Below are 215,633 nucleotides of genomic sequence, written 5' to 3'. Positions count from 1 at the left end.
CCAGCCCGGTGCCTGGCACAGGGCAGGGGACATCCCGGGGACATCCCGGTGCCCCGGCACAGGGCAGGGGACATCCCGGGGACATCCCGGTACCCCGGCATAGGGCAGGGGACATCCTGGGGACATCCCGGTGCCTGGCACAGGGCAGGGGACACCCCGGGGACATCCCGGTACCCCGGCACAGGGCAGGGGACATCCCGGGGAGGTCCCGGTGCCCCGACATAGGGCAGGGGACATCCCGGGGAGGTCCCGGTGCCCCGGCACAGGACAGGGGACATCCCGGGGACATCCCGGTGCCCCGCACAGGACAGGGGACATCCCGGGGAGGTCCCGGTGCCCTGGCACAGGGCAGGGGACATCCCGGGGACATCCCGGTGCCTGGCACAGGGCAGGGGACATCCCGGGGAGGTCCCGGTGCCCCGGCACAGGGCAGGGGACATCCCGGGGACATCCTGGTGCCCGGGCACAGGGCAGGGGACATCCTGGGGACATCCCGATGCCCCGGCATAGGGCAGGGGACATCCCGGGGACATCCCGATGCCCCGGCACAGGGCAGGGGACATCCCGGGGACATCCCGGTACCCCGGCACAGGGCAGGGGACATCCTGGGGACATCCCGGTGCCTGGCACAGGGCAGGGGACATCCTGGGGACATCCCGGTGCCTGGCACAGGGCAGGGGACATCCCGGGGAGGTCCCGGTGCCCCGACATAGGGCAGGGGACATCCCGGGGAGGTCCCGGTGCCCCGACACAGGACAGGGGACATCCTGGGGACACCCCGGGGGAGCTCCGGGCCCTTTTCCCTGGCAAGGTCGGAAAGGTTCGGAGATGTTGAGGGTCAGGACGGAGCTCCCTGTCCTCCCCTCTTAGCACCAGAAGAGTTTTGTTAATGCCTTCCTGGGGGTCTCGGCTTTTGGGACCACCGAGCCCTCCCCTCCCGGCCAGCCGGGCGCGCCCGGGGGACACGCGGGTGGCGCTGGGGACACCGCCACGGGGGCGGGATCCCGGCAGCGCCCCCTCCTCCGGGCCTTGTCCCCGTGGCCACCACCAGCCCTGGGACCCCGGAATTGGGGACGCGACCCCCGGGGACCTCCCTGCTGCGTGCCTGGAAGACTCGGTGTGTCCCAAAACGCAAGTTTGTGTTGGTTTTTTTTTTGTGTGTGTGTGTGTTTTTGTGATTTCTCTGAATCTTTACAGATCCAGAGCGTCTGAAAGGAGCTGTTTCGGGAGGGGGGGATTTTGGGGGTTTTTGTGGTGTGTTTAAAAAGACTTTTTCACATTCATTCAGTCGCTTAAAAACTCCCACGAGCCACGGGCGTCCCGGGAGCGTCTCCTCCAGTCCAGAGACAGGAATTGTTTTAGGAAAATCCTAACAAAAATCAGGTGGCTATAGCTCTGGAGATATAGATATATAGATATTCTCTCTTTCCAAATATAGAGCTGCTTAAAAAGATGCAAAACGAGGGATGAGCGGGATTTTGGGGGGCCGGAAGGGGGGTGTGTGGGGCGGGGGGGAGGATCCTGTAATTCGTTATCTCGTGGGGCTTATCAGCTGCTCTCTAGATAAATGCACGGAGATTAAATAATTTCCCATCAACGCTTTTCCCCCCTTTGGAAAAAACAAGACCCCAAGCCCAGAGGAAATCAAACCTTTCCCACCCCCCGCCCCCTCCCCTCTAAACGTTGCCAAAGCGTTTTTTTTTGTTTTTTTTTTTGTTTTTTTTTTGCTGCGGGATTCGTCCCCCCCAGCCTCCCGACATTCCCAAACATGCTTCGATCCATGCGCTCCTCGCTCCCTCTCACCCGGCCGGGGCAGCAGCTCAGAGTCCGGGGGGTCCGCCTGGCGGGGGGGGCTCTTCTGGCACGGCCTGGCACGGCTCGGGGTGGCACGGCCGCCGCTGGAGCCTTCCCGGCCCTTCCTTCCTTCCTTCCTCCTTCCCTTCATCCTTTCCTTCCTTCCTTCCTTCCTTCCTTCCTTCCTTCCTTCCTTTCTCCGGGAGCGCCGCCGGGATGGCCCCGATGGAGCCGCCGCCTCCGAGCCCGACGGGGACACCTGGGGGGGACCTGGGGCCACCTCCCGGCAGGGACACCTGGGGGGAGGGGCAGAACCTGGGGCCATCCCCCGGCAGGGACACCTGAGGGGGGGCAGGACCCGGGGCCATCTCCTAACAGGGACACCTGGGGGGGACCTGGGGCCACCTCCTGGCAGGGACACCTGAGGGGGTTCAGGACCCAGGGCCACTCCCCGGCTGGGACACCTGGGGGGGGACCTGGGGCCACCTCCTGGCAGGGACACCTGAGGGGGGGGCAGGACCCGGGGCCACCTCCTGGCAGGGACACCTGAGGGGGGGCAGGACCCGGGGCCATCTCCTGGCCGGGACAATTCTGACCCTGCCGGGGACACCTGGAGGGGGTTCAGGACCTGGTGCCACCCCCTGGCGGGGACACCTGGGGGAGTTCAGGACCTTGGGCCACCTCCAAGCCTGGCAGGGACAACTGTGACCCTGCCGGGGACACCTGGGGGGTGTCAGGAGCTGGGGCCACCTCTGACCCTGCCGGGGACACCTGGGGGGTGTCAGGACTCGGGGCCACCTCCCGGCAGGGACACCTGGGACTTGTCAGGATCTCGGGCCACCTCCGAGCGTGGCAGGGCCACCCGGGAGGTGCCACCCCCGCAGGTGCCACCCGCCTGCTCCGGGCCGCATCGCCCCCGAGGTGCCACCACCGCGGGGCGTCCCTGCGTGTCGCCGGTGCCACCCCGGGCGGGGCACACGGAGCGATTTCCAGGCCAGACTCTCCGGGAGAACGGGAGCGAGGAGGAATTTCATGCAACATTCCTGGGCCGGAGGCGGCGCGGGGCCGGGGCGGGAGCGGGCGGGAGCCGGGGGCGGCCCCACGCCCTCAGTGCAGCGCTCGGAGAAGGAGAAGGAGAATCCGAGTGGGTTTTCTTGGCTTGGGAAATCCGCCCCGCCCTTCCCACGGCGGCTCCGGACGCGGTCAGCTGTCCACCAGCTGCTTGAGCGCCCGCTCGATGTTCATGCGGTGCCCCACGCGGGTCACCCCCAACTCCACGAAGTCCTCCTTGGTCAGGGCGGGCAGGTGGGTGCCCTCGATCTCGTGGTCCTCGAACTTGTCCCGGTGCTCCACCAGGTTGATGCTCTCCAGCCAGTCCCCCACGTCGTACTTGTTCCACAGGTGCAGCGGCTTCTGCATGAAGGGCCGCGGCGGGTGCAGCGTGTGCAGCGGCGGCCCCGGCGACGGCGACGGCGACGGGGAGCGGCTGCGGGCGCTGACGCTGCGGACCACGAAGCGAACTTCCTTGGGCTCGTGGGGGATGGAGAGGCTGGAGGATTTGAGGATGGTGGGGGGCGTCAGGCCGTAGGGCCGGACGGTGCTGAGGGGCTCGGGCCGCTCCAGCGCCGCGGGTTTGACGGGGCTGGGCGTGCGGCGGGTGACGGGGTAGCGGCTGCCGGGCCGCACGGTGAAGGTGGTGCCGGAGCTGCGCTGGGAAATGGTGCTGAGTTCTCCTAAACTACTGAAAAGTCTGCGGAGAGAGCGGGGAGGCGGGGGAGAAAAGAGAGGAGAGGGAAGGGGTGAGGCCGGGTTTGGGACCGGGGGCACGAATCCAGCGGGATCGGGGGCGGTGCAGGGAGGGGACGCGGCTCGGGAGGGATATCCCGGCGGGATGTCCCAAAGATTCCGGCAGCGCCTCCGGGGTGGGGATCCCCGGCCGGTCCTGCCCTCCTGGCACGGCTCTGCGCCCCCCCAAGTGTCCCCAGCCCTGGGGACAAGGACCTTGTGCCTCGTCCTGCCCCGTCCCCCCCCCCCGTGCTGATCCCACATGGAATGGGAGCGACCCAGTGGAAAAAAGCTGGGATAAGAGGGAACCTTCCAGCGTTTTCCCGGGATGGGGGGACCCCTCTGGACACCCCTGGTGACGGTGACCTGGTGGCCAGTGTGGCGGGAGGAGCCCAGGGGTGGCCGGGCTCTGGGTGTCCCCTTGGCACTGGGACACCTGGGACACCCTGGCTGTGCCACCGTGGGAATCTTGGATGGGGACAAAGCTCCTCAAAGCGGCGCTGTGCCCTTGGCATTGTCCCCATCCTGCCATTGTCCCCGCGGGATGGCCAGGGAATGGGAAAGGAAAGGGATCTGACACCTGGATGAATCCTAGAAAATCAGAGTCCTCTGCTCTGGAGAGGCTGGGGAAACTGGGAATGCTCCCCTGGAGAAGGGAAGGCTCCAGGGAGAGCTTCCAGCACATTCCAGGGCCTGAAGGGGCTCCAGGAGAGCTGCAGAGGGACTGGGGACAAGGCCTGGAGGGACAGGACACAGGGAATGGCTCCCAGTGCCAGAGGGCAGGCATGGATGGGATCTGGGCAATGAGGAATTCCTGGCTGGGCTGGAACTGCCAGAGCAGCTGGGGCTGCCCCTGCATCCCTGGAGTGTCCCAGGCCAGGCTGGACCCTGGGGCTGGAGCAGCCTGGGACACTGGGAGGTGTCCCTGCCATGGGTTTTCGGGTCCATCCCATCCCATCCCATCCCATCCCATCCCATCCCATCCCACCCCATCCCATCCCATCCCACCCCATCCCTGCCACTCCACTTGTCCTCAGAACTATCCCATAAACTTCCCACATCCCAGTGCCTCAGTTTCCCTGCTCAGCCTCCCATCTCAGCTCCCTCCTGGAAAACCAGGACACCCTGGAATGCTGCTGGGATCCACCACTGCCTCGAACGCCACCTCCTGGTTTTGGGAATGCTGATGAGCTCCAAGGATCCCATAAATCCATGGCTCCGAAGGGATGAGCTGAACGTGGCTGAAGATCTGCAGGATGAGCCGCATTCCTGATAATTCCCATTTTTGAGCCACATTCCTGGTAATTCCCGTTTTTCTGCTTCCCTGGCACAGCAGAGAAGGAATCCCCTTTGGGAAGTTCTGACAGGGAAAAGCTGGATGTCCTGGAATCATTTGGATTGTTCCTGGGATTGTTCCTGGGATTATCTGGATCATTCCTGGGATCGCTGGAATAATTCCTGGGATTGTTTGGATCATTTCTGGCATGGCCAGGATCCTTCTGGGCTTGTTTGGATTGTTCCTGAGATCACTGGGATCGTCCCTGGGATTGTTCATGGCATGGCTGGGATCCTTCCTGGGATCGTTTGGATCATTCCTGGGATGGCTGAGATCATTCCTGGGATGGCTGAGATCATTCCTGGGATGGCTGAGATCATTCCTGGGATGGCTGAGATCATTCCTGGGATGGCTGAGATTGTTTCTGGGATCGCTCGGATTGTTTCTGGGATCGCTCAGATTGTTCCTGGGATCGTTTGGATCGTTCCTGGGATGGCTGAGATCGTTCCTGGGATGGCTCGGATCGTTCCTGGGATCGTTTGGATCATTCCTGGGAGCATTTGGATCATTCCTGGGAGCATTTGGATAATTCCTGGGATGGCTGAGATCATTTCTGGGAGCATTTGGATCGTTCCTGGGATTGTTTGGATCGTTCCCAGGATGGCTGAGATCGTTCCTGGGATCGTTCCTGGGATCGTTTGGATCGTTCCTGGGATGGCTCGGATCGTTCCTGGGATCGTTTGGATCGTTCCTGGGATGGCTCGGATCGTTCCTGGGATGGCTGGGATCGTTCCCTGTTCCTTGGTGAGGCTCCCGTGCGGCTGCTCCGGTGTCCCGTGGTGGCTCTCAAGCCCTTGGAATTGTCTCCCACAATTCCCACAGTGGCTTCCAAAGGGGCTGTGACCACGCCCACCTCTCTCCGGCCTTGGTGTGGACCTGTTCCCAGCCTTCCTATGGATCTTCCTCCAAATCATCTCCCAATCTTCTTATGGATGTTTTCCCAGCCTTCCCACGGATCTTCCGTCCAACCTCCCAGTGGATCTTCCCGACTTTCCCGTGGACACTTCCTGACCTCCGCATGGATCTTCCCGTGACCTCCGACAGATCTTCTCTGACCTTCCTGAGGGGTTTTCCCCAACATTCCAGTGGAGGTCTTTCCAACATTCCCAAGGACCTTTTCCCAACCTCTCCGTGGATCTTCCTCCGAGATCTTCCTTCCAACGGATCCCATGGATCTTCCTTCCTTTTGATGGACCTTCCTCCAACGCTGATCCCAAACACAGCCCTAACCCTGAGCCTAACCCTGATCTTAACCCCAGTCCTGATCCTGACCCTAAACCTGATCCCAGCCTTGACTCTGCCCCTAATCCTGAGCCTGAGTCTGACTCTGGTCTTAACCCTGAACCTGACCCTAAACTTAACCTAACCTTGGTCCTAACCCTGAGCCTGACCCTAAACTTAACCTAACCTTGGTCCTAACCCTGAGCCTGACCCTGACCCCAGCCTTGGCTCTAAACTCACCTCAGCCCTGATCCCGACTTTGATCCTGGTCCTAACCCTGAACCAGACCCTAACTTTAACCCTGGTCCTAACCCTGAACCTGACCCTGATCCCAACTCACAGGTGATCCTAACCCTGACCTGGATCCTGAGCCCAATCCTAACCCTAACCTTGATCCAGACCCTGATCCCAACCCCAATCCCAACCCTGATCCTGATCCCAATCCTCACCGTGACCCTACCCCTGGCTTTTCCTGGGAGCTGGGCAGGGATTCTGGGAAGTGGACAGGGATACTGGAATCTAGGCAGGGATTCTGGGAGCTGGACAGGGATACTGGAATCTAGGCAGGGATTCTGGGAGCTGGACAGGGATACTGGGAGCTGGGTAGGGATTCTGGGCAAGAATCAAACACTGTCCAAATTTTCCTGATCCTTGTCAGTCCAGTAGATGGGACACAGCCATCCCAAAGGATCCAGGAGCAGGTGTGGGAGCAGGACATGGAATTCCCGCTGTCCTGAACCCAGGAGCTGCAGGATGAGCCCAGGGAGGAGCCTTGGGATGAGCTTGGAGAGGAACCTCAGGATGAGCCTCGGAGGAATCTTGGGATGAGCCCTGGGATGAGCCCCGGGAGGAACCTTGGGATGAGCCCCAGGAGGAACCTTGGGATGAGCCCAGGGAAGAGCACTGGGAGGAATTATGGGATAGACCTTGGGATGAGCCCTGGGATGAGCCCAGGCAGGAGCCTCGGGATGAGTCCTGGAATAAGCCCTGGAATGATCCATAGGATGATCCAAGTGCCCCCAGTGCCAACACAGGGGACGGTTCCCCCCTGGTGTCCCCCAAATATCCCAAATTTCCGTGACACCGGTGCCAGGATTGAGGGAATGAATCCACGGCTGGATCCGGTGGGAGGAGCCCCCCAAGGCCGAGAGGAGCCTCCGGAAGGACCCCGCTCCGGGTGCTCCCGGAAAGATCCGGAGCCGGCCGGGAGCTCCCGAGCACCCCACGCCTCCGCCCCACCCGGGAGCAGAGCGAATCCCTGGGAATGGCATCCAGCAGCCGTCGGGAACGCGGCCCCCGGCATTCCCGGGGCGTCGGGATCCGGCGCCGCTCTCCCGGGACGGGGCGGCGGCCTCGGGAATTCAGCGCTCGGCAGAAAAGGACAAGGAAAAATCAACCGGGAACGGCTCCGGGAGCCGGGACACGGATGGAGCCGGAGCTCCGCACACGGGACGGGACACGAGGACGGGACACGGGGACAACACGGAGGAAGCACCACCAGGAGCACAGAGCCGGCCATGCACGCTGGGAAATTCCCAGGGGGAATTCTCCGGCCCTCCCAATCCCATGAGTCGCCCCTTCCAGCCCAAGGGAGCTGGAGTGGGAACAGCTTTTCCCGGGATCCCGCTGCTGTCCCATCCCAGCCTGGGGAGTCCTTCCAGAGCTTCTGGAAGCCACTGGGGTATCCTGGAATCACTGCTGGCAGAAGGAATCCCTGGATCCCGGTTTTCCTGCTGGGGCCTTGCGTGACTTCCCTGGGGGATTGGGATGGAGCAGGATCCCAGGAGCTCCCAGCTCCGTTTCATGGAATTTTTGCTCCAGAGGGGGACCTGGGACCCCCCACCCTGGGGAACCAGGGATGGATCCCAGTGCATCCATGGTTTGCTGGGATTGGAGTGGGGATGCTCTGCCCCCCTTCCTAGGGTCCTTCCCAGGGTCCTTTCCCAGAATCTCTCCCACTTTTCCTGGGGTCTTTCCCACTTTTCCTGGGGTCCTTTCCCACCTTTCCTGGGGTTTCTCCCACCTTATCTGGGATTTCTTCCAACACCCTTGAGATCTCTCCCACCCTTCCTGGGATCCTTTCCCCCTTCCTGGGATCTTTTCCCCCCTTCCTGAATTCCCTCCCACCCTTCCTGGGATGTCTCTCACCCTTCCTGGACCCTTTTCCATCCTTCTGGGGTCTTTTCCACCTTTCTTGGAATCTCTCACACCTTTCTTGGGATTCTTTTCCCACCTTTCCTGGGATCCTCTCCCACCTTTCTTGGTGTTTTTCCCACCTTTCCTGGTGTTTTCCCCACCTTTTCTGGGATCCTTTCCCACTTTTCCTGGTGTCTCTCCCACCTTTCCTGGTGTTTTTCCCACCTTTCCTGGTGTTTCTCCCACCTTTCCTGGGATCCTCTCCCACCTTTCCTGGTGGCTCTCCCCCCTTTTCTGGGATCCTTTCCCACTTTTCCTGGTGTCTCTCCCACCCTTCCCGGAGGACTGAGCTGCTCCGGGATCTTCCCCCCCTGCCACCGATCCCCCGGGATCCCGACGGGAATTTCCTCAGCAGGAACACCAGCGGGAAGAGCCGGACACGCCACCACAGCACGGGGACAGGGCCATGCTCCCGAGGGACGCGCACATCCCGGAGCCGGCGCCGCTCCCTCCGGACGCTCCCCAGAACCTCGGGAACGCCGGCGGGAGCGGGGCGGCGGCGGGGAGGGGGAGAGACAGGTGAGGAATGGGACATTCCCGGTGGGATGGAGCTATGGAATGGGAACGTGCTCACTTACACAACTCGCCCACCCTCCGGAGGCCAGAGGCGGATCTAGGACAGAGCAGCGGGACATGCACATGGAAGCAGGAAAAGAGGCAATGAGAGAAATGTTAGCTCCGGTCCGGGAAGCGCCACACGGAAAAGAAGCCACCGGACGTCGATCCCGAGGGATTCGGGGCCGGGAGAACCGCGGGAATCGATCCGGCCTTGGTGTTCCCTGAGTGGAGACCCCCGGTTGGGTTGGGGGGGGGGGGGGGGTTGGGAATGGGGGGATGGAGGGGGTGGGAATTGGGGGGGAGATCGGGATGGTTCCCGTGGGATGGGCGAGGGCGTGGCCGGCCGGGAATGGGGCGGTTGGAATTGCATGGATTCAGCCAAAGCCTGGAGGGTTGGACAGCGACAGAGCTGCTGGGAGGGCTGGGAAAAGAGGGAACGGGAGGGGAGGGATTTGGGAAAGAGAGGGATTTGGGAAATGCAAGGATTTGGGAAGGGCAGGAGTTGGAAGGAATGGGGATTTGGGAAAGGCAGGGATTCGGGAAAGGCAGGCAAATGGGAAAGAGAGGAATTCGGGAAGGGCAGGGAAATGGGAAATGCGGGGATGTGGGAAAGAGAGGAATTTGGGAAAGGAAGGCAAACGGGAAAGAAAAATTTGGGAAAGGCAGGGAAATGGGAAAGAGGAATTTGGGAAAGGCAGGCAAATGGGAAATGCAGGGATTTGGGAAGGAGAAGGATTTGGGAAGGAATGGGGATTTGGGAAAGGCAGGGATATCGGAAAGAGGGATTTGGGAAAGGCAGGGATTTGGGAAAGGAAGGAAACAACAAATGCATGAGAAAAATGCCCCACAGCCAAAACAACACCGAGCAGCCGACACAAAATTCCCAAGTTTTTCCGTGTCCCCCCGGGGCTGGTGACAGTGACGGTGCCATCGGCCACCCCCAAAGGCCACGGGATGTTCCCGGGGATTCGGTGCTTCCCAGAGGGAATAACCTGTGGAAGTTCCCCGGGATCCCTGGGCTGTGCTGTTGGGAAGGAGGGAACAGCCTCATCCCACCTGGATAAGGACCAGGAGCTTCCAGGTTTGGAATGGCGGCTCCAAACGCCCCCAGACCCCTGGATTATTCCCAATTTTATCCCTTTCTGCAGGGGAACAGGCAGGAAGTGCCGGAGCTGTGCCGGGAGTGGGGATACCTCGGGAATGCCAAAAGTTGGGAGCTGCTGTTGGAGCAGAGTCTGGGAACATCTGGGAATGTGGGTTTGGGAATTTTTAGGAAGGACACGTGGTTATCCCTCAGGAAAAACATCCCAAGGGGCCCAGGCTGGAGCAGGGACGGGGAGGAGACCCAAGGGGGTCTCAGGCTCCAGCTGGGATTTGTCCGGAGCGGTTTTGGGATTGGGATTTATCCGTGAGCTCTGTCCCAGAGCACGGACAATCCGGAGCAACCCCGGCGTCCGGGAAGCTCCAGCAGGGAGCTCTGGCAGGGTCAGGGATGTTGTAACTAAAAATCTCTTTTTTCCTTCTCTGATTCCAGCAGGAAAAGGGAATTCCAGGCTGGAAGCTGTAGGAAAATTCCCAATTCCTCGAGCGTTGCCCCTGGGCCTTCCCAAGGCAATCTCTTCCCGTGAGAGATCCTGCAGGACATCCGGAGCTCCCTCCTTCCCTGAACTCCACCTGGAATGGATCCCTCTGGATTTCTCCATGGAAAACCCCTTTTCCCATGATTCCCACCTCCAGGACAAGGTGACAAACCCCAGTTGGATGGGAACATCCCGAGCCAGGGACACTTTCACTCTTCCCACTCGGAGGCTCCCTCGGGACCTGGAGCTCATCCCATGGAGCTCCAGGCAGCCCCACCGCTCTTCCCAGATTTCCCAAAAAGCCTGTTTCCTTGGGATGAGGGTGATGGGTGGTGCTGGGATGGGAGAAGCCAGCGGAGCGGTGACGCGGGGACACGGTGACACCGGGACAGGACACGTGCTGGGACCCTGTCTCCTTGTAGGCATCAAACCCTTCCCAGACCCTGCAGCACCTCGGGATCGTCTGGGATCAAGGGCTGGAAGGGTCCTCTCAGTGCAGTCCCCCAGCATTCCCGGTTTTCCACGGCTCAACCTCCCTGAGCTCTCCCCAAGGCTCTGCTGGTGGGGAAGGTCCCCAGCCTTCGAGAACCTGGGAAATTCCATGGAAACCCAGAGGGGAGGGGATCCAGGGGATCCCACTGTGCCTGGGGCCCCTGCAGCAGCCTCTTCCCACGGGAAGTGGGATCCACGGAACCCAGGGGGAGGGAGGGTGGAGGACACAGGGGTTGTGGCCATCGGCAGCGTGGCCATATTCCCAGTCCTGGTCACCTCCATCCCAGTCCTGGAATCTCCATCCCAATCCTGAGATCTCTATCCCAGTCCTGGAATCTCTATTCCAGTCCTGGTCACCTCCATCCCAATCCTGAGATCTCTATCCCAGTCCTGGAATCTCTATTCCAGTCCTGGTCACCTCCATCCCAATCCTGGAATCTCCATCCCAATCAATCCCGGCCACTTCATTCCCAAACTTTGCCACCTCCTTCCCAGTCCTGGCCACCTCCACAGTCCTGGTGACCTCTCCAGAGGTGGGGGGGTCACCTCTTTCCCGATCCTGGCCACCTCCTTCCCAAACTTGGCCACCTCCTCTCCAAATGGGGCCACCACCTCCTCTTCTTCCTCCTCTTCCTCCTCCTCTTCCTCCTCCACTTCCTCTTCCTCCTCCTCTTCCTCCTCCTCTTCCTCCTCCTCTTCCTCCTCCTCTTCCTCCTCCTCTTCCTCCTCCTCTTCCTCCTCCTCTTCCTCCTCCTCTTCCTCCTCCTCTTCCTCCTCCTCTTCCTCCTCCTCTTCCTTCCTCCTCCTCTTTCTTCCTCCTCCTCTTCCTCCTCTTCCTCCTCCTCTTCCTCCTCCTCCACCTCTTCCTCCACCTCCTCCTCCACCTCCTCCTCCACCTCCTCCTCCACCTCCTCTTCCACCTCCTCTTCCTCCTCCTCTTCCTCCTCCTCCTCCTCCTCCTCCTCCTCCTCTTCCTCCTCCTCCTCCTCCTCCTCCTCCTCTTCCTCCTCCTCTTCCTCCTCCTCAATCCTGGCCACCTCCTTCCCAATCCTGGTCACTTCCTTCCCCAACTTGGCCACCTGCTCCTTCCCAATCCCAGCCGCTCCTTCCCACTCCTGGAATCCCGCCTCCTCCCCAGTCCTGGCCACCTCCTCTCCCAAAGTGGCCACCTTGTCCCCACCCCTCCCTGCCACACAAATCCCCTCTATTCCCACCCTCCCTCTCTCAGTGACCCCAATCCCCCTTTTCCTTCCCTCGCCACAGCCAATTCCCTCGAGTTTCATCCCAAATCCCTGCTTCCCGTGGGAATTTCCCTGGAAAAGCCCCCAAGCCTACAAGGAAACAGGGGGTGTTTTTCCAAGCTTTTGCTGGGATGTGACACCACTCCCGGGACACGGAATTCATTTAGGATTGGAGAAAAAGAGGCAGCTTTACCCTAAAAGGAACTAAAACCCCAAAGGGCTCAAGTTTCTTCTCCTTCTCCCTCAGATCTGTGGGAATACAAAGGAATTCATGGAATTGCAGAGCAGCGCCGGAAACGCTCCCTTCGGAAGCTCGAGTTCCACTTCCCAGGAGCCTTTTTGGGGTTAAAGAGAAACAAAGGCACGAGCAAAGACACAAAAAAAACCCCTTGGAAAAGTTTCCCTCGGATCCAGAGCTCCCAACTGGGACGCCTGGGATGCTCCTGGGAGTCCCTAGGGCCCAGAACTCCTTGGAAAAGCTTCCCCGAATCTGGATCCGGAGCCCCAAACTGGGATGTTTGGGATGTTCCTGGAAGTTGTGAGGAGCCAGAAGCTCTTGGAAAACCTTCCCTGAGCTTGGATATGGATCTCCAAACTGGGACACTTGGGATGCTCCTGGGAATCACTGGAAACCAGGACCCTTTGGCAAAGCCCTGCCTCACCTGGAGCCCCAAACTGGGATGTTTGGGATGCTCCTGGAAGTCCCCAGGGGCCAGAACTCCTTGGAAAAGCTCCCCTGAATCTGGATCCAGAGCCCCAAAATGGGACATTTGGGATGTTCCTGGAAGTTCTGAGGAACTGTTGGAAAAGCTCCCCCAGGTCTGGATCCAGAGCCCCAAACTGGGATATTTGGGATGTTCCTGGAAGTTCTGAGGAACTGTTGGAAAAGCTCCCCCAGGTCTGGATCCAGAGCCCCAAACTGGGATGTTTGGGATGCTCCTGGAAGTTGTGAGGAGCCAGAAGCTCTTGGAAAATCTTCCCTGAGCTCGGCTATGGATCTCCAAACTGGGACACTTGGGATGCTCCTGGGAATCACTGGAAACCAGGACCCTTTGGCAAAGCCCTGCCTCACCTGGAGCCCCAAACTGGGATGTTTGGGATGCTCCTGGAAGTCCCCAAGGGTCAGAACTCCTTGGAAAAGCTCCCCTGAATCTGGATCCAGAGCCCCAGAATGGGACATTTGGGATGTTCCTGGGAGTCCCCAGAATGCCTTGGAAAGGCTCCCCCAAATCTGGATCCGGAGCCCCCAAACTGGGATATTTGGGATGCTCCTGGAAGTTCTGAGGAACTGTTGGAAAAGCTCCCCCAAGTCTGGATCCAGAGCCCCAAACTGGGATATTTGGGATGCTCCTGGAAGTTGTGAGGAGCCTGAAGCTCTTGGAAAATCTTCCCTGAGCTCGGCTATGGATCTCCAAACTGGGACACTTGGGATGTTCCTGGAAGTCCTCAGGAGCCAGGTCCCTTTGGAAATCTCCCCCTGGCCTGGCTCTGGAACCCCAAAACCTTGGAACACTCCTGGAATCTGCCTTGGGGATTTACCAACGCCAAAGAAAATTCTGGGAAAAGCTGGAAACCCGTGGCTGGGATTTAGCTGGAAAAACGCTTGGGATGGGCAAAGCTCCCACAGTTCTGGACTTGGAGCCTCCTTGCAAATTCCAGAGGGAAATACAAAGCTCTACCTGGGAATGACCTGGACAAATCCTGGCACATCCCAAATTCCTGGGAATTAAACCGTGATCAATCGGTTGGAAAAGACAAAGGGTTTTTGGGATGTTTGGGATGCTCCCGGTGAGTCCCAGAGGTTGGGAAGATGGATCCAGCTGGGATTATGGATGGCAGGAACCTGGCAGAGCTGGGCGGGGACACGGGACGGGAATGTTGCGGGGAATTTTGCCGGAATGCCGCCTGGAGCGCTGGAGCAGTGAATGCGGAGCCGGAGCTGGCTCCCAAAGTCGGGAATGGCCGTGTCCCCAATGACACACACACACCTGTCACCGTCACCGTCAGCTTTATTGGGGACACGGATGTCACACGCGGAACGCGCTCGGCTCCCGGCAGCGGGAGCGGCTCCGGCACATCCCGAGCCTCTCCCACGGCTCAGAGGGGTTTTCCCAGGATCCCGGGGTTTTCCAGGATCCCGCCACCGCTCCAGGAATCCCGGACAGGAATTCCAGCCGGGGCAGGGAACAAGAGGGGATCACCTCGAGGTGAAGCTGGGTTTTTGGGAAAATTCCTTCCCGAGAAGTTGATGAAGCGCTGGAATGGGATGCCCAGGGAAGGGGTGGAACCCCCGTTCCCGGCGGGATTAAAAGCCGTGTGGATGTGGCGCTTGGGGACACGGGGCAGTGCTGGGAATGGCTGGACTCAGTGGGATCAGAGGGATTTTCCAGCCTCAACAATTCCAGGGGTTTGGGTTAAACACGAGGAAGCTGCTCTTGGACACGGCCACCAAGGGCCACCGCGGATGAAGGGAAGTTGTCCCCTTGCTCCGCTGCCATTGTCACCGTCCCGGGTGTCCCTGGTCCCGGGATTGTCACCATCAGTGGCCTGAACTGTGACCTGACGTTCCCACTGTCAGAATTCCTTGGGCTCTTTCCCAGTCCCTCGGCTCAAAGCTCCTTCCGTGGACGCCCGGCTTGGGGGGAGACAGAGCCGGAGTTAGAGCTCGGGAAAAAGCCATGGATCTTCCCGGGGTTCCCAGGGAGCATTCCCACAGGGATCGGTCAGGGGAAGGTGCACTGCTCTGGAGCAGGGAATTCCCTGAGCTGACATGGAATTGCTGGGAATTCAGGATGAATGTGGGGAGGGAGGAATTCCAAGATGATTCCCGAATGGCAGCTAATCCCATGGATTCAGAGCCGCCAATCCCATGGATCCAGAGCTGCTGGAAGGGCTGGGGGGGGATCAGGTATGGGAACATCGGTGTCCCCGTCTCCCTGGGACTCCAGGCCACCTCAGTGTCCCCATTCCCAGATTCCAGGACACCTCATTGTCCCCTTTGGAGACTCCAGGCCACCTCCCTGTCCCCATCCCTGAGGAACTCCAGGCCACCTCAGTGTCCCTGATCCTTGTGGAATTCCAAGACCCCTCAGTGTCCTTTTGGGATACTCCAGGTCACCTCAGTGTCCCCATCCCTGCAGAATTCCAGTGTCCCCATCCCTGTGGGTCTCCAGGACACCTCAGTGTCCCCATTTGGAACTCCAGGCCACCTCAGTGTCCCCACTCCTGCAGAATTCCAGGCCACCTCCCTGTCCCCATCCCTGTGGGATTCCAGGCCACCTCTGGCTCCTGGCAGCTCTTGAGGGACATTCAGGTGACACTTCCCTTCTCTGGACAATTCCAGAGCCTGGAAAACGCATCCCAAAGTGGGTCACTGCTCCCTACCCAACCGTGCTCCCATTATTCCCTGAATCCACAGCAATTCCATAAAAAACCCAGGAGAACTCGGACAATGCGGGAGAGCGGCCGCCATCCTTAAAAATTCCATTCCCCAGTGGCTTCCTGGGAAACGTTTCAAGCTTTGACATCCCAAAACTCGGGAGATGAAAGGCCGTGACTTTCCCAAAAGGGAAAAACTGGGAATGTGGGACTCTGCAGGATGGCTGGAAAGGCTGGATTCCAGCGGGAGCAAGGACGGGATGTGCAGGAAAACAGGAGGCTCCAGGGGCTGGATGAGCGGGGCACGGAGCCCTGGGAATTGCAGGGATTGCAGGGAAGGCAGGAAGAGAGGATGGAGAAGGGCCGATCCTTGGAATTGGTGAAGTCACTCCGGGAGAAAACCGGGAGATTGGACGGACACGGATGGAAGGGATGGGGACACGGAGAGGGATGTTCCGATGTCGCTGGGAGCCGGAGGATTCCCAGCAGGGAATCCCAAACCAGCTTGGGATCCTGGTAAAAGGGCTTGTAAAAGCCCAGAATTCCCGAAATTCCAGTGTCACTGGAGATGGGCACAGCCTCGATTCCAGAGGATCCCCGAACGGCCGTGGCTCGGGATGAGGGAGGGGACTCGGGTGACACCCGGCTCCATAGGGAATCACACCCTGGGGCAGGGAGACACCCCTGGATCCGCTCCCAGAATTCCCAGTTTGGATCTGCTGGGATAGGCCCGAGTGACCCCGGGATGCTCCAGGACACTTTGTCCCCAAGGCCACCACCTGGAATGTCACCTCCTGTGCCAGCGCCACGTGCCGGGAGCAGCCGTGGCTGGGATGGTTTGGTTGGAAAAGCTTTTCCCATGGGAAGGGCTGGCCCTGCTCCAGAGCTCCTGGCACCTCACTGAGCCCTGGCTGTCACCATGGGTGACACCGGGTGACACCAGCTCACGGTGGGGCCACGCCCGAAAGGGCAGGACAAGACTCGGAATTTTGGGTGGCTTCCTGCTGGGATTTAGTATTCCCAAGGTTTTTAAGAATCCGGGCTCCGATTTGGAAGGTTTGGGATCCTTTTAGGGTTGGGTGGGTGAGGCAGAACCAGGGTGCAGTTGGTGCCACCGTGTCCTGTCTGGGGGGTGCCATGGGCCACCTTTGTCACCTCCTGAGCGGGACAACACCTGGAGATCCTCAGAAATGGAAAAGCTCTGGAAAAACCCATCCTTGGTGCTCGGCCAGGAGAGAACAAGGAGAGGGTGACCCAGGACTCGACATTGTCACCACAGAATTGTCACCTCAGCATTGTCATTGTCACCATGGGATCATCATTGTCACCACATCGTCATTGTCATCACGGCATTGTCACCACAGCATCAGCGTTGTCACCTCAGCATTGTCGTCATCACCACAACATCGTCATTGTCACCACAGTGCCGTCATTGTCACCATGGCATCGTCATCGTCACTACAGTGTCGTCATTGTCACCACAGCATTGTCATCACAGCATCATCGTTGTTGCCACCACAGCATGGCCATTGTCACCCCATCGTCATGGTCACCACAGCATTGCCGCTGTCACGACATCATCACTGTCACCACAGCATCATCGTCAGGACATCGTCACTGTCACCACGCCATCGTCACCGCAGCATTCCCGTTGTCACCACATTGTCATTGTCACGTTGTCACTGTCACCACGGCATCATCACTGTCACCTCACCATCGCCATTGTCACCACGGGGAGGGGAGGGGCGGGGGGAGCAGCCACAGCCACGGCGCGCCAGGAGCCCATCCCACAACTCCCGCCGACGTTCCGGCCCCTCCGCCGAGCTCCCGAAGCTCCGAGGTGTCCCTCAAAGCCACATCCGGCTCCTCGGCAGCGTCACCCGCCCGACCCCGACCCCGGCCACGCCCGGCTCTTACCGTGCGGCCACCACCGGCGACTTCTTGCCGGGATCCAGGGCGGAGCCGGCCGGTTCCTCGCCCAAGGAGCGCGTGTCCTTGTTGAGCTGCTGGAGGCGGGAGCTCAGCTCGCTGATCACAGTTGGTTTGTCCTCTTCGGCCCCGTGGCCGGGCCTGCTCTCCATGGGGTCCCCCCATAGCTTGGACCTTCTCTGAAAGAGGTAGCGTGGCCGGGCCGCGCTGGTGGCCGCCAGCGTGGCCGCGTGGTGCTGGGAGATGAGCTCGCTGTCCGAAGACTGCTTCAAAAGTGGGTCCCTGAAAGTAACCGGCCCCTTGCTGAGCTGGGACTTGAGTTTGGGCTTTGGAGGCACTGGTGGCTTCTCGAGTAGAAAAGTTTGGCCGTCGGCGAAGGACGTGTAGGTGTCGGTGGGCTCGCCGCTCTCCGAGGACAGCGTGGACATGCTGGAGACCGTGGAGATGGTGCTCGTGGTCTCCAGGTGGTGGTCGCTGGAGCTCCTGGTGTCCACCTCTTCCACTCCCGAGTCCGCCGCCGACTCCGGGGCCGCGGGGGCGTCCGAGGGCTTCCCTGAGGGTGTCGCGCCGGGGGGAGAAGGTGCTACTGCTGCCGCTGGCAGGGACGGCGCGCCGGGCGCGGCCAGGTGGCTCACGGGGGTGCCGGGGGTGGTCACCAGCACCCCGTTGGCGAATTCGTCCGGGGGCGGCACCAGCCCGATCTTGGCCAGCTCCTCGCGGGTCTCCTCGTCGCTGGAGGACAGCTGGGCCGGCGGGAGGGTCACCGTGTAGGGCTCCACCTCCTCCTCCGAGCTGCCCTGGCCCAGCGCCTTCTCCGAGGCCGGGCTGGCCGGCGGCTTCCCCACGGGGCTGGGCTGGGGCTCGGCCTTGGGGGACTCGGCCGGCTCGGCGCAGACCTCGGGCACGGCCGGGCTCTCCTCTTTGATCTCCAGGCCTATCTCGTCTTGACCATTACTGGTGGCGTGGACCATGATGAGGCCGGCGGTCTTCTGCTGCGATGTGTCCACGATGCTGATGATCATGGACTTCTTGTCCTCGGGTTTCTTCTCCTCCTTGCCCGGCGGCTCCGCTCGCACCTCGGGCTCCTTCCGCAGGGTGGTCGGAGTCCCCCAGGGGCTCTTGGTGGGGGTCAGAGCGCCGGCGTCGGCCGCCATCACCGCCTTCCCTCCGGGGGAGTAGGCGGGGGACACCAAGCTCTCCAAGTCCCCCCTGTCCGGTTCTTTGGTTTGGATGTCCACAAACAGGGGCGCGGCTCTGTCCGAGTCGGGGCTGTGGATCGGGGTGGGCGACCGGGATGGGACTTGAGTGGACAGCGCCCGTTCCCTTGCGGCCAGCGCCAGCGCCAGGGGCGAGTTGGGATCCAGGGGCTTTCCCGTCAGGGGGTGGATGAAAGTCGAGGAGGAGCTGCTGATTAATGGCTTTAAAGCTGACACGGGGGACGGCAGGAGGACGTCCCGGCTGCCCAGGAGCCGCTCGTCGATGGAGCGCGACTGCTGCAGCGACGGCATCTCGCTGCCGCCCGGCGCCGGCCCCTCGATGGCTCCCACCGACAGGAACACCGTGGATTTCCTCCTCTCGTCCAGCCGCCGGTCCCGGTCCTTCATGACGCCGGCGGCGATGGCGGTGGCGAAGGGGAGGCCGGCGGCTTCCACCTGAGCGATGCCGGGGTGGTGCTGGTAGTCCAGGCGGTGGCTCCGGCGCGTGGGGGACGGCTCTCGGGAGGAGTAGCCGCCGGTGATGGCCAAGGCCGCCCGTTCCTGGGCGTCCTCCACCTGGAGCTGCTTGACCAGGGGGCTCTTCTTCCTCTGCGGCTTGGTGGGGGCGAAGAGGCTCACATTGAACTGGCCCATGTTGGCGTAGGGGTTGTCGATGACCCGGCCCTTCCTCTTGAGCTTCTCCGGAGGCGTGGCCGCCGGGCCGGGCCGCGGGATCTCGGTGGGTTCCACGGGGAGGTGGGAGGAATCCTGGAGGATTATCATGGAGCGGGCCCTCTTCTGCCGCTCGGGGTAGGGCATGGAGCCCCTGGCCTGGTCGTACATCTCGGCCGCGCTCAGCACCTGCGGCAGCCCGTGCAGTTTGGCTTCTAAGCCCGGCTTAAAGCTGGACCTGATGGTGTCGTAGGCCCGGCCCGGCGGCGGCGGGGGCGAGAAGGACGGAGGGGGGCCGGTGTCGAAGTAGTAGGGGGAGGGGGGCGGGGGAGGGGCGGTCTGCGGGGGAGGGGGGATCCCGTGGCCTTCCCGGACCGTGTCCGTCATGGAGGTGCTCCGCGGGAACTTCCCGTCCAGCAAGGACGCAGCCAGTTTCTCGTCTTCACCTGGAAAACAAGGAAAACCCAGGAGTCGGGGATGAGTTTCTGGTCTCTGACTGGAAAACGAGGAAAAGAGTGGAATCAGGGAGAGGTTTCCCATCTTCCACCTGGAAAACAAGGAAAACCTGGGAGTCGGGGATGAGTTTCTGGTCTCTGACTGGAAAACGAGGAAAAGAGTGGAATCAGGGAGAAGTTTCCCATCTTCCACCTGGAAAACAAGGAGAACTAAAGTCAGGGATGAGTCCTTTGGTTTCCACCTGGAAAACAAGGAAAACAATGGAATCTGGGATGAGTTTCTGGTCTCCAGCTGGAAAATGAGAAGTTAAGTCAGGGAAGGAGTTTCTCGTCTTCCCTGGAAGAAGGAAAAGAACAAAGTCAGGGATGGATTCTTTGGAAAACAAGGAGAGAACTGGAGGCAAGGACAAGCTTCACATCTCCACACGGAAAACAGGGAAAAGAGTGAAGTCAGGGCTGAGTTTCCAGTCTCAGCCTGGAAAACAAGGAAAAGAATGGAATCAGGGAGAAGTTCCTCGTCTTCCCCTGAGAAACAAGGAGAACTGAAGTCAGGAAGGAGTTTTTTTGTCTCCACCTGGAAAACAGGGGAAACTATGGAATCAGGGATGAGTTCCTTGTCTTCCCAAGGAAAACAGGGGAGTCAGGGATGAGTTTGTTGTCTCCACTGGGAAAACCAGGAAAAGAGCAAAGTCAGGGATGAGTTTGTTGTCTCCACTGGGAAAACCAGGAAAAGAGCAAAGTCAGGGATGAGTTTGTTGTCTCCAGCTGGAAAACAAGGAAAAGAGTGGAGTCAGGGAGAAGTTTCCCATCTTCTCCTGGAAAACAAGGAAAACAATGGAACCAGGGATGAATTTCTCGTCTCCACCTGGAAAACTTCGAGAGCAGTGAAGAGGACATTCCCAGAGAATTCCCAGACTGGGACAAACAGGGAAGAGCCTGGGGCTCTTCCTCCCAACCCTTCTTTGTTCCCGAGACTCTTCCTCTTCCCAAGCCTCACTGGAAAAAGCTTGGAGCAACTTCCAGAGGAAGCTCTGAGACTGGAGGAACCAGCCAGAATTCCCAGGAAAGCTGTGGATGCCCCCAGATCCCTGGAAGTGCCCAAGGCCAGGTTGGAGCACCCTGGGATAAGTAGAAGCTGTCCCATGGAAAGGCTGGGAATGGGATGAGCTTTGAGCTCACCCCAATCCCAACCATTCCACGATTCCACGAGAGCCTCCCCACAGCCACATTCCCGTGGGATCGGCTCCCCCGGGAGCTGTTCCCACCCCTTCCCGAGCAGCTCCGGTGACGGAAGCGCCGCCACCGCCAACGTGCCAGACACCCGAGTGCCACCGGCACGGGCGCGGCTCCCGTCACACTTCCCGCTTTCCCGAGGGGTGACATCTGTTCCCGAGTGCCAGACTGAGCCCGGCAGGGTCTAGCAGGAATTCCTGCTTTTTCAGGGAATACTCGGAGACACGGCGAGGATTTGGATGGAAAAGCAGGAGCAAACCAGGGGTGGATTGGGATGATTTAAGGGCCTCCCCAACCCCAGCCATTCCGTGATCCTAAAATCCATTCACGTCACAATTCCCTCCCTCCATTCCCGGCTCCAGCCTCATTCCCAAGCCTGGATCCGCCGCGCTCACCTGTCCTTAGGGAAAATTCCTCCTTCCCAATCCCTGCTCCGCTCTTCCCAAGCTTTCAAATGGCTCCGGAGAGGATTTGGGCTTTTTCTATTTCTGGCCTCTGGAGCGAATTTTCCTTTATGGAAAACGCTCTTCCAGTGGCACTGAGAGGCTCCGGCAGCTCCGCCCGGAATCCGTCAGCGATTCCACCCGAGGCAGAATCCAATGGGGACAAAAGGGAGGAATTTGGCACTGAAATTCCATCCCATGCTGTTGGTCGTGCTGGAAACTGGGCTATTTTTGGGAATTGGGGATGTGCCGTGGGAATAAAGAACCGGCAGCACGGAACGGGTTCAAAGGGAGCCTGGACAAAGCCATGGAAAATGTGCCTTTCCCAAGCCTTTTTGAAATCCCGGAGCCGAGACCAGCAGGGGGAATTCGGGAGAATGATCCCGTCCTTGCCCCTTTTTCCTTGGGAATCTGGGAGCCTGCACTAGATGGAGCCGTGGAATGTTCTGGGAGCAGCAGGAAGATGCCAAAAAAAGCAGCCCCAGTCCTGCTTTTCTGAGATTTCTGGGAATGGCTGGGAGGTGACACAGGGATATGGGGGAAGCTCTGAGCTCCATCCCTGGGCCTGGAATGTCCCAGGACATGGAATAGGGGAGCTTGTCCTGGGAATGTGGTGTCCAGCTGGGCAGGAAATCCAGTGGGAAAGCAGGATCTTCCCTCTGGAATGTCCTGGGCATGGCTGCCGGATCAGGGACGACAGCAGGACATCCGGTCCTTGGATCCAGTCCTTGGATCCAGCTCTTCTCCATTTTTCCCTAAATGAGGAGGGGATGCTATGGAAAACCACATCCCAGGAATTGCCGAATGCAGGGAATACCATGGAAAAACCACATCCCAGGAATTGCCAAGGGCAGGGGCACCACGGAAAAGCACATCCAAGGAATTGCCAAGTGAAAGGGACTCTGGAAAACCACATCCCAGGAATTGCCAAATGCAGGGAATACCATGGAAAAACCACATCCCAGAAATTCCACATTCAGGGAATCCTATGGAAAACCACATCTCAGGAATTGGCAAGTTCAGGGAATACTTTGGAAAACCAAATCCCAGGAATTGCCAAGGGCAGGGGCACTACGGAAAACCACATCCAAGGAATTGCCAAGTGAAAGGGACTCTGGAAAACCACGTCCCAGGAATTGCCAAAGGTAGGGAATATTATGGAAAACCACATCCAAGAAATTGCCAAATGCAAGGAAAATGACGGAAAACCACATCCAAGGAATTGCCAAATGCAGGGAATACCGTGGGAAAACCACATCCCAGGAATTACCACATTCAGGGAGTACTGTGGAAAACCAAATCCCAGGAATTGCCAAAGGTAGGGAATACTATGGAAAACCACATCCAAGGAATTGCCAAAGGTAAGGAACATTATGGAAAACCAAATCCCAGGAATTGCCAAAGGTAGGGAATACTACGGAAAACAACACCCAAGGAATTGTGAAGGTCAGGGAGCACGATGGGAAACCACATCCAAGGGCAGGGAATGCTATGGAAAACCACATCCAAGGAATTGCCAAATGTAGGGAACACCATGGAAAACCACATCCAAGGAACTGCCAAGCAGAAGGGACACTACGGAACGACACATCCCAGGAATTCCTCGTTCATCCCACCCAGCATTCCTGGCCTGGAGCAGCTCCCTGTGGCAGCGGCTGAGCCACGGGATCATTCCCGGATCATCCCTCGGTTTTCCAGGCATTCCCGGGAGGAGTGGCTGAGTCACCTTGGGTGTCACCCCTGCAGCAGCTCCAATCCCAGATCCTGGAAATGCTCCCTGGATCTGGGCAGGGTTCCTTGGAAAAGGGAGCTCGGAGCCACCATGGAAAGGGGGAGGAACCATTGGAGATGACTTTGGGAATGTTCCCCAGGGATGTGTCCGGCTGGATCGGGAATACCTCTAGGGAAGGAGATTCCACAGCCTCCAGAGTCTGGATGTTCTTCCCATGGAAAAATCATGGAATGGTCTGGGTGGGAAGGGACCTCAAATCCCATCCCAATCCCATCCCAATCTCATCCCATTCCAAGGGCAGGGACACCTCCCACTGTCCCGGGCTGCTCCAGCCTGGCCTTGGACGCTGCCAGGGATCCAGGGGCAGCCACAGCTGCTCTGGGAATGGCAACCCAGCCAGGAATTCCTTCCCAAAATCCCACCCCAGTCTCCCTTTCCCAAGGAATTCCCTCCATTCCCAGCTCTCCCAGCCTGGGATTGGATCCATCCCCACTCTGATTCTGCTTTAGGAAGGAATTTTGGGATGCCGGGGCCTCACTGGGAATCTCAGGACTCCAGGAAGGGTCTCTCTTCCCTTTTCCATCCACAATTTCCATACAAATCCCTCGGGATGGATTCCGATCCTCCTTGATCCCAGAGTCCCGGAATGGTTTGGGTGGGAAGGGACCTTCCACCCCATCCCATTCCAATCCCACCATCCCGGGCTGCTCCAGCCTGGCCTTGGACACTCCAGGGATCCAGGGGCAGCCCCAGCTGCTCTGGCAATTCCAGCCCAGGCAGGAATTCCTCATTGCCCAGATCCCATCCATGCCTGCCCTCTGGCACTGGGAGCCATTCCTGGAGCCCCTGCAGGTCCTGGAAGGTCACAGTTGGGTCACCCTCAATTTTTCTCTTTTTCCCTTCTCCAGGCTGGACAATCCCAATTTTCCCAGCCTCGGATCATCCTGGTTCTGCCTCTGGACTTGCTCCAACAATTCCATGTCCTGTCCCTTCCTCATCTTCCCATCCCTCTGGGATCTGCCCCAGGAGCTCCATGTCCCTCTTGTCCCAAGGATCCCAGACCTGGATCCAGCACTCCCTGTCCTGCCGGGAATGCTCTTCCCGATCCATCCCAAGATCCCACCGCCCTCACAGACAAAGTTTTCCAGCAGGTCCTTCTGTGCTCCCAGCGGATCCTTTGGAATTCCAGTGGAGCTGCTGGGTTCAGGGAAGGTTTTTCCCGAATTCCAGGGCTGTTGCTGTCTCCTTCTGCCCAAATCCTCCCCCCATCCCGGCTGCCGTGGCCAAATTCCTACAGAACCTCAGGAGAGGAGGGAAATTCCTCTCAGGAATTTCAAGGAGCGTGGAAAAGCAGGATCTGTTTATTCCCAGCATGGATGCTCCAGAGCCAAGCTTTATTTACTTTTCATGGAATTCTGCCCGGGAATCTCCAGCAGGGAACAAAAGCCAGCAGCGATCCCCTGGGAGCAGCCTGGAATGCTGGGGGCTGGATCAGGTGTGGAATTTTGGGACTGGGCTCCATCCCTGCAGCACCTGGAGCCTGGAGATGCTCCTGGAATTCCCAAGGGAATTTGTCCTTGGAAAAGATCCCTAAAGGATCCTCAAAGATCCCTAACAGGGAGCAGATCCAGAAGATCCAGCTCTGGGACAGAATTCCCAGAGAAGCCGTGGCTGCCCCTGGATCCTGGGAAGTGTCCAAGGCCGGGCTGGAGAAATCTGGGATGTGGAATGTGTCCCTGCCCACGGAAGGGGTGGGAATGGGATGGGATTAAGGTCCCCAAACCATTCCAGGATTCAACGATCCACCCCTGGATCTCAATCCCCGTTCCCTGTGTCCCAGGAAAGCACAGGGCGTCCAAACCTTCGACTTCCCGGTGAATCCGGAATTTTGGGAGCTGCTCCAGGCTCTCAGGAGGCATGGGAGAAAAGTGGGAATATCCTCTGGGAAAAGTCCCAAATGTCCTCCTGTTCCCAGGAATTTTCAACCCCAAACCAACCCCTCCCTTTGCTGTTTTCCATGGAATTCTGCTCCCCTCAAACCCCACCCGGGGCCACGGGAGACCCCCGCACTTCCCACGGAACAAATTCCAGAGCTCGGGAATAAAGAGCCGGAATCCAAACGGAGCCACCAGCAAGGACCAACTCCCAGCATTCCCTGGAATGACTTCCCTGGAATGGGAATGGCGCTCCCAGGGTAGCCTGGCAACCCCTGGAGCCATTCCTGGTGCACTCCATGGAATTCCTGCCCAAGGAAAACACAGAGCCTCGCCAGGAAAGCTCCCGCCTTGCCACAACAGCCCAAATCCCTGGAAAACCGCATTCCGTCCTCTCCTTAGTGATGGGTAAGGCTGGGATGAGGGAGTGAATCCCAAAAAAAGACCTGGAGCAGGAGGGTGCAAATACTGGAGTGGGAAATGAGAGGGAATCCGCATCCTGGGGAGCCCAGGGATGGGGATTTCCATCCTGTGGAGCCCAGGGTTGGGAATTTCCATCCTGGGGAGCCCAGGGATGGGAATTTCCATCCTCCGGTGAGAAGGGATGGGAATGTGCAGCCTTTGGTGCCCAGGGTTGGGAATCTCCATCCTCTGGAGCCCAGGGTTGGGAATCTTTGTCCTGTGGCATTCAGGGATGGGAATCTCCGTCCTTTGGTATCCAGGGATGGGAATCTCCAAGTTTTGGTATCCAGGGATGAGAATCTCTGTCCTCTGGAGCTCAGGGATGAGAATATTTGTCCTATGGTATCCAGGGATGGGAATTTCAATCCTTTGGTGTCCAGGAAAGGGAATCTCCATCCTCTGGAGCCCAGGGATGGGAATTTCCATCCCTTGGTGCCCAGGAAAGGGAATCTCTGTCCTGTTGTGTCCAGGGATGGGAATTTCTGTCCCGTGGCATCCAGGGATGGGAATCTCCCATTTTTGGTGTCCAGAGGTGGAAATCTCCAACCTCAGGCACCCGGGATTGGCCCAGGATTCCCAGAGCAGCTGTGGCTACCCCCTGGATCCCTGGAAGTGTCCCAGGCCAGGCTGGAGCACCCTGGGATAGCGGGAGGTGTCCCTGCCCTTGGAATGGGGTGGAATTTGGGAATCTCGAGGATCCTTCCCACCCAGAGCATTCCAGGATTCCAGCTCGGATATCACTTTAACACCAGGACACTTCCCAGCTTCCCCCAGCATTCCCAGTGATCCTGAGGGGTCACAAATCCCTCCCATCCCTCCAAAGGCAGCGGCTCCACCCTCTGGAATTCTCTCCGGGAGCCATGGCAGCTCCGCAGTCTCCGGAGTGTTTTTAACTCTGCTGCCGGAGCAGATGGCGCTGGCAGAAATCTTGGAAGTCTGACAGGAATTATCTCCCCTCCCCTTCCCCCCACTCCTTCCCTTTTTTCTCCAAATATTCCTCCCATCCCGCTTTTTTTTTTTTTTTTTTTTTTTCCCATTTTTCTCCCTTCCTTGCTTTTTATTCAGGGAATTTTAACCAGGAATCTTTTCGATCTTTTCTCCCACTTTTTTTCCAGCCAGCTGGGGGTTAACCACCTTTATCCCGGGAATTTTTCCCAGAATACTTTTGATATTTTCTCCCATTTTTTCCCCAGCCAGCCGGGGGTTAACCACCTTGATCCCGGGAATTCTTTTCCCCCCCGGAATCTTTTTGATCTTTTCTCCCTGGGAGCCTGTAGTGCTGCTGGGATACGCAAATGCCAGGGAATATTTATTCCCAAAAAAACTCCAACCCAGCGCTGCTTCTCCATCTCCTTCCTCGCCCGTGCAGGGATTTTTCCCCGGGAATCAAGTGACTGCGCAGCTCCCGGCCGTGGGTGTGGAATGACAGCTCAAGGACTTCTAATTCCAGCCCCATTCCCACCCGATTCCTCCCTCTCCGCCTCTTTTCCATCCCCGTTTCCCTGGAATTCCACGGGAATGGTTTCTCCCAGGAGCTGCTCTGGGTTTTGGGTTGGGTCCCCCCCATTCCAGGGGTTGTCCCGCTCTGGGGATGGATCTGGTGCTCCTGGGGGGGATTTTTCCATGGATTTTTGGCCGGGATGTGCTGTGGCAGCTGCAGCCATTCCTGCCTGGAGCAGGGATTCTCCCAGCGGGATTTGATGGAGATTCAAGGAATGCTTTTAATCCCTTTTTTCCAGGGGGGTTTGGCTGCACGGGCTGGGAATTGCTGGGAAGGTCAGGGATAACCAGGATGTGCTGGGAATTCTCATGGGGGCGTGAGCACGGAATTCCCAGATTATTGGGGCTGGGAAAGAATTCCAAGATTACTGAGTCCAAGCTGGGCCTGATCCCCACCAGAGCCCCAAGTCCCACCTCCAGGAATTCCTTGGATTCCTCCAGGGATGGTGACTCCAAAGCTCCCTGGGCAGCCCCTGCCAAGGCCTGACCCCTTTCCATGGAAAACGATCCCAAATCTGGAGCTGAGCTTGCCCTGGCCCAGGCTGAGGCCGCTCCCTCTTTTCCCGGGGCTCATTCCCTGGAGCAGATCCCGATCCCCGCTGGCTCCCGGCAGGAGCTGGGCAGGGCCAGAAGGACATTCCCGATCCCTGCCCCGATCCCAGCAGAGCTGCCCTGGCCCCCAGCCCGGGGCACATCCCGCTTTTCCCGGGCTCTCCCTGCCCCCATCCCTGGCAGCCCCTGCCCAGCCCGGGGGGGCTCGGGGGCCCTTCCCGAGGCACTGCCGGCATTCCATGGGCAGGGATTCCACAATTCCCCAATCCTGCTGTGGTTTGGCTTGGAAGGACCTCCCAGCCCATCCACTTCCAACCCCTGGACACCTCCCGTGATCCCAGCCTGCTCCAGCCTGGCCTTGGACACTCCAGGGATGCAGGGGCAGCCCCAGCTGCTCTGGCAGTTCCAGCCCAGCCAGGAATTCCTCATTGCCCAGATCCCATCCATGCCTGCCCTCTGGCACTGGGAGCCATTCCCTGGCTCCTGTCCCTGCAGGCCTTGTCCCCAGTCCCTCTGCAGCTCTCCTGGAGCCCCTCCAGGCCCTGGAATGTGCTGGAAGCTCTCCCTGGAGCCTTCCCTCCTCCAGGTGAGCACCCCCAGCTCTCCCAGCCTGGCTCCAGCCCTTGGACAATCCCATGGATGCATTCCCAGCGGATGATCCATCCTGGATGACGCCGCCATTCCCACTCCAGATCCTTTCCCAAACCATTCCCGGCTCTTCACAGTACACCGGCCCTTGAACAGCTTTTCCAAAGCTTCTTCCCAAACATTCTCACCCAGAAACTCCTGACACCCTTTGGGAATCTCCTGGATCTGCCTCATTCCAACAGCACCGGGGCAGAATCCATGTCCAAGACCAAAATATGGGATAAACCGGGATAAAATTCCCAGTTCCCCTCTGGACACCGTGGGTTTGGGATGCTGGGATGGGATTTCTCCACGTGCACACATGGATCCATCCTCCACATCCCACACAAACCATCCCCTTTTATCCCAGCTCTTCCAGAGCCTTGGGAACGTCTTCCCATGGAATTCCAGGCACAGGAGCAGCTGCACCAACACAATCCCTGAAACTCCTGGTTTTCCTTTTTATTTTAGGATCCAAAGACCCGCCACAGCCAGGTTTGGGATTGGACCCAGGTTTGGGTCTGGAATGGGGTCAAGGACTTCCCACAGATGGATTTTGGGATTGGTGGCACCAAAAACCTTCTGGAACGGGGCCAAGGACTTCCCACAGATGGATTTTGGGATTGGTGGCACCAAAACCTTCTGGAATGGGATCCAGAACTTCCCACAGATGGAATTTGGGATTGGTGGCACCAAAACCTTCTGGAATGGGGTCAAGGACTTCCCACAGATGGATTTTGGGATTGGTGGCACCAAAACCTTCTGGAATGGGATCAAGGACTTCCCACAGATGGATTTTGGGATTGGTGGCACCAAAACCTTCTGGAATGGGATCAAGGACTTCCCACAGATGGATTTTGGGATTGGTGGCACCAAAACCTTCTGGAATGGTGTCCAGGACTTCCCACAGATGGATTTTGGGATTGGTGGCACCAAAACCCTTCCGGAACAGGGTCAAGGACTGCCCACAGATGGATTTTGGGATTGGTGGCACCAAAAACCTTCTGGAATGGGGTCAAGGACTTCCCACAGATGGATTTTGGGATTGGTGGCACCAAAACCTTCTGGAATGGGGTCAAGGACTTCCCACAGATGGATTTTGGGATTGGTGGCACCAAAACCCTTCAGGAATGGGGTCAAGGACTTCCCACAGATGGATTTGGGATTGGTGGCACCAAAACCTTCTGGAATGGGATCAAGGACCGCCCACAGATGGATTTGGGATTGGTGGCACCAAAACCTTTAGGGACAAGGTCCAGGACCCACCACTGAAAGTTTTGGGTTGGTGACTGCAAAAATCTTTAAGGACAAGGTCAGGGACACCCCACAGCCAAGTCAGGGTTTGGTGACACCACAAACATTTTGGGATGAGCTCAAGGAACCACCGCAGCTGGATTTTGGGGTTTGGTGGCACCAAAAACCTTCTTGGACAGGGTCAAGGAGCCACCACAGCTGGTTTTGGGCTCAGTGGCACCATAAATCTTAAGGGACAAGGTCCAGAACCCACCAGAGATGGCTTTGGGTTTGGAGACTCCATAAATGTTTTGGGATAAGCTCAAGGATCCACCACAGATGGTTTTGGAGTTGGAGACTCCATAGATCTTTTGGGATAAGCTCAAGGATCCACCAGAGATGGTTTTTGGGTTTGGAGACTCCATAGATCTTTTGGGATAAGCTCAAGGATCCCCCGGAGATGGTTTTGGGTTTGGAGACTCCATAGATCTTTAGGGACAAGGTCCAGGACCCACCACAGGTGGATTTTGGGTTTGGTGGCACCATAAACCTTCGGGAAAAGGTCCAGAACTTCCCACAGATGGATTTGGGGTTGGTGGCACCATCAATCTTTGGGAACAGAATCAAGAACCCACCAGAGATGGTTTTGGGTTTGGAGACTCCAAAAGTCTTTAGGGACAAGATCCAGGACCCACCACAGGTGGATTTTGTGTTTGGTGGCACCATAAACCTCCGGGACAAGGTCCCGGACATCCCACCGATGGATTTTGTGTTTAGAGACACCATAAATATTTTGGGAAAAGCTCAAGGATCCACCACAGCCATTCTGGGTTTGGTGGCACCAGAAATCCTGAGGAACAAAATCCAGGATCCCCCACAGCCAGGTTTGGGTTTGGTGGCACCAAAAACCTTCTGGAATGGGGTCAAGGACTTCCCACAGGTGGATTTTGGGTTTGGTGGCACCAGAAATCTTTGGGAACAGAATCAAGAACCCACCAGAGATGGTTTTGGAGTTGGAGACTCCATAAATCTTTTGGGATAAGCTCAAGGATCCCCCAGAGATGGTTTTGGGTTTGGAGACTCCAAAAATCTTTAGGGACAAGGTCCAGGACCCACCACAGGTGGATTTTGGGGTTGGTGGCACCATAAACCTTAGGGAAAAGGTCCAGGACATCCCACCGATGGATTTTGGGTTTGGTGGCACCACAGACCTGGAATGGGGTGAAGGACTACCTATAAATGGATTTTGGGATTGGTGGCACCAGAAATCTTTGGGAACAGAACCAAGAACCCACCAGAGATGGTTTTGGGTTTGGAGACTCCAAAAGTCTTTAGGGACAAGATCCAGGACCCACCACAGGTGGATTTTGTGTTTGGTGGCACCATAAACCTCCGGGACAAGGTCCCGGACATCCCACAGATGGATTTTGTGTTTATAGACGCCATAAATATTTTGGGAAAGACTCAAGGATCCACCACAGCCATTCTGGGTTTGGTGGCACCAGAAATCCTGAGGAACAAAATCCAGGATCCCCCACAGCCAGGTTTGGGTTTGGTGGCACCAAAAACCTTCTGGAATGGGGTCAAGGACTTCCCACAGGTAGATTTTGGGTTTGGTGGCACCAGAAATCTTTGGGAACAGAATCAAGAACCCACCAGAGATGGTTTTGGAGTTGGAGACTCCATAAATCTTTTGGGATAAGCTCAAGGATCCCCCGGAGATGGTTTTGGGTTTGGAGACTCCATAGATCTTTTGGGATAAGCTCAAGGATTCCCCAGAGATGGTTTTGGGTTTGGAGACTCCAAAGATCTTTAGGGACAAGGTCCAGGACCCACCACAGGTGGATTTTGGGATTGGTGGCACCATAAACCTATGGGACAAGGTCCAGGACATCCCACAGATGGATTTTGGGGTTGGTGGCACCAGAAATCTTTGGGATCAGAACCAAGAACCCACCAGGGATGGTTTTGGAGTTGGAGACTCCATAAATGTTGTGGGATAAGCTCAAGGATCCACCAGAGATGGTTTTGGAGTTGGAGACTCCATAAATCTTTTGGGATAAGCTTAAGGATCCCCCACACCCAGGAGCCTCCTCCAGACCACACCCTGCTCCACCTAAGCCCCAGCTCTGGCATTCCCAATTCCAGAGGTGCCATTCCTGCTCGGAATGCCCAGTGCCAACACTGGGGGTGGCAGAGCCCCCCTGCCCTTGGCAGAGCCCATCTGGGAATTCCTGGAATTCTCTCCCAGAATTCTCTCCTGGAATTCTCCAGTCCCACCACCTTCTGCTCTGAGCAGGACCAGGCATCCCTCCAAGCCGTAATTCCATGGAATTCCATGGAATACACCAAAATCCAAGAGCTGGAGCGACCTGGGAAGGGCCGAGCCTTTGCCACCGACTCCACATCCCACAGGGACCCTCCCTCCTCATTCCCAAGGGATTCTCCTGGGTTTTTCCTCACCTACTGACTTGGTCCGTGGAATTCCCTTCCGGAGGGACACGTGGGGCTTCTCCGTTCCTGCCAGGACCCCGGAATGTGCCATTCCCTGGCGCTCAAACAGGGACTGGAAGGGAAAAACAGGGAATTCCCAGTCCGGATGCTGCTTGCAGGAAGGACCCGACATTCCCACCCGAACTTCCAACCGCGGGAAGACAGGAGCTCATCCCACCGGGATGGACCCTCCTCGCCTCCACCTTCCTGCTGCTCCATCCAGTGGAATTCCAAATAAATGCTGGGATAACTCCCTGGGTCCCATCCCATCTCCCTGCCCGCTCCAGGTGGGAATCCAGTGAGGATGGCTCCGGGAGCTCCTATCCCGCTTTTCCCGGAGCTGCCTCCCACCCGCAGCATTCCCGGCACATTCCCGAGCCTCCTCCTCCTCCTCCTCCCTCCGTGCTTCCCCTCGGATTCCGGCAGAATTCCAGCCCTGCATCCAGCCCGGCTCTCCAGGCTCCTCCCAATCTGCTCTTCCAGCTTTCAATGGGAAATCCATGCGGATTCCCAGGCCTGGATGGGGATCCTGGGGAGCTGAGGGAGTGCTGAGCCCCCGCTGTGGATTGGGGTCTCCCAGCCTCTGCATTCCCAGGAATTCTGCTCCTGAACCAGCTCCTCTTGGCAGCACATTCCCTCCCATCCTCCTCCATCTGCTCCCTTCCCTCTCCTTCCATTCCTGGGAATGCCACTCCCCATTCCCTCTCATCCCTCTCCCCCATTCCTGGTGGGATTCCCTCTGGCTCACACTGGATCTCCTCAGTGAGATCCTCCGGATCCTTCCCATCCCTTCCCATGTGCTCCCGTCCCTCTCCTTCCTTCCTTGGGAATTTCACTCTCTGTTCCTGGGAATTCCACTCCCCAGTGCCTCTCATCCCTCTCCATGTCCTCCCATTCCCACATCCTGCACCCCCATTCCTGTGGAATTCCCGCTGGCTCACACTGATCTCCGCGGGGGTGATCCCATTCCCATCCCATTCCCGTCCCATTCCCGCAGAATTCCCGCTGGCTCACACTGATCTCCACGGGGGTGATCCTCCCATTCCATTCCCGTCCCATTCCCACATTCTGTGCCCCCATTCCCGTGGAATTCCCGCTGACTCACACTGATCTCTGCGGGGGTGATCCTCCCGTCCCATTCCCGTCCCCTTCCCATCCCATTCCCATCCCATTCCCATCCCATTCCCGCGGAATTCCCGCTGGCTCACACTGATCTCCACGGGGGTGATCCCATTCCCATCCCATTCCCGTCCCATTCCCATCCCATTCCTGCGGAATCCCCGCTGGCTCACACTGATCTCCGCGGGGGTGATCCTCCCATCCCATTCCCGTCCCATTCCCATCCCATTCCCGAGGAATTCCCGCTGGCTCACACTGATCTCCGCGGGGGTGATCCTCCCATCCCATTCCTGTGGAATTCCCGCAGAATTCCCGCTGGCTCACACTGATCTCCGCGGGGGTGATCCCATTCCCATCCCATTCCCGTCCCATTCCCGCGGAATTCCCGCGGAATTCCCGCTGGCTCACACTGATCTCCGCGGGGGTGATCCTCCCATCCCATTCCCATCCCATTCCCGCGGAATTCCCGCGGAATTCCCGCTGGCTCACACTGATCTCCGCGGGGGTGATCCTCCGGCTGGTCGGGCGCTGTTTCACCGTGGCCGCCCGCGAGTCGGCCTCCACCAGCTCCGCCCTCAGCGCCGGCTCGGCGGCCGCCAGGATCTCATCCAGCTTCTCTGGAATCCAAGGAAAACCGGCTGATCCCGGGCCTCAGCCCTGGGATCGCTCCCTTCCCGCAGCTCATCCCGGAGAACGGGGGTTGGTCCCTGCCGCTCCTCTCCCCAGCCGGTGGTTTTCCATGGATTTGTCGGGGCTGATCCCGCTCAGCCGGGGAATTCCGTGGGTGCTGTCCCACCCCACATTCCAAGGAATTCTCTGTCTGGCACTAACCAGCGACTTCATCCCAAATTTTGAGTATTTGGGATGAGCCAGGAGGATAGGAAGTCCAGGGAATCCCATGGAGATGTCCATGGGATCCACACGGCTCCGGCACATCCAGCGTTTGTTTGGGATAAACTGGGATATTCCCAGCTGGAATGGACTCCCTGAATGATCCCAACTTTCCGTGTCCAGGGCAGGATCTGGTGCCCACGGATATTGGGAATACTGGCAGAGCCACCACAGCTGTGTCCGAGCTCAGGGAATGGGGAGTGGGACTGGAATTCCCAGCTCCAGGATCCACCCGGCACTTTTATCCCTCGGGAACACCAAGCTGGGCCTGGATGTGTCCCAGCGGATCCATTCCCTTGGGAATTCCAGCTGGAATCCTGAACCTCAGGATATGGGAAAAGGCAGGAGGTGGACATGGATTTAATCCCATGGATCCCACCTGAGCTGAGCCTATGGAATTCCCACACGGAATGGGAATTTGGAGCTGTTGGCTCTGTGCTACCTCCACCTGATGGAGCTTCCCAGATCCAGCTGGATCCATATCCCAAATTCCTGCCCTGGGAGAGGGACTGGTCCTCGGACCTTCCATGGAATTGTGGGACATGGAATCATGGACTGGTTTGGGTAGGAAGGACCTTAAAGCTCGTCCCATTCCATGAGACACCTTCCCATGATCCCAGATTTCTCCAGAATTTCCTTGGACACTCCAGGGATCCAGGGGCAGCCCCAGGTGCTCTGGCAATTCCAGCCCAGCCAGGAATTCCTCATTCCCAGATCCCATCCATGCCTGCCCTCTGGCACTGGGAGCCATTCCCTGGCTCCTGTCCCTGCAGGCCTTGTCCCCAGTCCCTCTGCAGCTCTCCTGGAGCCCCTCCAGGCCCTGGAATGTGCTGGAAGCTCTCCCTGGAATATTTTCTGGCAGAAAAACATCCTGGATCCATCTCCAATCCTTGGGAACCTCCAGCTGATTTTCCTGATCCATGGGATCCTCATGTGGCCCCCTCTGGATCTGCCCGATCCAGGGAAGGGTTGGGAGGATCCCTCAGACACTTCCCAGGGAAATTCCCACCCGGCTTCTTCCCTGTCCCATCGCCATGGGATCCCTGCTGGAAGAGCCGATCCCACATTCCCAGCTCCGTGGGGAACACGGAATGGGAACCACCAGGACGGAAAATCCTGGATCAGAAAATCCCAGGAGGGGTTGGGTGGGAAGGGGCTTTTAATCCCATCCAGATCCAACCCGTCCACCAAAAACTTCCCGGTTTTCCTGCGGCCCTCACGCGACATTCCCGGCACACCCTCAGGGTGGGAGCAGCGGGATAATCCACATGGATTGGCCAGGAAAAGCAGGAAAATCTCCCTGGAACTGCCAGGAATAATGGGATTAACCACACGGATCCACCAGGAATAGCTGGATAAACTCCCTGGAACTGCCAGGAATAGCGGGATAAACTCCCTGGATTTGCCAGGAGAGGCTTTGGCTATTTGGGATAAAGCTGGACAGCGTCATTCCCGAGGATCCCACAGGGGTCATTCCCGTGGGGAAAACCTGGAGCAGGAATCACACCTGGGAATGGCAGGGTTGGGAATTCTGGGATGCAGGAGCAGTCTGCAGAATCCCACACGGCCGTTCTGACTCCTGGCCCCACAATTCCTGGCATTCCAATTCCAGGCATTCCAATTCCTACTGGAGCGGCTCCCGGACACCGGAGCCGATCCCAAATTCCCAAATTCCCGGCTGAATTCCCTGAGATGCTGCAGGAACAGCGACCCTTGGGATGCCGGGATCTCCCCCCAGTCTGGATCCCGCGGGATCCCAGCGGGAGCTGTCAGGAAGGGGCGGAATCCCGGGAATTTTGGTTTCACTCACCCCCTTTCCTTCTCCGCATGGAGGCTTGGAATGGGAAACAAAACACAGGATCAACGGCATGGAACAATTCCCGCCCCCATTCCCAGCTCCAGCCTGGCTCTTCCCACAATTCCCGGCCTCTGGCATGCGGGATCCGGCCTGGGATGTGGGATTTGAGCAGGGCACCTGGGAATTCCGGCCTTTATCCACTGGGATTGTCCCTCCAACCCGGGATTTGGGATTTATCCCAAGGCTGGGATCATCCCTCATGGATCCTCATGGATCCAGGGAAGCTGGAGCGGGATTGGCTGGAATTCCATCCCAAGCCATGGAAAAGCTTCCAGGGCAATTCCCTGCATCCAAGGCCATGGATTTCGGCACAGGAGGGATCCTGGAGCATCCTGCTGGGAATCTGCTGCTCCAAGGGGATTGGAATGGCAGGGAAAGGGTCGGGAAGGGCACAGGAGTGTTTGGGATCCAGGGAAAATGGGGCGGGAAGCACCCGGCAGAGCTTTCTTTGGGAATATCCCTTTCCCTGACGGTTCCTTGGGAAGGAGAGTGGCTCCAGGCCAAATCCTGGGAATGCTGATCCACAGGAACACCCGGAGTGAAGGCTGGGAAGAGGATGGATCCCCTGTTTTCCCTGGAATGGCTTCAGCCCATTCCTTGGATCCATAGGAACGAGCGCTACCCTTCCCGGAAAAACTCATGGGAATTGTGGGATCAGAGCTGGAACGGCCTCAAGATCCTTCTCCCGGGATTGCTGCTCCCAATCCCTGTCCAGGAAAACTGGGAATTCCTGGGAGGGTGGAAGAAGGAATCCCAGGATCTGGGATGGGGAAAAGTGGGGGAAAGGAGGCGGTCTGGCTCTGCTCCCAGGAATTCCCACCAAAGAAAGAACTTTTGGATTGGGAATAACGGTCTGGAAATGCCAAGAATCAGGGGTGGGAATTCCGGGGTGGGAATCCAGGCGGAGGCTCAGGATAAAGTAAATCCCAGCTGATCCAATCTGGGAATTTTGGGATCTGTCCCGATCCCGCAGGGTCTGGCTCCAAGGAGGAGCGCAAGGAGCAAGGAAAGGCTGGGAAAACCAGGAAGGGCATGGAAAACCGGGAGAGCAGGGGAAAAAATGGAGAGCATGGAAAAACCAAGGAGGGCTGGGAAAAACCAGAAGGAATTAAAAAAGAGGAAAACCAGGAAGGGCATGGAAAACCAGAAGGAATGGAAAACCAGAGAGCACGGAAAACCAGGGAGAACACGGAAATCCATGGAGATCATGGAAAACAGGGAGAACATGGAAAAACCAAGGAGGGTGTGGAAAACCAGGGAGAACATGGAAAACAGGGAGGGCATGGAAAACCAGGAAGAGCATGAAAAACCAGGAGGAATGGAAAAACAGAGAGCATGGAAAACCAGGGAGAACATGGAAATCCATAGAGAGCATGGAAAACAGGGAGAACATGGAAATCCATGGAGAGCATGGAAAACAGAGAGAGCATGGAAAACCAGGACGAGCATGGAAACCCAAGAAGGGCATGGAAAACAAGGAGAGCTTGGAAAATCAGGACAAACGTGGAAAAGCAGAAGGAATGAAAACCAGGAAGGGCATGGAAAAAACAGGGAGAACATGGAAAAGAGGGAGAACATGGAAAACTGTGTTGAGCATGGAAAACCAAGGAAAACGTGGAAAACCAGGGAAGACAAGGGAAAACCAGGGAAAACCAGAGAAAACCAAGGAAAACCAGGAAAAACCAGGAAAAACCAGGGAAAACCAGGGAAAGCATGGAAAACCAGGGGTAACGTGGGATCCTGCTGCGGCTCCAGGGTGCCACATTCCCACATGGAAAATCCCAAATTCCCACGGAAGCCGGGGCAGCATCGATGGCCTCGGAGCCAGCCCTGCTGCCAGGGACACTCCAAAGTTTTCCCGAATTTGGGATCCCTCCATGCCCACGTGGTGACATCCAGGGACAAAGTGCCCCCGGATCCGGGAAAAGGGAAGGGATGAAGCGGGATCAGCTCCCACCCTGCCAAGGGGTCCTGGGGCATCCCAGGTGGCCACGAGGGCTGGGAAAAACAAGGAATTCTGGCAGCGGGAAGCAGGGAATGGTGGGAGTGGAGAGGATTTCAGGGAATCTGGGAATGTGGAGCGGAATGGGAAACAGCAGGAAATGTGGGAGTGGCAGCAGGGCAGGGGGGGACGGAGCAATCCTGGAGATCTCCTGGAATTCTCCCGGAAGTCTCCTGGAGCTCACCTGGATCTATCCTGGAGATCTCCTGGATCTCACCTGAAGCTCTCCTGGAGCTCTCCTGGAATTCTCCCAGAGCTCACCTGGAGCTCATCTGGAATTCCAGAGGTCTCCTGGAGCTCACTTGGAGCTCTCCCGGAATTCCAGAGCTCTCCTGGAGCTATCCCAGAGCTCTCCTGGAGCTCTCCTGGAATTCCAGAGCTCTCCTGGAGCTATCCCAGAGCTCTCCTGGATGTCTCCTGGAATTCCAGAGCTCTCCTGGAGCTATCCCAGAGCTCTCCCGGAGCTCTCCTGGAATTCCAGAGCTCTCCTGGAGCTATCCCAGAGTTCTCCAGGAGCTCTTCTGGAATTCCAGAGCTCTCCCGGAGCTATCCCAGAGCTCTCCTGGAGCTCTCCCGGAATTCCAGAGCTCTCCCAGAGCTATCCCAGAGCTCTCCTGGAGCTCTCCCGGAATTCCAGAGCTGTCCCAGAGCTCTCCTGGCAGGGTTTGGGATCTGCCGGGAGATGGGAAATCAAAACCTGGGACTGCCGGGTGTGGGAAAGGAGGGAGAGGAGCGGGAAGAGGAAATGGGAGAGGAAGGAGAGGAGCACGGAAAGGAGTGAGGAAAGCGAGGAGAGGAGCGGGGAGAGGAGCAGGGAAAGGAGAAAGGAAAGGAATGGGAGAAGAGAGAAGATCAGGAAAAGGAGCAGGAGCAGAGAGAGGGACAGGAAAACGATCAGGGAATGGATCAGGGAATGGAGCTGGGAATGGATCAGGGAATGGAGCAGGAGAAGGGCAGGGAGGGTATCGGGAAGAAGGGTAGGAGTGGGAAGAGGAGCATGGAAAGGAGTGAGGAAAGCGAGGAGAGGGGCAGGGAGAGGAGCAGGAGCAGGATCAGGGAAAGGAGCAGGGAGAGGAGCAGGAGGAGCAGGAGCAGGGAGAGGAGCAGGAGGAGCAGGATCGGGGAAAGGAGCAGGATCAGGAGCAGGAGGAGCAGGAGCAGGGAAAGGAGCAGGAGGAGCAGGATCGGGGAAAGGAGCAGGATCAGGAGCAGGAGGAGCAGGAGCAGGAAAAGGAGCAGGATCAGGATCAGGGAGAGAAGCAGGAGCAGGAGGAGCAGGAGCAGGGAAAGGAACAGGGGAAGCGAAAAGAGCAGGAGCAGGGAGAGGAGCAGGAGGAGCAGGAGGAGCAGGAGCAGGAAAAGGATCAGGAGGAGGGAGAGGAGCAGGCAGGGGATGAGGATCAGGAAGAGGAGTAGGAGTAACAGGGAGAGAAGCAGGAAAAGGAGCAGGAAAAGGAGCAGGAGGAGCAGGAGCAGGAAAAGGATCAGGAGGAGGGAGAGGAGCAGGCAGGGGATGAGGATCAGGAAGAGGAGTAGGAGTAACAGGGAGAGAAGCAGGAAAAGGAGCAGGAAAAGGAGCAGGAAAAGGAGCAAGGAATTTATCAGGGAATGGGTCAGGGAGAGGAGCAGGGAAAGGATCAGGAGCAGGGAAAGGAGCAGGGAATGGAACAGGGAAAGGAGCTGGGAATGGAGCAGGGAAAGGAACTGGGAAAGGAGCAGGGAATGGAAGGTGCATGGAAAGGAGCAGGGAATTAAACTGGGAATGGAGCAGGGAATAGATCAGGGAATGGATCAGGGAATGGAGCAGGGAAAGGAGCTGGGAAAGGAGCAGGAGAAGAGAGAGGATCAGGAAAAGGAGCAGGGAGAGAATGAGGATCGGGAAGAGGAGTAGGAGGAACAGGGAGAGGATCAGGAAAAGGAGCAGGAGCAGGGAAAGGAGCAGGGAATGGATTAGGGAATGGATTAGGGAATGGAACAGGGAAAAGAGAAGGGAAAGGAGCAGGGAGAGGAGCAGGAGAGGAGCAGGGAGAGGAGCTAGGAATGGAGAGGGTTTGATCAGGGAACGGAGCAGGGAATGGATCAGCAAAAGGAGCAAGGATCAGGAATTGATCAGGGAAAGGATCAGGAACTGATCAGGGAAGGAGCAGGGAAAGGAGCCGGATGCCCAAGGCCAGGGCGCATCAACCCCTCCACACCCACCTGGAGACTCCCAACATCCTTCCCACGCCCACCTCCGCCGGGATGCGCCCCCGGAGCGCTGGACATCCCCCCGGACATCCCCCCGGACAGACAGACAGACACGGGGATGCTGCTCCCCCGCCCCCCGCGCCTCCTACACCCCCTCACCGCCACGGCCCCACGGCGCACGTGCAAACAGCTGGAAAACCGCTGGAAAACCGCCGGAAAACCCCGAGAAAACCGCTGGGAAGCGGCTCCCGAGCACCCCCCGCGACTCCCGGGAGATCCCAGTTCCATCCCGGCGCCGGCCTTACCCAGCTCCTCCAGCTCGGCCGTCATGGATTTGGAGCGCAGCGTGAGGGTGGTGCTGGGCGCTCTCTTGGGCGGCGGCGGAGCTGCAAGGAACAGAGAGGGCATCTTGCACCTCTTCTCCCGGAATTTGCGCGGAGTGGCCAGGTGCAGGTGCCACTTCTTCTCCACAGCCTGGATCTCCTCGTACTCGCGGGACGAGGAGTCGCACTGCTGCAGGATCTTATTGAGGCTGCGCGTGGACGCGAACTTCTTCATGATTCCCGCCGGGAATGTGCCCGCGGCCTTTGGGAATGCGGGCCCCCCCCTCAGCGCGGAGCCCGAGCCATGGCCCCGGGGAGGCGGGGGGGGCTGCCGGGGATTCCGGGAGGGACGCGGGGAAAGCGGGAATGTGTCCAGCCTGAGCTCGGGATCCTCTTCCCGCCTCGGCGCAGCCCCCGGAGCGCCTCAGCCCACCCCACCCTCCTCTTCCTCCTCCTCCTCCCGCTGCTGCTGCTCCTGGCCGCGGATCCCAACCCTATGGAAGCGCCGGCGTCCGGCCGGGAGCTGCCCAAGGACGCATGGCCCGGGATGATCCCAAAAGCTCCCGATCCCGCATTCCCTGAGCACCCCCCCCGGAGCAGCGAGGATGAGTGGAAAGCTCTTCCTCTTCCTCCTCCTCCTCCTCCTCGCTGCTCCTCGCTGACAATGCTGGAATAACGCTCCAGGATTGCCATGGCAACGGCAGCTCCAAGGATCCCTGTGCCTGCGGCAGGGATCCAGCGGGGCGGATTCAGCCCCAGCCGGGCCCACACAGGCGCTGTCACCGGGGTGGGGGGGACGCGGCAGGAGCCCCCCCCGGTCCCCCAGCGCCCCTCGGATCCCTTGGGAAAGCGGCCGCGCGGATGCGGAGGAGCGGGACGAGGAAGGCACCGGGCGGGGAGCAGCGGGAGGCGCCGAGGGGCAGCGGCTCACCCCGGGCTGGAGCGGCTGGAGCGGCCCGAGCGGCCCCGCCGGGGCTCCCAGCGCTGATTCCCGGCTGAATTCCCGAGGATTATTCCCGGCTGAATTCCCGGCTGAATTCCCGAGGCTGCCAGCCGTTCCCACGGCTCGTGCCTTTGTGCCGTGACAGGATAATTGGAGCTCCTCGTGCCAGCAGCGCTCCCTCCTTCCCTCCCTTCCCTCTTCCCTCCCTTCCCTCCCCCGAGCCCCGCGTGCTGCGCTGGGAGCGGCCCCGATCCCGGCCCCCCTCATTCCCTGCTCCCATCCCCCTGCTCCAGCCCCGCTCCCACCCCCCGGCTCCACTCGCTACTCCAATCCCCCTGATTCCACTCCCTGATTCCACTCTCTACTCTAATCCCTGCTCCCACCCCTTACTCCAATCCCCCTGCTCCCATCCCCCTGCTCCCACCCCCCCGATTCCATCCCTGCTTCCATCCCTGCGATTCCATCCCTGATCCCGTCCCCCTGATTCCATCCCTGCTCCCATCCCCGTGATTCCATTCCTGATCCCGTCCCCCTGATTCCATCCCTGCTCCCGTCCCCGTGATTCCATCCCTGCTCCCATCCCTCTGATTCCATCCCTGATCCTGTCCCCCTGATTCCATCCCTGCTCCCGTCCCTCTGATTCCATCCCTGATCCCGTCCCCCTGATTCCATCCCCGCTCCCATCCCTGATTCCATCCTTTACTCCAAGCCCCCTGCTCCCATCCCCCTGCTCCCATCCCTGTTTCCAATTCCTGCATCCATCCCCGTTTCCATCCATCCCTGCTCCTGTCCCTCCTGTCCCTCTGTTTCCATCCCCTGCTCCTGTCTCCTGCTCCCATCCCATTCCCATCCCCTGCTCCCGTTCCCCCGTTTCCATTCCCTGCTCCAATCCCTCTGCTCCCAACCCAGCTGCCATTCCTGCTCCTCTCTCCTCTCCCTGCTCCTGTCCTGTGTTTCCATTCCCTTCTTCCATTCCTGCTCCTGTCCCTCCACTCCCATCCCAGCTCCCATTCCCTGCTCCAATCCCTCTGCTGCCATTCCTGCTCCTATTCCTGTTCCTGTCTCTCCTGTCCCCTGCTCCTTCCCCCCATTTTCATTCCCAGCTCCCATTCCCTGCTCCTGTCCCTCCACTCCTATCCCTGCTCCAATCCCTCTGCTGCCATTCCTGCTCCCATTCCTGCTCCTCTCTCCTCTCCCTGCTCCTGTCCTGTGTTTCCATTCCCTGCTTCCATCCTCTGCTTCCATTCCTGCTCCTGTCCCTCCACTTCCATCCCCTGCTCCTTTCCCCCTTTTCATTCCCTGCTCCCATTCCCCTGTTCCCGGTTTTCATCCCTCCACTTCCATCCCCTGTTCTCATCTCTCTGCTCCCATTCCCTGCCTTTCCATCCCGTTTCCATTCCCTGCTCCCATCCCTCTTCTCCTGTCCCTCCACTTCCATCCTGTTTCCATCCTCCTGCTCCTGTCCCTCCTGTCCCCTTTGATCCCTGTTCCTGCCCCCATTCCATCCCTCTGCTCCCATTTCCTGCTCCCATTCCCTGCTCCCATCCCTCCACTTCCATCTCCTGTTTCCATCCCTGCTTCCATCTTCCTGCTCCTGTCCCTCCATCCATCCTAATCCTGCTTCCCAAACTCCCATCCCCCTGATTCCAGCCCCTGCTCCCATCCCCCTTTTCCCATTCCCCTCTACCCATCTCCACAATTCCATCCCCTGCTCCCATCCCCATAATTCCATCTCCTTTTTCCATTCCCCTTTTCCCATCCCCATAATTCCATCTCCTTTTCCCATTCCCCTTTTCCCATCCCCATAATTCCATCTCCTTTTCCCTTTCCCCTTTTCCCATTCCCTGGAATTCCATCCCAATCCCCCCAAACCCCTCCTGGCTCCTTCCTGTGTTTCCAATGTTCCCGTCCCTCCGGATAAATCCCTGCCCTGCCCGGGCTCTTGGGTCTGCTCCCAGACTCCAGAACCCATGGAATGAAATCCCAGAACTTTCTGGGATCCCCCAGGACCAGCCGTGCCCAGGAATTCCCACAGCGACTCCCTGGCTCCATCCCGGAATTCCTGGTGTTTCTTTGGGATCACCATTCTGCCCCCCAATATTCCTAGAAATTCCCAGGGTTGCTTCCCATCCCAACAATTCACAGGTGGAGCTGGAGCCTGGAGCAGCTGACAGGAATTCCAGGAATTCTGGATCATGGGAATAAAAAGTGATTCCCAAAACCCATCCCCAAATCCCTCCCTGAATTCCCAGCCCATCCCTTCCTGTATCCATGAGCTCCCCAAACTCTTGTTCCTCCTTTGCCACAATTCCAGAAATTCCTGATCTGGGAAATTCAAACCATTCCCAAAAAACGCCACAACTCCAGGAATTCCAGACCTTGGGAATCCAAGCCATTCCCAAAAAACTGCCACAACTCCAGGAATTCCAGACTTTGGGAATCCAGAAAATTCCCCAAAACCACCACAACTCCACAGATGTGGTTGGGACCTTCCTGATCTTCCCTGCCCACCTCCCACATTCCCAAAAATCAGCGCATCCCAGAAACTGGCACATCCCAAAAATCAACAAGTCCCAAAAATGGGAACACCCCAAAAAATGGGCGCATCCCAAAAACCAGCACATCCCAAAAACAGGAACATCCCAAAAATCTTTGTATCCCAAACATTAATGCATCCCAAAAAACCAGTTCATCCCAAAAATCAGCGCATCCCAAAAATCAACACATCCCAAAAAATGACGCACCACAAAAACGGGCACATCCCAATGTGGGCAAATCCCAAAATGGGCACATCCCAAAAAATTGTGCATCCCAAAAATCAACACTTACCAAAAATCAGCACAACCCAAAAGAAGCAAATCCCCAAAATTCTCGCATCCCAAACAACAAGGTGTCCCAAAAATGGGCACATCCCAAAAATGGGCACATCCCAAAAATCAATGCATCCCAAAACAGGCAAATCCCAAAAGGGGCACATCCCAAAAATGGGCACATCCCAAAAATCTTCACATCCCAAAAAATGGGCACATCACAAAATAAACACATCCCGATAAATCAGAACATCCCAAAAATCACAACATCCCAAAAAATGGACCCATCCCAAAAACCTTCACGTGTAAAACTGGGCACATCCCAAAATCAGCGCATCCAGAATCGGTGCATCCCAAAAATGGACTCATCCCAAATAATGATGCACGCCAAAAACGAGCACATCCCATAAACCAGCACATCCCAAAAATCAACGCATCCCGAAACTGGCGCATCCCAAAAATGGAAACATCCCAAAAGCCAGCGCATCCCAAAAATTGGTGCATCCCAAAAATTGGCGCATCCCAAAAAATGGACATATCCCAAAAATTGGCGCATCCCAAAAAATGGACATATCCCAAAAATCCTCACATTCCAAAAATCAACACATTCCAAAATCGGTGCATCCTGAAATTGACGCATCCCAAAAACCAGCGTATCCCAAAAACTGGCACATCCCCAAAAAACTGGCACATCCCCAAAAACCAGCGGATCCCCAAAACCGGCACATCCCAAAAAAACTGGCACATCCCAAAATAAATGGAAACATCCCAAAAACCGGCACATCCCTGAAATCATCGCATCCCAAAAACCAGTGGATTAAAAAACCAGCAGATCCCAAAAATCAGCACATCCCAACACCAACCTATCCCAAAAATTGGTGCATCCTGAAATCGATGCATCCCAAAAACTGGTTTATCCCAAAAATCAGGGCATCCCAAAAATTGTCGCATCACGAAAACCAGCACATCCCAAAAATCGGCACATCCCAAATATCAACACATCCCAAAAACCGGCGCATCCCAAAAATTGGCATATCCCAAAAGTGAAGCCATCCCAAAAACTGGCACATCCCCAAAAATGGACATATCCCAAAAATCATTGCATCCCAAAAATCATTGCATCCCGATGCCAACACATCCCAAAAAACGGCACATCCTGAAATTGATGTGTCCCAAAAACCGGCATATCCCAAAAAAACCAGTGCATCCCAAAATCCCGGCATTTCCCACTTGGAATTTTCCATCCCTGCCCCTCCCACCTCCGCTCCTGCCATTCCCTCTCCTCACTGAGGCCGCTCCAGCCCATTCCAAATCCCCGGAATCCCTGAAATCCCATAAACCGGCACATCCCAAAAGATGGCACATCCCAAACATCAGCACATCCCAAAAACTGGGACATTCCAAAAAAACGGACATGTCCCAAAAATCAGCACGTCCCAGCATCAACACAGCCCAAAAATTGGCACATCCCAAAATTGGCACATCCCAAAAATTGCCGTATCCCAAAAACTGGCGTATCCAAAAAAATCTGCTCATCCCAGAAAACATCACATCCTGAAATTGGCGCATCCCAAAAACCGGCGTATCCCAAAAATCAGCACATCCCAAAAATCAGCACGTCCCAAACATCAACACATCCCAAAAACTGGCGCATCCCGAAATTGGTGCATCCCCAAACCAGGCACATCCCAAAATGACGGACACATCCCAAAAATCAGCGCATCCCAAAAACCGGCACATTCCAACCTTCCTACCCTGGAATTTTCCACCCCCGCCGCTCCCACCTCCCCTCCCACCATTCCTTCTCCTCCCTGCGGCCACTCCGGCCCATCCCAAATCCCTGGAATCCCTGAAATCCCATAACCCAGCACATCCCAACACCAAGTGCTGCGGGATCCTAAAAATTGGCGCATCCCAAAAACGGGTGTATCCCAAAAATGGAAACATTCCAAAAACCAGCATGTCCCAAAAATCAGGACATCCCAAAAAATGGCACATCCCAAAAAATGGACATATCCCAAAAAATGGACACATCCCAAAAATCATTGCATCCCAAAAACTGGCACATCCCAAAAATTGGCGCATCCCAAAAAATGGAGATATCCCAAAAATCATTGCATCCTAACGCAAACAAATCCTAAAAATCCTCTCATCCAGAAAACAGCACATCCCAAAAAGCGGCGCATCCCTAAAACCGGCACATCCTGAAACCGGTGTATCCCAAAAACCGGCGTATCCCAAAAACCGGCACATCCCAAACATCATCACATCCCAAAAATTGGCACATCCTGAAATTGGTGCATCCCAAAACCGGGTGTATCCCAAAAACTGGCATATCCCAAAAATCAGCACATCCCAAAAGCTGGCACATCCTAAAAAATGGACACATCCCAAAAATTGCTGCATCCCGAAATCGGCGCATCCCCAAACCAGGCACATCCCAAAAAACAGCATATCCCAAAAATCAGGACATCCCAAAAAATGGCACATCCCAAAAAATGGACATATCCCAAAAAATGGACACATCCCAAAAAACAGACATATCCCAAAAAATGGACACATCCCAAAAATTGGCGCGTCCCAAAAAATGGAGATATCCCAAAAATCATTGCATCCTAACACCAACAAATCCCAAAAATCCTCTCATCCATAAAACAGCACATCCCAGAACCGGGTGTATCCCAAAAACTGGCACATCCCAAAAATCAGCACATCCCAAAAGCTGGCACATCCTAAAAAACGGACACATCCCAAAAATTGCTGCATCCTGAAATCGGCGCATCCCAAAAATTGCTGCATATCCCAAAAAATCGGCGCATCCCCAAACCAGGCACATCCCAAAAAACGGACGCATCCCAAAAACCGGCACATCCCAAAAACCGGCGCATCCCAACCTTCCCACCTTGGAATTTCCCACTCCCTCTCTCCTGGCTGGGGCCTCTCCGGCCCATCCCGAGCCCGGGATTCCCGGGAATGGCGGCTCACCCTTCTTGCGGGATCCCTCCTCGGAGTCGGGCTTGCGGCTGACGGACACGACCTTCATCAGGAGGTGATTCCCGCCCTGCCGGATCAGCGCCACCACCTGCTTGTGCCCCACCTTCACCACGTTCACTCCGTTCACCTGCATTCCCAAAAAAAAAAACCAGCCATGGATCAGGATTCCCAGCGGGAAAAAAATTACCGAAGCAGACCGCAAAAATCCTGTTTTTCCTGGTTTTGTTTGGTTTTTTTTCCCGGCTTTTCCCGGCTTTTTTGCGGCGGTTGGGAGCTGCCGCGAGGTGATGGCGAGGAGGAGATGGGAATGGACGATTCCTGCTGGGAGATTCCCAAAAAATGGGGTTTTCCTGTTTTTTTTTGGAGAGTCCGGTCATGGGATGTTCGGAAGGGAGAGAATTCCCAGGAAAACCATTCCGTGGATTCCAGTAAATCCCATGGGAACTTGCCCATGGAATGGGGGAAAGGGGGGAAAGGTCCAGGCCGGGATCCTCGGGAGGATTCTGGGATCTGGAGAATCCTGGATAATCCCAAATTGTCTGGAATGACAACCCCTGGATTTCTGCTCTTTCTTCCTGGTGAAGGTCCATCCCGAAATTCCTGGAGTTCTTCCCAAACTCTGGGTTTATCCCATGGATCCATCCCGAGGGACGGCCCTGAGCCCATCCCAGCTCCTTTGCTCTGGGAAACTTTGGATTCCCGGGAATCATTGTGTGGGATCGTTGGCAGCTCCGAAGATTCCAGAGAATTTGGGATTATCCAGGATTCTCCAGATCCCAGAATCCTCCCGAGGATCCCGGCCTGGACCTTTCCCCCCTCTCCAGGTCAACCTCATTCCATGGGCAAGGTCCCATGGGATTTACTGGAATCCACGGAATGGTTTTCCAGGGAATTCTCTCCGTGTGCACCAACCAAGCTCCTTCCAAACTGCTGGAATTCCACACCCGCATTCCAGAGCCAGGAATTCCCAGATCCTCATCCCTTTTCTCCCCTCCTGAATCACTCCCAGCTCCCATCCCAATCCCGCTGGATCTGTCCCCCATCCGGGATCCACGTGGGAATTTCAGGGAGCTCAGGAATTTTGTCCTTCCAGGATCTGCCACATCCAACCAAAAAAATCTGGGAGAAATCCAGAAATTCCTGGGAGGATTCCCCTTTCCCAGGGGAATTCCCGAGCCTGGAACCTCCATTCCCTGCCTGGCAGGGTTCGTGGACTGGGAAATTCCCGAGGTTCTCCCATCAGCATTTCCCAGGTTGGGAATGAAATCCTGGAATCTGGGAATCCCTGAGGCTGGAAATCCCGCCGGGAGCATTCCCAGCACTGCCATTCCCACCGCTGATCCATGGATTGGAAATCCCTTGGGAATGGCGATTCCCACTGCCCTGCTCAGCCCATTCCCATCCTTCCCAACCTTTTCCACAAAGGATTTTTCCCAAATATTCCATTCCTGGCTCAGCTTGAGGCCGTTCCTTCTCATCCTGTCCCTTTTCCCTGGGATCAGATCCCCATTCCCCCCTGGATCCAGCCAGGGAATTGTTGGGAATTGTCTCCCACTCCTAATCCTATTTATTTCCACCTGAACCTGAAGGATTTCCAACAAAACCCTCGGGATAACCTGAGCCTGACCTCCACACCCACGGAATTCCTTGGGATTTCAGTCCTGGAATTCCCCGTGCTCCCAATTCACCCCTGCCTCGGTTTCCCTCAATTTCCCTCCGGAAAACTGGGAGAGCCCAACGCTCATCCCGAGCCTCCGGAATTCCAGGGCTGAGCAGCATTCCCAGACCCCCCTCCCGCAGATCTCCGGGATCCGCTCTCCCAGCCCGGTAATTTGGGAATGGATATTTTTAGGAATTCCTCTCTCCTTGGTTACCGGGAAACTTCGTGTTCCCAAGACCTCTCCCGGAGAAATCCGAGCTCCCCATTCGTTCCCAACTCGGAGCAGAACATTCCAGCTTTTTTTCCCTGGCACCAGAATATCCCAAATTTTGAGCATTTCCATAAAAAAAGTGGAGCTGGATCAGCTTCTTCCCTATTTTTTTTTTTTTTCCCCTCCAGCTCCCGATGCTCCCAAATTCCCAACGATCCGAAATCCCGGCCTTTGATATTTCCTCGGATCCTTTTTATCAACCTCCCACGCTCCGGAGCCGGAATTATCCACATTTCCTGCTTTTTTTGCTTCCTGACCTTTCCAGCAGGGAGAGGATCCGGGAATGTTTCAGCGCTCCCTCATTCCCACAATTCCAGAGGGGGAATTTTTGGTCCCAGAGGATTTTTTCCCCCCACCCCTTCCTGTATTTTGGGGCTCCGTGTCCTTAAAAAAAAACTCTGGAATTTTGTTCACTGGGATCATGGAATGGTTGGGATGGGATCATCCCATTCCCACCACTGCCCTCAGCAGGATTTTTCCTCATTCCCAAAGAAAATCATGGAATTGTAGAGGTTGGAAAAGCCCTCATAGACCACCACTAACCCACATTCCCAAATCCAGGGTTTTTGAATGTTCCCAAGGATTCGACTCCACCACCGTCCCTTCCAAAGCTTCCCAACCTTTCCCATGGAGCAGCATTCCCAAATATCCCATCCAAACCACCCCAGGGGATGCTGGGATCCCACCTGGATCCCTCATTCCAGTTTTTCCTTTAAAAAACTTGGGATAACAATAAAATCCATCCCTAAATCTGGGAAATATCCACGGATTTCCAGCCATGTCTGTATCCCAAATCCCGGGAATTCCCACCTGGATCCTCAAGGAATCATGGAATTCTCACGGAAGTGGTCAAAGTTCCCCATTTCCAAGGCTCCTCATGGAAAAAAAATCCCAGGACTGAAAACCTCCCAGGATAGAGGGAGACAAAAGGCTGGAAATCCTGGATTTTTCTCTGGAATTCCGGTGGGATTTTCCCAATCCCACCCCCAGAGACGTCGGATCTTGGCAATTCCTGGGCCTGGCACTGGGAATTTCCTGATGGAGCCATTCCTGGAATGTGGTTCATGGGCTCAGGGAATTGTTGGAGGTTGGAAAAGCCCTCGGAGATCAAATCCCAGAATTCCCAGCTCTGCCAGGGCCACCCTGGATCCAGGTCCTCCAAATCCACTGGGATTTGATTCCTTCCAGGCAGAATTTTCCCCATTTCCAGCCTAAGCTGTGGCTGTTCCAGGGGCTGCTCTGGATTTTCCAGGAGGAATTCCTGCCAGCGCCTTCCCGAAGGGAATTCAGGGCTGGAATTGGCACCGAGGGCAGCTGGGGAGAGCTCCAGGAGTGACCCCACTCCCAAAGGGAATGTGGGGACTCTGGATCCCTCCACATCCACACCTGGAGAATTCCAGATCCTCCCTGGAGGACTCTGGATCCTCCTGACCTGGGAAACCTCTGGATGCTCCTGATCCCCATGTGGGAACGCTGGATCCCTCTGGATCCACACCTGGAAAACTCCTGTAAACTGCAGGACCTGGAAGACTCTGGATCCCTCTGGATCCACACCTGGAGAATTCCAGAACCTCCTGATCCCAGTCTGGGGAGCTCCTGGCACTTCCACCACCTGTAGGACCCCGGAGCCCTCTGGATCCACACCTGGAGAATTCCAGACCCTCCGGATCCACACCTGGAGGACTCTGGATCCTCCTGATCCACACCTGGAGAATTCCAGGTCCTCCTGACCTGGAAAACCTCTGGAAGCTCCTGATCCACATGTGGGAATGCTGGATCCTTCCTGAACCCAGCCTGGAAAACGCCTGGAAGCTCCAACACCCGGAGGACTTTGGATCCCCCTGGATCCATACCTAGAGAATTCCAGACCCTCCTGATCCCAGCCTGGAAAACTCCTGGAAGCTCCAGGACCTGGGGGACTCTGCATCCCTCTGGATCCACACCTGGGGGACTCTGGATCCTCCTGATCCACACCTGGGAAACTCCTGGAAGCTCCAACATGTGGAGGACCCTGGATCCCTCTGGATCCACACCTGGAGAATTCCAGATCGTCCTGATCCCAGCCTGATCCACACCTGGAAACTCCCGGAAGCTCCATCACCTGGAGGACTCTGGATCCCTCTGGATCCACACCCGGAGGACTTTGGGAAGCTTGGAATCCACAGGAATTTCCCCATGGAAAGGGGGGTCAGGCCTTGGCAGGGGCTGCCCATGGAGCTTTGGAGTGCCCATCCCTGGAGGTGTCCAGGGAATTCCTGGAATTCCACTCAGTGCTCTGGGCTGGGGAGCAGGTCCAGCTCGGACTTGGTGCCCTTGGAATTCTTTTCCAAGCCCAGGGATCCCGGGATTCTGAGGAGAAGCACATGGGACCAGCTCCAGGATTTTGGGAAGCCACTCCCGGGCACGGAGCAGGGACATTCCCAGTGTCACACTGGCCCCAAAAGGAAGTTCAGGGAATATGCAAGGTTGGAGCTGGGAAATTATCCATGGAAAAGGCAGAGGGGGGAAAATCTGGAAATTGGATTCCATGGATAAAAGGAGCTCCCAGAGCTCGGAGGGAAAGGGACAATTCCCAGTGGGGAAGGAAGAGCTCAGGGAATTCCCAAAAGAGCTCCTGAATCCACTGGAATGAATCCAGAGGAGGCCCTGGAGCTGCTCCAGAGCTGGAGCCCCTCTGGATTCGGGTTGGGAAATCTGGGAATGTTCCCCTGGAGAAGGGAAGGCTCCAGGGAGAGCTTCCAGCACATTCCAGGGCCTGGAGGGGCTCCAGGAGAGCTGCAGAGGGACTGGGGACAAGGCCTGCAGGGACAGGACCCAGGGAATGGCTCCCACTGCCAGAGGGCAGGCATGGATGGGATCTTGGGAATGAGGAATTCCTGGCTGGGCTGGAATTGCCAGAGCAGCTGGGGCTGCCCCTGCATCCCTGGAGTGTCCCAGGCCAGGCTGGAGAAATCTGGGATCATGGGAGGTGTCCAGGGGATCCTCGGGATGGGCTGGGCGGGCCTTCCAAGCCAAACCACAGCAGGATTGGGGAATTGTGGAATCCTTGCCCATGGAATGCCAGCAGTGCCTCGGGAAGGGCCCCCGAGCCCCCCCGGGCTGGGCAGGGGCTGCCAGGGATGGGGGCAGGGAGAGCCCGGGAAAAGCGGGATGTGCCCCGGGCTGGGGGCCAGGGCAGCTCTGCTGGGATCGGGGCAGGGATCGGGAATGTCCTTCTGGCCCTGCCCAGCTCCTGCCGGGAGCCAGCGAGGATCGGGATCTGCTCCAGGGAATGAGCCCCGGGAAAAGAGGGAGCGGCCTCAGCCTGCGCCAGGGCAGGTTGGGATTGGATTTTTGGGAATTTTTCCATGGAAGGGAGCCTCCAGCCATCCCAAATCCCTCCAGGCTTTGTTTTCCTCCTTCTCCTGTCAGGACAAGTACGAGTGGGAATGTCCCAGGTCTCCTCCCAGCTTTCCATGGAGGCAGAGACTGAAATTCTCAGCACGGAGAAAATCGGGATCAGATTCCCACACAGAGCACGGCAAGCAGCACAAAATGCCAGAGATTTATCCCAAATGGAATCCTGGAATGGTTTGGGTTTGAAGAACCTCAAAGCTCATTCCGGGGACACTTCCCGCCATCCCAGATTTCTCCAGAATTTCCTTGGCCACTGCCTGGGATCCAGGGGCAGCCCCAGCTGCTCTGGCAGTTCCAGCCCAGCCAGGAATTCCCAATCCCCAAGATCCCATCCATGCCTGCCCTCTGGCAGTGGGAGCAATTCCCTGTGTCCTGTCCCTCTCCAGGCCTTGTCCCCAGTCCCTCTGCAGCTCTCCTGGAGTCCCTCCAGGCCCTGGAATGTGCTGGAAGCTCTCCTGGTGCCTTCCCTTCTCCAGGGGAACATTCCCAGCTCTCCCAGCCTGGCAGGATCCATTCCAATCCCAACACTCCACACATTCCATGGAATCCATGTTGGAGTCCATGTTTCCATGATCCCTTTCCAGCCAAAGCAGTGCCTCGATCCAGTCCCTGAACCATTCTTTGGATTTCCCACCGGAAAACCTTTTTTCCACCTTTCCAAACTCCAGCCCTGTTCTGTTCCCACCAATCCCACGGGAACATCCCAAGTGCCTCCTCCAGCCAGGAAAATTCCTAAAGCACCGACAAATCCAGGGAATACCCTGAAATCTCAGTGTGTTCTCCATGGGATGGAGCAGCCACAATTCCAAGGGGATTCACTGGCACTGAGGGACGCTGGATCCCTCTGGATCCACACCTGGAGAATTCCAGATCCTCCTGATCCACACCTGGAGGACACCGGGATCCCTCCGGATCCACACCCAAAGAAGCTCTGGAAGTTCCATGACCTGGACGACTCCAGATCCTCCTGACCCACACCCGGGAGAATTCCAAAACTCCCGGGCAATTCCCAAAATTCCCGGGGAAGGAGCGGAATTCCGGGAGGAGCTCACCTCGATCAGAAAGTCCCCCGTGCGCAATCCCGCTCTCCAGGCGACTCCTTCCACATCCACGGATTCCAGGTACTGCAGTGCTGGGAATGCCGGCGTGGGCGTGAACTCCTCGATCGGGGTCTCGGCTGGAAAACACAACGGGAAGGGGAACTGAGGGATTTCCAAGGAAATTCCACAAGGGAAGGCTCAGCCTGTGCACAACATTCCTAAAAATCATGGAATTACGGAGCTGGAAAAGCCTCGGAGCGCAACTGTTCCCAGCAGTGCCGCGGCCACCCCCGATCAGTGTCCCCAGGTGCCACATCCATGGATTCACGGATTTGAATCCCACCCCTTGTCCTGTCCCTGTTCCCACCTCAGCGATGGAATCCAAGGTGGAATCAGTACGGGAATCAGTGATGGAGATAAGGAAGGAATCCAAGATGGAATCAATCATGGAATTAATGACGGAATCAATGATGGAATCCAAGGTGGAATCAATCATGGAATTAATGACGGAATCAATGATGGAATCCAAGGTGGAATCAATCATGGAATTAATGACGGAATCAATGATGGAATCCAAGGTGGAATCAATCATGGAATTAATGATGGAATCAATGATGGAATTCAAGATGGAATCAATCATGGAATTAATGACGGAATCAATGATGGAATCCAAGATGGAATCAATCATGGAACTAACAATGGAATCAATAATGGAATTAATGATGGAATCAATGGTGGAATCAATCATGGAATTAATGACGGAATCAATGACGGAATCCTAGATGGAATCAATCATGGAACTAACAATGGAATCAATCATGGAATTAATGATGGAATCAATCATGGAACTGATAATGGAATCAATCATGGAATCTAAGATGGAATCAATCATGGAATTAATGATGGAATCAATGAAGGAATCCAAGATGGAATCAATCATGGAACTAACGATAGAATCAATAATGGAAATTATGATGGAATCAATGATGGAATCAATCATGGAACTAACAATGGAATCAGTGATGGAATCCAAGATGGAATCAATCATGGAAATAATGATGGAATTAATAATGGAATCCAGGATGGAATCAATAATGGAACTAACAATGGAATCAATCATGGAATTAATGACAGAATCAATGGTGGAATCCAAGATGGAATCAATCATGGAATTAATGATGGAATCAATGATGGAATCAATCATGGAACTAACAATGGAATCAATCATGGAATTAATGACGGAATGCAGGACGGAATCAATCATGGAACTAACAATGGAATCAATCATGGAATTAATGGTGGAATCAATGGTGGAATCCAAGATGGAATCAATGAACGAATCCAAGATGGAATCAACAGTGGAACTAATGATGGAATCAATGATGGAACTGATAATGGAATCAATGAAGGAATGGATGATGGAACTGATAATGGAATCAATGATGGAATCAATGATGGAACTGATAATGGAATCAATGAAGGAATCAATGATGGAACTGATAATGGAATCCAAGACGGAATCCAAGATGGAAGCAATAATAGAATCAGTCACGGAATCAACGATGGAGTCATGGAGTCATTTGGGTTGGGAAATCCCTTGGAGATCATCAAATCCAACTGCTCCCAGCAGCGCCAAGGCCACCCCCGATCCGTGACCCCGAGTGCCACATCCACATGGATTTGAATCCCACCGGGAATGGGGATTCCACCCCCCTGCCAGGGCTGGAAAAGCCTTTCCAGGAGGGAATTTTCCCATAATCCAACCAGGAGACGCCCTGGCACAGCCTGAGGTGGTGTCCCCTTATCCCGTCCCTGCTCCCACCTCAGTGATGGAATCCGTGATGGAATCTATCACAGAGATAATGAAGGAATCCAAGACGGAATCAGTCATGGAACTAATAATGGAATTAGTCAGGGAATCAGTGATGGAATCCAAGATGGAATCCAAGATGGAATCCAGGATGGAATCAATAACGGAACTAATACTGGAATCAATGATGGAATCCAAGATGGAATCAATAATGGAATCCAAGAAGGAATCCAAGAAGGAATTAATGATTCATGGAGTCATTTGGGTTGGAAAATCCCTTGGAACATTCCATCGGATCCAACCATTTCCAGCGCTCCCAAAGTCCCCCTGCCCAACATTCCCGAGTGCAGCATCATCAGGTTCTTTGGACACTTCCAGGGATGGGAACTCCATGAATTCCCTGAAAAAATCCACCAGGCTGGAGCAACCTGGGACAGAGGGAGGTGTTGCTCAGAGCAGAGGCACCTCCAGGAATTCCTTGGATTCCTCCAGGGATGGGACTCCAAAGCTCCCTGGGCAGCCCCTGCCAAGGCCTGACCCCTTTCCATGGAAAACGATCCCAGATCTGGGAGCTGAGCCTGCCCTGGCCCAGGCTGAGGCCGCTCCCTCTTTTCCCGGGGCTCATTCCCTGGAGCAGATCCCGATCCCCGCTGGCTCCCGGCAGGAGCTGGGCAGGGCCAGAAGGACATTCCCGATCCCTGCCCCGATCCCAGCAGAGCTGCCCTGGCCCCCAGCCTGGGGCACATCCCGCTTTTCCCGGGCTCTCCCTGCCCCCATCCCTGGCAGCCCCTGCCCAGCCCGGGGGGGCTCGGGGGCCCTTCCCGAGGCACTGCCGGCATTCCATGGGCAGGGATTCCACAATTCCCCAATCCTGCTGTGGTTTGGCTTGGAAGGCCCTCCCAGCCCATCCTGAGGATCCCCCAGGATCCAGGAGATCCCATGGGCACCGCCCAGGAGGTTTTCCAAGTGTTTCCATTCCCAGCATCCATGAATTCCACCCCAGGTCAATCCCAAACCTTCAGCTCCCGGAATGGATCCTGAGGATCCACCCGGACACACAAAAGCTCCAAAAAAAGGGAGAAATTCCTGCTGGGACAATCCAGCCTGAGGAAAATCCATCCCTTCAATCCTCCCTGCCCTCCTTATCCCAAGTTTTCCCCTTTCCCTCTCACTTCCAGCCGAGTCCTTCCCATGGAGCCGTGGGCTCTCCTCATTCCCAAATCCACCTGGAGCGGATCAGGAGCCAGGAGAAACTCCCAACCCTACAAACTATCCCAAGAAATGGATTTTTAGGATCTGATGGATCCCAGATCCCCAAGGTGACCCCGGTGGCCTCTCCTCTGACGTCCTTCCAGCAACATTCCCAACATTCCCCTCCCTTCCCGCCAAACCCAAGCCTCCGCTTCCACCCAGATCCAAGACTTTTCCTCCTCTCTCCGTTTTTTCTCCCACGTTTTCGGCGGGATTTTTCCACTCCGGCACGGATCGCGCCCAGGGAACCTTTCCCTGCCACCCCTCCATGTGCTGAAGCTTCTCAGCTGCTTCCCACCAACGGCTTTCCACGATTTCTGCCTTTCCCGGGAGAAGTGGCAAACGCCTGACAGCTCATCCCTATTTTTAGACATTCCGACGGAATGTCGGAGCGCTCTCCAACCCCTCCAGGATCCTTCCAGGATTTCAGCTCCTGCCATCCCAGGTGGCTCCGAGTGTCCCACCTGGCCTTGGACACTTCCAGGGGTCCCAGCCCCGGATTCTCTGGGATAAATTTCACGGAGCGAATCCCACAATCCCATGGATCCCATCGCATCCCAGGCCCATCCATCCCCCGAGTTATCCATGTGTCATTCCAGGCACTTTTCCAGCTTTTTCTGTGGGCTGGGAGCCACCAGCCCACGGTGGGTGCACGTCGTGATCCAGGATTTGGGAAGTGCTGCCAGAGCCTGAAGGAGTTGTCAAATGGGAAAATGCTCAGGAACTGGGAATTGTCTCCCTATGGAATAATTCCAGGAGCAGAATCTCATCCAGGAGGGGACAAAGGGATGTGGGGACAATTCCCACCATCCCAGATTTCTCCAGCCTTTCCTTGGACACTGCCAGGGATGCAGGGGCAGCCCCAGCTGCTCTAGCAGTTCCAGCCCAGCCAGGAATTCCTCATTGCCCAGATCCCACCCCAATCTCCCTTTTCCCTGGGAAAAGGTGGGAAGCCATTCCTTGTGTCCCATCCTTCCATTCCTTTCCCAAATTTCAGCTCTCCTGGAGCCCCTCCAGGCCCTAGAATGTGCTGGAAGCTCTCCCTGGAGCCTTCCCTTCTCCAGGGGAACATTCCCAGTTTTTCAGAGGGAGGCTGATCCAGTCCTCTGGGATTTCCAGGCCCTCCTGGTGTCGGGAGCACTGGAGCTCCCCCTGGAATGGTTTGGGTGGGAAGGGACCCAAATCCCACCCAATTCCAACCCTTGGGCACTTCCCACTATCCCAGGGTGCTCCAAGCATTGTCCTGGCCTTGGGAATTTTTCTCCCAGGTTTTACAACCCCTGGGACTGGAGAAGGGAGAGGAGAAGGACATCCCTGCTCCCAGCAAATCCTGGGAATCCGGACCCACCTCTCCCGGCTCAGCCATTCCCAAAACCAGTTTGGGACCAAATCCGACCCTGGGAATGCTCCAGGTGTGGAAATCATGGAAAATCCATCCCTGTGTGTCCTGCCAGGGAAGAAATCCAATGGGAAGAGTCTCCCATCCAATGGGAGAACCAAACCAAAAATTTGGGAATTAAATCCAGGAAGTTCCCACTGGGAATGAGGGGAATTCCCTGACCAGGAGGTTCAGCCTTTCCCACCAAAACTCCGCACTCGGAATTCCGGGATGCGCTACCCGAAGACCCTGAGGAGCCACCACGGCCCTGGTTGGGGAATTGGGAATTCCTGGGCTTAAATTCCCAGCTGGAATTCCAGAGCCAGCTGCGGGAGAAGCCCTGGCAGAGCTGGGTCACCAGGAAAGCCTGGGAGCACCAAGATCCATCCTGGGAATCAAATCCCATCCTGGGAGCACCAAAATCCATCCGGGAGGGAACCAAATTCCATCCTGGGGATCAAATCCCGTTCAGGAGGGAACCAAATCCCATCCTGGGGACACCAAATCCATCCTGGAGAACCAAATTCCCTCCTAGGGAATGTCAAATCCCATCCAGGAGGGAACCAAATCCCATCCTGGGGGCACCAAATCCCATCCAGGAGGACAAAATTCCATCCTGGAAGCACCAATTCCCATCCTGGTTGTCCCTGGAGTGGTCAGGCAGTTGGAGCAGATCCCCATCCCACGGATCCCAGAAAGTTCCAAACTCAAGGAATTCCCAAAGGTTCCAATCCTCAACGGGTCCCGGCAAGCTCTGAGCTCACGGAATTCCCAAAGGATCCACTGATTCCACAGATCCTGGCAAGTTCCGAGCTTGGGGAATTCCCACCTGGAATATCCAGCCCAAGCCCAGCTTGAGGCTGTTCCCCCTCCTCCTTTCCCTTGGGATCGGCTCCTTCAGGAAATCCACAGCAAGTAATAATCTTGGGAATTTTGGGAATGACGCGGTTCTCTCCAGGCAAACCAAGGAAAGCCCATCCCATCCAGCAAAATCTTGGATTCATTCCCTTAATTTGGATTTTAGGACACCTCCTTGCTATCCATAAAATCACGGAATGGGCTGGGTGGGAAGAGCCATCAAAGCTCATCCCATTCCATGATGGCATTCCATGATCCCAGGCTGCTCCAGCCTGGCCTGGGCAATTCCAGGGATCCAGAGAGAGCCACAGATTCCCTGGGAATTCCCAAGGGATTGGATGTGGGGAAAGCCCAGCTCCGAGAGCTGCAGGGACCGGGATAAATGGGAATACTCTGATTCCTGGGATGGAACAGGATGGGACGTTCCCCTTGGGAATTGGGAAGAGTGGGAGCTGGGATAGGCTGGGAAGGACCTAGGGTGGGCACAGCCCTTTCCCTGGAAGTGTTCCCATGGAATGGGAAAAATTCCAGAGAGAAGTTTGCAGCAGGAAGAGCAGATTCCTTTAAGGATCATCCCAAAATCCGCCTCCCTCCCCCTGCCCGGGATGAAGCTCCAGCCCTGCGTTTTCCAGCCCCTTTTCCCTCTTTTCCCCACAGGCCTGGAGTGGTTTTCCAGGAAAATCCAAAGGGAGCAGTGGTGACATGGATGGGGCCAATCCCCGGTCTAAAATCCATGGAATCCCAGCCCAACATCCATGGAATACCAGGATGAGGGGCTGGGAAATGGGGGCAGTCCAAGCCACTTCCGAAACTTGGGAATGCTGCTCCAGAGGGAACATTCCCAGATTCTGGATCTTCCAGGCCAGGACCCCTCTGCATCCATGACCTTCCTGTGCCCTGCAGAATTCCCGAATCCCACAGAATTCCCGAATCCCACAGAGCCACACGCCCACTCCGAGCGCTTCCCTCAGCCTCGGCACATGGAGGAAAACCAGGAATGGCAAGAGAGCCAGGAAGGAAAAAAAACAGGGAAGGAAAAAACTGGGAATGGGATGAAATTTCCCATTTTTCCTGACACAAAAGCTGTGGGATTGATCCCGGAAAAAAAACCCCATGGATGCCATTTTGGGCCCTGAAGTTTCACTTGGATGGAAAATCCATAGGGAATGGGAGTGAAATTCCCACTGGGATGCAAACCTTGGGAGAAGGGAAGGAAGGACAGAAATCCAGGAGTTCTCCTGGAAAATCCCATTCCAGCCTGGATCTGCAGCTCTTCCCAGCTTTCCTCCCACATGGAAAACGGCTCCGCTGTCCCTCTGCTCCTGGGAATGCCGGGGGTGGAGAGGTCTCTCTATCCCGAGCTCTTCCCGCCTCCTCTTCCCTAAATCCATAGGAACATTCCCAAGCCCACAAGGGATTTTTTTTTTTTTTTTCCCCAGCAAAAAGGTGGAATTCCAGCCCAAGGAGCCACGGGAAACTCCCAGGAAAGATCCTGGACCTGGGAGAACGCCGGGATGAGCTGGGAATGAGCTCCAGAGTGGGAGCAGCAGGAAAAGCTCTCCCACTTTTCCCCAGGGATCCCAAAAGCTGCCAGCTCTCCCCAGCCAAAATCCAGGGAAAAGCTCTGAGCATTCCAAGCCCAAAAAGCCATGGATGGAGCTGGGCAGGGGCTGTTCATTCCCACAAGGAAAAAGGAGTGAAAATTCCCAAAATTCCAAGCAGTATCCACACCAAAACCCCCAGAAAGTGGGAAAGGAGAAGATGGAGCGAGGGAAGGAAATCCCTTTGGAGCCCCCTAGGATTGCTGGGAATGGGGCTCCGGAGCTGAGCAGGGGCCCTTCATCCCTCCGGGAAGCAAAGTGACAATTCCCAAAAATTCCAAGCAGCATCCACAGAAAACCTCCCGAAAATTCGGAGAGAGACACGATGGCAGCAGGACACAGCACTGAGCCGGAGAAATCCGGGAGGAAAATCCCTTTGGAGCCCCCCCGGATTGCTGGGAATGAGAATCCCGAGCTGTTAATTCCCTGGGGGAAAAGAAGTGAAAATTCCCAAAAATTCCAAGGCGCCACCAGCACCAAAACCCCCGAAATTCCGAGAGAGCCACGATGGTAGCAGGACACGGCACTGAACCGGAGAGAACCGGAGAAATCCGGGGAGGAAAATCCCCTTGGAGCCCCCCTGGATTGCTGGGAATGAGAATCCTGAGCCGTTCATCCCTCAGGGAAAAGCAGTGACAATTCCCAAAAATTCCAAGGCTCCACCAGCACCAAAACCCCCCCAAACCCCAAATCCAATCCCAGACCCCGACACTGAACGAGCCAGGGAGGAAAATCCCTCTGGAGCCTGGGAATGAGAATCCCTGGAATGAGAATCCTGAGCCGTTCATCCCTCAGGGAAAAGAAGAGACAATTCCCAAAAATTCCAAGGCACCAGGAGCAGCACCAGCCCAAAAATGTGAGAGAGCCACGATGGCAGCAGGACACGGCACTGAGCCGGAGAAATCCAGGGAGGAAAATCCCCTTGGAGCCCCCCCAGGATTGCTGGGAATGGGGCTCTGGAGCCGTTCACTCTCCCAGGGAAAAGAAGCGAAAATTCCCCAAAAATTCCAAGGCACCGCGAGCAGCACCAGCACCAAAACCCCCAAAATTCCGAGAGAGCCACGATGGCAGCAGGACACGGCACTGAACCGGAGAGAACCGGGGAGGAAAATCTCCTCGGAGCCCCCCTGGATTGTGGGAATGAGGATCCTGAGCCGAGCAAGGGCTGTTCATTTCCACAGGGAAAAGGAGTGAAAATTCCCAAAAATTCCAAGGCACCACCAGCACCAAAACCCCCCCAAACCCCAAATCCAACCCCAGACCACGACACTGAACGAGCCAGGGAAGAAAATCCCTCTGGAGCCTGGGAATGAGAACCCTGAGCCGTTCATTCTCCCAAGGAAAAGCAAAGACAATTCCCAAAAATTCCAAGGCACCACCAGCACCAAAACCCCAAAATTCCGAGAGAGCCACGATGGCACCAGGACACGGCACCGAATTGGAGAAATCCAGGGAGGAAATTCCCCTTGGAGCCCCCCAGGATTGCTGGGAATGGGGCTCCAGAGCTGAGCAGGGGCTGTTCATTCCCTCAGGGAAGCCAGCTGAAGATTCCCAAAAAATTCCAAGGCACCACGAGCAGCAGCAGCACCAAAACCCCCAAAACTCCAAACCCACAACCGCAGACCACGACACCGAACCGAGCCGGGGAAGAAAATCCCTTCGGAGCCCCCCAGGATTAGCGGGAATCAGAACCCCGAGCCATTCATTCCCTGACGGAAAAGGAGTGAAAATTCCCAGGAATTCCAAGGCACCACCAACCCCAAACCCCAAACCCCCGACCCCACTCCACGCCATCCCCCCACCCCGATCCCCCCCAGCGCTGCACAACCGCTTCCCGTGGAGGGGGAGGGGGGAAAAACCTAAAAAACCCTGGGAAAAAAAGAAAAAAAACCGGGAAAAAAAAAATTCCCGGGAAAAACCCCAGGAAAAGCGGATCCGGGCTTACCTTTGGCCCCGCGCAGGACGAAGCCGAAGCCCTCATGCTCCCGCTTCTGCAGCACGGCCGTCTTCTCCTCGATGATGTAGTCACTGGGCAGGAAAGAGCACAAGAGAATGATGCCAGGGTTAGAGCGCAGCACCATCGCTGCCGGCGCCGTGGCCTCTGTCACCAGCCGGGGGTGGCCCTGTCACCAGCCGGGGGTGGCCTTTGTCACCAGCCAGGGGTGGCCTCTGTCACTCTTCGCATCCAGCCTTTCATCTCCGCAGGGATCGTTGCTTCCCCTCCCTTTCTTTCTTTCTCTTTCTTTCTTTCTCGCTGTCTCTTTTTGTATTTTTTTTTTCCTCCTGGATTTTTTTTTCTCTCCTGGATTTTTTTTTCTCCTGTTTTTTAAAATTTTTTTTTTTTCTTTTTGCGCCCAAAGTCACACCAAAAAGACGGAAGCGACTTTTGCCTCGGCGTGCAGGAGGAGGAGGAGGAGGAAAAGGAGGAAAAGGAGGAGGAGGGAATTAAAAAAGCCCCAGAAATCGTGGCTGTCCCTGCTGCCCACCGGGCCCCTCGCAGTCACCTGCAGAGGAATGCAGGGACATTCCTCGCAGGAATGCAGGGATACGGAGCCCACGCAGGAATTTCGGGAATTTCGGGATCCGGAGCTTTGCCCGTTAAACGCGGAGCCCCATCGGGAATCGTCTCTTCCCACACTTGCCAAGCGCGTCTCCCGCGGGAATAAAAACCGGGATTCTTGGATGGAAGCGGCGCTGCCTCCTCGCCGCTGGCCGGGCAGGAGCGGGGCAGAGTTTAAATCCTCATCCCGGCGGATTCGATCCCAAAATTCCCCCCCTCGGGCGTTGCTAAGTGACGGATTGCCAGGAGCGGGGGGGAAAGAGCATCCTTGGGAAAAGCCGGGAATGATCCAGCGATGGATGGAGGGAGGGAGGGAGGGGAGCCCCCTCCCCAAATGGGCTCTAGGAGCGGCGGGAGGGGGAGGGGGCCGCAGGTCCCTCCCAGCGGAGCCGCAGGGGTGACATCAGAGCCGGGATAATCCGGGAGCGCCGGGAAGGAGCTTGGGAAGGAGCCGGGAAGTGGGAGCCAGAGCGGGAGGGGAGAGGAGGGAGCGAGGGGAGGGATGGGAAGGGATGGGAGGGATGGGAACAATGGGAGGGATGCGGAGATGGAAAAGGTTTGGGAATATTGGAGAGGGATGGGAGGGATGGGAACAATGGGAGGGATGAGGAGGGATGGAGAGACGGAAAAGGATGGGAATATTGGAGAGGGATGGGAGGGATGGGAACAATGGGAGGGATGAGGAGGGATGGAAAAGGATGGGAACGGATGGGAGGGATGCAGAGGGATGGAGAGATGGAAAAGGATTGGGAATATTGGAGAGGGATGGGAGGGATGGGAACAATGGGAGGGATGGGGAAGGATAGGGAGGGATGGGGAGATGGGAGAGATGAGGAGGGATGGAGAAGCTCTGGGAATATTGGGGAGGGATAAGGAGGGGTGGGAGCAATGGGAATGCTTGGGAGGGATGGAGAGACGGGAATGATAGGAGGGATGGAAAAGGTTTGGGAAAATTGGAGAGGGATGGGGAGGGATGGGAACAATGGCAGGGATGAGGAGGGATGGAGAGATGGAAAAGGATGGGAACGGATGGGAACAATGGGAGGGATGAGGAGGGATGAGGAGGGATGGAAAAAGATTGGGAATATTGGAGAGGGATGGAGAGGGATGGGAACAATCGGGGGGATGGGGAAGGATCGGAGAGATGGGGAATGATTTGGAATATTGGGGAGGGACAGAGATGGGAACAGATGGGAGGGATGGGAATGTTGGGGAATGATTTGGGATATTGGAAAGGAATGGGGAGGGATGGGAACAATGGGAAGGAGGAGGAGGGACAGAGAGATGGGGAATGGTTGGGAATATTGGGGAGGGATGGAAAAGGATTTGGAACACTGGAGAGGGATAAGGAGGGATGGGGAAGGATTGGGAATATTGGAGAGGGATAAGGAAGGATGGGAGAGATGAGGAATGTTGGGGAGAGATGGGAGTGACTGGGAACAATGGGAATGTTAGGAAGGGATGGGAGTGACTGGGAACAATGGGAATGTTGGGGAGAGATGGGAGTGACTGGGAACAATGGGAATGTTGGGAAGGGATGGGAGTGACTGGGAACAATGGGAATGGTGGGGAGGGATGGGAGTGACTGGGAACAATGGGAATGTTGGGAAGGGATGGGAATGACAGGGAACAATGGGAATGTTGGGAAGGGATGGGAGTGACTGGGAACAATGGGAATGTTGGGAATGGCTGGAATGATGGGGAATGATGGAGAATCAACAGGAATCATGGGGAGTGATGGGAAAAATGGAAACAATGGGAATTACAGGAGTGACGGGAATGATGGGCAACGATGGGAATGACGGGAATGATGGGAAAAAACAGGAATGACGGGGAGCGATGGGAAGAGATGGGAAATCATGGGAATGTTGGGAAGGGATTGATGGGAGGGGTGGGGAGCTCTGGAACAGCTGGAATTGGCAGCCGGAATTCCCCATGGATCCCATTCCCAAGGCACAGGAAGGGACTGGAATTCCACTGGGGAATGAGGGGCGGGGCTGGGCCTCACCACCTCCTGCGGAGGGAAAACCTTGGATCACCGGGAATACCGGGAGGGAATGGATCCCTGCTGGGAACACTGGGAATACCAGGAGGGAATGGATCCCTGCCAGGAAAACCTTGGATTTCCTGGATCACTGGGAAGGAATGGATTCCTGCTGGGAACACTTTGGGAATCCATTCCACAGGGAGACAATTCCTAATCCCGTAGCGTTTTCCCGCTTCCCAAATCCTGGAATCAGGACATGCACCCACTGTGGGCTGGTGGCTCCCTGCTCTTGGCATGGCAGGATGGGATTCATGGAATCACGGAAAAAGCTGGAAAAGCTCCGGGCCGGAGCAGCGTCATTCCATGGAAAACGGGAATGTGGAGGGAGGGAAGGAAAACTCCTCCGGGAAATGTTTCTCTGGAATCCCACTGGGAGCATTCCCAAGCCTCTGGAATTCTCCGCGAGCGGCAGCTTTTGGGATCCCATTTTCAGGGAGTGTCAGGAATGTCAAGGAATCGTGGAATGGTTTGGGTGGAATTCCATCCCAATCCACGATCCCAGGCTGCTCCAACCTGGCCTTGGAAGCTTCCAGGGGATCCAGGGGAATCCACGATCCCATTCCTGGGACAAAACAGGTTAGAAAAGTCTCAGTTCCATGGAAAACTGGGAATTCTGGCCTGAGGACAAAGGAGGGGCTCCGTGGAGCTGCTTTTCCCATTCCATTGGGGAAGAGAGCGGGGCTAGACGGGATTTGGGAAGGAATTCCTGGCTGGGAGGCTGGGGAGGGGCTGGGATGGAATTCCAAGGGTTGGAATTGGGCGGGATTTCAGCTCCATTCCCACCCAACCCATTCCGGGATTCTCCCATGGAATTTCCATCTCAGCAGTGCATTCCCAGCCCTGGAGGTGCCTGTCCAGGGAATTCCTGGAATTCCAGCTCTGGGTTGGGATGGGGCCCAGCTTGGCCACGGTGACCTCGGAGGGCTTTTCCCACCTCAGGAATTCCATGGATTTTAGGATTTCTTCAGCAGCTTCAGCCGAACTCCAGTTTTCCTTGAGGAATCCAAAAATTCCCGTGGAAGTGGAACCCCTCTCCAGCCACTCCAACATTCCAGTGTTTTCCGGGGAAGCTGGGACACCTTCCAATGGCTTTTCCACCGGAATAACCAAGTGGATCCATGAAAACGGATCTTACTTCCCGCTTTTCCCCTTTTTCTTTAGAGTCCCAGGATCTGGGTTGGAAAAGGGATTCAGGATCATTCCATGGGCAGGGACAATTCCCGCTATCCCAGGCTGCCCCAGGTTTTTTCCAACCGGCCTGGAATTCTTCCAGGCATCTCCTGGGTGGCTTTTCCGGCTGCTCCCCAAACTTTGGGAATGTGGGCGGAGCGCTACCTCAGCGGGATCAGCGTCACCGGGAATGTGGGTGGGATCCAGGTGTGGGATCCGAGCCCGGAGCCGTCACCGGAGCCTCGGGAAGCGTGGAGCCGGGATGAATCATGGCTCCATTGATTCCCGCAGATTCCGTGGATTCTAAAAGGAGCTGGAATTGCCGGGGGTGGTGCTGAGACCAACGCCCACCTTTAACTCCCGGCGTTCCGTAGGGATGGAGAATTCCCAGGATGCCAGCTCCTATTCCAGGTTTTCTGCTCAGCCTCGGGCACCAAAGGGTGGGATGGTGCTGGCCTCTCCAGGAATTCCTTTTCCAATCCTTTTCCATGTGTTTTCCACAGTTTTGCCTAATCCAAACCTGGCCTTTAACTCCCAGCATTCCACAGGGACAGGGAAAATTCCAGGTTCCATTCCAGGTTCCATTTCAAGTCCCAAACCTGGGATGCCAGCTCCTATTCCAGGTTTTCCGCTCGGCCTCAGGCACCAAAGGGTGGGATGGTGCTGGCCTCTCCAGGAATTCCTTTTCCAATCCTTTTCCATGTGTTTTCCATAGTTCACCTTGATCCAATGTCTACCTTTAACTCCCAGCCTTCCACAGGAACAGGGAAAATTCCAGCTCCCATTCCAGTCCCATTCCCAATCCTATTCCTGGTCCCATTCCTGATCCAATTCCAGCTCCTATTCCAGGTCTCATTCCAGGCCCATTCCAGGCCCCATTCCAGGCCCATTCCAGGCCCCATTCCAGGCCCCATTCCAAGTCTCATTCCAGGCCCCATTCGCAGATCTCATTCCAGGTCTCATTCCAGGCCCATTCCAGATCTCATTCCAGGCCCCATTCCAGGCCCCATTCCAAGTCTCATTCCAGGCCCCATTCCAGGCCCATTCCAGGCCCATTCCGGGTCTCATTCCAGGTCTCATTCCAGGCCCATTCCAGGCCCATTCCAGATCTCATTCCAGGCCCATTCCAGGCCCATTCCAGGTCTCATTCCAGGCCCATTCCAGGCCCATTCCAGGTTTCCCGCTCGGCCTCGGGCACCACAGGGTGGGATGGCGCTGGCCTCTCCAGGAATTCTTTTTCCAATCCTTTTCCCAATCTTTTTCCAGGTGTTCTCCATAGTTTTGCCTGATCCAAACCTGACCTTTTAACACCCAGCATTCCACAGGGACAGGGAAAATTCCAGCTCCCATTCCAGCTCCCATTCCCAATACTGTTCCAACTTCCACTCCCAATCCTATTCTTGGCCCATTCCCGGTCCCATTCCTGATCCAATTCCAGCTCCTGTTCCCGGTTTTCTGCTCAGCCTTGGGCACTAAAGGGGGGGATGGTCGTGGCTTCTCCAGGAATTCCTTTTCCAAGGGTTTTCCATGAGTTTTCCATAGTCCTGCCTGATCCGTAGCCCACCTTTAAATCCTGGTGTTCCACAGGGACAGGGAGAATTCCAGATCCCATTCCAGGCCTATTCCAGGTGGAATTCCAATGGAAAATCAGCCCTTTGGATGGGGGAATTCCAGCTTTGGAAACACGGGAAGGAATTCCCAGATTTCCAGAGGGATGGGAGAAGAGGCAACAACACCAAGGAAATCTCAGGAATTGCAGGGAAATCCCAGGAAAATTTTTCCCAATGGAAACTCAGCTCCCTTTGCCTGTGCAATTTCCATTATTGGAAACACGGGAAGGAATTCCCAGATTTCCAGCTCCAGGAAAATTATTCTGTAATTCCCTAATTCCAACCTCCATTATTCCATAATCCCATCATTCCAACCGCCCTAATTCCATAATTTTCCGTCTCCACACATTTTTTCCAGCCCCGGCATTCCAGGACGGAGAAATCCCCTTTTCCCCCTCTGTGTTTTCCACGTTTTCCACGTTTTCCCTGTTTTCCGGTGAAATCCCTCTCCCTAATCCCCGACACAAATCCGGGATTGGCTCCTGCTCCCAATTTTTCCCCTTCCCAGCTGCTCCCAGCTTTAATACCCAAATTAATCCGGAGCCTCTTTAATCCCTGCCTTTAATTCCGAAGGCAATTCCCACCGGGATTTCTCTTCCGGATAAAGCCAAGCTCGGGTTCGTCCCCTCCAGGTAAACTTTTCCGAGCTCTGTCCCATTTTTCCCATTCCCGGGTTTCGGGAATGACCGGAATTTTGGGAGCATCCAGCACATCCGATCTCCGGAGCGGCCCCTGCTCCTCCTTGGAGGGATTCCTGATTCCAAAGGAAATCTGGGAATGCTGGGAATCCCATCCCGGGGGATTTTTTTTTTTCCGTCTCCAATCCAGATTTATCCCGAAATTCCTGGGGATGTCCCATCATTCCAAAGCATTCCATGATCCCACAATTCCATCATTCCCAAACATTCCATGGTCCCAGAGAATCCTAATCAAAAAACCCAACAAAAAATTTGGGATTTTCCCTTTCCCAAAAAATTCCCCGAACTCCCCAGGTTTTCGCTGGGAGCTTCTGCCTGGAATCCAAACAATTCCCAAGGGATTTCCTGGAGCGGGACCCATCCAAGCCCTCCCTGTGGATCCAATCCCACTCCAGGCTCTTCCCAAGGTCTTTCCTGGATCCGGCTCCTTACATTCCCCTTCAATTTGCCTTTGGCCAAGGAATGGTGCGGATCCACGGAATTTTGGGAATCTTGGAGCTCATCCACAACATTTTCCTGCTTTTTTGAGCTCCTTATCCCAAATTTTGCTCCTCTGAGCATTCCCGGCTCCAAGGAACTTGTGGAATTTTGGGGTCTTCCCAAGTTTTTTTCCATGCTGGATCAGAATCCCTTAATTCCCCTTCCTGCCCCACTCCTCCACTGGAATTCCCAGGAATCTTTTCCAGTGAAAATTCCCAGGAACTCGAACTCCTGGCCAAGAGCTCCTCCTGGTGTTTCCCCAGGATGCGATTCCCAAAGGAAATCCCTTTTCCTGGGATTCCCATGGATTCAATCCTGTTCTTTCTTCCCCTGAACCGATGGAATTTCGCCTCATCCGTGAATTCCCACTTTTTCCCGCTCTTCCCATGATCCCAGCAGGGATTTTCCAGAGCTTCCCTTCATTTTTCCCTCAGTTTTTCCTCTTTCCCAATTTTTCCCCACAGGAACGGCCCCAGAGCAGCAAATCCCGGGAATTTTGAGGATCCACCCAAATTCCACAAATTCCTTGGAGTCAGGAATGCTTCCAGAAGCAAAATTTGGGATGAGGAGCTCAAAAAAAGCAGGAAAAGGGTGTGGATGAGCTCCAAGATTCCCAGAATTCCATGGATCTACACAATTCCATGGCTTCCAAGGAGAGACCCCTCCTCCGGATCGGATGGGTTTGGGAATTCGGAAGCTTCCCTGGAAAAAGGGAAAACGTCCAGAGGAAGCAGCTGCTCATCCCTCCGGGAATTCCAGAGCTCTGGGACATTCCCGAGTCCAACCCTTCCCATTCCCGATCCCAAACGCACCAGGAAAAGCCACAGTCCAGGAATGTCCCCCTGCTGTCCCACCTGGGAATGCCCTCACATTCCCAAACTTTTCCAGAACCTTGGATTCTCCACTGGGACTCGAGACAAGAAGGGAAACATTCCCAGACTTCTCCAGAACTTGGGATCCATCGCTGGGAAATGAGTCAGGAATGAGAAACATTCCCAGACTTTTCCAGGATGTTGGATTCTCCCCCGGGAAATGAGCTGGGAATGGGAAACATTCCCAAACTTTGGATTCTCCAATGGGACAGGAGCCAGGAATGGGAACGCATTCCCAAGCTTTTCTGGAACCTTGGATCCTCCCCTGGGACACGAGCTGGGAATGGGAAACATTCCCAAACTCCTCCAGAACTTGGGATCACCCACTGGGGTGAGCCAGGAATAGGAAACATTCCCAGAATTTTCCAGGATGTCGGATCCTCCCCTGGAATGTGAGCTGGGAATGGGAAACATTCCCAAACTCTTCTGGAACTCTGGAAAGTTCTCCACTGGGAAATGAGCCAGGAATGGGAAACATTCCCAGACTTTGGATTTTCCAGTGGGACAAGAGCCTGGAATGGCACAACATTCCCAGAAATTTTCCAGGATGTTGGATTTTCCCCTGGGAAATGAGGCAGCCATGGGAGCACATTCCCAAACTTCTCCAGAACCTTGGATTGTCCATTGGGGAATGAGCTGGGAAAGGGAAACATTCCCAAACTTCTCCGGAACGTTGGATCCTCCATTGGGATAGGAGGTAGGGATGGGAAACACTCCCAGGATTCTCCGGAACTTTGGATTCTCCATTGGAACACGAGCCTGGAATGGGAGCACATTCCCAAACTTCTCCGGAACGTGGGATCATCCATTGGAATACGAGCCAGGAGTGCAGCCACATTCCCGGAATTCCCCAAACCCTTGGATCCTGCCCAGGGACTTCCTCCACCGCCCAAGACTTCCAGAAAAATCCCCTTCCCACAGAATTCCAAACCTCCCTGAGGAAAAGGGTGGGTTTTTCCATGGGATTCCCAGAATTCCCAGGATTCCCGGGACGGAGCAGCTCCTTACCTGTGGGAGGTGAAGTTGTCGTAGGATCCGACGGTGTAGTGCCGGAAAAGCCGCTTGGTCCGGTCTTCCCTGGTTTCTGTGGGATAAAAATTTCACATCCCAAATTATTCCCGGCTTTTCCCGCCTTCCCAAGGGATCCACAAAGCCCGGGAATTCCATTCCAGGCGGGAATTTCTCAGTGGATGGGGAGAATCCGTGGGGGTGAGAGGCCCACATGTGGCCGAGGAATTCCTGGGAATGCCGGAGCCATTCCTGGGAATCATCCAGGGGGAAATTCCAGCAAAATTCCCAGCTGGAATGACAGAGGAGACTCAGCCCTATGGAAAACCCAAATCCCACATTCCTGCCCCGCTTCCTTACTCTTCCACTGTTGGAATGGAAGGGAAGAGCTGGGAATGCTCCTGGGAATTCCGTGCTGTCCTGGAGGTCACCAGATCTCCGGGAATGCTGGAATTCTGAGGAAAACTGGGAATGAGGGAGACCCCGGCACCTGCTCCTGAGGGAGCAGTTCCCATGGAAAATCTGGGAATGTTTTGGGGATCCTCCTGCTCTCCCAGAGGTCTCTGGATCTCCGGGAATGCCGAAATTAGGAGGAAAACTGGGAATGAGGGAGACAATCCCAAGGGAGCAGCCACAATTCCCGCCCTGCTTCCATGCTTTTCCCACCTCGGAATGGATGGAAAGAGCTGGGAATGATCCCTCCGGAGTTTTCCAGCCCTTTCCCAGGATTAGCCTGGGGAAATCCTCACTGCTCCGAGGGGAAATTCCAAGGGAAAAGGAGAAGCCTGGGAATCTCCCAGGTAATGGCAGCACAAGGAATAAAACCAGGGAATTCTCCACTTGGATCAGGCCGGGAAAATCCTCAGGGCTCTGAGGGGTCTCTGATTCCAGAGGGAAATTCCAGGGAAAAGGAAAATCTTGGGAAGCTCCCACTTGGCACCAGGAGACGGCAGCAGGAGCAGCTGTGGAGCTGATCCAGGAATGATTCCCGATGGGAATGAGGAAAGGAAAAAGGGAAAAGGAAAAAAAAAGGGAAAGGAAAAAAAAAGAAGGGGAAAGGAAAGGAAAGGAAAGGAAAGGAAAGGAAAGGAAAGGAAAGGAAAGGAAAGGAAAGGAAAAGGAAAGGAAAGGAAAGGAAAGGAAAGGAAAGGAAAGGAAAGGAAAGGAAAGGAAAGGAAAGGAAAGGAAAGGAAAAGGAAAGGAAAGGAAAGGAAAGGAAAGGAAAGGAAAAGGAAAGGAAAGGAAAGGAAAGGAAAGGAAAGGAAAGGAAAGGAAAGGAAAGGAAAGGAAAGGAAAGGAAAGGCTGGAATGAGGATGAAAACCTGGGAAAAAGGAAGGAAAAAGGAGGCAGGGAGGGAGGGAAGGAAGAAAGGAATTCCCAGCACATCCTGAAGTCCCAGCAGATCCAAATTCCCCGATCCTGTCAGCTCCCCCATCAGCTCCAGAGCTGATCCATCCAGCCCTGCATTTCCCGGCACTTCCCATTCCGCTGGGAATTCAGGCAATTCCCTCCTCCCGCCCCCTCCTCCTGCCATCCCGGCCCTTTGGAATTCCAATGCCCCTCATCCCTCCGGCCATTCTCCCCGATCCCCAGCCCCTCCTGGCTGCCATTCCGAGGAAAGCCGGGATTTATGGCTGCCCACGGCCCAGCGGCTCCGCTCCCTCCCCGGCTCCCAGAAATAGCAGCGCCGCTAATGGAGCCGTCAGGGAGCCTCCGGAGCTGATGGATGGATCCGGGAGCAGCCGGGATCCGCAGGGACACGGAGCCGCTGGAATGAACGGGAATGAGCCCCAGGAGGACCCGGATGGGATGGGATCCAGGGGATGGGATCTATGGGATGGGATCCTTGGGATCCATGGGATAGGATGGAACGGGATCCATGGGATGGGAGGGGATGGGATGGGATGGGATGGGAGGGGATCCATGGGAGGGGATCCATGGGAGGGGATGGGATGGGATGGGATGGGATCCAGGGGGTGGGATTGGATCCATGGGGTGGGATCCATGGGAGGGGATGGGATGGGATGTGATGGGATGAGATCCATGGGAGGGGATCCATGGGAGGGGATGGGATGGGATGTGATGGGATGAGATCCATGGGAGGGGATCCATGGGAGGGGATGGGATGGGATGTGATGGGATGAGATCCATGGGAGGGGATCCATGGGAAGGGATGGGATGGGATCCATGGGGTGGGATCCATGGGTGGGATCCATGGGGTGGGATCCATGGGGTGGGATCCGTGGGATGGGATCTGTGGGATGGGATGGAATGGGATCCATGGGATGAGATCCATGGGATGAAATGGGATGGAATGGTACCCATGGGCTGGGATTGAATCTGGGATAGCGGAAGGTTTCCATAGGGAATGGGGTCAGGATGGCTTTAAAGCCCTTCCCAACCTAAACATTCCATGAATCCATGACCAAAATCCTTGGCAATTCAGGTCTGGAATAAATCTGGATGTGCTTGGATCTGCCAAGGGAGGGTACAGAAATTCGGGAAAAGCTCGGATTTAGGCATCCTGATTAAATCCGTGGAAAAGGATCATCCTGCTTTTTTTTCTGGGATAATGGACAGCTGGAAAATCATCGGGAAGGACTCAGTGATTGGAGAAGGGATGGGATGGGATCCATGGGATATGGACGGGATGGAATTCCATGGGTGCTCCTTCCAGTGGGAATCTGGGAACAGGAAATGCTGGAAAAGGCTGGAAAACCAACCAGAAATTCCTCATCCTCTTTTTTCCCCTGGGAATCGATCCCAGGTTGCAAATAAGGAGGGGAAAAAATCCCCTTTGGAATGTGGGGAGGTCCCTTTTCCTTCTGTCTGGAATTCTGGTTCCAAGGAGAGTTTGGAATTCGATGAATTCCATTGAAAGGGAAGATTCCTGATCCGTGAATTCTTGGGGAATGGGATTTTTCCTTCGTTTATTTTGGGCCCAGGCAGGGAATCGTGGAATCCCAGAATTCCAGGGGTTGGGAAAAAATTCCAAGGGCACCAAGTCCAAGTCTGGTCTGATCCCAGCCCTGAGTGCCACCTCCAGGAATTCCATGGACACCTCCAGAGATGGGCACTCCAAAGCTCCCTGGGCAGCCCCTGCCAAGGCCTGACCCCTTTCCATGGGGAAATTCCCAAAAATGCAATCCCAACCTCCCCCGGACCAGCCTGAGGCCATTCCCTCTTTTCCTATCCCTTTTCCCTGGGAGCAGATCCCAATCCCGCCTCGGATGCTGGCAGGAAGTTGGGAAAAGGGATAAACTTCCCTGGATCCTCCTTTTTCCAGGCATGGAAAACTCCTCCTCGGCAGAACAGGAATTCCTTCGGAATTCCGGAATTCCCATCAGAGCTGGGGCAGTTCCAGCTGCTCCTGTGGATCATCCTGGATTCTCCCTCTTTTCCAGGCAGGACAATCCCAATCTTCCCAGCTTTCCCTCTGCTCCCATCCCAACCAATCCCAAACTCTCCATTCCCTGCAGAAGATCCCAATGATGAATCCATGACCGGAACTCATCCCTTGGGATATAATTCCCACAATTCTCTGGAGTTTGAAACCATTCCCTCCATCCCTTGGAAACATTCCCGATATTCCCACTTTTCATCTTTCCCGTGTCTCCTCCAGGCCCTGGCTGCCACAGTTGGATCATCCTGGATTTTTCCTCTTTCCCAGGCTGACCAATCCCAGTTTTCCCAGTTTTCCCTCTGCTCCCACCCCTCCATCATCCCAAACTCTCCATTTCTTGATGGTGAATCCATGACTGGAATCCATCCCTTGGGATACAACTCCTGCAATTCCCTCCCCCCCCCACCTCACCAAAGGAGCACTCTGGTGATTCCATTGGGAATTGCATCCGGAATTCCGGGATACCAACCTTCTCCGACTGACCAATCCCAATTTTCCCAGCTTTTCCCCCAGCTCCCATCCCAACCAATCCCCAAACTCTCCATTCCCTGAGGATGGATCCGTGAGCAGCACGGATCCCTTGGGACGCGATTCCCGCAATCCCCGCCCCACCGAAGGAGCGCTCGGGTGGTTCCGTGGGGAATCCCGCCCGGAATTCCGGGACACCGACCTTGCCTGGAGTCGTACTGGCGCATCTGCACCTCCTCCACGCATTCTGCCGGGAACCAGCCGCTCCTGCCCTTCACGGAGCCTTCCCAGAATCCGCCCTCGCCGATGCTCAGCACTGCGGAAAACAGGGAGCGGGGGTCAGGCCGGAATCCCGGGAAAAGGGGACTTGGGACGGAGGAGGCACCGCGGGAATCCAGGAAGCAAAGCCGGGGGGAAGCTGAGGAATGTGGAGTTTTCCGCGGGTTCAGTTCCTTTGGAAAATCTGGAGTTCCTGGATTTTCCCACTCTGGATGCCAAAATTCCCATCATTTTCCCACCCTGAATCCCCAAATTTTCCCACTCCGGATGAACACATTTCCAAATTCCTGATTTTTCTTGCTCTGGATGCCCCATTCCCGACTATTTCCACTCTGGATCCCCAAATTCCCAAACTGTCCCACTCCTGACCAAATCCCAAGTTTTCCTACTCCGGATACCCAATTCCTGACTTTTCACACTCCGGACACCCAAATTCCCAAACTCTCCCACTCTGGATGCCATAATTCCAGATTTTCCCAGTCTGGGTGCTGGAATTCCTGAATTTTCCCACTCTGGATGTCCAAATCCCAAATTTGGACACTCCAGATCCCCAATTCCCAGCAGCATTTTCCTGGTGTTCCCCAGGTGTGAATTCCCTCTGGAGTGTCCAGATCCCGGAATTCCAGAGGCTGGGAAAGCCCTCCTGGATCACGGGGTCCAAACTGGGCCCGATCCCAGCTCTGAGTGGAATTCCAGGAATTCCTTGGGCACTTCCAGGGATGGGCACTCCAAACCTCCTTGGGCAGCCCCTGCCAAGGCCTGACCCCCCATCCATGGAAAAATTCCCAAAAATCCAACCCCAACCTGCCCTGGCCCAGGCTGAGGCCACTCCCTCTTTTCCCGGGGCTCATTCCCTGGAGCTGATCCCGACCCAAACGCTGAGGTGGATCCCAAACTTCTGCAGATTTTATGGAATCCTGGAGTGGTTTGGGTGGGAAGGGACCTCAAATCCCATCTCATTCCAAAGGCAGGGAAAGCTCCCACGATCCCAGGGTGCTCCAAGCCTTGGACACTTCCAGGGATCCAGGAGCTGGAGCCAGGCTGGGAAAACTGGGAATGTTCCCCTGGAGAGGAGAAGGGCCCAGGGAGAGCTTCCAGCACATTCCAGGGCCTGGAGGGGCTCCAGGAGAGCTGAAATTTGGGAAAGGCCTGGAGAGACGGGACACAGGGAATGGCTCCCAGTGCCAGAGGGCAGGCATGGATGGGATCTTGGGAATGAGGAATTCCTGCCTGGGCTGGAATTCCCAGAGCAGCTGGGGCTGCGCCTGCATCCCTGGCAGTGTCCAAGGAAAGGTTGGAGCACTCTGGGATGGGGGGAATTCCCCTGCCCTTGGAATGGGATTTAAGGTCCCTTCCCACCAAACCATCCCAGAATTCCGTAAAAGGAAAAAAACCCCTGGAATTCCCGTGGGATTTGCTGCCCCATTCCTGCCTTTCTCCTGACCCTCCCCAGCTTTATCCCAGCTCAAATTCCAGCGGATCCATCAGAGCTAATCCCAAATTTCTTCAGGCATCCGGAAATCCAGCCCTCCTCCATCCATTCCAAAGAATTCCCAGAAGGATCCAGGAATTAAATCCTGCCTGGAGGCATCCAAGGAAAACCAAACCCAAGGAAAAGCCGAACAGCAGAATCCTTTCAGGCTCCTCCAGGGGTTTTTTTTGGGATGCAAATCCTCCAGCTCTCCAAAGGTTCCGGTGCTGTCAGGCCTTGGAATGGTCCCAAATCCCGGATTCTGCTCAATTCCCACTGCTCTGCTCCCAACAGCTCCCCCCGGAAAATTCTCGCTTTGGGGCCCTTTGGAATTCCGGCCTCCCAGGAAGGAATTTTGGGATTTGGGGCTTCACTCCAAATCTCCCTGGGCAGCCCCCTTCCAAAGCCTGAACCCTTTTCCATGGAAAAATATTCCCGAAATCCAACTGAAATCTCCCCTCGAGGCAGTTCCCTCTTTTCCCGTCCTTCGTTCCCTGGATTCTCCTTCCCTCCCACAGCCATTCCCAATTTTTGCTCCTCTCTTCCAACGCTCCCCATCCTCATCCCGCAGGGCCTGAAGCAGCCTGGAATTCCAGCAGGGATTTCTGCAGGGGATCCGCGTTCCGTGTAGGGAATGAGGGTCGGGAATGGATCCAATGGATCTGGGAATCAGCAGCGGGAATGGCTCCGGATGGATCCGATGGATCCAGGAGTCAGCACCAGGAGCTGGAATGGCCCCAGATGGATCCGGGAATCGGCACCGGGAATGGATCCAATGGTTCCAGGAATCAGCACCAGGAGCTGGAATGGCGCTGGATGGATCTAGGAATCACAACTGGGAATGGCTCCGGATTGCTCCAATGGATCTGGGAATCAGCACCAAGAATTGATCCAGATGAATCCAATGGATCTGGGAATCAGCACCGGGAATGGCTCTGAATGGATCCGACGGATCCAAGAATCAGCACCAGGAGCAGGAATGGCCCTGGATGGATCTGGGAATCAGCATCGGGAATGCTCTGGATGGGTGGGATGGATCCAGGAGTCAGCCCCAGGAATGGATCTGATGGATCTGGGAATCAGCACCGGGAGCTGTTCCTGCTCCAGATGGATCCGGGAATCAGCGCTGGGAACGGCTCCGGATGGATCCGGGAATCCTCCCCGGAGCCGCTCCCGCTCCACCGGCTCCAGCTGCGGAGCTGATTTGGGAACGGCTCCGGCCCTGATTCCCGTCATTATCCCGTCATTCCGGCTCTAATCAAGCATTCCTTGGAAAAAATAGCGGCAATCAAAGGGAACGGGAAAGGGAGGGGACGGACGGAGCCAGGAAAACGTTCCCGAGGAATTTTCGGCCTCAGCAGAATTTCGGGATGGGGGGGGGCAGGAAGGAGCTTGGGAATGGGATTTGCTGATCCGAAGGTTTCGGATCCTTCCCGTGATCCAGGATTTCCTCTCCCTTCCTCATTCCCATTTTCCTTCCCTATTCCTGAGGGCCTGGATCCCACACAGAGAGGGATTCCCACAGTGGGAATACTGGGGTTTTCCATGGGCTGGAATTCCAGGGTTTCCCAGCTCCCCCCAGAATTCCCTGACAACCTTCCCAGAGCCAATCCCGCCTGGAAAACTGGGATGAATCCCGGCACAATTCATCTTTCCCAAATTCCCAGTCTGGCATTCCCAGCACTTTTCCTTTATCCCAAGGAATTCCTGGCAGTTCCAGTGGGATGGGAGTCACAGGAGCAGAATTCCCAAGGGAAAGTGGCCCTGGAATGGCCCCAAAAGACAAAAAGCGGGAATATTGGGAATATTTACAAGGGCCCCATTCCCAAAAACTGGGATCAATCCCATCCAGATCCCCTGGGATCCAGGGAATTCCAGCTCCTGGCACAGCCATGGGATAGGGAAAGCTGTTCCCAAATCCCACGGATCCCGGATTCCCGAGGGAGCCAATTCCAGGATGTTGGGAATACAGGGAGGATCCCGGGGGGATCAGGGAGATCCAAAGGCACCGGGATTCAGCAGATTCCTAGGAAATTCCCAAGCATGGATATCCCTCAAATCCTACCCAGCAAAGGGCAGAGGTCAGAAAATCCTGGAATGGCCGGAGCTGGAAAGAATCCAAAGGGATCAAACCCAGGAGGCTTTGTGCTGGAATGTTCCTTTTCCCACTATTCCCTCTTTTCCATAACCCAGGAATGACGATGGGAGCATCCCAGGGAACAAAAGAAGGGAAAATAAAAATCCAAAAAAGGCTGAGCACATTCCATAGGAAAACCAGGGAGAAATCCCCTTTTCCTGCAATCTCCCGGCGCCAGGAGAGCAGCGAGATCCTGGATTTGCTGGAGCTGGACCGGCAAATCCAGGGAATTCTGGCTGAGGGATCCAGGAGGGAAAGGTGGGAATGAGGCGCTAATTCCAGCAGGAAATCCTGGGAATAGGGAATAGCCCATCTCCAGCTGGAAACGGGAATTCCCGAGCCTTGGGAATGGTGGAGCACAGCGCGTCCTCCAATCCCGGCTCCAAACCGGGAAAGCAGCGGGATTCCTGGGACTGCCCCTGGGAAAGGGATCCTGGAATGGTTTGGGTGGGAATGGAGCAGAAATCCCATCGAATTCCAAGGGTAGGGAAATTCCCACCATCCCAGGCTGCTCCAGCCTTTCATTGGACACTCCAGGGATCCAGGGGCAGCCCCAGCTGCTCTGGCAGTTCCAGCCCAGCCAGGAATTCCCAATTCCCAAGATCCCATCCATGCCTGCCCTCTGGCAGTGGGAGCCATTCCCTGTGTCCCATCTCTCCAGGCCTTTCCCAAATTTCAGCTCTCCTGGAGCCCCTCCAGGCCCTGGAATGTGCTGGAAGCTCTCCCTGGATCCTTCTCCTCTCCAGGGGAACATTCCCAGTTTTCCCAGCCTGGCTCCAGCTCCTTCTCCCAGTGTTTATTCCTCAGACGTTTCCCAGGCTTTTCCAGGAGCTTTCCTGGCTCAGCATTCCCGAGCTCCGGAGAAGAGGGAAGAGCAGCCGGAGCCGTCTCACACCCGTGCCCACGGAAAACATGGATGGGAAAGGAGTCAGGGATCCAAGGAAACCCGGCCCGGCTGCCAGGCTGCTCCGAGCCTTTCCCGGGAAGAGGAGGAGGAGGAGGGGCCCCGGGAGTTCGGGGAATCCCTTTGGAATCCGCAAGAATCCTCTTCCCGCTGAAAAGCCGGGATGCGTTTGAGGGATTAGCGCCATTCCAGAGGCGGAAATTCCTTGGATAATCCGGCCTGGGGAATGTTTTGCATGTTAATCCAGCCTGAGGGGATTTGCTTAATTCCCACCTGCTCTCCAGGAAAAATTTGGGATCAGCCCTGTAAGCAGGGATTCAGAAATATTTGGGAATCCCTCCCTGGTGGAATTCCCAGCTGGAAAACAGCAGGATTTGAGAATTCCCCATCCTGAAAAATCGCAGGGAGACGGAGTCCACTGCATCCTTAGGGAAGGAATTCCTGGAATTCCCACTCCCGGAGCAGCTCCTGGCAGGATGAGGAGCTCCATGGGAAGCCCTGGGAAAGCTGGATCCTGGCCAGAATGCCCAGAGAATCCGGCAGGAGTGCGGGCAGGGAATTGGGATGGGCCCATCCCGCTTGGAATGTGCACGAAGGGCAGAACTGTCCCAAAAACCCATGGAAAACCTGGATCCACATCCCTAAAACCCCATGGAAAAATCTGGATCCACATTCCTCAAAACCATGGAAAATCTGGATCCACTTCTTTTAAAACCATGGAAAACCTGGATCCACATCCCCCAAAACTCATGGAAACCCCCCCCCCCCATTTTCCAGGGAATATTCCTGGATTTTTTCCTTATTTTTTATTATCATACACCAGAAAATGGAAAAATTCCTTGTCCAAGTTTTTCTACGGGAATGCCAACACCGGATTCCCGCTGGATCATTTGCGATAGTTCTGATTTCCATGGATTGATCTGAATTCCAGGAAAAAATTACGGATCCTCCTTGGAATTGGCAGCTCCGAGCGGATCCCGGTGGAAAACAGGGAAAAGGATGACGACGTCACCTTTTCCTTAAAAACCTGCGGACATTTTGCTCCTGGAGGTTTTATTTTCCCACGGGAATTCCAGGATTTCTGAGCAGCCTCTGCAGTCGGAGCAGAGCATGACACGGCACTTCCCAGCCCTTGGAAAAATCCAGGATTGAACCCTGAAATCCTGGAATTCCTGACCTTGGAAAAGCCCTCCTGGGTCATCAAATTCCACCTTATTCCCAGCTCAACATCCAGGAATTCCTTGGAATTCCTCCAGGGGTGGTGACTCCAAGCCTCCCTGGGTAAGGCCTGACCACCTTTTCCATGGAAAAATTCCCAAATATCCAAGCTGAGCCTCCCTGGCCCAGCCTGAGGCCGTTCCCTGTTTTCCCACCCCCTATTCCCTCAGGAATTCTGTGGCACCTGGAATTCCCAATTCCAGCAGCATTCCCGGGTTTATCCGCGTGCATTGGAGGGAAAATTCCACTTTCCTGATGGGAACAGCAACTCCCGGGTTTAAACCTGGCTGATCCCAACTCCCGTTGGGCGGGATTTTCCTGGGAATGGTAATCCACCTGGAGCCAGCGGCAAACAGCGGGAAAAGAGCGTTTTCCATGGGGTTTTCCGTGGGGTTTTCTGTGGGGTTTTCTGTGGGGTTTTCCGTGGATATGGCAGCAGAGGCGTGACGGGAGCACATGGAAACCTTGGGATGTCCAATGGCATTTTTTGGGATCAGCTCCGCCCCATCGGATGCTTCCCAATTCCCCCATCCCCAGATCCGTGATCAGATTTCCAGGATCACCAGGAGGGGATGGATTTTCCCGGCATCGGAAATTTCAAAGCCCCTCCGAGAGCACTGGGAATGGTGTCCCAACATCCCAAATCCCTGAGCAACAGGAATTCCCACGGAATTCTTCCTTCAGCATTCCCAATCCACAATGCCCCCCAACAGTTCCTCACCCACAGCTCCCATTCCAGAATTTTCCCAGAAGGAGACTCCCAGTTTGGGTTTTCTAGGAATTTCAGGACAGACGAGGAAAGGGAAACTTCGGGAAGAGCAGGAAAACCGGGATGGAAGAGGAAGATCCCTTGCCCCTGATCCCATCCGGAATAAACAGCAGGAGTGGAGGGAAAACCGGGAAAAGCCGAGCTCCAAAAATCCTGGAAAACTCCCCACACGTGGAGGCCACAGCGAGGAAAAATTGTGGGAAAAAGGATAAAGCTGGGAGGAGAAAAAAAATTCCAAGGAAAAATTCCATAGTTACCTACTTCACGGAGCTGCTGGTCTGGAGCATGGATGGGAATGGAAAAGAGAGAAAAAACATGGAAAAGAGAGAAAAAAACATGGAAAAGAGAGAAAAAACCATGGAAAAATGCAGAGGCACAAACGGAACAATGAGGAAATGAAACTTGGGAATGGTGTCCAGCTAAATCCCTGGAATTATCCCCTGGAATGCTGTCCAGGGAAGTGTGGACTCCTCAGCCAGGTCAGGACCTTGGACAATCCCGAAAAACCCAACCCGAGATCCCAGCTTTGGTTGGAATTCCAGGCCAGGACCATGGAAAATCCCCAAATCCCAACACGAGGTCCCAAATTTTGGTGAAATTCCAGATCGGGACCACAGACAGCTCCCGAAATCCCAACAAAAGACCCCGGCTTTGGTTGGAATTCCAGGTCAGGCCACGGACATCACTCCAGTCCCAGCCCAAGATTCCAAATTTGGGTGGAATTCCAGGTCAGACCACGGACAACCCCTCCAATCCCAAAAAACCCCCAAAATTTCCTTGGAATTCCAGGTCAGACCATGGACAACCCCTTCAATCCCAAAATTATCCCAAATCCGGCTGGAATTCCAGGTCAGACCACGGACACCCCCTCCAATCCCAACCCTGAACCTCCCCTTTGGACCCCAGATCCCAAACGAGGCCGAAATTCCAGCCCAGATCCCGAGGGAGCCGATCCATGAAAACCCAGCGGTGCCACGGCCGCCCTTCCCGAATTCCCGGCTTTTCCTGGCCCGGAACATTCCGTCGTTTCCAATCCCACGGGAACTCAAATCCCTCCGGAATTCTCCCGCCGATTTTGGGTCACGCTGGAAAACTGGGACAGCTCCGAGGTCACCGGGATGCGGAGTGGAATTAATGAGGAATTTTCTAATTTTGGGATGGGGATCGGGGCCGGCCGCCGGCTCGGCGCGCGCCGGAATATTCCCGACGGGAACGTCTCCCGGGTTTCTTCATTTCCACGGAAAACCAAGGCACTTCCCGAATTCCAGCTGGGAATTTGGGGTCACTTGGAGCCCCTCGTTTATGGGTTGGAATTCCAGGTGGGAATAACAATCCCCAGGATTGTCTGCAGCCAAGGAGGGAGAAAATCCATCTGGGATTCCCGGGAAAATCCCGAAATTATTCCCAAAAACCCAACGGGATTTCCATTCCTGAGGTGCCACCTTGGTTTTTCTAGGGATATCCCATAATTCAGGGGTTCCCAACGGAATTCCCACGGGGAAGGGGAAGCACAAGGAGATTTTTCCCACAGGATGGAGGAAAGCAACATTCCAGGACTAAATTCTGGGATTCGAATCCAGGAAAAGCTCCAGGAAATGCAGGAACACCAAAATGAATCCTTAAAACCATTCCTTAAAATTGGTTTTTCCTTAAAGATTTTGCTTCTTCTGGAAAATTCCGGGAATTTTCGCACTCAGTTTAAGGTGTCTGTGTCCAAAGGTTTTTCCCGCCGGGAGCATTTCCTGCTCCAGCCCCTGATCCCAAAAATCTGATTCCCAAAAAAGATCCATGAAATTATCCCAGGGATCTGAAAAGCCTCAGCCTGGAAAACTGGATTTATATGGAGGCTTTTCCCGAGAATTCCAGGGAAAACCCTTTTCTTAAAATCTGGGATTCCCGGAATTCCAGCTTTGGGAATGAACGAAGGGAAGGATTTTGGTGCCAAGGCAGAGTTTTCCAACTCATCCCAGTGGGAAAACTGATCCCATTCCAGAGGTTCCGCTCTCCTTTTGTTCCAAAGGAAAAGATCCATCCAAAACCAAGATCTAAGGAAAATCCATCGGGATCAACCTGGAAATCAGAGTAAAACCTCGGGAATTCCCGTGCTGGTCGATCCCAAAAAAACTTTCATGGATCTGAATCCAGTTCCAGAGCTGAGCCCACAAATCCCAACCCAGGCTTGGGATACTGGGAGGAGGGGAAAGCAGTAATTGTGGGAATTCTGTCCCAAAAAACAGACAGGAAAAAAGCAGGAATTGTGGGAATTCTGTCCCAAAAAAACAGAGGGAAAAATGCAGGAATTGTGGGAATTCTGTCCCAAAAATCCGAGTTTTGATGGGATCTCCCTCTCTTATCACCAAAGATTTTTCCAGGGATAACTGATGAGAATTCCCAATGTTCTCCCAGATTCCAGGATCGAACGCCATTTTAATGGGAATTTTCTGGAACAAGCCAGCCTCATCCTGGATATTTCCATGATTTTCCAATGGATTTCCATCCGCACATTTGGAAAAATCTCCTTTTTTGGGAATTTCAGAAACTCTGGGATGACTCCAGTGGATCCCAACCGAGGAACACCGTGGGAATTCTCAGTCTTCTCCAAATAAGGAAGAAATTCCATTAAAAACAGGGAGGGAGGGAATGAAAAAATCTGGGAATTGTCCTGTCCAGCTTCCCTGTGGATACGGAAATTTGGGAAGAGGGATCTTCCCTGGTGGCAAAAACCGGTGCTGAGGGAAAAGCAAAGCATGGGAAAAGCTGGGAATGTTTCAATCCCAAACAAGATCCCTACACCTGGATGGGAGGTGGAGCCAAGAATTCCTGGGATTCTGGAATGGTTTGGGTGGGAAGGATCTTTGGGATCATCCCATTCCAATTCCCACATTCCCAGCTTGCTCCAAACTGGCCTCGGACAACTCCGGGGCTGGAGCAGCCACAATTCCGACTCCTTTTCCAACAAAATCCCAAAAATCCTGAGGCCATCCCACCAAGCCATCCCTAAATCCCGATTTTTTTTTTCCACCTATATCCAGCAGAGAATTTTTCCTTGGATTTCCAGTCCGGAAATTGGGATTTGGGGAAGTTCAAAGCGGAGCGGCTCCGAAAATTCCACAAAACTTTTCCCGGTGACCTGAAATCCCGAAAATCCCAATGGAAAAATCCCGGTCTGACCTGAAATGAGGGAATACAACCCAGGAAAAAGCGGGATTCGGGACAGATGGCATTCCCGAGGGCTCGGATCATTTTCCAGCCGGGAACCAGCTGCATCCTGGCTCCTTCCCAACCCTTCCCAAACGACCTTCCCAGAGGTAAAACCGGGAGCAGCAGGAGAAATTCCTGACCTTGGGATGAAGGAAAAACTTCCCAGGAATCCCGAGCCCTGGAGAAGCCACGGGAATGAGCTGATCCTGGGAAATGTGGTGGAAAGCGGGAAGGTGGGATTGGGAATTATCCCGGGAAGGAGGCGGAGCTGTTGGAGCAAATCCAGAGGGGGCACCGGGAGGGTCAAGGGATGGAGCTGAGAAATCTGGGAATGTTCCCCTGGAGAAGGGAAGGCTCCAGGGAGAGCTTCCAGCACATTCCAGGGCCCGGAGGGGCTCCAGGAGAGCTGAAATTTGGGAAAGGAATGGAAGGATGGGACACAGGGAATGGCTTCCCACTGGGAAAAGGGAGATTGGGGTGGGATCTTGGGAATGCTGGGCTGGAACTTCCAGAGAAGCTGGGGCTGCCCCTGCATCCCTGGAATGTCCAAGGAAAGGCTGGAGCAGCCTGGGATGGTGGGAATGTCCCTGCCCTTGGAATGGAATGGGAATGATCTCATGGATAGGGATGAAATCCATCATCCTCCAAACCATTCCAGGATCCCGGAGATTCCCAGGCTGCTCCTTGGCCAGAATTCCTGAAATTCCAGCTTCCCATCCTCGTCCAGCAGTCCCTTTCATTCCCAAACCTTTTTCCATCCTTCCAGCTCCATTCCCAACATTCCCGTTCCCAGGAATCTCCACCATCCCTCCCCCCCCACACCCCGCACCATTCCAGGACCCTGGAGAGTTCCCTCGGCCGGAATTCCTCCCGCTCCAGCCTCTCCCGGCATTCCCGGCCACCCCCCGAGCTCAGGGCCCCGGCTGGCTCCGGGATTTTCCCGAATCCATGGAACATGACAAAGCAGCGCCGTTCTGGAGCTGCCAAGATTCCCAAAAATCCGCGGCTCGGCCTCTCCCGGAGCAATTCCAGGAGGGAAGGGATTGAGTCCCTCACCCGCCCGAACTCCGGGAATATCCAGCGGGAAGCGATTCCCGCTGCCAGGGGTCACTCCACCTCCTCCTCCTCCCTCTTCCCACGGGTTGTTTTTCCCTGGAGATCACACGCCAGGAATTTTGGGATGGAGAAGCGAATCCCAAGGATTTTGTGGCAGCGACTCCAGGACCACCCACTCCACGGCAGCACGAGGAAACACAGGGAAAAGCGGGGAGGGGGGAAAACATCGGGAAAAGCATTCCACATCCCAGGAATCCTTCCCGCATCCTGGAATTCCGCACCTGCATCCCAGCAATGCCGAAATCCCACGTGAAACCCTCGGAATTCCAAGGAATCCACAGGAATTCCTCAGCACAGCCCCTCCTTCCCAGCCGGCTCCCGCTCTCCGCAGGGAAAACAAATCCTTGGGAAGGGCAGCGGGAATGTGGGAGCCGCAATTCCAAGCTGGGAATATTCCCGGTCTCACTCTCCCGTCATTCCAGAGGCTCCAGCCCCGCGTCGTGCCAGGAATCCGCCAAAAAACCGCGGAGGAGGGAGAGGAGGAGAAGCTCCCGAAACTTTCCGGGGGGGGGGGGGGGGAGAAAAACTCTGGAATTCTCCGGCTGGCAGGGAATTCCCTTCCTGGGGAAGCTGGCAGCTGGAATTCCGAGCTTCCATCAGAATTCCCAGCCCAACCCCACGGCAGCGCGGCCGTTATCCAGGAAAATTCCCCTGGCAATATCCATGAGAATTCCCCCGGTTTTATCCACGAAAATTCCCCTGCAGTTATCCATGAATTTTTCCCCCTGCCGTTATCCATGAATTTTTTTCCCCTGCCGTTATCCATGAGAATTTTCCGGCTCCCGCTGCAGCTCGGGAAGCGGAGCCGGGAAAAGCCGGAATGGGCGAGGGGGGTTGGGAACTCGGGATGTGGGAATGGGATTTGGGAGCGGAGCCGGGATGGGCGCGGGGGGGGGACAAGGACACGGCCCCGGAAGGACGGGAATGGGAACGCCGGGAATGGGAACGGAGCTGGAGCGGCGCCGGCCGGGAGGGGACCCCGAAACCGGGATGGGGGGATCCCAAAACCGGGAGGGGGATCCCAAAACCGGGAGGGGGATCCCAAAACCGGGAGGGGGGACCCCAAAACCGGGAGGGGGGACCCCAAAACCGGGATCAGGGGACCCCAAAACAGGGATGGGGGATCCCAAAACCGGGATCAGGGATACCAAAAACCGGGATTGGGGATCCCAAAAACCGGGACTGGGGACCCCAAAACCGGGATGAGGGATGCCAAAACCGGGATGGGGGACCCCACAGAGCTCCAGCCCTAAAACCAGGAGGGAGGGGGACCCCAAAACCAGGAGCGGGGACCCCAACACCGGGATTGGGGATCCCAGAGAGCTGAGGCCCCAAAACCGGTAAGGGGACCCCAAAATAGGATTGGGGACCCCAAAACGGGGATGGAGACCCCACAAAGCTGCGGCCCCAAAACCAGGCTGGGCACCCCAAAACCAGGCTGGGCACCCCACAACCACTCTGGAAACACCTGGGAGCTGCAGCCCCACACCTGGGCTGGGGACCCCACAGAGCTGCAGCCCCACAGCCAGACTGGACACCCCACAAAGCTGCAGCCCCAAAACCAACCAGGGGACCCCACAGCGCTGCAGCCCCACAGCCGGGCTGGAGGCCCCAAAAGCTGCAGCCCCACAGGTGGCTTGGGGATCCCACAAAGTGGCAAACCCATAACTGGGCTGGAGACCCCACAGAGCTGCCACCCCATAACTGGGCTGGAGAGCAGCCAGGTGAGCTGGACACCCCACAAAGCTCCAGCCCCACAGCTTGGCTGGACACCCCACAAAGCTCCAGCCTCACAACCAGGCTCGAGACCCCACAGCCCTGCAGCCCCACAGCTTGGCTGGACACCCCACAGCCCTGCAGCCCCACAACCAGACTGGAGACCCCACGGCCCTGCAGCCCCACAGGTGGGCTCAAGATGCCAAAAGCTCCAGCCCCACAGGTGGGTTGGAGACCCCACAAAGCTGCAACCCAACCAGCTGCAGACCCCACAAAGAGACTGGAACACCCCCAGGCCCTGTGGCCCCACAAACAGCCCGCAGACCCCACAGCTCTGCAGCCCCCACCTGCGCAGGGGATCCCAGGGCACCGCAGCCCCACAGGTGGGCAGGACACCCCACAACCAGACCGGAGCCCCCACGGCCCTGCAGCCCCACAGGTGGGCAGGACATCCCCCAATCTGCAACCCCACAAGCAGCCTGCAGACCCCACAGCTCTGCAGCCCCACACCTGCGCAGCGATCCTGAGGCACCGCAGCCCCACAGGTGGGCAGGACACCCCAAAAGCCGCAGCCCCACAGGTGGGCAGGACACCCCAAAAGCCGCAGCCCCACAGGTGGGCAGGACACCCCATCCCTTCAGCCCACACCTGAGCGCTCCCCATCCCTCCGTCTGTCCATCCCATCCATCCCTCCATCCCAGCCGCGGCCCCGCCACTGCCGCATCCAGCCCCGGGGGCAGCACCCGCCGCTCCTCCCGCCCTCCCCGGCCGCTCCCCGCCGCCGTCCCGGTGTCCGCGTCGCTGTCCCCGCGTCCCCGCCGCCGTCCCGGCGTCCCCGCTCACCCTTGACGGCCTCGCCGCGGTTGAGCTGGATCTCGCCATCGCCCTGCGGCGCGTAGCTCTTCACCACGATGAACTTGCGGCCGGGCACGGCGCTGTAAAGCTTCCGCTTGGGCCCGCGCAGCGGGGCGGGCGCGGCGTGGGGCGCGGGCTCGGTACCGGGGCCGGCGGGGGGCCCGGCGGGGCCGGCGGGGCTGTAAACGAACACGTAGGTTACGGTGCTGATGCCCGGCAGCTCGCGGCTCGCCCCGCCGCGCCCCGCGGGCTGCGCCATGGCCGGGGGTGGCCCCCGCGGGGCTCAGCGCGGCCCCGGCGGCGCCGCCCGGGCGCGGGCAGCGGCGGAGGCTGGAGCGGCACCGGCTGCGGGGCGGCCGCCGCCCGCCACCGCCGGCTCCATGGCGCAGCGGCGCCGCCCGCCCCGCGCTCCGCTCCGCTCCCTCCGGCGCACCATGGCCCGGGGCAGGTGGGGCCGGAGCCCGCGGCTCCTCCCCCGGCGGGCGGGGACGCCGCCGGACCGGCCGCCCCCGCTCCCGCCGCCGCCGCCGCCGCCGCCGCCCCCGCTGCCGGCGCGGTCCCGACCCCGCTCCCGCGACTGATCTCGGGGCCGATCCCACTCCTGATCCCGATCCCGGATCCCGATCCCGAGACCGCTCCCTGTCCCAATGCTGCTCCCGGGGCCGATCCTACTCCCGCTCCTGATACCGACCCCGCTCTCGGGACCGATCCCGGGACTGTCGAGCACCACCCGCAATCCCGTGTGGGAATGGGAGTGGAAACGGGAACGGCTGTAGGACCATGCCACGGCCATCCCGGGACCGATCCCGGGACCGATCCCTCTCCCGCTCCTCATCCCGCTCCCGATCCCGGTCCCGGCGGGGTCCGCCCGGAGCCGCCCCCTGGCGGCCGCTGCTGGTGCTGCCCCGGGGAGGGAATCGGCGCGGGAGCGGGAATGGGAGCGGGAATGGGAATGGGAATGGGAATGGGAGCGGGAATGGGAATGGGAATGAGAATGGGAGCGGGAATGGGAGTGGGAGTGGGAATGGGAATGAGAGCGGGAATGGGAGCGGGAATGGGAATGGGAATGAGAATGGGAATGGGATCAGATGTGGGAGCAAGATCAGGATGAGAGTGGGATTGGGATGGGGGCAGCGAAGGGAGCGGCTCCGGGGCAGGGAGGACACGGGGAGCGGGATGGGAGCGGGATGGGAGCGGGATGGAGGGACAGGGAGGGCGGAAGGAGGGAGGAAGGAGGGAGGAAGGAGGGAGGAAGGAGGGAGGGTCCCCGGTTCCCATTCCCGGTTCAGGCGTGCCCACGGTGCCAATGCCCGGCGTCCCCAGTTCCATATTTGCCCCCACAATTCCATATTTTTCCACCCCAATTCCATATTTTCCCCCCAAATTTTTGTGGAGTAACTGCAGAAATTGCGGGAAATGGGGGAATTGCGGGAAGGCGGGAATTAGGGGAAGGCTGGGATTGCAGGGATTGCAGGAATGCGGGAATCTGGGAATGCAGGAATCGCAGGCAGCTCCCGGGAATGCTGCGCTGGAGAATCCCTGAGGGCGCTGAGGGGGCAGAGCCCCGCCCAGACACTGCGACACCAGTGCCACCCCTGTGCCCACTGTCCCCTGTGCCACCTGTGCCACCACTGCCACCCGCAGCGACACATGGGGGCCACTGTCACCTGTGCCACCCCTGGGTGCCACTGTGCCCTGTGCCACCCCTGTACCCCACTGTCCCCTGTGCCATCTGTGCCCACTGCCACCCGCAGCGACACTGGGGGTCACTGTCACTTGTGCCACCCCTGGGTGTCACTGTCCCCTGTGCCACCCCTGTACCCCACTGTTCCCTGTGCCCACTGCCACCCGCAGTGACACTGGGTGCCACTGCCACCCCTGTGCCGCCCCTGTGCCCACTGTCCCCTGTGCCACCTGTGCCACCACTGCCACCCGCAGCGACACCTGGGGGCCGCTGTCACCTGTGCCACCCCTGTGCCCACTGTCCCCTGTGCCACCCCTGTACCCCACTGTCCCCTGTGCCATCTGTGCCCACTGCCACCCGCAGCGACACTGGGGGTCACTGTCACTTGTGCCACCCCTGGGTGTCACTGTCCCCTGTGCCACCCCTGTACCCCACTGTTCCCTGTGCCCACTGCCACCCGCAGTGACACTGGGGTTCAATGTCACCTGTGCCACCCCTGTGCCCCAGTGCCACTCGTGCCATCTCTGGATGCCATTGTCACCTGTGCCAGCCTGTGCCACCCCTGTGCCTCAGTGCCACTTGTGCCAGCCTGTGGCCCACTGCCAGCTGGGACAATCTGCCACCACTGCCACCCACAGCAACACTGGGTGCCATTGTCACCTGTGCCACCACCATGCCCCACTGCCCCTTGTGCCACCTGTGCCCACTGCCACCTGCAGTGACGCTTTGTGCCATTGTCACCTGTGCCAGCCTGTGCCACCCGTGTCCCAGTGCCACTGGTGCCATCCCTGGGTGCTGCTGTCACTTGTGCCAACCTGTGCCCCAGTGTCACCTGTGCCAACCTGTTCCCCATTGTCACCTGTCCCCAGTGCCACTGGTGCCATCCCTGGGTGCCATTGTCACCTGTGCCCCAGTGCCAGTGCCCACAGTGACACTGGGTGCCATTGTCACCTGTGCCACCCTGTTCCCCATTGTCACCTGTGCCAGCCTGTGCCACTGGTGCCATCCCTGGGTGCTGCTGTCACTTGTGCCAACCTGTGCCCCAGTGCCACCTGTGCCACCCTGTTCCCCACTGTCACCTGTCCCCAGTGCCACTGGTGCCATCCCTGGGTGCCACTGTCACCTGTGCCATCCGGTGCCTCAGTGCCACCCCTGGTGCCACCCCTGGGTGCCACTGTCACCTGTGCCACCCGGTGCCCTCCTCCTGTGTCCTGGGCTGAGCCCTTTCCCGGCTCCTTCTGGAATTTTCCCTCCTTTCCCAGCTCCGCTCCCTTCTCTCCTGGCGGGCAGAGCCCCAAGAATTCCCGGGGGCAAAGAGTGGGAAGAGCTCGGCTTTCATCCCGAGTCCCAGAATTCCAGAGCTTGGAAAAGAATTCCAAAGTTGCCGAGCCCATCCTGAGCCCCCCAGTAGAGCCCTGAGCGGAATTCCAGGAATTCCTTGGACATCCCCAGGGATGGCGGCTCCAGAGCTCCCTGGGCAGCCCCAGCCAAGGCCTGAGCCCCTTCCCATGGGGAGAAAAATTCCACCAGGAAAAAATTCCATGGGGAGAAAAATTCCACCAGGAAAAATATTCCACGGGGAGAAAAATTCCAGCAGGAAAAAATTCCACGGGGAGAAAAATTCCACCAGTAAAAAATTCCATGGGGAGAAAAATTCCATCAGGAAAAAATTCCCCGGGGAGAAAAAATTCCATGAGCAAAAAATTCCATGAGTTAAAAAAATTCCATGAGCAAAAAATTCCACGTGTTAAAAAATCCCAGGAGCGAAGCTGCCCAGGTGGGGTTGGATGTTTTCCACGGGAGCAAATTCCCGGGCGTTTTTCCAGCGGAGTTTTCCCTTCATCCCTTTTTATCTCCCCGCGCCAGGAGGCTCCGGGCCCTCGTTCCATGAATCCCGAGCTCATCCCGGGTTTCTGAGCGGATAAATCCGACAGCGGGGATTAAGCGGCCCGTGAGATTCCCAAAGCTCCCGGTGGATCCGGGATTTCTCCAGGCTTGGTGCCCGCATCCTCCCGCCAGGATCCCCGCGGGATTCCAAAGGAAAAGGGAATTCTGGGAAGGAGCAGCGGCTCTTCCTCCCGCCCCGGGTTTTGCGTTCCATGGAATTTTTTGTCCTGGATCGCCTTCACCCCGCTGGAATTCCAGGCGGGATTGATGGGACTCCATGTCCGGATTCCAGGGAATTACGGCCCATGGAAGTGTCCAGCTGGACTTGGGCACCTGGTGGTGCTTCCCTTGGGAATTGTCCCCTTCCAGGATGGAAAAACCTCCTCGGGAATAAACTGGGAATAAATCCCCTGAGGATTCCCATTCCCGGTGGATGAACGCACCTCGATATTCCCAAACATTGCTCCCGATGCATCCAACGATCCCAAAAATCCTGGATGTTTTCATTTCTCTGGGATTTCATGGGAACACTCAGAAGCCAATTCCAGGGGAAGGATTCCGGGATGGGTTTAAACAACGCTTCCCTTGGGAATTCCTGGAATTCCCACAATTTCTGGCTCTGTTTTCCAGGATTCCTGACCTCTCTTTCCCAGGGGAAGGAGCCCAAATCCCGGGAAGAGCATCCAGAGGGAGCTGGGGGGGCTCATCCTGGAAAAAAGGAGGATTGGGAGGGACCTTTTCCCTCCAGGATTCCGTGTCAGGGTGGGATTTGGGATCTGCTCCCAGGAAATCCCAGGGAACAGCCTCAAACTGTGCCAGAGGATTTTTATGTCGGATATTGGGAAAAATTCCTGAATTTCCACTTGGAATTGGGAAGAATTCCTGAATTCCCAAGCACAACTAGGAAAAATTCCTGATTTTTCACACAGTATTAGGAGAAGTTCATGAATTCCCACAGAATTAGGGAAGAATTCCTGAATTCCCACAGAATTAGGGAAGAATTCCTGCTCTTAGGAGAATTCCTCCCTCTGGGAGCATCCTGGGATTCTCCTTCTCTGCACTTGGACACGGTTCCAGGATTTCTGACCCTCTTTCCCAGGATTTCTGACTCTGTTTCCCAGGATTTCTGACTCTGTTTTCCAGGATTTCTGACCCTCTTTCCCAGGATTTCTGACCCCTGTTTTCCGGGATTTCTGACCCTGTTTTCCAGGATTTCTGACCCCTATTTCCCAGGATTTCTGACCCTGTTTCCCAGGATTTCTGACCCTGTTTTCCAGGATTTCTGACCCCGTTTCCCAGGATTTCTGATCCTGTTTTCCAGGATTTCCAGCCCCTCTTTCCCAGGCTGGTGGGATCTGGGGGTGGCACCCGGAGCTGCCGGCGGCCACGGATCCGACCTCAGCCCCAGGAATTCCCAGACATTCCCCAGATTGTTCTTCCAACATTTCTGGAGTCCTTTGCCCAACATTTCCAGGATCTTTTCCCCAAAGTTTCCAAGATGGTTTCCCCAACATTCCCAGGATTGTTCTCCCAGGGCTTCCAAGATCCTTTCCCTAAAGTTTCCTTTTCCCCCGGCATTCCCAGGATCAATTCCTAACATTCCCAGGGGCTCTTCCCAGCATTCCCGGGACTGTTCTCCATGGACAGGGATACCTTTCCCTATCCCAGGTTGCTCCAAGCCCCATCCAAGCCGGCCTTGGGCACTTCCAGGGGTGGGATTTGACTCCAAACACCGCCTGGACACCTGGAATTGTTCCTGGACAAATCCAAACCTCTGGATCCCACCGGGAAATGCCCATGGAGGGAATTCCCACCATTCGTTTCATTCCCTAAATCCAGCAGCAGCAGGAGGAAAAAATCCCAGGAATTTCTGGGAATTCCTGGTGTTCCTTTGGCCGATGGCAGGGAGGGAAAACTTCCCCACGGATGTGGAAATTCCAAGGTGGTGAAATCTGGGATAGGCAGGGAGGTTTTGGGAAAATCCCACCCGGAAAGGAGCAGCAGGAATGAAGGGAGGATTTCGGGATGAGCCTGGCCGGACACATCGGGAATGTTGAGGAGGGATTAAAGCATTCCAAGAATTACTTTGGAAGCTCCAGCTGTGTGACCAGGAGAGTGGAAAAAAATGGGAATAAGGAAAACTGGAGGAATTCAGACACTGAATTCCCTTGGGAAAAAAAAAACCCGGAGCAAACAAAGCCTGGATGGAAGAAACGTGGGATCAGAGGGAATTGCCGTGGATTGCTGGGAAAAGGAGCTGATCTCAAAAATTCCAGCTCTTCCCAGACCCAGGGGATGATTCCCTGCTCCAAACCTCCCTTCCCAAACTGGGAACATTCAGGATGCACCGAGAGCCGAGCAGGAAAACCAGGACGGATCCCAGACCCTTCCCAGATCCAGAGGGCTCCAAAAACTGGGAATGAGGCTGGGATGAGCATAAGGAATGAAATATCCGGAGGGATGATCCCAGCACGAGGAGCTGGATGGGAAACTCGTGGTGTTGGAGTGGGATTATTGGGAAGAGCGCGGAGGCTCCGGAGGCTCCGGCACGTGGGGGATGAGTCAGAGTCACGGCCGGGAGGGAGGGAGGAGGGATCCAGCTAAAACCTGGGAAAAACACATGGAAAAGTTCTGCTGGCCCGGCCCTGCTGCTCCTGGGAATGGCTGAGGGATCCCCTGGAATTCTGGCTGCAGCTCTGGAGCAGGAAAAGGGAAGGAGCTGGGAAAGGGGCTGGGAAAACTCCCTTGGAATGAAAAACTGGGACAACACTAAATATTCCTGGTATTCCCTGGAAAACCTGCCCCAGAATCCATTTTCCTCCAGGAATTTTCCAGGAAAATGTGAGAGAACTCCGGTAATTACAGATATCCCTTGCTGTGGAGTGAAGGAGTTTTTGTTGGGAATTAAAACTTCCCAAGGTTTTTTCCCAACTTGAGCTGTTCAGGTTGCAAACCTGGGAATTTCTCCTGCCCCAGCTCCATGGAATGAATTCTGTGATCCCTCTATCCCAGAAAAACCTGGAAATAATGGAGCAAAATGCTCTTTCCTGGGGATATTTTCCCTGCAAAAGGTTGGGAATCACAGAGCCAGCTCCAGGAATCCTCGGGAAGCTTGGACAAGGAGTTGGGCAGAGCTGCACCAGGGAATTTTGGGAATATTTCCAAGACTGTGGATTTTTAAATCCCACACTATTTTTGACCTCCCGATGCCTCTGTATCCCTCTCTGAATCTGCCTCTGGCACATCCCAAATTCCTGAGATTCCCAAATTCCAAGGCCAGGCGGGAGCGACCTGGGATAGTGGGAGGTGTCCCTGCCCTTGGGATGGGGTGGAATTGGATCAGCTTTAGGATCCTTCCCATTCCAGGATTCCACAGAATTCCAACAGAATCCTCTCAATCCAAATCCGGACCCCGCGGGCACCACAGGGGTGTCCCAAAATCCCTGGACACGTCAGGGAGCGGTGACCATTCCCAATCCCAGGCAAAGCAACATTCCCATGGGACACGGCTGGCAGGGATGAGGAGCAGCAGGATAACTCCAGATCCAATCCCGATCCCGATCCCAATCCCGATCCCACCAGAACCACCGGATGCCATATCCACAATATCCATGTAATCCACGATATCCATGATATCCATGAATCCATTACATCCATGGTATCCATGATCCAAGCATGGAATGGTGGGAAAACCCAGAGAAAAACCCATGGAAAAACCCAGGGAAAAACTCAGGGAGCAATGGAATCCGAGTATGGGACAGAGGGAAAACCCCGGGAAGAACCAAATTTGACACTGGGATGGATGGAGGGAAAACCCAGGGAAAAACTGGGTCTGACCTTGGAATAGCAGGAAAAACCCATGGAAGAGCCAATGATCCAACATAAACCCGTTCCTCATCGGAATGATGAACCTTTCCCACTCTTCCCTCTTCCCAGCCCACATCCCACATCTCCTCAGTCCTCGGGATCACATTCCCAGCTCTAATTCCTGTACACCCCCCAAATCCGTGGCATCCTTTCCCAGCTCAAATTCCTCCCACACCCTCTCAATCCATGGGATCCCATTCCTAGATCCATCTAATTCCTCCCACACCCCATCCCAATCCATGGGATCCCATTCCCTGCTCTAATTCCTCCCAAACTCTCCCAGTCCATGAGATCGCATTCCCAGCTCTAATTCCTCCCACACCCCAACCCAATCCATGGGATCCCATTCCTAACTTCATCTAACTCCTCCCACACTCCCCAATCCATGGGATCCATTCCAAGCTCCAATTCCTTTCACACACGCTCCCCAATCTGTGGGATCCATTCCAAGCTCCAGTTCTTTCCACACCCCCTCAATCCATGGGTTCACATTCTTAACCCCATCAAATTCCTTTCACACTCTCCCAATCCCTGGGATCCCATTCCCATCTCTGACCCCTCCCACACCCCATCCTAATCCATCGGATCCCATTCCCATCTCTAACCGCTCCCATACCCCATCCCAAACCCCGGTATCCCATTCCCATCTCTGACCCCTCCCACACCCCATCCCAATCCATCAGATCCCATTCCCATCTCTAACCCCTCCCATACCCCATCCCAAACCCCGGTATCCCATTCCCATCACTGACCCCTCCCATACCCCAATCCAATCCCTGGGATCCCATTCCCATCACTGACCCGTCCCACACCCCAACCCAATCCCTGGGATCCCATTCCCATCACTAACTCTTCCCACACCCCAATCCAATCCCTGGGATCCCATTCCCATCACTGACCCCTCCCACACCCCAAACCAATCCCTGGGATCCCATTCCCATCACTGACCCCTCCCACACCCCATCCCAATCCCTGGCATCCCATTCACCTCACTAACTCTTCCCACACCCCAACCCAATCCATGGCATCCCATTCCCACCACTAACCCTTCCCACACCCCATCCCATACCCTGGGATCCCATTCCCATCACTGACCCCTCCCACACCCCATCCCAATCCATGACATCCCATTCCCACCACTAACCCTTCCCACACCCCATCCCAATCCCTGGCATCTCATTCCCACCACTAACCCTTCCCTCACCCCAACCCAATCCCTGGCATCCCATTCCCATCTCTGCCCCCTCCCACACCCCATCCCACTCCCCGGCACGCCATTCCCGATCCCATACCTGGCTTTCCCGCGGCTGCTCCGGCGCAGCGAGGGCGCCTCGGCCTCCCTCTCCTCCTGCACGCGCTGCAGCGAGGGCGAGCGGCTGTGGGCGCTGCGGGCGCTGCCCGAGCTGGCCAGGCTCCCGTCCCCGCCCGCCATTCCAGCGGCCGCCATTCCAGCCGCCGCTTCCTGCATCTGGACCAGGAGCTGCGGCGGGAGGCTCCGCAGGGACGGCACCGGCGAGTAGGAGGCGCGGCTCTCGGCCTTCAGGTTGTTGTCGCTGGCCGAGCGCTGGAGGACGCGCGGCGACGCCAACCCGCCCGAGCCGAGCAGCCGGCGGCGCTTGGTGTAGCTGGGCGTTTCTCGGAAAGGCACTGGGAATGAAGAACGGGAATGCGGGATGAGGTGTTGGGAGGTGTGGGAAAAGGTGGGGGAGAAGGTTGGGAATGGGTGTGGAGGTGGGTTTTGGGAAGAAGGTCGGGAGTTTCTTGGAAAGGCACTGGGAATGAAGAACGGGAATGCGGGATGAGGCGTTGGGAGGTGTGGGAAAAGGTGGAAGAGAGTGGGGGAGAAAGCTGGGAATGGGAGTGGAGTTGGCTTGGGAAGAAGGTTGGGAGTTTCTCGGAGAGGCACTGGGAATGAAGAACGGGAACGCGGGATGAGGTGTTGGGAGTCTAAGGACTAAAAGAGATGGGAATGCGGGATGAGGTGTTGGGAGTTGTGGGAAAAGGTGGAAGAGGGTGAGGGAGAAGGTTGGGAATGGGTGTGGGGGTGGGTTTTGGGAAGAAGGTTGGGGGTTTTTTGGAAAGGCACTGGGAATAAAAAATGGGAATATGGGATTAGGTGGGAATCTAAGGCCCCAAAAAAGATAGGAATACGGGATGAGGTGTTGGGAGTTGTGGGAAAAGGTGGGAGAGGGTGGGGGAGAAGGTTGGGAATGGGTGTGGGGGTGGGTTTTGAGAAGAAGGATGGGAGTTTCTTGGAAAGGCACTGGGAATGAAGAACGGGAATGCGGGATGAGGTGTTGGGAGTTGTGGGAAAAGGTGGAAGAGAGTGGGGGAGAAAGCTGGGAATGGATGTGGAGTTGGCTTGGGACTAAGCTCGGGAGTTTCTTGGAAAGGCACTGGGAATGAAGAATGGGAATGAGGGGTGAGGTGTTGGGAGGTGTGGGAAAAGGTGGGAGAGGGTGGGGGAGAAGGTTGGGAATGGGTGTGGAGGTGGGTTTTGGGAAGAAGGTCAGGAGTTTCTTGGAAAGGCACTGGGAATGAAGAATGGGAATGCGGGATGAGGTGTTGGGAGTCTAAGGACTAAAAGAGATGGGAATGCGGGATGAGGTGTTGGGAGTTGTGGGAAAAGGTGGAAGAGGGTGGGGGAGAAGGTTGGGAATGGGTGTGGAGTTGGGTTTTGGGAAGAAGGTCGGGAGTTTCTTGGAAAGGCGCTGGGAGTAGAAAACAGAAGGATGGGATTAGGTGGGAATCTCAGGCTGAGAAAGATGGGAATATGGGATGAGGTGGGAATCTAAGGACTAAAAAAGATGGGAATATGGGATTAGGTGTGTGGAGTTGTGGGAAAAGGTGGGAGAGGGTGGGGGAGAAGGTTGGGAATGAGTGTGGAGTTGGGTTTTGGGAAGGTCAGGAGTTTCTTGGAAAGGCACTGGGAATAAAAAATGGGAATATGGGATTAGGTGGGAATCTAAGCCCCAAAAGAGATGGGAATATGGGATGAGGTATTGGGAGTGCAGCTGTGGGAAAAGATGGGAGAGGGTGGGGGAGAAGGCTGGGAATGAGCATGGAGTTGGGTTGGGAAGAAGGTTGGGAGTTCCTCAGAAAGGAAATAGGAATAAAAAATGGAAAAATGGGATAAATTGGAAACCTAAGGACTAAAAAGATGGGAATACAGGGTTAGGTGTTGGGAGTGCAGTTGTGGGAAAAGATGGGAGAGGGTGGAGGAGAAGGTTGGGAATTCCTGTGGAGTTCCAAGAGAAAGATGGGAAAATCCAACACGTGGAATAAATCAGCAGTGACTCCCTGCCCTGAATTCCCTCCCAATCCTTGGGAATGACAGGGAAAAGCGACCTCCCGGATCCACCCGGAAGATGCATCTCCAGCTCCACTGAGGGACCAGGAGTGAAATCCCCATCCCGGAAAGATTTCAATGGAATTTGGAGATGTGGATCAGTGGTTTCCTTGGAAGTTTTGGGAATTCTTGGATTCAATGTCTTGAAGGACTTTTCCAGCCTAAACAATTCCGTGATCCACGGAACAGATCCGGATGTTCCGGAAAGGGATGAGGTTCATCTGTGGGGCCCCTGCACTCCAAACTTCCAGGAAAATGGGATTTTCCAATATTTTGTTCAATGAGTTCGTTCCCATTCCCAAGTTTAACATCCCTAAAATTCTTCCGGCGCCTGTGGCAAAATCCAGTGGGAAATCCGGAATCGGCCGCATCCAGCCCATTCCTGGTGCCAAAACATCGGGAAAAACACGGATTGCTCCCGCTCCGAGCCGGAACAGGGGACAGGGAGCAGGGAATTCCAAACCCTCTGGATTTAGGGTATTCCCAGAGCAGCCATTCCAAGGCCACCGCTCCCATGGCACCTTCCAGAGGTGAATCCTGAGGAAGCTCCGAGGCCACCAGGAGAAGGAAAATCCCGGGATTGGGAAGGAGCAGCCCAGGCTGAGCATGGCCGTGCTCAGAATATTTTCCCGAGGAATATTTGAGGTTCAAAGTCTGAGGATTTCAGGCTCCTGGAACTCTTCCCGTTGCCGTGGCAACGCCCGGCGTTCGTTCTCCGAAGAGTTCCAACCTCGGCTGCGGGAATTTCTCCCAGCAGCGGCGCTTCCCGGATCCCGCCGGCACCCCCTGCCCTCAGCGCCCACATCCGGCCATTCCCAATGGGAAAAACGGACAAAACGATGGAATTTGGGAGCCAGAGGGGCTGGAAAAGCCCTCCCAGACCATGAAACTCAACCAACGCTAAGGCCACCACTGGTCCGTGTCCCCAGGTGTCACCAGCAAGGACGGATGTCCCACCAAGGACATCCCAGTGGGAAAGCCAGACCAAAATTATGGAATTCCAGAGCCGGAGGGGTTGGAAAAGCTCTCCAAGGCCATCAATCCCACCAATCAATGCCAGGTCACCACTGATCCGTGTCCCTAAGTGCCACCAGCAAGGATGGATGTCCCACCAAGGACATCCCAGTGGGAAAAAAGGACAAAATGATGGAATTTCGGGGGCACATCCCAAAGGGAAAGCCAGACTAAAACGATGGAATTTCAGAGCCAGAGGGGTTGGAAAAGCTCTCCCAGACAATGAAATCCAATGATTGCAAGGCCACCACTGATCCATGTCCCCAAGGGCCACCAGGAAGGATGGATGTCCCACCAAGGCCATCCCAGTGGGAAAACTGGGTCAAAATTATGGAATTTCAGAGCCAAAGGGTTGGAAAAGCCCTCCCAGACAATGAAATCCAATGATTGCAGGGCCACCACTGATCCGTGTCCCCAAGGGCCACCAGGAAGGATGGATGTCCCACCAAGGACATCCCAGTGGGAAAAAAGGACAAAATGATGGAATTTCGGGGGCACATCCCAATGGGAAAGCCAGACTAAAATGATGGAATTTCAGAGCCAGTGGGGTTGGAAAAGTCCTCCCAGACAATGAAACCCAACCACTGCAAGGCCACCACTGATCCGTGTTCCTAAGTGCCACCAGGAAAGATGGATGTCCCACCAAGGTCATCCCAGTGGGAAAATTGGGTCAAAATTATGGAATTTCAGAGACAAAGGGGCTGGAAAAGCCCTCCCAGACAATGAAATCCAATGATTGCCAGGTCACCACTGATCCATGTCAGGCCACCAGGAAGGATGGATGTCCCACCAAGGCCATCCCAGTGGGAAAATTGGGTCAAAATTATGGAATTTCAGAGCCAAAGGGTTGGAAAAGCCCTCCCAGACAATGAAATCCAATGATTGCAAGGCCACCACTGATCCGTGTCCCCAAGGGCCACCAGGAAGGATGGATGTCCCACCAAGGACATCCCAGTGGGAAAAAAGGACAAAATGATGGAATTTCGGGGGCACATCCCAATGGGAAAGCCAGACTAAAATGATGGAATTTCAGAGCCAGAGGGGTTGGAAAAGTCCTCCCAGACAATGAAACCCAACCACTGCAAGGTCACCCCTGATCCGTGTCCCCAAGGGCCACCAGGAAGGATGGATGTCCCACCAAGGCCATCCCAGTGGGAAAATTGGGTCAAAATTATGGAATTTCAGAGCCAAAGGGTTGGAAAAGCCCTCCCAGACAATGAAATCCAATGATTGCAAGGCCACCACTGATCCGTGTCCCCAAGGGCCACCAGGAAGGATGGATGTCCCACCAAGGACATCCCAGTGGGAAAAAAGGACAAAATGATGGAATTTCGGGGGCACATCCCAATGGGAAAGCCAGACTAAAATGATGGAATTTCAGAGCCAGTGGGGTTGGAAAAGTCCTCCCAGACAATGAAACCCAACCACTGCAAGGCCACCACTGATCCGTGTTCCTAAGTGCCACCAGGAAAGATGGATGTCCCACCAAGGTCATCCCAGTGGGAAAATTGGGTCAAAATTATGGAATTTCAGAGACAAAGGGGCTGGAAAAGCCCTCCCAGACAATGAAATCCAATGATTGCCAGGTCACCACTGATCCATGTCAGGCCACCAGGAAGGATGGATGTCCCACCAAGGCCATCCCAGTGGGAAAATTGGGTCAAAATTATGGAATTTCAGAGCCAAAGGGTTGGAAAAGCCCTCCCAGACAATGAAATCCAATGATTGCAAGGCCACCACTGATCCGTGTCCCCAAGGGCCACCAGGAAGGATGGATGTCCCACCAAGGACATCCCAGTGGGAAAAAAGGACAAAATGATGGAATTTCGGGGGCACATCCCAATGGGAAAGCCAGACTAAAATGATGGAATTTCAGAGCCAGAGGGGTTGGAAAAGTCCTCCCAGACAATGAAACCCAACCACTGCAAGGTCACCCCTGATCCGTGTCCCCAAGGGCCACCAGGAAGGATGGATGTCCCACCAAGGCCATCCCAGTGGGAAAATTGGGTCAAAATTATGGAATTTCAGAGCCAAAGGGTTGGAAAAGCCCTCCCAGACAATGAAATCCAATGATTGCAAGGCCACCACTGATCCGTGTCCCCAAGGGCCACCAGGAAGGATGGATGTCCCACCAAGGACATCCCAGTGGGAAAAAAGGACAAAATGATGGAATTTCGGGGGCACATCCCAATGGGAAAGCCAGACTAAAATGATGGAATTTCAGAGCCAGAGGGGTTGGAAAAGTCCTCCCAGACAATGAAACCCAACCACTGCAAGGTCACCCCTGATCCGTGTCCCCAAGGGCCACCAGGAAGGATGGATGTCCCACCAAGGACATCCCAGTGGGAAAATTGGGTCAAAATTACGGAATTTTGGAGCCAAAGGGCTGGAAAAGCCCTCCCAGACAATGAAATCCACTCAATCCAAGGCCACCGCTGATCCGTGTCCCCAGGGGCCACCAGGAAGGATGGATGTCCCACCAAGGCCAGGTGTCACCCAGGCATGGGACACATCCCCAGGAGACGTTTCATTTGGGACTCCCTCACTCCTTAGAGAAAATCCCCGGGAAAAATCCAGGAAGTGAAAGTCCTGCCTGAACAACTTCCCAAGAGGGAGCAGCTGTGCCAGGGGAGGTTGGGATTGGATTTTTGGGATCGTTTTTCCATGGAAAGGGTGGTCAGGCCTTGGCAGGGGCTGCCCAGGGAGGGTTGGAGTCCCATCCCTGGATATGCCCAAGGAATTCCTGGATGTGGCACTTGGGGCTCTGGTGGGCTTGGACTCGGTGACCTTGGAATTCTTTTCCAGCCTCAGTAATCCCAGGATTCTGGGACTCCAAACTGGCTGGGTGAGCACAACGGTGATGATGATGAAGATGAAGAACCACCAAGCCCGAACTGCAGGAGCCAGAACCAGGACATTCCTAGACTCCTGGGAATATTCCCAATTCACTGGAAGTTTTCCCCATCCCACCCTCCTGAATCCACAACTCCCAGCAGGAAAAGACGGGAAAGGAGAGAAGATGATGGTGGTGGTGATGATGATGATGATGAAGAACCACCAAGCCAGAATTCCAGGATCCAGAGCCAGGACATTCCCAGATTTCCAGTTCTGTGGAATATTTCCTCATCCCACCCTCCTGAATCCGCAATTCCCAATGGGATAAAACCGGGAAGGGAGAGATGACGGTGGTGATGATGATGATGATGATGATGATGATGATGATGATGATAATGATGATGGTGATGATGGTGATGGTGATGAAGAAGAACCAAGTCCAAACTCCAGGATCCAGGACCAAGATATTCCCAGATTTCCGACTCTAGGGAATATTTCCTCATCCCACCCTCCAGAATTCACAATTCCCAGGGGGAAAATCCCAGGAAAGAGACAACAAAGGAACAAAACTCAGAGCAGATCCCACAACGAGCTCCAGATATTCCTTCCCACACCTTTCCCAGACTTTATTCCAGGTCTGTTTACCGAGTTTCTCCCGGCAAAACGAATCCCGTCCGTTACCATGACAGCGCCGCTCGGAGCAGCCCCATCCCTGTTTTCCAAAGGAAAACACGGATCCCTGTTTTCCAAAGGGGTCTGGGTGCTCCCTGCGGGCAGTGGGACACACCCAAAGCTCCCTGAGGAATTCTCAGCCTGGAGATGCTCCAGAGGCTCCCGAAAATTCCTGGCAGCCGGAGGAAGGGAAGCGCAATCAGCGCTCCGAGGTTTGTTTGGATTCGCTGCTTCCATGATAATAAATATTCATGGAAAAGCACGAGGAGTGCAAATGTCTGCTGGCTTCCAGGCCACGATTCCATTTTAATCCTGGAAAATTCCAGAGGGAAGTGGGGAAGGAGCCTGGAGTGGCCCAGAGGGGAAAAGGGAAAAAGCGTTTCCCAAACCGGAGAATTCCCACATTTCCCAAACTGGAGAATTTCCCTCGGCACTTCCCTGCCTGGAGAATTCCCATGGAATCTCCCAAACTGGGGGATTCCCACAGCACATCCCAGACTGGAGAATTCCCAGGGCACTTCCCTGCCTGGAGAATTCCCGCAACATTTCCCAGACGGGAGAATTCCCAGGGCATTTTCCAAACTGATGAATTCCCACAGCATTTCCCAGACGGGAGAATTCCCAAGTCACCTCCCAAAGTGGAGAGTTCCCACAGCACATCCCAGACTGGAAAACTCCCACAGCACTTTCCAACCTGCAGAATTCCCAGGGCATTTCCCAGACTGGAAAATTCCCACGGAATCTCCCAGGCTGGAGCATTCCGGAATCATCTCCCAGACTGGTAAATTCCCACAGCACATCCCACATGGGAGAATTCCCACGGAATCTCCCAACCTGCAGAATTCCCAGGGCATTTCCCAGACCAGAAAATTCCCACGGAATGTCCCCAACTGGAGAATTCCCACAACATTTCCAAGAACGGAAAATTCCCGCGGCATTTTCCGAACTGGAGCATTCCCAAGTCATCTCCCAGAGTGGAGAATTCCCTGGGCACTTCCCAGACTGGAGAATTCCCAAATAATTTCCCAAAGTGGAGAATTCCCATGGAATGTCCTGAACTGAAGAATTCCCAGGACAAGAGGGAAGAGGTAGTTCCAGCTCTGCTGAGTGCTCCGGATCCCACGGAAAACATGGATGAGCCTGGAATCCTCCTGGGAAGTTCCCACCCTTTCCCCCTCTGCACTGGGATCACCAAATCCCACCTCAACTCAGCCCGGCTTCCCACTGGGAATTCCACTGGAAACCCCCCCCCCACGAGCATCGTTCCAACCCCAATCCCACCAAATTCCTTCCTTATTCCCATAAAACCCTGGGAAAAGGACACGAGCAGGAGCCGTTCCCTGCTCAGACAAAATTCCTCTGCTCCTGCTGAGCTTCCAGACCCAGTTTCCAAACCCAGTTTTTCCCAAATTCTTCCAAACCCCCATTCCCAAACCCCCATTCCCACTCCAATTTTCAAACCTTGATTTCCAAACCCCAAATCCCAAACCAAATTCCCAAACCCCAATTCCTGAACCCTAATTCCCGAACCCCATTCCCAGCCCCAATTTCTCCAAACTCCAATTTCCAAACCCCGATTCCCAATCCCAATTTCTCCAAACTCCAGTTTCCAACTCCCGATTCCCAATCCCAATTTCCAGACCCCGATTTTTCCAGACCCCAGTTTCCAAACACAATTTTCCCAAATCCCAGTTTCCAAACCCTGGGAAGCTCCCGGCCGCGGGCAGGACCATCTGGACCTGCTGCTCGGGTTGGAATTAGTTTGGAATTCTGCCCTGACCTATTTTTTATCCGGAGCTGATTCCCAGACTTTCCATTGCTCCTGACAGCTTTCCGTGCTGGTTTTCCTGCCTTTTTTTTCCCCAAGGAAAATCACGGAGATGCTCAGTCCCAGGTGCAGATCCCAAGGGGAATTTCGGCTGGACCTTTGGAGGTCATTTATTCCCAAACTTTTTTCTTGGATTAATTCCATGACCTTGCAGGCAAAGGAATTCTCAGGCTCTTCCCAAATTCCTTCCCAACTTTTCTATCCCACCCCCAATTCCCAGTTCTGGCTATCAGGAATGGGGAGCTGGGAAAAAGAAGGGAAAAAGGATTTTTGGGATTGAGCCAAGCTCAATTCCGGCTGCAAATTCCAGAAGAATTGATCCCTGTTTTCCTTCATTTCAGTGCTTTTATGGAATTCCAGGAATGGGGGTGGGAAAGGACCTCAGATTCCATCCAATCCCACCCCTTCCCACGATCCCAGACTGCTCCAACCCTGGACATTCAGGGATCCAGGGGCAGCCACAGGGAATTTTCTGGGAATTCTGTGCCAGTCCCTCCCATGATTCCATTCCTTTGTGCTGGGAATTCCCACTGCTCCCTCCATCGGCAGCTCTGGATCCGTAAATTCCTCAGGATAATCCAAGGAAACGCAACAAGTGTGGATTTTATTCCTGATCTAAAAGCACTTTTCCCTGGAATTTCTCCCATGGGGACGTGGGAAGGACGGGAAAGGTGACCCAAAGGATCAGAATTCCCAAAATATTCCTTAAAAAAGCAAATCCAACCAGAACAACACTCACTTTACTCCTGTTCCCGTAGGATTTTCCCTCCCTGTCCCAAATCCCAGGATTCTGGGAATGAAATCCCTCGGGGATGCCAAAAGAGAGGAAAAATCGGGATTTTACAGCAGAGCAAATCCAGGATCATTCCAGAGCTTGGGAATGTTCAGCCAGGCTGCAAAAACAGCCTGAATCCCACGGGAATCTCTTGGACACTTCCAAGATAGAAAGTGGCAGCAGCTTCCCAGAAAAATCCATGGATGCAACACTGGGAAAATCCATTACTCCCCCCCCTCCAAGTCCATCCCTGGGATCCACAGGAAAGGAAAAGAAAAACCAGGAAAACCGGGAAAAGTCCAACTCACCAACATCGGACTCTTTGTGGGTTTTGATGATTTCCGCCAGCTCGAAATTCCCTGCAATGATGGCCACCTGGAAAAGAGCCGGGAAACCGGGATCAGCGGCTCCGGAGCCTCCATATGGATGGGAACAGCTGCTTTCCGTGGGGGAAGCCAAGGATTCTTCTGCCTGGGATCATCCGGGAATTCCGAGGCGCCAACGCCTTCCCAGGACAGCGGCCGGAGAGGGTTTGGATGGCCCTGGCTCGGGGACAATCCCTGTCCCCTGGAATTCCCAGATTCCAGCCAGGAATTCATCCCAAATCCTGGAATTCTCCCAGGGTGTCGGGTTTGGATCCCGGGTAAAATTGTGGAATTTGGGAGAGGTTTGGGATCAGCCGGTCTGGCTGGATGTGTCACTGACCGTGTCCCCAAGGGCCACCTCCAAAGGATTTGGGGACTTTTCCAGGGATTGGGAATGCCCTGGGCAGCCTGTTCCTGCTGGGAGGGGATTTTCCAGCAGCCAAATTCCTAAATCCCCAAATTCCCAAATCTCCAAATCCCCAAGTCCTCGAGTCCCCAAATTCCCAAATACCCAAATCCTGAAGTCCTCAAGTTTCCAACTCCCCAAATCCCAAGTCCCCAAATCCCCAAGTCCACAATTTCCCAAATCCTCAATTCTCCAAATCCACAAATCCACAAATTCCCAAATCCCCAAATCCCTAATTCTCCAAATCCCCAAAATTCCCAAATCTCCAGATCCTCAGGTCCCCAAATCCCCCGGTCCTCGAGTCCCCAAATTCCCAAATCCTGATATCCTGAAGTCCTCAAGTCTCCAAGTCCCCAAATCCCCAAGTCCTCAATTCCCAAAGTTGCTAAATCCCCAAATCCTGAAGACCCAAAATCCCTAATTCTCCAAATCCCTGATTCCCCATTTCCCCAAATCCCCAAACCTCCAAATCCCTAAATCCCTAAATCCCCAAACCCTCAAATCTCCAAACACTCAAATCCCTAAATCCCTAAATCCCCAAATCCTCAAATCTCCAAACACTCAAATCCCTAAATCCCTAAATCCCCAAATCCTCAAATCCTCAAACACTCAAATCCCTAAATCCCCAAATCCTCCAAGGATTCTGCTCCTTTTCCAAGGATTCTGCTCCTTTTCCAAGGATTCCCCTCCATCCCAAACATTCCCATCCCTAGAAACAACAACAACTTCCCCTTCCCACCTCCGTATCCCACAAAACCCCCACATTCCCATCCTGTTTCCGAAATTCCATGCGCTTTTCCCTCCCTCCTGCTCGGGCGCTGAACACTCATCCCAGATCCCGCTCTGGTGGGACAAATCCCACCTGGGAAAATCCCTGGATATGTGACGGAATTCCCAGGCATACCAGGAAGCCCCGTGGGATTCCCGGGAATGCTGCTCACCTGGAAGGCCGTCTGGCTGTTGTAATTCCGGATTTCCTTGCTGGCGCCTCGGAAGAGGAGAACCCTGGCACAGCTTTCCTGGGAAAAAAAAAACAAGCCAGGGAAAACTGGAATTAGACCAGGATCGGGAGCAAGAGAGCCAGGAAATTCTTTGGGAAGAAGGAGGATGAGCATTTCCTAGGGATTTGATATTCCTGACCCTAAAGGGAGCAAGTCATGGAATCATGGAATTCCAGCAAGGATTGTGTTGGAAGGGATCTTTGGGATCATCCAGATCCAAATTCCAAGGATTCCGCCTGTTTTCCAAGGATTCCTCTGCTTTCCCAAGGATTCTGCACTTTCTCCTAGGTTTCTCTTCCTTCCCGAAGGATTCTGCCCCTTCTCCCAGGATTTTCCTCTTTCTCCAAGGATTCTGCCCCTCTTCCAAGGATTCTCTCCCTTTTCCAAGGATTTTCCTCCTTTTCCAAAGATTCTGTCGCAGCGAAACATTTTGGGAATGGGATGGATTAAAGCATGGAATGTTCTCTTGGGAAATCCCAAATCAGGCTGGGGCTCCAAGGAGGAACAGCCTCATCCTGGGAAAGGGATGGATTCCACCTCTGGATTTGGGAATGGGGAGAGCCAGGAGTATCCTGGGGTGGTGCCAGCTCCCCCGCGATGTCCCCTGTCCCCAAATCCCACAGATTCCACCATGGGATGCTCTCTTGTGGAACCCAAAATCGGGGATTCCAAGGAGGAACAGCCTCATCCCAGGACAGGGATGGATTCCACCCTCTGGATTTGGGAATGGGGAGATCCAGGAGTGTCCGGGGGTGGTGCCACCTCCCCCAAAGTGTCCCCTGTCCCCAAATCCCCTGGATTCCACCACGGGATGCTCTTCTGTGGAACCCAAAATCGGGGATTCCAAGGAGGAACAGCCTCATCCCAGGACAGGGATGGATTCCACCTCTGGATTTGGGAATGGGGAGATCCAGGAGTGTCCCGGGCTGGTGCCACCTCCCCCGCAGTGTCCCTGGTCCCAAAATCCCACAGATTCAACTCTGGGACCCAAACCCTGGAGCTCCTGTGGAACCAAACCCTGGAGCTCAAAGGAAGAACAGCCTCATCCCAGGACAAGGATGGATTCCACCTCTGGATTTGGGAATGGTGAGACCCAGGAGTGTCCGGGGGTGGTGCCACCTCCCCCACAAGGTCCCCTGTCCCCAAATCCCACAGATTTGGGAACATCACCACGGGATGTTCTCCTGTGGAACCCAAAATTGGGGGTTCCAAGGAGGAACAGCCTCATCCCAGGACAGGGATGGATTCCACCCTCTGGATTTGGGAATGGTGAGATCCAGGAGTGTCCCGGGCTGGTGCCACCTCCCCCACAAGGTCCCCTGTCCCCAAATCCCACAGATTTGGGAATATCACCACGGGATGTTCTCCTGTGGAACCCAAAATCGGGGGTTCCAAGGAAGAACAGCCTCATCCCAGGACAGGGATGGATTCCACCTCTGGATTTGGGAATGGGGAGAGCCAGGAGTGTCCGGGGCTGGTGCCACCTCCCCCGCGGTGTCCCTGTCCCCGTCCCTGTCCCCGTCCCACCTGGTTGTAGAGGGCGCAGATGTGCAGGGCGGTGTTTCCTGAGGCGTTCTGCGCCGTCATGTCGGCTCCGTAGAACAGGAGGTGCTCCAGGTGCTGCACGTGTCCGTAGCGACAGGCCTGCTCCGGAAAACACGGAAAAGCAGAAATCAGGGAGCGGCGGGAACCCGAGGAATCCCCCCTCCCCCCTAAAAAAAATCCCCCTCTGGATTCAGCCAGGGAATCTTGCATTCTGTGGGAATGGTGCGGCTCCTCGCAGCTCCGCCTGCACACCCGCGGGATAAATCAGCTCTGGATCAACAGGAAAAGTTTGGATTGTCCCGGATCCGGAGGCTCCTCCGGGTGGGTGGTGGCTCGGGATGAACTCAGCCCCCCCGAATCTCTGGAAAATTGGGATGTTCTCCTCCAGGTTTGGTCCATCCTGGGATTCAGGGATCAGCCAGGGAGGATGGAGGGTTGGATCCGTAAATTGGGATCACAGGACACATCCCTGGATTTCCTCCCCCCAGCTGGGTGTTGTGGGAGATATTCCAGGGGGATCCCATCCCTCCTTCTCCCAAAGCATCAGGAAGCACAAGGCTCAGTATTCCTGACTCCCAATCCAAGTGTTCCTCCAAATCCTCTTGGAGAAAGGGGATTCCATGTGCAAAACAGGGATAGGCACAACTGGGATTTGGATCCGGGATCCCAAAGTGTTCTCCTTGGAGCCAGCTATCCTCTGGGAAGGACCCAGCCATGGGGAGAGGCCGGAAAATCTGGGATGGAGGCAGAGCTGGCCCTGTCCAGATGTCAATCCCAAGGATGGGACAGCCCCATCCATGGACAGCATTCCCAGAGTCCAGCCCTCAGTCCAGGCATGGAATGATCCCATCCACAGGTACCAGGAGAACATTCCCATGGCTGGATCCCGTCCCACCTGGTGGATCTCCATCCATGGGCACCGGGAGAACATTCCCAGAATCTAGCCCTCAACCCCGGGGATGGAACCACCCCATCCATGAGCACCAGGAGAACATTCCCATGGCCAACCCAAAACTCCAGGCATGGAATGACCCCATCCATGGACGACATTCCCATGGCTGGATCCCATCCCTGCGGATCTTGTGCCTGGTGGATCTCCATCCATGGACACCAGGACAGCATTCCCACAGTCCAGTCCTCAATCCCGGGGATGGAACCATCCCATCCATGAGCACCAGGAGAACATTCCTGTGGCTGGATCCCATCTCTGTGGATCCCGTCCGTGTGGGTTCCATCCCACCTGGTGGATCTTCTGCCAGCCCCATCCACAGGCACCAGGAGAACATTCCCAGAGCCCGACCCTAAACCTCAGGCAGGGAATTATCCCATCCACGTCACCAGGAGAACATTCCCAGAGTCCAGCCCTCAACCCCAGGGATGGAACCATCCCATCCATGAGCACCAGGAGAACATTCCTGTGGCCAGATCCCATCCCTGTGGATCTCATCCCACCTGGTGGATCTCCATCCATATCACCAGGAGAACATTCCCAGAGCCCAACCCTAAACCTCAGGCAGGGAATGATCCCATCCATGAGGACCAGGAGAACATTCCCATGACCCTGCGGATCCCGTCCCCTCGGATCCCGTCCCCGTGGATCCCGTCCCACCTGGTGGATCTCCATCCATGGGCACCAGGAGAACATTCCCAGAGCCCAGCCCTCAACCCCAGGGATGGAACCACCCCATCCATGAGCACCAGGACAACATTCCCGTGGCCAGATCCCATCCCTGTGGATCCCATCCCACCTGGTGGATCTCCATCCATGGCACCAGGAGAACATTCCCATGCCTGGATCCCATCCCTCTGGATCCCATCCCACCTGGTGGATCTCCATCCATGAGCACCAGGAGAACATTCCCAGAGCCCAACCCTAAACCTCAGACCTGGAATGATCCCATCCATGAGGACCAGGAGAACATTCCCATGGCTGGATCCCATCCCTGTGGATCCCACCACACCTTGAATTCCATCCTCATGGATCCTGTCGCACCTGGTGGATCTCCATCCACGGGCACCAGGAGAACATTCCCAGAGCCCAGCCCTCAGCCCCAGGGATGGAACCACCCCATCCATGGGCACCAGGAGAACATTCCCAGAGCCCAGCCCTCAACCCCAGGGATGGAACCACCCCATCCATGAGCACCAGGAGAACATTCCCGTGCCCGTGGATCCCGTCCCACCTGGTGGATCTCCTGCCAGCCGTTCTCGTCCACGCAGCCCAGGCGGGCGTAGTCGTGCAGCAGCAGCTCGCAGCAGTAGGGGTCGCCCCCCACCATGGCACTGTGGTACAGCGGGGTCAGCCCCCGGCTGTCCTTGTAATCCGGGGATGCTCCCAGATCCAGCAGCGTCTGCCCGGGAAACAGGGAACAGCCCCGTGGGAAGGGGAACGGTCCTTTGGGAATGGGGAATGGTGCCCTGGGAAGGGGAATGGTCCTTTGGGAATGGAGAATGGTCCTTTGGGAATAGGGAATGGTCCTTTGGGAATAGGGAATGGTCCTTTGGGAATGGGGAACGGTCCTTTGGGAACGGGGAATGGTGCCTTGGGAATGGGAACAGTCCTTTGGAAATGGGGAATGGTCCCTTGGGAATGGGAACGGTCCCTTGGGAAACAGGGAACGGTCCCTTGGGAAGGGCTGGGATAAGGGAATCACCCCATGTCTGTGGGGAATTGGCTGGGGAGAGGGAGGGAGGGAAAAAAGGACGGGAAATCTGGGAAGGGAAGAGAAAAAGGGAGGGAAAGAGCAGAAGGAGGGAGGGACAGAGGAGAAAATCTGGGAAAGGGGAGGGAGGAAAGGAGGGGAAAGGGAGAGAGGGAAGGGAAGGGAAGGGAAGGGAAGGGAAGGGAAGGGAAGGGAAGGGAAGGGAAGGGAAGGGAAGGGAAGGGAAGGGAAGGGAAGGGAAGGGAAGGGAAGGGAAGGGAAGGGAAGGGAAGGGAAGGGAAGGGAAGGGAAGGGAAGGGAAGGGAAGGGAAGGGAAGGGAAGGGAAGGGAAGGGAAGGGAAGGGAAGGGAAGGGAAGGGAGGGGAAGGGAAGGGAAGGGAAGGGAGGGGAAGGGAAGGGAAGGGAAGGGAAGGGAAGGGAAGGGAAGGGAAGGGAAGGGAAGGGAAGGGAAGGGAAGGGAAGGGAAGGGAAGGGAAGGGAAGGGAAGGGAAGGGAAGGGAAGGGAAGGGAAGGGAAGGGAAGGGAAGGGAAGGGAAGGGAAGGGAAGGGAAGGGAAGGGAAGGGAAGGGAAGGGAAGGGAAGGGAAGGGAAGGGAAGGGAAGGGAAGGGAAGGGAAGGGAAGGGAAGGGAAGGGAAGGGAAGGGAAGGGAAGGGAAGGGAAGGGAAGGGAAGGGAAGGGAAGGGAAGGGAAGGGAAGGGAAGGGAAGGGAAGGGAAGGGAAGGGAAGGGAAGGGAAGGGAAGGGAAGGGAAGGGAAGGGAAGGGAAGGGAAGGGAAGGGAAGGGAAGGGAAGGGAAGGGAAGGGAAGGGAAGGGAAGGGAAGGGAAGGGAAGGGAAGGGAAGGGAAGGGAAGGGAAGGGAAGGGAAGGGAAGGGAAGGGAAGGGAAGGGAAGGGAAGGGAAGGGAAGGGAAGGGAAGGGAAGGGAAGGGAAGGGAAGGGAAGGGAAGGGAAGGGAAGGCTGGAATGAGGATGGAAAAGCCCGGCACTGACCAGCAGGGCCGCGTGATTCCGACACCTCACGGCTTTGTGCAGCGCCGTCATTCCCTCGCGGGTGCGGAAATCCAGGTGGGCTCCGCCGTTCCGGAGCGCTTTGATCATCTCGGCGCTGAGCTCCAGCTGCGCCGCCGCCGTCAGCGGGCACTCTGCGAGGGGACGGGAATGCGGGAGATCCATGGAATGCCCAGCACGTCCATGGGAGTGTCTCCCCTTGGCATCCCAGCTGGAAGCGCCCACCAAGATCCCCCCGGGGTCTGGGATCAGATCCGTTGGAATGGGAATGGAGGCCAAATTTGGGAGCTGCTGGCTCCCAGGTATTCCCGAGGATCTCCTGAGCAGCGGGAATGGGAATTGGATGGAAATTTCCGGGATTAGGCGGCAAAGCAGCCAAAATATCTTGGGAATGGGATCTGGGAAACCATGGGTTCTTCTTGGCCCCTCGGGAATACCCAAATCTGGCGCTACCGATGGAAAAATCCTCATCCTGGGATAAGGGGTGGGCTCCAATCAGGAGAAGCCTCTGGATGCTCCCGACTTTCCTTGAGGTTGCTGCTACAAATCCCACAGATCCTGCTGGGAATCCCAAGAATTCCAGGATTCTCTCATTCCCTTGGGACGCAGACGGGATTCCCAGAGGAGAGTGGGAATTGTATAATTTAAGGAATGCCGCTGGAAAAGGGGCTGGAAGCCCCATTGATACAAAAGGGAGAAGGGAAGGCTGGAATTCCGTGTCCATGGCCAGTTTGTCCAGGCAGGAAATAAGGGAAAAGGGGCTGGAATTCATGAGGGAATTAAGGAATGCCTGGGATCCAGAGCGGGAGAGAAGCAGCAGGAGAAAGTTTGGCACATTCCATGGGAAAGTTCCGGATCCTCGGAATTAGGAGGGGCTGGAGCAGGGCCAGGGAAGGGAATGGAGCTGGGAAGGGACTGGAAAACTCTGGAGGGATTTAGGAAAACTCCGGAGGGATTTGGGATTTAGGCTCAGCCTGGAGCAGAGGGGGCTCCAGGGGATCCTCGGGATGGGCTGGGCGGGCCTTCCAAGCCAAACCACAGCAGGATTGGGGAATTGTGGAATCCTTGCCCATGGAATGCCGGCAGTGCCTCGGGAAGGGCCCCCGAGCCCCCCGGGCTGGGCAGGGGCTGCCAGGGATGGGGGCAGGGAGAGCCCGGGAAAAGCGGGATGTGCCCCGGGCTGGGGGCCAGGGCAGCTCTGCTGGGATCGGGGCAGGGATCGGGAATGTCCTTCTGGCCCTGCCCAGCTCCTGCCGGGTGCCAGCAGGGATCAGGATCTGCTCCAGGGAATGAGCCCTGGGAAAAGAGGGAGCGGCCTCAGCCTGGGCCAGGGCAGGCTCAGCTCCCAGATTTGGGATCGTTTTCCATGGAAAGGGGTCAGGCCTTGGCAGGGGCTGCCCAGGGAGCTTTGGAGTCCCATCCCTGGAGGAATCCAAGGAATTCCTGGAGGTGGGACTCGGGGCTCTGGTGGGGATCAGGCCCAGCTTGGACTCGGTAATCTTGGAATTCTTTCCCAGCCTCAATAATTCCATATTTTGGAGAAGGGACATTCCAAGGTCATCTCATCCCTGTCCCTGGGATCATTCCCACCCCATTCCAAGGGCAGGGACACCTCCCAGTGTCCCAGGCTGCTCCAGCCCCAGTGTCCAGCCTGGCCTGGGACACTCCAGGGATGCAGGGGCAGCCCCAGCTGCTCTGGCAGTTCCAGCCCAGCCAGGAATTCCTCATTGCCCAGATCCCATCCATCCCTGCCCTCTGGCACTGGGAGCCATTCCCTGTGTCCTGTCCCTGCAGGCCTTGTCCCCAGTCCCTCTGCAGCTCTCCTGGAGCCCCTCCAGGCCCTGGAATGTGCTGGAAGCTCTCCCTGGAGCCTTTTCCTCTCCAGGGGAACATTCCCAGTTTTCCCAGCCTGGCTCTGGGTCCCTTTCCCTCCCCCATTCCCGATTCCCACAGCAATCTTTCCCCCTCATAATTTCAGGGATTTTGAATCCTCCTTTGTAATTCCAACGTTTTCCCGGGCTCCTCTCCCTCTCCCGCTGTCCCTCATTAAATATCCCTCGTTAAGCATCCAAGGATTTTTTCTTCCCTCTTTTCTCCGGCAAAACCATCCCTGGGGTTTGGCTTTCATTCCAGAATTCTCCCGGATCCGGGGTTTTTTTCATTCCCACTTTTTCAATGTCCCCACAGGTAGCAACTGTGAATTTTTCTGGGCTTTTTCATCCCTTTCAAATCCCGGGAATCTTTCCTGGAATATCTTCCCAGCAACCGCAAAATGGGAACAGCCTCAAATGGGGCTGGAATTGCTTCCCAAGGTGGATTTTCCTGTATTTTTCCATCCAAGAAGAGCTTGGAAAATGGGAATAAATCCTCGGCACGGCTTAAAACCTCCCCCAAAACCCATGGAAATGAACATTCCCAAAGTTTGGAATCCATGGGATCAGCTCAGGGGATTTTATGGCTCTTCCCAGTTATTCCCAGTCCATTTATGGGATGAAATCCTGCAGGAACCCATTTTTCCCAGGAGGATTTTCCTGTTTTCCATGGGCAGATTCTCACAGGACCCCCAAGGATCCACTCCCAAAAATTCCACCAGGAAAATGCTGGCTCATTCCCAGCTCATTCCCACCCTGCTCTTCCAGCATCCAGCCCAGACTTCCTGGGAAATGCATGGGAAGCCAACCAACATTCCCCAAAAACCCCAAAGCTCCCAAATCCTGGAATTTCTGAGAGATTCCAATCCCTTCCTCCAACCGTGGCTGGGACTGGGAACGGGGATGGGAAGGGAAAATATTCCAAGAGGAGAAATGTGGGATCGCATCCCAGTGAACCCCAGAAGGGACTGGGAAGGGAGGAGTTATCCCTAAGGAATGCTACATTCCCAAAATCCCCTGAAAAGCAGGAATCGCACCATAAAACCCCAAATAACAACTGGGATAGAGAGGGAAAAGTTCCAGAGGAAAGCCTGGAGGAATTTTGGGAAGGAATTGGGAATGTTGAGCTGAGTCCTTCCGGGAAGCGCTCCTGAATCCCGAGGAAAACACGGAACTGACCTCCGGTGTCGGGATCGTGGAAGTTGGGATCCAGCCCCTTTTCCAGCAGCCGGCAAACCTTCTCCGAGTTCAGCATCTGCACGTATTCCATGAATTTCTTCAGGTTCGCCTGGATTCGGGAAAAAACGCCACCTCAACATCCCCAAATTCCGGGAAAAGCCGCTGGGGGAGCATCCCCACCCCGAAAATCCAAGGAAAATCGGGATAACAGGGCTGAATTCCGTCAGGATGGGACACAAATCCATGTGGAAATGTCGGGAACCGAGGGGAAAATCTGGGAAAAGCTCCAAGGAAATGGAGAAGGTGAAGCCGGATTTCACACCCAAGGAAAAAATTCCAATTCCAACATTTCCCGCCTTAATTCCAGATGGGAAAATGATTCTTTTTGGGAGGGATGAATCCCAAAAATGTCGTGTTTCCATTTGTATTTGGATGATTTCCAGTTGGAAAATTGGGAAAAAACCTTGGAAATGCCAGGCGGGATGAGGAGAAGGTTTGGAAGGGAATCTGGGAATTCTGGAATAGTTTGGGCGGGATGGGAGCTGAAATCCCATCCCATTCCAAGGGCATGGACTCCTCCCATCATCCCAGGTTATTCCAACAATTACAGGGATGAGGCGGCTGCAGATTCCTTGGAATTGCTGGATCATCCCATGGGAATCCAGGCTGCCGGTGCCTCCCCTCTATCCCACATTCCAGGATTGGAATTTGGTTCCCTGAGGTTGGAATTCCCAAAGATTCCCCTCGAATTCCCAAATTGTTGGGATTTTTCCTGTTTTTTTTCTGGCTGGATGAAGCCATTATTAAATTCCCAGATTCCGGGAATTGCAGAGGCAGGAATGGCTCTGGTGGGAAAATCCCGGCTCCCACACTCCCAGATTTCCAGACTTTTCATTGGAGGAATTTTTTTTTGGGAGCTTATTCCAATCCGACAGGGCAAAATCTGGAAAAAGTCCTGGAAAATCCCGAGAGCTGGAATTCAGGCCAGCCGTGCCCTTGGAGCCGGGAGAGGCCGGAGCAAATCCATGGATCCGCCTCCCACTGCCAGGCAGCAGCAAATGGATCCATTGATCCCAGAGAAACGGGGAATTATGGATTTGCTGCCGCGCCGGGACAACGCGGAGCCCCTGGAATTGCACAACTCCTCCCAGCAGGAATCTCCAGAGCCACGGCATCGGGAATCCTGGAATGGTTTGGGTGGGAAGGAACCTCAGATCCCATCCCAATCCCATCCCATCCCAAGGGCAGGGACTCCAGGATGGGTCTCCCTTCCCTTTTCCATCCCCAACTTCCATAAAAATCCCTCGGGATGGATTCTGAGCCTCCTTGATTCCAGAATCCCGGAATGGTCTGGGTGGGAAGGGACCTTCAACCCCATCCCGTTCCAATCCCACCATCCTGGGCTGCTCCAGGCTGGCCTTGGACACTCCAGGGATCCAGGGGCAGCCCCAGCTGCTCTGGGAATTCCAGCCCAGCCAGGAATTCCTTCCCAAAATCCCACCCCAAGCTCCCCTTCCCAGGGAATCCCATCCATCCTTTAGAATCCCAGAAAATCCAAAATTTTCCTGCCCAAGGAACAAGACAAAGCCCCACTCCGGGACACTGAGGCAGCACCTCTGCTTTTCCAAGGAAAACCTCAATATTAGACACATGGAAGAGCAGGAATTCCCAGGAAATGAAGCAGAAATTACCAGAAAGTGAAGGAGAAATTCCCTGGATTTGAAGGAGAAACACCGCCCCTCCCCCCCCCCCCCCAGGAGCTGAGACAGGAATTCCCAGAAACTGAAGAAGAAATTCTCAGGAACAAGAACAGAAATTCCCAGGATTTGAAGTAGAGACCCCACAGAAACTGCAGCAGGAATTCCCCAGAAATTGAACAAGGAATTCCCCAGGAATTGAAGAAGGAATTCCTCCAAAAAACTGAAGCAGGAATTCCCAGAAACTGAAGCAGAAATTCCCCAAAAACCAAAGCAGGAATTCCCCAAAAACCAAAGCAGGAATTCCCCAAAAATCAAAGCAGGAATTCCCAGAAATTGAAGCAGAAATTCCCAGAAACTGAAACTGGAATTTCACAGGAACTGAAACCAGAATTCCCCAGCTCCCAAACCTCACGGAATCTCTGTGCTGAATCCCAACCCCATTCCCAGCTCTGGGAATGATCCCTGCCCGTTATCCCCATGTTCCCATGGAATCTCCGTGCTGAATTCCAGCTGTTCCCAGAATGACCCCATTCCAGGAATGATCCCTGCCCGTTATCCCAATGTCCCCATGGAATCCCTGTGCTAAATTCCAGCCCCATTCCTGGCTCAGGGAACGATCCCTGCCCTTTATTCCATTATTCCCAAGAAATCTCCGTGCTGAATTCCAGCCGTTCCCAGAATGACCCCATTCCGGGAATGATCCCTGCCCGTTATCCCAATGTTCCCATGGAATCCCTGGGCTGAATTCCAGCCATTCCCTGGATGATCCCTGCCCGTTATTCCCATGTTCCCATGGAATCTCCGTGCTGAATTCCAGCCGTTCCCAGAATGACCCCCTTCCGGGAACGATCCCTGCCCGTTATCCCGACGTTCCCTGGATCCGGTACCGTTCCCGAGGCTCTCCGGGTGTCCCGGTGTCCCCGTGCCAGCCAGGATCCCATCCCTGCTCCCGCTCCCTCTGGATCCAGCTCCAATCCCAGCCTTTTTTCCTGGGAGCTGCTCCGATCCCGGCTTTTCCCGGGAAAGGTCGATCCGTGCCCGCCGCCCTGGCATCGCTCCAACGGGCACGGAGCGAGGATGGATTGGCTGGAATTGTCCCTTGGGCTCCTGTCCGGCATTCCCAGATATCCAAGGGACTGGGAAAGGCCAAGGAATCCCACAAAACCCCACAGGGTCTGGGAAAGCAGCAGCCCAAGGAGAAGGGAAAGGGGGAAAGGAAAAGGGGGGAAAAAGGGGGAAAAGGGGGAAAAAAGGGGGAAAAAGGGGGAAAAGGGGGGAAAAGGGGGGAAAAGGGGGGAAAAGGGAAAAAAGGGGGGAAAAGGGGGAAAAGGGGAAAAAAGGGGGAAAAGGAAAGCTCCTTCCCAAAATTCCACAGGCTTGGGACAAGTAGCCGAAGGAAAAGGGGAAAGGGAGAAGGAAGATAAATCCGTGATCCCGGATTTCAGCACCCCATGGACTCTCTTCCTGCTCAATCCCATCCCATGGAATAAAATCCAAGGAAATCTGGATAAAATCCAATAAAATCCAAGAAAATCTGGATAAAATCCAAGGAAATCCAATAAAATCTTGATAAAATCCAATAAAATGCAATAAAATCCAAGGAAATCTGGATAAAATCCAAGGAAATCCAATAAAATCAAAGGAAATCTGGATAAAATCCAAGGAATTCCCAGGAAATCCGAGGAAATCCAAAAAAATCCAAGGAAATCTCTCCAACTGCTCCTATTCCAGTTTTGGCACTGGGAATGCTGGCATTCCTTAGGATACCCCGGAATCCCGGGGCCGCAGGGGTTTCCCAGGGTTTTCCAGGTGAATTCCATGGGAATTCCAGGCTCACCACTGCTCCCATTCCAGTTTTGGAATTGCTTTGACTGCTGGGATTCCTTGGGATATCCCGGAATTCTGGGGCCGGAGGGGTTCCCGGGGTTTTCCAGGTGAATTCCATGGGAATTCCACAGGAATGGAATCACCTCCGCTCCCATTCTGGTTTTGGAATTGCTTTGACTGGCTGCGGGGATTCCTTGGGATATCCCGGAATTCTGGGGCCGGAGGGGTTCCCGGGGTTCTCCTGGAGTTCTCCAGGGGTTCTCCGTGGGAATGCCGCGGGAATGCCGTGGGAATTCCGCGGGAATGGCGCGGGGTGGGCGCTCACCTTGGTGTGCAGCTTGGCGAACTGCTTGTCATCCAGCAGGGGCTGGGAGTACACACGGCGCTTGTAGCGGAACTGCCCAGGGAGGAGACAGGAGGTTGATAAGAGATAAGAGATAACAGATTGATAACAGATAAGAGATTGATATGAGATAATAAGAGATTGATATGAGATAATAAGAGATTGATATGAGATAAGAGATTGACAAGAGATGATAAGAGACAAGAGATTGATACGAGATAAGAGATTGATAGGAGATTGATAAGAGATTGATAAGAGATGATAAGAGATAAGATAAAAGAGATAAGAGATAAGAGATTGATACCAGATAAGATATTGACAAGAGATAAGAGATTGACAAGAGATGATAAGATATTGATACGAGATAAGAGATTGACAGGAGATAAGAGATTTATATGAGATAAGAGATTGACAAGATATAAGAGATTGACAAGAGATAAGAGATTGATATGAGATGATAAGAGATAAGAGATTGATACGAGATAAGAGATAAAAGAGATGAGAGACAATAGATTGGTAAGAGATGAGAGATGAGAGAAGAGATATTGATACGAGATAAGAGATTGATAAGAGATAAGAGATTGATAAGAGGCGATTGATAAGAGATGATTAGATATAAGAGATAAGATATCGATAAGAGATAAGAGGTTGATACGAGATAAGAGATAAGAAATGAGATATGAGATATGAGAGATGAGATAAGAGATATTGATAAGAGATAATAGATATTGATACGAGATAAGAGATTGATATGAGATAAGAGATTGATACGAGATAAGAAATTGATAAGAGATAAGAGATTGATATCATTTAACAGATAAGGGATAAACATCAGATAAGAGACAGGAGATAAATGAGACAAGAGAGAAGTGATCATGAGATAGGGGACAAGAGATAAGAGATTGATACGAGATAAGAGATTGATAGGAGATTGATAAGATATTGATAAGAGATTGATAAGAGATAAGAGATTGATATCATCTAACAGATAAGAGATAAATGTCAGATAAGAGACAGGAGATAAATGAGACAAGAGAGAAGTGATCACGAGATAAGGGATAAGAGATAAGAGATTGATAAGAGATAAGAGTTAAGAGATAAGAGATAAGAGATTGATACGAGATAAGAGATAAACAGAGACAAGAGGGAAGTGATCACGAGGTGGGGGATAAGAGATAAGAGATTGATAAGAGATAAGAGATAAACAGAGACAAGAGGGAAGTGATCACGAGGTGGGGGATAAGAGATAAGAGAGCATTTATGAGATACGAGAGATGAACGGAGATAAGGTGTGGGAGATAAATGAATATTCGATGAATTAGATAAGAGAGAAGAGGTGAACCGAGATAAGAGATAAGGGAAAGAGATAAACAGAGATAAGAGCTCAACGAAAATGAGCTGGAGATAAAGATATCAGGATAAAGAAAGATAAAGAGGATAAAGATAGAGATAGAGACAGGAGAAGAGATAAGAGACAGAAAGATAAAAGATAACAGATCAATGAATACAAGGGTTAAGAGATAAGAAGATAAGGGATGAGAGATAAGAGATGAATGAACATGGGGTGAAAGCAAAGACGAGAGAGAAAAGAGACAAATGTAGGAGGGAAAGATAAGAGATAAGACACAGATAAGAGAAAAGAGAGTAGAGATGAGATAGGAGATAAGAGATAGGAGATAGGGGATAAGAGATAAGAGAAAAGAGATAAAGGATAGGAGATAGGAGATAACGGATAAGGGATAAGAGATCGATAAGAGATAAGAGAGAAGAGATAGGAGATAAGAGATAAGGGGTAAAGGATAAGGGATAAGGGATAAGCATAGAGAAAAGAGGAGAGATAAGATGTAAGAGATGAATTAATATTAGATAAGGGATGAGAGATAAAAGAATATGAGATAAAGACTGTGGGGAAAAGAGACACACAGAGATAAGAGATAAGAGGGAAAGATAAGACATAAACACAGATAAGAGAGGAGATACAAGAGATAAATGGATTTGAGATAAGAAGACAGAAGAGATAAGAGACATACCAAGAAAAGAGACAAGAGACAGACAGAGATAAGAGATAAACAGAGATAAGAACTGAGAGATAAAGAGAGATAAGAGTTAAGAGATAACAGAGATAAGAGATAAACAGAGATCAGATATTTGATGTAAATTTATTTAACTTGATAGGAGACAGTATATAAAAGATAATGTGAGACACAGATAAGAGATAAGGGACACACAAAGATAAGAGAGAAGTAGATGGAGGTAAGAGATAAGATATGAAGATATGAAGATAAGATATGAAGATAAGATATGAAGATAAGAAGATATGAAGATATGAAGATAAGATATGAAGATAAGATATGAAGATAAGATATGAAGATATGAAGATAAGATATGACGATAAGAAATGAAGATAAGAAGATAAGAACATATGAAGATATGAAGATAAGAAGATAAGAAGATATGAAGATAAGATATGAAGATATGAAGATAAGATATGAAGATATGGAGATATGAAGATATGAAGATATGAAGATAAGATATGAAGATATGAAGATATGAAGATAAGATATGAAGATATGAAGATATGAAGATATGAAGATATGAAGATAAGATATGAAGATAAGATATGAAGATAAGATATGGAGATATGAAGATAAGAAGATATGAAGATAAGAAGATAAGAAGATAAGATATGAAGATATGAAGATAAGAAGATATGAAGATAAGAAGATATGAAGATAAGAAGATAAGAAGATAAGATATGAAGATAAGAAGATATGAAGATAAGAAGATAAGAAGATAAGAAGATAAGATATGAAGGTAAGCTATGAAGATATGAAGATAAGATATGAAGATATGGAGATATGAAGATATGAAGATAAGATATGAAGATAAGATAAGAAGATAAGAAGATAAGAAGATATGAAGATAAGAAGATATGAAGATATGAAGATATGAAGGTAAGATATGAAGATAAGATATGAATATGATAAGATATGAAGATAAGATATGGAGATATGAAGATATGAAGATAAGATATGAAGATTGGAGATATGAAGATTGAAGATAAGATAAGATAGGAAGCTGATATGAAGTTAAAATGAGAGAAAAGAAACAAACGGAGATAAGGGATGAGAGAGAGAGGAGAGATAAGAGCTAACAGGTAAAGGAATGTGAGATAAGGGATAAAAAATAAATGTAAATGGGAAAGATAGGAGAGCAGAGATAAAAGATGTGCAAAGATAAGAGGTAGTATATGTAACGAAATATTAAAAATATAATAAAAGAAAATTAAAGAAAATTAAACAAAATTATAAGAAAACAAAAGAAAACTAAATTAAACAAAAAAATTAAAAGTAAAATAGAACATAACGAAATAAAAATAAATTAAATTTAAATAAAATTTTTCAAAATTAAATTAAAATGAAAAATAAAATAAAAAACAAAATTAAATTAAAACAAAAATAAGCAAAATATAGGAATGAAATAAAACAAATTAAACAAAGGAAAATGAAAGAAAATAAATGAATAAAATAGGACAAAATGAAACAAAACAAAAGAAAACAAAAAGAGATAAAATAAAACACAATAAAATATTTTTAAAGTTAAATAGCATAAAATTAATTCATACAAAATAAATCAAAACAATGTAAAAGAAATCAAAATAAAATAAAATATATCAAAACAATGTGAAATAAGATAAAATAAAATAAAATAAAATAATAAAACGAAATAAAATAAAATATTTTTAAAGTAAAATTTAATAAAATGAAACCATATGAAATAAAAGTAAAAATAAATTGAATTAAAATAAAATAACATCAAATAGAATTAAAATAAAATAAGCAAAACAAAATAAAAAATAGAAGAATAAAATTAAATAAAATAAAATTAAATGAAATCAAATAAACCAAACAAAACTAAAATAAAATAAAATAGTTTTTAAAGTAAGATAAAATAAAATGAAACAAAATAAAATAAAAGCAAAAATAAATTGAATTAAAATAAAGTAACATAAAAGTAAATTAGAATAAAATGAGCAAAACAAAATAAAAGAAAATAGAAGAATAAAATGGAATAAAGTGAAATTAAATGAAATAAAATAAACCGAACCAAAATAAAATAAAATAAAAACACAAATACATTAAATTAAAATAAAGTAACATACAAGTACATTAAAATAAAATAAACAAAACACAATAAATGAATAAAATAAAATAAAATAAAATAAAATAAAATAAAATAAAATAAAATAAAATAAAATAAAATAAAATAAAATAAAATAAAATAAAATAAAACAAAACTGATTAAAACAAAATAAAATCGAGCAAAATGAAATAAAATAAATTAAATTAAATACAAAAATATAATAAATAAAATAAAATGAAATAAAATAAGATAAAGTAAAATAAAATAAAATAAAAATAAATCAAAATAAAATAAAACAAAATACAATAAATAAAATAAATACAATAAATAAAAATAAAATAAATCAAAATAAAATAAAACAAAATAAAAATAAAATAAAATAGAATAAATACAATAAATTAAAATAAAATAAATGAAATGAAATGAAATAAAATAAAAATAAAACAAAAATAAGATAACAAAATAAAATAAAAATAAAACAAAATAAAAAATAAAATAGAATAAAATAAAATAACACTAAATAAAATAAAATAGAATAAAATAAATAAAAGAATATAAAAATAAAACAACAAAATAAAATAAAATCAAAATAAAACAAAAAAAGAATTAAAAAATAAAACAAAATAATATAAAAAATAAAATAACATAAAATAAAATAAAATAACCAAAATAAAAATAAAATAAAAGAAAAGAAAATAAAAGAAAAGAAACCAAAATAAAATAAAATAAAATAAAATAAAATAACACAAAATAACACAAAATAACACAAAATAAAATAATGTAAAATAAAATAAAATAAAATAAAAATAAAACAAAATAAAAATAAAATAAACCAAAATAAAAATAAAAATAACACAAAATAAAATAAAATAAAATAAAATAAAATAAAATAAAATAAAATAAAATAAAATAAAATAACACAGAATACAATACAATACAATGCAATAAAACCAGCCCTAAATAAAGCAAGATCAAACTCAGAGAAGCCCCCCCGGGCGGGCGGTGTCACCTCGAGGTAGGGCACGGGCGCGCCGGGCCCCAGCGGGTACTCGCGCAGCAGCCGCTCCTCGTCCAGGAACTTTCCGGCGCGGCCGTTGAAGGCGGGCTGGAAGAGGCCGTAGTTGAGCACATCCTTGAGGCTGTGGTTGAGCGTGCACAGGATCCTCTGCTTGGACACCCACACCGGCACCTCGGGGTTCAGCCGCAGACACTTCTGCAAGGGCACCGCGTCAGCGCCGCGCAGGGACCGGGAGAGGGGCTGGGGGTGGGCGTGGGGGAGAGGGGAGGGGGGAATGAGGGGATGGGGGAGAGGGCGTGGGGGAGAGGGGAGGGGGGAATGAGGAAGTCCGGAGATTTTAGGGGTGAGTTGTTAAATAACCCCAAAAATTGGGTGTTCCCGCTGGGGATTCCAAAGGGAAATCCATAGGGAAAGAGAAGGATGAAATAGGAATCCAAGGAGTTCTCCAGGGAATGGGGGAAGGAGGGAGGGAAAGGGGGGAGCTGGGGGCAGAGCTCTGGGAAATGAGGAATTCTGGAGATTTTAGGGATGAATTGTTAAATAACCCCAAAATTGGGTGTTCCCGCTGGGGATTCCAAAGGGAAATGCATAGGGAAAGAGAGGAGAAAAACGGGAATCCACCAGGGAATGGGGGAATGAGGAGGGAAAGGGGGAGTGCGGGTTTGGGGGGCTCAGGGCCACGGGAAATGAGGAATTCCTGAGATTTCAGGGATAAATTGTTAAATAACCCCAAAAATTGGGTGTTACTGCTGGGGATGCCGAAGGGAAATCCATAGGGAAAGAGAAGGATGAAATAGGAATCCAAGGAGTTCTCCAGGGAATGGGGGAAGGAGGGAGGGAAAGGGGGGAGCTGGGGGCAGAGCTCGGGGAAATGAGGAATTCCTGAGTTTTTAGGGATAATTTGTTAAATAACCCCAAAAAATTGAGTGTTCCCACTGTTCATTCCGAAGGAAAATCCATAGGGAAACAGGGAGAAAACAAGAATCCACCAGGTTCTCCAGGGAAGGGGGAAGTGAGGGAGGGAAAGGGGGAGTTGGGGTTTGGATGGGGCAGAGCTCTGGAAAATGAGGAATTCCCAAGTTTTTAGGGATAATTTGTTAAATAACCCCAAAAATTGGGTGTTCCCGCTGGGGATTCCAAAGGGAAATCCATAGGGAAAGAGAAGGGAAAAACGGGAATCCACCAGGGAATGGGGGAATGAGGAGAGAAAGGGGGAGTTGGGGTTTGGGGGGCTCAGGGCCACGGGAAATGAGGAATTCCTGAGATTTTAGGGATAAATTGTTAAAAAAACCCAAAAATGGGGTGTTCCTGCTGTTGATTCCAAAGGGAAACCCATAGGGAAACAGGGAGAAAACGGGAATTCTCCAGGTTCTCCAGGGAATGGGGAAATGAGGGAGGGAAAGGGGGAGTTGGGGCTTGGAGAGGGCAGAGCTCTGGGAAATGAGGAATTCCCAAGTTTTATGGCTAAATTATTTAAAAACCAAAAAAAATGGGGTGTTCCTGCTGTGAATTCCAAAGGGAAACAGGGAGAAAACGGGAATCCTCCAGGTTCTCCAGGGAAGGGGGGAAAGAGGAGGGAAAGAGGGAATTGGGGTTTGGGGATTTTGGGGGGGCAGAGCTCTGGGAAATGAAGAATTCCTAAGTTTTCCTGATTTTTTTAAAATTAAAAATACTAAAAAATGGGATGTTCCCACTGTGGATTTTGAAGGCAAATCCACAGGGAAAGAGAGGGAGAAAATGGGAATTCACAGGGTTGTTATCCATGGGAATGGGGGAAAGGAGGGAGGGAAAGGGGGGAGTTGGGGTTTGGGGGGTTCTGGGAGGGGGAAATCCATGGGAAATGGGGAATTCCCAAGTTTACCTGATTTTTGAAATTAAAAAATTAAGAAGCAAAGGACAACGGATCCGTGTCCGTCCCTGAGGAATTGCCACGCTCCGGGCGTGGATCCGGACATGGATCCCAACATGGATTCAGGAATGGATCCCAACATGGATCCTGACACGGATTCAGGAACGGATCTGGGCATAGATCCCAACATGGATTTAGGAATGGATCCGGGCATGGATCCCAAATTGGATCCCAACATGGATTCAGGAATGGATCCCAACATGGATCCTGACATGGAGTCGGGAACGGATCCGGGCATGGCTCCCAACATGGATTTGGGAATGGATCCTGACACAGATTCAGGAATGGATCCTGACACGGATTCGGGAATGAATCCGGGCATGGATCCCTACATGAATCCTGAGATGGATCCCTGTGTGGCTTTGGGAATGGATCTGGGCATGGATCCCAACATGGATTTGGGAATGGATCTGAGCACCGATCTGGACATTGATCCGAACTCGGATCTGGGCATGGATCTGGACACAGATCCAGGAATGGATCTGGGCATGGATCCCAAATTGGATCCCGAAGTGGATCCCTGTGTGGATTTGTTAATGGATCTGGGCACAGATCCAGACAGGGATTCGGGAATGGATCTCGACATGGATCCTCCCAAAACCAGGACCAAGTTCCAGCCGCAGTCCAGGCCCAGGGAACATTCCCAGCTTTCCTCCAAGGATTCTCTCCGGATTTCTCCCAGGATCCTGGTTTTCTTCCCGATTACTCCTTCCATGCCATTCCAGCAGCATTCCCATTCCCACAGGGTGGAAAATCCCATGGGATTCTCCTGGATTTCCATGGGTTGGTGGGAGAAGGGATCAGAGCCACAGGATTGGGAATATCCATGGGAATTCCCACCTGGAGCTCCCAAATCCCACCTTGGGCCGGGCTGGATGTCACCATTCCCACCATTCCCATCATTCCCAACCACAATCCCGGGAAGGAGTTGGGATTTTGGGATACCAAGGGAAAATCAGTCCTGGAGGAGAAGAGGAATCTGCAGGAATTTTTTCCACCCTCCAAAGTCAAACTGGGACCAGTTTGTGGAGCCAGCTGGGAAAAAAAGCAGGAATTTCAGGGCTTAGATCATCTCCTGAGGAAAATTCCGGCCCTGCCATTCCCGCAGTTTAATTCCATGCTGGGAGAGACCGCTTCCAGCAAAAAAAAAAGGGATAAGGGTGAGAGGGAGGATCCAGGAAGCACCTGGAGCTGCTGGAGCCAGAAAAACAAAGGATTTGGGATTTTCCGGTGAATCGGGGGCTGATCCGTCGGGAAGGGCGTCGGATGCTGCGTCATCCCGCAAAACCCAATCCCCAAATCCCATCCGGTGATTCACGGTTCAAAACTCCATCCACAAAAATCCCGGAATTCCCAACTTCCCGCAGCACTGACTGCCTCGATCATCCCGATATTCCCAAAGTCCCCAGAACCTTGGAATGTTTCCAGGGAATCCACGCTCCCCACCCCACCCAGGGCTTCCCATGGGATTTGCTCCATCAGTTTTCTGGGATAAGGGTTCCCCACAAGGAAAACTGTCAGGAATTCCAAGGAAACCCCACAATTCCTTGGAAAAGCCATCCCAGTCCGTCCCTGGCACTCCTGATCCAAGAGGTTGAGGCTGGAATTGTCCCTTGGGAAGCAGCACCCTTGCCTCCCTTTTCCAGGATTTTTCCCGATCCCTCAGGAATTCCAGGATCTGCTGGATCTTCGCCCTTGCGCCTCCTTCTTCCCAAAATTCCTTCCCAAATTTTGAACACCTTAACCTTGGAATGTTCTTCCTCCTTTCCTCAGCACTTTCCCCAAAAAAAAATCCATCGCTCATCCTCGGGAATTTTTCCCATTCCAAGCTCCTTCCCTTTCCCCTGGAGCTGCTCCAGCCCTTCCAGAAATCCTTGGAATTCAGCTCCACCGGGAGCCTCTGGAAGTGTCTGCTCCGGAACTTTTAATTCAATCCAAACAAATCCTGGAATTCCTCAGAATTCCCCTCCTTTATATCCAATCTCGTTCAAGATTCCAAACCTATTTGGCTGCCACATTCCCAGGAAAACCCAACGGTTAAACTTCCCTGGGAATTCCTTCCTGGATTTCCCGGTTTTCCATGGAAAATCCCGGATCCGTCCGTTGCTCTTTAGGTCTCGAAGGCGGCTCCTTCCCAAAAATCCCTTTTCCCTATGGAATCACCACTCGGAATGCCATCATTCCTCCCTCCTCATCCTCTCCATCCCTCCAATCCCAGTGGGAATTCCCATCAGGAATTCCTTGGAAACTCCAGCACTCACCGGCTGCTCCATCCCGGAGCGGAAATTCCCAACTTTTCCCACTGGTGGCTCCGCCTTTTCCTCGTCCTCCCTTTGTGTCCCCCCAGATGCTCTGAGGGGACAAAATCCCATGGATGGGGTGTCCCTGTTTTCCATGGATCCTCTGGAAGCGGCCGCTCCGGGGTTTTGAATCCCGAGGCAAAGAAATCCCGGGAATGTTGATAAATTTATCCAACCACTCCCCTCCAGATCAATCCTGCCGGGATTGGTCCAATGTTTCCAGGGGCCGTTCCCAGGAAATTCCAGCCTCCAGCTCCACGCTCGGATTCCCAGGAAAAATCTGGAATTCCGAGCTGGAGAATAAAGGGGGAATTTTCCCTCCTATCCCTGCTTTATCCTGTCAAAATCGGGATTTTCCTTCCATTAATTCCCAGCCTGAATTGGAATCCGGCACATTCCCATGGAATTTTCTCTCCTGCTTCCCACAAAAAACAAGGATCGGATTATTTAGGATGCAACAGCACCAAAAAAAAAATGTTGGGAAAGCTCCGAACCGGCCAAGAAAAAACAAGGATTTGATGCATCCGTGCAAAAAAAATCTGGGAAAACGCGGGTTGAAAATGGTGTGGATAAAAATTCCAACTTTTTGCTGGAAAAATGGGAATTATCCCTGGGAAAGCTGAATAACAAATGACAGGATTTTGTTTGATGCAAAATCAAATCGGGATTTGAATCCGACGGAATTCCAAAGGGGATTTAATGGGAAGGGAGGGAAAAGGAGGAATCGGGCAGGAAATTTTAATTAATAAAGGATTCATAAATAAATTAATTATCAGTTAATACTTATTTATGGCTAATTAATAGAAGTGGGGTTGGATAATAATTCCTCATTTTTGAATTTTCAGGGAATTTTTATCAAATTCCGGGCAGGGTTGGATGAGCTTGGATCATCCCAGGTCCCCGTTGGGATCTGAGGCTCTTTAAGGACTTTTCCCACCCAAATTTTCCCGAATTCCAGATAAAACCTCCCAGAAATCATTTTCCAGGGAAAAAATAAATTCCATCATTCCCAAGGACGAGCTCCTTCCTTCTCCTGCTCCTCGCTCCAGGCTTCCCTCATTCCGTAAAAATCCAGGATGAAACCGAAAAGCCGGAATTTCTATCGATCCCCGATGGGAGCGGGGGGAGGATTTGATTGGTTAATTAATCAACCATAATTAATTAATTAATCGGTGACCCGTGAATGTCACTGGGGATAACTGAAGATCCGGGACAAAGGCGGCTGCGGAATGTTTGATTCCAGCCGGGATCATCCGGAAAAATGAGTTTTAACTGCCCGGCTGAAGGGATTTTTCCACGGAAAAGCAGAATTCCTGGAGCGTGGGAATGGATGAGGGATAATTAATCCTTTTTTGGGGTGGTTTGAATTAATTGGTTAAAATTTTCATGGATATCACCACGGAAGAGCTGGACAAGGAATAATTCAAAATGTGGGAATGAGGTGGGATGGGATCCGGGATTAAGCAAGGAAATCAAAACAAAGGAATTTCCCTTTGGAAGAGGAAAAGCCAAAGCCGGGAAATCCCAGATCCAGGAGCGCCTGGCACGGCCCAGCCCCGAGCCCAGCCCAGGCCCCATGGAAATCTGGGAAGCAAAGGGAAATCCCTTGGGAATGAGGGAGCCCCGGGGCTGGCCCAGGGCTTCCAGAAGCTTCCCTGAGAATCCCGGGATGAGCCAGAGCCCGTCCCGAAGGAGCCCTGGAGCCGCCTCTGCTCCAGGCTGAGCCCAAATCCCAAATCCCCCCAGAGTTTTCCAGCCCAAATCCCAAACACCTCCAGAGTTTTCCAGCCCAAATCCCAAACACTTCCAGAGTTTTCCAGACCTTTCCCAAATCCCTCTGGTGTTTTCCAGCCCAAATCCCAAACCCCTCTGGAGTTTTCCAGCCCAAATCCCAAACCCCTCTGGAGTTTTCCAGCCCAAATCCCAAACACTTCCGGAGTTTTCCAGACCTTTCCCAAGTCCCTCTGGAGTTTTCCAGCCCAAACCCCAAACCCCTCTGGAGTTTTCCAGCCCAAATCCCAAACACTTCCAGAGTTTTCCAGACCTTTCCCAAGTCCCTCTGGAGTTTTCCAGCCCAAATCCCAAACCTCTCCAGAGTTTTCCAGCCCAAATCCCAAACACATCCAGAGTTTTCCAGACCTTTCCCAAGTCCCTCTGGAGTTTTCCAGCCCAAATCCCAAACCTCTCCAGAGTTTTCCAGCCCCTTCCCAGCTCCATTCCCTGCCCTGGCCCTGCTCCAGCCCCTCCTAATTCCAAAGATCCAGAACTTTCCCACGGAATGTGCCAAACTTTCTCCTGCTGCTTCTCTCCCGCTCTGGATCCCGGGCATTCCTTAATTCCCTCATGAATTCCAGCCCCTTTTCCCTTTTTTCCTGCCGGGACAAACTGGCCATGGACACGGAATTCCAGCCTTCCCTTCTCCCTTTTGTATCCATGGGGTTTCCAGACACGATCCCACGGCATTCCTTAAATTATACAATTCCCACTCTCCTCTGGGAATCCCGTCTGCGTCCCAAGGGAATGAGAGAATCCTGGAATTCTTGGGATTCCCAGCAGGATCTGTGGGATTTTCCAGCCCCTCCAGGGCAATCCCTCGATGGGAATCCGGGCAGGAATTTCCTTCCCTTCCCAATGGAAGCTACGAACCCTTCCCAGAGTTCCTTTTCCTTCCCCATTCCCGCCGTTCAGTCAATTCTCAGAATTTCAGAACCCCCAACTCCAAGATTTTGATGGCCGCAAAAAAACCCCTCAATTTCGGGAATTCTTGGGAAAAAAATTCCCTTTTTTCCTCCTGCTCCTGGTGGGTGCTGGAGCTCTTTGGTTGCTCCCACATTCCCAAGGAATCCAGCAGATGGAATTCAGAGCCATTATCCCTGATTTTTTTTTTTTTTTTTTTTTGGGAATATTTCCAAGGGCTCAGCTAATTTTCTTTTCATGCCAATTTTTCCTCGCCTCAAGTGACTCAGAATTCCTCTTTATTCAGCACGGAATGTGCTCTTCCCGAAAAAAAAGGCTGGAAAACGAGAAGATGGGATTGACGTTTTCCATGAAAATTGCCTCAATGGATGCATCCTGTTCCAGCAAATCCGCTTGGCAGGGGGAAAAAAGGGAATTTTGGTCGTGAAATCTTTCCAATTTAATAAATTGCAAATGTGCCGGTCACGGGTTGATCCCAGTCAGATTTTCCTGGGAAAAAGCCGCGGATCGGGAACGCGCGGCAGCCGCGGTTGTTTGTGGGCGGATTTTGCTGCCGGCGGATTTCTCCCGGATAAAATCGGGAATTGCTCGGATTCCGATCGATCCACTTTGTTTGATTGAGCTCACAGAGGGTGACTTTGCCCCCGGGGGAAATTCCTGGGATTTGAGGTTGAGGCTGGAATATTTCGGGAGGTTCTGCTGCTCGGCATCCTCTGGAACGTGCCAGGGGAATTGTTTGGGATAAATGGGATTTATTCCCATGGAATTGTTGGGATTTGGGGTGGGAAAAGCCACTTAAATGTGGTGGAACTGCAGCTTCCCAATGTTTCCTCTGGATCAGGGGCTGGAAAAGCTGGGATGGGGCTGGAAAAGCCGGGATGGGGCTGGAAAAGCCGGGATGGGGCTGGAAAAGCCGGGATGGGGCTGGAAAAGCCGGGATGGGGCTGGAAAAGCCGGGAAGGGGCTGGAAAAGCCGGGAAGGGGCTGGAAAAGCTGAGATGGGGCTGGAAAAGATGGGAAGGGGCTGGAAAACTGGGATGGGGCTGGAAAAGCTGGGATGGGGCTGGAAAAGCCGGGAAGGGGCTGGAAAAGCCGGGAAGGGGCTGGAAAAGCCGAGATGGGGCTGGAAAAGATGGGAAGGGGCTGGAAAAGACGGGAAGGGGCTGGAAAAGACGGGAAGGGGCTGGAAAAGATGGGAAGGGGCTGGAAAAGCCGGGAAGGGGCTGGAAAAGCCGGGAAGGGGCTGGAAAAGCCGGGAAGGGGCTGGAAAAGCCGGGAAGGGGCTGGAAAAGCCGGGAAGGGGCTGGAAAAGCCGGGAAGGGCATCCATGGAGGAATTCAAGGAATTTCTGGATGTGGCTCTCAGAGCTCAGGGATTGAGATCAGGCCCAGCTTGGATTTGTTCTTGGAATTCTTTTCCAAGCTCAGGGATTTTGGGATTTATGGTTCAAGCACCTGGATCGTTCCAGGGGGTTTTTGGGAATCACTTGTTTGATTCCCACCGGTTTTTGGGACGCTCTCACTCCGCTCCATCCGGATCCTCCCTCCGGATGCTCCAACGGCCACCACGGGAAAACAGCTCCCGAAAAAAAAAAAAGCCACAAAAAGCCTGGAAAAATCCGCAGGCAGCACCTGCAGGAATGGGGACGGGGAAAATGGAAATGGGGAAGAGGGAAAGAGAGCGGAGCAGCTGCTCCATTCATGGAGCGCGATCCGGCGGATCTGAAAGGAGCCGCATTTCCATGGAAAAACAATGGGAAGCTCCGAGCAAAAAGCAGCTCCTGGCCTGCTTGGAAGCGCTTGGATTCTGCCCTAAAAGGGGGGAAAATTCCATTGGAATGCTCGACATCCCAGGGTTTTTGCCGCAGTGCGAAAGCGGGGAAGGATCAAAGGTTCCCGAGGGCCATTCCCGACATCCCGATTTTCCCCTTGCAGGAATCGAAGTCTCCTGGTTTTCCCTCTTTTTTTTCAGTGTTCCCACAGCTGAGAAAGTGGAGAATGGAGAGAGGAATTTTGGGATCCACGTGAATTTTGGGATCCATGTGAATTTTGGGATCCATGTGAATTTTGGGATCTAAGTACCGGGAAAACAGGGAATGGAGAAGACTTGGGATGGAGGCAGGGAATTGGTGGGAAGAGGAGCGATCCCCCATCCCTCCCTTTTCCATGCTCTCCCTTCCCCTGGAATCCACATTCCCACTCTCATCACTCACTTTTCCAGGAGTTCCCATCCCTTGGAATCCACATTCCCACAGAAGGATCTCCGCTCTCATCCATCCCTTTTCCATGTTCTCCCTTCCCTTCCCAGGAATCGGCTACATGGGATGGGCAGGAGCCTCCTCTTCCTCATCCCAAAGGAATTCCCAACCAGAATTCCCATTCCCACCCAACCTTAGAACACCGAGGAATCTCCTCAGCAAAGCCAAAGGAAAACTGGGAAGCTCCCAGTTAAAAACCTCCTTGGAAGGGACAAAATGTGGGAATTCCCTCTCCAGCATTCCAAGGATTGAGGGATCAGGGTTAGGGACCTCCCAACACATCCTGGAAAACATCAGGAAAAACCTCTGGAATTCCAGCTGGACACTCCCGGGCCATCCAATGCCAGGAGCTGCTCCCAGGTAAATCCAGCTGGGATTTTATCTGAATTCCAGCTTTTCCATGATTTCAAAAGGAAGAGGAAGAGTTACCAGTACAAAACAGGGAAGGAAAACCTTTGGAAAATTCCGGAAAATTCCTCCCTGGCTGCACATCCCTGATTTTTCCCAGCTGTTCCCATAAATTCCAGCCCCGGGAATGCTGGCAGCTTCCCGAGGCTGCAGGAGCCTCCCATCTCTCCAGATCCCGGTTTTCCTGGGATGTGCCGAGCCTGTGGCTCCTTGGAACGAGTTTTCCCTGCTTCCAGAGGAAGAACAAATGGAAAATCTCTGGAATGGCAGCCAGTGCTGACCCCCACAGAGCCCATTCCCATGGGATGATCCCAAGGTTTGCTCCGGCACCTGCAGGATTCCAGCACTGCCAACAGAGAGGAAAACTTGGCACATTCCCGGGATTTTCCCTGGATTTGCCGCTGTTTCCTACCAAACCAGGAGGCTGCTCCCAAAGCGCTCCCGCCAGATTTCAGGAATGGCTTTTCCAACGGGATTCAACGGCGCAGAATCCATAAATTATTCCAGAGGAACCAACCCCAGCTCGGGCGTGTTCCTGTCTCCTTAAATCCGGCTCCGAGCTCCCGGACCCCGTGGGAGGTTGGGATAATTTTATCCCGGGTCTCCACCAGCCTTCCCACGGAGCAGCCGGAGGCGGGAACGGCTCTTCCCGAAGGATCCGCGGCTCCGGGATGGGACGGGGAAGCTCCGGCAGGATCCAAAGGATCCTCAGGGATTTGTGCACCCTCCTTGTGCCAGGATCACATTCCCACCCCGGTGATCCAGGTTCTCAAATTCCAGACCTGGAAATCTCCAGAGCTCAGGGTATCCAAGGAAATCAGTTCCCTGCCCGATGGAAAAGCTCCTGGATGGGAAAAACCTGGAGCCCCAGGCTGATCCTGGATCCTGGATCACAGCTGGATTCCCTGGAATGCTGTGCTGGGATCAGTGGGACACCCCATGGATTCCCTGGAATGCTGCAGTGGGATCAGTGGGACGTCCCATGGATTCCCTGGAATGCTGCTCTGGGATCAGTGGGATGTCCCATGGATTCCCTGGAATGCTGCGCTGGGATCAGTGGGACATTCAACGGATTCCCTGGAATGCTGCAGTGGGATCAGTGGGACACCCCATGGATTCCCTGGAATGCTGCTCTGGGATCAGTGGGATGTCCCATGGATTCCTGGAATGCTGCACTGGGATCAGTGGGACACCCCATGGATTCCTGGAATGCTGCACTGGGATCAGTGGGACACCCCATGGATTCCTGGAATGCTGCACTGGGATCAGTGGGACACCCCATGGATTCCCTGGAACGCTGCGCTGGGATCAGTGGGACGTCCCATGGATTCCCTGGAATCAGGGAATTCCAGACATTCAGGACATTCCAGACCTGCTCGGACATCCCAGGAAAGTCCCAACCTCCCACCTGGACACCCCAGGACATTCCAGAACATTCCAGACCTGCTCGGACATCCCCGGATATTCCAGACCCCCCGGACACCTCAGGACATTCCAGAACATTCCTGACCTCCCTCCTGGACACCTCAGGACATTCCAGACCCCCCTGGACACCTCAGGAAAGTTCCGCATCCGCAATCCGAGGGGGAGAACCGGGAATTGGGATCCCATCATCCCACAGGACACTTGGGAAGGAAAGGGAAGGAGAAAAGAGGAGGAAAGACCCCAAAATTCCCTCGTTTCCCACAGCCCCATTCCCATGGAATTCCAGAACATTCCAAGCTGGATAACCCCACCCCAGGATCTCCAAGCCCAGCTCTTGGCCCTGCACAAAATAATCCCAACATTCCCAGCGCCGACCTGAGGGCAGTGTCCCAAATTTTCCGGAGCTCTGGAATGCCGAGGGGTTGGGAGCAATTCCAGAGGTTTTGGGAATTGCAGCTCCCTGGAGCAGCCCCTCCACCCACCAGGAGCTTTCCTGGGGTTTTCCAGGTGTGGGAAGTTTAAGGGTTCCTCCCTGGCTCAGGTGCAGGTGATAAAGACCGGGATGTGCCGACGGAAAAGTCCCTTCATTCCCGGGAAAACCGGGGGGAGATTTGCACCTGGGAATTCCAGCACTTCCAGGGAATTCCAAGGATTCAGGATGAGCCAATCCCAGGAGGGCGGGAAAACTCCCCGGGACTTTCAAATCCCACCCGGAGGCTCCCGGAGAAAAGATGGGAATTCCATAACCTGAGCTTTATGGAATTCCTGACCTCAGAAATGCCGGGATGGAGCCAGACTTGGGGCTGGAAAACTGATGATCCCAAAGAATTCCCATCCTGGTGATCCCAAAGAATTTCCATCCTGGTGATCCCAAAGAATTCCCATCCCGGTGACCCCAAAGAATTCCCATCCCAGTGATCCCAAAGAATTCCCATCCTGGAGACCCCAAAGAATTCCCATCCTGGTGATCCCAAAGAATTCCCATCCTGGAGACCCCAAAGAATTCCCATCTCCAGCACAGTTTTTATGGAAGAGCCGGTGGGACATCGGCCGTGGATCCGGAGCTCCAGAGGAATCCCTGGGATGAGGATCCAGGGCCAGATCCAGAGCTCCAGAGGCACCTCCAGGATGGCCCTCGGCCAGCTCCGTGTCCCCAGGGCCACCAGACACAGGATTGGTGTCCCCAGGGCCACCGACCACAGACTCAGTGTCCGCAGTGCCACCACAGGCCCTGTGTCCCCAGTGCCACCAGCCACTGCCAGCTCAGTGTCCCCAGTGCCACCACAGGCCCTGTGTCCCCAGTGCCACCAGCCACTGCCAGCCCTGTGTCCCCAGTGCCACTGAGCACAGACTCAGTGTCCCCAGTGTCACATGGCTTCTGCCAGCTCAGCATCCTCAGTGCCACCAGACACAGCCCATGAGTCCCCAGGGTCACTGACCACAGACTCAATGTCCCCAGTGCCACCACAGACTCAATGTCCCCAGTGCCACCAGCAACTGCCAGCCCTGTGTCCCCAGTGCCACTGAGCACAGACTCAATGTCCCCAGTGCCACCCCAGGCCCTGTGTCCCCAGTGCCACCAGCAACTGCCAGACCTGTGTCCCCAGTGCCACTGACCAGAAGCTTGGTGTCCCCGGTGCCACGAGCCACAGGCTCAGTGTCCCCAGTGCCACCGGTCTCTGCCAGGTCCTGTGTCCCCTGCCACCACCCCGCTGTCCCCGCGGGGACCCCACACCGGGCCCCAAAAGAGAATTTTCCCTGTCCAAGAGGCTCTGACCGCCCTCGGTGCCCTCCGCTCGCCCAGGTCTGTCACCTCGCCCTTGTCACCTCGCCCTTGTCACCTCACCCTTGTCACCTCCAGCTGCCCACTCCCTAATGAGGGCTGTTAGTCACCTCCAGCTTTTCCTGCTTCTCATTCCCTACAAATCCCCCAGTTCCAGGGAATCCCAGGTTCCTGGATCCCTGTGCCCTCATCGGGGCTGTGCCCTCCTGGGTCACCCTGGGGTCACTCCTGGGGTCACTCCTGGCTCCTGGGGACACCCCTGGACTTCGAGGTCCTGCTGGGGTCACTCCTGGGGTCACTTGGGCACATCCCACCCATGGCACTGGCATATGACCCCCACTCCAGTGTCCATCACCCCACTCCAGTGTCCATCACCCCATTCCAGTGTCCATCACCCCACTCCGGTGTCCATCACCCCCATTCCAGTGTCCATCACCCCACTCCAGTGTCCATCACCCCACTCCAGTGTCCATCACCCCACTCCGGTGTCCATCACCCCCATTCCAGTGTCCATCACCCCATTCCAGTGTCCATCACCCCACTCCAGTGTCCATCACCCCACTCCAGTGTCCATCACCCCATTCCAGTGTCCATCACCCCATTCCAGTGTCCATCACCCCACACCAGTGTCCATCACTCCCACACCATTCCAGTGTCCACACCACCACTGTCCAGCGCAGTGGAGCACCCTGGACACGAGTGACCGTCACACACCAGCGCTGTGGCCCCACAGCCTGGTCCTGGTCCCAGTCCTGGAGCTGATCCCAACTCCTGTCCCGGTCCCAGAGCCACTCCCGGCTCCAGGCCAGCGCTGGAGCCGCCCCTGCTGCCCGTTCCCAGCCTGGTCCCGGTCCCAATCCTGGTCCTGGAGCCGGTCCCAATCCCGGTTCTTGTCCCAGTCCCAATCCCGGACCCAGTCGCGTTCCCAGCCCGGTCCCAGTCCCAGTCCCGGTCCCAGCCCGGTGCCGGTGGGTGCGGACCCCCGAGGCGGAGAGCGGCCCCGCGCTGCGGCCGCACCGCAGCACCCCGGGATGGCAGCGCTGCCACCGGGCACTGCGGGAGCGGGGGGACAGCGGGATGGGGACAGCGGGATGGGGACAGCGGGATGGGGACAGCGAGGACCCGGGCAATGGGACCCGTCCTGCCGGGCCCGTGGCGGGGAGAACTTTGCCGGTGCTGCCGGGGCGGCAGCGGGGCCGGGAGCGGGCGGGATGCGGGTCGCGGCCAGCGCCGGTGCGGCGCCGAACGGGGGGCGGATCAGGGCGCAGATCGGGACCGGTCTGGGTGCGGATCGGGGCCGGTCCGAGCGAGGTTTGGGGCCGGTCCCGGTGCGGATTGGGCCCGGTGCGAGTGCGGGTGAGGGCTGCTCCGGATGCGGGTCGGGGCCGCTCTGGGCTGCGCATCCCGGCGCCGGCGGCTCGCGGTGGCGCTCCCGGTGCGGCTCCCGCTGCGCATCCCGGCTCGGCGCGGTCCCGGTGCGCATCCCGGCTCCCTCCGTCCCTCCCTCCTCCCCCGGTGCCCGGTGCCTCCCTCCGCACTCACCGTCTGCTGCAGGTCGGGGATGCCGATGCGCACCACGATGGCGCCGGGCGCGGGCTCCTCCATGCGCGCCGGGGCCGCCAGCTTGGGCGAGCGGGGCCCGCCGGGGCCCCGGGCCGGCTCCAGGCGCGGCTCCTCCCGCAGGCCGGGGCTCGGCTCCCCGCTGCTGACGGCGGCGCGGGGCTGGCGCTCCGGCGGCGGCTCCGGCGGCGGCGACTCGGGGCTCTCATGCTTGCTGCCCGCGGGGCTCAGAGGCATGCTCCGTGCGCCGCGGCGGGCGGCCCGCGCCCGCTCCGCTCCCGCACCGGCACCGGCACCGGCACCGGCTCCGCACCGCGCCGGGGCCGCGCTCAGCGCCCGCCCGGGGCCCTGCGGGGGGAAGCGAGGGGTCAGCGGAGCGGCGGGACGGCCCCGGGAGAGGCATCCCGGATCCCTGGAAGCGGCAAACCCGGCGGGGAGAGCCCGCGGGAAGCGGCGTTCCCAAGGGATGGAGAAATCTGGGATGGGACACCCGGGATGGACATGGACACCCGCACAGGGACCCTCTGGAAATCCCCCCAGGAAGGGCCGGGAGTTCCCCAGGAAAAGTCCGGGAGTGAACTCCCACTCTCCCCACGGACATTCCCACAGGGGCTCTCGGGAATATCCCCCCAGGAAGGGCATTCCCAAGGACAGAGAAATCTGGGAAGGGACCCTGGAATGCCCATTCCCAGCAGGGATTGTCCCCTGGGAAAGGATCCCCAGGATGGACACGGACATTCCCACAGGGACCCTCTGGAATGTCCCCCCAGGAAGGGCCATTCCTCAGGAAAGTCCAGGAGTGAACTCCCACTCTCCCCATGGACATTCCCACTGGATCCCACAACCCCCCAGCAGGGATTGTCCCAAAAAAGTGACCATTCCTCAGGAGAAATCCGGGACGGGACCCCCAGGATGGACACGGACATTCCCACAGGGACCCTCTGGAATGTCCCCCAGGAAGGAGAAATTCCCCAGGAGAAGTCTCCAAGGGGGCCCCTGGATCCCAAAAATTCCCCCAGCAGGGCCCATTCCCGGGAGCTTTCTGGGATCAGCCCCACTGAACCTGGAACCTCCCCAGGAATTCCATGGAATTCTCCCAGCAGGATCCATCCCCTAAAGGGACCCCACGAAGGAACTTTGGGATCCCACCCCGAGGGAGGAGGAAAAAGAGCAGGAAAACCCCAAAATTCCAGCTGGGAAAACACACTGGGGAAGGAGAAAAATCGGGATAAACAGGGAAAACCACGGGATCCTCCCGCCCCATGGCCTAGGATAGATGGGAAAACCCTTTGGATCCCTTTGGATCCATGCCCCAATCCCATCCCAAATTCTCCTCCCCCCTTTCCCAAATCCCAGATTTCATTTATTCCCATTTTTTCCCTCTCTCTGCCTCGTTATCCCACAAATGGAGCGCTCCAGGTGGCGATCCCTGGGATTTTTCCTTTTCTTTCCCACCCCTCATTAATTCCCAATAATTTTAAGGCCCCGTCTGGGAAAGGTTGGAAAAAATTCCACGAGGGAATGATTCCCCAGATTCCGTTCCGCGGGGTCGTTTTCCCTCCTTAAATCCACTTCTCTGCTCATGAAATCCAAACAATTCCACTTTTATTCCCAATGAACCCATGGAATCTTTTGGGAATTACAGCCCAAAGAGTCTCATTCTGACAGCAGGGGGAAAAAAAAGGTTGGAAAAGCTTCCAACGGAGCGAGGAAAATATTCCAAGATTTTTTTTTTTTTCCCTGCAATGGCATTTTCCTTGGATTTCTGAAAATTCCTTGAATTTTTGAGCTTTCCCTGGATTTTTGAGCTTTCCCAAGAGGGTCAGAGCAGAGCCTCCTTCCCATCTTTTCCTGCAGGAACAGAATTCCCAGATTTCCTGCCCTTCTTCCCATCATTTTGGGATTATAAATCCGGAGCCTTGCCCGAATTCCAACGCTGGGAGCAGAAATTCCAGGGGGAACAGAAATTCCAGAGGGAAATTCCTGAGGGAATCCAGCTGGGAGAGTCCTGGGAAAAGGGCAGTGGGATGGGGAGACCTGGAAGGGATTTTGGGGAATTTTGGGGGGATTTTCACATGGGATTGGAATTATTCCCTGGGATTGGAATCCTGGGATTGGATTTTTTCCCTGGGCCCGGCGCTTCTCCCTGGTGGAATCAGGGTTTAATTCCCTCCCTTTCCCAACTTTCCCAGTTTTCCCAAGCCCAGGGATGGATGGGAAGCTGCTGCCTCCTTCCCACGCCCACATCCCAATCCAGAAAATCCGGGATCCTTTGGGAAAAGGATTTTTGGGAAGCACCTGGCTCACTGTGGGCCCCGGTGAGGCCATTCCCGAGCTTTTCCTGGGAAAAACATCCGAGAATGACAGGGCAAGGGAGACCTGGTGTGCTGCTGAGATCACTGGGATCACTGGGATCGCTGGGATCATTGGAAATGGGCCCAGGAAGAGCTGGGAAAATCCCAACTGGGATTTTCCAGCCCTGGAATTGTCACTGCCCGGCCATATGGGAGAGGGGTCTTGGATCCCAAAAGATTCCTGCCCTTCTTTCCATGGATCCCAAACCATTCCTGCCCTTCTTTCCATGGATCCCAAACTATTCCTGCCCTTCTTTCCATGGATCCCAAACCATTCCTGCCCTTCCATGGATCCCAAACCATTCCTGCCCTTCCATGGATCCCAAACCATTCCTGCCCTTCCATGGATCCCAAACTATTCCTGCTCTTCTTTCCATGGATCCCAAACCATTCCTGCCCTTCTTTCCATGGATCCCAAACCATTCCTGCCCTTCTTTCCATGGATCCCAAACCATTCCTGCCCTTCTTTCCATGGATCCCAAACCATTCCTGCCCTTCTTTCCATGGATCCCAAACCATTCCTGCCCTTCTTTCCATGGATCCCAAACCATTCCTGCCCTTCCAGAGATCCCAAATGATTCCTGCCCTTCCAGAGCTGGATCCAACCCTGGGGCTCTGGCTGCCAAAGCCTCACCTGGATCAGGGATCCTGGAAGGATCAGGGATCCAGCCCCTCTCCTGAAAGGATCAGGGAGACAAACTTGGAAAGATCTGGGATCCAATCCCTCTCCTGGAAGGATCAAGGATCCAATCCCTCTCCTGGAAAAATCTTAGGACCAAAACTGGGAAGATTTGGGGCCAAACCCTGACCTGGAATTCTCAGGGGAGCCAAACCTCGCCTGGATCAGGGATCCAATCCCTCTCCTGAAAGAACCAGGGAGCCTGGAAAGATGAGGGATCCTGGAAGGATCAGGGATCCAAAGCCTCACCGGGATCAGGGATCCTGGAAGGATCAAGCGGGCCAAACCCCGCCCTGGAAGGTTCTGGAGACAATCCCTTTCCTGGAAGGATCAGGGAGCCAAAATCCCTCACCTGGATCAGGGACCCTCGAAAGATCAGGGATCCAAAGCCTCACCTGGATCAGGGGGCCTGGAAGGATCAGGGAATCCAGACCCCCACCTGGAATTCTCAGGGGAGCCCAACCATGACCTGGAAGGAGCCTGGAATGATCAGGGAGTCACAACCTCACCTGGCTCAGGGATCCAATCCCTTCCCTGGAAAGATCAGGGAGCCTGGAAGGATCTGGGATCCAATCCTGCCCCTGGAAGGATCAAGGGAACCAAACCTGGAAGGATCTGGGAATCCAGACCCTCCCCTGGAATTCTCAGGGGAGCCAAACCCTGCCCTGGAAGGATCAGGGATCCAATCCCTCTCCTGGAAGAACCAGGAAGCCTGGAAGGATCAGGGATCGATCCAGGGAAGGATCCAGGAGCCTGGAAGGACCAGGGCAGGGATCTGGAGCCAATCCCTCACCTGGAAGGATCAGGGGGCCAAAATCCCTCACCTGGATCAGGGATCCTGTAAGGATCAGGGGAATGAAACCTGGAAAGATCAGGGTCCAATCCCTGCCCTGGAAAGATCTGGAAGCCTGGAAGGACCAGGGAGCTCAAGCCTCACCTGGATCGGGGATCCAGCCCCTCCCGGAAGGATCGGGAATGTCGCTCAGGCCCGGGGACAATCGGCGCCGTTTGTCACCCGCGGGGCCGTTCCTGAGTGACCCTGGAGCCCTCGGGAATGGGGACACGGGGACACCGGGACCGTCCCCGCCGTGCCACCCCCGCGGGGCTGGCAGTGCCACCGTGGCTGGCAGTGCCACCGGGGCCGGTCCCTGGTGCGGTGCCAGCCCCGTGCCCGCCCTGCCAGGCTGTCCCCGCGCTTATCTGGCCACGGGGAGGTCACCGCTGCTGTCCCCAAGCCACGTGACAGGGACACAGAGCGGCCCGGGCCAGCCCCGCCGTGTCCTTGGTCACCGCGGGGGGGGCTCGGGGACAAACCCGGGCGGGGACAAACCCGGGGACAAGGGACAGGGACAGAAAGAGGGGACAGAGACAGGAGCAGAGGAAGGGGACAGGGACAGGAGAAGGGACAGAAGGGACAGGGACAGGGACAGGAGAAGGGACAGGAGCAGGGGGAAGGAGCAGGAAAAGGGAAGGGACAGGATCAGGATTGTCCCCCTGGAGTCCCCGCCCGTGCCAGGACACGGGGACAGCGCGGGGAGCATCGATCGCCCGCGGGTGGCCGCAGTGTCCCCGCAGTGTCCCCGCAGTGTCCCCAGCGCCTGCCGGGTAATTCCATGGATTTTTCCTCTCCCGCTCTCCCAGGGGCACTGGGACACGGCGGAGGGGCCGGCAATGAAAGGGCGAGCGCCACCCCCCTGGGGACATGGGGACACCAGCGGGACAAGGGGGGACATCAGCGTCCGCAAGTGTCCGGCACAGGGACAGGGCCACCCCTGAGCAGGGCCGGGCTGGGGGGGAATTCAGGGATCCCGGGCGGAGTTTTTGGGATTCTCCCGAATTCTGGACCAGGATCAGGGAACGACGGAATGGTTTGGGAGGGGACGTTAACAATCACCCAGTGCCACCACTTGGGGACACCTGCCACTGTCCCAGGCTGCTCAAAGCCCAAACCAGGGATCCAGGGGCAGCCCCAGCTGCTCTGGCAGTTCCAGCCCAGGCAGGAATTCCTCATTGCCCAGATCCCATCCATCCCTGCCCTCTGGCACTGGGAGCCATTCCCTGGCTCCTGTCCCTGCAGGCCTTGTCCCCAGTCCCTCTGCAGCTCTCCTGGAGCCCCTCCAGGCCCTGGAATGTGCTGGAAGCTCTCCCTGGAGCCTTCTCCTCTCCAGGGGAACATTCCCAGCTCTCCCAGGCTGACATTGGATCCATCTCCTCCCCAAGACATTCATGGACCCAGGGGCTTCACTTGGAATCTCAGGAAACCATGAAGGGTCTCCCTTCCCTTCTCCTCTCTTTTCTCTCCCCATTTTCCATCCAAATCCCTGGGGATGGATTCTGAGTGTCCCAAATCCCAGAATCCCAGAGCAGCTTGGGTGGGAAGGGACCTCATAGCTCATTCCAGGGACACCTCCCCTATCCCAGGGTTCTCCAGTCCTTCCTTGGACACTCCAGGGATCCAGGGGCAGCCCCAGCTGCTCTGGCAGTTCCAGCCCAGCCAGGAATTCCCAATTCCCAAGATCCCATCCATGCCTGCCCTCTGGCACTGGGAGCCATTCCCTGGCTCCTGTCCCTCCATCCTTTGGGATTTTTCCCTCTCCCTGTTTCCCACAGCTCCTTCAGGCTCTGGAAGCCAAAACTGGGTCAGCCCAGAGCTCCTGTGTTCTGGGATGGACATTCCCGATTTTCCTGGAGCTCCTGATTTCCAGGAGAACATTCCTGATTTTCCTGGCTGAGCTGCTCCATCCCTGCCCAGCCCTTCCGGGATGATCCCAGAGTCTGGTGCCACAAAATCCCAAAATTCCTGGTGGTCCCAGCTCCTGGGGAGGGGTTTGGGGACAGGCCACAGATTTTGGGGACAGGAGGGAGATTTGGGGACAAGAGAGAGGATTGGGGACAGGACACAGATTTAGGGACAGGACAGGAGTTTGGGGACAGGTCAGGGATTTTGGGACAGAGCACAGATTTTGGGGAGAGGAGAGGGGTCTGGGGACAGGACAGAGATTTGGGGACAGGAGGGAGGTCTGGGGACAAAAGAGGGGATTTGGGGACAGGACAGATTTGGGGACAGGACAGGGGTTTGGGGAATAGGAAAGGGGATTGGGGATAGGACAGATTTGGGGACAGGCCACCGTTTTGGGGCCTCCCCGTCACTTCCCCCATCCTGGGAATGTCCCCCCCTGGATCGGGAATGTCCCCCCGGTTTCGGGGCTCCCCCATCCCGCTCCGTATCCATGGGAACATTCCCGGCACCGTCACCATGGAAACGGCAGCGCCACGCGCGGCACTGCGGGACCTGCGCAGCCAGGGGGACAGACGGACAGGGACAGAGGGACAGGGACAGAGGGACAGAGGGGACAGGGACAGAGGGACAGGGATGGAACAGAGGGGACAGGGATGGAACAGAGGGGACAGAGGGACAGGGATGGGACAGATGGACAGGGACAGAGGGGACAGAGGGACAGAGGGGACAGAGACAGAGGGACAGGGATGGGACAGAGACAGAGGGACAGGGACAGAGGGACAGGGATGGGACAGAGACAGAGGGACAGGGATGGGACAGAGACAGAGGGACAGGGATGGGACAGAGGGACAGGGATGGAACAGAGGGACAGGGATGGGACAGAGACAGAGGGACAGGGATGGGACAGAGGGACAGGGATGGAACAGAGGGGACAGGGATGGAACAGAGACAGAGGGACAGAGACAGAGGGACAGAGGGACAGGTATGGGACAGAGGGGACAGGGATGGAACAGAGGGACAGGGACAGAGAGACAGAGGGACAGGGATGGGACAAAGACAGAGGGGACAGGGACAGAGGGACAGAGGGGACAGCAAAAGAGGGGACAGAGGGGACAGTGACGGCGGGACATGGACAGAGGAGACAGAGGGACAGGGACAGAGGGACAGAGGGGACAAAGGGGACAGAGGGGACAGGAATGGGAACAGGGACAGAGGGACAGAGGGGACCGAGGGATGGGGGACAGAGGGACAGAGGGGATAGCAGGACAGAGGGACAGAGGGAACAGAGGGGACAAAGGGGACAGAGCTGTGCTTGTAGGGGACACAGGAAATCCCTGCCAGGGCTGGAGCATTCCAGGATCCCAGAGACCCCCCAGATCCCAGATCCCTGGCTGGGGACAGCCCCCCCTGTCCCGCAGCTCCCGCCTGGAGCACCAACATTCCCACGGACCGGGAGAGGAGCAGGCCCGGAGCCGCGCAGGGGACAATTCCAGAGCCCCCAGCGCCACCAGGGACACGGGGACAAACAAATCCCCCCGGCAGCTCCCACAATTCCCGCTCCCATCCCAGGAAATCCCGCTGGTGCCGCCCAGGACGGCTCGGTGGTGGCACTGCCACCTCCTGTCCCCGCCGCCACCTCCGCGCTGACCCCAAAACCGCCGGGAATCTCCGGGAATTCCACGGAAGCCAGAGCCGGTCCCGGGAGTGGATCTCACCTGTTCCCGGGAATTCCGCGCTGCCCGAGGGCTGGGAGCCCCCCAGAGCTGGATCCAGCCGGGACAGAGATCCCGGGAAAGGCGGGAGGGAGCGGCGCCCCCGCGGCCCCGCTAATGGGATCAGCCCCGCTCCATCTGCTCGGCGCTAATCCCGACCCGGGATCGGCCGGGAAACCGGGAACGGCGGGGAATCCGTCCTGGGAACGGCGGGGAAATGCTGGGAGCCACGGGGAAATGCTGGGCATTGGAGAAATTTCGGAAATCACGGAGAAATCCCGGGAATCGGGAGGAAATTAATTACGGGAATCGGGGAGGAATTACAGGATTCAGGGAGAAATTCCGGGAATTGCAGAGAAATTCAGTGAATCAGAGAGGAATTCTGGGAATCACGGATAAATTACGGGAATTGGGGAGAAATCCCGGGAATCGGGGAGGAATTACGAGAATCAGGGAGAAATTCCAGGAATCAGGGAGAAATTCTGGGAATCGCAGGGAAATTCCCAAATCTGGGAATTTGGAGAAATTCTGGGAATTGAGGAGAAATTACAGGAATCGGGGAGGAATTCCAGGAACTGGGGAGAAATCCTGGGAATTGAGGAGAAATTAAGGGATTCGGGAAGAAATTCTGGGAATCTGAGAAATTACAGGAATTGAGGAGAAATTCCATGAATCGTGGAGAAATTCTAGGAATTGGGGCAAAATCCCAGGAATCGGGGAGAAATCGCGGGAATCAGGGAGGAATCCCAGGAATCAGGGGGAAATCCGGGAATTACAGAGAAATTCTGTGAATGAGGGAGAAATTCTGGGAATCGGGGCAAAATCCCAGGAATCACGGAGAAATTGCAGGAGTTGGGGAGAAACCCCCAGAACTGGGGAGAAATTCTGGAAATCACGGAGAAATTCCAGGAATCACCGAGAAATTCTGGGAATTGGGGCCAAAACCCCAGGAATAAAGGAGAAATTCTGGGAACCAGGAAGAAATCCCGGGAATCACAGAGAAATCCCGGGAACCAGGGAATGGCGCTGTCGCCCCACCACGCCATCCCGCGAGTCTGGCACCCGCGGGAGACTCCAGACGCGCATTCCAGAGGGAGAACAGCTTGGGAAAGCTCCCACATTCCCACATTCCCGCATTCCCACGTTCCCGCGTTCCCGCATTCCCTCCCACAGCCGGCAGGGAAGCGCCTGCAGCACCCGGAGTGGGATTGGAATGGTCGGGAATAAAGTGCTGGAAGTGCATTCCAGAGGTTCTGGGATGAGGCTGGAGCCAGGAGAAGCCCCCTGGGCTCCGCTGGAATTCCCGTTCCTTGGTTTGACCCCTGGTTCCCAGGATTTCATCCCAAAGCCTGGCACGGGCAGGAAAGGGCCGGGAGCTCCTGGGGTGTCCCTGTGGGAATTCCCTGGGATGGGATGGGATGGGATGGGATGGGATGGGATGGGATGGGATGGGATGGGATGGGATGGGATGGGATGGGGGCAGGAGCTGAAATCCCAAATCCTGATGATTCCCAGCACTGGGAATGACTCCAGGTGGGAACAGCAGCAGGTCCTGGGGCTGGTTTGGGAGTGGGATAGGAATTGAAATTGGGATCGGGATCAGGACTGGGTTTGGGATTGGGATTGGGATTGGGATGAGGATCAGGACTGAGATCAGGATTTGGATTGATCAGGATTGAGGTGGGGATTGGGATTGGGATTGGGATGAGGATCAGGATCAGGACCAGGATTGGGATGGGGATCAGGATTGGGATCTTTTCCAGGAACAGAGGAGCCCTGAGGGCCACAGGAAGAGGCTGGGGCAGAGATTGGGAAAATCCCTAAGGAAAAGCTCCCTGGAGGGAGGTTTGGATCAGGAGGATCCGGACACTTTTCCTTGGTCACCTCCACGGGACATCTGTCCCCTCCCTGTCCCCATCCCAGTGCCACCAGTGCCAGGGACAGCCAGCGCTTCCAAAGGGTCCGGGAGAAGCCCCACGGCTCCGGAGGGACCTGCCCAGCCACATTCCCATGGGATTTTCCTGGGAGGATCTGCCCAGCCACATTCCCATGGGATTTTCCTGCTGATGGCACATCGCTGGCAGCCGGCCTCGCTCGGAGCCTTTCCAGCCTTTCCCAGTTTTCCCAACTTTTCCCATTCCCATTCCTTCCCTCAACTCTCCACATCTCAGCCGGGACTGCTCTGAGCCCTGCCAGCCTTTCCCAGTTTTTCCAGCCTTTCCCAGTCTTCCCAGCTTTTCCCACCCCCAGTCCTACCCACAGGGACTGCTCTGAGCCCTGCCAGTTTTTCCCAGCCTTTCCCAGTTTTTCCATTTTTCCCAGCCTTTTCCCATTCCTACCCACAGGGAACGCTCTGAGCCCTGCCAGTCTTTACCAGCCATTCCCAGTTTTTCCCAGCCTTTCCCTGCTTTTCCAGCCTTTTCCCATTCCTGCCCACAGGGACTGCTCTGAGCCTTACCAGTCTCTTCCAGCTTTTCCCAGTCTTTTCCCATTCCCATTCCTGCCCTCAGCTCTCCACACCTGAGCAGGGACCGCTCTGAGCCCTGCCAGCCTTTTCCAGCCATTCCCAGTTTTTCCAGTTTTTCCCACCCTTTCCCATTTCAACTCCTGATCCCCAGCGGAGTTTCCCAGCTGGATCCCCTGCCCCAGGGCCATTCCCGGCTGGATCCCCTGCCCGGGGCCATTCCCGGCTGCATTCCCTGCCCGGGGCCATTCCCAGCCGCATTCCCAGCTGGATCCCCTGCCCCGGGGCCATTCCCGGCTGGATCCCCTGCCCCGGGGCCATTCCCGGCTGGATCCCCTGCCCCGGGGCCATTCCCGGCTGGATCCCCTGCCCGGGGCCATTCCCGGCTGCATTCCCTGCCCGGGGCCATTCCCAGCCGCATTCCCAGCTGGATCCCCTGCCCCGGGGCCATTCCCGGCTGGATCCCCCGCCCCGGGGCCATTCCCAGCCGCATTCCCGGCGATCCCAGGGACTGGCTCACCTGGCAGGAGAGTCACGGGCCGGGCTCACAGCGCTCCCTCCTCATCCACCTGCGGGGGACAGAGGGGACACGTCAGAGAATTCCCGGGAACGGCAGCGCTGGGAATGAGGCCGTGGGCACCGCGGGTGGCAGGAGGGTGGGAATGGGAGAATTCCCAGAAAAGGGACAGCAGGGACAGGGAAGGGCACCTCTGGTGTCACAAGGAAATCAAAATTCCGAGCTCTGAGAATTCCTGACACATAAACCCATCCTCATCCTGAGAATTCCTGCCACAGGAGCCCATCCTCATCCCGAAAATTCCTGCCACACAAACCCATCCTCATCCCGAGAATTCCCACCACAGGAGCCCATCCTTATCCCATGCTGTCCCAGTGAGAGCCCCAGGGAACATCCCAGGGATCAGGGAGAGGGATAATGGATGCAGGAACCCGGCTCAGCGGGAACCATGGATGCTTCTTCTGCCCTGGATCAGTGGGATAATCCAGCTCCAATCCCACCCTGGATCAGTGGGACCCTCAGCTCCAATCCCACCCTGGATCAGCGGGATCCTCAGCACCAATCCCACCCTGGATCAGCGGGATCCTCAGCACCAATCCCACTCTGGATCAGTGGGATCCTCAGCCCCAATCCCACCCTGGATCAGCAGGATCCTCAGCACTGATCCCACCCTGGATCAGCGGGATTCTCCACTTTTCCCTCCATGGATCAGTGGGATTCTGCAGCACCAATCCCACCCTGGATCAGCGGGATCCTCAGCACCAATCCCACCCTGGATCAGTGGGATCCTCAGCTCCAATCCCACTCTGGATCAGTGGGATCCTCCTGCACCTATCCCACTCTGGATCAGTGGAATCCTCAGCACCAATCCCACTCTGGATCAGTGGGATCCTCCAGCACCAATCCCACCCTGGATCAGCGGGATCCTCAGCACCAATCCCACCCTGGATCAGCGGGATCCTCAGCACCAATCCCACCCTGGATCAGCGGGATCCTCAGCTCCAATCCCACCCTGGATCAGTGGGATCCTCAGCACCAATCCCACCCTGGATCAGCAGGATCCTCAGCTCCAATCCCACCCTGGATCAGTGGGATCCTCCAGCACCAATCCCACCCTAGATCAGTGGGATCCTCAGCTCCAATCCCACCCTGGATCAGCAGGATCCTCAGCTCCAATCCCACCCTGGATCAGTGGGATCCTCAGCACCAATCCCACCCTGGATCAGCGGGATCCTCAGCACCAATCCCACTCTGGATCAGTGGGATCCTCAGCTCCAATCCCACTCTGGATCAGCAGGATCCTCCTGCACCAATCCCACCCTGGATCAATGGGATTCTCCACTTTTCCCTCCACGGATCAGTGGGATTCTGCAGCACCAATCCCACCCTGGATCAGTGGGATCCTCCAGCACCAATCCCACCCTGGATCAGTGGGATTCTGCAGCACCAATCCCACTCTGGATCGGCGGGATCCTCAGCACCAATCCCACTCTGGATCGGCGGGATCCTCAGCTCCAATCCCACCCTGGATCAGTGGGATCCTCAGCACCAATCCCACCCTGGATCAGCGGGATCCTCAGCACCAATCCCACCCTGGATCAGTGGGATCCTCCAGTCCCAATCCCACTCTGGATCAATTGGGATTCTCCACTTTTCCCACCCCAGACCAGTGGGATTCTCCAGCACTGATCCCACCCTGGATCAGTGGGATCCTGCACTTTTCCCACCCTGGATCAGTGGGATTTTCCAGCACTGATCCCACCATGGATCAGTGGGATTCTCCATCTCTCCCACCCTGGATCAATGGGATTCTCCACTTTTCCCACCCTGGATCAGCGGGATTCTCAGCACCAATCCCACCCTGGATCAGCGGGATTTTCCAGCACTGATCCCAGCCTGGATCAGTGGGATTCTCCAGCACTGATCCCAGCCTGGATCAGTGGGATTCTCCAGCACTGATCCCAGCCTGGATCAATGGGATTCTCCACTTTTCCCACCCTGGATCAGCGGGATCCTCTCCCGGCTCACTCCCAGCCTCCCCTCGGTGCCACCAGCCCTGAATGTCCCCACAGGGGTCACCCCCTTTCCTTCCTCCCCGGGGCCAGCGCCCACCTCCAGCCCGGAAATTCGGGAAGGGCATCCAGGGAATGGGAACATCCAGGGAGCCTCTGGGGCCGCTGGCCGCCGCCAAAGCCGCGCTCGGGGCGGGCGCTGAAATGGCTGCTGGTTCTTCGGGAATTAAAAATGCATGGCTTGGGAATTCTCCGAGCGCCGCAGCTGCTGCGAGCCGGGGAGGGGGGAAAAGGGGGGAAAAGGGGGGAAAAGGGGGGAAAAGGGGGGAAAAGGGGGGAAAAGGGGGGAAAAGGGGGGAAAAGGGGGGAAAAGGGCCGTGCCCAGGGCGCCCTTTGTGCCCCAAAACTCCTGGAGCGCCGCGCAGGTGCCTGGCCGGAATCCCGGGAATGTTTCCCAAGGTCTCCTCCTTCCTGCACCTGGAAAAGCCGCGGCTGGTGTGGAAAATGAGGCTGGCGGAATTCCCGAGGGGCCGGAGCGGCCGCGGCTGCCGCTGTCACCGGCCAGGCCAGCTCAGGGGACACTCCTGGGGACAGGGAAGGGACACCGGGGATTGTGTGGGACCTATGGAAAGGTTCCTGGGAATATCCAGGGAATGCTCTGCCTGCAGGGACATCCAAGCTCCCCGAGCGAATCCTGGTTTTGGGATGAGGGGAAACACCCCCACAGGCTCCTTCCCACCGGGAACACCCCAAAATCCCGGAATTTGGCTGCTCCGGAGGGCTGGGAGCAGCCCAGGCCTTCCCAGCCTGAGCTTCCACAAAACACAAATCCCAGGAAAACCCAAAACAGGAGGGAAGAGCGGCCAGAGGGCGAGGAGAGCTCACAGGAAGGGGGAGGAAAAGGTGGAATTGCCGCCTCGGGATTTGGGAGAGGAGAGGGGAGTGAGATAAGAGCCGTGACATCCTGAGCAGGAGCGGAAAATCCCGTGGGATCCGGCGCTGAAGGGGAGGAGGAAACGCTTCCCTGCCTGGCAGGAAGCGCCAAGGAGAGAATTCCCGGCCGGATCCAGAGGTTCCAGAGGGGGAGGCGCTCCCGGGGGGGCTCCGGGGGTCGCGGCAGCACCGGGAGGGATTTTCCTGCTCTCCAGCCCTCCTTCAGGGCTCAGGCCAGGCCCGGCTGGAATTCCAGCCCCGGGAATGCGCATCCAGCGATTCCAGAGAGATGGGATGCCGGCAGGAGGAGATTCTCCTCCTGGGAACGGGCGGGAGAAGATTCCGGAGTTTTTCATTGGCCCCAATAAATTCAACTCGGCACAGGGAATGAATCGTGCCGGAGATCCGGGAGGTTGGCAGCCAGCAGGATCCCAACCCTGGCGTTCCCAAAGATCCTGGGATTCTTGTTCCCAGCCCAACCCTCAAATCCCAAAGGATCCTGGGTCTTGGAATTCTTGCTCCTATCCCAACCCTGACATTCCTGAGGATTCTGGATCCTGGAATTTTTGTTCCCATCCCAACCCTCACATTCCCAAGGATCCTGGGATTCTTGTTCCCATCCCAACACTCACATTCCCAATGGATCCTGGGATTGTTGTTCCAATCCCAATTCTCACATTCCCAAAGGATCCTGGATCCTGGGATTCTCATTCCCATCCCAACCCTCAAGTCCCAAAGGATTCTGGGTTTTGGAACTCTTGGTCCCATCCCAACCCTGACATTCCCAAAGGATCCTGGGATTCTCATTCCAATTCCAACCCTCAAGTCCCAAAGGATTCTGGGTTTTGGAACTCTTGATCCCATCCCGACCCTGACATTCCCAAAGGATCCTGGGATTCTTGCTCCCATCCCAACCCTCACATTTTTCCAGGAAATTCCCGGGGAGAAAAAAAAAAAAAAAAAACAAACCCAAACCAGTCCCAGTTTTTCTGGGAAAACCAAACTCATCCACGAATCCGGAAAAATCCTCACTCCCGCTGCCGTCCCACTGTCCCCAAGGTCACCGGGGCTGGCGGTGACACCAGGGAGCGCTCCGGGCTCTGCCATCCCAAGGGGACCCCCAGGGACCCTCCAAAGGATCGGGAAGGGCCCCGCAGGGCTCATCCCGGATTCCCGGGCTCTCCGGGAGCTGCAGCCGCAGTTCCAGGCGGGAGCATCCCGGGCAGGCGGCCGCGGGGCCGGGAAGGGCCGCGGGCGTTTCCTGCGGGACGGAGCGGCCGCCCCGCGGCGCTTCCGGCCATTCTTGCCGCTCCCCGGAGGGGTTCCAGAAAAAGCAGAGTGATCCCGGCCTGGAAGCTGAAATCATTCCCAAAAAAAAGGCAGGAATGCCAGCCCTTCCCCAGGGATGGGGCGGGAGCCAGCCCAGACCCCAAACTGCTCTCTTGGGGTTTTTGGTGCCCGGCACCGAACCCGAACCCAGCGGGGTCTCCTGGGGCTCTTAATCCCGGCGTGAAAATTCCTCCGGAATTTGGGATGGGATTCCCAGGGAAGTGTTGGGGACACTGGAGGTGTCCTGGGAATTCCTGGATGTGGCACTCGGGGGTCTGGGTTGGGGACAAGGTGGGGACCAGGCACGGGTTGGGGTCGGAGACCTTGGAGGGATTTTCCGGCATAAACAGCTCTGGGATCTGGGGTTCTGGAATTCTGAGGTTCTGGGATTCTGGGAATATGGGATTCTGGATTGTGAGATTCTGGGATTATGGGATTCTGGGGTTTTGGATTCTGGGGTTCTCAAATCTAGGGTTCTGGATTTTGGGATTATGGGTTTCTGGGATTTGGATTGTGGGATTCTGGGGTTCTGGGATTGTGAGCGTTTGGAATTTGAGATTCTGGAATCCTGGATTGTGGGATTTTGGGATTTGGGGATTCTGGGATTGTGGGATTCTCAGGTTCTGGATTCTAGGATTGTGGCACTTGGATTTCTGGGATCCTGAGTTCTGGAATTTGGGGATTCTGGGTTCTGGGATTCTCAGGTTCTGGGATTATGAGGTTTTGAGGTTCTGGATTCTGGGGTTCTGGCATTTGGATTTCTGGAATCCTGGATTCTGGGATTTGGGGATTCTGGGGTTCTGGAATCCTGGATTCTGGGATTTGGGGATTTGGGGATTTGGGGATTCTGGGGTTCCAGAATCCTGGATTCTGGGATTTGGGGATTCTGGGGTTCTGGAATCCTGAATTCTGGCATTTGGGGATTCTGGGATTTGGGGATTCTGGTGTTCCAGAATCCTGGATTCTGGGATTCCCGGGAAGTGCCCCCACAGCAGCATCCCCTCCCAGCCGGGGCTGTGCGGGGCCGTGACCCCCAGCCCCACTGTGGGGTGCAGGGGGAGTTTGTGGGGCGCAGGGGGCATCTCTGGGGTACAGGGGGAGTTTGTGGGGTGCCCACCCTGGCCCCAGCCCTGCCAGCGCTGCGCTGCCACCCCCGGGCCCCGCACGGCCCCGTTTGTCCCCGAGTCACACGCCAGGGCCACCCCGGTGTCACCGAGCCGCCAGGGGCCCTCAATATTTCATGAGAGAGGAATCGGCCGCTCCCTGCTCGGGTTACCCCAGAGCGCGTCCCTGCTGTCCCCAGCGCCAGCCGGGCGGCCTGGCCAGTGCCACCCGCTGCCACCTGCTGCCAGCCACTGCCACCACTGACACCTGCTGCCACCCCGCCTGGCATGGCCACCCGCTGCCACCCACTGCCACCCCGCCTGGCACAGCCACATGCTGCCACCCAGCCTGACCAGTGCCACCCTCTGTCAGCCACTGCCACCCGCTGCCACCCGGCCTGACCAGTGCCACCCTCTGCCACCCTTTGTCACCCACTGACACCCACTGACACCACTGCCACCCTCTGCCACCCTCTGCCACCCACTGACACCACTGCCACCCTCTGCCACCCGGCCTGACCAGTGCCACCCTCTGTCAGCCACTGCCACCACTGCCACCCTCTGCCACCCAGCCTGACCAGTGCCACCCTTTGTCACCCACTGACACCCACTGACACTCTCTGTCACCTGCTGACACCCAGTGCCACCAGGCATGGCAGTGCCACCCTCTGAAACCCTCTGCCACCTGCTGCCACCACTTCCACCAGGTCTGGCCAGTGCCACCCTCCGCCACATGCCATCACCCACTGCCACCAGGCCTGGCCACTGCCACCCTCTGCCACCCTCTGTCACCCACTGCCACCCTCTGTCACCTGCTGACCCCCAGTGTCACCAGGCCTGGCCAGTGCCACCCTCTGCCACATTCTGCCACCAGCTGCCACCCAGCCTGGCACCCACTGCCACCACCGCCCCCGCTGTCCCCAGGGCTGTCCCCTGCCCGCGCTGCGGGACTGTCACGGCGGTGGCACCGCGGGCCCGGCCCACGCGGGCTCCGGGCGGAGCCGCCTGCCCCCGAGCCGTGCCCGTTGTCACAGTGACAGCGGTGACAGCGGTGACAGAGCTGCGCTGCCTCCGGGAGTGGGATGGTGGCAATTTACTCTTTGTGCTCCTTTTAGCTGCGGCCTCCCGCTCCTGCTCCGCCGTGCCGGGGGGAGGGAACTCGGGGAGTCGGGAATTCGGGGACTGAGGGATTCGGGGATTCGGGGATTTCAGGGGAATCGGGGAATTGGGGGATTCAGGGGAATCGGGGATTGAGGGGTTCAGAGGATTCGGGGGATTCGGGGATTTCAGGGGAATCAGGGAATTGGGGGATTCAGGGGAGTCAGGGGTTGAGGGGTTCAGAGGATTCAGGGGATTCGGGGATTTTGGGGATTCAGGGATTTCGGGCAGTCAGGGAATTGGAGGATTCAGGGAATTTGGGGGATTCAGGGGTTCAGGGGAGTCAAGGATTGAGGGATTCAGAGGATTCAGGGAATTCGGGGGATGCAAGGAATTCAGAGATTATGGGCAGTCAGGGATTCAGCGGATTTAGGGAACTCGAGGGAGTCAGGGAATTCAGGAGATTTGGGGGTTCAGGGAATTCAGAGATTCAGGGGAGTCAGGGGATTTGGGGAGTCAGGGGATTCAGAGGATCTGGGGATTCAGGGATTCGGGGAATTCCACCCCACGGGTCCCCACTGCATCCCACAGCTCCTCGTGGTCCTGGAGCCCTGGGAGGAGCTGGAGCAGCACATCCCAGGGGGCATGGAGCAGGAGGAGGATGGGACCCTGTCCCCGTGCTCCAGCTCCGAGGGAATTCAGGGATTCAGGGCATTGAGTGGAGTCAGGGGATTGGGGGATTCGGGGGAGTCAGGGAATTCAGGGATTCAGAGGTTCAGGGGAGTCAGGAAATTTGGGGATTCAGGGGATTTGGGGATTCAAGGGAGTCAGGGATTCAGGGAATCTGGGGACTCCACCCCACGGTCCCCACTGCATCCCACAGCTCCAGCTGGGAAGAGCTGGAGCAGCACATCCCAGCGGGCACGGAGCAGGAAGAGGACAGGACCCTGTCCCTGTTCCCTGGCTCTGCCCATCCCAATTCCCAATTTCCCTCCCGTGCAAAGAAGGCCTGGGGCTCTCCAAGGACCCTCCAGCCACGGCTTTTCCCTGGAAAACCCGGGAGCAGCCCCACTGCACCACGAATCCCTGAGCTGCACCCCAAATCCATCACAGCCAGAGGGGAAGGGAGAACAGAATTCCTCTCTGGAATACAGGAGAGGGGAAGGGGAGAACAGAATTCCTCTCTGGAACAGAGGAGAGGGGAAGGGGAGAACAGAACTCCTCCCTGGAATACAGGAGAGGGGAAAGGGGAACAGAATTCCTCTCTGGAATACAGGAGAGGGGAAGGGGAGAACAGAATTCCTCCCTGGAACAGAGGAGAGGAGAAGGGGAGCCCAGGCTGATCCCTGGAATACAGGAGAGAAGGGAAGGGGAGCCCAGGCTGCTCCCTGGAATACAGGAGAGGGGAAGGGGAGCCCAGGCTGCTCCCTGGAATACAGGAGAGGGGAAGGGGAGCTCAGGCAGCCCCCCTGGAACACGGAAAGAGCCCGGGCTGCATCCCTGGAACACTGGGAGAGGGAAGGGAAGCACAGGATGGCTCCTGGAACACTGGGAGAGCTCAGGCTGCTTCCCTGGAACACTGAGGGAGGAGAAGGGGAAGCCCAGGCTGCATCCCTGGAATTTGAGAGGGAAAGGAGAGTTCAGGCTGTTCCCTTGGGATGCAGGAGAGGGGGGAAGAGGAGCCTGGAACACGGAGAGAGGAAAGGGAAGCGCAGGATGGCTCCTGGAACACCAGGAGATGACAAAGGAGCCTGGGCTGCTTGCCTGGAACATTGAGAGGAGAGGGGGAGTCCAAGCTGCTCCCTGGAACACTGGGAGAGGCCAGGATGCTTCCCTGGAACACTGGGAGGTGGGAAAAGGGAAGCCCAGGCTGCGTCCCTGGAAACCGGGAGAGGAGGGGGGGAGCCTAGGCTGCTCCCTTGGGATCCAGGAGAGGGAAAGGGAGCCCAGGCTGCTCCCTGGAACATGGGAGAGGAAAAAAGGGAGTCCAAGCTGTTCCCTTGGGATACAGGAGAGGGGGGAAGAGGAGCCTGGAACACTGGGAGAGGAAAGGGAAGCACAGGATGGCTCCTGGAACACTGGGAGGGGGAAAAGGAGCCCAGGATGGCTCCTGGAACATTGGGAGAGGGAAAAGGGGAACCCAGGATTGCTCCTGGAACACTGGGAGAGGGAAAAGGAGCCCAGGATGGCTCCTGAAACACTGGGAGAGGGAAAAGGAGCCCAGGATGGCTCCTGGAACACTGGGAGAGGGAAAAGGAGCCCAGGATGGCTCCTGGAACACTGGGAGAGGGAAAAGGGGAACCCAGGATGGCTCCTGGAACACTGGGAGAGGGAAAAGAGGAACCCAGGATGGCTCCTGGAACACTGGGAGAGGGAAAAGGAGCCCAAGCTGTTCTCTTGGAATAGAGGAAAGAAGGGAAGAGGAGCCTGGAACACCAAGAGATGGGAAAGGGAAGCACAGGCTGGCTCCCTGGAAACTGTGAGAGGAGAGGGGGAGTCCAAGCTGCTCCCTGGAACACTGGGAGAGCCCAGGCTCTTTCCCTGGAACACTGAGGGAGGAGAAGGGGAAGCCCGGGCTGCTCCCTGGAATTTGAGAGGGAAAGGGGAGTTCAGGCTGTTCCCTTGGGATGCAGGAGAGGGGGAAGAGGAGCCTGGAACACGGAGAGAGGCAGGAAAGGGAGCCCAGGCTGCTTCCCTGGAACACCGAGAAAGGGAAAAGGAGCCCAGGGTTCTTTCCTGGAACACCGAGAGAGGGAAAAGGAGCCCGGGTTTTCCCCTGGAACACCGAGAGAGAGGAAGGGGAGCCCAGGCTGCTCCCTGGAATACAGGAAAGGGGAAGGGGAGCTCAGGCAGCCCCCCTGGAACACGGAAAGAACCCGGGCTGCATCCCTGGAACACTGGGAGAGGGAAGGGAAACACAGGATGGCTCCTGGAGCACTGGGAGAGGGAAAAGGAGCCCGGGCTGCATCCCTGGAATACTGGGAGGTGGGAAAGGGAGCCCGGGCTGCATCCCTGGAATAGAGGAGAGGAGAGAGGGAGTCCAAGCTGCTCCCTTGGAACACTGGGAGAGCCCAGGCAGCCCTCGCTGGAACACTGGGAGGTGGGAAAGGGAGCCCGGGCTGCATCCCTGGAACCCTGAGGGATGGGAAAAGGAGCCCGGGCTGCATCCCAGGAATGCAGGAGGGAGGAAAAGGAGCCCGGGCTGCATCCCTGGAACACTGGGAGGTGGGAAAGGGAGCCCGGGCTGGATCCCTGGGATGCAGGAGGGAGGAAAAGGAGCCCGGGCTTCATCCCTGGAATGCAGGAGAGGAGAAGGGGAGTCCAAAATTCTCCCCTGGAATAATGAGAGATGGGAAAAGGAGCCCGGGTTGCATCCCTGGAACCCTGAGGGGTGGGAAAGGGAGCCCGGGCTGGATCCCTGGAATGCAGGGCCGGGCAGAGGAGGCCGGGCCGCCCCCCCGGCCGTGTCCCCTCCCCGCACTCGCGCTCCACACGTGCCTCGCCGCCCGCACGTGGTGCCGTGCGGGGGAGGCAGCGCTGGGAATTTTTAGGGGCTGGAAATCTCGGCAGAACGTTCCGTAGTGTAGGGCTGCTCGGCGCTGGGAGCGCTCCAGAGCCGGTTTGGGGGGGTTCGGGTGGCTTTGGGCTGTTTTGTGTCCCCGTCCCCCACCCCCAGAGCACGAGCGAGCAGCGCAGCAACAAACACGGGGGGCTCGGGCGGGGGGGTTCACGCCAGATTTCCCACGATATTGGGAATATTCAGGAATTATCCACGGGCTGGGATGCTTGGGGTTTTCAGGCTGCTCGGCGACACCAAAAACGCCCAAAATAACAGCGGTGCCCCATCCCTGGGAGTGCCCAAGGCCAGGCTGGAGCAACCTGGGAGGGTGGAAAGTGTCCCTGCCCACGGATGGGGATGAGCTTTAAACTGCCATCCGCCTAAAGCGTTCCAGGATAATTTTCCGGGAATAAAAGGCCCCTCCTCGGTGCCTCTTTTGCCCCTTTGGCCTCGCCCAGGGCTCCCGGGCAGGTGCAGGAAGCACAAGGAGCCCCTCGAGTTATGTAAGAGCAGCTCTGAGGAGGAATTTTGGGAATCTGCCGCCTCCATCACCCACAGGACAGGAGGGCAGAAGTTTTTCGGGAAGTTTATCCAGGGAAAACCCAGAGGGGACCTGCACCTGCTCAGCTCTGGAGTCTCCTTCCTCAGACCCGGGCTGGGAGGAGCAGAGAGGGGTAAATTCACCTTTCCCGAGACATCGGGGGGCAACTTCACCAGCTGAGGCCCAGGCAGGATCCCAACCCCACCCACGCCATAAATGCCATGAACGCCCTGCTCGGGGCTGCCCGGCACCCCCGGAGTGCCGGGAACGGCTCCCGACCCGGGACAGCCCGGCCCGGCAGAACTCCCTGCGCAACTTCAGCTCCCGCACCCAGAAAATCGGATTTCTGAGGGGAGATCCACCCAATCCCGCCCAAACCACGACCGGGGGAGCCGCAAAACCAACGCCAGGCCCCGGCCAGAACGCCCCCACCGCCACCCCGAACTCTGCCGCCGGCTCCCATTCCCGGGAACATCCGCCCCCAAATTCCCGGCACGAGCCCACGGCTGCCAGCTCCGAGCACGCCCCGTTCCCGTTCCCCGCTTTTCTCCCCCCAAACCCGCCGCGCTCGGCTGCCCACGCGCCCCGGGCACATCGCAGCCCCCGCTGCCCGTTCCCAGCTCCGCGGAAAGCCGAGCCTCGGCCTCCCCCCCGCCCATCCCCGCCGCTCCCGGGGCCGGCCCCGCTCCCGCCCGCCCGCCGAACGCCCCGGGGGCACCCCCGGCCCGCGGCCCCCGCCCCCGCGCACCGCGCAGCATCCCCCGCGCTCCCGCCCCCAACCCCCGGGCCGCGCATCCCGCGCCGCCCGCCTCCCCCGCTGCCTCCCGGTGCCTCCCGGTGCCTCCCGGTACCTGCGGGGCTGCGGGCGGCGCGGCCCGAGCCACCATCGCCGCGGCGGCCGCCGGCGGCGGAGCGGGGCGGGAGCGTTGCGGGAGCGTTGCGGGGCGGGGGCGGCGGCGGGGCCGGGCGGGGAGCGGCGCGCACGGCGGATCCCCCGCGGGCTCGGCCCCCGCCGCCGGCAGCGGGGCTCAGTTTTAGGAGTTGTCATGGCAACGGCCAGCCCGGTGCGCACGGAAGGGGCGGGCGCACGGAAAACTTCGGCGGCTCCGCGGGGGTCCCGGTACCCCCCGAGCTCCCGCTGATCCCCCTGTTCTTGCGCACACCCCCCCTCCCGGACCCCCCGTTTCTCGGCGTCCCCCGGCACCTCCCGTCCCTCCCCGCCCGCCCCGCGGGGTTCTCCCCCCCCCGGGATGAGCCGGGGGGCGGGGGGCAGCGCCGACCCCCGCGCCGGGCAGCGCGAGCAGCGCCTCTCCCTCCTCGGTGTCCCCCGAGCCCCCCGAACCCCGGGGCCGACCCGCCCGGTGACCGGGGGCGAGGCACCGGCACCGCCCCGGCCCCTCGTGGGGCACCGGGCGCTCCCGCCCCGCCGGTCCCGGCCCCACAGCCCCGCTGGGGAGCGGGGCAGCGCCAGCCCCGCGCTCGGGGGGCGGCCGGACCCCCCGGGCCGGCCCGGTGCCGTTACCTGGCTCGGTGCCCCTCTCGGCCGGCCGCCGCTCCGCTGCTGGCGCCCGCGGGGCCGGATCCCGCAGGAAACTCCCGGCCCCGGCGGCTCCGCTCGGCCCCTTTCCTGCCAGGAAGGGACACCCGGCCCCGCCGGCCACCGCCCCCGGCCGCCTCCTGCCCGGCCAGGGGACAGCGGGGACAGCCCGGGGGACAGCCAGGACAGCCCAGGGGACAGCGGGGACAGCCCAGGGGACCCACCGGGACAGCCAGGACAGCCCGGGGGACTCACCGGGACAGCCAGCACAGCCCAGGGGACAGCGGGGACTGCCCGGGGCTCCCCTCGGCCGAGAGGCACCGCCAGTGGGGACGGGGCACAGGGGGCACAGGCAACTGCGGGTGACAGGGGGATGTGGCGTGTCCAGCTCTGGGGTCAGTGCCCGGCTCCGGGACGTTTGGGGTCAGTGCCAGCTCTGGGGCCAGTGCCTGGCTTTGGGGTGAGTGCCAGCTCTGGGGCCAGTGCCTGGCTTTGGGGTGAGTGCCAGCTCTGGGGTCAGTGCCTGGCTTTGGGGTCAGTGCCAGCTCTGGGGTCAGTGCCTGGCTTTGGGGTCACTGCCAGCTCTGGGGTCAGTGCCTGGCTTTGGGGTGAGTGCCAGCTCTGGGGTCCTGGGGTCAGTGTCAGCTTTGGGGTCAGTGCCAATTTTGGGGTGAGTGCCAGCTCTGGGGTCTTTGGGGTCAGTGCCAGCTTTGGGGTCAGTGCCCGGCTCTTGGGGTCTCTGGGGTCAGTGCCTGGCTTTGGGGTCAGTGCCAGCTTTGGGGTCAGTGCCAGTTCTGGGGTCAGTGCCCGGCTCTGGGGGTCTCTGGGGTCAGTGCCAGCTTTGGGGTCAGTGCCAGCTGTGGGGTCAGTGCCAGCCCTGGGGTCTCTGGGGTCAGTGCCAGCTGTGGGATCAGTGCCAGCTCCGGACGCTCTGCCCGGCCCTATCGGGAGCGCAGGAAACACCTTGGCGGGACCGGGATTGTCCCTTCCTGCGGGACCCGGGCGGGGACAGACCCGGCACGGGGACAGAGGGACACGGGGACAGGCGGTGCCCTGGCTGTGGCGCTCGCGGTGGCACTGCCCCGGCCAGGCGTGGGTGGGGACACAACGGGGCAGTGCCGGAGCTGGGCGGCGACAAGGGGACAAGGTCACAGCTCCTGCCGGGCACAGGGCCAGCTCACAGCACTGTCACCCTTGGCACGGAAGGAGGGACTCACCCCCTCCCACACCGCTGCCCGCCCTGCCTGTCCCCGTGTCCCCTCCCCTTGTCCCCCGCGTGTCCCCATCCCCCCTTTTCCTGTCCCCTCTGCGTGTCCCCATCCCCCTTTTCCTGTCCCCCCTGGCTGTCCCCATCCCCCCCTTTTCCTGTCCCCCCTTTTCCTGTCCCCATTCCCTTTTCCTGCCCTCTCCGATGTCCCCAAGACCTCCCTGCCCTGGTGTGCCCCTCCCGCTGTCCCCTGCCCTCTCACGTGTCCCCTCACCTCCTTTTCCTGCTAACCCCGTGTGTCCCCATGCGTGTCCCTCTCCCCCTATCCTGTCCCCATGCATGTCCCTGTCCCCGTCTGTGTCCCCATCCCCCTCAGCTGTCCCCCCACCCTGTCCCCACGCATGTCCCTATGCGTGCAGGAGCTCAGGCGTGTGACAAAGCCACACAGGGCAGTGCCACATGCCAGAGCCCCCGACTGCCACCCTCCCTCCTGCCGCAGCCCTGCCCAACAATTGTCCCTGCTTTTGTCACCAGAGCTCAGGGACAGAGGGGACAGAGGGGACACGTCCACCCCTGGCAGCTCTCCAGCATTCCCGGGGATCTGTGTCCCTTCCTCCTCTGCCGTGTCACCGTTGTCACCCCCGGCTCGGGAGCAGCGCCCGGGTTTGTTCTTTGGCCTGGTTCCGATCCAGAGGTTTCACGGGGATTTTTGGGGTTTTTTACCTCGGGGAGGGGAAACGTCCCGGATTTCCTCCAGGAGAGCCGAGGAGGCGCCGCTCCCCGCAGGCTGCCCTGTCCCCCAGATCCCAGGAGTTCTCAGAGGGGCCGGGACAATTCCGTGGGCCCAGGGCACTGGGAACAAATCCTACTGGGATGGTGGGAATGGGGCCGGAACCCCACATGGGAGTGGGATTGGGAATGGGATGGGGAATGAGATTGGGAGTGGGATCAGGAAATGGGGACCAGGATGGGGAATGGGAGTGGGAATGGGATCAAGAATGGGATCCCTCTGATCCCCCTGGATCTTTCTGGGCACACAGACAGGGCTGGCAGCTCCCAGGAAAATCCCCCTTCCCGTATCCTGAGTTCCAACTCTGAGAATTCCAGGTGTTCCCTGGGCACCCGGCTGGGGAAGGGCCAGGAAGCATCCAGGCAGGATTTGGGAAAAATCCAGGCAGGGCCCAGGAGAGGTCCGGGCAGGATTTGGGAATGGTCCAGGAAGGTTTTGGGAAAAACTCAGGCAGGCTCTGAGCAGGATCCAGAAAGGATCCCAGGCCGGACCTGGGACAGGATTTGGAAGAGATCCAGGCAGGGTTTGGGACAGGACCCAGGCAGGGTCTGGGGAAGTCCCAGGCAGGCTCGGCTCAGGCTGCAGGGCTGGCTCAGGCTGTCCCCTCACCTGAGCAGGTGACACACACACAGGGACAGAGCCCGTGTCCCTTCACAGCCAGCTCCACACTGCCCTGAATGCCGGGGAAAACCCCATCCAGCCGCTCCCTTAAATCCCGGGATAACCCCATCCACCTGCACCCATAAATCCTGAGATAACCCCATCCAGCTGGGATAACCCCAAAAATCCTAGGATAACCCCATCCACCTGTGCCCCTAAATCCAGGGATAACCCCATCCACCTGTGCCCCTAAATCCAGGGATAACCCCATCCACCTGCACCCCTAAATCCCGGGATAACCCCACCCAGCCAGGATAACCCCATCCACCTGCACCCCTGAATCCTGAGATAACCCCATCCACCTGCACCCATAAATCCCGGGATAACCCCATCCACCTGCACCCCTGAATCCTGAGATAACCCCATCCACCCGGCACCCCTAAATCCCGGGATAACCCCATACACCTGCACCCCTAAATCCCGGGATAACCCCACCCAGCCGCTCCCCTGGATCCCAGGTTGGATTTTAGGATGAGGATTTTCCCCCGGGGGCGCTGCCCAGGCTCCCCAGGGAATGGTGACATTCCCAGAGCTCCGGGTGGGATTTCAGGGTGTCTGCGCAGGGCCAGGAGTTGGATTCTGATCCTCTCGGGTCCCTCCAGCTCAGGATTTCTGTAATCCCGGGATTCTGCCCCAAAACGGGGAGGAGGGACCCGCCCAGCCATGGATTTGCTGCCACCTAGAGCGGGCACCGGAGCAGGAACCTCGGGAAGTTCGGGGAATTCCAAGCCCCGCACCCGGCAGGAACAACCTCCCAGCGCCGGGACCTGCCGGCATGGAAAGCAGCTCTTCCCGAAAGGATTTGGGAATTCTGGCCGCCGCCAAACTCCTGGCACCAGGGATGCTGTGCCCGTTCCAGGCTTCCCCAGGCAAGGAAAACCTGGAAATGCGGGAGAGAATCCGCCAAAAATCCCTCCTGGGACGGGGTGGGAATGGTCGGCCCGGGGGAGAGGAGGCTCAGGGGGACTTTAGCCGTGGATAGCAAGATGGGAAAAGAGGGAAAAAATCTTCTCAGCGCTGCCCAGTGATGTCAGAAATTAAAATAAAACACCCCAAAACTTAAAAAATCCACCCCAAAACACCACCAGGAACACAAGAAATCAGCACAGGCACACGGAGAAATTGTGGGATGTTCAAAATCCTCGGGAATATCCAAAACCCTGCATGTGCAGGATTTAGGGGTGCGGCTGGATGGTGGGGTTATCCCGGGATTCAGGGGTACAGCTGGATGGGGTTATCCTGGGATTTAGGGGACAGCTGGATGGGGTTATCCTGGAATTTAGAGGTGCGGGTGCATCTGGATGGGTTTGTCCCGGGATTTAGGGGTACAGCTCCCTGGGGTTATCCCGGGATTTAGGGGTGCAGGTGGATGGGGTTATCCCGGCTGGATGAGTTTGTCCCAGGATTTAGGGTCCGAGCAACCCCCGGGATTAGCCCGGGTGATCTGCAGCCTGAATCCCCGGTAATCCCGGGCCAGTTCCTGCCGCTCCCGGAGCGTCCCCGCATCCTCCCCCTGCTGCTGGCGCCGCCCGAGGCGCAGATGGAGCGCAGCAGACGCCGTCTGTGGGAAGTGGCGTCGGGAACACGCCCGGGGACAGCTCCAGCTGGCGCCTGCGGGGTGGCAGCGGCTGCGCGGGGACATCCCGGAGCCATCTGTCACCTGCAGCCCGCCCAGAACCGCCCCCAGCCCCGGAGGTTTCCGTGGGGAGCGATCCCGGTCCCAGGGGGGGCAGGGATGGATTTGGGATCAGAGATGGGACCGGGGAGCGGCCCTAAAGGGACACAAATCTTTGGGATCGTGGAGCGGCGGTGACAATGGAGCTGTCCCTGAGGGGACACAAATCTTTGGGATTAGAGCTGGGGTCAGGGACCAGCAGTGACAATGGAGCTGTCCCAAAAGGACGCAAATCTTTGGGATCAGAGCTGAGATTGGAAAGCAGTGGTGACAACGGAGCTGCCCCTGAGAGGACACTAATCTCTGGGATCGGGGAGCAGTGGTGACAATGGAGCTGCCCCTGAGAGGACACTAATCTCTGGGATCGGGGAGCAGTGGTGACAATGGAGCTGTCCCTGAGAAGACACTAACTCTGGGGTCGGGGAGCAGTGTGACAATGGAGCTGCCCCTGAGAGGACACAAATCTCTGGGATCGGGGAGCAGTGGTGACAATGGAGCTGCCTCTGAGGGGACACAAATCTCTGGGATCGGGGAGCAGTGGTGACAATGGAGCTGCCTCTGAGGGGACACTAATCTCTGGGATCGGGGAGCAGTGGTGACAATGGAGCTGCCCCTGAGAGGACACAAATCTCTGGGATCGGGGAGCAGTGGTGACAATGGAGCTGCCTCTGAGGGGACACAAATCTCTGGGATCGGGGAGCAGTGGTGACAATGGAGCTTCCTCTGAGGGGACACAAATCTTTGAGATCCAGGAGCAGCAGTGACACCGGTTCTACCCCCGAGGGGACACAAATCTTTGGGATCAGAGCCGGGACTGGGGGGCAGCAGTGACAACGGAGCTGCCCCTGAAGGGACACAAATTTTGGGATCGGGGAGCAGCGGTGACGGCGGAGCTGTCCCAAAGGGACACAAATCCCCGTGGGCCAGCCCCTCCATGGCCGCTCCTCCCCGATCCGACCCCTCCCTGCTGCAGGAACCGCCCCGGTCCCCGGGGAGCCGCGGCTGCCCCGTCCCTGAAGTGTCCGGGGCCGGCCGGACTCCGCGGGCACGGCGGGAGTTGGCCCTGCCCTGCCACGGGTGGCACCCGTCACCGTCGTTACGGTCCCTGCCACCCGCACCGTTCCAAGGTTCCAGCGCCCTGTGACCTCACTTCGGTCCACTGGCACCGGAGGTGACAGCTCTGCGCTGGCTCTGCCGCTTGCGCTGGTAGCGATGGCTTTGTTGTGGCTGTTCGTCTTGCTTTTCCTGGCCAAGCCCGTGGGGGGCACCTGGGACACCTGCAGGTCAGTGACCCGGGGACACTCGGGGACACTCGGGGGTTCCCTGGCCCAGAGGAGCCCCTCGGGGTCCCTGTCCCTGCTGTCCCCCGAGCAGGGCAGTGATGGCTGTGTGCTTCCAGAGGCACCTGCGGGCTCCGGCCCATGGCCTTCGACCACAGCTCCGTGGTTGCTGAGTATTCCCAGGACAACGACTACGACTCCTTGGATTCTTCCGATGGCACCGCCGAGTACACGGATAACTCTGCTGGGGTGCACCCGGGGGCCTGGCCTGGTGTCATCAGCGTCCAGGCCACCTGGGATAATGGCACCTGGCACATGTGCTCGGGGGCACTCATCCACCCCCAGTGGGTGCTCACGGTGGCTCACTGCTTCGCCAGGGCTGGGTAAGGACGAGCAGGGACAGGAGTGTCCCCACAGCGGGGACAGGGGTGTGTCCAGAGCTGGAACAGGCATGTCCCCACAGGAGAACCCAAAGCAGGGACAGGGGTGTCCCCAGAACAGGGTCAGGGATGTCCCCACAGCGCAGGGAGGTGCCCGGAGCAGGAAGGGAATTGTACTGCCGCAGTCACGGGCTCTGCTCCCTGTCACCCCTCTGTCCATCTCCTGCTCCCCAGGGACATCTCCAGGTGGGAGGTGGTGATCGGGGCCACCGATCTGAGCCAGCCGGGCCCCGAGGCCCAGCTGCGCCACATCCAGACCCTGGTGGTGCACCAGCACTACGACCCCCGCACGGCCCGGAACAACATCGCCCTGCTGGAGCTGGACCAGCCCGTGGAGTGCAGCGACTACATCCAGCTGGGCTGCGTGCCCGACCGCTCCCTGGCGGTGTCCGCGCTGAAAACCTGCTACATCGCGGGCTGGAGGAACACCCCGGACAGCGGTCAGTGCCCGCCCGGGGCAGGCCCGGGCCCAGCCGCGGGCACGCGGCCCCGGGCAGGGTCGCGGCGGGCCGGGGGCTCGGCGGGGGCACGGCCCGGGCCCGGCCCGGGGGCTCGGCCCCGAGCGCGGGGCTCTGCCCGGGGGCCGCCGCTCAGTGCCCTCTGTGCCCGCAGCCCCCAGCCCACGCCTGGTGCTGCAGGAGGCCAAGGTGCGGCTCATCGACGTCCAGCTGTGCAACAGCAGCCGCTGGTACGGGGGGGCCGTGCACCCCCAGGACCTGTGCGCGGGGTACCCGCGGGGCGGCATCGACACCTGCCAGGTGGGGCTGGGCCCAGGCTGGGACAGGGACCCTGAGCCCAGCATGGCCCCGTGGAACCCCCAGAGCCAGCACAGGGACCCTGAGCCCCCCTGGGCCCTGTGGAACCCCCAGAGCCAGCACAGGGACCCTGAGCCCAGCATGGCCCCGTGGAACCCCCAGAAGCCAGCACAGGGACCCTGAGCCCACCCTGGGCCCCATGGAACCCCCAGAGCCAGCACAGGGACCCTGAGCCACCCCGGGCCCCGTGGAACCCCCAGAGCCAGCACAGGGACCCTGAGCCACTCTGGGCCCCATGGAACCCCCAGAGCCAGCACAGGGACCCTGAGCCCAGCATGGCCCCATGGAACCCCCAGAGCCAGCACAGGGACCCTGAGCCCACCCTGGGCCCCGTGGAACCCCCAGAGCCAGCACAGGGACCCTGAGCCCAGCATGGCCCCATGGAACCCTCAGAGCCAGCACAGGGACCCTGAGCCACCCTGGGCCCCATGGAACCCCCAGAGCCAGCACAGGGACCCTGAGCCACCCTGGGCCCCATGGAACCCCCAGAGCCAGCACAGGGACCCTGAGCCACCCTGGGCCCCATGGAACCCCCAGAGCCAGCACAGGGACCCTGAGCCCAGCATGGCCCCATGGAACCCCCAGAGCCAGCACAGGGACCCTGAGCCCAGCATGGCTCCGTGGAACCCCCAGAGCCAGCACAGGGACCCTGAGCCACCCTGGGCCCCATGGAACCCCCAGAGCCAGCACAGGGACCCTGAGCCACCCTGGGCCCCGTGGAACCCCCAGAACCAGCCAGGCCCCAACCATGGCCGGGCCCCGTCTGGGCCTGGCCCGGTGCCCTCCCAGCCCCATGTCCCCAGCACTGACGGGTGTCCCTTGCCCATCCCCGTGTCCCTGCCCAGTGTCCCCTTGTCCCCAAGGCTGGCACTGTGCCCCCAGAGCCTCACCATGGCAGCCCAGCCAGGATGGCAGCTCTGGAGGGGTCGGGTTGGGCCGGGCGGGCCCAGCCTGGCACAGCCCCTGACCCCTCTCTCCTCTCGCAGGGGGACATCGGGGGTCCCCTGGTCTGCAAGGACAACACCGGTGACTACTTCTGGCTGGTGGGCCTGGCCAGCTGGGGCAAGGGCTGTGCCGGGGCCAAGAGGCCCGGGGTGTTCACGTCCATCCAGCAGTTCCACACCTGGATCCAGGTGCAGATGGGGCTGCTCCCGCCAGAAGCTGACGCTGCTCCACCGGAGCCCTTCCCGAGCCCAGAGGAAGAGTCCGAGGGAGACTTGGAGGATGACATGAATCCCAACCCGGATGACTCGGAGGATTACTCGAAGGTTTCATTCCAACAACAGATCCTGGGGAAATTCCTGAACCTGCTGCTGGAGCTCCTTCAGTTCCTGAAGGGAGAGAAAGCCTGAGCAGCGGGATGAGCTGATCCAGTTCTGGCAAGCATTCCCAGCCTGGGCCGTGGCTGTGGGGCCAACCCAGCCCCGGTGCCCAGGGCTGCTGTGCCCTGCCCACGCTGACCCCTGCGCCCACCCCGATGGTGAATCCAGTTTGTGCTTCAATTACAGTTGTTCCTGTTCCGTTAGCCATGGTGTCCAGTTCAGTCTTCTGGGAAAAACAAGGATGGGACAATCTGGGGGGAAAGGGCGGGGTTGGGTCTGGTTTGGGGGAGAGGGGGGACAGCCAGGGAAGGGAGGGGAGGATGGGCCTGGAGGTTGGGAGAGGGAGAAACTTCTCCAGCCCAGGTTCCCAGCAGAGCCTCAGGTGTGCCAGTCCCGGGAAAAGTCCTTGAGAGGGACAGCAATGGGGACAGCTGGAGCTGCCATCCCGGGATCCTGTGGAGAGGCTGGAAGTGCCACCCTGAGCTGCTGCTGCTGCCACCCAGGGCTGTCCCCTCTGTCACCAGCTCGTGTCTCTGAGGCTGCCAGATCCCATCTCATGCTCCTGCTGTAGGAGCAGGACCCAAGCTCTCCTCCGGGGGTCCCGGCAGTGGCACCAGAGGAGCGGGCAGGGATAAATCCCAGGAATTCCCCTGCACAGGAGGCAGAGCTGCCCTGGGCTGTGCCCAGCCCTGAACGGAGACCACAGTGTCTCCTCCCTGGGGACACTCCCGAGCTGCCCAGAGGCCATCCCGTGTTCTGCGATGTCCCTCCCTGGGGACATTCCCCGCTGCCCCATCCCGTGCCTGGCACTGCCACTCGGAACTACAACTCCCAGCGCGCCCCGCGGCCCCGTGGCCGCCATGTGCATCACGTGATCGGCTGGGGCACTGCCGGCACCGCCCCGGGACCGCACGGGGACATCCCGGGACGGCACCGGGACAGCACCGGGACACGGGGGGACACCGCGAGGGCTGTGCCATGGGGCCGCAGGGCCGACACCGCCCCTGGCTGCTGATACTGCCGCTGCTGCTGCCGCTGCCGCCCGTGCGCGCCGCCGCCGCCCGGCCCAACTTCGTGCTGGTGCTGGCGGACGACCTGGGCTTCGGGGACCTGGGCAGCTACGGGCACCCCTCGTCCGCCACGCCGCACCTGGACCGGCTGGCGGCCCGCGGGCTGCGCTTCACCGACTTCTACAGCAGCGCCAGCGTCTGCAGCCCGTCCCGGTACGGACCCGCGGCGGGAACCGCACGGACGGGCGGGGATGGAGCTGGGGTGTCCCGGGATAAACGGGCGGGGATGGAGCTGGGGTGTCCCGGGATAAACGGGCGGGGATGGAGCTGGGGTGTCCCGGGATAAACGGGCGAGGATGGAGCTGGGGTGTCCCGGGATAAGCGGGTGGGGATGGAGCTGCGGGACCCGGGATAAATGGGTGGGGATGGAGCTGGGGTGTCCCGGGATAGACGGGCGGGGATGGAGCTGGGGTGTCCCGGGATAAACGGGCGGAGATGGAGCTGCGGGACCCGGGAAAGACAGAGGGATAAACCCACCGTGTTCCGGGATAAACGGGGGATCGTCAATCTGCGATGTCCTGGGATAGACGGGTGGTGATGAACCCGCCGCATCCCGGGATAAACCGGCACTGATCAACCTGCGGTGTCCCGGGACAGATGGAGGGACAAACCCACCGTGTCCCGGGACGGGCGGGCGGGCGGTGCTAACCCTGCGGTGTCCCGGGGAGAGACAGAGGGACAAACCCATCGTGTCCCGGGATAAACGGGCGGTGCTGTCCCCGCGGTGTCCCCGCTGTCCCCGCGGTGTCCCCGCCGTCCCGGTGACCGTGTCCGTGTCCCGCTCCAGGGCGGCGCTGCTGACCGGCCGGCTGCCGGTGCGCTCCGGGATCTACCCGGGCGTGTTCGAGCCGGGCTCGCGGGGCGGGCTCCCGCTGGCCGAGCTCACGGTGGCCGAGCTGCTCAAGGGGCGCGGCTACGCCACGGCCATGGTGGGCAAGTGGCACCTGGGCTTCGGGCAGAACGGCTCCTTCCTGCCCGTGCACCAGGGCTTCGAGCACTTCCTGGGAGTGCCCTACTCCCATGACCAGGTGAGCCGGGCCGGGCCGGGCCGGGCGCGGGGCTGGGCTGGGCAAAGCCCCCGGGCAGCTGGCACGGCTCGGGATGGTGGGCTGAGCGACAACAGAGGCGGATAACACATTTGTAATATTTCATATTGATTAATTTGAAATTTTTAATTTAAAAAATTATTCCTTTGTCTATTTATTTAGATCGATGTTAACTATTTAAATAAATGAATAAAATATTGTATATAAAATATAAACATAAAATATAAATAATATGTAAAATAAAAACAAATGAATAAAATACTATAGATAAAATATAAATATAAAATATTTAAATATAAAATATTTAAATATAAAATATTTATATGATAAATATTTTATAATAAAATATTATAAATATTATCAAAATACACTTATTAAATATTATATAATACATTACATATTTTAAAGAATACATATGATATGTATTATATATTATATATATTGTATACTATTGAATATTACTAAATTATTATAATATAAATAAAATTTATTAAGTAAATAAATTTAATATTTAAATTTACTTATAAAATATTAAATAATATAATATAATATAATATAATATAATATAATATAATATAATATAATATAATATAATATAATATAATATAATATAATATATGCTTATATATTCTATATTATATTATTGATATATATTATAATACATATACTTATATAAATATACTTTTATATACTTATCTATATAATGTACTCATATAATATTAAGGAGATGTAACATTTAATGTTAAATAATATTTAATATTTATTAAATAAGGCACGGGTTTATGGAAAGGATCTCCTCCCTGGATGCACCTTGGGCAGCACCAGAGCCCAGCCAGGGCTGCCCCCAAGATGACCCAAAATGGCCCCAAAATGCACGAGCGCTCCCGGGGTCTCTCCCTGGGATCAGCTCTGCTCCATTTGCACCTTGCAGTTCATTGTCCCAGCCCAGCTTTAGCCCAGGCACTCCCACCCTGCTTGTTTTTCTCTCTCCAGCCCACGGGGTTTGTGCTCCTGGGCTGGGATTTGGCTCATTTGTCCTTGGTGCCCAGCTGGAGCAGGAATTGTTTTGTCTCCCTGCTCTGGGCACAGAGCTCAGCAGCACTGAATGTGAAGCTCAGTGTGGGAAATGAATTAGTAGATACTTGAGAAAAACAGAATTTAAAATCTCCGAATTAAAAAATCTTAACTTAACGAGCCCGGCCAGAGCCGGAGCCGAGCCCGCCGTGTTTTGCAGGGTCCCTGCCAGAACCTGACGTGCTTTCCCCCCGACACCAAGTGCTTCGGGACGTGCGACCAGGGCGTGGTGGCGGTGCCGCTGCTCTGGAACCAGAGCATCGTGCAGCAGCCGCTCTCCTTCCCCGAGCTGGGGCCGCTCTACCGCCGCTTCTGCCGCGAGTTCATCGCCCGCTGCGCCCGGCAGCGCCAGCCCTTCCTGCTCTACTACGCGTCCCACGTGGGGAGGGGGCATGGCCGGGACCCGGGTGGGGCTGGGGGGAGCGGGGAGGGGACAGGGGACGGGGGGAAGGGGAGAGAGGGGAAGGGGAGAGGGGAAAGGGAAAAGGGGAAAGGGGAAGGGGAAAGGGGAAGGGAAAGGGGAAAGGGGGAAAGGGAAAAGGGGCAGGGAAAAAGGGGAAAGGAAAAGGGGAAGGGGAAAGGGAAAAGGGGAAAGGAAAAGGGAAAAGGGGAAAGGGGAAAAGGAAAAAGGGAAAGGGGAAAGGAAAAGGGGGGAAGGGAAGGTTTGGGAAGGTTTGGGAAGGGAAGGGAAGGTTTGGGAAGGTTTGGGAAGGGAAGGGAAGGGAAGGGAAGGGAAGGGAAGGGAAGGGAAGGGAAGGGAAGGGAAGGGAAGGGAAGGGAAGGGAAGGGAAGGGAAGGGAAGGGAAGGGAAGGGAAGGGAAGGGAAGGGAAGGGAAGGGAAGGGAAGGGAAGGGAAGGGAAGGGAAGGGAAAAAAGAAAAAAGAGGGGAAGGGAAGGGAAAAGAGAAGGAGAGGGAAGAGGGGAAGGGAAGAGAAAAGGGAAAAGGGGGAAAGGAAGGGCAAAGGGGGAAGGGAAGGGCAAAGGGGGAAGGGAAGGGGAAAGGGAAAAGGAAAGGGGAAAGGCAAGGAGAGGGGAAAGGGGGAAGGGAAGGGAAAAGGGAAAACAAAAAAGAAGGGAAGAGAAAAGGGAAAAGGGAAGGGAGCCCGAGTCCCATGGCGAGAACAGGGCAGCATCTCCCCTCCTGCCACCCCAAAATCTGCTCCTGGATGAGCTGGGCTTGCTATTCCCGATCCTATCGGGGTGGTGCTTCCAGGCTGCTGCTTCCTGCAGCTTTCCCCTCTTCCCTGCGCCATCCCCAGGGAAAACTTCCCACCCCGGAGCTCCCCGTGGTGCCACCGCTGGGGACTGGGGGACAAAGCTGCTCGCGGCTGGTGGCTGTTGTCACCTCGCCCCGGGGGGCCGGCTGATGCGGTGCCCTGTCCCCTCCCAGCACACGCACTACCCGCAGTTTGCCAGCCGGGAGTTCGCGGGCACCACGCGCCGGGGACCCTTCGGGGACGCCCTGGCCGAGTTCGATGGCTCCGTGGGACAGCTGCTGCAGGCCCTGCGGGACAACGGCCTGGAGAACGACACGCTGGTGTTCGTCACCTCTGACAACGGGTGAGGCGCTGGCCGTGCCGCGTGTCACCCCGGGCTGCTGCCCGGGAGGGGACGCGGGGTGTGAGCTCGGTGTTCTGGGACAGAAACATCCCGGGGGGTGGGCCAGCAGTGTGACACCCGCAGATGTCACTCAGGGTTTGTGCTGGCAGTGTGACACCCCCAAATGTCCCCGGGGTTGTGCCAGGTGTGTGACAGCCCCAGATGTCCCCCAGGGATTTGGTACAGCAATGTGACACCCTCAGATGTCCCCAGGGCTTGAGACACCAGTGTGACACCCCCAAATGTGCCCCAGGGGTTGGGCCAGCAGTGTGACACCCCCAAATGTCCCCAGGGGTTTGGTACACCAATGTGTCACTCCCACATGTCCCCCAGGGTTGGGACAGCAGTGTGACACCCCCAAATGTGCCCCAGGGGTTGGACCAGGTGTGTGACACCCCCAGATGTCCCCAGGGGTTTGGTACACCAGTGTGACCCCTCCAAAGTCCCCCAGCTCTCTCTGTGAGGTGACACCGCTGTGGGGTGCCCCTCTCGGGTGTGTCACAGCCCCCGAGGGTGGCAGAGCCCCTGTGGCACCTGGTGGCAGCGCGTCCTTGTCCCCAGCCCCTCCACCCTGCGCATGGCGCGCGGGGGCAGCGCCGGCCACCTCCGGTGTGGCAAGGGCACCACCTACGAGGGCGGCATGAGGGAGCCGGCACTGGCATACTGGCCGGGCAGGATCGCGCCAGGTGAGCCGGGACAGAGCGGGACAGACCCGGGACAGACTGGGACAGACCTGGGACAGAGCTGGGACAGAGCTGGGACAGACGGGACAGAGGTAGGACAGACCGGGACAGACCAGGACAGACCGGGACAGAGCTGGGACAGAGCTGGGACAGAGGTAGGACAGACCAGGACAGACCGGGATAGACCGGGACAGACCAGGACAGAGCTGGGACAGACTGGGACAGACCGGGGTAGACTGGGTCAGACCGGGACAGACGGGACAGACCGGGACAGACCTGGGACAGACCCGGACAGAGCTGGGATAGATGGGACAGACAGGGACAGAGCTGGGACAGAGCTGGGACAGACCGGGATAGACCGGGCCAGACTGGGACAGACCGGGACAGACTGTGACAGACCAGGACAGACCAGGACAGACTGGGACAGAGCTGGAACAGAGCTGGGACAAACCAGGACAGAGCTGGGACAGACAGGGACAGAGCTGGGACAGAGCTGGGACAGACCGGGACAGACTGGGACAGACAGGACAGACTGGGACAGACCGGGACAGAGCTGGGACAGAGCTGGGACAGAGCTGGGACAGAGGTAGGACAGACCAGGACAGACCGGGATAGACCGGGACAGACCAGGACAGAGCTGGGACAGACTGGGACAGACCCGGGTCAGAGCAGGGACAGAGCTGGGACAGACCGGGATAGACTGGGTCAGACCGGGACAGACGGGACAGACCGGGACAGACCTGGGACAGACCCGGACAGAGCTGGGATAGATGGGACAGACAGGGACAGAGCTGGGACAGAGCTGGGACAGACCGGGATAGACCGGGCCAGACTGGGACAGACCCGGGACAGACTGTGACAGACCGGGACAGACTGTGACAGACCGGGACAGACCAGGACAGACTGGGACAGAGCTGGAACAGAGCTGGGACAGACCGGGACAGAGCTGGGACAGACAGGGACAGAGCTGGGACAGACCGGGACAGACTGGGACAGACAGGACAGACTGGGACAGACCGGGACAGAGCTGGGACAGACCAGGACAGACCGGGACAGACCGGGTCAGAGCGGGTCAGACTGGCCCAGCGGGGTGACGCATGCCCGCGCAGGGGTGACCCACGAGCTGGCCAGCACGCTGGACATCCTGCCCACGCTGGGCGCCCTGGCTGGCGCTGCCCTGCCCAGGGTGGACCTGGACGGCTTCGACCTGAGCCCGCTGCTCTTCGGGGAGGGGAAGGTGAGTCCTGCCGGGAGGGACGTGGGCTGGGGGTTGGTTTAGACCTATTTAGGGTCATTTACATTCGTTTATTTAAATTGGAAATAATAATAATAATAATAATAATAATAATAATAATAATAATAATAATAATAATAACTCAATTTTTTCATGCAGAAAAGGTAATTTTTGTTAATTTATTTTAAATCTATTATAATAGTTATAATTGATTATAATGATTATAATATAATTGATTATCAATTAACAAATACAATAATATATTATTTAATACTATTTTTATACAATTTTATAATATTTTTAAATGTATTCTACACTATATTTTATTATATTCTTATAATATCTTTTATGATTTGTTTTATAGTATCTTTTATAATGAAAAAATAATATAATATAATATAATATAATATAATATAATATAATATAATATAATATAATATAATATAATATAATATAATATAATATAATATAATATAATATATTAATATATTAATATAATTAATTTAATGATATAATTAATATAGTTAATATATTATATTATATTAATATATTAACATAATATATTAAGATAGTAATGTATGAATAATATTATATTATATTATATTATATTATATTATATTATATTATATTATATTATATTATATTATATTATATTATATTATATTATATTATATTATATTATATTATATTATATTATATTATATTATATTATATTATATTATATTATATTATATTATATACCATAACATAATGCAATATAATGCAATATAATATAATACAAAATACCATAACCTGGAGGAGCAGGAGCAGCTGGGCCTGGGGCAGACCCATGGCTGGCGGCTCCGTGCCCGCTCCCAGCCCCATCCCCGCGGTGGGGCCAGGGGCTCCGGGGGTCCCGGGGGAGCCGGGTCCCTGCCGGGGGTCCCGGGGGTGCCGGGTCCCTGCCGGGCTCCGGGGGTGCCGGGGGAGCCGGGTCCCTGCCGGGCTCCGGGGGTCCCGGGGGTGCCGGGTCCCTGCCGGGTCTCCGGGTGCTCCGGTGCTCCGTGGCCGCGCTGACGCCGCCGTCCGCAGAGCCCCCGCCGGGCCGTGTTCTTCTTCCCGCCGGCCCCCGACCCCCTGCACGGCCCCTTCGCCGTCCGCCTGGGCAAGTACAAGGCGCACTACTACACCCAAGGTCAGCGCTTGCATTTGGGGCGGTTTTTTGGCATTTGGGATTTTGGGGTGAGCTCCGTCTGCGCGGGGCTCCGGGAGCACGGTGTGAGCTCAGCCGCGGGTGGCTCAGGTTCCTTCCACAGCGACACCACCCCGGACCAGGCGTGCCACGGGCTGACCCCGCTGACCCCGCACCTGCCCCCGCTGCTCTTCGACCTGGAGGCGGATCCCGGCGAGAACTACGACCTGCTGCAGGGCCAGCCGGGCCCCGAGGCGCTGCAGGCGCTCAAGGACATCACCCTGCAGAAGGTGCTGCTGGAGCAGCGCCTGCGCTTCGGGGACAGCCAGATGAGGAAGGGCCGGGACCCCTCGCTGCAGCCCTGCTGCAACCCCGGCTGCAGCCCCAAACCCTCCTGCTGCCGCTGCTCCCCAGAGCTGGGACACCCCAAAGGCTCCTGGCCCCCTCCCCAGTAACCCAGCTCGGCCTCGGGGCTGCCCCACGGCCTGGGGACCCCTGGGGCTCGTGGGGAGCTGGGGTGGGACACGGAGACCCCAAACGAGCAGGGCCTCGTGCTCCAGGTGGGATGTTCCAGGGGAGGCCTTGGGCAGGATCCAGATCCGTTCCAGGATCCTGACCCGTTCCAGGGGAGGCCTTGGGCAGGATCCAGACCCGTTCCAGAATCCTGACCCATTCCAGGGGAGGCTTTGGCAGGATCCAGACCCGTTCCAGAATCCTGACGCATTCCCGGGGAGGCCTTGGGCAAGATCCAGACTCCTTGCAGGATCCAGACCCATTCCAGGATCCTGACCCATTCCAGGATCCTTCTCCAGACACTCCAGTGCCTTCCCCGGAGCCAGGACAGCTCCTGGGAGCCAGGATCCCTCTGGAGCAGGGGGGATGTCCCAGATCCAGGGATCCCAGCTGGTACTGAGGGCACAGGAGGAGCAGTGGGATGGGTCCTGGTAGCCTCAGAGACACGAGCTGGGGACAGAGGGGACAGCCCTGGGTGGCAGCAGCAGCAGCTCGGGGTGGCACTTCCAGCACCTCACAGGACCCCGGGATGGCAGCTCCAGCTGTCCCCATTGCTGTCCCTCTCAAGGACTTTTCCCGGGACTGGCACACCTGAGGCTCTGCTGGGAACCTGGGCTGGAGAAGTTTCTCCCTCTCTCCATCCTCCCCTCCCCTCCCTGGCTGTCCCTCCTCTCTCCCAAACCAGACCCAACCCCGCCCTTTTCCCCCAAATTGTCCCATCCTTGTTTTCCCAGGAGGCTGAACTGGGCAGAAAATGTGGATAATGGGTGTGGGATTTGGGGAATAATTTTTGGCAGGAGCTGGGAGTGGGGCATGGCCAGGAGCCCCGGGCAGTGACACTGGCAGTGTGTCCCCTCTCACTTCCACACACAAGGGCATTACTTCCAGGGTAAAGCGTGGTAGGGTGTTGTCACAGGATTTCCATGTAAATCACTTTGTCTTGCACCTTCTCTAATTAATATTGCTGCAAATAATTGTTTGATTCCTTATCTCATGGCTGCGTGCAGTAAATTGTTTTTAACCCCTCATCTTTGCCTTTTGTGGAAGGGGCAGGAGCGTGGGATTGGTTTTAGGATCACTACACAGGAGAATTCCATCCCTAAACCCCCACCAGGGGCAAACACAACTTTAATTCAAGGATTAAATCAACAGGAGGATCTGTGGGGCGGGCTCGGGGCAGGAAGGTGGGCAGGGCACAGCAGCCCTGGGCTCCGGGGCTGGGTTGGGCCCGCCGCCATGGCCCCGCCTGGGGCTGCTGGAGACCCTCTGCAGCCAGAACTGGACCTGCTGCCCTCCCCTCACCCTGTCCTGTGCTTCAGGAGCTCCAGCACCTCCTGCAGCTTCCTGAGGAATCGTTTCAGGGTGTGTTTTGGGAAGGAAATGTCCATGTCCTGTTCCGGCTCCGGTTCTGGCTCCGGTTCTGGTTCAGGTTCTGGCTCCGGTTCTGGCTCCGGTTCTGGCTCAGGTTCTGGTGGCACCAGTACCGGTGCCACCGGATTTGGTGGCACTGGTTTTGTTGTCACCGGTTTTGGTGTCACCGGTTTTGTTGTCACCGGTTTTGGTGTCACCGGTTTTGGTGTCACCGGTTCTGGTGGCACCAGTACTGGTGGCACTGGGTTTGGTGTCACCGGTTTTGGTGTCACCGGTTCTGGTGGCAACAGTTCTGGTGGTGCCAGTGGCGGCAGTCCTGTAGGCTCCGGCGAGTTCAGGGGGGCCTTTGGTGCCCGTGCCGGCTCTGTGGGGCTGGCGTGGGCACGGATCCAGGCGTGGAAGTGCTGGGTGGAGGTGAAGATGCCCGGCCGCCTGGCCCGGGCACAGCCCCTGCCCCAGCTGGCCAGCCCCACCAGCCAGAAGTTCTCCTGAACGTTGTCCTTGCAGACCAGGGGACCCCCGATGTCCCCCTGTGCCAGGAGAGCACGGTCAGGGGCTGTGCCAGGGTTGGATCCTCTCTCCCAGCCCCTGCCCGAGCCACATTCCCAGCCCTGCGGAGTTCCCTCACTGGGAACAGGACGGGGCTGGCTCAGGGCGGGCTCTGCCCCAGCCCTGCACAGGGGCAGGGAATGGCAGCTCAGGGATACCCACACCTGGGGCTGCAGGGAGCACTGGGTGGGCTCTGTGGGCACAGTGCCAGCCTTGGGGACAAGGGGACACTGGGCAGGGACACGGGGATGGGCAAGGGACACCCGTCAGTGCTGGGGACACGGGGCTGGGAGGGCACCGGGCCAGGCCCAGACGGGGCCCGGCCATGGTTGGGGCCTGGCTGGTTCTGAGGGTTCCACAGGGCCCAGGGTGGCTCAGGGTCCCTGTGCTGGCTCTGGGGGTTCCACAGGGCCCAGGGGGGCTCAGGGTCCCTGTGCTGGTTCTGGGGGTTCCATGGGGCCATGCTGGGCTCAGGGTCCCTGTGCTGGCTCTGGGGGTTCCATGGGGCCCAGGGTGGCTCAGGGTCCCTGTGCTGGCTCTGGGGGTTCCATGGGGCCATGCTGGGCTCAGGGTCCCTGTGCTGGCTCTGGGGGTTCCACGAGGCCATGCTGGGCTCAGGGTCCCTGTCCCAGCCCGGGCCCAGCCCCACCTGGCAGGTGTCGATGCCGCCCCGCGGGTACCCCGCGCACAGGTCCTGGGGGTGCACGGCCCCCCCGTACCAGCGGCTGCTGTTGCACAGCTGGACGTCGATGAGCCGCACCTTGGCCTCCTGCAGCACCAGGCGTGGGCTGGGGGCTGCGGGCACAGAGGGCACTGAGCGGCGGCCCCCGAGCAGAGCCCCGCGCTCGGGGCCGAGCCCCCGGGCCGGGCCCGGGCCGTGCCCCCGCCGAGCCCCCGGCCCGCCGCGACCCTGCCCGGGGCCGCGTGCCCGCGGCTGGGCCCGGGCCTGCCCCGGGCGGGCACTGACCGCTGTCCGGGGTGTTCCTCCAGCCCGCGATGTAGCAGGTTTTCAGCGCGGACACCGCCAGGGAGCGGTCGGGCACGCAGCCCAGCTGGATGTAGTCGCTGCACTCCACGGGCTGGTCCAGCTCCAGCAGGGCGATGTTGTTCCGAGCCGTGACCGGGTCATAGCCGTGGTGCTTCAGGAGCCGCTTGATCTGGAACACCTCGGCTGCAGGGCCGGGCTGGGCCAGATCCGTGGCTCCAACCACCACCTTCCACTGGAGGACATTCCTGGACACCATCGAGTGACAGAGAGCAGTGACAGCAGTGACAGGGCTGGCACAGCCCAGCCGCTCCCAGCCCTCTGCTTCCCACAGCAGGGAATGGATACAGCAAGGGAGCAGCCCATGGTGGTGCAGCCTGGGCACCTGGCCCTGCAGTGGGGACATCCCTAACAATTCTAAGGGAACATCCCTGATCCTTCCAAGGGGACATCTGTGCTGTGGGGACACCCCTGTCCCTGCTGGGGTCACATACCCCTGTCCCTGCTGGGGTCACACCCCTGTCCCTGCTGTGGGCACATCCCTGTCCCTGCTGGGGTCCCACTCCTGTCCCTGCTGGGGTCCCACCTCTGTCCCTGCTGGGGTCACACTCCTGTCCCTGCTGGGGGCACAGCCCTGTCCCTGCTGGGGTCCCCCCGCTGTCCCTGCTGTGGGCACAGCCCTGTCCCTGCTGTGGGCACAGCCCTGTCCCTGCTGGGGTCACACTCCTGTCCCTGCTGTGGTCACACTCCTGTCCCTGCTGGGGTCACAGCCCTGTCCCTGCTGGGGTCACATCCCTGTCCCTGCTGGGGTCCCACCCCTGTCCCTGCTGGGGTCACATCCCTGTCCCTGCTGGGGTCCCACCCCTGTCCCTGCTGGGGTCACATCCCTGTCCCTGCTGGGGTCCCACCCCTGTCCCTGCTGGGGTCACATCCCTGTCCCTGCTGGGGTCCCACCCCTGTCCCTGCTGGGGTCACATCCCTGTCCCTGCTGTGGGCACAGCCCTGTCCCTGCTGTGGGCACATCCCTGTCCCTGCTAGGGTCACACTCCTGTCCCTGCTGGGGTCCCACCCCTGTCCCTGCTGGGGTCCAACCCCTGTCCCTGCTGTGGTCACACCCCTGTCCCTGCTGGGGTCCCACCCCTGTCCCTGCTGGGGTCACACCCCTGTCCCTGCTGGGGTCACACTCCTGTCCCTGCTGGGGTCACACTCCTGTCCCTGCTGGGGTCCCACCCCTGTCCCTGCTGGGGTCCCACCCCTGTCCCTGCTCCCCCTTACCCGGCCCCGACGAAGCAGCTGGCGGCTGTGAGGACCCAGCGGTGGCTGATGAGTGCCCCCGCGCACATGTGCCACGTGCCGTTCTCCAGGGTGACCTGGATGCTGGCGATGCCAGGCCAGGCCCCGGGGTTGACATCGAGGGTGGTGTCCTTGGCAGAATGCGAGGTTCCGTACTCGGGAATCGCCGAGGTCTCGTTCAAAACCATGGGCCAGAGCCCGCAGGTGCCTCTGGAAGCACACAGCCATCACTGCCCTGCTCGGGGACAGCAGGGACAGGGACCCCGAGGGGCTCCTCTGGGCCAGGGAACCCCCGAGTGTCCCCGAGCCCCCGGGTCACTGACCTGCAGGTGTCCCAGGTGCCCCCCACGGGCCCAGCCAGGGCCAGCAGGACGAGCAGCCACAGCAAAGCCATCGGTGCCAGCGCAGGTGGCAGAGCCAGCGCAGAGCTGTCACCTCTGGTGACACCCACGGCCCTGGCGCTGTCCACGGTGCCACCAGGGCGGGGTGATGTCACAGAGGGGCCGGTTCCATGTGCAGGGCACGGCGGCCTCGGGTGGGGGGAGGGCAGCACAGAGCTGTGAACCCGGGCATGGTTTGGGCTGAAGGGACCTTCGGGATCCCTCTGGAGCAGGGGGAATGTCCCAGATCCAGGGATCCCAGCTGGGACCGAGGGCACAGCAGGAGCAGTGGGATGAGGGCCCAGGGACATGAGCTGGGGACAGAGGGGACAGCCCTGGGTGGCAGCAGCAGCAGCTCAGGGTGGCACTTCCAGCCCCTCCACAGGACCCCTGGATGGCAGCTCCAGCTGTCCCCACTGCTGTCCCTCTCAAGGACTTTTCCCGGGACTGGCACGCCTGAGGCTCTGCTGGGAACCTGGGCTGGAGAAGTTTCTCCCTCTGCCCACCTCCAGGCTGTGCTGGCTTGGAGTGAAACCCCCAGGAGGAATTCACCCCACACACCAGGCAGGGGGTTTGGAAGTCAGGGTAGAAATTTGAAGGGAAAAATCCAATAAATGCATGGAATACAGAAAAATTGGCTTCAAACCACGCAGTCAGAGCACAACGGACACCCCGTGGGTGGCACAGTCAGGACCAGCAGTGGTGGCAGCACTGTTGAAGTGGCCCTGTTGGTCTGGTCCTCCTCCAGGGGTCCAGTGGTGGTGGTTGAGTCCCAAATCCCCAAACCTTGGGATTTCATCCCCTAAAATCCAGGCAGGAATGTCCAGTGGTTGGGTTGTGTCCCAAATCCCCAAACCTTGGGATTTCATCCCCTAAAATCCAGGCAGGAATGTCCAGTGGTTGGGTTGTGTCCCAAATTCCCAAACCTTGGGATGTCATCCCCTAAAATCCAGGCAGGAATGTCCAGTGGCAGTGGTTGTGTCTCAAATCCCCAAACCTTGGGATATCATCCCCTAAAATCCAGGCAGGAATGTCCAGTGGTTGTGTCTCAAATCCCCAAACCTTGGGATATCATCCCCTAAAATCCAGGCAGGAATGTCCAGTGGTTGGGTTGTGTCCCAAATCCCCAAACCTTGGGATTTCATCCCCTAAAATCCAGGCAGGAATGTCAAGTGGTTGGGTTGTGTCCCAAATCCCCAAACCTTGGGATGTCATCCCCTAAAGTCCAGGCAGGAATGTCCAGTGGTTGTGTCCCAAATCCCCAAACCTTGGGATGTCATCCCCTAAAATCCAGGCAGGAATGTCCAGTGGCAGTGGTTGAGTCCCAAATCCCCAAACCTTGGGAAGTCATCCCCTAAAATCCAGGCAGGAATGTCCAGTGGTTGTGTCCTAAATCCCCAAACCTTGGGATGACATCCCCTAAAGTCCAGGCAAGAATGTCCAGTGGTTGTGTCCCAGATCCCCAAACCTTGGGATGACATCCCCTAAGATCCAGGCAGGAATGTCCAGTGGCAGTGGTAGTGTCCCAAATCCCCAAACCTTGGGATGTCATCCCCTAAAGTCCAGGCAGGAATGTCCAGTGGTTGTGTCCCAAATCCCCAAACCTTGGGATGTCATCCCCTAAAATCCAGGCAGGAATGTCCAGTACCTCCCCCAGGATGAGGAGTTCCACAACGGGGCGATGGAGCCCCGTGAGTTATAGGGCATTTCTGGGCTCCCTGGAGGTTGTTGTGCTGGCCCTCGAGTTCCTGGTGGCCCATGAGCAGGGGTGACCCCTCAGGGTGGGCGTTTTGACCCTGTCCCAGCCATCCCAGGAGCTCCTCAGAAGGTGCTGGAGGTGGTGGAGAACCAGGCTCATCCTCCCCTCCCTCCCTCCCTGGCCGCCCCTCATCCCCCCCAAACCAGGAGCCAATCCCACCCTTTTTTCCCCGGGATTGTCCCACCCTTGTGGTGAGCAGAAGATTGAACTGGAGTGAAAATGAGGATAATTGGGAACAACTCTATTTCAAGAACAAACTGAAGTTTATCAGCAGGGTGGGTGGAGGGGGGATAATGAGCAGGACAGAGCAGGTCTGGGCACCGGGGGTGGCTTTGGCAGAGCTGTGGCTCCAGCAGGGAATGGCTGTGATCCCCCACAGCCAGAACTGGATCTGCTCCCTCTCCTCCTCAGTCCAGTTTGTCCCGCAGGAACTCCAGGAACTCCTGCAGGTTCGTGAAGAACCTCAGCAGGATGGCTTTTGGGAATGAAATTGTTATAAACTTCGGCAGTGGTGGTGCTGGTTCTGGTTCTTCTTCCTCTTCTTCTTCTGGTTCTGGTATGGGTTCCGGTTCTGGTATCGGTACCGGTATTGGCACCGGTTGTGGTTCTGATTCTGGTTCAGGTTCTGGTTCTGGTTCCACTTCTGGTAGCTCTTCCTCAATGGTGGGGGTGGGTGGCTCCGGCTCGGGCGGAGGAGCCTCCGTTGGCGGTGGGACCAATCCCATCTGCACCTGGATCCAGGTGTGGAACTGCTGGGTGGACGTGAACACCCCGGGCCGCTTGTCACCAGCGCAGCCCTTGCCCCAGCTGGCCAGCCCCACCAGCCAGAAGTAGTCACCGGTGTTGTCCTTGCAGACCAGGGGACCCCCGATGTCCCCCTGCGACAGGAGAGAGGGGTCAGGGGCTGCGCCACGGTCACAGCCACACCTCAGGGTTATGGGGACACTGGATGGGATTTGGGAACAAGGGGACACTAGGACAGGGACCTACAGATGGGGAGTGGCAGCCCTGGGACACAGGACAGGGATCCGTGGATGGGAAAGGGAAGGGCCACCCAGGGATAAAGGACAGGGTGATGCCATGCTGGGCTCAGGGTCCCTGTGCTGGCTCTGGGGGGTTCCATGGGGCCATGCTGGGCTCAGGGTCCCTGTGCTGGCTCTGGGGGTTCCATGGGGCCATGCTGGGCTCAGGGTCCCTGTCCCAGCCCGGGCCCAGCCCCACCTGGCAGGTGTCGATGCCGCCCCGCGGGTACCCCGCGCACAGGTCCTGGGGGTGCACGGCCCCCCCGTACCAGCGGCTGCTGTTGCACAGCTGGACGTCGATGAGCCGCACCTTGGCCTCCTGCAGCACCAGCCCTGGGGTCGGGGCTGGGGGCACAGAGGGCACTGAGTACCTGGCACCTCCCTGGGCAGAGCCCCTGGCCCAGGGCCGGGCTGTGCCCCTGTCCCTCCGTGTCCCTGCCCAGGGCTCCTGGCACAGAGGGCCTGGCTCCCGCAGCTTTGGCCGCTGCCCTGGGCCAGTCCTGCTGTGTCCCTGTTGTCCCTAACTTGTCCCCAGCCCCAGGCGGGCACTGACCATTCTCTGGGATGGCTCTCCAGCCTGCAACATAGCAGGTTTTCAGCTCGGGCACCTCCAGGGAGCTGTCGGGCACGCAGCCCAGCTGGATGTAGTCGCTGCACTCCACGGGCCGGTCCAGCTCCAGCAGGGCAATGTTGTTGCCCCCCGAGTCGTCGTTGTAGTCCTGGTGCTTCAGGACCCTCCTGATGTGGCGACGCTGGGCCTCGGGGCCGGGCTGGCTCAGATCCGTGGCCCCGATCAGCACCTTCCATGCAGAGGTGTCCCTGGGGAGCAGGAGATGGAGGAAGAACTGATGGAACAGAGCCAGGGACTGCGGCAGCACCGCTCCCTTCCTGCTCGGGGCACCTCCCTGCGCTGCGGGGACATCCCTGTCCCTCCTGTGGGGACACCCCTGTCCCTGCTCCTCCTTACCTGGTGTTCATGAAGCAGCGTGCCACCGTGAGCACCCACTGGGGGTGGATGAGTGCCCCCGAGCACATGTGCCACGTGCCGTTATCCCAGGTGGTCTGGATGCTGACGATGCCAGGCCAGGTCCCCGAGGGGACACCAGGGCTGTCCACGTCCACAGCAGTGCCATCAGAAGATGACAAAGTTGTGTAGTCATGGTCTGTGGGGTTGTAGTCCCGAACCAGCGAGTTGTGGTCAAACGCCAAGGGCCGGAGCCCGCAGGTGCCTCTGGAAGCACACAGCCATCACTGCCCTGCTCGGGGACAGCAGGGACAGGGACCCCGAGGGGCTCCTCTGGGCCAGGGAACCCCCGAGTGTCCCCAAGCCCCCGGGTCACTGACCTGCAGGTGTCCCAGGTGCCCCCCACGGGCCCGGCCAGGGCCAGCAGGACGAGCAGCCACAGCAAAGCCATCGGTGCCAGCGCAGGTGGCAGAGCCAGAGCAGAGCTGTCACCTCTGGTGACACCCACGGCCCTGGCGCTGTCCACGGTGCCACCAGGGCGGGGTGATGTCACAGAGGGGCCGGTTCCATGTGCGGGGCACGGCGGCCTCGGGTGGGGGGAGGGCAGCACAGAGCTGTGAACCCGGGCATGGTTTGGGCTGAAGGGACCTTCGGGATCCCTCTGGAGCAGGGGGAATGTCCCAGATCCAGGGATCCCAGCTGGGACCGAGGGCACAGCAGGAGCAGTGGGATGGGTCCCGGCAGCCTCAGAGACATGAGCTGGGGACAGAGGGGACTCCCATGGATGGCGGTGGCAGCAGCAGCAGCTCGGGGACAGCAGGGACAGGGACCCTTCCAGCACCACACAGGACCCTGGGATGGTAGCTCCAGCTGTCCCCATTGCTGTCCCTCTCAAGGACTTTTCCTGGGGCACACCTGAGGCTCTGCTGGGAACCTGGGCTGGAGAAGTTTCTCCCTCTCCCAACCTCCAGACCCATCCTCCCCTCCCCTCCCTCTTCCCCTCCCTGGTTCTCCCTCCTCTCCCCCAAACCAGACCCAATTCCACCTTTCCCCCCAGATTGTCCCATCCTTGTTTTTCCCAGGAAACTGAACTGGACACCGAGGCTAACTGGGAACAGGAACAACTGTAATTGAAGCACAAACTGGATTCACCATCGGGGTGGGCGCAGGGGTCAGCGTGGGCAGGGCACAGCAGCCCTGGGCACCGGGGCTGGGTTGGCCCCACAGCCACGGCCCCGGCTGGGGCTGCTGGAGATCCTCTGCAGCCAGAACTGGACCTGCTGCCCCTCCTGATCAACGCAATTTGTCCCTCAGGAACTCCAGGAACTTCTGCAGACTCTCGAAGAATTTCAGCAGGATGGATTTCGGGAATGAAACCGTGATGAAGTCCTCCGATTCCGGCTTTGGTGTGGTCTCAATGACAGTCAGGGTCAGGGGCGGGGTAGGGGACATCAATGGGGCGGGGGCTGGGGTCAGGGGGAGCTCTGCCGGTGTGGGGCTTGGGTCTGCTGGGACCATTCCCATCTGGACTTGGATCCATCCTCGGAAGTGCTGGGTGGAGGCGAACACTCCGGGTCGTTTCTCTCCGACGCAGCCCTTGCCCCAGCTGGCCAGGCCCACCAGCCAGAAGTAGTCACCAAGGTGGTCCTTGCAGACCAGGGGACCCCCGATGTCCCCCTGCGACAGGAGAGAGGGGTCAGGGGCTGCTCCAGGGTCACAGCCATACCTCGGGGTTGTGGGGACAGTGGAACAGGGATGCATGGATGGAGAGTGGCAGCCCTGGGACATGGGATGGGGATCCATGGATGGGAAAGGGAACAGGAGCCCCAGGACAGGGACAGGGACAGGGACAGGGACACTGGGATGGGAACATGGAATGGGGACAGGGTTGGGAAAGGGGACAGGAGCCCCTGGACAGGGACAGGGACACGGGGATGGGGACAGGCGGGGAGCAGTGACAGGGGTAGAACCGGGGCTGGCCCAGCCTGGGCTGGGCCTGAGGGGATTCAGTGGTGGAAGGGGAACGGAAGGGCAGCAGGGAGGCACAGGAGAAGGATCTGGGGATCAGGGAAGGGCAGGGCAGCACTGGGACGTGGCACAGGACAGGGACACGGGGATGGGCAAGGGACACCCGTCAGTGCTGGGGACACGGGGCTGGGAGGGCACCGGGCCTGGCCCAGACGGGGCCCGGCCATGGCTGGGGCCTGGCTGGTTCTGAGGGTTCCATGGGGCCCAGGGTGGCTCAGGGTCCCTGTGCTGGCTCTGGGGGTTCCATGGGGCCCAGGGTGACTCAGGGTCCCTGTGCTGGCTCTGGGGGTTCCACGGGGCCCAGGGGGGCTCAGGGTCCCTGTGCTGGCTCTGGGGGTTCCATGGGGCCATGCTGGGCTCAGGGTCCCTGTGCTGGCTCTGGGGGTTCCACAGGGCCCAGGGGGGCTCAGGGTCCCTGTGCTGGCTCTGGGGGTTCCATGGGGCCATGCTGGGCTCAGGGTCCCTGTGCTGGCTCTGGGGGTTCCATGGGGCCCAGGGGGGCTCAGGGTCCCTGTGCTGGCTCTGGGGGTTCCATGGGGCCATGCTGGGCTCAGGGTCCCTGTCCCAGCCCGGGCCCAGCCCCACCTGGCAGGTGTCGATGCCGCCCCGCGGGTACCCCGCGCACAGGTCCTGGGGGTGCACGGCCCCCCCGTACCAGCGGCTGCTGTTGCACAGCTGGACGTCGATGAGCCGCACCTTGGCCTCCTGCAGCACCAGGCGTGGGCTGGGGGCTGCGGGCACAGAGGGCACTGAGCGGCGGCCCCCGGGCAGAGCCCCGCGCTCGGGGCCGAGCCCCCGGGCCGGGCCCGGGCCGTGCCCCCGCCGAGCCCCCGGCCCGCCGCGACCCTGCCCGGGGCCGCGTGCCCGCGGCTGGGCCCGGGCCTGCCCCGGGCGGGCACTGACCGCTGTCCGGGGTGTTCCTCCAGCCCGCGATGTAGCAGGTTTTCAGCTCGGACACCGCCAGGGAGCGGTCGGGCACGCAGCCCAGCTGGATGTAGTCGCTGCACTCCACGGGCTGGTCCAGCTCCAGCAGGGCGATGTTGTTCCGGGCCGTGCGGGGGTCGTAGTGCTGGTGCACCAGGAGCCGCTTGATGCGTCTCACTGCAGCCTCGGGGCCGGGCTGGGCCACGTCCGTGGTCCCCATCACCACCTTGTAAATGGAGATGTCCCTGGGGGGCAGGAGATGCACAGAGGGGTGACAAGGAGCAGGGCCATGGGATGTGGCAGCCCATGTGGCACACCCTGCTGTGGGGACATCCCTGCCCCTCCCGTGGGGACACTCCAGTCCCTGCTCGTCCTTACCCAGCCCTGGCGAAGCACTGTGCCACCGTGAGCACCCACTGGGGGCTGATGAGGGCCCCCGAGCACATGTGCCACGTGCCATTCTCCAGGGTGGCCTGGACGCTGACAATACCAGGCCAGGCCCCTGAGGGGACACCGGGGCTGTCCTCGCTCACGGCAGTGCCATCAGAAGAGCCCAAGGCTGCGTAGTCACCGTCAGGGTGGTCGTAGTTGGCAGACACAGAGCTGTGGTCATACGCCAAGGGCCGGAGCCCGCAGGTGCCTCTGGAAGCACAAAGCCATCACTGCCCTGCTCGGGGACAGCAGGGACAGGGACCCCGAGGGGCTCCTCTGGGCCAGGGAACCCCCGAGTGTCCCCGAGTGTCCCCGGGTCACTGACCTGCAGGTGTCCCAGGTGCCCCCCACGGGCTCGGCCAGGGCCAGCAGGACGAGCAGCCACAGCAAAGCCATCGGTGCCAGTGCAGGTGGCAGAGCCAGAGCAGAGCTGTCACCTCCGGTGCCAACGGACCGAAATGATGTCACAGAGCGCTGGAACCTTGGAACGGTGCGGGTGGCAGGGACCGTAACGACGGTGGCAGGTGCCACTCGTGGCAGGGCAGGGCCACCTCCCGCCGTGCCCGCGGAGCCCGGCCGGCCCCGGGCTGGTGGCGCCTCGAGGTGGAGCCCAGAGATCGATGCTCCCATAAATAATTAACCCTTAGGGCTCTCGGTGCTTCATCAGATGCCATTTATGATGACTAATCACAGTCCAGATTTGTTTGCCTTGGCGGTAACCTCGCTGTAGCATCACGGTGTTAATTGCCACTAATATTACTCCAATTTTTATTAATATACATTAATAATATACATAAAATATACATAAATATACATAAAATAATGCTTATTTGTAATGTAATGATACTAATATATACTATTTGTAATCATTTGAGTTAATTATATAATGTAAGCATATTTTATTATATTGTTACAATAATTTTATATTTATACATTATTATATATCAATACATAAATACATTATTATACACAAATACATTTGTTATATATTAATACATCAATACATTACTATATTAATATCTTTTACATTAATAGTGCATATTTATGGAAACAAACTTGTAGTATGTGGAAAGAGATATTATAGTGTTTTGTTTTATTTTAATACCATATTATTATATTATATTATGCTATGTTAGTTATATTATATTATATTATATTATATTATATTATATTATATTATATTATATTATATTATATTAGTTATATTGCATTATATATATTATATTATATTATATTATATTATATTATATTATATTATATTATATTATATTATATTCCTATTTATATTATTTTATTCTTTATTATTATACCGTATCATGTTAAGATCCATTTTCTACAGAACATAAATAGCCTATAATATAAAACTCGTAATTTCTCTATATCCTTTGTACAATATAAATTTATTTGCATATATGATAATGTCCTACACACACTTTTAATCCATCAAAATATAAACTTTAAAAAACTTAAACATAGGAAAACTTAATACAAACTTTAAAAACTTAATAAATTGTATGGATATCTGGTATGGAATATATTATTAAAAATGGGATCAGATCTTCTGCTTTATTTCTCTTCTGGGCAGGGATGGGCACAGCTGGGTGGGCATGGGAAACATCTGGATGGGGCACAGCCGGGCAGGACACATCTGGGCTGGGCAGTGGCACAGCTGGCCGGGGCACATCTGGATGACCAGGGCACATCTGGCGGGGCGGGGCCGGGGCGGGGCCGGGCGGTGGCGCCGGGGCGGGGCCGGGCTGAGCGCGGCACGGGCGGCGGCGGAGCACGGTGAGGGGCCGGGGCCGGGGGTGTCCCCTCTCCCCGGCGGGGCCGGGTCGGGCCGGGGGCTGTCGGGGCTCCGACCATCCCGGGGGCCGGGGGCTGCTGCCCACCGCGCTGCCCTACACCCACCCCCGCCCCCTGCCCAGCCCCCAGCCCCATAATCCCCTCGCCCATGCTCGGTAACTGCCCAGCCCCATAAACCCCCACCCCCTGCCCTATAACTGCCCAGACCCCAGCCCCATAATCCCCTCGCCCCCCGCCCTACAGCTGCCCCAGACCCCTGCCCCATAAACCCCCGCCCCCTGCCCAGCCCCCAGCCCCATAATCCCCTCGCCCATGCTCTCCAACTGCCCAGCCCCCAGCCTCATTATCTCCCCGCCCCCTGCCCTATACCTGCCCGGCCCCCAGCCCCACAATTCCCTCGCCCATGCCCTATAACTGCTCCAACCCCCTGCCCCATCAACCCCCAGCCCCAAAAACCCCCGCCCCCTGCCCTATACCTGCCCAGCCCCCAGCCCCAAAACCCCCCAGCTCACAGCGGGTGTGGGGGGTTGGATACCCCCGGGGTCCCTCCCTCGCCATGGGGGGCTGTGTTTGGGGTGCCCCCAGGGTTTTGAGGTGCCCCGCTGTTGAGGGTGCCGTTCCCCCAGGCGCTGCCCGGTTCGGATGCCGGCAGGATGGCGCTGCTCCCCGTCGTGGCGCTCTTGGCTCTGTGCCCCCTCCTCGCCCGGCCAGGTACCCACCGGCAGTGGGGTGGGGGGTTCGGGCAGAGCCCCCGCTCCCCTGGGACCCCCTTCCCAACCCCCCTTTCCTCCCCTGCGCGGAGACCGCGGCGGGGATCCCGAGGGGAGGGCGGGGAACCGTTCCTGGCAGGGTGGTGACTCACGGGGCGGCTGCTTGGCACCACCGAGCCCTCGGTGCTGGCACCAGGGCCTGGCACCACCGAGCCCTCGGTCCTGGCACCACCGAGCCCTCGGTGCTGGCACCACCGAGCCCTCGGTGCTGGCACCAGGACCTGGCACCACCGAACTCCCGGTGCTGGCACCACCGAACTCCCGGTCCTGGCTCCTCTGAGCCCCCGCTCTTGACGCCTCCGAGCCCTCGGTCCTGGCGCCACCGGCCGTGTCCCCACAGATGTCCCCTGTCCCCTTCAGAGCCCGTTTGTCCCAGGGGTGGCCCCTCTGCCCCTCTGTACCCCATCCCTGGTGTCACCGCGAGCTGACCCCGCCGTGTCCCCTCCTAGACCAGCCTCCTGTCACCGTCACGGTGACAGCGGCCATCGGCGAGGACGCCTGCCTGCCCTGCGGCACGCAGCCCTGGGGTGACCTGCGCGGGGTCACCCTCAGCTGCACCCACCAGGCCGGCGGCCACCACGCCGTCCCCGTCCTCAGCCACCGCCTGGGCTGGCAGCCGCCGCCCCCCGAGCCGGGCTGGCACCCGCCCGTGCAGCCCGACAGCCGCTTCAGGGGCAGGGTGGCCTTCTGCGCCGCGGGGACAGGGGACAGCGGCGTGTCCCTGCTGCTGAGGAACCTCAGCGATCCCGATTTCGGGAATTATTCCTGCTACGCCGCCCGCGCCGCCGCCCCGGAGCTCCTCTGCTCCCTGGTGCTGCAGCCCGCGGTGGCAGGTGAGCGGGGCGTGGGTGGCACTGTCCCTTTTGGGGTCCCTCAGTTCTGGTGTGTCCAGCCCTGGGCGCTGCCAGAAGTTGGGGGTGCCCCATTCCCTGCTGTATGTATCACCTGCCTTGTCCCCTGGTCCATCCCTGTCCCCATCTGGGTGGTACCCCACACTCTTCACCCCAACTTGGGGTCCCCCCGTTCCCTGGCACATCTGTCACTTCCTCCATCCCTGTTCCCATCTGGATGGTGCCAGAATTTGGGGATGTCCCCGATTCCCTGACCCATCTGTCACCTCTTCCAGCTCTGTCCCCATCTGGGTGATGCCAGGTGTCCCTGGTCTGTTCCCCTGTCCTGTTTGGGATCCCCACAAGGTGTCTGTCCCTTGTCCCACCTGAGCAGTGCCAGGTGTCCCTGCCCTGTTCCCCACAAGGTGTCTGTCCCTTGTCCCACCTTGGCAGTTCCAGGTGTCCCTGCCCTGTTCCCCTGCCATGTTTGGGGTCCCCACATGCCCTGACGTGTCCCTTGTCCCTGGTGTGTCTGTCTGTCCCCGGCTGCTCCCCCGGGGCAGTTTGGGGTTCCCCCAGCCTGGCATGGCATAGGGAGGAGGGGGTGGCTCCGCTGGTGTCCCCACGTGCCAATGTCACCCCACAGAGGTCCCCAAGGCCACGGAGCCGGACATGCTCATGGTGATTTGTGTCCTCACGGCTGCCTTCACCGCGGTGGCCATCGGGGTGCTGGTGTGTGCCCGCTGCCAGGGCCACTGCTGGGGGCGCACAGGTGGGTCTGGGGCACAAAGGGGGTGCTGGGGGGCACTGGGGTGTGGGGGGCACAAAGGGGGTGCTGGGGGGCACTGGGATGTAGGGGGCACAAAGGGGGTGCTGGGGGGCACTGGGGTGTGGGGGGGCACAAAGGGGGTGCTGGGGGGCACAAAGGGGGTGCTGGGGAGCACTGGGATGTGGGGGGGCACAAAGGGGAGTGCTGAGGGGCACAAAGGGGGTGCTGAGGGGCACAAAGGGGGGTATGGGGGGCTGGGGGACACAGGGGGGATGTTGTAGGATGGGGGCAGTTGGAGACTCCCCTGGTCCACTGAGGATGGCATTCTGTGTGGGGAGGGGATTTCCAGTTCCTTTGTGGGGATGGGATGGGGTGGGATCCATGGGGTGGGATGAGATGGGATCCATGGGGTGGGATGGGATGGGATCCATGGGATGGGATGGGATCTATGGGATGGGATGGGATGGGATGGGATGGGATGGGATGGGATGGGATGGGATGGGATGGGATGGGATGGGATGGGATCCATGGGATGAGATCCATGGGGTGGGATGAGATGGGATCTGATGGGACAGGATCCATGGGACGGGACAGGATGGGATGGGATGAGGGTGAGGAGGGAATGGGGTGGGGATGAGAATGGGGATGAAGACAGGGCAGAGATGAGGACAAGGGTGCAGATGGTGACGGGACAAGGGCGGGGACAGGGATGGGGATGGGGACAGCTCTGTGTGGGCCAGGCTTGTCCCGTGTCCCCACTCACTGTCCCCTCAGCGCGGGGCCCAGCCCAGGAGCCCGCAGCCGTGGCTGCAGGGGAAGAAGGAGAGGTGGCCTTGGGTGACATCAAGAGTGCCAGCACCTGAGGCCACCCCCAGCTGGACAGGTCCTCGTGTGACACCGGGGCAGGACACGGCCCCAACTGGCCCAATGGGGGGGACAGGGCTGGGGCAATGTTCTGGGGTGGGGGTGCAGGATGGGTTTGGGGGGTGCATGATGGTTTGGGGTGGGGGGCTCTGCTCGGACCCCCGGGGATGGGCAGGGGACAGCGCAGGGGGTCCGAGCTGTGTCCCCCCTTGCCCTCCAGGGGACACCCAAACCCAGGGGTCCCATGGCTGGGGGGGGACAAACCCTGAGACCCCAAATAAAGAGTGTTGCTCCAGAGTGGGGGTGACCCCTCCTTCCCACCCGTCAGGGGGCTTGGGGGGCCCTTTTAGGGCTGGGCTGTGGGGGTAACAGGGTGTCCCCATTTAGGGACAAGCTGTGGGGTAACAGGGTATCCCCATTTAGGGACAAGCTGTGGGGTCACGGGGTGTCCCCGTTTAGGGCTGGGCTGTGGGGGCCACAGGGTGTCCCCATTTAGGGAGAGGCTGTGGGGTCCCATGTTGTCCCCGTTTAGGGCTGGGCTCTGGGGGTCACAGAGTGTCCCCATTTAGGGACAGGCTGTGGGGTCACGGGGTGTCCCTGTTTAGGGGTGGCTCTGGGGTCACGGGGTGTCCCTGTTTAGGGGTGGCTCTGGGGTCCCATGTTGTCCCCGTTTAGGAGTGGCTCTGGGGTCACGGGGTGTCCCTGTTTAGGGGTGGCTCTGGGGTCCCATGTTGTCCCCGTTTAGGGGTGGCTATGGGGGTCATGGAGTGTCCCCATTTAGGGACAGGCTGTGGGGCCCCATGTTGTCCCCGTTTAGGGGTGGCTCTGGGGTCACGGGGTGTCCCCGTTTAGGGGTGGCTCTGGGGTCACGGGGTGTCCCTGTTTAGGGGTGGCTCTGGGGTCACGGGGTGTCCCTGTTTAGGGGTGGCTCTCGGGTCACGGGGTGTCCCTGTTTAGCGGTGGCTCTGGGGTCACGGGGTGTCCCTGTTTAGGGGTGGCTCTGGGGTCACGGGGTGTCCCTGTTTAGGGGTGGCTCTGGGGTCACGGGGTGTCCCTGTTTAGGGGTGGCTCTGGGCTCACGGCGTCCCCAAGCGCGCTGGTTCCCCCACGGCCGCTGGGCGGCGCTGTTGGCGGAGGGGCAGGGCTGGCCACGCCCACGGACACGCCCACCATTGGGCCCTTTAAATCACAGACAGGTGCGGCAGCCCGCTGGGGCGGGACCCGCGCGGCTGAGTGACGGGGCGGTTATCCAATGGGAAGGCAGAGTGGGGAATGTCCAGCCAATGAATCGGCGGGAAGGGGAACGGGACTGGGGGCGGGGCTCAGTGGCGCTCGCCGCGGGGCGAAGCGGGGACCGGTCTGGTTCGGCTCCGCTCGGCTCCGTTCGGCCCCGCTCGGCCATGGCGAAGCGGGCCGCGGTCCCCGCCGGGCCCCTCGGGGACGATTTCTCCTTCGTGAGCCCGGTGGCCAAGTACGTGCTCTTCTTCTTCAACCTGCTCTTCTGGGTGAGTGCGGGGACACCGGGGCACCCCGCTCCCGAAGGACGTCCGGACCTGGGGGCTGTCCGCATCCCTGCATCCCACTGGGACACCGGCATCCCCGGCATCCCCGGGGCCCCCTATTCCTGAGATCCCACCGACACCCCCAGCCCCTGGGAATGTCTCCATCCCTGAACCCTCTTGGGAACCCCCATACCCAGAGACCCCCAGCCCTTGGAATGTCTCCATCCCTCAACCCTTTTGGGCCCCCATCTCCGGGACGCCCCAGCCCCTGGGAATATCTCCATCCCTGAACTCTGCTAGGACCCCCCATCCCTGAGATCCCACCGGCACCCCCAGCCCTGGGAATGTCTCCATCCCCGAATCCTTTTGGGATCCCCCATCCCCAGGGACCCCCGGCCCTCTCTCCAGCCCGGGACATTTTTGGGACCCCACATTCCTGGGATCCCACAACCCACCTCCATCCCCAGGATTCCACTGGGAACCCTTTGGCTTTGGAGCTGTCCCCACCCCTGGTCCCCACTGCAATCCGCTCTCCTCGGGATCCCTGGAGTCCCCCAGCCCCAGTACCCCATTGTGTCCCCCCATTCCTGAGGGACTCCTGGTCCCTGGGGGTGTCCCCACCCCTGGACCCCACTGGATCCCCCATTCCAGAACCTACAGAAGGAGTTGCCCCATTCCCCGAGGGGATTTGGGGTCCTTTGGGTCCCCACCACTTCACCAGGACCCTTCCTGGCCCCACACAGGCGACAACCCCCCAGAGAGGGGGACAGAGGCCCCTCTTGTCCCCAGCCCACCCCAGGGACATCTCCCGCAAGGAAGCCACAATTTTATGTGTTTGGGGGCCTTGTTGATGGGGGTTTTTTTTATGTTTTGAGGGATTTTTATGTTTTTGAAAAGTTTTATATTTTGAGTATTTTTTTATGTTTCAGGGACTTTTTCAGAATATTATGGAGACTTTTGTACTGCTTGGGAAGTTTGGGGTTTTTTTTATGTTTGGGGGGTTTTGTGGGGAGTTTTTGCAGGGTTTTTTTGCGGGTTACTTCCGTGTTTGCAATCCTATTTTTGAGGAAGTTTCTCGCTTCCCATGAACCACATCCCTGTGTCCAGCCACCCGTAGAGGAACAGCACTGGCTGGCGAGTGACCTCCAGGGAGGTGGGGACAAATGTGGCCTCCAGGGAGGTGGGGATCGATGTGACCTCCCAATAGGAGGGGACAGATGTGACCTCCCAGTAGGAGGGAACACAGTGGACACCGTGTGACAAGGGGAAACTGAGGCAGTGGCTGCATCCCTGGCTTTGGGGGGCTGCAGGTGGGGCCGTGGGTGTGGCGCGGGGGTGGTGACAGCTGCGGGGTCACCTGTGTCCCTCTGCAGATGATCTCCATGGTGATGGTGGCCGTGGGGGTGTACGCCCGGCTGCTGAAGCACGCAGGTGAGCTCGGGGGCTCCCCAGCCCTGCTGGTTCCGAGCCACCAGCACGCTGGGGGTGGCACATGGGGTCCTGGGGATGCTGGCAGTGTGGTGACAGCTTGCCCGTGGTGACAGAAGCGGCCATGGCGTGCCTGGCAGTGGACCCTGCCATCCTCCTCATCGTGGTGGGCGTCCTCACCTTCCTCATCACCTTCTGCGGCTGCGTCGGCTCCCTGCGGGAGAACATCTGCCTGCTGCAGATGGTGAGTCCTGCCAGGGGTGGGGACCCTGCTGGGGACCCTGGTGGCATCTCGGTGCTCCCCTCGCCGTCACATTCCTCTTCCCCTCACCGTCACCTTCCTCTTCCCACAGTTCTCCGTCTGCCTGACCATCATCTTCCTCCTGCAGCTGGCGGCCGGCGTGCTGGGCTTTGTGTTCTCTGATAAGGTACTGATAAGGGAGGGCAGCGGGGGTGCGGGGTGACCCCAGCCCTGTCCTGCTGGGTGACAGCCTTGCTGCTGTCCCTCTGTTTGTCCCCCAGGCCCGCGGGAAGGTCAGCGAGATCATCAATGGGGCCATCGTGCATTACCGGGATGACCTGGACCTGCAGAACCTCATCGATTTCGGGCAGAAGGAGGTGATGGGGGGCCTGCAGGGTCGGGGGGTCCCTCCACTGGATGAGGACATGTCCCTATTTCCATGTCAGGCTTACATCTGTGGGGTAGCACAGGCTGGGGACGTTGGATGGCTCTTCCAAGATGTTCATGGTGATGTCCTGCCTGGCACGGGGAGGTTGGGGAGGGCTGGGGGCACAAAGAGCCCTGAGTGTCCTGTCCCCCTGCCGTGGCTGGGGTCCCCTCCCCGCTGAGCCCCGTGCCCTGCCTGCAGTTCAGCTGCTGCGGGGGTGTCTCCTACAAGGACTGGTCCCAGAACATGTACTTCAACTGCACGGCCGCCAACCCCAGCCGTGAGCGCTGCTCTGTGCCCTTCTCCTGCTGCCTGCACGACACTGACCAGGTCTGTGCTGGGCTGGCCTCAGGGGACCCTGCCCCGTGCCTGTCCTCCCTGCCCGGGGGCTGGGCTGGGCCTGGAGCCCTGCCCAGGGGGAGGGAACACATTTGGACCCCATCCCACCCTCTGGGTTGGGGTTGTTCCCCTGTCCCCCACTCTGGGTTTGGGGTTCCCCCGTCCCCCCCTCTGGGCTGGGGTTGTTCCCTCGTCCCCCCTCTGGGCTGGGGTTGTTCCCCCGTCCCCCCTCTGGGCTGGGGTTGTTCCCTCGTGCCCCACTCTGGGTTTGGGGTTCCCCCGTCCCCCACTCTGGGCTGGGGTTGTTCCCCCGTCCCACCCTCTGGGCTGGGGTTGTTCCCCCGTCCCACCCTCTGGGCTGGGGTTGTTCCCCCGTCCCCCCCTCTGGGCTGGGGTTGTTCCCTCGTCCCACCCTCTGGGCTGGGGTTGTTCCCTCGTCCCACCCTCTGGGTTTGGGTTCCCCAATTCCACCCTCTGGGTTTGGGTTCCCCCGTCCCAACCGCTGGGTTTGGGGACTCCTGTGTGGAAATGCTGTGATGAGGTGGGGGAGAATTCTCTCTCTCCAGAGCTGGAATTGGCTCTTTGGGGCCAGGTGGCTCTGGAGGGCTGCTGTGGGGACACTGAAGAAGGGGACACCCCACCAAGGCAAGGGCCAGAGCTCCTGGGCAGGGCACAGCTGCCCCCCAGGAGCAGGGAGCCCAGTGTGTTCTGTCCTCAGCCCCTCTGTGCTCTGTCCCCTCTTCCAGGCTGTCATCAACACCATGTGTGGCCACGGGATGCAGGCCAGGGGCTACCTGGAGGCCAGTGCCTTCATCCACACCAACGGCTGCATCGACAAGCTGGTCAACTGGACCCACAGCAACCTCTTCCTGCTGGGGGGCATCACCCTGGGGCTGGCCCTGCCCCAGGTATGGGGCTGGGGCACTGCGGGGGACAAGGGGCCACCCCAGAGCTCTGCTTTGTGAGGGTTTTTTGGGGAGCTGCCTTGATGGTGGCTGGTTGTGAGATGGGGAAGTCGGGATGGGATTTTGGGTGGGGCAGTGGCACAAATGTCAGGTGGGGGGGCATGGGGTGACACTGCCTGGTGTGGCTCAGTACCTCCCTCTCCCCCGTCCCTCTTGCTCTTTCTCTCCTTCCTCTTCTTCTCCCACTTCCCTCTTCTCCTTCCCTCCCTCTCCCTTTCTCTCCCCGCTTCCTCTTCCCTTTCCCCTTCCTCTCTCATTTCCTTCCCTGTTCCCTGTTCCTCTTTCTCTTCCCTTCTCCTTCCTCTTCCTCTCCCCTTCCTCTCCCCATTCCTCTCCCTTTCCCACTCCCTTCCTCTCTTGTTTCCCTCCCCGTCCCTCTCCCCTCCAGCTGGTGGGCATCGTCCTGGCGCGGCTCCTCATCAACCAGATCCGCGACCAGATCAAGCTGCAGCTCTACAACCAGCAGCACCGGGCAGACCCCTGGTCCTGAGCCCGCACCGTCCCCGCGGCACGGCGGCGCTCCGGGGCCATTCCCGATGCCCGGATCCGCGGGGACAGCCCGAGGGGCTCCGCTGGAGGAGAGGGAACGCGGATCGGCGGTGGCCGCACAGGAGACTCCGTGCCTTTGGCAGCCGGTGCTGAGCTCGGCCTGGAGGGGCTCTGCTGAAGCAGCGCCGGCGAATCGCTGTCTGTCTGTCTGTCCGTCCGTCCTGCTGGCGCACAAAGCTTCGCACTGGGATGTGCTTCCCCTCCCCGCGTGTGCTGGAGAAGGACGTTTGTCTGTCTGTCTGTCTGTCTGTCTGTCTGTCTGCCTGCCCGTGCACCGAGCTGCCTTCGCCCAGGCCGGGCTGCGGGACCGGGGACATTCCCCCCCGTGGCCGGGAGTCCGTCTCGGTGTCCCTGGCCGCGGGGACAGCCGAGGGCACAGCAGGGCTGACCCAGGCCCAGCCGAGGTGCCGGGCTGTGCCCATTCCTTGGCTTTCCCGGACAATAAAGACACGAGGCCGGACGCTCCGAGCTGTGCCAGGCTGCGCAGGCGGGGGACACCGCGGTGGCTCTGGGGGCGGACAGAGGCCGCGCCAGGCCCTGGGCTCTTGTGAGACCCCAAAACGAGGAGGGAACGCGGCTGAGGGCCTGGCCCGGCCCCTCGGAGCTGTCGCAAACCCGTGGGTGGAGTTCTTCGGGGTTGGGTTTTTAGGTTTTGGGTTTTTTTCTTTTAATTTTCCCCTCAGCTCGGGCTGGGTGGTCCCTCCCGCGGAGGGAGCCGGGATGCGGCCCAGCGCCCGGCTCTTTGTGTGCGGCCGGGAGGCTTCTCTCCCATAAAAAAACCTTTTTTTTGGCTTTTTTCCCCCTCAAAATCCGCCTCATCCCCCCGCCGAAATGTGATTTCTTCTCCCAAAAGTGATTGCCTCTCCGAGCAATGGCACCTCCCCGCAAAAAGCGTGATTTTTTCCCCCTCCAAAACTCACTTTTTTTTCTCAAAACTTCCCCTCTGAAGAGCTACTTCTCGCCCCGAAAAAGCAAGTTTACTCCAAGACGTAGCTGCTCTCCAAAAAAATGACTTTTCCCCCTCAAAAACCCCATCTTTTCTCCCCAAAAGCAACTTTTCTTCCCCCTAAAGGGACTTGTCCCCAAAAAAACAACTTTTCTTTACCCAAAAGTGTCTTTTGTCCCCCCCAAACTGATTCCCCCCCAAAAATTAACTTAGCCCTAAAAAAAGAACTTTCCTCCACAAAAATCAAGTTTTCTCCCCCAAAATTATCTTTTCTCTCCTAAAATTGATTTTTTCCTGAAAAGAGTACCCCCCAAAAAAGAAACTTTTTTTCCCCAGAAAAAGTGTATTTTGTCCCAAAAAAGTAAGTTTTTTCTCCCCAAAAAGTAACTCTTCCCTTTAAAAAGTAACTTTTCTTCTCCCAAAAGTGGCTTCTTTCCCCACAAAGGCAACTTTTCACCTCCAAAAAGTAACTCTTTACTCACAAAGGCCTTTTCATCAGAAGGACATTTTATTTGAAAGAAAAAAAAAAGGATCTTTTCCTCACAAGAAGGAAATTTTCCTTCACAAAATTGGTATTTTCCTCATGTAAAGTGATGTTTTTGTCACAAAAGAGACTTTTTCCTTCAAAAATTGGACCTTTTCTTCATAAGAATAAACTTTTCCCTCACAAATAGTGACTTTTTCCTCACAAAAAGAGACTTTTTCTTCAAAACCAGGAACTTTTCCCTCACTATAGGTGACATTTTCCTCACAAGTGAATTTTTTTCTCATGAAAAGGGAACTTTTACCTCCCAAAAGTGACTTTTTCCTCCCAGAAGGGACATTTTCTTCACAAAAAGGGACTTTTTCCTCACAGGAGTGACTTTTTCCTCCCAAAAAGGAACTTTTCCTTCAGAAAAAACAACCTTTCCCTCACAAAAAGTGACTTTTTTCCTCACGCGGGAGTTTTTCTGCACAAATAGGAACTTTTCCCCTCAGAAAAAGGAATATTTTCCCCAAAAAATGTGACTTTTTCTCACAAAAAGCCATTTTTTCGTCACAAAGGCCTTAGGTGAGGGGGACTTTTCCCCTCACTTTTTAGCGACTTTTTTCCTCACAAAAAGGAACTTTTCCTTACCAAAAGTGACTCTTTAGTCACGAGAGGAACTTTTTCCTCACAAAAGGAGACTCTTTCCTCCCCAAAAAAATCATTTTCCTTCACTTTTCAACGACTTTTTCCCTCATAAAAAGGAACTTTTCCTGACCAAGAGTGACTCTTTTGTCATGAGAGGAACTTTTTCCTCACAAAAGGAGACTTTTCCTCCTGAAAATAATCACTTTCCATCACTTTTTAGCGACTTTTCCCCTCACTTTTAGCGACTTTTTCCTCCCAAAAATGGAACTTTTCCTCACAAAATGGAACTTTTCCTCACAAAAAGGAACTTTCCCTCAGAAAGGGGGAACTTTTCCTCAGAAAAAGCAAACTTTTCCTGACCAAAAGCGACTCTTTCCTCGCGAGAGGAACTTTTTCCTCACAGAAGGGGACTCTTTCCTCCCCAAAAAAAGACTTTTCCCTCACTTTTCAGCGACTTTTCCCCTCACAAATCGCGTCTCTTACCCTCCGCAGCGCTTCCCCCGCGGTCCCTCCCTCAGCCCGCCCCGGCGGGGGGCGCGGGCCGGGCCGGGCCGCGGGCGGCGGCGGCGGCGGAGGAGGAGGAGCAGCAGCAGCGGGGCCGCTCCGCTCGCTCCCGGCGAGCCCAACAAAGGCGGCGGGGCCATGGCGGGCCCCTCGCCCCGCTGCCAGCCGCCCTAAGCCCGCCGAGCACCGCCGCGATGTGGCCGGGCCGCGGCGGGCGGCGCTGGGCGCTGGCGCTGGCCCTGGCGCTGGCCCTGGGCGGGCGCTGCCCCGCCGCCCCCAACGCCTCGGCCGGGCCCCCGCGCTGCCGCCGCCCCGCGCCCTGCGAGCGGCTCCGCTTCGGCGCCTGCCTGGGCTCCGCGCTGCCCTACGCCGCCACCTCCACGCTGCTGGCCACCGACTCCGCCTCGCAGGAGGAGGCGCACGGGAAGCTGCTGCTCTGGTCCGGTACGGACGGGACGGCACCGGGAGCGGGGAGAGTGCGGGAGAGGCCCGGGATGGGGCTGGAGGGGGATGGGGAGCCGGGAAGGGGGGGAGAGCTTGGAGGAGGGTTTGGGTGTAGTGGGGGAGGGCTGGGGATGGGTACAGTATAGAAAACTTTATAGAGGGGGTTTGGGCATGGGTACAGTGTAGAAAAGTGCCTAGCAGGGAGCTGGGGATGGGTACAGTACAGAAAACTGTATAGAAAACTTTATAGAGGAGGTTTGGGCATGGGTAGAGTATAGAAAAGTGCCTAGCAGGGGCTGGGGATGGGTACAGTATAGAAAACTTTATAGAGGGGGTTTGGGGATGGGCACAGTATAGAAAAGTGCCTAGCAGGGGGCTGGGGATGGGTAAAGTACAGAAAACTGTATAGAAAACTTTATAGAGGGGGTTTGGGCATGGGTACAGTATAGAAAAGTGCCTAGCAGGGGGCTGGGGATGGGTACAGGATAGAAAACTTTATAGAAAACTTTATAGAGGGGGTTTGGGCATGGGTACAGTGTAGAAAAGTGCCTAGCAGGGAGCTGGGGATGGGTACAGTACAGAAAACTGTATAGAAAACTTTATAGAGGAGGTTTGGGGATGGGTAGAGTATAGAAAAAGTGCCTAGCAGGGGGCTGGGGATGGGTACAGTATAGAAAAGTGCCTAGCAGGGGGCTGGGGATGGGTACAGTATAGAAAACTTTATAGAGGGGGTTTGGGGATGGGTACAGTATAGAAAAGTGCCTAGCAGGGGGCTGGGGATGGGTAAAGTACAGAAAACTTTATAGAGGGGGTTTGGGCATGGGTAGAGTATAGAAAAGTGCCTAGCAGGGGGCTGGGGATGGGTAAAGTACAGAAAACTGTATAGAAAACTTTATAGAGGGGGTTTGGGCATGGGTACAGTATAGAAAAGTGCCTAGCAGGGAGCTGGGGATGGGTACAGTACAGAAAACTGTATAGAAAACTTTATAGAGGAGGTTTGGGCATGGGTAGAGTATAAAAAAGTGCCTAGCAGGGAGCTGGGGATGGGTACAGTATAGAAAACTTTATAGAGGGGGTTTGGGCATGGGTAGAGTATAGAAAAGTACCTAGCAGGGGGCTGGGGATGGGTAAAGTACAGAAAACTTTATAGAGGGGGTTTGGGGATGGGTAGAGTATAGAAAAGTGCCTAGCAGGGGGCTGGGGATGGGTACAGTATAGAAAACTGTATAGCACTGGCCTGAGAATGATTAGAGCATAGAAGACTGTATAGAGCAAGGCTGGGGATGGGTACAGTACAGAAAACTGTATAGCGCTGGCCTGAGAATGAGTAGAGTACAGAAAACTGTATAGCACATATCTGGGGATGGGTACAATACAGAAAACTGTATAGCACATATCTGGGGATGGGTACAGTATAGAAAACTGTAACAAAACATTGTAGATGGGTACAGTACAGAGGGCAGCTGTAGATTGGGTACAGGGGGTGGGTATGGGACAGCACAGGCCCAGGGGTGGGTGCAGTCTAGAAAACTCCATAGTGGGTACAGGGGATGGGTACAGAATACAGAGGAGCAGTAGGTTGGCACAGAGAGGGGTACAGTGTAGAAAACTGATTGAAAAGGGAGTGGAGATGGGCAGAGTATAGAAAACTGATTGAAAAGGGACTGGAGATGGGTACAGTGTAGAAAACTGATTGAAAAGGGACTGGAGATGGGTACAGTGTAGAAAATTGATTGAAAAGGGACTGGAGATGGGTACAATGTAGAAAACTGGTTAAAGAGGGAGTGGAGATGGGTACAGTATAGAAAACTGGTTAAAAAGGGAGTGGAGATGGGTACAGTATAGAAAACTGGTTAGAAAGGGAGTGGAGATGGGTACAGTACAGAAAACTGGTTAAAGAGGGAGTGTAGATGGGTACAGTATAGAAAACTGGTTAAAAGGGGACTGGAGATAGGTGCAGCACGGAGGGGAGCAGTATAGTGGGTGTCTGGGGATGGGCACAGTACAGAAAGCTACAGCTGAGGAGTAGAGATTGTGTAATGTGGAGAGGAGCAGGAGATTGGGGTCCAGGGAGGGTGTGGTGTAGAGGGGGAACAGGATAGAATGGCCTCAGAGATGGGTACAGCAGGAGTACCAGGACATGGGTGCAGTATAGAAAATGGTTTTTCAGGGGCTGGGGGAGGGCACAGTGTGGAGGAGCAGCCCTGGTGATGGGCAAGGTGTCCCAGAGGACCCTCAGAGGGGTCACAGTTCTGTGTGGGTGCTGTGAGGACAGCAGGAGAGCCCCTCAGAGGGGTCCCAGTGCTGTGTGGGTGCTGTGGGGACAGCTGGAGAGCCTCACAGAGGGGTCCCAGTGCTGTGTGGGTGCTGTGGGGACAGCAGGAGAGCCTCACAGAAGGGTCCTGGTGCTGTGGGGGCAGCAGGAGAGCCCCACAGAGGGGTCCCAGGGCTGTGTGGGTGCTGTGCGGACAGCAGAAGGGCCCCTCAGAGGGGTCCCAGCGCTGTGTGGGTGCTGTGGGGACAGCAGGAGAGCCCCTCAGAGGAGTCCCAGAGCTGTGTGGGTGCTGTGGGGACAGCAGGAGGTGGCTGTGCCAGGGATGGTGACAGTGCTGTCCCCTCCCCGCAGGCCTGCGCAATGCCCCGCGCTGCTGGGACGTCATCCAGCCCCTGCTGTGCGCCGTCTACATGCCCAAGTGCGAGGATGGGCAGGTGGAGCTGCCCAGCCAGACCCTGTGCCAGGCCACCCGGGCACCCTGCACCATCGTGGAGCGCGAGCGCGGCTGGCCCGACTTCCTCAAGTGCACCACGGACCGCTTCCCCGAGGGCTGCCCGGTACGGCACGGGCACGCGGGAGCGGGGGGAAGGTCACTCTCTGGAGGAGAGAAGGGTTGGTGTCTTAGCCTGGAGAAGGGAAGGCTCCAGGGAGAGCTTCCAGCACATTCCAGGGCCTGGAGGGGCTCCAGGAGAGCTGTAGAGGGACTGGGGACAAGGCCTGCAGGGACAGGACACAGGGAATGGCTCCCAGTGCCAGAGGGCAGGCATGGATGGGATCTGGGAATGAGGAATTCCTGGCTGGGCTGGAACTGCCAGAGCAGCTGTGGCTGCCCCTGCATCCCTGGAGTGTCCCAGGCCAGGCTGGACACTGGGGCTGGAGCAGGCTGGGACAGTGGGAGGTGTCCCTGCCATGGCAGGGGTGGCACTGAGGGGCTCTGGGGTCCCTTCCCACCCAACCCATCCCATGATACCATGGTGATTCTATAGACCCCAGCTGTCCCCTGCCCTCCACAGGGGACTGATGTCCATCTTGGCCACGGGGGTGTCCCCTCTTCCTCCTCCTCACGGCCTGGTTTCCCCTCTGGCAGAACGAGGTGCAGAACATCAAGTTCAACAGCTCGGGGCAGTGCGAGGCGCCGCTGGTGAGGACAGACAACCCCAAGAGCTGGTACGAGGACGTGGAGGGCTGCGGCATCCAGTGCCAGAACCCGCTGTTCACCGAGAAGGAGCACCGCGAGATGCACGTCTACATCGCCGCCTTCAGCTCCGTCACCATCTTCTGCACCTTCTTCACCCTGGTGAGACACGGGCTCCTTCTGGGAGCTGTCCCCAGAAGGGGACGGGCACCGAGCTGTCCCCAGAAGGGGACGGGCACCAAGCTGTCGCTTTCTCCACCCCTCCAGGCCACGTTTGTTGCTGACTGGAGGAACTCCAACCGCTACCCCGCCGTCATCCTGTTCTACGTCAACGCCTGCTTCTTCGTGGGCAGCATTGGCTGGCTGGCACAGTTCATGGACGGCGCCCGCGACGAGATCGTGTGCCGGGCCGACGGCACCATGCGGCTGGGCGAGCCCACGTAGGTGTCACCTCCGTCCCCAGGGCTGTCCCCAGCACCAAGGAGGGCTCTCGGGGTTCCCTGGCCTCCTGGGAGCAGGGAGGGCGAGACCCCCGTGCTCCTGCGTGTCCCCTCACGGGGGTGGGTGACGCTCTCGCCTCACCTCTCCCCAGCTCCAACGAGACGCTGTCCTGCGTCATCATCTTCGTCATTGTGTACTACTCCCTGATGTCGGGCGTCATCTGGTTTGTCATGCTCACCTACGCCTGGCACACGTCCTTCAAGGCCCTGGGCACCACCTACCAGCCGCTGCTGGGCAAGACCTCCTACTTCCACCTCATCACCTGGTCCATCCCCTTCGTGCTCACCGTGGCCATCCTGGCCGTGGCGCAGGTAACGGGGCCACCGTCAGGGGATGGTGTCTCAGGGTGACACTGCAGCCAGCTGACCCTCCTGTCCCTGTCCCTGTCACTGCCAGGTGGACGGTGACTCTGTCAGTGGCATCTGCTTCGTGGGCTACAAGAACTACCGCTACCGAGCCGGCTTCGTGCTGGCCCCCATCGGGCTCGTGCTCATCGTGGGGGGCTATTTCCTCATCCGGGGTAGGTGTGGCTCTCCTCTGGGAAGGGACGGGGTCACCGTGGGTGTCCCCACACCCTGACCCCCTCATCCTCCCCGCAGGGGTCATGACGCTCTTCTCCATCAAGAGCAACCACCCCGGGCTGCTGAGCGAGAAGGCGGCCAGCAAGATCAACGAGACCATGCTGCGCCTGGGTGAGGGCTTCACCGGCACCGTTCCCCAGGGAATCGGGGTGGGAACGGGGGCATTTTGTCCCCTGAAGTCACACAGCCCCTTCCCGGGGTGGCAGCAGCAGGGGACAAAGCTGTGGTGGTGGTGGTGGCACGGCCCCAGTGTGGCGTCTTTGTCTCGGTGTCACTGGAGCTTGGCTGGATGTCCCTCTTCTGTTCCAGGCATTTTTGGCTTCCTGGCCTTTGGCTTCGTCTTCATCACCTTTGGCTGCCACTTCTATGACTTCTTCAACCAGGCCGAGTGGGAGCGCAGCTTCCGGGAATACGTCCTGTGAGTGGGACAGGGACAGGGGTGACGGGGACACGGTGGCACCACAGCGGACAGCTCCGCGTCCCCCCCCAGCAGTGCCACCCCATCCCCACCCCGCAGGGCTGTGGGGGCCGTGGGCTGTCCCCGCTCCTTACGGCCACTGTCCCCGTGTGTCCCCGCAGGTGTGAGGCCAACGTGACCATCGCCACGCAGACCAACAAGCCCATCCCGGACTGTGAGATCAAGAACCGGCCGAGCCTCCTGGTGGAGAAGATCAACCTCTTCGCCATGTTCGGCACCGGCGTCTCCATGAGCACCTGGGTCTGGACCAAGGCCACCCTGCTCATCTGGAAGCGCACCTGGTGCAGGTGGGACCCCGAGCGTGTCACCCCAGCTCCCTGGAGCCCTTCCTGCCCCATCCAGTGGGATGCTGGAGGACATTCCCAGATGTTTGTCCCTCAGCTCAGTGGGTTGTGGGCTCGCAGCAGCTCAGGAATGGGGTGGCCTCTCCCATGTGGTGTTTGTGGGACACTTCCATCCCCAAGGGACCCATTGCCCAGTCTGGTGTCCCCATGTGCAGGAGGGGGAGCTGGGGAGGGTCCCTGTGCCCCCAGCTGTGACAGCTGTGCCCTCCAGGCTGACGGGGCAGAGCGATGACCAGCCCAAGAGGATCAAGAAGAGCAAGATGATCGCCAAGGCCTTCTCCAAGCGCAAGGAGCTGCTGCGCGACCCGGGCCAGGAGCTGTCCTTCAGCATGCACACCGTGTCCCACGACGGCCCCGTGGGTACGTGTCTGGGGCAGGAACGTCCCCAGCAGCCCCCCAGGGTCCCCAAAGTCCTCCCTTAACCAGATCCCCCTGTCCCCACAGCCGGATTGGCGTTCAACATCAATGAGCCATCAGCCGACGTGTCCTCGGCGTGGGCCCAGCACGTCACCAAGATGGTGGCCAGGAGAGGGGCCATCCTGCCCCAGGACATCTCCGTGACACCCGTGGCAACACCTGGCAAGTCCTTGGGGACCTCGTGGGGAATGTCTGGGGGATGAGCCGGGCTAGGGGTGTGCAGGGAGGGTGTACACAGGTTGATGGAATATTTGGGATGGATCCCCGTGGGATCAGGTGGGGGGTTGGCGGGGGGCACAGGCGGGTCGTGGCCACTCACAGCCACCTCACCCCACATCCCCCAGTGCCACCAGAGGAGAGGGCCAACCTGTGGGTGGTGGAGGCCGACGTGTCCCCGGAGCTGCAGAAGCGCAGCGGCCGCAAGAAGAAGCGGAGGAAGAAGAAGAAGGAGGTGACCCCAGACCCCGAGCGCTGCCCGGGGCGCTCCGCCGTGCCCAGCGCCGTGCCTCGCCTGCCCCGCCTGCCCCCCCAGCCCTGCCTGGTGGCCTTTGCCCCCGATGTGCTGCCGGCCGTCCCGCCTGATGCCACCTTCCCCGGGGGCCCGTGGGACGGGCGCGGCCGCAGGGCCAACGTCCTGCACGTCATCAGCAACCCCTTCTGCCCCGAGAGCGGCGCCGCCGACGCCGAGAGCTGGCACCACAACGGGGGCCCCCTGTGGCCCCCCCAGCCCGGGGCAGCCAGGACTCAGGGCTGCCGGGCAGGGCTGGCCCCCATCCACTCTCGGACCAACCTGGTGGACGCGGAGCTGCTGGAGCCCGACTCGGACTTCTGATCCCAAAAGGGATGTGGGGAGGGCGTGGGGACACCAGGACCCGCCTGCTCCCACGGGATCCATCCCAAATGTTCCATCCACCTGACCACATCCCGTTTCTCCCCTTGGAGGGTCTGTCTCCGTGCACTTCCCAGCCTGGCGAGGTTTTGGGATTCCCTCCAGCGTCACCGGGAGAAAGGAGCTGTCAGTGGGACGAGCCCCAGCTCCCACAGGGATTTAGGGACCAGGGGGACACCTGGGGACAGCCTAGATCAGGGTAGATTTGGGGCAGCTCTGCCCCACCCACGGCTAGAGGTACGTAGAGCTCACCCCCACTTGTGCCAATAGCAAATTTTTTAAAATTTCTGATTTTTTAAATGTTTATCGTGATGCCTCTGCTCGGGGTGAGCAGCAGCAGCAGCAGTAGCAGCATCCCCGGTGTGCACCCCTGTTTTGGGTTCACCCCACTCCCTTCCGAGAGCCCAAAGTGCCTTCCAGCTCCCCAGAGAGCTGAGCCAGACCCAGACCAGGATTAGTGGGGTGGCAGCACCAGGGAGAGGGGACTGGGAGCACCTTGGGCTGCCTGGGTGCTCCTGAGCAAAAAAATAACCCCAAAAACCTCGGGGTGCTCGAGGTGAATCAGGGTCAGCAACCCCCAGGGCAAAGCTTTTTTTATTATTTTTTTAGGATAAAAAACAATAAAAATCAAGTCACAGCAAACCCAGAGGAGCCCTGAGGCAGGAGGGCTCCAGTCCCTGCTGGTGTTTGGATTTTCCCTATTTTTATTAAGTCCTGGTAGGCTCCTGGCTTTTTTTTTTTGGTTTTTGTTTTTTTTTCTGCTATCCCAGTGACCTCCACGGGTTCATTTTTGCTGTGTAAAGGAAAAAACTCTCCTGTATCAGTATTAAATTTACAGATTTTCAATCCCAGTGGCTGCTCTGGGCTCTTTTGGGGAGGGATCCATGCGGGAAAACATTTTGTGGGGGGAGTTGTCCTGTCTCCTAAAACCCTCTTGTTTCAAAAACTGCTTTAAAGTGTTTCAAACGGCTTTACAGCACCTTAAAAAGCGTTTCAAACTGCTTTAAAGCACACTAAAAACTGCTTTAAAGTGCTTGGAACCCCCTGTTCCACCTGCAGGAGGGAGCTCTGAGGGGCTGGGAATGCCCTCGGGGGCTGTGGGGACACTTTTGGGGACAGCTGGGCAGTTTTGGGGACAACTGGGGCCTCTGCCAGCAGGTGGCACCACGGGCTAAAATATCCCCCAAACCCCCAAAATTTGGGTAGCCCCAAATTTTGGGGTGCTCCTGGGTGGGGTCCCACTGAGACATCTGAAGTTTCCCACAGTGCTGGTGCTTTTTTTTGGGGGGAAAATGCTGCTTTTGGAAAAGATCCTTTTTTTATTTTGCTTGAGAGCCATGCAGCTGCAGGGTTTGGTTATCCTGCAAACCAGACCCTGAAATTTAGCTGGAATTGGTCAGTGGAAATTGCATTTTTCCAGGGTTTGTTATTTCTTTTTGGGCTGACCGTGCTACAGAGTCAAAGCTGGATTGTCTGGGATGAAACAAAGCATTTCTCTTTATCGCCCATTTTTGGGGCTTTATATATATTTTATTTTATGGTTTTCTTAGTTAAAAAATTCTAACATAACTATTCCTTAAAGATTTGCCATTTTGAAGCAGAAAAACCCACATTATTTTAATTTTGGAAGCAGCAGGAGATGTGCTGACAACGTCACATCCCCTCCCAAAAACCCCACCTTGATTTGGTGCAGGGGGAGAAAATTTTGAAGGAAGAAAACACCCCCAGTCTGCCAAAATCCAGCAAATTCCCCTGAAATATCCGTAGGGAAAAGCTCCAGCATTCCCATGGGAGGTGCAGGAGAGCGAAGCACAGAGGGTCACACTTCTCCCAACACCCCCAGAGGCTTCACTGGGGAAAAATGGGGAAATTTCAGGAAATTTGGGTAATTCTCCCTGTGGATTCACTTATTCCCTGTGGATTCACTGAACCACCGATCCCCAGGGAGAAATATTGGCATTTCCCACCCATCTGGTGGAATTAGAAGGATGGAATCTCAGCTGGAGCAGGAAACAGCCTGGAAAATGCAGGTTTGCACTCCTGCTCTCCCTCAGTTCTGTTTGTGGGAAACACCAAGCTCTGCTGTGGAGCAGCACCAGCCACGGCTGCCCAGGGAGGAATTTTGCTTTTCCAGAGCTATTTTCTCCCAGACTTCCAGGCAAAGCCATCCCAGGCTGGTGTGAGGGAGCCAGGGAAGGAGCCAGCCCCGAGCTGCCTGCGTCTGACAGAGCCCCAATTGTTGGAGCCTCCCTCCCCAAACAGCCTCTCCCTTCCCTCCTGATAGCCGCTGTTTTCCCAGATAAATCCCCAGGCACGGCCCGGATCCCTGGGATAACCTCTCTGTGCCCTCCTGCTGCCTCAGGGTTTGGCTTTTCTGTTTTTCACGTATTATGGGATGGTGAGCTCTGTGCATTGAGCAGGGAGACAAAACAATTCCTGCTCCAGCTGGGCACCAAGGACAAAGGACCCAAATCCCAGCCCAGGAGCACAAACCCCGTGGGCTGGACCTCGGGTGGATCCAGTCTGGGTTTTGGTGTCTCAGATGCCATGTGTGGCTCTGGAGTCCATGGAATATCCAGGTGGGGCTGGCACAGCTCCCCTGGCCCAGGGACAATCCAGCCTGGGGCCAGCTCTGGCTCTGCTCCCACCTGGCTCCTGCCCAGAGGTGCTGGGAAGGCCGAGCTCCGTGGGGAGCACCAGGTCCCTCTGGGAGCTCCATGGCCAGGACAAGGGACAGGCCAGGAGGGAACAGCCCCAGGCTGGCCCAGGGCAGCTTTAGGGGGGACACTGGGGACAATTCCCTCATGGAAAGGGTTCCCAGCTGTGGGACTGGGCTGCCCCAGGCAGGGGGAATTCCCATTCCTGGAGGGATTTCAGACCCTGTGGATGTGGCACTCGGGCACGTGGGGGTCCTGCCTCAGGTTTGGCTTTTCTGCTTTTCACATTCTGTGCTGCTTTGGTGCGTGGGTCTGGGCTCCATATTATGGGATGGTGAGCTCTGCACAGAGCAGGGAGACAAAACAATTCCTGCTCCAGCTGGGCACCAAGGACAAATGAGCCAAATCCCAGCCCAGGAGCACAAACCCCGTGGGCTGGAGAGAGAAAAACAAGCAGGGTGGGAGTGCCTGGGCTAAAGCTGGGCTGGGACAATGAACTGCAAGGTGCAAATGGAGCAGAGCTGATCCCAGGGAGAGACCCCGGGAGCGCTCGTGCATTTTGGGGCCATTTTGGGTCATCTTGGGGGCAGCCCTGGCTGGGCTCTGGTGCTGCCCAAGGTGCATCCAGGGAGGAGATCCTTGGAATCAATCCCTGCTTCCTTCTGGAGCTCTGCCCAGCCTCTGCTCTAGCTCAGCCTCCACAGGGCATCAGCCCTGGGATTGATGGCCAATCTACAGCAGGAGTTTTGGGGGTGCTGGTAGCAGCACAGGGCGTTTTTCCCAGGAGAACACCATCCCTGCCTGTCTCCTGATTTTGGGAATATCCTTTAAAAGGTGAGGAAGATCCCACGCTGAGCCAGGTGGGCTCAGGGGCAGGACTTTTCCCTGGTGACGGATGTGCAAAACACCCTGAGATCTTTTTGTGGGATCTGAGATGATAAATTCCAGAGGATTTCTTTATTTCCAGGTTGGCTCAAGCTCCTCTCCTCACCAGAGGAGGACTGGTGTTGGGATTTTGGATTTGTGAGGGGTTTGCAAAACAAGCTGGTGGGGTTTTTGTGGGATCTGTGGCACCAGGAAATGATAAACTTTAAAGGATTTCTCCATCTCCAGGGCAGCACAAGCTCCTCTCCTCAGCAGAGGAGGATCAGGGTCAGGGTTTTGCCTTGGTCAGGTGTGTGCTAAACAACTTGCATTCTTTTTGTGGGATCTGTGGCACCAGGAAATGATAAATTCTGGAGGATTTCTGTGTTTCCAAGGCAGCACAAGCTCCTCAGCAGAGGAGAACTCAGGGTTTTGCCTTGGCCGAAACAACCTGGCAGGCTTTTTGTGGGATCTGTGGCACTGGAAAATTATAAATTCTGGAGGATTTCTCCATCTCAGTGCAGCACAAGCTCCTCTCAACAGAAGAGAAAGATCAGGGTCAGGATTTTGCCTTGGTCAAGGGCATGCAAAACAGTCTGGTGGGTTTTCTGTGGGATCTGTGGCACCAGGAAATTATAAATTCTGGAAGATTTCTCCATCTCCAGGGCAGCACAAGCTCCTCTCCTCAGCAGAGGAGGATCAGGGTCAGGGTTTTGCCTTGGTCAGATGTGTGCTAAACAACTTGGGTTCTTTTTGTGGGATCTGTGGCACCAGGAAATGATAAATTCTGAACAATTTCTCCATCTCCAGGGCAGCACAAGCTCCTGTCCTCAGCAGAGGAAGATCAGGGTCGGGATTTTGAATTTGTCAGGGGTTTGCAAAACAGCCTGGTGGGTTTTCTGTGGGATCTGTGGCACCAGGAAATGATAAATTCTGGAAGATTTCTCCATCTCCAGGGCAGCACAAGCTCCTGTCCTCAGCAGAGGAGGATCAGGGGCGGGATTTTGCCTTGGCCCAAACACCCTGGTGCGTTTTTGGTGCGGTCTGAGATGATGAATCCCGGAGGGTTTCTCCACCTCAGGGCAGCACAAGCTCCTCTCCTCAGCAGAGGAGGATCAGGGTCGGGATTTTGGATTTGTGAGGGGTTTGCAAAACAGCCTGGTGGGTTCTCTGTGGGATCTGAGATGACAAATCCCGGCGGATTTCCGCACCCCAGCTCAGCACCCGCTCCCCTGCCCAGCAGAACCGCGGCGCTGCAGCAGCCGCGACCTTCCCCGCTCCGGATGGGAGGGGAGGGATTTTGCTGCAGCCTCAAATCCCTCCCACGGCGGCTCCCGAGGAGTTCCCGTTCCACAGGGCGGTTCTGAGCCCGGCTTTGGTGATCCCGGAGAGAG

The 215,633-nt window shown here is 56.6% G+C and overlaps 9 protein-coding genes across 10 annotated transcripts; 5 read left to right on the top strand and 4 right to left on the bottom strand.

The window, feature by feature from the left end:
* Positions 1-1,270: 1,270 nt before the first annotated feature.
* SHANK3 (SH3 and multiple ankyrin repeat domains 3) lies at positions 1,271-163,924 on the bottom strand. The gene is made up of 25 exons (XM_059847948.1): positions 163,921-163,924; positions 162,570-162,670; positions 161,337-162,404; positions 156,537-156,761; positions 139,719-140,084; positions 125,389-125,592; positions 120,219-120,290; positions 116,367-116,475; positions 113,299-113,450; positions 111,829-111,996; positions 109,628-109,744; positions 108,041-108,118; positions 106,637-106,703; positions 97,148-97,502; positions 88,406-88,596; positions 74,954-75,067; positions 70,880-70,955; positions 62,380-62,462; positions 53,549-53,673; positions 47,161-47,296; positions 40,405-40,485; positions 33,651-33,778; positions 32,013-32,115; positions 17,499-19,824; positions 1,271-3,544 (listed from the first exon to the last, which is right to left on the bottom strand). The coding sequence occupies exons 1-25, from the start codon at positions 163,922-163,924 to the stop codon at positions 2,998-3,000; spliced, it is 6,996 nt and encodes a 2,331-aa protein (XP_059703931.1). The 3' UTR covers positions 1,271-2,997.
* A 3,635-nt stretch (positions 163,925-167,559) lies between these two features.
* LOC132328139 (acrosin-like) lies at positions 167,560-170,540 on the top strand. The gene is made up of 5 exons (XM_059847906.1): positions 167,560-167,929; positions 168,046-168,309; positions 168,541-168,812; positions 168,979-169,124; positions 170,168-170,540. The coding sequence occupies exons 1-5, from the start codon at positions 167,859-167,861 to the stop codon at positions 170,531-170,533; spliced, it is 1,119 nt and encodes a 372-aa protein (XP_059703889.1). The 5' UTR covers positions 167,560-167,858; the 3' UTR covers positions 170,534-170,540.
* Positions 170,541-171,369: 829 nt separating this feature from the next.
* ARSA (arylsulfatase A) lies at positions 171,370-179,921 on the top strand. Its single transcript, XM_059847639.1, has 8 exons — positions 171,370-171,726; positions 172,361-172,601; positions 173,854-174,072; positions 175,084-175,253; positions 175,854-175,978; positions 177,085-177,212; positions 178,281-178,383; positions 178,492-179,921. Exons 1-8 carry the CDS (start codon positions 171,482-171,484, stop codon positions 178,833-178,835), a joined length of 1,575 nt encoding a protein of 524 aa, XP_059703622.1. The 5' UTR covers positions 171,370-171,481; the 3' UTR covers positions 178,836-179,921.
* Positions 179,922-180,191: 270 nt separating this feature from the next.
* Positions 180,192-183,485, bottom strand: LOC132328191 (acrosin-like). The gene is made up of 5 exons (XM_059847947.1): positions 183,415-183,485; positions 183,074-183,301; positions 181,781-182,046; positions 181,463-181,608; positions 180,192-180,794 (listed from the first exon to the last, which is right to left on the bottom strand). The coding sequence occupies exons 1-5, from the start codon at positions 183,483-183,485 to the stop codon at positions 180,192-180,194; spliced, it is 1,314 nt and encodes a 437-aa protein (XP_059703930.1).
* A 2,152-nt stretch (positions 183,486-185,637) lies between these two features.
* On the bottom strand, positions 185,638-187,667 carry LOC132328138 (acrosin-like). The gene is made up of 5 exons (XM_059847905.1): positions 187,597-187,667; positions 187,220-187,483; positions 186,806-187,071; positions 186,452-186,597; positions 185,638-186,108 (listed from the first exon to the last, which is right to left on the bottom strand). The coding sequence occupies exons 1-5, from the start codon at positions 187,665-187,667 to the stop codon at positions 185,638-185,640; spliced, it is 1,218 nt and encodes a 405-aa protein (XP_059703888.1).
* An 807-nt stretch (positions 187,668-188,474) lies between these two features.
* LOC132328137 (acrosin-like) lies at positions 188,475-190,996 on the bottom strand. Its single transcript, XM_059847903.1, has 5 exons — positions 190,926-190,996; positions 190,547-190,810; positions 190,148-190,413; positions 189,830-189,975; positions 188,475-188,893 (listed from the first exon to the last, which is right to left on the bottom strand). The coding sequence occupies exons 1-5, from the start codon at positions 190,994-190,996 to the stop codon at positions 188,510-188,512; spliced, it is 1,131 nt and encodes a 376-aa protein (XP_059703886.1). The 3' UTR covers positions 188,475-188,509.
* A 1,358-nt stretch (positions 190,997-192,354) lies between these two features.
* Positions 192,355-195,936, top strand: LOC132328136 (uncharacterized). The gene is made up of 5 exons (XM_059847902.1): positions 192,355-192,388; positions 193,033-193,117; positions 193,626-194,009; positions 194,653-194,778; positions 195,550-195,936. The coding sequence occupies exons 2-5, from the start codon at positions 193,060-193,062 to the stop codon at positions 195,636-195,638; spliced, it is 657 nt and encodes a 218-aa protein (XP_059703885.1). The 5' UTR covers positions 192,355-192,388; positions 193,033-193,059; the 3' UTR covers positions 195,639-195,936.
* A 951-nt stretch (positions 195,937-196,887) lies between these two features.
* On the top strand, positions 196,888-202,707 carry TSPAN33 (tetraspanin 33). Of its 2 annotated transcripts, none has more exons than XM_059847635.1 (8): positions 196,888-197,110; positions 198,515-198,572; positions 198,686-198,813; positions 198,923-198,997; positions 199,092-199,187; positions 199,439-199,567; positions 200,323-200,484; positions 200,930-202,707. In XM_059847635.1, exons 1-8 carry the CDS (start codon positions 196,892-196,894, stop codon positions 201,029-201,031), a joined length of 969 nt encoding a protein of 322 aa, XP_059703618.1. In that variant the 5' UTR covers positions 196,888-196,891; the 3' UTR covers positions 201,032-202,707. The 2 variants fall into 2 exon arrangements, with proteins under 2 accessions (XP_059703618.1, XP_059703620.1); XM_059847637.1 differs by having other exon boundaries at positions 196,969-197,144.
* Positions 202,708-203,833: 1,126 nt separating this feature from the next.
* Positions 203,834-211,569, top strand: SMO (smoothened, frizzled class receptor). The gene is made up of 12 exons (XM_059847638.1): positions 203,834-204,098; positions 206,725-206,930; positions 207,461-207,670; positions 207,776-207,948; positions 208,101-208,320; positions 208,406-208,529; positions 208,609-208,701; positions 208,900-209,008; positions 209,170-209,355; positions 209,624-209,772; positions 209,857-209,991; positions 210,174-211,569. The coding sequence occupies exons 1-12, from the start codon at positions 203,849-203,851 to the stop codon at positions 210,659-210,661; spliced, it is 2,343 nt and encodes a 780-aa protein (XP_059703621.1). The 5' UTR covers positions 203,834-203,848; the 3' UTR covers positions 210,662-211,569.
* Positions 211,570-215,633: the final 4,064 nt, after the last annotated feature.

Source organism: Haemorhous mexicanus, chromosome 5 (assembly GCF_027477595.1).
Source record: "Haemorhous mexicanus isolate bHaeMex1 chromosome 5, bHaeMex1.pri, whole genome shotgun sequence".
In the NCBI taxonomy this organism is placed as follows: Eukaryota; Metazoa; Chordata; class Aves; order Passeriformes; family Fringillidae; genus Haemorhous; species Haemorhous mexicanus.
This window is presented reverse-complemented; position numbering and strand designations above follow the sequence as displayed.

Excerpts from the sequence above, each read along its gene's own strand:
- SHANK3 (XM_059847948.1), bottom strand. Across the intron at positions 156,762-161,336 it reads TGGGCAGCCGAGCGCGGCGG|TCCCCGAATTCCCGACTCCC; the intron begins GTTTGGGGGGAG and ends CGAATCCCTCAG. Across the intron at positions 140,085-156,536 it reads GGGCCCGCGGTGCCACCGCC|GGCCCCGGGCGGGCGCTGAG; the intron begins GTGACAGTCCCG and ends TTCCCCCCGCAG.
- LOC132328139 (XM_059847906.1), top strand. The coding sequence starts at position 167,859 with ATGGCTTTGTTGTGGCTGTTCGTCTTGCTTTTCCTGGCCAAGCCCGTG. Across the intron at positions 168,310-168,540 it reads CACTGCTTCGCCAGGGCTGG|GGACATCTCCAGGTGGGAGG; the intron begins GTAAGGACGAGC and ends CCTGCTCCCCAG. Across the intron at positions 169,125-170,167 it reads GCGGCATCGACACCTGCCAG|GGGGACATCGGGGGTCCCCT; the intron begins GTGGGGCTGGGC and ends CTCCTCTCGCAG.
- ARSA (XM_059847639.1), top strand. The coding sequence starts at position 171,482 with ATGGGGCCGCAGGGCCGACACCGCCCCTGGCTGCTGATACTGCCGCTG. Across the intron at positions 172,602-173,853 it reads TGCCCTACTCCCATGACCAG|GGTCCCTGCCAGAACCTGAC; the intron begins GTGAGCCGGGCC and ends CGTGTTTTGCAG. Across the intron at positions 178,384-178,491 it reads GGCGCACTACTACACCCAAG|GTTCCTTCCACAGCGACACC; the intron begins GTCAGCGCTTGC and ends CGGGTGGCTCAG.
- LOC132328191 (XM_059847947.1), bottom strand. The coding sequence starts at position 183,485 with ATGGCTTTGCTGTGGCTGCTCGTCCTGCTGGCCCTGGCTGGGCCCGTG. Across the intron at positions 182,047-183,073 it reads AGCTGCTTCGTCGGGGCCGG|GAATGTCCTCCAGTGGAAGG; the intron begins GTAAGGGGGAGC and ends GATGGTGTCCAG. Across the intron at positions 180,795-181,462 it reads GCGGCATCGACACCTGCCAG|GGGGACATCGGGGGTCCCCT; the intron begins GTGGGGCTGGGC and ends CTCCTGGCACAG.
- LOC132328138 (XM_059847905.1), bottom strand. The coding sequence starts at position 187,667 with ATGGCTTTGCTGTGGCTGCTCGTCCTGCTGGCCCTGGCCGGGCCCGTG. Across the intron at positions 187,072-187,219 it reads CGCTGCTTCATGAACACCAG|GGACACCTCTGCATGGAAGG; the intron begins GTAAGGAGGAGC and ends CCTGCTCCCCAG. Across the intron at positions 186,109-186,451 it reads GCGGCATCGACACCTGCCAG|GGGGACATCGGGGGTCCCCT; the intron begins GTGGGGCTGGGC and ends CTCCTGTCGCAG.
- LOC132328137 (XM_059847903.1), bottom strand. The coding sequence starts at position 190,996 with ATGGCTTTGCTGTGGCTGCTCGTCCTGCTGGCCCTGGCCGAGCCCGTG. Across the intron at positions 190,811-190,925 it reads GGCACCTGGGACACCTGCAG|AGGCACCTGCGGGCTCCGGC; the intron begins GTCAGTGACCCG and ends TTGTGCTTCCAG. Across the intron at positions 189,976-190,147 it reads GAGGAACACCCCGGACAGCG|CCCCCAGCCCACGCCTGGTG; the intron begins GTCAGTGCCCGC and ends CTGTGCCCGCAG.
- LOC132328136 (XM_059847902.1), top strand. The coding sequence starts at position 193,060 with ATGGCGCTGCTCCCCGTCGTGGCGCTCTTGGCTCTGTGCCCCCTCCTC. Across the intron at positions 193,118-193,625 it reads CCCCCTCCTCGCCCGGCCAG|ACCAGCCTCCTGTCACCGTC; the intron begins GTACCCACCGGC and ends GTCCCCTCCTAG. Across the intron at positions 194,010-194,652 it reads GCTGCAGCCCGCGGTGGCAG|AGGTCCCCAAGGCCACGGAG; the intron begins GTGAGCGGGGCG and ends GTCACCCCACAG.
- TSPAN33 (XM_059847635.1), top strand. The coding sequence starts at position 196,892 with ATGGGAAGGCAGAGTGGGGAATGTCCAGCCAATGAATCGGCGGGAAGG. Across the intron at positions 198,573-198,685 it reads CCGGCTGCTGAAGCACGCAG|AAGCGGCCATGGCGTGCCTG; the intron begins GTGAGCTCGGGG and ends CCGTGGTGACAG. Across the intron at positions 200,485-200,929 it reads TGGGGCTGGCCCTGCCCCAG|CTGGTGGGCATCGTCCTGGC; the intron begins GTATGGGGCTGG and ends TCTCCCCTCCAG.
- SMO (XM_059847638.1), top strand. The coding sequence starts at position 203,849 with ATGTGGCCGGGCCGCGGCGGGCGGCGCTGGGCGCTGGCGCTGGCCCTG. Across the intron at positions 204,099-206,724 it reads GAAGCTGCTGCTCTGGTCCG|GCCTGCGCAATGCCCCGCGC; the intron begins GTACGGACGGGA and ends CCCTCCCCGCAG. Across the intron at positions 208,702-208,899 it reads CGAGACCATGCTGCGCCTGG|GCATTTTTGGCTTCCTGGCC; the intron begins GTGAGGGCTTCA and ends CTTCTGTTCCAG.